The sequence below is a fragment of the Acipenser ruthenus genome, chromosome 25, assembly GCF_902713425.1.
Source record: "Acipenser ruthenus chromosome 25, fAciRut3.2 maternal haplotype, whole genome shotgun sequence".
Lineage (NCBI taxonomy): Eukaryota > Metazoa > Chordata > Actinopteri > Acipenseriformes > Acipenseridae > Acipenser > Acipenser ruthenus.
In genome coordinates this window covers 24,067,363-24,355,720 of record NC_081213.1, presented here as the reverse complement: position 1 = coordinate 24,355,720, position 288,358 = coordinate 24,067,363, and the positions used below count along the sequence as shown (strand labels likewise).

At 37.8% G+C, this 288,358-nt stretch overlaps 13 protein-coding genes, 2 long non-coding RNA genes and 4 other non-coding genes across 38 annotated transcripts in view; 12 read left to right on the top strand and 7 right to left on the bottom strand.

Annotated features, from left to right (window-relative positions):
• The first annotated feature begins 52,790 nt into the window (after positions 1 to 52,790).
• Positions 52,791 to 72,979, top strand: LOC131701556 (uncharacterized). The gene is made up of 3 exons (XR_009308872.1): positions 52,791 to 52,875; positions 71,056 to 71,158; positions 71,985 to 72,979. It is a non-coding gene; the product is annotated as an uncharacterized LOC131701556 (long non-coding RNA).
• A 1,989-nt stretch (positions 72,980 to 74,968) lies between these two features.
• Positions 74,969 to 76,672, top strand: LOC117412070 (large ribosomal subunit protein eL29-like). The gene is made up of 4 exons (XM_034020052.3): positions 74,969 to 75,057; positions 75,602 to 75,651; positions 75,769 to 75,833; positions 76,442 to 76,672. The coding sequence occupies exons 2-4, from the start codon at positions 75,615 to 75,617 to the stop codon at positions 76,535 to 76,537; spliced, it is 198 nt and encodes a 65-aa protein (XP_033875943.3). The 5' UTR covers positions 74,969 to 75,057; positions 75,602 to 75,614; the 3' UTR covers positions 76,538 to 76,672.
• Positions 76,673 to 83,612: 6,940 nt separating this feature from the next.
• LOC117413908 (troponin C, slow skeletal and cardiac muscles) lies at positions 83,613 to 88,468 on the bottom strand. Its single transcript, XM_059000405.1, has 6 exons — positions 88,281 to 88,468; positions 86,455 to 86,485; positions 85,837 to 85,987; positions 84,999 to 85,109; positions 84,517 to 84,653; positions 83,613 to 84,082 (listed from the first exon to the last, which is right to left on the bottom strand). The coding sequence occupies exons 1-6, from the start codon at positions 88,302 to 88,304 to the stop codon at positions 84,051 to 84,053; spliced, it is 486 nt and encodes a 161-aa protein (XP_058856388.1). The 5' UTR covers positions 88,305 to 88,468; the 3' UTR covers positions 83,613 to 84,050.
• A 1,361-nt stretch (positions 88,469 to 89,829) lies between these two features.
• Positions 89,830 to 105,947, top strand: LOC117414123 (nischarin-like). Of its 6 annotated transcripts, none has more exons than XM_058999741.1 (21): positions 89,841 to 90,124; positions 90,895 to 90,978; positions 92,261 to 92,443; positions 94,486 to 94,534; positions 94,694 to 94,857; positions 94,959 to 95,057; positions 95,854 to 95,949; positions 97,088 to 97,240; positions 97,485 to 97,553; positions 97,660 to 97,845; positions 98,280 to 98,408; positions 98,491 to 98,604; positions 99,357 to 99,465; positions 100,092 to 100,204; positions 100,403 to 100,461; positions 101,031 to 102,341; positions 102,786 to 102,969; positions 103,766 to 103,916; positions 104,182 to 104,310; positions 104,573 to 104,734; positions 104,892 to 105,947. In XM_058999741.1, exons 1-21 carry the CDS (start codon positions 90,038 to 90,040, stop codon positions 105,518 to 105,520), a joined length of 4,260 nt encoding a protein of 1,419 aa, XP_058855724.1. In that variant the 5' UTR covers positions 89,841 to 90,037; the 3' UTR covers positions 105,521 to 105,947. The 6 variants fall into 6 exon arrangements, 5 of the variants coding, with proteins under 5 accessions (XP_058855726.1, XP_058855727.1, XP_058855724.1 ...); XM_058999742.1 differs by having other exon boundaries at positions 100,089 to 100,204; positions 101,037 to 102,341; XM_058999740.1 differs by having other exon boundaries at positions 89,842 to 90,124; positions 100,089 to 100,204.
• Positions 105,948 to 116,878: 10,931 nt separating this feature from the next.
• Positions 116,879 to 148,449, top strand: LOC117971373 (stabilin-1-like). Of its 2 annotated transcripts, XM_058999913.1 has the most exons (69): positions 116,883 to 117,139; positions 118,107 to 118,243; positions 118,697 to 118,812; positions 118,912 to 118,997; positions 119,159 to 119,228; positions 119,635 to 119,730; positions 119,927 to 120,046; positions 120,958 to 121,154; positions 121,387 to 121,517; positions 121,759 to 121,886; positions 122,087 to 122,160; positions 122,408 to 122,530; positions 122,863 to 122,997; positions 123,399 to 123,470; positions 123,695 to 123,808; positions 124,065 to 124,118; positions 124,788 to 124,868; positions 125,182 to 125,340; positions 126,005 to 126,067; positions 126,997 to 127,092; positions 127,320 to 127,406; positions 127,500 to 127,611; positions 127,878 to 128,061; positions 128,270 to 128,363; positions 128,761 to 128,919; positions 129,251 to 129,346; positions 129,605 to 129,700; positions 130,237 to 130,284; positions 130,751 to 130,878; positions 131,125 to 131,236; positions 131,490 to 131,567; positions 131,668 to 131,769; positions 132,169 to 132,276; positions 132,864 to 132,998; positions 133,261 to 133,389; positions 133,611 to 133,664; positions 133,833 to 133,937; positions 134,358 to 134,553; positions 134,828 to 134,923; positions 135,232 to 135,277; positions 135,553 to 135,632; positions 135,970 to 136,095; positions 136,557 to 136,630; positions 136,992 to 137,063; positions 137,539 to 137,658; positions 137,838 to 137,885; positions 138,315 to 138,395; positions 139,030 to 139,176; positions 139,648 to 139,782; positions 139,887 to 139,946; positions 140,590 to 140,766; positions 140,888 to 140,974; positions 141,572 to 141,718; positions 142,038 to 142,094; positions 142,417 to 142,609; positions 142,845 to 142,994; positions 143,174 to 143,278; positions 143,531 to 143,638; positions 143,786 to 143,976; positions 144,289 to 144,433; positions 144,723 to 144,856; positions 145,010 to 145,166; positions 145,528 to 145,634; positions 145,996 to 146,115; positions 146,272 to 146,424; positions 146,712 to 146,816; positions 146,913 to 147,065; positions 147,420 to 147,533; positions 147,976 to 148,449. In XM_058999913.1, the coding sequence occupies exons 1-69, from the start codon at positions 117,050 to 117,052 to the stop codon at positions 148,021 to 148,023; spliced, it is 7,701 nt and encodes a 2,566-aa protein (XP_058855896.1). In that variant the 5' UTR covers positions 116,883 to 117,049; the 3' UTR covers positions 148,024 to 148,449. The 2 variants fall into 2 exon arrangements, 1 of the variants encoding a protein (XP_058855896.1); XR_009308847.1 differs by lacking the exons at positions 145,528 to 145,634; positions 146,712 to 146,816; positions 146,913 to 147,065; positions 147,420 to 147,533; positions 147,976 to 148,449 and having other exon boundaries at positions 116,879 to 117,139; positions 146,272 to 146,410.
• A 1,075-nt stretch (positions 148,450 to 149,524) lies between these two features.
• On the top strand, positions 149,525 to 150,764 carry LOC131701518 (uncharacterized). Its single transcript, XR_009308848.1, has 2 exons — positions 149,525 to 149,747; positions 150,370 to 150,764. It is a non-coding gene; the product is annotated as an uncharacterized LOC131701518 (long non-coding RNA).
• A 2,413-nt stretch (positions 150,765 to 153,177) lies between these two features.
• Positions 153,178 to 165,518, bottom strand: LOC117414194 (5'-nucleotidase domain-containing protein 2-like). Its single transcript, XM_034023990.3, has 14 exons — positions 164,929 to 165,518; positions 163,457 to 163,641; positions 163,264 to 163,338; positions 163,083 to 163,138; positions 162,879 to 162,972; positions 162,546 to 162,674; positions 160,601 to 160,661; positions 159,524 to 159,626; positions 159,220 to 159,321; positions 158,957 to 159,038; positions 157,106 to 157,192; positions 155,790 to 155,930; positions 155,501 to 155,565; positions 153,178 to 155,321 (listed from the first exon to the last, which is right to left on the bottom strand). Exons 1-14 carry the CDS (start codon positions 165,194 to 165,196, stop codon positions 155,060 to 155,062), a joined length of 1,710 nt encoding a protein of 569 aa, XP_033879881.3. The 5' UTR covers positions 165,197 to 165,518; the 3' UTR covers positions 153,178 to 155,059.
• Positions 165,519 to 166,402: 884 nt separating this feature from the next.
• On the bottom strand, positions 166,403 to 167,113 carry LOC117414195 (ubiquinol-cytochrome-c reductase complex assembly factor 5). Its single transcript, XM_058999739.1, has 2 exons — positions 166,999 to 167,113; positions 166,403 to 166,647 (listed from the first exon to the last, which is right to left on the bottom strand). The coding sequence occupies exons 1-2, from the start codon at positions 167,111 to 167,113 to the stop codon at positions 166,556 to 166,558; spliced, it is 207 nt and encodes a 68-aa protein (XP_058855722.1). The 3' UTR covers positions 166,403 to 166,555.
• A 1,172-nt stretch (positions 167,114 to 168,285) lies between these two features.
• LOC117413694 (protein polybromo-1-like) lies at positions 168,286 to 183,815 on the bottom strand. Of its 10 annotated transcripts, none has more exons than XM_058999726.1 (30): positions 183,685 to 183,815; positions 182,587 to 182,804; positions 182,087 to 182,184; positions 181,840 to 181,987; positions 181,562 to 181,711; positions 181,183 to 181,299; positions 180,750 to 180,818; positions 180,473 to 180,571; positions 180,038 to 180,123; positions 179,809 to 179,900; positions 179,289 to 179,505; positions 178,870 to 179,011; positions 178,504 to 178,601; positions 177,815 to 178,094; positions 177,480 to 177,585; positions 176,413 to 177,055; positions 175,924 to 176,135; positions 174,931 to 175,116; positions 174,645 to 174,802; positions 173,544 to 173,810; positions 173,269 to 173,414; positions 172,990 to 173,147; positions 172,683 to 172,866; positions 172,379 to 172,583; positions 171,943 to 172,144; positions 171,657 to 171,812; positions 170,036 to 170,194; positions 169,594 to 169,637; positions 169,092 to 169,299; positions 168,286 to 168,784 (listed from the first exon to the last, which is right to left on the bottom strand). In XM_058999726.1, the coding sequence occupies exons 2-30, from the start codon at positions 182,791 to 182,793 to the stop codon at positions 168,612 to 168,614; spliced, it is 5,010 nt and encodes a 1,669-aa protein (XP_058855709.1). In that variant the 5' UTR covers positions 182,794 to 182,804; positions 183,685 to 183,815; the 3' UTR covers positions 168,286 to 168,611. The 10 variants fall into 10 exon arrangements, with proteins under 10 accessions (XP_058855709.1, XP_058855708.1, XP_058855706.1 ...); XM_058999725.1 differs by having other exon boundaries at positions 179,809 to 179,894; positions 182,587 to 182,829; positions 183,685 to 183,795; XM_058999723.1 differs by having other exon boundaries at positions 182,587 to 182,829; positions 183,685 to 183,794.
• Positions 183,816 to 191,605, top strand: LOC117413692 (guanine nucleotide-binding protein-like 3). Its single transcript, XM_034022937.3, has 15 exons — positions 183,816 to 183,918; positions 184,203 to 184,261; positions 184,694 to 184,831; positions 184,938 to 185,051; positions 185,161 to 185,244; positions 185,576 to 185,711; positions 186,030 to 186,133; positions 186,427 to 186,571; positions 187,071 to 187,158; positions 187,480 to 187,657; positions 188,020 to 188,162; positions 188,589 to 188,725; positions 189,681 to 189,835; positions 190,169 to 190,256; positions 190,605 to 191,605. Exons 1-15 carry the CDS (start codon positions 183,906 to 183,908, stop codon positions 190,706 to 190,708), a joined length of 1,686 nt encoding a protein of 561 aa, XP_033878828.3. The 5' UTR covers positions 183,816 to 183,905; the 3' UTR covers positions 190,709 to 191,605.
• Positions 185,775 to 185,849, top strand: LOC117414273 (small nucleolar RNA SNORD19). The gene has a single exon (XR_004546157.2). It is a non-coding gene; the product is annotated as a small nucleolar RNA SNORD19 (small nucleolar RNA).
• On the top strand, positions 188,229 to 188,303 carry LOC117414278 (small nucleolar RNA SNORD19). Its single transcript, XR_004546161.2, has one exon. It is a non-coding gene; the product is annotated as a small nucleolar RNA SNORD19 (small nucleolar RNA).
• On the top strand, positions 190,009 to 190,082 carry LOC117414276 (small nucleolar RNA SNORD19). The gene has a single exon (XR_004546160.1). It is a non-coding gene; the product is annotated as a small nucleolar RNA SNORD19 (small nucleolar RNA).
• LOC117414274 (small nucleolar RNA SNORD19) lies at positions 190,327 to 190,402 on the top strand. Its single transcript, XR_004546158.1, has one exon. It is a non-coding gene; the product is annotated as a small nucleolar RNA SNORD19 (small nucleolar RNA).
• Positions 191,535 to 196,111, bottom strand: LOC117413693 (glycosyltransferase 8 domain-containing protein 1-like). 3 transcript variants are annotated; one of them, XM_058999735.1, is made up of 10 exons: positions 195,866 to 196,109; positions 195,011 to 195,055; positions 194,816 to 194,914; positions 194,449 to 194,665; positions 194,078 to 194,195; positions 193,607 to 193,691; positions 193,204 to 193,316; positions 192,731 to 192,897; positions 192,542 to 192,654; positions 191,535 to 192,363 (listed from the first exon to the last, which is right to left on the bottom strand). In XM_058999735.1, the coding sequence occupies exons 2-10, from the start codon at positions 195,024 to 195,026 to the stop codon at positions 192,179 to 192,181; spliced, it is 1,113 nt and encodes a 370-aa protein (XP_058855718.1). In that variant the 5' UTR covers positions 195,027 to 195,055; positions 195,866 to 196,109; the 3' UTR covers positions 191,535 to 192,178. The 3 variants fall into 3 exon arrangements, with proteins under 3 accessions (XP_058855718.1, XP_058855719.1, XP_058855720.1); XM_058999737.1 differs by having other exon boundaries at positions 192,177 to 192,363; positions 192,489 to 192,654; positions 195,866 to 196,111; XM_058999736.1 differs by lacking the exon at positions 192,542 to 192,654 and having other exon boundaries at positions 195,866 to 196,111.
• Positions 196,112 to 196,159: 48 nt separating this feature from the next.
• Positions 196,160 to 197,774, top strand: LOC117411835 (signal peptidase complex subunit 1-like). Its single transcript, XM_058999738.1, has 4 exons — positions 196,160 to 196,320; positions 196,770 to 196,829; positions 196,910 to 196,996; positions 197,464 to 197,774. Exons 1-4 carry the CDS (start codon positions 196,285 to 196,287, stop codon positions 197,599 to 197,601), a joined length of 321 nt encoding a protein of 106 aa, XP_058855721.1. The 5' UTR covers positions 196,160 to 196,284; the 3' UTR covers positions 197,602 to 197,774.
• A 974-nt stretch (positions 197,775 to 198,748) lies between these two features.
• LOC117413632 (serine/threonine-protein kinase Nek4-like) lies at positions 198,749 to 208,147 on the bottom strand. Its single transcript, XM_034022859.3, is given in 17 exon segments — positions 198,749 to 199,837; positions 200,097 to 200,230; positions 200,524 to 200,735; positions 200,943 to 201,034; positions 201,167 to 201,279; positions 201,578 to 201,644; positions 201,947 to 202,099; positions 202,351 to 202,491; positions 202,817 to 202,873; positions 203,276 to 203,511; positions 203,513 to 203,696; positions 204,627 to 204,762; positions 205,045 to 205,199; positions 205,674 to 205,781; positions 206,160 to 206,357; positions 206,730 to 206,996; positions 207,813 to 208,147. Coding segments are annotated over 17 exon segments (2,439 nt in total). The 5' UTR covers positions 207,900 to 208,147; the 3' UTR covers positions 198,749 to 199,738.
• Positions 208,148 to 208,243: 96 nt separating this feature from the next.
• LOC117971363 (calcium/calmodulin-dependent protein kinase type 1-like) lies at positions 208,244 to 262,231 on the top strand. Of its 3 annotated transcripts, none has more exons than XM_058999734.1 (12): positions 208,244 to 208,339; positions 221,747 to 221,863; positions 245,937 to 246,068; positions 251,866 to 251,940; positions 253,927 to 254,065; positions 255,480 to 255,606; positions 255,793 to 255,868; positions 256,285 to 256,397; positions 257,391 to 257,469; positions 257,688 to 257,775; positions 258,427 to 258,565; positions 259,421 to 262,231. In XM_058999734.1, the coding sequence occupies exons 2-12, from the start codon at positions 221,778 to 221,780 to the stop codon at positions 259,522 to 259,524; spliced, it is 1,158 nt and encodes a 385-aa protein (XP_058855717.1). In that variant the 5' UTR covers positions 208,244 to 208,339; positions 221,747 to 221,777; the 3' UTR covers positions 259,525 to 262,231. The 3 variants fall into 3 exon arrangements, with proteins under 3 accessions (XP_058855717.1, XP_034775458.1, XP_034775459.1); XM_034919567.2 differs by lacking the exon at positions 208,244 to 208,339 and adding an exon at positions 211,462 to 211,602; XM_034919568.2 differs by lacking the exon at positions 208,244 to 208,339 and adding an exon at positions 211,473 to 211,598.
• Positions 262,232 to 285,824: 23,593 nt separating this feature from the next.
• Positions 285,825 to 288,358, bottom strand: part of LOC117413932 (coiled-coil domain-containing protein 3-like) — an 11,050-nt gene continuing 8,516 nt past the window's right edge. The window contains exon 3 of the mRNA XM_034906280.2: positions 285,825 to 287,033. Within this exon, the coding sequence (XP_034762171.1) occupies positions 286,755 to 287,033 (279 nt within the window). The 3' untranslated portion in view covers positions 285,825 to 286,754. The remainder of the gene's footprint in view (positions 287,034 to 288,358) is intronic.

The following is a 288,358-nucleotide window of genomic DNA, read 5'->3' as shown; positions in this document are numbered from 1 at the left end:
ACCTGTATTTCACAGACGTGGTGTTCGCTGCATCCAGAAAGAAAGAGAAACTCAGCCTACAGAACAGAAATGCCTTGATGAGTTTAATCCTCTCAGCAAAGGAGTTGATCAGAGTCTTTGTAAAAGAAGCATTAGATCTGATGGATTATTGTTTTCAGATTACAGCACTTCGCCCACGTTCAGACTGACACGTGTGACACGGTGTTATCTGAATGTTAACCACTTCAGTATGCTCCTAAACGTCAGTTTCCACTCAACCAGTATTCCTTTGAATAACAAAGATAAAATGAACCAGCAAGGGCCTATGGAAACTACCCCCCACTCAACCTGCATTATTAATTCACCTTCAGTGTGAGGGTTAAGTGCTTTCAACTGGACCCTGTGGATCCTCTGATATTCCACATTGATCTCTCTCATGTAGCCTTTCTATGCTGCTGTGTCAGCAGTTCATTATACTGGTTTCTTATTCTGTTGGTGCAAATACACCCAGTTCATACATATCTGACTATTCTCCGCAACATGTTGCTGATTAAGTGGAAGTCTATGTTTTCAACCCTGGTCCATAAGTATCCCCAACAGTTCAGTTTTGTTCCAACCCAGAACCAAATATTTGTTTCAAACTGTGTAAATCGTGGGGTTTGGTTAATTATTTTGAATTTAGGTTTGGCCTGCCAAATACATGTGTGGAATGTGGCTATGTCTTGATTGAATAATTGGTCATCAATTAAGCCCCAGCCACATGGTATATAAAGGGATCCAGATCTTTTGTTTGGGAGATTAGTTTAGGGAAAGGCTGAGAGCAGCAGGTTGTGCTCTCAGTCCAAGCACCGGGATAGCCCAGCTTGGGTGTGATTTTGATTTGTGTACAAGCCTTTTGTTTTATCTTTATTATTCTTAATGAAAGTGCACACCTGTGCTTAAACTGCAGCTTTTTTGACTGGGTCTACTTTCTGCTATTGACCAGCCTTGGCCACAATGCTAGCCTTTCACACAAACATGTACCGTTTCCCAGTGCACATCTAAGACTGCACTTAAGCTGTGTGTGTGGCTACAGAGATTGCTCTTCACCAGATATTAATACAAATAAAAAAGAGAACTGGATGAAACATGAACCTTGGTTGTTATGGATACTTGAACCTGGGTTGAAAACCACTAAACGTATGAAGTGCAACGATTATGATATTTATTTACCTTTTTAATGCGATTGAGTGAAATGAAACAGCTGAGGCCTTTTTCCTTTTTTTAAAACAAAGGGGGAAAAAGCAGTTTAGAAAAAGGCTACTACTGGGAAGTAATTGGGACTTTAAATGTCCATTTTACCCATGAATAATAGTACCAAGACCACAACGCATTCACCTTTAAGGAAATGCTCAGTTAATATGGTTCCAGTTACTAAAGCACTGTCCTTGCCAACACACCCAACAGCCTCTTCCATTGCTAAAGCTAGTAGAAGGTAAAAACAAAAAGGTGTGATTCAATGTCTGTGGCTCTAGGTTATTACAGGTGAAACAGGTGTTAAATTCCAATTATTTGAGCTCTGTGGATCATAAATAACACTTAGTCAAAAGGAAGGCATTCAGCCTAAGGCCTCCATTACCTGGAGCATTCTAATTTTAACCCTATTCTTAGCTACTGAAACTTGAATTTTCCTGCCTGTAAGTTCATTACAGACCCTCCCCCTCAATAAACACATACTTAGAGCAGAAATACAATCAGGCCGAAATTCAACCCCCTAATTAACTTGGCTAGATCAAGGAAGCTTTTTATAACAGGGCCAAGCAAATAAAAAAAAAAACCAAGGAGTTCAGAATGCTTGTGCTTGCAATCTGGATGTGATTTTAAACTGCATCCCAAATGAAATTACTAAACAACCAACACACATTACAGCTCTGGCTGGTGAGTTACTGCATTCTTATATGATTAATCGAAAGCAAACACTCATGAAACATTCCACAGTTTTTTGGTTTTTTTTATGCTTTAAAATGTGAATCTTGTTTCAGGAGGACTGAATAAGACCAGTGCCGCATTCCTTGTGGGTCCCCAGCCAATATCAGCAACTCAGCAGAACCAGGATTCGAATCAGTGAGCTCCTGATTGTATGACTCACCCTGCACCCTGCATTGACGGGATGATCAATAACAACATATCTACCAGCTTATTTGACACCCACTGGTTTCATAATACATTTATTCTAAGAACGTCTCTGCACTTCTTTTTAACGAAAACATTCACACGCTTGTGAATAGTTGGGTTTTGGGTTTCTTTGCTTCTCCTTTACTGAAAACAGAAACAGTAATAATAAGAGATCAGCATGACATGGAGCACATCTCTCAGCTACTACATTTAAAACTAACCCTGCTGAGTGTGCACACAAACGCCCTTCATCTGACACACGTTTCTACTCGAGTTACCTATACCACAGCTTGAAACTGTGTTCCCAACAGGGCATGTTACCAGTCTGTTCTACATCTCATGTACTGTTCTGTAGGTTACGCACATTACATATCCAAGTGATATACGGAGACGGAGTCCCTCCCAACGGTAAAAACACGATTTACGTCTATTGCTAGTTTCATAACTTTTAAAGTAGACTGCCCTTCCCTTTAAAAAGCTTAGCAGTTGGGCAGGCCGAAACACCCAACTAGTTGTATAACCAATGTACTGAATTGACATGCTGAAATAGTTTTGCGCAATTAGAACAATTGACTGTTAGGAAACATCACCTTTTTTGGCTACCAGCCCAAGAGCAAAAAACCCCCTACTAACACTGTACTGGTACATGAAATAACATGCCTGGTAATGCCTCCTATACTATACAGGTTGGGCACAGGCAACTCCTGGCTTGGCAGAACCTGACCGGCCACATACCTTACAGGCAGAAGAAGACCTCTGTGTTTAAAGAAAGGCTTTAATTTCAGGTTACAATACAAGCAGTAAAGCTGCAAATTCTTTTCCCCTGAGGCACAGGAGTATCGCGTGCAAGATAAGCGCAGCGCTGTCAGCTACTTTAAACCGATGGGGCTGACAAGACAGGTACAGACTCTGTGGGTGAAATCATGGAGCACAGGGGGCCCTGATGATCCTGAAAAGAGGTCAACATCCCCCGGCTCGGCGTTGCATATTTCCAGATAGTGATCTGATCCCGATAAAAAAAAAAACATCATTCATAATCGCTGGCTGTGGAAATTCCTTGAAGTACTTTTTACAGGAACAGAACAGGAAAAGGCAACTAGAGGCAACACATCTCCCCCTTTTCCGTTGCACACTGACACATTTTTTCTTTCCTTCAAGCGAAACATAATTCAGAATACTGATGTAGTGCACATATGAAATTTAAAAACAGGTGCTGATAACTACAACTATTTTTTTTTCAATTTATACATTTCTCCCACAAATATTCAGCCTTCTTGTTTGATAATTACTGTGATATAAAATGTAAATATTTCTCATGTGGTAAAGCGTGCCATAAAAATATTACCAAATAATTATAAACCACGGAAGAAATAGCACACAATTTCCATGACAGGCCTGCAGGGACAGATATTTTCTCAATAAAGGCTTAAAGATGAATTTGTCCTTCAAAACTGACAAATATTCTAGTACCTTGTTTGGTTTACTCTTTCTCTTTCTTAACTGGTCTACCTTTTAAGAGGGGCGTAGGACATTTCCATAATCCAAAGACCACTGGATTCTCAACGAAAATAATAAATAAAAAAACGATAAAAAATGAGCTTAGCTTTAGACTTTGTAAAGTCATCGTAACATTGAATTGAAACAAAATGTTTTTTGTTTTTTTTTCTGTTTCCTTCTTCTGGTTTCCTTATTACTGTATGTCTATTGGTTTATTTAAAAGCTAGATTCAAACAAAAAAGAAAACACAATCACATTTTTCTGCCTCAAATGGGATCTTTACTTTTAAAGTCATTGTACACATTATACATATGGTTATAGGTTAAAGATATGGAAAGGGCCCCAGTGATTTGCTAAAAATGATGTCACATGCAGCAACATATATTTATTTATTGAACTAGTGAGGGAGAGAAATAAGCAGCTATCCCGTGGCTAAAAGCGGTACATCTCTGAGTCAAGCTGAAATAGCAGATCTGTGAATCCAGCATGTAAACAGACTTCAGTCACAGAGGGTCCAACACCGTACACCATTTTAAGAGTATGTTATAGCCTCCTGTCATAAGAAGATTCAATACACCACGGACCTTTCAAAAATTACATGTGGTAGGTGCTACACATTTTCTATTTACTTCATGAGAAAAAAAAACAACAAAAAAAACAACCTGAGGTTTAAAAACAGCAGCAACAACCAAAAAACTCCTAAGAGAATTGATTGAGGTAAATACGCAAATGGGCTTAAATGTTTTAGGGCTTTTGGTGTTCCGTTCAAACTGCTGATTGCAAGAGTGTCCTTTCACAGAATGCCCAGTGACACTGAATGTAATGATGTGATTGAACATCCTGAGGGTGACACTGCAATGACTAACAGGCAGCTATAAAATTTCATTTCCTCCAAGAAACTACCACAGCTGTTGCTGTGTGGAATTTATGATGATAGCAGACTGTCAAATCATTCTTGGACCTTGAGTTGTGAAATATCTATTGCTTGCAATTTGGAGCTTTCAAATGTAACTAGGCTCAAGGAAAAAAAAAACTAAAATTGGTGCCCCGGACACACCAGGTAGCAGAGCCTACAGTTCATATTTCATGTGTGTGTGTGTGTGCTTGCATGTACTGTACTGTATGTAAGTCTGCGTGTTTATCAAATCACGTGTTTTCAAAATATACTTAGGAAGTTGGTTCATTCCTGCTAATAAAGCTAGGGTCTGTTTTATTTTGTTGGCTGGAAAAATAATGGAAAATGCCGCATCAGCATAACCTGTAGCATGATAATTACCCTGCAACGTTCTGGACTTTGTAATTGTAGCATGGACAACAATCAAGCAGACAATCTTACAACCTTATCTTATAAACTTTGTCCTTTTAGGAAGAGCCACTTGGCAATTGAGTAACATAATAAATAAAAAGTTTACTAAACGTTTGGCTTCTGTCTCGATTCCCTTTTCAGCAGTTCTTTTGTGTGTATCTTTTTTCTCTTGTCAGTTTTTACATAATCTTGGAAATATTTAAAAGGAGGAAACCTTCAATTCCAGTATCTAGTAAGCACTGGGGTTTTGAACGTAACTGCCACTCTTCCCTTATTATATTCGGCCAAAGAACATGGTGTGCTCACACTTTACTGGACTTTCTTTGTTTCAAAGTCGGGCTATTCTTTTTTACAATGCACTATACCTTCTCGTGTCAGCCACCTGTTTTAAGAAGATGCCAAACCAAGTTAGGGTGGGTGATGGGTTTAACAGATGCAACAAAGTTGCCCACCTCTGCCAGCTCTGAGCAGTTATCCTTACCAAACCGGAGATATTCAGCGAGATAACCTAATCTCTGCATTTTTTGTCTTACACTTCAAATGCACTCAGCTATAATACTTAATGTACTGAGTTTTGATCAGAAGGAGTTCCTGAAGAACACTGCTCAACCCAAAGCGGCTACAGCAGCTGTAAGCTGCTACAAACCGCTACAAAGTCGTGAGCAGCACTCACCAGATTCATGAGATTCAGCTCTGTGCTTTTGCAACAGGGAGTGATAGCTGTTGACAGCCCAGCCGCTGACCTTCTTCAAGATCCTTGGTTGTAACACAGTGTTCTGTATCACTCTAAGGCCCTTGAAATGTACTGAAACTGTGAAACAACAAAAATAATGTAGAACATGTCATCAGGGCTCAGCGGAGATCTGAAGCCTTCATACTTTCAATTGTGCTTCACTCTTTCCAGACATCTATACAGCTGCTCTACCCCTCTCATGCTTATCAAGGTATGAAAGGTACTGCATGCCGGTTCATTACCGAGTGGAGTGGTCTGGTGCTTTTTCCGTTTTGAAAGTGCTCTAAACAACAAAGGAAACACAAACGTGGGTCCGTAAGGCATGAAGAATACACTGCAAACCCCTTGAGAGATTACTACAAAACAGTTTAGCTCTCAACAGTGCACAAGCTGCAGGATGGTGTAAAGATGTGTTGTGATATACAGTAGGCACCGCTTATTATTTTCTGGCTATGGTCTTACGTGACTTACTGAAATGGATTTGATGGGAAATCATAGCAAACTGTATTTAGTAGTGGGGTGTGAAAAGCGCCCCTGTCACTAAAAGAAAATGTATTGTATAAAGTTGAAATGTTTGGGGTTTCCATCTTATTATTGGGATTTGACCTGTGGTTTATTGTTTTTGTTTTTTTTAACTTTCCTGCATATACAGGAATAGGTGTACAATAAAAGTCTAGCATGGTTAATATTCTCCCACACTCAAATAAACAAAGCTTACTTGTTTATCTGGAGGGGCTCTGAAATGTTTTAACAGTTAGCACAGTTAATCATTACTCACACTTGTGAGTTTGACTTGGTCTCTCATGTGTTGCATCTCATTAAACCTGTCAGGCCAGACGTTTGCTTTATGTAACTGGACGCCATTCACCACAATATTTTATATTTCTTACATTTAATATTATTAAATGTATTCATGTATTTATAATTTTGACAGGAATAAAGGATACTTAATTTTCTCATATGCATAAATATTACTGATGATATACATTACTGTATTATGCAGTTTTTAAATCTATCTAGGCAATGCATACTCTTTTTATTTATTTTTACACAATGTAACTAAATTGCACATACCATTACAAAAGCCACCTTGGCACTCTGTTAGTTAAGCTACTAATGTGCCATCTTGGTATTGTGCCGCTCATAAATGTGAAGAATAAATCTCTGTGTCGGGAAAGACGTACCCTAATTAGTCATATGCTTGTATGCTATAAAAAAACCCCAGTAAGTTCTAACACAAGTTACAAAATGTGTTATACAGTCGTTATACTTTATAACATACTTTGGCTTCACAGGTTTTATGCACCCCAAATACACAGCTCTGTCATTCGAAAAAGCTTTCATTACACCACAATCCAGAAAAGACAGCTTGCGACAGGAACTGCTTTGTGACTTTGGCTGCCTTTGGGTGCGAAATGCAGGCATTCCTATTCAAATTAATAACGGGGACCTCTACTGTTGATGTAAATTACATATTGTGTTATGCAAGAAAAACTGTTAAGGGTACACTGAAGTGACATCAAATACTAAAGTTTTTTTTTCCATTTTAAATATCATCATAAGCAAAATATAACCCAGAAAACCAAAAGTGATACCTATCAGTATCACGTGTGAGTTGAGTACCATGACCTACAGCTGTGTACATAATCTGCATGAGAATGTAAGTGGGACTATGATATATGTGACTATAAATTGTATGAGAATCAATCTTTTTATGTTGTTTTCCAGGCCTAATGAAAGTCAGTTTTCTTGTTACAAAATCGCAATTCTGTTTCTGCTCAGTTACCCTTACCTCGTCTTGGGTAAACGGAAAGGCTTTCTGTATTGCTCACCCAGCGGGGTCAGTGTGCTAGGGTCTCCATCCGTGAGACAGACGGTTTTATTGGATGATAACGTGCTATCCTTTGGAAAATGATTGTGTAAGGAGGCCAGCTGGAGTGATGATAAGAGCTGGAATATCCGGCGGTTGGTTATACAGTAACAGGTTATTACACAAACCAAAAGCACCTGGCTAAACTTTAACAAGGAGTAATGTGGAAACAAAGCCATTTCGAATCGCTATTTAATTCATCTCAAAAGAGCTGTTTAACTAATTATCAATGAACCCAATGAAACTGTGAACTAGTGAAAGGTACTGGTACCAGTATTCATTCTTGAGATATTGTTCATCTATAGAGAACAAACACATTTCAAAATTGAAGCCACATAAAAACTCAGAACTACCACAAACATATTGTAATAAAAGAGACAAGGAAATGTAAAAACAAACCAAAGAAAAAACATGTTCAATTGATACCGCTTAATTAAAGGTGTGCATTTTCTAAGAATCTGATTTCAATAAAATGATTGCTTTTTATTTTCAATGTACAATATATAAAAAAACAACTCAATTCACACAGATGAAAGATCAGTAATAGATAACATCTGCCAACTGTTTTTAGAAGTGCTGTTCTTTTGAACATAAAACACTGTAAGCTATCTGTATAGCAGTGCAGCTGAAAGTGTGGCTTTGTCAAGACTACAGTACCAGCCGATAATCATCAAACGCTTGGCATAGAGAGTTACAATGTGGTGGAACCACTTCTGAGTTTTCTCAAGCCACAGCTATAAATGCTGAACTTTTAACAAAAAACTAAATGATGAAAAAATAAACATTTATTGAAGTGTGCTGACACTGGGTTAGTTTGAGGTGTAGCGAACTCTGTCCATTTGGAAAGACAAAATAATGCGAGACGAAGAAAAACTCTGATACCACCTATATATGAAAGATAAGTTGACAGCTTTTTTTCCCCAATCAGAAAGTATGTAGGATGCGCTACCCTATATTTAAAGCGGAAATCAATATTTATCAATTTAACCTCCTCAGCCAGCCAAGTTATATAAAGCACAATATTTGAATTTGCTATAAAGTCAGTCAGAGACACTTTTAACACATAATATACAATGTGTCAGTGTCTTGCACTCTGTAAAAACACTAATTACTGCATTAGTAACCTAGGAAACCGACATGTTCATTTGACAGTCCGGCTGCAGAACACAAACCCCAGAAGAACAACAACAAATATTTATCTATGAGGAGAGTACCTAAGCAAAGGCTTCTTCAAGAACAATGAACGTTTTAATGGAGATACATCTCACAGGTGATCCATGTTAATGCTTTTAAACATAATGCTGATATGATCTGTTCAATCGTGAAAGGAACCAGCAGTGTTATATTAGCTAGCTATACATGACTTACACGATAGAGCCGGGAATACTCTTCAGTGTGGAAGGTGGTTAGGCCACAGACAGGGGAAGAGAGGACATTTTCAGCCTGGTGGTGCAAGGTGACTCATTTCCCAAGCTGCTTTCTCTGGGTTAGAATGAGCGCTGACAGGCACAGAACTAGGCTACATGGAGAATGCACCTGTGTGACGCCTGTGCTTCTTGCACGTGACAACTGGTTTAATTGGTTTTATTTCCGTCTTAGCAGTTTTTTTTCTGTTCTGATCCTCACCCTGAAAAGAGAGTGAGGTAATTAGGAGCAGCAGGGCACCATTTCCTTTTTGAAATCTCTGCTCCGCTGCTGCATGTGCGTGTGCAGTCCTCAGTGTAGCGCCCATCCCAACGGCAATCAGAGGTTTTGCAAATTCATATTTTTGTTTGCCAATGAATACCCTGTGCAGAGCTCTATGTGGCAATGTACGAGATGGTGAAATTGTAAGCTCAGGAATAGGTCATAGTTAACCTTGCACGATTGTTGAGTGAGTGAGAATGAGACGTAACGGTAACACTTTACATTGTGTCTCTAATTACTGTGCATTTACATGGTAGTTACATAGTAAATACATGTGTACTTACACATGATTACAATCTTATTACAATGTATTACAATGTACTTAATGTGTAAATCTTTTTGCATGCTATAACCCTAACCCTAACGCTTTTCTGATACAATATTGTGCAAAAAATATACACTTTAAGTAGTACATGATGTAACTATGCATATTAACCTTGTAATTCTGTGTAAGTACACATGTATGTGCTGAGTAACTACTATGTAAATACACAGTAATTAGAGACACTTCATGGAAAGTGTTACCCAGTGTGCTCTGTTGTTGTTTGCCCTACTTCACTATTGTTACTAGAGTGATTCACCTTAATATCCCAGGTCTCCGTCTCTCATTTCCTGACAGCGTTTGGGATAAGTTGAAGGTGATTTATCACAATTAGGAAACAAAAAAATCTTTACTCAGTCTTACTTCTCAGTGTTTGTAAGACAGAGGTATACCGGGGCTAGTTTCATAACTGTGGAGACAAACACTGCTCCCATTCTCATCTTCATGGAAACAAATTGGCTAATTTATAAAAGACAGAGTTCAAGGGTTGATTAATGTGTAGTTATCATTTGCTGGCAACAGCAGGATGAAGACAGAGATGCCAAGGGTCATTCATTAAATAGTTGGTTTCGGTTTATAGTCTTTTGAAGCTTTCCACCAGAACACCACGTCCCACACACTGAGAGGGGAAGTTAAGAATGACTATTATCATAGTACCGGTATTACAAGTTTCCCATTCAGCCTAATTAAGGAATAAGTAATGAGTATAACTACTGTATATAAAGGTTATTGTAGGTTTTGTAATATGTACATGGTGCCAACAGCACTGGAAAAGTGCCATGACTCGAGAAATTACAACACAGAGATGTCTGGCAATGTTTGTGTGTGTTAGCCTGATCAATCAATTTTCTGCAGTTATCGATAAACAGAATGTCAAGGACAAACTTTTGGAAGCTTTCATAATGCCAAAATATATCAGAAGAGTGTACAAAAATATGAAAACTTCATTACTGTTCAATTTAGACACAAAATTCAGAAGAAGAGAATATATATTTTTTTTAAAAAATAACAATCTGACAAATAAAAGGACAGCCAACAATATAAAATGTTAGATGAAAATGCTAATTACTAAGGTGGATTAGATATTGCTTAGTTTTATATTTTGCAATCAATCTTAACACAGTTTACACCTGAAATATTGTTGAACTGTTACAACTGGAGCCAGCAGTGCAAGTATAATGTCACCTGAAGTTATCTAAAGTTTCATGTCGCATAAAATCCTCAGAGCAACTTTTGAAATGAATTAAATGTTGTCCAAAAGTGTTCAGCAACCAAAAAAAGTAATAAGCATGGCAAAGATTGCTTCTTGGCATTGAATTGGCACAGAGGCAATAAGAGATTGGATTTCCTCTATTATCCACTAATGGAGCAATTCCAGAGTCTGGAAACTACTACTAAAAAAATAAGAACTGCTACAGTTTGGCCATAAACATTGAACTATTTTGTTGAAACACAAATTTGTTAATAACTAATGCAAGATATAAGGTCAAAGGCCCCCGCTCATTGAAAAATGTTGATCATGCAAAACATTTTTCTGAGATTGTGATCAATTCTGTACTGGTAGTTTAAGATACGTCTAGAATAAAGTCTATAGCAATGGGCCTTGACACATCAATATGTTTAAGAAAACACCTTCTTTAAAATGTGGGTGGGGGTGGGGGTGTACAGTATAGAGTGGTTTCATGAATAATTACTTTTGAGTAATGTAATGCTCATGCACAGCGGAATTACAGTCAAAAATCAATACCTGAAACAAACAACCACACAGGTATTACATTTCTTGATACTAAGCAACAATCGCTGATGATTACATCATTGTGGCATTGATCGTAGTCAAGATGCACATGTAGACCACCTACTAATATATTTATAAATCATGCCGTCATCTCTAGACAATGAAGGAAGGCACTGCACATAATTCCATAACAGCATCTGATGCAGAGGAAATCACATAGGCCCTGAGAACGAAGAACCCTCAATGCTCCTTTAAACTCTAAATTCCATTACAGCAACTGAGAGGAAACATATTGCAAAAATAAATAAGACATATTAGACAGGACAGCGGATAGGTACACTTTTAACATAGCTCTGTGAGCTGGACCAAGAAAGACAGACAGTAAAGGACATGGGAAACTTGCCATTTTGTTAATGAGAGGAAATGAAATGAAAAAGGCTTTGGTTTTTCTTTTTCAGCTTTTAAAACTGGCCTCGATCTGGAAATGTTCTGTACACCTTCATACACTGCAAATCTGCCCAATCTGTACACCCACTTCTTCTACTGGAGACTAAGACGCCATATTCCAGTTAATTGGTTCCTATTGACCTCAATTGACCTCCAAAAATTACCTCAGAGAACCCTGCTTCGATGATCTCATGCAAAACTCTCAAGGGGGAAATTAATGTCCATTAGTGAGATTGCATTAGCCAGGCACTTTTGGTAGCTTCTTCATTGCTATGCTGTCATGTGTGTATCCAGAATACCACTGGGAGTCCACAGAAGGCCTATATAGTAATTGGCCTTGGAAAATTGTAAGAGATACCCAGGTTCTTTATTTGTGCAAGACGTCATCGTTACAATAGAGCAGAGGCTCTTCACTGGTTATCTGCGTCTAACTTGAGTTTAGTACTCTTCAGGGGTGAAAACCTCTTAGCAATAGACATAGGAGCCACCTAGACTAGACCCTAGTGTGGTGAATAAGGTAGCCACATTCAAATATTAAGGTTCACAGTTTAGCTAGTTCCAGATCAGCAGACATCACCATACATTTCTGTTATTTTTAGCTATAGTAAACTGTAAGCTTTTGTCAATTAGCTAGATAGATTGATAGACAGATAGACACAGCAGATAAATTATGGTGTATATGCTGAACAATATGAATCCAGTTTCAAACATTATGAGTCAAATCCACACCTTTTTGTAAAGTTTGATTACTTTTCTACTGCTTCATTTGATCCCCATGCTCAGCCAAATGCATGCTTTTCAGTCGCTTTTTGTTCAGTCGTGCCCATAATCATACAAGCTAACCATAAAAAAAGCATATTTAATAGTTGTATCAAGTAGAATCATGGAGCCGCTGTGAATATAGCAGATTCAGGAAAGCGCGGAATGCAGCTGGAAAGGAGAAGACTGCGTTAGGAGCTGCCGTTGCTGCCATGTGGAAATGGATGAATAGAGATTATATTTGGAATCAGCAATTGGAAAGTTCTGCAATAATGTGCAGGTTACCCAAGGATGCACATCTGCTAAAGTTACATATAGATGCAGGAAGTGGGCGGATGTACTGTACCAAAACATTCATTGTTCTTCTTGGCATGCCATATTTCCTGTATGCTGAAAAGGCTGAGCGCAATGTCAAATATTTGCAATCAAAGGTTGCTCAAAAAAGGGTGATATTTAAATGCATTTAAATGCTGTTGATTTTATTGGGAGTAAATTATAGAATCACAAAATATAAATAAATAAATAGATAAATACATTTTTATATATATATATATATATATATATATATATATATATATATATATATATATATATATATATATATATATACACCCCAGTTAATAAACATTTCATTTGAGAAAAGGCTTTTTCCGAAAATATAAATTAATATCATAAACAGTCGTTAGTTTGATTTTCAATTCAATCTTCAGTGCTTTTTTCCTAGCTGTTAAAATTGGAACAGTTGGTCAGTGAGTTCTGAGATGTTTCTAAGTTAAGAACAATGGTATGAAGTGAAAAGTTGAACTAAACATACACAAGGCACCGGAAAGCTTGCAGAAGTGAATACAGAATTCTTTATAAAACTGCTCAAAGATTAAACATTTTCCATCTTACAGTATTTATAGGGACAACTGTCATTCACCTCTCAGAGGAACAGTTGCAGAGCAGGTATAGGTTAGACAAACAAAGCATTTGAGCTAAGCATTGTCTAGGGATTTCAAAAGTGCTGCTCAAAATACATGCTTCTTTTCGGGCAACAACTGGAATTAATCACAGTCTTCTGTGAGTTAGAAGGAACAATCTTTAGACGGTTTGGTTGGAAGCTAGGACTAAAGATCATATTAATATTACCTCCACCACACAGAAGAAACAGAAATTCAAGCATAAGATAAAAAAATAGTATGCCAAGCAAAATATATATATTTTTAAGTATACAATGTATTGTGATACAACTATCAGACATTTTATTTTTGTCCTTTATTGTTGTTTTTTATTTTATTTATCTGCATTTTTAAAAAAAATATATATAAAAATCGAGATGAAAATCTGAAATAATATAATCAATAAAAAAACATAAAAATCGGTGAATACTGAAAATCAAGGGTCTTGCTGGTATTGTACACTGTACACTCAGTGTTATTACAACAATAGAACAATGTTACTACAACAATAGAACAATATGTTACTACAACAATAGAACAATGTTACTACAACAATAGAACAATATGTTACTACAACAATAGAACAATATGTTACTACAACAATAGAACAATATGTCACTACAACAATAGAACAATATGTTACTACAACAATAGAACAATATGTTGCCAATTCCATGATACATACTTATCATTCCGAGAGGGATTTTGCTTTGTTTTGGGATTTTACAGTGAACCACAAACAGATTAATCTGGCACTTTGATGCCTTATTTTTAGTAACTGCTGAGGGGATGAATTGGGTAGTATGAAAATACATTGCTGGGCTAAGGAAAACAGTTTGGGTAGGATAATAGTGTGGTGGACATGTGCAGACTCGTTGCTAAGACAAAGACAATGCACAGAAATGCAGCTGCCTATTATAGCAGTCTCTAAGAACTACAGCTATTGTTTTATACTGGTGTACATCATCATTTGTTTTCATATCTGAAATCCTTTTTCTCAGATGGGCCTCAGTCCATTCACGATAGGGCCTTCCTACTGCATTGTGGAAGAGAAAGGGTCATTCAGACCATTAATAGTTCTCTGTCCTGGGCATTCAGCCATGCAAATGTATGTTGTGGGGTCTTATCATTCTTACTTCAGTCAAGTAGGGAATGAGCTACAATGAATCGAACCCTAATTACCCTTACTGATATTGTATCTAGAACAGCCACAAAATAACACTTAGTTCCTCACCTTCCCACAAAGCCTGCCAGGAAATCTGTCTGCATCTTCCACAGTTTATTCGAGGTATTGTTACCACGGTTTCCAAGTTAAAGGAAATGCTTTAACTATTTCCATTTGACCGGTATGGAATATATCCAATGAAAGTAATTGTCCATTTGCCACATAGGCCTACAATGTGCAGTTTTGACAGAAACACATGCTATAGCACACATCTTTTTTTCAATTTAAAACAGGAAATCAGGTACTACTTTAAAGACATTCTCATTTTCTATGCCTTAGTCACCTGATATTTTTTTTACACTTTTGCACTTCTTGGGTCAGTTCACCTCAGCAGTGTCTTCTGGGTCATGTTATTGGCTGAAAGTACTGTATGTCAGTCAATAGGGGAAGCAGCTGGTTGGTTTATGACAGTAAAGAAGCCATTGAAGGGGTGGTGACAATTTCACCCTCTAGTTGAAATGACCATGCAAGTGCAACACTGACTGAAAGCATGGCTTGAAAACAGAGATTTCCTTAACAAAGTGTAGTACTGTGTATAACTGTAACATGTGCTTATTTCAAAACTGGACTTTGGACAACTACAGTATATACCAAATGGAAATGTACAACAGAAAAGATTTATGGAATTACTGTGTTTGTTACAATGACTTTAAATTCTATCTTCATTTCTATCGAAATGTATTGATGCAGACCGACTTTTAGATTCTCTTTATGACCAGATGGCAAAAAAAAAACACACAACATTGAATTTTAAATTATTCTGATCTTCTTGAGTTAGAGATTTGACTTCAGTCATGTCTATGAGGCTGCACCTCACTATACAGAATTCAATAATCCCTGCAATACAATTCTGGCAAAGCCCCACATACTGCTGGACAGAGGAACTGGCAGTTCCAATGCATGTTCAGAGGGAGACTTGGATTCTATCCTGATATCAGAAAGTACATGTGGAAGAGCAGGGCAATGGATTTCTTTCCTTGGATTTCTGTTCCACACTGTTGTAGGATTGGGTTTCACTACTTGTCTTCCTATTACTAATCTGGGTTTTAAATAAAAATAACACAAAGTACTGGATCTCAGAATCAAAAGTATAAAATGAAAGCCATGCTCATGTTAAAATTCCATTAATGCTCGGTACCTGTTTTTAGATGATCACAGACGTCAAATTATACTAGATCGCCCCAGTACCATTCAATCAGTCGTATTATGTATTTCTCTGCTGACAACCATCAATAGCAACTCTTTCTTCTGTATACCCGACCTGCTTTTTAGGAAGCACTGCATGAAACCTGTACAGTGTGTTCCAGTTCCCACAACTCAGAATACACAGAAGCAATCCAAACAGTTTAAAGCTTAAACTGTAGATCAAACAATTGGTTTGTGAGAGGTGGAAGAAATACAGCTATGTGACTGCTGAGTTAAATCCACACTGCTGACCTGAGCTGAAGGATTGACAGGCATTGGCATTGAGAGAGAGGGCTCACAGCTTCCTCCTGAATCCTTGAGTACCGAATAAAGGGGGTTTGGGGGTTTGGGGGGGGGGGGGTGAATTACAGGGTCCAAAAAAGACTTAGAAAAAGATACAGCGCCTATGGTTGCCAGGCAGCAGACAAATTGTCTCATTTTCACTCTCTGCCTTCACTTTCCAGCGGAAAATATGAGTTGCTGTATTAATTTCCCTGCGTTTTCGCTCGGCCGTTCGCAGCTGTTAAATGTATTACAAGTCTGTATTGTTCAGCTCCTGATTTCATTTCCTGTTGTTGAGGGATTACAGTTTAATCCCATGAATCACTGCTGTAGCCATTAGCAGTGCCGCTCCAAGTAATGGATGGAGCGAAACTGATAATACTGGATTAGCATTAATTCTCTAACACAGCTGGAGGAAGGAAGGAAGAGCGAAGGCTGATCCAAGGGGAGGGGGGGTGCATTTTCCTGGACTCAATGAATTGTATTTTTTGTCAATAGGCAACCACTTTTTTTCCCGTAAGAACCTTAAAGGGGAAGCCATCTTTCTAAGAAGTTTGGAATAAAAAACCTTTTTACTTTTAGAGGTTGATGACATTTTGATTCCTCCACTTGGCTGTTGAATGAGAGGGCAATACAGCTGTAGTGAATATTGATTATATTGATTCTTGCTCAATACAGGTGAGATTTGTGGAATCCTTTCCATAAGTTTACTGTGTTGCACCATGGTAAAGGCATAGCAATGCATAGAAAAGAAGAGTTAAAGCAAGGAACAGCATACGTAAGCAAAGTAAATACATGACAAAGCAGTAAAGTATAAGCAAGGAAAAGTAACTTTAAATTGCAAAATAACACCTTGATGTTCTATAATCTATTCCCTTTGAAGGTTTGCATGAAAAATTGAATTGCATCAGGACAAACCAGGCATGATGAACCATCAAGTATTCAGAGCTGGATGATCGGTTCTACTGGTCTCAGCCCAGTTCCTAACAGACAGGTAGAAATTGGCACGTATTAGTGGCTTAGCAGGCAGCTTCTCAGACTATGGACTTAAGCAGGCAAAGCAGGTTTCAACTGTAGATCAGTCACCTGCATGCTTGACTTCCCCTTTAATAAAAATGTGTATTCTTGAAGCACTGTAGATTGAGAGTTCTGACATCAACCTGGTATTTATCAATGACTGGCTCCCCTTTCCTGCCTCCCTCCCTCCCTCCCTCCTCCCCCGTTCCCCATCTCTTTCTCACACATACTCACTCTCCCTCATTCTGAGAAAACACCTGATTTATGAATGTGAATTTCGGACTCATTCACACTCTGTGGACAGCCAGTGTGAATAATTGATAAGCCTCATAAAGCTGCTTCACTCGAGAGATTTCTGGAAATCCAGCTTGGCCTCAAAGCTCAGTGGCTCACTGCCATGTGTGATACGCAGACACACAAACACACACACACACACACATACAGTACATGCATGCATACACATATACAGTACCGTATACTGTGTTAGAATATAAATAAGGTTGGACATGCAGGATGCCAGATCATGGACACAGTGTTATTATTATTATTATTATTTATTTCTTAGCAGACGCCCTTATCCAGGGCGACTTACAATCGTAAGCAAATACATTTCAAGTGTTACAATACAAGTAATACAATAAGAGCAAGAAATACAATAACTTTTGTTCAAGCAAAGTACAAGTGTGACAAACCACAATTCAATAATACAGCAGGTAATAGTGATAGTTACATCAGGATATGATTAAATAGTGATAGTTACATCAGGATGTGATTAAATACAAAGTACTACAGGTTAAACACTTGGCAGATTACAGTATTCTGAAGTACAGGATTAAATGCAGTAAAATAGGGGGCAGATAAGAGCAAAATAAAGCACATTTACATGAAGGGTGATAGTGTCCCAGGATACAAACAGAGGAGTTCTACAGGTGCTCTTTGAAGAGGTGAGTCTTGAGGAGGCGCCGGAATGTGGTCAGGGACTGGGCAGTCCTGACATCTGTAGGAAGGTCATTCCACCACTGCGGAGCAAGGGTGGAGAAGGAGCGGGCTCTGGAGGCAGGGGAGCATAGCGGAGGTAGAGCTAGTCTTCTAGTGCAGGCGGAGCGGAGAGGTCGAGTGGGGGTGTAGGGAGAGATGAGGGTCTGGAGGTAGCTGGGTGCAGTCTGGTCAAGGCATCTGTAGGCTAGTACAAGAGTCTTGAACTGGATGCGAGCGGTGATCGGGAGCCAGTGGAGCGAGCGGAGTAGTGGAGTAGCGTGGGCGAAGCGAGGCAGAGAGAACACCAGGCGGGCAGCAGAGTTCTGGATGAGCTGGAGCGGACGGGTGGCGGACGCAGGGAGGCCAGCCAGGAGGGAGTTGCAGTAGTCTAGGCGGGAGAGTACCAGGGCCTGGACCAGGAGCTGGGTAGCATAGTTGGTGAGGAAGGGTCGGATTCTTCGGATGTTGCTCAGGAAGAATCGGCAAGTGCGTGCCAGAGTGGAGATGTGCTGGGAATAAGAGAGGCAGGGGTCCAGGGTGACTCCAAGGTTCTTAGCTGAGGAAGAGGGAGAGAGTGTGGTAGATTCCAGAGGAACAGAGATAGAGAGATCAGAGGAGGGGGAGGAGGAGGGAAAGAAAAGGAGGTCAGATTTAGAGAGGTTGAGTTTGAGGTGATGCGAGTGCATCCAGGAGGAAATAGCAGACAGACAGGTAGAGATACGGGAGGAGATGGTGGAGTCAGAGGTGGGGAAGGAGAGGAAAATCTGAGCATCATCAGCATAGTGTTGACACTGATATACACAGCCTGTTGTATGGCTACATCAGCTCGAGGTTTGTCTGCTTGTCTGCTTATTCCATGTGTGTTTTATACCTCTTTTTAAAAGCTATATTTAATGCACGGGACAGCTGCTGTTCAAGACACACTTCTTTCTATGCACAGAATAGTCTTTTTTTTGTGGTACAGCTAAGTGTAGTCTACTCAGTGAGCTTCATAGTGCCTTCGCCATGATTCCTTCTCAGGGGCGTGGCACATCAATTGATATAATAATACATCGATGTAGTAGATCCTGTCTTGAAAACACAGATATTCCTTCTCCTCTAATTTCCTGGCTGTAAGGATTATGGAAGTCACAAAGTGACTGGCAGGGAGTAAAACAACCCCTCCTTCTATGAAGCTGTTGATACAAATCGAATAGTCCTTTCCCTGAAGTGCGGTTCTTTCAAAGCCAGTAAAAGATAGGCATACTAAATGAATGTATAAGCTTTATGTCCTTTAATGACCATAAGTGCTTTAAATTGGTATATTTATATACGGTATATTGACCACCTCTCATGGGGCATTTTAAGTGTAGTCCATTAAAAGTACAATTATAAAAGCATCTCGGTCCCTTCATCATGCCTCGTTATTATTTTTAATCATTACCTCATTGCAGCCTGCGATTACACCGGCTGCTAATACATTCCCTTTGAAGGCAAAATCTCATTTTGCACTACCTCTCAGTGCCATGGCCCACTGTTCTCTCATGCTTTAGTTTGATTCACTGCTGATGACTTCAGCCACTGATAACATGCTGAGGGCTGCCCTTCTGTGGTGATGGAACAAACTGTTTAATAAATGTACCAGTATAGCGGGTACTGTCGCTGCTTCAGCCCTTCCAGTAGCATTACGTTACAATTACACACATTGTATACTGTAGCTTAGTTGAAATAGTATTACTGCAGACTAACATGAATCTATATACTGGTCCATGTATTTTTTTATATGTCAGCGTACAACCATGTACCACACTGCTATGGTTAGCGAATTAGTCATTTCCTGTGAAAATCATCACTATTGTATTTAGTGCCAAGGTGACATGTTAGGCTGTGTTAATGCATGATTCACCTCAAGGTCAGAACAAGATGTCCATTCACTCAACATGAAGGGCTTGTTTACCACTTTTACTTTTCCCATGGTTATACAGTACTGTGCATAGTTACAATGTACTTAATGTGTAAATCTTTTTGCACAATATAACCCTTAACCTAAGCCCCTCACACTTTTCTGATACAATTGTGTACATAAAAAAATGTACACAATAAGTACATGGTAACTAATAACATTGTAATTATATGTAAATACTAAGTAACTACTATGTAAATACATAGTGATTAGATACACTTAATATAAAGTGGTACCAACTGTTTTGACAGTTTGTTGTTTGAGGTTTGTCAAGTAATAAAAATACTATAAATGTTAAGAAGTTGGCTAAGGCCTTATATTGTTGATAAAATAATGTTGTTTATACAGCATTTTAAAAGAACGCTTATAAGAAACTTAGTCAAGCAGAGAAACATTTTGACTAGGCTAGTGCCTTCATCAGTGTAAAAGAAAGCTTTCACATGTTATTTTTTTTTTTTTGCTGGACCACTTCCTCTCCTCTTTTTGTCACAGTTGCAATCTCTGCCACGGTTGCCATGGTATCCAGTCCTAAAACTCCCTTTAATGAAGATATTAAAGAAGGCCCAACTCTACAACAAGTGCACACTGGTGGAAGTATTATTACGAATACTTATCCCCCCCCCCCCCCAAGTCCTCAGTCCTTCCTTCCTTCAAATTTGCTGTCTAACAAGAGTATCAAGTTCTTTGGAGAGAAAAAGGTGTCAACAAGTCACCTCCTAGCTCTAATGTTACAGTAAATGATATGGTGGGAGCAAAGGGGTCGTATTCATGCTCTTCTAATGAGCTACAAATCCTTTCATCGCTCTGAGACGAAGACTGTACAGAAGCACTGGATCCCATCGATTTAGACATTAAGCTGATGCTATTTGTGTCATCCATGGACACAAGCTGTTTCTAATGTTAATGGGTATGCTGTGATGGTTCAGTGTGTTGCAGCTGTACGCACTGTCTAATTGAAAAAAGCAATAACTCCTCATATGAAACGGCTACACCTATGTCAACATTTTTTGATTTTTTTTTTAAAGGACATTTTGAAGAGTTTCCTGTCTACAACTCCGTAAACCATTCTCGGAATGAATCCATGAATAATTTAAATGGGGAGCCTGATTTGCTGTGAATTGATCCTGTAGGATCAAGACTTTCCAGACATATTACAGACCATGTCTCTTGATGATATTTCAAGATAATTATGATTTTCTTTTGAGAATAGAGACTCATTTTTTATTAGTCATAAACTCCCCAGCCGTCCTGATTCCCCAGAGGATAACTGATAAAGCTTGAACCTGTTCCATGCAGGCTTCCTCTGTGCGGTACAGGCACTAGATAGTGACACATTCTGCAGGAGGTATCATTGTAACACTGTTGCTTCCTGAAGCCTGGGAGTCAGGTTCCAGCTCTGAACCTGAAAATAGCAGCTGCATTGAAATTTCACATGTCAACAAGCCGTTTCCTGCCGGTGAAACCCTGGCTCTAAGGTTACAGTATCAGATCCCTTGTTGAGGTCAAAAGCCTTGATTGGAGGATTTCAGTGATGCTTCTTATTCTTCAGGTTTACAGGTTTTTTTTTCTCAGCCTGCTTCTCGATTGCGAAATTTCGGAATCTCTTTTGGAATTATAGTGTTTGTTTTTTTTTGTCAGAACTATTGTACTGTATTGTACTGTACAGTATTGTACTGTATATGTGTTTCATTGATTTACATTGAGGCCATGGGGTCGCTACATTGACATCTTTAAAAATGATTCAGCATGTAAATTCAGCAAATAAACTTTGCTATTTCATTTTCAATCTGATTGGACTCTGATCACCTGCACAGAAAGTGTATGACTAATAGCTGTGAAAGAACGCAACTTAGAAATATATATCTGTATTCATCCAGGATTGTTCACATGATGAACGCATACAGCACATGGCTTGCCAGATCACCATGTGGTTTTATATTGAATCACAAGGGGTGGAAGGCTGTTTCATTATTCCCATTATTACAATTTAAAAGGAATTTGGTAAGGGTGTACAATATCAGTTAACTAGTGTATTAATCTTGGACCATTAAAAAAACATGTGATCTATTTAATGATTATCACCGGTGTTAGGGCATTAATATTGAGACTGAGATAACTCCTTTTGAGCTAAAACTGTAAAACCTTATGCTGTATTTTACAGATTATAATTTAAAGCAGGTGTATTGTACAAAGAACCACTTAAACCAAAAACAGAGGATCTGGATCCTACTGTAGCTCTCACATGTATGTTGTTCATTGAGTTCCTATTTTATCAGCAATGATCTGTCTAGTGTCCCAGGATGTACAGTTATGCCAGTGGCAATGGACCAAGCAGCTGTGTAGACAGCGGTGCCTCATTAGCTCACAGACACCACAAGGCTGTTACAGTCTCAGTTCAAAGAATCCACAGCAACAGTAAGTCAAATTCTCGAAGGAAAATAAATTAACACAATCATCGCCTAGATCACATTTTAATTGGAATATATAACTTATATCAGGAACACCTGGTTCTCAGCACAGCGTATCAGCCAAGGTATGAAGCTGCATTACAATGTCTAATTACAGCACCTTTAATTATGTCCTGAACACAGACTCCAGTAGTGGTCTCTAGAGACTTCAAGCAACACACAAGCCCAACTTGTGCGCGCGTTGAATTATTCGAATGGGCAATACTGTTATTACTATCGTCTGCTATTAATAATCATGTTCTTTTGAAGTGTATGCATCAGATACTGTAATGCTTGTCAGCTTTTAGCAACACATTTTCTTTGGCTGCAATACCATAGTGGTTGAATTAGTTCTATATTTTTAAATCAATTTAAATGAACATGGCATGTTGATAACATTCATATCCGCCACCAAGCACATGAGCAGTTTTAAAGAAAGTGTCCTCATTAGCTCATTGCATTATTATATAAGTGAGACCTATCACTATGAGGTCTGAATCCCCAATAGAGATTAATTAAAGCCTGCCAAAGGCATCTTTATACTCCACGGGAGCCGGGCATTCATACTGGAAACCTGAGCTCTACCAAAGCTTGTTGATTTGTGCCAACCTGGAATCCTCCTTTGTCCTTTATCTGACATATTAGTTACACTAAAGCATGTATTAATTGAAAAGCCGGAGGTGATTCTATGAAACTGAGCCCTATTCAACTGAATGAATTGAATAATTGCTGGGCCTCCTCCAGAAGGTCTGTGCTTCACGATCTTCTCATTACTAGGGCTCTGCAATGTCCTTTGGCCTGTCTTCTCGGTTTTTTCCAGAAGGCTCTCTTTCGCAGCCTTGTATTTAGGTTTAGTCAGGAAAACTCATGCGATAGAGAACAATATTTATTAAAGCTTACACAACAAATACTATGTTATACATATTTCCATTACATCTTTGGCCTTTGACCTCACCCTTCGAGGTACCCCTGCCCATAATTTAGTTTGCTGATAATGGAGAGGCTGACTGTAGGGAAGCTATGGGCAGGGGGCAGGATAGCTGCCGTCCCCCATAGACAAGGCCAAAAAAACATGTGGAGACTGGGAAGGAGGAGGAAAGCTCTGACGTACAGCGGGGACAAATGGATTGTGGTAATATATAAGCCTTTTTCTAGCTGATCATTGGACGTGTGGTTTATCGAATGAGCCATTTGACTGACGAATGTTCTGATAATGAGAATGTCTAATATGCTTGATGTTTACAATTTTAATCCCTGCCTGAACCACTGCTTTACAAATAAATGCCCACTATCTGGTGTCATTTAATCTAATCTTATCTACAAGCAAATGCTTAATGATAAGTCCAGCATTTTTTCTTGACAAACAGTTCAAAACACTGGTAGCATCTACTAGCTGATGATGTACACAGCTGGGTTTCACTTGTGTATCCTTGCCTAGAGACAAATACAAATAATTTTCTCATTGAAACTCTAATAAAGGAATAGAACATTACTGCTATTTGCATGGAAAGAGAGAAAAGGGGTTCGGCTTGCTATTGATTTGAATCATTGAATAAAAAAAAATTGGGTCAAGACATAAAGAGACCATGTACTGTACATCCAATTACGTCAGCAGCCAACGCAATACTATAGCAAGGAAGAAGAAAACAGTACCAGTATAGTTTGCTTAAATTTGCATGTTGGTGATAACTACCCACCTGCAACAAGCCTCAATTCAAATTTAGGTTATGTGTATAGGTACCCAACCATCACTGAAAGCTTCATACTTTCATTGTTTTTACTGTGTTCAACAAACCAAAAGACATTCAAACAGTAGATTAGCATTGGTCTAAAAGCTGTGAAAATCTTTGACTTTGATATATGTAATGTTTTTTTTTCTTTCCAGCTGCATCCTGAATAGTCTCTTGTGCAGGTTAATGTAAGTTCAGGGTGCCTTTTGGATTGCAAAGAAGAATAAGGCACAACCTGAAGCATTCTCTGTTGGAGATCAGAATTGAGTGAAAACCATTCCAAAATTGTAATCTCTTTTTAAGGCCTAAAGTTATATACGATATTTGCAATGGACATCAACTTGTATTCATTCACATTTCAATAAGAACAAAAAATGGCACCCTGTGGCGGTGTGACAGCCCTGCCGGTGCACGGGTGTGTGTGGGGGGAATATTGGGTGGCAGGGAGGGGGTTAAAATCCTTCCTGCAAAAACATGTGAGGATGTGGCTGGAGCCGTGAATTTAATAAATAATGAAATGATTAATTAGGCTCCAGCCACAGGTGTATTTAAAGGGTGATCACAAGTGTTAGAGAGGTTAGCGATGGTGAGGGAACGGTGCTGGTTTTTGTATTGTGTGTTGTAAATGTAAATAAATGCACATGAGTGCTTAAACTGTAGTGTTTCTGGTCTCTGAGCCTCCTTGCCGACACCACCCCACCACACACCCATTTAACTTTTAGCACATGGAGAACCCAAATTCTGTGAATCCTATGAAGAGTGATACTGCAATCAATCTAGCTGTCAAGTTGCCATGGAAATACATGTGCTTGCATACTGAACCTCTGTGACTAGGCTTCTACCATTCATGTGAGGTGGTCTTTACTGGGTTATTAACCTCTATTAAATGTCTTTAGCTCGCTAATGAGAAACATTCTTTGTAATTATACTTTAGCACATGGTCAATTGAGGACTAAACCGCATTATATCACAGCTCCGTTATTGAATCGTATTTTGTCATACTTGTACTTGCTAGAACCAAAGTCATTGTATTTTATCTTGCTCTTAATTGTATTAATACTGTGATTCTTGAAATGTATTTTTTTTTTTTACGACTGTAAGTCGCCCTGGATAAGGGCGTCTGCTAAGAATTAAATAATAATAATAATAAAAATAAAAATCTCCTCAGAGTTCCTCTTTCTGTATGGGTTCATTGTCTGTGTCACGGAAGACCTTTTGTTTTTAACAGATCAGGTACAATGTCTTCAGCTGTGGCGTCACTTTTTCCACTCCAGCTCTTACGCAGAGGCACTTCTATGCTGAAGCGAAATCTTCCATCTTTTTAGGTTGTCACTGCCCCCTTGATAGCAGACCTGTTCAGATGTACAAGGATGTGTTGGGTCACCTCCAAGGAGCTGTGTTTGTTTTTACCCAATATTTCTATTAGAGGAATGCACAATGAATGCAGTGTAACAATATATTTTCTTTCTGACAAAGTTTAAATAGCAGGATCTTAGAATGTCAGCACAACCAGTTTTCAAGAATGTACATATCATTGACATACTGTACTGGTACCTTATAGTCTACACTGAGAGTATTAAAATAGTACAAAAACTCAAATAAACAATGACGTAAAAGACAATTGAAGCCAAGGGCCTTGGGTAGTGAAACAAAAACTACTGACCATGACGTATCTTTTTTTCTATTTCTATCTATGTGATGCAAATCAACAGGAAAGGTGGGTCGAGGTATTTTAATATGTAAAATGAATTAAGGGCTAAAAAAGAATATTCAAATGGGATTTGTACCTATGTGCACTTTAAAAGTATCCTTCCTTACCATAACTCAATTACATGAAAAGAGTGAAGCTTGATTGACTGTAGAACTGTGTTAATCCGGTGGCATGTTATCTGTAGCCTCAACATCTCTGTTTGAGCAAGCACTGTGCAGAAATCAAAGGTATAACTATACTGTTGTGTCCTGTGAAGTACACTTAACCAAACTGGTTTCACTTGTGAATCAAACTGGAATCAAACTGAAACCCCTGAAAATGATAAACAGAAATGTCCTTATTATTTCAATATTATATTATAAGGCGGTGGGGAGGTGGGGAGGTGGGGGGGGGGGGGGGGGGGGGTAACATATATTAAATATATACTAGGCTACTCATTTATACTTTAAATATATACGACTATCCATTTTTAGCCCCTGTCAGCTTCTAGCAGAGTGTCCTCATTCACATTCTTAATTGAACAGAATCCCAGAAGTGGGTAAGCTATCAGACTGCATTATCCTCTTACTCTGGTGGTGCACAGTCGGTCCATTCAGGATTGGCGCACATAGTGACACACAGTCTGACTCTCTAATTCTAAGCCTATCTGAACCATGGGTTGGTTTAAAGTGTCTCATTCAGTCCAGAGCCGATGCTGATGGGTTTTTTTTTGTTGCTTTACATTACCAGTACCAGCATAGAATCAGGCTGAGAGCATCAATTTCTATAGAAATATAGAAAATCGAATTATTCTATTTCTTATTGGTGACTTCTTTTTTGTGTAAAATGGAAATATAGGGCGCTATCGTGTGCAATGTGTTAATAGATGGAATATTGTTTCTGTGGTGGAGGAGAGATTTCCCCTCTTGACAACAGCATGTGTTTCTCTTCTGTGCAGCAAAAGTTTGTATGGCCCTTGTTCCATTCCATCTAATGGTCAGGAAAACAGATGCCTGGCAGAAACAGCTATTATGAAGGGAACTCATTATTGCCCAATACACATATTTTCTGACTACACAGATACACAGCAACTATACTTAAGTAGTCTATTTTCAACCTACTAAGAGTGAAACAATTGAATTATTAGTTTATTTAGCAAACCCATTTTGCTAAATAAACTAAACTAATAATAATAATCAGTGAATTACCGGCAGTTGCTTTTAATTGGGGTCAAAGCAAGTGAAATTAAATCATGGGATGTGTAATTGTAGTATGACATCTGGAAATACTTAGGTAAAATTGCCATTCGAACATGACATATTTGGAATTACTGGGGCTAAACTTGGATTTTATGGTGTGGAAGTTTGAACCTAGTGGATCTTTGCTATAGGTCCAGCCCTGGAATAAGCCCATGAAATACAATGAAAACAAAAATGAAGTCCTCTGGGTTGGCCAGCAAGTTCAAGGAACTCAGCAAGAAAAACAATAAAATGTTGATATCCAGTTCTCTAAATGTATTCATCGTACATGGGAAAATTGTACAGCTATCAGATCTTCCTCTCATCTACAGTATATGCCCAATGTCATACCTGGCACTGTGGTATGACTGCTGTAAACAGATTAAAGGATTATGACATATGCCTGCAGTTTCTCATTTGGGCCAAGTATGAAGAGGTTCTTGAGGATTTGAGAGAAGACATTCAAAACAACAAAAAGTGAAATTGTCATTTAAAGAAAGAGTGCTAATGAGGAGAATGTAATTGAAAGCAAATAAGTGAGTCAGTGCAAGTTAAATAAGATGACTAATAGTGACTCACCATGGTCCCCAGTTTTAAACAATGTGAATGAAACTGGGAAATAAGGAAATGAATACTCTGGGTACTTACCTTTTACTTAATGTCAAGGGTCTTGATTTAGCAATTAATCTCATTGTAGGACAGGTTCAAACAGACCCCCCCCCAACACTGACTAAGACATAAAAGTGATTATCCACAGTTCAGTTTATCTTCCTATCAAAGTATACAATTAGCGGACCTAATCTTTGGCAGGTAACACTAATTGGATGTTGTTATGTTTCCTATATTTAAAAGGTGAAGGAATTACATTTGGCAGGTACTGTAGCAACAGAAGACCATGGGGATAGTATAAGTAATGCCTTGCGTCCTAGGGGGTGCTGTCATACCACCATTCACTGGGAAGCTATTAAACAGCCTGGAACACATCCTAGGAATTATTCATTGGTTGTCATACACCATTAAGTTCTCACAATTACCAGTTACACTGTGCTTCTATGAGTTGATGAATGAGCCTGCAGTCACCAGTAGCCTGTATTGGTTGCATGTTTGCATGGCCCTGACAGAGTATTGTAAGGTACAGACAGGTTGGAACAGAAAAAGTCTGTCTCCACCCTTTCCAACTCAAACCTTGGGTCAAGGTACAGTAACTATACAGCCCCATATCCATTAAGATAAAGCAGAAAGAAATACTATGACTCTTTTGTACAGTGGTTAAGTCGCTCACTTGTGGAGCGAATGGTTCCAGTTTGTGCCTGGTCTTAGGTTTGTAACAATACCTAACGATTTTCATTGCTCTGCAGAACTTACTTTGTTTAGTTTGTGAACTGGTTACTGGTTTAAAACCATCCTGTACATTTTACAACATTCTCATATCTTTGTATTTGCTGCATTATTAGTATTGGCACTGTGTTGGGGTTGGTGTGTGGACAGTAATATAATAGTAATTGCATTTTCTTCTGCATTTCCATTTCCTGCTGACAGTCCTACCACAGTTTACGGTGTTGCCAAGCCGACTGTTCCACACAGGGTGAGTTCTGTGGGTGTGGTGGTATACATTTCTCAGACAAGGAGGTGATGGTGCCAAGTCCAGACAAGCTCATACAAAAGGCTGGGGGAGAGATGGGTAATCCTAGCCCCAGCTGTAAAATGTACCTTATTTAACCAACAAAAATAAATCTCTTTGTTTTTCAAGAAAGCACTGTAAAGGCGTTTGCATGATTTTTGATACATTTTGCAGTTATCTACATCAACCATCTCCACATGATTATATTACACAATGTACCATGATAAAAGAAGGACCATTCAAATACACAGCACAGTTCAGTTTTAGGTACTGTAAAGGCTTAGTTTATTTTTTAAAACAGGCCACACAGTGGACCAGAACATTGGTCTTTATGTCCACATCCAACATCATTCCAGAATGTCTTACATTGCTGCAAGGTCACTTGGAATGAACATTCTGTGAGTTCTTGTGCCAAGGCTCCAACCTATTTAAACTTTAATAACCATGCATGGCCTAATAATGACGGGGGGGGGGGGGGGGGGGAGGAATATTCCTCCTGTAAAGGTCACTTTGCCCTATGAATGCTTAATCATTAGAGTGTATCACATTAAATCATCAACTCTCTCTATCTATAGATACAGTACCGCACGCATTTTATTGGCTGCAGCCATGACCGTGATCACAACTCTCTGTATTTGTTAACTTTGATTTAACCTTGGTGGGACTATTGAGCCTAGAAAGGGGACAGTAATGATCAGGATCATGGGGTGCCCTCCGGCATTTACAGCCGCTCATTGACATTTTCGTTTCCGCAGCAGGCAGAAGAGAATTGATAATGAGCAGATGAAGGAAACAAAACCGAAGATCAGGGGCAATGTGAAGTGGGGGTGCTGGGGATGCAGCAGCACCCCGTGGCTTAAAGTGTCAGAAGCTGCTGCAATGATAAATACTGCTAGTTTCATTAATCTCATGAGCTACGTATGCAAAGACTATGGTTAAAGCATTTTTTAAAAAATTAAATAGATAAACAGGCGTTGATGCTGCTTCGTTCTAGTAATATGTTTCAACATAATAGCAACTGAATGCATGACTTCCATCATATACAAGGGTTAACGTTTTGCTCAATAGCTTTCAGCACCCCCACTATAAAAATGATTCCAGCGCCACTGCGAGAGATGAAACGTCAACAGATTGAACAAGCTTGGCACTACTGTAGATTTAATTAGAAAGCGCAGCCAATTGAGGAACTCTACAGAGCAGCAGGTTTTATGTCTCAGGAGAAGATAAACACGGGAGATAAGGAGGAAGCTATTAATTTCCGGCCTCTTAGCTCTATCTAATCCCACTGGGAAGCGTACTCCCAGTGTTTATGATGTTGACAAACACACAGAAGAGTCTTCCTAGTTTCTCTTCAAAGCTTTCCAAACTGCCGGCCCTCCTCCCTCCCTGTTACAATGCAGCTTGGTGGCTAAGGGGCACTTCCTTTCAAGCAGGGAATAGACGTCATGTTGATCCGCAGATAAACAAAGGCCATTTCAAAAGTGTAAAGTGCCAGGAATTATATAAGGGAAAGCATGGGAAACTACTCAATTATAAACTTTTATAAGGCTGAAGGAACCACAAAAGTGTATGTATAATGAACAGGTTTCCCATTGCCAAGCCGATTTGATGCTGAACTTGTCAGGTTATGAAATCTGTAGCAGTGTGTGCAAGTGCAATCAACACAACATTAATTATCAGCTCCACATGAATTCATGGGAAACACAGCAGTGAGGTGGAAGGTGAGAAGCTTCTGAGAAATAGCATGTGCGACCCAGGACTGTGCAGTCTACCTCTTTCACAGCAAAACTTTCAAGATTATAAAGCCATTTTATATACAGAGAGCATGTCCCATTTGATTATGACCAGTTTGGAAAATGAATTATCTGAGGCGATTCATGAGTTTTAGAAATAATATCTGGTGCTGTTTAAACTAAGGTTTATTAAGATATTCTATCATTAATGTTTGACATGCTTTATTTGGAAATGTGTATAAATAAATCTAGCAGTAGACATTTAAATATTAATATCAAGCACCTACTTGAAAAATGAATGACGTCACAACATTAATTCAAGTTACTGGTAATACATAAACATGTACTTTTATCTTTTTCTTGTTTTTGAGGACTGGTACATAATTTTTTGTTTATTCTTTTTATGGGTGAGGTTACTGTGGCGATTATGTTAATACTGATGTAAATATGTATTAAATAATTACAAAAATTGTTTCTCCATGCAAATAGATAACTACTACTGGAAACATGCAGACATATATTTTCTATTGGTATGGACAAACGTTTAATACCATCAATGTCAGTAGCAAAATTAGCACTCTACACTAGCTGTATGCCAGCCCTGTACATGTTTACAACATAGACTCCACACCTACAGTACTAATGCCCAGTAGGATTAAAAGAGTTAACATGGTGACCAATTCAGGCTTGAGTAAAACAGTGTTTCCAAAAACAATGTTTGTTAAAACTCTTTTTCATCCTGTATTCTCTCTTTGTGTTGCTCGTTAGGTAACCTTCATTTCCTTCCCCACACTGAGTGGCAAGTAAGTGTGGAAGCCACCACAACTGGGTGTAAATTAAAACTGGAAGATGCTGTGAAACTCTAAAGGTCATTGTGACAAAGGCTGCGGAAGTACACTGTTAGTGCAATGAACTGTAGTGCCATAAGTGGAATGGCAGAAATATATACAATGTACCCCATCTAAAGGCTATCAAGTTAAGCTTATAACTGTAGTACCTAATGATGCCATTTCCAGCAGAAGCCTGGAAGCTTAAGTCCATAAAGCTGCTTGCATAGAGTTGTACTGGTTAATTTTTCGGAAGGTTTTCAATGTTCTAAATACGAGCAGATGGGAAGCTTGTGGACAGACAGAACTCAGCTAAACATAGCGCGTTTGCGGCAAGCTTCCACGCACTGACTGCTAGCTTATCTTTGCTTCAGATATATAATATAATAAATATTTATCTTGCCACGGACGCAACTGCTCTGTGAAAAACAGCACACAAACATATAGAGGGCCCTTAATCTGACACTACACTCTAAGCTCCTGCACACTCAGTACAGTCTATTCATTTTAAATGTATATGGAGTTAGATAACTATACAATATTGCACATAATAGTCATATTAATCTCTAGAACACCAGCTTTCAAACTAATAGATTTAGTAATTACTAACAGCTGTTGCCACTAAAGCTGTAAAAGTGTATTTTATTTCATAAGAACAAAATCCATATAATGAAAGATTTAGCTTTAGATAACAAGGCATACCAGCTGTATAATAACATGATAATAACCAGGTAACTACCAAGGGTTCCTGTTCTTAAATTGTAACTACTGGTGGAATAAGTGTGTTATTACATGGAAATGGTTTGTTTTATGGTTTTAATATGGAATTACATTAGGTAACAATATTGTGTTCAGAGGACACATTCCCACGTAATTACACAGTATTTACCAATAAGAACAGGAACCACTGGTAATTACATAGTTATAACAATGTAATTACACGACTACCATATGCTTTGTAAAAGCTCAAATTTGCTGTTGTATAAAACAAGACTTAGATAAATCTGTCTTTACATTAACTAGTATTTGTTGCTGGCGAATTGCTTTTTGCTATTTAGACCTTAAGCCTAAGACATCTTAATGTGATAACTTCTCAGCCATGCACATTTTATATGGGCCAGTTTTTGTTGTGCCTGTTCACAACTTATATTATTAAGTCTCAAGATGCTGTTATTGAGAAAAGTAAATCTTGTAACTAGGATTAGTGAGCTTTGTCAAAGAAGATTAATAAATAATTCCACTTTTAAAAAGTCTCTCAACTGTTTTGAAATCAAAGTTACATTTATTCAACATGAGACAGTACCTGACGCAATGCTTTCAAGTCAGAATAATTATTGTCAAATCATATACAATATTTTGTAACACCATTTACAGTATAATAGGCGGATCAGTATTTGACCAAAGCATTCATATGCAATACAGACTTTTTTCCAGAAAGCCTACCCAATTTGTAATAACAATTACCGGTATTACAATGCTTTGTTAAAGTAACTGCTGGAAAGAGACATTTTCCTAATCATTTAACAACAGCAATATAAAGGATATGAAGCATTATAAATTCATGGAGAGCCACGGTGGATGTGAGCACAGTTTTTGTTTTAAAGAATAAATGCCAAGAAGTCAGGGAAGGTTTGCACCAAACACATTGACCTTTGTAAAAGTAGGAAGCACCTTTTCATGTGACGAGAAGTTCTAGATGATATCTCAAATCACAGCTGAAGCAAAGGCGCCAAGAATTTTTTTTGTTTGTAGCTTTTTTTTTTTTAAAGCGACTGCAAGGTTTGACAATGTTGTTTCTAGATCAACAACTGCACTGTACCCTTGACTAGCAAATTATAGGTTTTGAATAATGCAGGATTTGACTATTTGGCTATGTATATCACTATCCGTTTTGGGGTACTTTCAAAGCTATGTGTTGGATCATTTCCTCTGACAGCAGGATTTAGACTACGGTGTCATGTTAGTGCAGTAGACTAATCAGAACTATGTGGTTGGGCATGGACCTGTTCAAGCTTGTAATTTGTCTGGAATACTGGTAGCTCCATACAAAAGCTACCTTGTCTAGTCTTTTGTTTTATATGTATTATCCTTATATTTAATCAAAATCAGTTATAACACTTTGGTTAAACTTACAGAGACATACTTATGATACTAAAGTTTGGTTTCTACAGCTGCTATCAGCATGCATTTCTTGACATAGCATGACTATAGGTACATTTTAATGGGGGGGGTGATAAACAATGGGGATTTAAAAAGAAACATTTTGCAGCTGGTTGAACCAAACTGTGTTTTAAAAGAGTTGCATTCCAGCCATTCTCCATCAGAGTGATATGAACTCACTGAATCCCTCTCGGCTGTGTAGTCTGTGGTGTATATGGTTCTCTGTTCCTAGACAGTTAAGAGGAAATTCCACCCACCTGATCTTTAAAATAATTTCTCAAACTAAGCCTCAGGCAACCGCATTTCTGCTAAGCAACCTAACAAAGCATAATCAAAAGCCCTTCCACCCTGGTATCAGGGTTTATTGAAGATGGCAAAAGGTACAATGAGAAGGGTATGTTTTCTTTTCTTCTGATAAGATTACAATGGGTATTTCTTTTTATTATTATTTGTTTTCCATTAAATTCTGGTGACAGTTAAATGAAATTGCATAAACAATTCTGTCGAAATGTTTGCCTACTCGTTTTGACCTCAAATAATAAAAGCAATGACACAGGTTAAGATGGAATGTGCTCAGACCAAACAGTATGCTTTTATTAGCAGTAATACCATAACACATATACATTGTATGAGTTAATGTCTGGACCAGAACTAAGTTTGTCAATTTACTGGGTAGCCTTTGGGTTCAATTGTTGTATGTTTTAAACCACAACTGATTCAAGCTAATTATGCTGTTAGTTATCGTGCCATTGGCAGGGATGTAGCGAGCATCCGTCAGAAGTTTTGTATGGTACTTAAGGTGTTGCACTACAAATAGGACCATTTTCATCGACTATGTTACTTAACTGGCAACTGTGTTTAGGGGACCATGTATTCCTTTTTTATTGTTACGAATTTGTAACACTATTACTGTTGTGAACCTGTGAAGGAATATTAGCATTATTATCCTTTTTACTGCCTGTAACTGGAACGAGTTCTTCTTAGCAATACTTTTGGTTGATAAAACAATGATATTTTAAAGCCACAGAACTCCAGCACTATTTTAAGAAACATGGTGTGCCAAATATATGCTCATATTTCAGAAGCATTTTTCGCCTGAGTTGATGAACTAAAAAGAGAAGTGACAAACGCTCCTGGAGGCTTCTTATCGTTCAAAAAGCATTTGTTCCCTTTTCCGGTTGGTGTAGGAGATGGCTGGAGGGTTGTTTCTCAGCTTCTGCTCCACACTACTTGTGAGGAACCCCACAAGCGTTCTCCCTTGATACCAACCCTATCTGAATAGCAGAGTGCAGGTGCAAACTGACAGCTGTCTGGAGTAACATGAAACTCTCCCCTGGCCTTCCATTGGCCCAGTCCTCTGTCTCAAGGAGTGGAGAGGGAAGTCATTCTTGGATCAGGGAGCTGAATTATTTTACCTTCAAGCCAGAGCACTCTCGCTTCACGTGTCACTGCCTTTTCTGCTTCCCTCTCCACAAGATTGCGGTGATCGCGTGCTCTGTACATGTAAACCAGCAGCATTCCCTGGGTGGCCCTTGGCTACTTTTTCTGCAGGAGTCTAATCATTTCTAAAGTAAATTACTTTCCCCCTGTGACCTAGTTTGTTTTATTGTAATCCACAGAGACTGGCAGGTGTACAGGAACCAGTTGTGGGTTTAATCTTATCTTTTATAATGCTGTATTCATAAATATCAACATGTGCTTTAGCAATAGGTTGCATATTTTATTTTTAATACAAGTTCAAGGTTGATTGAAACGTGGGCTAGGGAATATAAAGTAAGATTTTTGAACCCCAGTTTGTCAAATTTAAGGGACAGCAGTGCAGCCTTTTTGTTCACTTGTTTTATATATATATATAAAAAAATAATAATACATTGATTTTCTAGATTTAAGATATTAAATCTTCCCTTTTAATCTTACATAGCACTTCATACTTTATCTGTGTTGCCATTACTGCTTTGGATATTGGTTTGTTAAATTGCAGCATCTACTTCACCACAGTATGAAACATATTAAACTAACAGGCCATTATAACAAACAGCACGTAAAACCTTGGTACCCATCTTTTTAGAAACTTGTATCTGAGTGCTTTTTCAATGACATTATTATCTGTACAACTTAACCTGTCTGTTTTGTACATATCAATACTTGGTCACGTTAACCCAATATTTATAACTGTTTTAATATTGCGTTTTACTTTTTCTTCCTGCAAATACCAAATGACATCAGAACAGCGCATGACCCATCTGAATTAATCTACCATGATAAACTGGATAAGGAAGTGAAATGGCTTTTAAGTGAAGGGAGCATTTTTTTACTTCTGTTTCTTGATTTTTCGTGTTCGCCCCCATGGAAACCATTTCAGCGTTGCTCTTGGCAGATCAGATTGGATTTTCACATGTTGCAGAATTCCCTCATGTCAATGGATGTCTGGGTCTTTGCAATTGTTCTTTTATCTAATCAGCATGTGCCTCAAAACTCATAACTCAGTTGCTTAACCCCTTCAAACCACAAGATTCCCCTATGCCTATGAATGTTTCACTAACCTTTTGTTGCATTGTTGACATCACAAAAAGTTGACGTATTAGCTTGTGCCTTCATAATATTGTTACTGATGAAGAGACTAGCATTAGTTTTGTTGAGGTACAGCAAAGTGAAGAGCTGCAAGTTCCAGTAATGTACTTATGAGTTCTGTCTGTTATCTCTTAAGACACCCTCAAACCACCACAAACCCTATCGTAGAATGTGAAATACTTTAGCTAGAAATGTACATGTATGAATAAGAAAAGGATAACATGAAATGAGCTCCTTTAAACTACCCACCAAGTGGAAAAAAGTGGCCTTACATAAGCTACATTAGTGGTGAGGGACAAAAACGATGCCTTGGGCACTCACTGATAGTACACTGCCCTTCATCCTGGCCCGCAATCTTATGACGTAAGGCTTTGTTGATGAGTGAATGGCTGACAGGACCTGTTAACGCTGTGCGGAGATGGACAGATGGCACGGATCCTTGTTAGAGGAACGGAAGCTGCATTAATGAACAAAGATTCAGTGACGCAACAGAATGGAACTGTACACTTCGTCCATTAGGCTGTGTCTGGTTCAGTGGGCTCGGATTCCTTCACACTGATGCTATCTCAGGCTTGCAGCTTCACAGAAACACTTGAACCAATTAGAGACGTGCTATCAGGTGCTGAGTCGTCACTTAGCATGGTCCTGATAGGGATGGGGGTGAGCTGCCAGTGTATTGTAGGAATTAACTCCATGTTTAAAATCAGAAAGAGACTCTGCTGTAATGAAATACCCAGTCATTGAATACATCTAAATAAACATGACTCTGGGTTGGTGATGTGGACATGGGCTAAGATGACCAGGTTCCTAAGCAGACGTCAGCAAAGAGCCTGAATAGTGCAAAGGATGCCAGAGGGATTTACCAGATTCTGGACTCAATGCAAGCATTATGTTTGTAAGAAAGAGCATTCGATACTGTAATATTAAATGAAAAACACAGATCAGGAAAGTAGCCTAAGGTTATTAGACTAAAATAAATCATTAGAAGGAAAGGACCATTGCAATTTATTTTTGTTACATTAAGGCTTTTACCGTTGCCCTCACAATGGTTTTGCACGATTGTAGCCTGCATACTCTTAACCCATTGCTTGCCAGCTCAAAAGAGCATTCTTTTTTTTGTTGCTTTGGAGATCTATTTTTGCCGTGAGCAAGCCAGTAACGTGTTATAATAGCATACAGAAAATAGGGGCGAGCTTTATTGGAAAAAAGTACATCTGTATATAATAATATTTAATTGTTTCAAATGCTGTGCATACAAATGATGAGTTAATTAAAAAAAACATTGATCTATCATAATGTTTGGGCTTATGAGGTCTTGTAGATTTTCTATAAGGGTGGCTGATGAGTCATTTGTTGTTGAGTGAAGCACAGTGCAGCTCTAGGAGATTAAGCTGTGGACTGTGAGTGAACACTTTTTATATACTGGGGCTTCTCAGTAGAAAATTAGAAACTATTTATTGATGTGTGTAAACTACTGTTTTAGTTGTCTGTTGAGATTTGTGTATTATTAGCAATAACTAAGCACTGACTTTCTCTTGGTCAATAGCCCAGTGAGGTAAATGTGATCTTTAGACAGTACAGGTAACGTGCATTACTCATATGTGAACACCAGCAGATGCTATTACAACTATACCCCAGAGGATCCACAAACTGTGCAGGGGCATTATTAATGCACACACTGATGCACTACAACAGCATACTGTCCGCTCAAGGGAACTCAAATTCCACTGCACAGGCGAAACCTGAGACCAACAGTTCTCGAAAAACACTTAAATCTCTTCTGTGTTTTTTTTTGTTTGGTTTTTTTTAAGCACCACTGGTAGAATAAGATTACATGCTGAGGTCAGGTCTGTTCAATTAAATACAGCCTCTAAAGGAGAACCGTTTTCTAGCCAACATTGTGTCTGGCTTTTATGAGCGATGCCGATTACAAAACATACCGTGGTTTGATCACATTCAAAAGGAATTCTGCAGGAACCAAACCAACCAACGTCTGGTTGATTACTATTTTCGCATACAGTGATTATTCATTTGAGCTCATGCATTTAATGAAAGAAGCCACTGTACTGTATATAAATGAAAGTTCCATTTTGGTCCTGTGCATTCCATGATTAATAAAGCTCAAAAACAAACCATCTGTTTGTTATTTATTATATGCTGTTTTTTTAAGATTAGATTGGATTCCAGTGACAGTAATATGCAAGAAGTCATTTTGATGTGGAACAGTTGGTAAGGAAGAGAGCATACTAAAGGCATTATCGATTAGTGGGACTGCTGATTACAGGTACAATGTGTAAAACAGAAAACGAGCTGGTATCTGCAACAAGGGTTATTCAGATATCATGTAGTGCCTGTGTATCTTCTTTAGTGAATCCTCATCAAGATTGCCCGGTTTAACAATTTCTACAGGCATGAAACTGGATATGACTGAAGAAGCTGATGATGACCAGCAGAATTGCCCAAGTCTGGACACGTTCAGACCACACCCAGGTATTTTTAGTATGATTTGATATTCGGGGGTACAGACATGTTATTAAATGATTTTGCAGTGTTACGTGGTCAAAAAACGCAGTCTCCGTTTCACCCACAAGGCTTTTCTATGGAAGCCTTTAACAACTGTACTGTGGCACCTGCAATTGCATTGGGATGCTGTGCAGGGATACACTTCTTATGTCATTACCCGTTTCCTGTTCTGTGATTTTACGTCCTCACCACATTGCTTAAGGATGGTGTAAAATACATGTATTCTAAACTACCATTATCACAATACTAATGCTGATTTCAGATTCAAATGAAAAAATATTATACTGACATAAATCGAATTGTTTTTGTAATATACAGACCCAGGGTATAACCTGCACTCTGCTTTTCACTTTTGTCACATCCCTTGTATAACCTGTACCTCTTGCATAGCTCACAGCCTAGTATTTAAAGATACACAATTTATTGAAATTCTGTGAAATTTTTGTTTTGTGAAGTATGAACCATATAACACGTATATAACATGTAGTCTGGGGAAGTTCTGCTGTAAAAAGGCTGTGTGTTATATTTAGAAAATGACGATAATTGTGTCATATCTGATAGCAGAATGGAAAACTTATAGAAGACATAGTTTAAACACTAAGCAGGTTTATGCCCTTAAAAGTTAACAATGAGCAGTTTATTCTCTAATTATACAACGCAATGGAAACAGGTCAGTGTAGAGGTGCTGTGCCTACACATGCAATGTGTTCCATGGTTTAGACTTTAATTGATTTTTTCCGTTCGGTAAACTGTGTTTTTAAATGCATTACCAAGTTTTACGCACAGAAACCCACACAAACAAATAATCTGTTAACCATTTTTGTACTTTTCCACTGGAGAGTACCAGACATAACAGTAATTTATTTCACTAAATTATCATTCACGCGTCAAAGGAGTGCTAACCAATGCTTTCAACTATTTTGCATTCAAATCTTATTAGATTTATTAACAGTATTGCATTTATCTTTGTATTGTGCTACGACCTTTAAGGTTATTATTATTTATTTTTTTACATTAATTCAGGATATTCAAGCATTTTAAATGCAATAGATAGATTGCTGCATCCTGGTACCTTTGCTATGGGTCATGTTGTCTAGAGACCATTGATCTGAACTATACCATAATGGGGTAATAGATCCCAGGAGGCAACCACAGCATGGCATCAACAGAGTCATCTTTGAAAGATCTGCATATGCAAAACTGAAATATAAAATTGAAACCAAGAACTGAAAGATTTTTAACACAAGAAAAAGAAGACCAGTGAATTGCTTTTGTTAATAAGAGGTAAGGAATTGAATTAGTCTTGTTTAGTAGCCCTTTAAAAGAAAGACATCAACATTAGAAGATAAAGTAGTGTCCAGTGGGACAAAAAAAAATTCTCTTCAGGGTAGAGTCTTAAGCTTCATTATTCATTCCTATTTTTACTTTTGTTCAAAGCTGATATATACTGCCCTTACCACTTTCAACTCAATCCTGGCTCCAATACCAGTATATATAACATCTCAGGGATATATAACCAGTGTATATAACATCTCAGAGAGGAAGTGCATGTTGGTTTTGTTTTCTTGACTTAATTAAATGGAGCGGAAGCACAAGCTTCGTGTGATTAGCGGTTTGAAAATGTATATGTAACAATGAAGCTACTGTTGAGCTTTTCTGAAGGGAAATCTAACTTTATCTGCACATAAAAAAAAACAGCCCACTGGTTTAATTAACATACTTAATAAGCACAGGCTCAAACATAGGGCTGTATTCATGAAGCAATATTGCACAGAGGATCATATTGTACCTCTATGGATTTACCAGCAAGTACATCATTATAGATATTCTTTAGACTAGAAGGCATCCAGCATGCAGTTTCTGCTAGATTTAGGAGCAAACTGCTGAAGGTCACTTTTACTTCAGCACTTCCACAAAAACAACTTTTCTGGCCATCTGTTAAGACTTATGTAGACAATCATATTCCTTTTCTTGTACCTCCTCTTCCCCGGAAAATAACAATGAAGCTCTTTAAGTGATATAGTGAGCATCTGTGCTTGGACAGCATTGTTATATTTAGTGCCAAAATAAATCAAAATGCAATATACAGTAATAGAGGCTGTTCTTGGTGCAAAGACACACATTACACTCTTTATTCCAATAACTTAACAGACAGAAGGGATTCAAAGAGTATGATAAAGTTAAAAAAAAGCATGGTAAGCTTGTGGTAACACTTTACATTAGATGTCTCTACTGCATCTTTACATAGTAGTGAATACATGTGCACTCATACAGAATTACAATGTTATTATGCATAGTTACAATGTACTTAATTTGTTAAAAAAGAAAATGTGCATGATATACCCCTAACCCTAACCCTTTTCTGATACACTTGTGTACTTACATATATAGTGCAAAATTGATTTACACATTAGTACATTAACATTAAGTACAGTAACTATGCATAATAACACTGCAATTATGTGTAAGTACACATGTAGTTACTAAGTAACTATGATTTAAATACACAGTAATTAAAGACACTTAATGTAAAGTGTTGCCAAGCTTATATATGTGAATATAGTCATTATCAATCAACGTCCTCATGAAAGGCTAGCTATAAATGACTCTAAAGATTCTGCTCAAATAATCTTATGAACAGATTATTTAGTTATTAATATAAAGGGAATATTGATTCTTTAATTGTAAACAGACAGATCCATACAATGACCAGACAGCCTCAGGTAGAATCAATTGATTGGCAGCAGGAGAAAATGTAGACCAAAAAAAAAAATACACAGCTGGTAAGGGATAGAACCAACCCAGATGACAACAAAGGCCCCTGTGGCAGAAGCAGATATTCATTAACCTCCTACAGGTAGGGCACTGTATGTCACACCTGAGGGCTAAGGTTTGATGCTGTTCCCATAATTTACTGAACTTTTCTATGTTTTGCCATACTTTCAACCTATTTTAGGCAGTGAAATACACTATATTGAATTAAGCACCATGAGAATATATTAATGTATTGATGACAAAGAGCATGTTTGGGGAGTGTTTTTTTTCTTTTTAATAAGCCTTCGGCAAGCAAAAATGTCATGCTCACTGTTTGCCCACATAGCTGAAAAAAACAACAACAAATGAACCACATCCTGTTTTTTTATTCAAATGCCATAAATATCATCTATAATCTTTTCCCTCAGGCAAACAACATACCCACACATTCAATAGCATTGTAATTTGTTGACATACATCCAGCCTTTTCTTTGTGCAGCACCATAGGTGTAGCAGGCAGGTGATACCCCGAGGAACCCTTTGGCTGATGTTCAGCAGACCTGTCAACTCTCCCTTATTTACTGGGAGTCTCCCTTATTTTGGGTCCTTCTCCCTGATAGCTCCCGGGACAGATTTTCTCCCGTATTTTAAACACATTTCTTTTGCAAAAGTATTTTCCCTCGCTGACATTTCAGATTCTAAAATCACGGTTTCCACAGCGTAATCCCATCTGTATTTGTCAATCTTTAGGACCCTGAGGAATTCAGGCTTTTCAACTCACGTCGCAGTGCATTCTGGTACATTTTACTTGTCTCAGGTACCTTTCACAGCAGGACTACACTTACCAGAACGCATTGGGGCATGAGTTGAAAAGCCTGAACTATCCCAAAACTGTCCTAGTGTGCATGGAGTCATATGGGAACCCTACACGTGGTCTGTTTTTTGGAGCTCTGAGCTGTTCACCACCCAGTCTCGCTTACTTTGAAAGCTCAGTGTTGACAGGTATGATTCAGTTAGGAAAAAAACAAAAACAAACAAACAACATAACATGGCTCTTAAATAATGAAGCTCAATATACTCCATGGTTAACCTGAATGGGCACATGTGCTATTATGTCAGGACAAAAGGTCCATTCATGCCTATAATGATCCCAGTGGTAGACCTTCAATTTACGGCATCCGGCTTACAACATATTATTTCCCCTTTAAAAGTAATGTAAGACAGAATTGACAATAATTCACTCCAATTACCTTCTGTTTCTTCCCTGTCTTCCAGACTCATAAAAGTGTGTAACAGAACACAGCTCATTGGAAAATTATACTCGTTGTTAATTTCTCTTCAGCATGCTTCTTATTGTTGAACAGGAGTTGCTTACAGGGGCACACAGACACTGCCAGGACTGTTCAACAACAACAAAAAATGAGTTATTAAGGAAACAGGATGGATCCCAACAACGTTGGTGTAATATATGCAGGAATGATGGACTTTGCCAACAAAAAAAATTCCCTGGAACTTTTTGTCACGCTTCTTCAGACAGCATTGTTATACAATAACATTTTTTTTTCTTTTTAGCTCAGATTCAAAATTGAAAGGGAAAAAAAAATCAAAAATTAACAAGAGATGACAGCTTAATTAGTGTGGAGATTTTCACCCCCCTCGTTTCATTGTCTGTACCACAGTATGCATTAGTTACAATCATGATCACATCTCTTTGCTGTTGTAACAATTAGCTTCTTCGAACTGGCTTTCTAAATTCCCAGAAGATGCGTTGCATTACTCTTTGTGTTAACTAAGTGAGATTTTAAACACATTCCACCTCACCTCAGGCTTAGTATTACATACCGATATCCAGTTTTCCATGCTTCACTCATAACGTCTAATATCACATTTCCTTCGCGCATACAAGTATTCTCGTTAACTAGCATGCCATTAAAGAGAGGATATTTTTAAGTTCTACTTTTTCCACATCCACTATGCTTGGGATAATATTTCCTCAGTGGTATTATGAATTTGAATTACTATCTCATTATAACAGAGAATGGAAACTAAAGGAATCATGGTAAGACTGGTTCAGTGAGAATGCAGACATTTTGGCTCCATGAGAATATATTCAAAGTGAACTGATGCTAACAAACCTGACCAAGCAACCTAGACATTGTAATGGTGTCTATCTTAAATGTAATCTTGTAAAAAGTGTAAAAAGTTGAAAAGAAAAAGTACAGGTATGTTATTTAAACAGCTGTAGAAAACCGCTAGTTACTCTTTAATGCTACAGCAATCCCAATGCTCATTTTTGTCTTGTTGTATTCTATTGTTATACTATACAGATTAATATCATGTGGAATTTTATACTTCTATAATGGCCACAGATAAGATATAGCGTAAAAGGAACCTTAAATATTATTATAGTAGTTTTTAAACAATAAGATTGCATGCGACTTCCTGGTAGCTGCCATGTAATTCGAGGAAGAAGGGCATCAATCATTTAAATATCCTCCTTCCTCTAGCGTTGGCTGTCACAACTCCAGGTGTCAGGTAAGAGTTCAGCTGTGAGATGATGATGTAAATGAGACAGGCGATCAATAAGAGTGCTAGCTACAGAGCCTCTGTCCCCAGCTCGTAAATGATAAATGCGTTCAGAGAAAATAGCTTTTTTATTGACTGTGTAATTAGGCGTTGCTAGCAGCAATCAATAAAGAGGTATGTTACTTTGGAATACTAAAAATATATATTCCTGCATTGCGCAGTGTTTGTATTAGTCTTATGGCAATCTGAACTTGGTGAGATTTACTGTATAACACATTTGATCATACAGTATAATAGTTATAAGGCTAAACTGCAGTGCCTCAACGGTGCTGCACCATGATCTGCAATCCACTAATAAAAAACCTCCTCCTCTAATGGTACTAGAGCTCTGTGCATGTGGACCTTCATGCAGCTGGCTTTTGTTTTATTGAAGTCCTTGTGGTATCGTGGTATCGTAGTTTGACTATGGGTTGATATACCACTATAGGTAGATTCTTACTCACTAAACCACAAAGAATTCCACCTTTGCTGAATGGCAGGCATGGTTTAAACATGTGACTGGCTTATCTAGTCTAGTTTGTCACATCTGCAATGACCAGAATATTAATGGTGTAATAAAATAGTTATACTTTAGTCATACTTGTATCTATTGTTGGATTTTTTTTATTACAATAAATCAATTAATTGATAATATATTTAATTTAACATGTGTTTGGGGAGCAAAAGGTTATAATGCATATTTAATTAAATAACTACCCTTTTAAGTACTAGTACTTAAAAAAGAATGCCATTTTCCTGTAATAATATGATCTATTTTAAGCAATTGAAACATTGATGCCCTTAATCCTAGTTGTGAAATTCACAACACTACTACAGTGTTTGCTGGGAACATTTTAATAACCCATTCTTCATTTCCTATTCACCAAATGGGTATCTCCTGAAACGAATGCTCCTCTGCCCTTTCCCTCTCTCTCTCTCCCGCAATTTGAAATTACAATCTGGATTCACTCAAAACCGCCAACACTGCATGCTAAACTATTTTTCTTGTTTTCTTGTTTCATAACACCATACTGTGTTCCTCTATGAAAAAAAAAACAATGAAACTTCGCCTACTGCTCTGAATGGTTTCAAACACCCACAAAACAGAAGTCTAGAGAGAATGGAGGAAGAACATAAATCATGTGCTGTGCAGTACACGGCCCTGGTAATTTCACTGTACACTGGAACATTGTGTCTATCCTTCTCTACCACAGGAGTGTGGTTCCAGCCCTGCTGCTTCACTGGATTCTGCTAAATAAAGCTATTAAACCTTATAATTTGAGTAAACTGAATCATCTGTGACTGGGGGCTGTGTAACAGAAAAGGTCAACCAAAATGTTTCTGAGGAATCAGTCAGCAAACAGTTTTGATCACGTGCTTCTGGAGACAAATTGGTATTTCTTGAAACATCATTGTGAATTCAAGGGCACTATGAGTCTGTCAAAAGAAAGGTGATTCAAACTGACAATATTTGTTCTTCTCTTTATATCCTTGATTAACAGCTGTTGGTGGGAGGAAATTAATCATTAATAGTCATGCTTATAATATGCATTTTATTATGAACGGTGATCAGATTAAAGACTGTATTCCAGCCATGCCCCTGTGACTTGGTATAGTGCGTTTAGTGTCTAGCTAAAACATTCCAAATTCCAAGATGCACTCTATTTTGTAAAACAAACAGGAACGAATCTTAGAAATGGCACCCTTAAAATTGTAAATATCTTATCGTGGACCTTTTTTCACTGTATTTTTTGCTATGTTAAGTGAAGATACAGAGTTACAGGACATCCTCGCGTGTTTAGAAGAAAGGCAGTGCTTTGTCTTTGTGGTATCCTAGATATATAATTAGATCACAATAGCCATTCATTTCCACCAGAGCATCGGGAACAGTCGCAGGAGGGAGCATACTTATGACATACTGTACGACAACTGGACCCATTTCTCTTCTTATCAAAGGATAACGATGGCATGCAAACAACAGTAAAATATACAACGCAAGGTCAAAAACAGTTCCAGAGCTTTCTGGGAAGCTCAGTAACTAGGACACAGTCATACCAATCTACCAACAAACTGGCACATACTGTAGCAGCATCCTTCACTTACTGAATTTGATTAGGGGTGATTGTTACATCTCTAGTTTGGACTTACAGTATTAATATTTCACAAAGGAAAAATGAAATGCGGTAACACAACATTTCATGCATAATAACATTGGAATTATGTGTAAGTACACATGTATTTACTAAGTAACTACTATGTAAATACACACTAATTAGAGACACAATGTAAAGTCTTATATTAAACTCTTAACTTAATTTAAAAGTATCTGCTGTTTCCCTCCTATTTATTGGAATCATGCAATGGCGGGATTATTTTTTGTTTATTATTCCATGTTGAAAATCTGAAGACGGGCATTCGTTACATTTCAGCTGTGTAGCTTTTTTCCCCCCAAAATAGGCCGATAATGAAAAGGACTGTGATTATCCATTTGTGAATATCAAGGCCACACCAGTCTGCCAGGAAATCACAATTTCTGTTGTATCTGAATCTGTCACAGGCACAATACATGGAGAGTAAATCACGTTAACAATAGGCATTATTCAATAAATGCCAAACCAAAAACCATAGATAAAATAAACACAACACAAAGATCTCCATTAACATACAAGGGCTGCTAATGTTTCATATCACAAAATGAGGAGATTCGTGATGATTCTTTTGATGATAAAACTGCTAACCTTTTTTAAAACAAATTCTACCACCAGTACATGAACACATCAAAACACAGACAAGACCAAAACAACCAACAATGGCCTGCAGATTTAAAGTTTTATCTGCAGAAGACTGGGAGAAATTTGTGGAAGAGCAGACTAACGCAATTACTCTTACAAATAAAAAAGGAATCAGTGTAATTTGTGACCCTATTCGGAACCCCTGAGATAGCTTCTCCGTTTTTTTTATGTTTTAAAGTTTTGCTGATACAGTGCGAATCAAGCTGGCCTGCGCTCTGCAAAGATTCTCAATCTCTGCCCTGCAGTCTAAATTGAACACACTTGCTGTTTTGGATGATCTGTCTGAAAAGCCTGTGAGCAGATCCTATAAATAATTTGCTACAAGCTGACAGAAGTCACACACTCTGATTTAGCTGCTGCTGGAGTCTGGGTAAAAGCACAATCCCAGACACAGTCATATCGATCTCACATGTTCAGAAACTCATTGGGGGGGCAAGCCTCAAAAAACATAAGAAAATCCTGCAGCTCATTGCCAACACTATCTCTAGAGCAGGGGTCTCCAACCCTGGTCCCGGAGAGCTACTGTGGCTGCTGGTTTTCGTTTCGACCAATCTCTCAGTTACTTAATTGAACCAATTATTGGCTTAATTAGTCCAGATTAACAGGTGTTCCAGATCTTTAGCCATCGGTGATGTAAAGACACCTATAAAACCTGCTGGATAGGGGTCCTCCAGGACCAGGGTTGGAAACCCCTGCTCTAGAGAGTCATGAGAGAGCTTTGGAGTTAGAGTCTGAAACAACGCATCGTTGCAACTGCTTCATTTAGGAAACAGCCATTTGCAATGATTTCCATGTGAAATACATCTCACAGAAATGCGATCATGGGAGTCAGATAATGGTTAGGGCTAAATTAAATGGTAATTGTTTTTTTTTCACAGAAAAATGTATACGTTTGGTTGCTGTAACTCTGTCTGGTTTTACAGCGTTGCCTGCGTAGTGTACAGGCATTGCCTAGCTATATAAAATATTGCCTCATATCTCGAAGTCTGAAGTCTGAAAAGGAAACCTCCAGCCAAGAGGATGGGGCTGGTCCACTGATGCATACTGCAGGGTAAGCAGCTGGTTTGTCTGGCAGGAAATGACTTGACAGTTTTACTGATACAAAATATTTATTACAGGCATATACCCCGAGGACAAAGGTGTCCCCCTGGGTAATTATAGGTTTCCTCATCAAGCTGTATAAATCTTCTGCTGAAAAACACGAGACACTCAAATGTCATAATCAGTATAGGAAAAACTCCTCTCAAACCAGTCCACTGGGTGCCAAAGTGCTCCACCTTCAGGATCACCTCTGCTTCAATTCATTATTTTGTAGCTTTACATTCACAATAACACATTTGGCATGATCTTATTTTTAACTTGTGATATTGCCAGGAAACAATTCACAATAATGTATTTGAATCACTTGCAATTGTTTGATTTTTTAAATATTTAGGTTTTGTTTAAAAACTAAAATGCTAAAAATAATATAAATAATTTTAACAAAGTGGAAGGCAATGGTAACCTGATAACCTAGAGGTTTATGATTATTCTTGGTCTCTGTATGGTTAGATTGTATGGTTATATTCATGAAAAACATTTCTTCTTGAGAACACTGGTTTGATCTTGATGCTTGATCCCAAAGCAACCCCCCTTGGACATGTCTGTTACAGTATGTATCTCGTATTTATTCTTGTTAAAAGATACAAGCGTATATAAAGACATTTTCAGGCAGTCTTTTTGGTACTGCGATGCATGAAAGTGAAGGAGAATGGAGCTATGATCAGATTGTCTTATTATAAACAGTAGCGAGCATGGCCTCCTAATGCACAGAAGACATATTGTTCAGTACATTTCACTCCAGCCCTGTGTTTGATCCAGTGATTACACTGTAATTGAGTCTTCATTTCAGTTCAGCTCGGGTCATTATTTGCACAAGCCCTGCAATGAATCTCCCTAGCTATACAGAAATGAAACCTTAATTACGGTGGCAAGTTTCTCATGGCTGTTCCATTACATTGCTGAATGTAAATGTCATTTTCAAATGCATATTTTTAGTGTGTTTCCAATTTCTCTTGCTTGTTGCTGCTCTTGCCTATAAATGAAAAGTTGAATTGAAAAGTAGGGCTGATGAAGCTGATTCTCAGCTACTGTAGGAAATTGCTTTATAACCTTAGGTACTGTACTACACCTTCATTTTCTTAGTGTTCCATCAATTATTTTTAGATAATAATACTAATAATAATAATAATAATAATAATAATAATAATAATAATAATAATAATAATAATAATATAGTGTTAGTATTTATTCTAACCGCTATAAGAAATGAGAGACGGAGACCGTAGCTATCAAGGTGAATCACTATTAACCAATTTGAAGCATAGCATACAGCAACAGAACAAATTTAGGGGAACACAGTAATGGCGATCTGCTTAATCTTTCTCTTCTCTCTTTCTCACTTTCTCCCTTCTTGCTCACACAGGAAGTTACGTGTCATTCCCTCTCACTCAACAATCACGTGAGATTAACTAGCCAATTCCTGAGTTTACAATAATAATAATAATAATAATAATAATAATAATAATAATAATAATAATAATAATAATTATTATTATTATTATTATTGTAAAACGGATTTACCACCTTTCATCATGAATGGTCCCAAGGTGCTAACGCAATAAAGGCAAAAGGTCATTCAAATTGCTGTCCTGGTCACAGTGAAATCAGTTTGACAGCTCTCAACTTAATCCCAGTTGCACTTTTGTCCAGATCACAAACCCACCACACAATGTGGCACAATTGTCAGTTTTAGCTTAGTAGTGATTGTCAGGGGGTCTTAAGGTCAGACTTGTCAGACCTTAAGACTGACAGACTTGTGCCAGCCTGTCCGTCACAAACCTTACTCAATTACTCCTCTAAAATAATTAGCACAAAAAATGAAGTTCCAGGAGGTGACGTAAACTTGCTCTAATGAAGTTCCCGATTTTTTGTCACACTGTTGGTGTAGGTCAGACAGGCTCAATGACACTCTCCATAAGAAGTACTGTAATGACAAGACAATTACATGACAAGGGAGGTAACTGGAATAACACAGGCTTGATTAAACTTTAGCATGCTTCAAATATACCAACTGGATAGGCACTTTCATGTCACAAAATGAAATCCAATCTGAGAGATTTGATCATCTTGCACCTGCTCTCCTGTTGAGCGTTAACTTTAAAAGGACACCCCTGTTTTTTCATGCAGTTTAAGGCCGTAGCCACTGAATATTTAGCTATGAAAGTATTGACTTTAATTAATGTGCTTGAATTTTTCATGACGCTAGAAGCAAGTCATCCTGTGCCTTCTCTGTCAAAACTGATTAATTCTTCATTATCATATAAACAGATTTCTTGTACTGACATGCAATAATTTATTTTTCGAAATGATTGCTTCCTTTGATTAGTTTTTTTATACAAGAAAAAAAAAACATTGCAGAGCACTGCCATAAAACTACATACAGTATATTTTTTATTTAGAATGATATCTCTAGAAATATAAATATTGTCCTATTTATTTGTGTTTCTTTGTCTGGTCTGGGATTTATTTGGATCCAGTAACACTTTAAAATAATGGCCTCAAATTCATAATGAATACCATCTGAATATCTTAAGCACTGTGGCAGAGCAAGAGCCCTGCCTGTAAATAGTGTTGGTGTTTGTATGTGTTTTGGTGGTGGCTGGCAGGGACTCCTGCCATGTGGCTGTTCCCAAATGGAATAATTGGTGTTAATTGGGAACAGCCACATCCTATAAAAAGAGAACACAAAACTCCATTAGAGAATACCTACCAGAGAGCTGGAGCAAAGAGAAGGTACAGTGTTTTGAGCCACTTGTAAAAGTATATGGGTTTTTGTGACTGGTATACAGCTTAGGTGTCGGGTATAGTTTAGAACTTGAAAGTTTAGTTAGCACTCGTGGAAGGAGTTTTTAAACCGGTCAGATGTGCAATGGGATTACATACCCGCCTAACTGATTTTGATGACAGAAACCAGCAATGACGAGTGATGGAAAAAGGCACAATCGATTTGTTTTTCATGTTAGAAATAAGAAATGTTTAACAGAGACATGTACAATAGAAAGCTTCTTAGACACCTATAATGCCTAATGCTAACAAAATTATTGCCGTTGAACAGAGTACCTACTGATGTTTTATAATACAACATTCAAATAACTAGTAACAGCTAATTATTAATAGAACTTTAATGCCAATTGATATTTATTTTAAAATGGAATTCTCTCTTTTTTTTTTTTAGCACTCTTTATGATTGTATCTTTTGTTGGAAGGACAGCAATATCCTGTATTTAACCTAGTTACTATAGAAACTTGTCTTCTACCCTCAAAAGGTCAATACATGTGACAGATTTTCAACACCTTTGCAGCTGCATGAAGCCTGAATTCATGACAAATGCAGCATAGATAATTAGACAAACACAATTACTTCTTAAAATGGTATTTATGGTATGTGATCAGTATGTTTAATTATATAATACCATGTGTTCAAACAGTCCAGAAGAATCACCAATTTAAAGTTGCATGGAATTATAAAATAACTGACAGTCTAAGGGGGCTTCAATAAGAAAAACACAGCATTGCTTCAGTCCCCTGTACCGTGGAGCTGCTTCAAACACAATTTTACCTGGAGACATTCTTCCAAACCTTCATTAAAAGTACATTTCATGGTTTAGTTTGTATCCCAGGCCGAACATTAGTTATCTAATGTATTATTTTAGTTGTTTAGTATCAATTTTTGAAACTTGAAACCTGGTTTCAGGAGACCTAGTTTGAGGCAACTTTGCAGCATCAAACCCCAAATCTCCCCTGGGTGCCATGCAGTGGCCTGAACCCTAGTCTCCAAGCCCCAAACTGCATCTCTGCCTCCACAAAGCTGCTCCCTCTTTCTTGTTTAGTCTGACAATGGGGGACTGTCTGAGGTTTTGAAGCTGTTGAGCTTTCAAGCCACATCAAAGCAATAACACGGACATCTTCTAAAAGATGTGGTGCAGTAAAAATAGGTCACAGCAAAGTGTCAGTGCTAACTTACGGTATATCATGAAAATAACCTGACATTTACTGTATGTGTTGGGCAAACTATAAATATACAGCATTCACGGTCACCCAGTATTCTTGTTATCCTGCACAAACATTGTGGGTACTCCTCAGAACTGCATCACAGCCCTTGTATCTGAAATACTGTGGTGTTCTAGCCTTGCAAGATGTTTTGACTCTAATGAAGCGTGGGCCCATTCACGTGAGTTGTACTGAATTACTTGCCTCAAATCTGGTAGGCAAGGGGAAGGTTAAGATGAGGGCTCGCTGCTTGACTGCCTTCTGCACACACATCTCACAGCTGACTCACCTTGTGCAGTGAAACGAGCCTGAGAGTCCCACAAAGTCACCTCCTCAGTTAGCGTACTGACCGCATCCTCCTGGGCCCACTGGGGTGGCAGCGCAACTCATGCATGGAAACCCAGGGCTGTCAAATCTTGCTATCAACTGCCTAAAAAATACTTAGAACCTCAGAACTCCTAACACTGGAATGAAGTGGTGTGTTACAGGTGCCTGGGGGTGGTAATCGCAACAAGACAGAAATACAGTAATCAAGTCCAGACTGCACCGGTGTGTGTACGTATGCTTTATGTCAAAACAGTTTCAGCGCTGCTGGTTCTAAGGTCCTCAAGAAATAAAATATTTCTAAATGTTTGAGCTGTCGATTGATTGAGTGCTTATTTAATTAGAGACACATAAATCAGCTGTACGATTTTTCCGCAGTGAAAGACTATTTAGAACTGAAAATATATGCAGCACACTGAATAATCAAAAATTATCAGCACAGCCTCAGAAATAAACATGTGGTCCAGAATGCCACAATCTCTGCAGTGTTTACTCAGCAAGCAGGCACAAACAGTTCAGATTTTCAAAACTGCCCACTGAGAGAGGAAGAGCAGTGTGACCACTGAAGCACACATACTTTTATAAACCATGTCTGTCTTATACGTTTATCCACATCGAGCTAAAAATACAATTTACAACAAAGTTGTTTTTTTTTTTAATAGGATTATGAGTGTGCAATAATGCTTTTCGAAACCACAAAGGTCTTCTGATGAGATGTGGAAACTGAAGGATAAGAATGTTTCTGCTACAGGTTAGTGCTGCCTCAGAAAGTAATATAAACCTCTGTGATCTTGAAAGCTAGTGTATTTTAGGCATTGGTGCAGAAAGACAGGCCACGCTCTTTACCTGGTCTAAAACTAATCTAAAATTGTACTACATTCTTTCGAACACATGACATGTTCTCTTTGAGACGTTGCCCTAACCATAACCCTAACCTTAACCCTTACCTGTCCCTAACCTTAGTTAATCCATACCCATCACTAACCCTAACCCTATCCTTATCCCTTATTCCTAACCCTAACCCTAACCCAACGATAAGAACTTATTTAAATCTTAAGATCAGTATTTGAATTCTGAGAAGCCTGGCCCATCTATCTGTACCTATGCCTTATTTTATATACGTATTCGGCAGATGCTATTAAAAGGTATGTTGTACTTGTCATACAGTATATGAAAGAGAGCGCCTTATCCAGTTCTACATGAATACCACTTGAAATTTCGTTGAAAGCCATTTTAGCCAGGCAGTGTTAACTCAGGCGTATACATGTGAAACTCTTACCCACATCTAAAGTTAAACACCCTTTCATGAATATGTCACATTATTATATAAATAATAAATGTATAAAAAGTGTTACATGCATTAGAATTTCAAAATGTTATCGTCGCAGTACATCCAATTTGATACTCCCATGCTTGTCTTTCATGTTATTTATAACTTTCCTGTTAGTTCAGATGGTGCAGTCTTGTTAGCTCTCGAGAAATGTAAAGCAGCTCGGTGACACCCAACACTCTTGTGTCTCATCGGCTTGCATTATTAATGCTTTCTGAGGTTTCTGATGCCTGCACCACACAGTCACGAAGTAGTGATACACTGACGTTTGAATGGAGCGCATCTGTCAGTACAGGTCACAGTGGATTGCATAGTTTTGTTCACCAGATTTGCCAGCCACAAGATGAACAAGATATCGGTCACTTCCCATTTTTAACATTTCCAGTGTCAATCATGCCATCATGGATTTGATACAGAAGAGGTTGATCGCACATATTATATGTTCTATCAGCTGTTTCTGAGTTGTGCATGTATACATTGTATTTTAAAATAATAAATATAATTAAATTTAAATTTTAAAAAATCAGCCTTCAATAAAAGTTCAAATATAGATTATATGTAATTATTTTTGGAAAATCTGCTGGTTGTAACTGCCACTCTGAAAGCATCATGACATTAGAGAATGTGGCACATCGTTCTCCTGCTTGTATTTGAATAAAAACAGCTCCTGTAGTTCCTTCCAAATCCCAATTCACGGTTTTAATGCATTAATGTATTTTAATGTATGAAGCGCTTCTAATTTTGATTTTATCTAATTTAGATACATCTAAAATAACCCAAGGCTCAACAGCACTCTTCATGAGACTCTGGGAAAGAACGATTGCCAGTAAATTAGTTTTCTTTGTCTTGGGTATTTTAGGTAATTACAAGCTGTTTTCCTACTAACTGTGCACTCCCCCCCCCCCCCCCCCCCCCCCATGCACACACTCACTCACTCACTCACTCTACATTGTTATTACAATGGAACGCATTTAAAAAAAAAAAAATCTTATCGGGGGGTCAGTGACCAGTACAACCAAATAACAATTGTGGCAGCTCACCGTGGTAAGTAAAGCCGTCTAAAGAGATTTCAATAAATCACCTTTCCTACTTAACTGTCATGCTGTGTATTTACCAGGCTATGCTTGGTCACAATCTGGGGAGAGAGACTTCATAGACTTTCTCAGGAAGCTCAAGGTGGACTCAGTAATTATTAATCAGCTTGTGCCGCAGAGGAAATTTGCATTAATGTTTTAACACTTGTTAGCAAGCTGAGAATTTCAGATCAGAAAACGTATGACTTTGTTGGTGGCGAGGAAGGTTCTCACACTTCAAAGGCAGGTCATTTCCCAAGCTGCTCAGTTTTATAGAACGCGTCATTCTTTTCTACTTTCTCACAGTTCTTTTCTGTTGTTCCTGTAAACGAATATATAATTATCGTGTTGGGCGTGTTATCCAATTAGTCAGTACTAAATGGATTGTGTTTTCAAGCAGCCACATGACAGCCTTTCAGTAATTCTAAATCCCCCCGCCCCTGCATTTAAACCGTCTAAATCTAATTTGGTTTCTAGCTTCAAATGTAGCAAACAGTGGATACATGAAGATTTCATTCAGGAAAAAGAAAATGCAGTCATGGAACAACTTACTATTTGAATGTCAAGAATTTTCAAAGACTTATGAGGACACTCATTAACAAAGCTAGACACTGTGTGTATTGATCCAACATGAAGTACTGTCTATTTATAGACAGTTTTTACTTACAGTATGTGCTATGTTAACTTGCATTAACTTTAAAGCAATGTGTTAAGTGTGGTAAAATACATTGAATTTGAGGCTGGTTTAGTTCTGGTATGGCTGACCCTGGCATTTAAGTTTGGCTACATTTATAGAATAATGGATAACAAGCCATGTATTACAACAATGTAAACCGTTATTTATTTTTTCATTCTCATCAGACCCTGAGATGGATTTACAGTGTTAAACACATGCTAGACACTTCATGCAAAGAGTTACCAGGTTTTGGATATTGATTGAAAAGAATCATTTCTGTACTATATACATTACATTCTTCTGTACTGGGTGTGTCAGGAAATTGCTGATTAATCATGGTCAACACAAGCAGGTTGTCTCTAATGTGGGTCCTTCTAGCCAAACTCACAAATGCACAAAAGTAAATTCCATCTACACTGTAGTTACTATAAAATCGCCTCCCTGTTGACAAGCCCAGGATCTACAGTAAAGGGCTATTTTTACTGAGGGAAACTGCTGCTCAGCAGAAGCTCGTCTTCCTTCTCCATCCTTAAGCAGCAAAGCAGTTCAAAAATGAAACGCAACTGACAGAGAGTGAAATGAAAAAGCAAATGCATCCTGTGTCCTACCTCATAAAATATCTTCACATGTGGCTGTACTTGAGGACTGAGGTTTTGTGAGCAGATGCTACCCCACTTCAGAATGCTTTTTGAACTTGTAAAATCCTGATGTCCGGAGCTTCCAGTTTACTGGAGTTGACTTTAATTTAAACCCTCTTCTCAAAGCTCAGATGTTTTACTTTCAGCTCATTGACTTTTTCAGTAGATACAGATGGGTAGATATAGAATTACATATGTGTGTTGGCCAATAAGTCAGCAGGAAGACATAGGCGGGATTTAACCTGTCTGATAGTGTATGAAATTAAAAATGACATTGAAAACTATGACTATCTTAGAGAAAAATCGCACCATTAAACCCCAAGTAACCACAGAACAAATACTCACAGATGTAAATGTATTTGCTGAATAGTTTAATAACTTAATACCTGGATGGGAAAAATTCAATAACCCTAATACAGTACTCAGAGCTGCAGGGGAAACAAGCATTCGGTTCTTTTTTCTTAACCCTTAACAAAAAGAAAAACTGTTGGGCTTGGTGACACTAAGCTCTCACACCCACCTAATGCTACGATATGGTAACAGAAACAAAGCATATTAAAAACACATTCTAACAGATGCTGTGCTCATCATACTGACTTCCAGTATGCTCTTTATTTGACTGCTGCGAGTCCAATCAGTCAAGCATTGGATATCGGTCATGAGAAAGGGTTCTGGCCCTTGGTTCTATCTTTACTAGAAGCAGCAAAGACTACACAACTATTCCGTGAAAATCACTGGTTGAATACGGGAATTCTGCACTGTGCATGAATTGTGTCAAACCTGATAAAACTATCAACACCAATTGTTTTTGGTATGAGGAGTTACAGGAAAAGCCTAACTTAAAGTCACGTCTCCCCGCCCCTGACAACTTAACACCTGTCGACGCATGGCTACTGCTGATTGTGCTGTGATCACATTTGATATCTATGACCTTTCAGCCCCAACAGTTCCCATAAACACTGCTAGTCGTCTCTTCCCACAACACATCAGGATATGTACAAAGTGGGACCAAAATCAATCCAAGCTTCTTTTTCTACAAATTTCCGGTGACTCACCAATGTGAAACCGTGCAAATCCACACTCCTTTAATTAGACATGCCAGTGCTGCTGATATTCAGTTGACAGCAGGCGGAGGATTTTCCACGGGTGCACTGTACTGTGCTGTACCAGCCAGTCTCTCTCCCTCTCATCACGCTGAGTTTGACAGATTTTGAGGAGAATTAACGGAAGCTAGCTATTTGTATGATGAGTAGGAAGGGGAAGTTTGCATTAGATTAATTTTTCACACTAACTGAATAATTGTCTGAGTGGGTGGAGGATATTGGATCCCAGATTAAGGAGCTATAACAAGAGTTTGTGTGAGTCATGTTGGCCTCTTCCAAGCTGAACATGAAAGGTGAGGTCTGTGGTGTCTGAAAATAGTAATAGCAGAAGCAGGCAGATATGTGATTCACCTGCCAGGGGTCCTGTGTGGCTGATTCCAGAGAGACGCCTTTAAACACCTGGTGTCTGTTACTAGAAATTCAGTATCTACATTACAACCAGCAAATATTTAAGTAGCTTCTTCCATTTTGTTGCCCTTTTTACCATTTTTTTTTAAAAATGTGGTTGATAAATAACGATAACAAGGTTTGATATTCTTGATTTATTTGGCCAACTGCTTTAAAAAAAAGTTTAGAACTATTTACAAACATCTAAGCAAAACTCTAGGGCCCAGAGTTCTTTACAAACCCACACAGAGAACAAATAACTTAATTTCTCTTGAAAAGCTTTTATTTAATTCCTTAAGGCATATGAACAAATATTGAAATGTTTCAACCGCCCAACACCCTTGCAGTATCGGGAACATCAGTCACCAACCAATACAAAGCGATTCATGTTTCTATTTTAAGTTTCACAATACATATTACAGGAGGCGCTAAACCATTTATAAGAGTATATATTTCTCAGTAATGTAATTCAGTATTTCAAACCGACTTGTGTTTTCTCTCATCACTAGCAGTCAAGATACTCCTTCTCTTAAGACAAAGTCGTGAGTCATGCTGGGAGAGGCAGGGCTGTATATCCGGCCTCTACATGAGATTAAGGTTATTCAAGCACCTTATTCTACTTTGGTTTTAAGATTGTAAGCACACCTGAATCTCACATACCCTTACATATGTCTACTTTGAATTTTGCCTCGTATGGCTTGCAAGCCTACTGAAGACCAAAGATTGTCCAGATGTTTATCCCCACATCACAGTACCATGTTTGCCTCCTTATAACGAAAGAAATTTATAGCTGACTGTACTGCTGCATATAATTTAGGTTTGTGGGCCAGGCATGTGGCATGTTTAACTTGCAAAGGATTGTTATTCTTGTATTGTAGCTCTTTACCAAGATGGAACATATTGCTTGCAAACAGGATGTTTTGTCTTTTGGTTAAATGTATAGCTGCATGATTTATATTTCAGATGCCCCAGATTTCTCCAATGAACAATGGTTTCTCTGTGCAATTCTAAGAATCTAATTTCAAGAGAACGGCGGCTCTGAACAGGATATGTTTTTTTTCTTATTTGCTGATATCATGCTTTGTACTCTATACAGGTGGTAGCAGCTGCATATTCTTTTATAGGCTCAATTAGAGTGCAGGAAAGACAGCTATAATGTTACATTAGCAAGCAAACCAATTCTCTTCTCATGTTACATTCAGGCAATTCAGTTTTTTAATTTTTAAAAAATTTATCTTGTATAGGTTTGTTCGTTTTAAATTAATCTTAAAAGTAGGGTCCACTTGGAGGCTGTGTGGTCTGTGGTTAAAGAAAAGGGCTTGTAACCAGGAGGTCCCCGGTTCAAATCCCACCTCAGCCACTGACTCATTGTGTGACCCTGAGCAAGTCACTTAACCTCCTTGTGCTCCGTCTTTCGGGTGAGACGTAATTGTAAGTGACTCTGCAGCTGATGCATAGTTCACACACCCTAGTCTCTGTAAGTCGCCTTGGATAAAGGCGTCTGCTAAATAAACAAATAATAAAAAAATGGGCCTTTAGTCTTTATACAATTCAGCAGATATAAAGCTCATCTGAGTAGTCCAGCATTATTCTGATGTAAAGGGCTCACAGCCTTCAACCAAGAATTCATCAATGTGTGGATATGAGGTTATACATTACTTTATTCTACACATGAATAGCATCTTTGATCAATGTTGCATCTTTGGCCATCACTGCTTCACCCACAGTTATGTAAGTGTTTACTAGGCGTACAGGGAGTCTTCTGGTTGTTTACTTTCACTTTTGATTGAGCGCAGTTACAGTATTGCCTGCAGCAAATCAAATTAGATATTTTATTGTCAGTTAGCTGGAAAGAGGTCACCCTCAGAAAATCCCTTTAAATTGAGATGTTTTTGTTGCTATTCGACAGGAAAGAATCTCAAACAATGGTCAGTACCATTCGAAGGCGAAGGAAAGCTCAGCAGAGATGTCAGCAGAATGAATCAAATTGATACTTCAAATGTGGAAGCATACAAAATGTTTGCATTTGCTGTTGGTTTTAAAAAAAAGAAGTCATTCAAACATGGCTAAGTTTATTCTACGTACCTGTCATCTCACTATCTCCCAGGGACACCGCTTCGTATTGTCAGCTGTTGACGTTTAATTGGTAATGACTGGATTCAACTTCATCAGGGTTTTGCCAATTATTTTAAATGTTCTGAAAAAAACTACTTATGCTCTGTAGTCAGAAGTTCACGTAATAGAAATAAAAAGTTTCTGAAGAAAAAAAAAGTTTCTTTTCGCGTCTAAAAATGAGTTTGCGAAACATATTAGCCAAGGGTGACAGAAATGTCCTTTATAAAAGCTCCCATAGTAAAAACATAGTAAGGTACAATACAGCATAGTGACAGCATGGTAAAGCATAGGTAAGCATTGTAAAGAATAGAAAGCTATGGTAAAGCATACTGATAAACATGGCAAACCAGGGAAAACTGAGGTAAATGCATGATACAAATGTAATACATTATTATACACTGACAAGATCAGTCCCAGACAGGCTCTTACAGTCACCTAATAAAAAGAAAGAACACCATATTAACCCAATAATAGCCTTCAACTCCCTGTCAGAAATAAAGCAGCTAAACTAATTAAGTTTTGACATCTTAAGTGCTCCTTGCTGCAAAGGAAAGTGGTGATAATTAGTTATCAAAAAGCTCACTCTAGACTAACTGAGATGCTGAAATGTCCTATTATATATATATATATATATATATATATATATATATATATATATATATATATATATATATATATATATATATATATGTCTTTGAAAATTAGAAATGAACTTAAAACTCACAAAATCAGGCAGGGTTGCGTGAACTACATTAAGTGCAGATATGTTAAAGCTACTGTATGAAACAGCTTGACCCAGACATTCATTAACATACCTAATGTTTGTCTATGTTTGTTTCTTTTACTTCCTACTGCAAAAAAGAATTGCGGTACACTGTGGTGTGTCCCAGGGCAGCTTGGGACAGATTATTTTCTGCATGCAAGCTGAAATCCAAGTGATATTACATTCCCTGAGCCATATTTATAATGCGCTCTTGGCTCTTGGCAATATGTATATGTTAGTCTGGCTTTGAGGTTGTAATATATAATCACAGCTTTAAATATTCAAAGGTGGAGAAGCATTCCTTCTCCAGTGATAAGAGATTTGACATGCAAACCCTGCGTTTGGCAGAACAGGACTCAGAATCTATAAAATACTATAATTCACCAGCTTGTGTTTTTATTTTTGTTATCAGTTCCTCAAAAGGGAAGGTGCACCTTTAAATCCAATGTTACTCAAGAATTACATAAAACAAAAACAAAACAAAAAAATGATCTTTTCTAGAACTAATGTGTGTAAGAAATCTGCCTACTTCTGTCCCACTGCACTGCCTTGACAATGACATCCCCCCCAGGCAAAAACCGGTTAGATCTAGTTCCTGTTAAGCCTTCTTATCTGTAGCTGGGCAGGCTTCTTGTCACAAATCCAGAAACTTGATTTCTACATAATGACACTGGGCTACACTCCAAGTGCTGCTGCTGCTGCTGCTGCTGCTGCTGCTACTGCTGCCGCCCGGCTGCCACTGGCTCTGCTGCTGCAGAGCTTACTCTGGTCATGTGACCTTCCTCGGTGCTCCATTCATACTGGAGCAATCAATGAAGTAATAAATGTATGCTGTTCATGGAGCCTCTCCCCACGGCAGACTCTTTCTTTAGATGAATGATAAACAGCAGTGGATGCAGCTGAATGAGAACGACTATTTCCCTTGCTCTAATCAGCAACACAATTTCAATACATGTGCTACAGCGGGAATGATCAAAGGGAGCACTAATCTTTCCTGTGCACACTTCAGCTTTCACTGATGCGCTAAAAGCATCAAAGCTGTCAGCCTCTCAGCATTTGCTCAGGGTAGAACTAACGTGCTTCTCCCTAGCCTGGATTTTTTTTTTTTATACACTGGGTTTTTCATATTTTTATAGATTCTTGATGACTGAGAAACAGAATAGCTTGTTAAACCACCCAGAGTCTGTGTGTGTGTATTTGGAGAGCGGGGTAGCTTTCAACACAGCGAAGTTAGAAAGCACGATGATGTTTTTATCACATGGCTTCTCTGCAGGAGCACACGAAATGCTGCAGGAGTTATGTGACCCCGGCATTTCAAGTTTATGCAAATAGCTTCGGAAGAGTAAAGGAAACAAAGATAATGCTTCTCTGAAAACCATCTCGGTTTCCCAGACTGCATTGTCCAGCTTTTGATTACAACACATCTCAAACAGTTAAACAGGCATGTTACCTTTAGGCCTTTAGGTCAATAACCCATTGGATTATTTTGCAGTCAGTTTTAATACAAATTATATTTTTTACAATAGGCTCTCTTAACTCTATACTGTACTCAATATGGTTGTCTATAGCAGCATGTTGCAGAAGACATTTTTACTCCCTAGCTTTCTGAAATGAAAAACAATGCAATCGTGTGCACAATGAAATAACATGCTTCAAATATGAATGACCCAGATAAATGAAGCGTGAAAGTACAGTTGGTTTGGCTAATGCATGCTACTGGAATAATGATGTGTTTCCAGCCTCTGAACAAAAGCGTGATCAAACCAGCTCTCTCTCTTTTCGCCCTGTTGCTGTGAAACAATGTTAACTCTTCATATTCAGAATAGTCGTTTTGATTGGATTTATGTTTCTGTGTTGGAGAATCAGATCTGTACATGCCTTCATCTTTAATGTGGGCTTTTCCACCACTGCCTCTGCTCCCTGTCTAAAGGGATCAAGTCTCAAGCTCAGCGGACATCAATCTTTTTGTTGAGATATTGGTATGCACAGTGTACAATGAAAAATCAAGTACAGTTTGAACATTACTGTGCTCGAAGCCAGAGGTTAAAGCCTGATCATATAAGAAAACAACTTTGGGAGGAAAAACAACTTTTAGAGGCAAAAATATTTGCATATTTTTTTACTATTGTAACTTTTAAATATAGTCACTGATTATAAACACAGCAATAGCTTTATATTTGACAGGCAATGTGGGCTAGTAACATTATAAGCTCCTTTACAAACTCCCGTTGCTCTGAGTCAACCCGGGGGAGCAGTGATGCTTGATGATGCCATCTAGTGAGAGCTGAGTTAAGTGCATTTAACAGCTCTGTCTTATATTGTGAAGTTCACTGAACTGATGACAAAAAACATGAAATACACATTTCTTTGGATTGTTTGCTTGTACGTAGCGCGTGCATCACTTATTCCAAACGGGACACCGTCACTCTGTTAATAATAAGAGGAACACATTTCGATCTTAATATTGTTCTTGTGCATCAACAAGATTTTGATCTCATCAGCCCAGGCCCTGACTGGTGTTCCCAAACAAGAGGGTTCAAGGATCTAAACAGCGGTGGAGTTCCCATTCCTCCCACAGGTCTCAACAGGCTTAGGGGTTTTAGAGTGGGAGCTTTAAGACCCAACACTGTGTAGATAATTGAAAAAAGAACCCCAGGGAGTCAACTGGATACCTCACATCATGCCTTCATTTTACAGCATTAAAATAAATGTGGTGTTTTAGTGTTCCTTCCACAGCTTTTGCATCTAGTTCTTCTGCTGCAAATACAAATTGTGGTAATACACAAAATGGTCCAGATTTAGATCTATGCAGCCCACAAGCTCCTTGTGAGCGTTGGCTGTGAGTAGAAGAGAACAGAACATTGTAATCAAGACAGTGCAGATTGATGGTTTTAAATATGAGTCACCCTTCCTGGAAGAGGCTCAAAATCACAGGGTCAAATCGGCAGTGTTTGAGACCCATACATTAAATACATATTGAATGAAGGCAGTATCCAAAGCGTTTGTCTATTTGACTTCATTCAAACCACTTCCTTGCAGGAATCCATATATAAAAAAAGGGAATATCAGTCATTCCATCAAATGATGCAGCGAGACGAGCTTAACTAGATGAAAACCTGTTCTAGAAATCTTACTGATAGTGAAGTATATCTGCGGTCTACTGATTGTAAAGCAAAAAGCTATGGGTGCACCTGGTTCATTAGCTTAAAGACTTCCCTCATTTTGTCTCCTGGTCAATAATAAAATAAACATAGCAATGCCATTGTGCTTTGCTTGTGTAACACAGATATACCGATTTTATCCTGTTATTGTTCTGTCATACACATTGTTATGCTATTGGCTGTTTGCCCAAGTTACACAAAACAGTATGTCATATGATGTTATCCACTGACCTAAAAACACCTTATACTGCAGTGTAATTTTATCATTCAAAAGATACACAAATACAACGCATGCAAAGTAATTACAATTATTTTAAGCAATAGAGCACACAGTAGATTTCTGAATTGGCATCTTAATCTGTGTAGGCTGTTCAAAAGCCTGTTTAGAAAATCTGATTAGCAATGTCTTACCTTTGTTTTGTGTTAATAATTTGAATGGTTTGGCACACTGTGTACATTAGGTAAATGCAATTAATCTGATTTCCTTACGCACACAAAACCTCAGGCTGTTACCAACTGCTGCTTTGGACCACGTTGCTGGTGCACGATGAATTGTGATACTTTCTTTACGTGGTATATCGTATTGCAGTAGAGGCATTTATGATTTGTATTGTGATACAAGACCAAAAGAATAGCATAGCTCCTTGCAGTTCAACCAAGTGGTTCTTGATTGAAGAATAAGTGGGTTTCATAATTGGTATGATGAATAGATACTCTCCCTAACTCATTTCATATTTGTCTAACAAAATAGTTCATCATTAAATGATCATTTGTTTTTATTATGCATCATAGTAGCCCATCAGGACCGTCACTTGTATCGTGATGCATATCGCAGCACGACCTGCATATCGTGATACGTATCGCATCGTGACATTAGCGTATCGTTATACCCCTGGCACTGAAACGAATTGAATGATTAGCCCAGTCCAGGCCCTTCAGTGGTGAAAAGGAAGTGGTTGGATTTGGACACCCGAGGGTTAAAGCAGAATAGCTGAAGCGTCTTTGTGTTGTAAGACTCTAGATGATCTTTGGCTTGCAACCTGTGTAACAGGATATTTGCAGACTAAATCCAGCATACAGAGTTAAGCCTTCCGCACTGCTGGCAACAATATGATTAAAATAGCAGGCTATATGAAACCCTCAGTGCTGTGACAGGATCTCACATCCTCTAATCTCCAGTAAATAATCTGGTACTTCCTAGTGGTTTCTCCAATCCCTCCCCCCTCCCCCGTCTCTGCTGGAACTTCCCGTAAACAGAGTAACTCTTAGAGCTAAGTGGGCACTTGCTGACTTGTTCTAAATCAAGCACTACATGACCACATAGAAGGATACAATGAGGACGAGGAGGAATGCAGCTCCTCTGTTAGATGAAAATAAAACAGTCCTTTGTGTAAGAAAACAAAGTAGATGTCGCGCCAACACATTGCACTGCTCAACTTGGTAAACAACAAAGACACATTTCCTAACTTCTATCACAGAACATTTTATTTGACGGTTGTTAAAATGCATTCTTCTTTCTGAAGTTTGCTTTTTTTTGTTTGGAAAAGTGTTATTATTTGTAACTGGTAGAGATCTGTAGGACACAAAGGTCTCCCTTCCTGGAATCATGTTATGAAGGCCCAATTAACAAATAAAAAACTATATGAAATCACTTCTTTTAGATGACACAAGTACACAATGCATGTATCAATGCCCTGGAAGCAGCTTGTTACTGACGCTTCCATCCAGGCATCTCTGGATTGAACCGTTGGCCCAAATGTTGATTTGAGCAAATGTTTCTTCATCCCTGCTGCAATCTGACTCATGGTGTGTCTCAAGCAACAAAAATATGGCTGAACAGAATAAACAGTTCCTTGCGGAAGTGAAACCTTCACGCAGGCGTGGCTGTTTGTTATTGCGTCGGCTCACGAACGTCCGTCAAGCATTTTGTCTCACGCAACCCGGGTCAAAGGGTGTCAACCCACATTCCAAGGTGGGTCACTGGGACCCGGGTTAACACAGGTGTAGGACAGCATGAAAGGTGTATTAAAGTTTTAATTAAACCTGACTCATAACAGGGAGGTGTAGTTTTTAAAGTACATATTCCATTTGCACAAAAGTGTGCTCTACAGATGTCTGACTTGTACTGTATGTACATAAAGGCTGGTTAATCCTCTATCATTCCTAAGAACATCAAAGCTACAATTACAGCAATTAAAGCATGTTTACTTTCAGAACCACAGTGCATTGCAGACTGGCAACAAACCAAATCAGGGAAACTGTATGGCCGTTTCCTTATTATCTCATAACTGGTCATTTCAAACAATTTGATAATCCAATGAATCCGCACTGTTCAAACTCAGCTGAAAGGAAGATGACTTCATTTCACCGGCCCTGTCACTTAGTCTAACTCTGATTCTGCCAAAAAAAAAAAGAATGAGTTGTCTTGTTTCTCGGCCCGAACAAGCGTAGTCATCAGCAGTATTATACAGGCAGGAAAAGTCATTTATAAAATCTGTGCTGTTATTATTGAAACTACCTATACTGCGAATACACAACACACAACAAATAGAATGCTTTCATTTAATGTAATATTTTCATAACATCTGGCTCCTGAGTAGTCAATTTTAGCGAAGAAAGTAGTTTGGGATATTTGACAATCCTTAATAGAGCTGTGGTTATATTATTATGTTCTTACTTGACCACAGTATGAAAAATGTGTGCAGTTTTATATAAAAAAAAAAAAGCAAACTGATTTAATCCCATGTTTTAAAAAAGAAACAAAAGTGTTAAATCTGGCTTGCTCTGATTCCTCTGTAATACTTTACATAACCTTCACAAGGTCAGTATAATAATAAACAACAGTACAGCACGAGCTGACAGAGAGCAAGTCCCATACTCTACGCCCCAGCCATCCCTGAGATGAGAGATCTCAGTGCTGTGTTCTAAATACAAGCCTGTCGGGTTTTTTTCTGTGACACGATCCATGAGTCACCATGGCGAGCTTACATAACATACATTGATGGTGCAGTAACATCTCTCCAGCCCTCTTTTAAGCTGTTGTTCTGACATACCATGGTAACTCTAATGTCCTAATCAGAGCACAGATCCCCTCAGAGAGACGAGAGATAAGGGGTGGCTGCTGCTTTATGGCAGCTATTAGTGGACTATAATGATAACACTACACCTTATCATTTGGGGCAACAAAAAAAAAGCCCAGTGTTCAATGATCAAATAAAGTTTATTACCAGAGACAGCAATTATCTTTCATTCTGTTCAGGCCTACCAGCCTAAAGTGGCCAGACTGATAAGATGGACAAAAATACATGTTTTTTAAACTTACATACATTTTCCCTTATCCTGTTAGTGCTTTCTCTTTTAATACTCATTCAAACAAGTTATCAGTGTTATCCAACAAATAACCAAAGGTTTTCCTTTTTGCTTTAGTGTACAGTATACAAGTAAGAAATAAAAGCTGGTAAGCAAGATGTATCTATGGCCACCCAAAAATAACCCAGAAATCAGTCAATTGCACACCCCCCTTGACGGTTCAGCACGAACCTTGTCACAGGCAGCACACTGTACACTGTAGTATGGAACAATGCTGAGAAAAATGAAACCAAGGTATATCAATGATCCCTTTCCAGAGCCACTGAAGCAGACGCTCTGCCAGCTGACAGTGCATGCTCGTTCAGGCAGTCGTCAGCCAACCCACACACCGGCAGTGACTCATCTCTTGCTGCGGATCTTGCTGGATGCCTTCAGAGGTCTCGGTGACTCCTGATGCGCAGTGACAGCTGGCAGCAATCCAGGTCGCTTAGATTTCATTCACTTCCTCTGCCAGCCAATGGAAAGGCATTAAAACACAAAAGAACTTCATCTCTTCTTCTGTTCTATTTTTTTTTTTTTTGCCCATTCCACACTGTAGTAACTAGCTTGCCTGCAGGTATCCACGAGTGCTTTTACAGCACATGCACACTCTATGGAGCCACACACAGGCTGTCACTAACTCTCAGTGCTCTGGGCTGCTGCACTTAAACTGGGATGAGGTGATTTTCAATGTAATGGTACGCTTGGCCTGCTTGAAGCAGCTTAACCACTGGGCTGGAAGATTTTTTTTTTTTTTTTTTATATTTTTTATGGCTACCGCACCTCATTTTTAAGGAGGAACTTGAAGAGAAGAATTCAAGTTACAATTCTCATAAAAACTGATAGAACCAAATGTGGAGTTGGTTATAGAATGTGTGTGTGCTTTTTAAACAGGACAACATTTTTTTTATTAAAGCTTGTCTTTATAGGTGTCCTGGAAAGCACACGAGTAAAACATAAAAAAGAGGCTGTGGACAAACAATACCCAACAAAAATGTTTAATTCTTAAATTCCTTCACAATTTGCAGTGGTGTTTCACATTGCAGGGTAGTGAAACTCTGCCGTGTGGTGAAGATCTGAAGCCTCATCACAGCACTGCCTGTTAGTGGGCTTGACGTGCAGAGCTGGGTATGGGTGAGTGTATGTGACACAGGGAAGCTTATGAGTAGTAATTGGAACAATCTGCTGAAACAAGATGGTTAACAAAGTCTGTGTTTGAAAAGCCCTTACCAACGTTCTCATCTGTGGAATCACTGGGGGTTTATATTGTTTATATACACAACATAAGAAACCTATCAGAACCCTAAAAGAACCCTTGTGTTCCATGCCTTGTCTGCCCCATGCCATGTGTCACAACCCTGCAGAAGACTGAAAGCTGTATTTTTTATTTCAGTTTTACTCTGTGGGTGTAGTGCAATTGCTGTAATTACAGTATAAAGTGTGGGTGGGGATGGATCTGTTTTTGCTATACATTTTATATCTATGTTCAGCCTGGCTAAACATCTGCACCTCATTTTCTTGGGCGACAGCAGCAATAACAGAGTGCAGTCTTTTGGTACCAATGGTACACAGATACAGTACGTCATTATTTCATTCCATATGTGGCAGGAACTGATGTAACCCTATAGCTGAAAAGATGCTAACATTCAAAAAAGACTCTTCCCAAACATCCTAGCAACATCCAAAATCATGCAGTAAGAAGTGCTGGATTATTAATCGCAGTATCTGTTGCCAGAGAAAAAATATCAATGAAAAAGCCTTGCGGCACTTCAATTCAGTGTCGCTGATGTTGAAAGTAGACTAGCCCACTCGAATGCAAATGTAAAAATCTACCTCCTGTTTGTGAATGGACTAGCTCACTGTTACATTAATGCAAACGCACACCTGTTTGTCAAAGCAAGTATTCCAGTAGCATGCTGATGCAGTAGCACTCGGCTGGTTGGTTACAGAATTAGTAGATTTGTTTGTCAAATGTGTACAACATATCAACGCTTTGTCTGCAGATAGGCATGACAGTGTGTCGATGCATTTGCATAATACTGTCTGAGTACCAGTGAAATGTGACACAACCCTGCAAGCTTGCACACTGCCACCCCCCAGATGCATTTTTTCTTGCTGTGTATTGTCTACAAAGAGTGCGATTGCTTGTCCAGTAATGAGAGACAGAGAGCAAAAGAGAAAGGTAACGACAGAGAGAAAGAGAAAGACTGGGCTTCGTTATCAAAGACATTCATTCCCTGACCATTGCAAGCTAACCACAGGCCATTCTAAATCCGCTTTGTGTCCTCACACAGTCAGAGATTAACAAAGCAAAACATTTCACAGCAGACTTTGCTCACTGAGGTTTCTGAAATCCTGTAATGCCAGCGAATCCCCTTCTGGCAGATCTACTTTTTATTTTACACAGGGGGGATACCTGGTCATGTGGAAGCTGAAGTTTAAGCACGGACATCAGAAAGAAACTTTCTGCAATTACTGGGGATTTATGTATCCACCGGGATTTTGTTTTTGTAAAATGACCATAGAACAAACACCGACGACTGTTGTTGTTAAACAGTAAAATGATGGAAATGAGAGGAGTCAAACCACAGGCGATTGGGTGGGATACTGAACAGCACAGCAGCGTGGTCCTTAAGGTCAGGAGAAAGCATGTGGAGCCCCTGTATTGCTGACTATTAAGTACAATGTATCACCAAGACCCAAAGGTGGCTGCTAATTTTTTTTCAACAAAATTAGGCAACCCCCTGGGGAATGTACTCCATGCATGGAATATCACCCATTCACATCTTAAAGGAGAGTGCATTTGGCAGAGATTGACCTTCAAAAAAGGACTGAAGAGGAACATCTGTATGTTGCTTTGTACCACTTTCATGGTACATGAAATGCATAAAAATGCATAGTACAGCACTTAAGGACATGTTATAGAAAGTGGATTTAAATTGTAACTCTCATGTCTTCTGAAAAGCTGAAGGCAATTTCCATTGTGGATGTTGTCTATGTAAATAAACTCATAATCTTTTTTGCAAACTAATAGAACTGCTGGCAGGGCTGTTAATGGCCTCCAGTCTTATGTGTTACCCTGGACTGATTTCTCATCAATATAAAAACATGACCAGCAGGGGAAGAACTTTAAAAACAGCTTGGGGCCATTAAACAAATCAGTGTTTTGAAATGGATAGCTAATGTGCTCTATTCAATTTTTCTTCTCTCTAATACAAATAATGAATGGAAATATGTCTATAATCTTACTTAACTTTCTTCATATTACCCTTCATTTATGCTTTATATTATAATATTTGGATAAATGATTCTAATAAAGGATTTTTTAAATAGATCCAACCGGATGGAAAAAAAAACCCTCTTGATTAAAAAAAAAAAAGTATTTGCAAAGAAATATGCAGTAGCATTCCACTTGTAATCAGTAACCAGGGACACATTTAAGAGCAGATATATTTTTTCAGGGAAATAACACAGCACAATGTTATTTAAAATAACAGCAATTACTATATTCAGCGGGCGGTACGGTGACGTGGTGGTTAGCGCTGCTGTCTCACAGCTCCAGGGTCCTAGGTTCGAGTTCGGCCTCAGGGGTCTGTCTGTGTGGAGTTTGCATGTTCTTCCCATGTTCACGTGGGTTTCCTCTGGGTACTGCGGTTTCCTCCCACAGTCTAAAGACACGCTGGCTTGGTGGATTGGCCTCTCTAAATTGCCCCTTAGTTGCCCTGCGATGGACTGGGTGTAGGGTGTCCTGCCTTGTGCCCTATGTCTGCTGGGTTAGGCTCCGGCTCACTGCGACCCTCTATAGGATTAACAGTTACAGATAATGGATGGATGGATGGGCTATATTCAGCCACCAGATGGTGCACTATATACTGTATATACTGTATAGAGGAGTAGCAACCATTAAATACTGTATGTGAATCAGAAGATTTCTTTGTGCACCTCATGGTTTTAAAATGATTTTTTTTATTTGTCTTTTCTAAAAGTTACCTGTAGTATGCAGTATTATGAAAAGAGAACAGCAAAGCCTCGTAAAGTAGCGAAAAAGCCTAGTGAAAGCATGGTAAACTGCAGTTACAGTACTGTTAGGCAAAAGGACTGAAACTGGTCTCTGAAATTGGCAGCTTTGTTCTGCTAGTCTCACGGTATGATTTTGTGAAACAGATAGGGCTCTCAGAATAAGCCTCTATGTGTCCCCCTCTGAAGTTTGCAGACTGAACAATTAAAAAAAATAAGCATAAAGATATAAATAATAAACTACACATGCAAGATTCCAGCTCAAAGGAGCTGACACTATGTGCCCTAAAGAAGATGTTTGGTCTCTGCTTTGTTTCCAGAACAACGCTGAATCTAGTAAAAGCAGAGGCAGAACACTCTGCCAGGAATTACAAAACCAGTTCTGTTTGACAAGGGAGGACTTGGTGCCTGCTCAGCTGGCAGGTAGTACTTTCCTTTTGTTTCAATTAAAATTGTGACATGGTTAAAAGAAAGAAAATATATGATGATGGATTAGCAACATAGATTCTACACTGAGATCCCTGGGAAATTAGAAAGTTAGTGAAAGAAGTTGATAATTGGTTCTGTTTCAAGTCAAATGTACATCTCCTACTTTAGTACTGTAAAACCTCTGCCCTAGGAGATGGCAGTATAATGTTGACAACTATGAGGTGCTGAGTTTAATCAAAGGTAATTACATTGTTCCTACTGCAGTTATTGTTAAACCAGAAGCTCATCAGAAATGTAATCTCACTTTGTGTTGTTCTTCTAACTTTTTCGCAATATGTGATGTAAAGATCACGGGCCTTAAAGAAAGTGCCATCTTTCCTACAAGACTCACCTATGGTCATTATCACACTGCAGAGATGGGAAAATGTATGGTGTTATATATAATGAGGAAGGCGATTTGAATCACTCAGACTCTATGGAACCTTTAGCAGGACACATTTGACTTTAGCATTTACTTTATATTTGTTGCTTAAGATATTTGTTGTAATAGATGTTTTATATGGCTCTTACACATACACTATGAGTCAGAAAGGTGATACAGTAGTTTCATATCACACCTGAGTGCCACATACTGTATTAGTGAGTGTGTGTGTGTGTGTGTGTGTGTGTGTGTGTGTGTGTGTGTGTGTGTGTGTGTGTGTGGTTTGGCAACACTTTACCTACATTATCAAAATGTGAAAGAGCTGTTTTTTTTTGTTTTTTTTTTATATAAAGAATTGATGACCAGTATTTCCTACTTTTAATTCCTTCCACATCACAGGGCTACTCCAAAACCACTGACGAATACTGACACCTACTGGAGATACTGGAGTGTTGCAGCAGAGACTCCCATCACAGCACCTTCATGACCCCATCATTGTTCCTGACTTCATTTTCACTCATTATACAAAATTCAGCCATTTCTGTAACTGTTTCTATAAAATACATAGTAATGGCGTTTATAAATGGCTATCCAAAAAATATCATGTAAAAGAAACTAATACATAAATGATGCCTAAAATAAATAACCTATTCTCCAGGGCAGCATCTCAAGTGTTACTAAAGGTCACCCCACTCCATTACTGAAGATATCCTATCCACTAAAGAAGCAGTGCGGAAGACACTCCAGATGAGATAGCACACTGTCATGTTTACCCCAGGGTTACTGGTCTACTTAGATGTCATGGAAATAATGTTTCAGACCTCGCAACTAAGGCATTCTTTGTATCAATATCAGATTCAACTGACAAAAATCATATCACACCTAAAGCTTACTTCTAAAGAAATGTGGATGTTCCTATCCCCCAATAATGTAACTAACACATTACACGTGACAATACATTGTCAGCAGCAGTGTGGATTAGTGGTCTGCTAAGAAATAAATAATAATAATTGTGACACGCTCATCGCAGTTTTTATAATAGCATTTCATAACAAATGTATATGTACTTTTTTCATTAGTTGAGGAAATCATATGTCCTAACCATAAAAAACAACAACAATTATACAGCTATACAGGTAAGTCCTTTTAAAAAATAAAATCCTGCAGTATACCATAGTAAAAGCTTAGTGAAATAAAGTAATGCATGGTAAAGCACAAGCCATCCTGTTAAATCACAATTACACAATTGTCAAAATTAAAGCATTGTCAAAACCTGGTTAAACCACAGCAAAATGCATAGGTAAGCACAGTGAAAGCATGGAAAACGGCAAAATGAACAATCAAAATGTGCAGAGTGAGAATCCTCAGCACGCTCGCTGACCCAGATCACTGATGAAAGCTGCTTAGTAGTGATCTGAGCTTCTAAGGAAGAGAGTCTCAGTTACTGTACTTAATGCATCTAATGTCATTTAAATCCACTCATGACAGCATGTGCAGTGACTTCAAGCCATGACATCACTGTTGAGTATAACTGAATCCATTGAGGTTGCTGAAAAAGTGACATCATGGTTATTCGACTCAACAGACACATAGCTCCTATATACACTCTACTGGTGTTACTGCGGCTCCCCATTGAATCTGCCTCCCAGTAGCACAGGATAACAGACTAGTGTGAAGTGTGCTTACTTTCATTAAGCATGATCTGATTATATTAGAAACAATACATCTTAAAGTAATTATAGCTAACAAAATAGTTTCTCCACCATGTTCATTGTCTCAAATGTGCAGTTTTGAAAGAAACACATGTTATAGCAAATATGTATTTTAATTTTAAAGCATAACAGTTTGCAAGCCATGCTTTTAGACTGTCTTGTACTTCCTGGGTCATTTTACTTCAAGAGTGAAATTGTCCCCACCCCTTTACTGGCTTCTTTCCTGTCAACGACCAATCAGTTACTTCCCCTATTGACTGACATGCTTTCAGTCAGTAACATGCTTTCACCCAGAAGAATAAGGAATAGAAAGTGAGAGCGTCCATTAACCAAAAGTAGTGCCAGATATCATGTTTGAAAATTTTTTTAAAAAAAACATGTGTGCTTTAACAAATGTTTCTTTAAAACTACTCAATTAAGATTTATGTAGCTAATGAAAGTGTAAAATGGCTTCGATTTGTTGAAATATTTTTGTTAGCTCCAATTAGTTTAATAGAAGTTTAATAGAAGGGTAAACAAAACTCTTAATTACAGATCACTGTTAAAAAATATATCTGTTTTATGAAACAAAAAAAAGACTTTTGCAGATAGTTACTGTTTCTTGCAGCCACGGATAAGAATACAAATATGAGATTATTATTGATAAAGACTGGGTTTAGAAATGCGTGTTTTCAGTGCACTGTCTGTGTGTGGTACACTGTGTTAGAACACACTCAGCAGCTTGTTTTAGCTGTACAGCAGTGGGAAGGGTTGATTGCACAAATGAAAGTCTGGCATGCTATTAGCACTAACAGTAGTCTCCTGGGTGTGCAGTAATTCTGAGCCCAGCATGATGTCTGCCTGTGGATCTGCAATTCCCCCTATGGTAGAAAGTGTCTGTTTACCTATCCTGATCATACAGGCTACATAGCACAGGAACCTGCACAGGTGCACACTGTGCCATGCCCAGGCCTTTTCGATTAGTCAATCTGCCTTCCCGTGCACCAAACCGTCATTGCCTAATTTATGGTTCAGGAGAAGCACATTTCCTTGAGATCAGGGTATGGATGTTTCAATGTGCTACTGCAGTTGCAATGGGCTATCTTATTTGGTACATTGAAAGCACGCTGTCCAAGCGCCCTCAAGTGGTGTATTGAGATATTTATTTTGCACTTGTGCAGATTTAACAGGAATAAAAACGTATGTATTTTGCAGCCTACTGCTGTACTGATGTTAATTTCTGGCCGCAGTAATTATGTTGTTGTTTTCATAACAAGTAAAATTCTGAAGCTAAATTCAACCAGTTTAAATGTTTTGAGTATTGTAATAATTTAGATTGGCGATAATAAGCCTTAGTCGCAAAACTTTGGACTGTTTTGGAGAAACATTTTGGTAAGGACCTTTTGAAGCCCATTTGTATTAATTAAATAAAGTTTGCAGTCCAGCAATTATTTCATAACTGTTTTAAACAGGGTTTGGTGTTTATTTTAATTATATGAATTATATGATATACTGCCATTTTGCTCTGTATCATGCAATTACGGGAATATCATACGATTTAGTTTATATAGCACATTTAAAAAGTGCTGTGAAATCACGAAACATAATGTTGATTAGAAATTAACAAAATACAATATTTAGCAGTGGAACCTTTCTCCTAATGAAGAGAACGATGTATTGTTGAGTGGGGAGGGTTTTAGATGTCGTTCCTTGTCTGTATATTCCCATGGTTCCTTGTAGTCGCCCTTTCTCTTCCGGTTGAGGCTCTGCTTAGGTGGAAGGTACAGAATGTGTCCCTTATTTAACTCTCTATCTGTAGCAATCCTCTGATTTAACCAACACTAACGAAAGTCTGAAAGCAGAGCAATCATAATTAAAGCCCACCAAAACTACGCGGTTGTAAATTGAACTTTAAAAATATACCTAGTGTTGTTTATTTCTCATGTGTTTTTCAATAGGCAGTGATAACGTCGCTGTAGGCTAGCATTCATAATTGAGTACCTCGTTTGAGCGTGTTTGGACTTGGGTTACGCTAGAAAAACAATGTATCTATCTATATCTTATTTTTCAGTTTCCGTATTCTAACCTTTTTTGGTTTTAGTGCTTGCACTTCCGTAGTATACGCCGGTGTGGTTACAGGCTGTACGAATGATTGCACATCTACTATGTAGCAAAAATAAAGCGCCTTGCATTCTGCGAACAAGATATTTAAAATGTAGTACTGTACTGGTATTTAAGACGTGCACGTAGCAGTACCGCTATATAGAATGGAAACTCCTAATTGTTTTGATTCATGCTGTACTAACCTGACGTTTCTCTCTTCAGCAAAAACTAGAAAATGGCCAAGTCCAAGAATCACACCAGCCACAACCAGGGTAAGTATACATTTCCAAAACATACCTGCATTATATATTGATACGAACTAACTGACTTTGTTTCAAAATTGCTTTTTGTGCCACACGATTTATTGTCACGTTTCGTCTTTTCCCCAGCCCGCAAAGCTCACAGGAATGGCATCAAGAAGCCAACGTCCCAAAGATACGAGTCCTTGAAGGGAGTAAGTAGAGTATATTACTAACGCTCGCTTTTTAAAGACGTTTACAAAACAACACACACTCGCCTTTGCATGATGTAAACTTTCGAGCACTGTGCCTCAATTATATATGTTTATTTTATATTGTTCACTGTTAAGTATTAAAAAAAACATTTTGTACTTCAAAGGGGTTATTCCCAGTTTATGCACATAGGGTTGTATGAAGTCTGGTATATTTAAGGACAAAGTGAAAAACTGAGCTCGAAATTAACATTTTGCTTGCAGATTGTGCTAGGATTCCTTTCCCACCACATGCCGTATGCACAGGCTATTACGTTATTCTGTTTTTATATTAAAACACAAAGTTGATTTTGGTGTTTGGTTATTGCAGTTGGGGAAAGTAAACTAGCTTTATACTTGAATGTTTTTTTGTGGTCTTCCTGGTCCTACCTTCTAACTTTTGGACATGCATGTCTTGTAATGGTTCTCGTTTACAATCATTTATAATAAGGCTGTTGCTCCACTACATAATCATATCATAATCACACTTTGATACAGTAAGGGATTATACATCTACACTAGAAAATTCCAGTAGGTTGCAAACACTGTTAATGCCGTGTCTTCCTTTTCAGGTGGATCCCAAATTCATGAAGAACATGCGTTTCGCTAAGAAGCACAACAAGAAAGGAATGAAGAAAGTTAGGGCCAGAGAGAGTGCAGCGAAATAAACAGCTGGAATACATTCCTCAGATGTAACAAACCAGTATGCCGTCTTCAACCCCATGGTTTTCTTGTTGGACTGTCTAGCGTTAATACCACCTGAAGCTATTTTTCTAATACAATAAATCAGTGGGATATTGAAATCACAGACTTCTGTTTGAATTTTTTCACCCCATCCGGAGGTGTTCTGAACAACCAATGTAGAATGTTTAGAGCGGTGAAGCAGAATCTGACACACATTAAGTTTCTGTTTGAAAGGGGGCAGTGTAGTGCAATATATAACACTTGTGTTAAGTTTTGCCCTTACTACAAGGGAATCTATTCCATGAGTGAAAGCTCTGCGTTTAGTAGTTGAAAAATATCATTTATGAGTATTTGTTTATTGTAACAGTTTTTACAGCCACCTTTGTTTTATTTTTCTACATGTATTCCTATTGCTTGCACTACAGACCTATCAAATGCATTATTTTGTTGACCGATACATTAGTGAATCAGTAGTTGGATACCTTAATACCAGGAGTTTATGTAAAATGCTTGGTGTTAGATCATCCAAAAGAAAGTGTTCTCCCATTCCTTTCCTACAAAGAGTTGCTGCAGGTTACATTGCCTAAGTCAATTGAGGTCCTACTGTCCTTATACTTTTGTTTTGTCTCTGTATTTTTTTTAAAACCTAAAGCTCATTTTGCAGGCTGCTCTTGTTGTTTAAACAAAGAGGGTGGTGGATTCTATCAGCCCGAAAGGTGCTTCAATCATCTGGTTGAAGCTACTTACAACAGACAGAGGGCACGTGTGTAGTTGAGGGGTCAAACCAAATAAGCTGCTCCTGTCTTGGCCATTTTAAGAAGTGTCGTATGATTTAAGCAACAGAACAAACCATAATGTCTCCTATATATATATATATATATATATATTTTCTTGTAATCTATTTGTGAACTGGTCTTTGAAGAGAAGGCACTCCTGAAGTTGCTCATTTGTGTTGCCTCTGGAATTGGCTGCTGTGATACGGAAAGCCTTACACTTCATCAGTTTGCTTAAACTGGTCTCTAGTGCCTAGTATGTGCTTGAGGAAGGGCTCAAACCCATTTTAAAACAATGGTCTGTGCATTTACTGTTGTGTAACTAAAACAAATACAAACCTAAAGTTATAGAAGATCGAAACGGTGTTAGTGTTTCACAAACAAAGTAAATCATCTTTTACAGACATTTAAATAAACCTATTGTTTAAATCTAAAGACGGCAAAAATCTGACAAGGGACACATGGGGATGATTTATTCAGATGATCATACATCTACAGTACTTCTCATCAAAATGGATGTAGTGAAGTTACAGAAATAGCCCAGCTAAAAATTGCATTGTGTAACCTGATACCAGGGTCCTACATTACTATAAGAGGGGTTTGCTTAATCTCAGAGTCTTATCCTAGGTATAGAATTCAGTCTTACCCACCTCCCCATTCTGAGATTTCTATATGGATGACTTATTTTAATTGCAGTTGTTTATGAATGGTTTGCATTTCCAAATCATGATGTTTACATAATACTTTTGATAATACAGAATTGCATTGTGGTAAGTATAGTGCATTACATACACAGGGATACATACAGTACATATTAGTACCGTTCTTATGTTGGTTGATATTACTGGCAAAAACACAAGTACAAATTAGCATACTACTTGAAACAAATATGGTAATATCACAAAAAAGGGTTATTTCCAAAATCAAATTGACTGAACAAGGTTTGAACCTGTGAAATCAAAGTAAAGCAAGGATGTTATTTAATTGATTGACAGTCACGCTGTGGAAAAAAAAAAACTTAAACAAAAAATGTGCAGGTTTGCAGACAACATGAACCAGAAACATGTCAAACAGTTTGAATGACAAACATGACCAAACTTCTTTACATATCCACTTCATTATAAACTTGGAACTTCCATTGATGTACAGTACAGGCTTTCAAAAGCAGCTTACAAGTACTGTACATCTGAATCACTGAGCAAGCACTGAAGAAGTAAAGGGGATGAATACAGCAGCCATTTGGTTCCTGAACACAATACAGCAGCTTCCTTTTTCAGCAGAATCCCACGTGAAAAAACAAGTGTTTTAACCACTACCCATTTTATGGTTATCACAACAGCAATTATCTCCTGTTGTCTGCAACGACAACCTATTGTGTATGAATACTGCAAGGGAACGCTGTAGTACTTTTAGCAAGCCAAGGAAAAGAGTTTCAAAACAAAAGGGCATGCGTGTTGAAAAACAAAGCTGTCTTACGATGGCTAGCATGTAGTCATGATGTGAAGGAGCTCTCTGTAATGTTTGCTTGGTATTGTGGTGTGTTTTTGGGGCTTCCTCTGGATGGGGTGTATCCTGTTTGTGTCGTGTAATCCGGTTCTGACTTGAATTTTCTGCTCGCACGCAGCGATCACCAGAGAACGGAATACTTTCCTGAGACAGCTAACCGAAGTAATGAACTGATCACGATACTAAAAAAAGAAAAAAAAGAAACAAAATTAAGATTTCCTTTTCATTTAGCTGCAATTAGAAATCTGTGTGATTTATAATCTCTGAATGTGAGGAAGGAAATATAAAGCGTACTATAAATACATTATCTGTTAATAGATGAGAGGGTTGTAGATCGGGCCTGTTTTGGCCATGTACCCTCCAATCAATTTTGGTCGCAGGGCTCAGTACCTTCAGGGTGATCAAAGCATAGGGCATCCAACTGAAGAGGAAGGCCAATAGGAAATAACGACTGTCTTGGTCACCTGCCATTCAGCTCTCTGGGTGGTCACACGGCATGAGACAAGATTTGGAGACCTGGAACATCAGGACAAAAAAATTACCTCTAAGGTAGTTGAAGAAAATGCTCTACTTCCTGGTCTTTTTTGTCCTATTTTTGGCGTGTTACGTAATACCCTCCTGCATAGTTATTTTTTTAAAATCATTTTTATTCACTGAGTTTAAATGTATTACAAATAAAAGCCTGCCATATGGTTTAGAAGGCAGGGTATAAATTGCTTCCCCACCAGTGCACTTAACCATGTTAGCTGGTTCCAGGCTTGGATTTATTCCTGTGTTGCCCTGTTACTGTAAAGCTTCATGTCAGGCTTTAGGGAGAGATACATTATAAAGACAAAATTATAAATGTATAAATTATAAAGACAAAAAAGGTGAGAATCGGAACTGTTAATATACAGGGATGGGAACTAAATGGAAATGCACGCCCCATGCAGTACACACCCTTGTGTAAATGGACTGACCATTGCATTTAAAATGAAAACAGAAGCTGCTTTTTCTTGTTGCAAGTCATTTTAAGGCACAGAAGCTAAATGACCTTTCTTTTGGCTCGTCATCAGAATTACCAGTCAAATTGGGAGGATTAGTTTAGTATGCTGTTACAGTACAACGTTCCATCGTGTGTAGCCTAGAGCTGCATGTTCTGGCAGCTGATTTAATCCCAGTATTTTTTTTAAATAATAAATGACCCAAAGAAATCTTTACTTCCCCATATAACAATAATGAATCAATGCTTACAGATATTTTTTGTTGGCAAAAATACAAATTGGTGTATAGAATTAGTGGAATTAGTGTTGTGGATCTGTCCTTTTCAAGTATTTCTTGGATCTGGTGCAGTCGTGTACCTGGCTGTCAAATAGCAGGCAACAAATACATTTGTTCTGATACATTCAGAATAGATTGAAGCTTTGAACATATTTTTGTTGGATAACTTTTTCATCAACGTTTAATGTCGTCACATTGCAATGACTGTAGTAACTTCAGAGTTGGATCAAGTAATGCCACCAATGCACATTGTAATCGCTCTATATCTAAACAATTGTTTGGTAGCACTTCCATATAACATCCAAATGAATTGCATCTTATCCCATGATACATATAAAAACATAAATATACAATGCTGGCAAATTCTTTGAAAGTTCCCAGCAATCCTAATACATTCACATATCATTTAAAACCTACAGTAAGCATAAAGCATATGATACCGTCACTTCCTGCACTTATTGTTTGTGGTGTGGTGATATTTGACTGTCACAGAAGCCTCATTTAGCTGTGTTATTTCCTTCTGTCGATTCCATGCATCTTTTTTCACAGAGAATGGTACGTTTGAATCTTACCTGCTTGAGAGTGTAAATTAAGTTGCTGTAAGGATGAGGAGCAGCGGGGTGATGAAGCAGTTGATGAAGAACAAGACGTAGTAGCTGCGGCTCTTCCAGTTCTGCCGGTGCCAGGCGGGGGCACAGTTCAGGTTCACGCCCTCCTGGACATACTCACTGAGGCCGAAGAGGGGAGGAATGACCAGACCCAGGTGACGAGCAGGGCGAACACTGCATGCTTCTTCCCAGACTGAAGAGCCTTGAACGGGTCACCACTCCCATAGCACAGATCATGATAGACCACAGTGTCACTAGCCCTGCAAAGAGACAGCTGCTCAGAAACACAAATATTATCTCACACATATAAGACTAACGTTTAAAATAAGAAATTTGCAATGTAATTCCACATGTGGCTTCAAGGTTTTTTACATTGTAAATGAACAATCACAGGTGTAAATACAGTGTAGTTACAAATGACGACCACTGTCAACAATTTTCATTCTGTAATAAAACGTGTGCAGTTGTATTGTAACGACACAGTCATTTTGTGTAATTACTGTGGTGTTGAAAGGAAATTGTACCCACTCCTTTGATATTCCTTGAGCTGGAATGGGCTATTTTATACTTTCTATTGGAATTTGCTGGTGAGAGTAAATTCATATATACTTTCATAGTGTTCACTCAGACAGGTGATTTCTAGCTGATTTGTCAAGGTAACAGGATTGCTGAACCATTGCTATTATAGTCTTTCTTTCTATGGCATTTTCTGACAACATAAAAGAACAATCAGCAGCCAGTGGAACTTCTGGTGTCACTTTAATATATGAAGGAATCTTTCATCCATTCTCATTATCAGAGACCCGATGATACATGCCAGAAATACCAGGATTAGTCTGGAACATTGCAATACATGAGTGCAGCCCAGTAGGTTATGCTGGCTTGTTATCACCTGCTCTATTCATAGCTCACAATCACTGTGCTAAATACAGTAAAATAAAATTGCAAATGAGTTTGGGGATGCATTGTTGCTACGTAGATTTAAACAGGTTGATCCAAATCTTTCTGAAGTGAACAGAACAGGCCAGAGCAAGGGCTCAGAAGTGAAAGATCTATGCCTGTGCTTCCATTATGCCAGTGGTTTGAAACTTGATTCAAAGATATTTACTCCAAATTATCATCACCCCATAAACCTACCAAATCAGAAATAAACAACACAGGATGAGAATAAAGATCATACTTACTATAGTTATATACAGGGGGGGGAGTGTGGATACTAGGAAATTGGGAATACAGGTATTCAGAATGTGCACTCCGAATGTGGGGTTTACATGATGGCAGAGGATGTTGTGCTTTTCAGTTCCTCTGGTATTTACAGCACCTTTGGAATGTGTGCACAGGTGAGCATGGGCTCTGAGGTCCTTTTGGGAGTACCAGTATTCTGAATACAGTTTGAAACAGATGTAATGTGGATAGATTACCAGCTATATATTTTTTATAGTGAAATTATATCTTGCTATGAAATCGGGAAACTTACTGTACGAAAGAGAGAAAAAAAATAACTTTAGCCCACAACTTCTCCTATTGATTCCCTTTATAATTTACTGACACAAACATTCTTAATTCCTGTTTGCACCATGTGTAGATAACATTAAAAGTGATTGAAAACACATGCAGACAACACGTACAGTACAGGAAGAGAAGAATATCAAGCTATCAAACAAGCAAACCCACTTCTCAAGATTCCTGGCCTGGAAGCTGCTGTGTCTCACAGTCATGTTTAGTTTTATATAAAATTATATTTTACGGTTTTACCTTCTTCAAAGGTGCAGCAGTTTTGTCTTTAGGGACTGTACAGCTTCCCTATGTCAACCTGTGTGCCGGATAGCCTTGCTTATATTGCAACAGCAAATCAGCCTTTTTCCTAATGGCGCTTTTGTTATGCGGATGACTTTTTACAAGAATAGATCTGTGCCTGTATTTTTATTGTAATGTTTGTCCTGTCACCTATGAAACTATATAGTTTCTATAGAATATGCTTGGAGAAGATCATCAATACTTTCAACTAAAGCTCACGCTGTAGCAACTGTCAGGATTCATAGCCATTATTCACACCAACAAGTTTCTGATCAGCAGCCAGCAGGGTTGTTTACTGCAGAGATTGTTGAATAATTCCCAGTGTTTTCCTCTTTCAATCTCACCTCCCTAGCAGGAAGTAAGACTCCATTACTGGGGGAGGCAGCTTCCTCAGCTGAGCATGCTCAAGACTTGGCAGCCTCATAGTAGAGCAAAGTTCGAGAGATGGGAGTCAGACTCTTGACCTTCTGGATGCCTCTGCATTTTTAAAAACAGTCCGTGCAGCAGAGAGTAAGGAAACACTCTGGCATCTAAAAAAGCCAAGACCAGCACTTGCAATGCAAACTGGTCACTGGTATGAATTCCACGGTAGCTGACGTCATACCACAATTTTAGATATGGTTGTGAATAATGTGGTTGAATCTATGAATACCTGGTTTCAGTGACTGGGATAATCTTGGACACAAATTCAGTAACACATTTACTGAAATTAATGCAGTATCGTTAATCCTAATCAATAAGAATAGGTGAATCTGGAAAATACAGATTATAAACTGGTAGTTAATTCAGGCAAGTATTTTTATACCAATATTGCTGATTATTTCAAAGCTAGAAGGTAAGTTTAAACTCAAGAATACACTTTTTAAAGAAATATGACAGACTGAGTTTAAGTTTTGTAAAATAAGGCCCCTGTATTTATAGTTTTGAAACTAAGGACCCATTGAGAAAGCTTTAAGATGAACTCATGCCTGGATTGAAAATGTTTGAAATTCATGAAACTGTTGCTGCCTTCTTAATCAAAAAGTTTAAGGAAAACAAAATTTGATCTAATCCATCAAAAACAATCTTTTTACTGTTCAATCTTCTTTTAGCAAAAAGCAGCAGTGTTGTTGTAATGAAGTCAAATTGCATTTAATTAAAATCTATGATTTTTAGGACATTATCAATACAAAACTGTATTATAAAATCATTGGTAAATAAAATATCAATACATACATTTTACTGACAGAGGTATTGTATTATTATATGTAAAGGTGGGCATTGATAGTTATCTTTAAATATATTCATTTAATAGCCATATATATGAAACCAATATACATTAGCATCATTACAGTATCATTTTTCTTAAATACCAAAAGATATATCCTGGTATTTCAAATAACACCTATACACAAGTATCCTATACAGTATTTACAATATCGTATTGAAATAATATATAGGGTTAGCTGGTTTCAGAAAGTACAGTCCATCACAGTTCAAGGGGTGGGTACAGTGTTGGCATCATAGATCAGTCCTGTTACTTCACAGACATTTTCTTCTCCTTTGCTTGATGTTTATTCCACTCCCTTCATGAACTCAAGGAACTCTAGAATGAAATAACAGAAGACAGAATGAGTGATGCGGAACAATGTCAGCGATGCATTGAATACCAATTAGAAACAGCGTTCCAGCAATAGAATGTTACTGACTTTAAAATACTAGAAGAACAGAAGGCTATCTTACATCTGGTACCTGACCGAAATATTTATATCCAGCATATTTCAGGTATAGGAGTGGCTTATTAAGCTGTGTGTGGTGTTGTTCAATTAATAAACAATGCTATATAAAGACATTAAAAAACAAATTAAACAAGAAGTGGTTGCGATAAGATAAGACTTAATACTGCAGATTTCCCTCAGTATGTGTAACACCATCGAGTATTCACTCATTTAAATGGGGTATTAAAATCTAAATGCTTCCAAAAACAGTGCTTAAAGTTTTGTCAAGAGGGCCCTATATTTCTCGTGCACATTGCATTACCATCGTAATCAATCTTTCCATCATTGTTTTTGTCGCCATCTTTCATCAGTTCTTCTATATCATCCTCGGTAATAGTTTCTCCCGTAGTATCCAACATGAACTTCAGCTCATCAAGGTCAATGTATCCGTCTGTATTTCTGTAACCCCACGGATAAGAAATAAGACTTTGGTAATCAGTTACAGAACTAGATTATTATAGAGCGCTTGCAAAGAAACCCCATTGCAGTTCCATGCTAATTTACTAATGTAAACATATATAATGTACATAATATTTATTGTACATTTTTCATTTTATCAAAGTTAACTTTAGGCAAAGCAAACATATCAATCCATAACTATTAAACACTCAACGGTGCTGAATTTCTAAACAAAGCTAACATAAATACAGCAACTGTTTGTTATACAGTAGTATTGCAGCGCTCCATATCGCACAGAGAACGGCTTCATTCACATTGTTTTGATCCAGATGCATAGTGACTTACTTATCAAACATTCTGAAGAGTTCTGCCAATTCTTCTTCAGATTTTCCTTTGTTGTCATCTTTCATACACATCACCATCATGACCAAGAACTCATCAAAGTCAACTGTGCCACTGCCTGAAACACAAACGAACAGGCTCATTTAGCAGTAGCTTAAGAACTTGCTGTGGGATGTCTTATTCACTCCTTTTCCATGTGTTCTGAATCTGGATTTACATCTGTTAAATTCAGACACAGAGGTGATCCCTTGATATATTAAACAGTGGATTCATCAAAGTAAGTCTTTCAAGTAATTGATGCTTGATTGGTAGGTATGTGTGGTTGGGCAAAAGCCCTAAAATGTAAATAGTGTGTGTGTGTGGGAATGTAAGGTTGGCAGGGATGGGGTTAAATCTGTACCTGCCAACAGTGAGAAGTGGCCACATAGAAAAAAGGAGCCAGAAATCCTTTGTTTGTTAGGTGAGGTGAGGTGAGGTGAGGTGAGGTGAGGAGAGGAGAGGTGAGGTGAGGTGAGGAGAGGAGAGGTGAGGTGAGGTGAGGTGAGGAGAGGGTTGTTGTGGGTTGTTGTGCAACTTGTTAGTGAAGGTGAATGCCCAGCCTACATTTGTGTATTTTGTTTAAACCTTTTATTTTGGCCTTTGTGCCATGTTTTGTTTGTTTGTTCCTGTTTGTTTGTTTAATAAAGTGTGCAACAGCGCTTTAAAACTGCAGCTTTCTGTGTCTAATTCCTGCCGATAACCAGCCCGGGCTACCGCAATTAGCAAGTAGCAGCCTTAAACCTAATGAGACTAGTAATGAGCTGCCGAGAAGATCCGTGCTCGGCTACATTATCAAAATAACTTGCCATCTTCATCCACCTCGTCGATCATCTCCTGCAGCTCCTCTGGGGTAGGGCTCTGCTCCAGCATCCTCATCACCTTCCCCAGCTCCTTGGTACTGATGCAGCCGTCCTCCGCATCCTGCACAAAGATGTCGAAGGCTGCTCTAAACTCTGTAATAAAAGGGGGGTTATAAGGATGACAACACTGAACACACAGGGTGAAGTTTGATGTAGCGTATTAGTAACGGATTGACTTGGGCAGCATCCTGGCAAGACTGCATGCAAGGTTGCCCCTTAAACTCCACAGTAGCTGTACCCCACTGCTGCTTATAATAAGGGAACCTGTGTTAAAACGGAATAGCTGACATTAGCCAAGTGTTTGGTTAATGCTGATAATTTAGCAGCTTTGGAAAAATAAACTATTTAGGATTGACAAGTCATTGTGAAATTATTGTTTGCCCCCCTTTATGTGAATTGAAGTTATTCTTCTTCTTCACTTTATCCCAAGCGATAGCAGAGGTGGAAGACTTTATGGTAAGACATTCATCTTCCATACAGAATACAACAGGCATATCAAAGCATTGCATTTGGGAACGTTGAATACAATGTGTATAATAGAAAATAACTGGATCACTTACCATTTTTCTGTTCCTCAGTGAGCTGCTCAACCTGTAGTACAGAAAGAGATCAGATATGAATGCTTAACAAAAACATATAGGCTACAGACTGTTTACCTATTGTATCTGCTGTACAGTTTTTTTTGCAGTCAGACTTGCACGTTAGAATTAGCAAAGGGGCCTTTTGAACTGTGTAAAATACTTGTAAGAATTTGCTGTCAGCATGTCCTAACCTTGAATTAACCACAGCTGTGGGGGAGCATTGTTGTTTGTTGAGTCTGGTCACTTTACAAGCACATTTGATGCTATTTTAATATGGTTGTGTTCAATAGAATGCACCTCTTCTCATTAACTGACCAATTAAAAACAGAATCAATATCTTTGTATCCACAAGTGTAAACCGCTCACCCCAGCAGAAAAGCCAGTCGTAAATATGGATCTATTTTAACAATGAAATGTAAATCCAAGAACAACTGTGGGGAAAAAACAAACAAATGGGGGAACAGCTGTGTTTTTTGTTTTTTTTAAACTTTATTGTCCGGGCTCCTGCTCGAACAGGCTGGAAACTCCAGTGATAAAATATGTGGCAGGGTAAGTCCTGTGGTGGTCCTTATGTGCCTTGTTAAAAATCTGATTGTCCTGCGTGTGTGGCTGTTATTTTTAACCCAAAGCGCTTGAGTGAAAGATAAATAGTTTGGTTGCCCCCATCACCCTGATGGATAGCATTGGAATTCAGCCTTGAAGTTTTTATCTAAACCATGGGCTCTTTTCACTGGCACCAGTCTTAACAAGTGAAAGCGGTAGGAATGACTTACCAAAATGAGCCACTGGAAGTGAGAGTGCCATTTGTAGGCATGAATAGAAGCCCACACTTCAGCTCATTGGTCACGATGATTAGATTTTCCACAACCTCTTCATTTCTTCAAATGTGTCCAATTAAAGTGACATGCAAAGCTTATCTCTTTTCCCAGAATGGATTATAGATATATCACATGTTATTAGAGAAGGAACACTGCTCTAATGGTGCACTAAAGAGACACTAGGAGTGTCAGTGAGCCCTGTCCACAAAGCTTTACTTATTGAAAGAATGCTTTGATCAAAGCCTTTATTAATGAATAAAATAAAGTCTAATATCTAGATTCGTTTTCTTAGTTGCACCTATTGGTGACACTTTTTGTAAGTGTCTGTTCAATTCATGTTAGGATTAAGCATCAACATAAATACTGTATATCTATTTATTTTAATTAAACACCAATTCTTGGTATATGAACTGACATTTGAAGATGAAATGAAATATTAGTGTCTGGTTGTTGTCTGAATGTATTTGTAGATACACAATAATGGTGTTGCAATTGCATTTTTTCAAGCTGAGTTTTTGAAGCACAAACACAAGTCTTTACCATCCTCAACAAGGAGCTTTTAAAACTTGATCTAGTCAAGGTTAACCCTATAAAGTAGGTAAGAATTCATAATGCCCAATAAAGCATTGTGATCATGGTTTACAGTCCTGAAACAATGAACTGTATTGAACTCACTTTTACAGATCTATTTTCAGGTGTTTGTCTACCTGACAGCAAAGTGAACTGCCTCTGCTAATATAAGTAATCCCCACAGTTTAACACTTCTTCAGTTCATTTGCTGTAAACATTTGGCTTTTATGATGGGATTTAAAGCAGTCTTCTTTAACCTCTTTCTAGTAGCATTTTAAAAGGCTAGAAAAGTGAGCCAAATGTACATGCTGGTATACAGACAATTCAAGCCGCCTTTTCTGTTGTGAATAATTTTTTGCAATGAAATTTGACAACATTTTGCCTTCAGCTTTAATGATACATCACAATCTCACTTACCGCTGCCTTGTAAATGTCACCCATGGCTGGTGGCTGTCAGTTGAGCCGAGGTGCAGCACAGAGAGAAAGAGAGAGAGAGATGTTCCAAACACAGAGAGCAACAGAGCGAGACTCCCACCAGCCAAAGCTTTTATGTGAGCCCCTCAGTCACAGCCTGTCACTTACTAATTCCTGACTACCTCACCCAGCTCAGATAACATCACACTGGCTCTTGGACAGCATACTTTAGAATGGAATGAACAGCGTGGAGAACAGTACTTATCCTCTTTAACCTAATCATGACTAAATGATCTGGGGACACACACTCAGCATTCCATTGCACGAGCAATATGTGAACTGTGAGGATAGAGAACCCCCTGCTAAAAATATGTCTTACTAGTCTCTATTAATAGAGGTAATTGGCATTTCTACCTAGATGAATCAGAGCTATTTTACAACTGAGCATTATTCAGACACATGAAGCTAACTCTTTCTTTCTCTCAGCAATAGTATTGTATGCGGTCTGGTTGACATCCAGTGACTGGGTTGGCCAAGGTTACGTAGGAGTTGTATTCAAATACGGTAAGCTGCCAGTGCCAGGAGTTCAAGTATGAACTGGAAAAGTAATTGTGTGACCCTTTCTGGTTGATTACGTCCTACAGATTGTGTGTGTGTGTGTGTGTGAGAGAGAGGGGTTTAGATAGCTGCATCAAAGTCTGTTCTCCAGAACGTACCATTCCTTTTCAGACCTTCTGTAACATCAGTGCTGTATGTGATGTTTCCATCAGCCCATATATTTCTATCAGATCTGCTGTCTTGCCCATTGTGACTGAAACTCACTGGCAACAGAAAGATATACAATTTATTTATTTCAGAATCCATGTTAAAAATGCAATGCAGGTAATCCTAATTGTTTGTTCACTAAGTCCTGTAATAATAAGCCTCTGTGTTATGGACTATAAAGGCCTACTGTGAGTTGCAACTACACAGATCTGCCATCTGCATTAGTCAGGTCTATAAACAGGTGGGTAGGGTACTGTAGAAGCAACAGTGACTCCACATAAGGCCTGTCAGTCACCAGACCTGAATCCTACCACCCACTCTAGCTGCTTCACTCTGCAGTACTGTCCACAGCCAAATATGCAAAGAGCTTCTGTTGTGGTATTTTGTTTTTATGAATATCTTTGTGAATGATGCAGTGCATACATCACTCACATAATCATTTGCATGGACATTTATTATTCAGCTACTACTGATTGGCTTTGCTATTAATAGTTATATCCGGGGACCCATTTGTCTGGTTTCAATTAAACTATGCATGGCCCTGGGCATTGCATGATGGAATTTTAAATACCGTGCATGCTGTAGTTTATGGTACTTTTGGTGATACTTTTCATGGTGCTGCTTTCTGTTTTACTGTTTTCAAATTTGTAAAATTGCATATCTGTTAAATAAAGTCTATTTCAAGGTGTTTTGTTACACATGCTTCCAGTTTTGCTAACTGAAACGGTGGTGCAATAATGACACTGTACTCTGTTCTCATGACGATGCGAACATTTACTGCTGTGGGCAGTCGGTTTGAATAAAGTTTAACCAGTTTGAATCGATCTCCTTGCAGCTGTGAAGAAAAAGCAAAACAAAAACAAAGATGGAGACCGGAGGTCTGGGAGAGATGTTTACGTGACAAGAAGGGTAGGATAAGCAATGTAGTGTATTAAATAGCACACAGCATATTATTTTATAGTGTTTGTTGTTTATTTTTATTTAATTTATACAAAATGGAATCTACGGTGTTTCCTGACGAGGCAAACGAAAGAAAGGCGGTCCGAATTGTGGGATCTGAGCTCGTCGTAGAAAACTACACGGTATGTACAAATGCACTTGTTGGTGGTTTTGTTTTATCATTATTTTACCGTCTGATAAACAATCTGCAAGAAATGTTAGTCTATTCTTAAGGGAGGTTGTGAACACGGGTTGCGAGGATTTCCTCTCTAAAGACAAAAAGGGAGTTAACTTTAGTCGATTGTTATTCCCGATAGCTGTAATTGCTTTTATTTGAAAGGTCCGTGTGTTTAAATGTCAATTTTAAAACTTAAATATTGTACTTTACTTTGCATCTAGATCCAGATTTATAGACTGTATTAGACTACAAAAATAATCCCATACAAACTAGGTGATGCTGTATCGTGTCACAAGGTCGATTGTCATTAATTGGTCAAAGAAATATTAGTCGGGGGATTACAGTAGATTCGAATCCCATCCTCAATGGCAGTTTAATGTCAGATGGGAGGAAGGGGCTACAGCAACTGAAATTGCAGATACACTGTGCGCTAATTATGGGGCTTGCTGGTTCCTGTCAGTCAATCGTGGCACCATACTGTACTAAATCATTTTTGCATTTGCATGCAATTTTCGAATTATTACTTATGGTTGCTGCCTACCTACAAATTACTGTCAGTATCACATATACTGTAATTAAGTAATGTTGAATGCCCATTCTTGCTGATATATATTTTTTCTAGACTGAAAATTGACTTATTCTGTACAGCAATGGTTAATGGGTTATAAACTGTAAGTTACCTACTTATAATAAATTTATTGATTTAACTTTTTTATTATTATTATTATTATTCAGGTTTACATAATAGAGGTGAATGTTGGAAACCACAAGTGGACTGTCAAGCACCGCTATAGTGATTTTCATGATCTGCATGAAAAGGTAATCTTTGAAGAAGCATGAACATATGCTAATAGAATTCTTTTTTTCTACCGCCTCCCATTTACACTTGCTAGCTGTTCCAAAGAGCAAGTTTCATGCACTACAGTCTACCCAGCATGCTGTGATCAAGGGGAAAGATTACATTATTTTCTCACTGCTTATAAGTACTGTGAAAGCAGAATGTTTAGTGCAATGACATGCTTACATTATGCAGGCAAAAACCCATTATATAAGATTCCAAAGTCCTTTCTGAGTGCAGACAAACAGAGCTCAAAACACCATGTACTCTGACTGCTTTAGACTTACCTGTTCTTATAACAGTTAACCATTTTAGAGGAACAGGGTTCAGGAGAAGGTTGATGTCATTGTTTGAACTTAGGATCTTCTGCATTGCAATCAGTATCCGAACCACTGGGCACTGGGAAAAAAAAAATGTGTCATATGAGCTTGTGAGTTTTAAAAGTAATTTGTAGATACCCAAAGGGCAGTATGTTGGGGGGGAAATGTAAACCTATGAATAAATGCTGACGCAAAATTTAGGAAACATGTTCCCGTTTCACACAGACGAGTTATGACCGCTCAGAACCGGCACTGATGCATCATTTTGGTCTGTGTGAATTGCCTATACTGTCACAGAGCCTTCATATTTTATGCCTTCTCACAACTCCTATGTGAAAGGCTACGCTGGCACTTAAGAGCTATAGTGGGCGTGGATTGAAAATCAACATCCCACGTGACTGTATACCGGACATGTTGGGTATTTTTGTCGTCGTTACACTCTTTCATTTTTTTCAAATACAATGGCTGATCAAGAACAAGGTAGTAATTGGAGTCTGGAATAAGTTAAGGAATTGTTAACTTTACAGGCTGACGAGGAGGTGAATTCACAAATAGAAGGGACGGTACGTGATGCTGTAATTTATGTCCGAATTGCAGTTGCCATGAAAACGATCTGTTGACTGACAGGTCTGAAAGTTGTACTCCCATGATCCCTTTGGCTGTGTGAAAGGGTTATGACAGTATTATACCGGCATAGGTTGTGCAATTTCATGCTGTGTGAATGGGTATATTAAAGATTTTTTTTTTTTTAAATGTCTCTGAGACGACTCAGTAGCGGCACTTGTGTGTGAAAGGGGCTATTATGTCTGAAATAAAATACGTATAGCAGTGTATTTCAAACTACTGCTGTGATACTTAAACTAGGATATTGCACAATTGTTTCCACTGATACAAATAGTGCAAAAAGTAAAGCACTCTCAGACTGTCCATTTTTTGCTTCCAGCTCACTGCAGAGAAGAAGATTGACAAGAACCTGCTTCCACCAAAGAAAATCATTGGTAAAAACTCTAAAAGCCTGGTGGAAAAGAGACAAAAGGAACTCGAAGTATACCTGCAAACTCTGCTGGCCAAATTCCCTCTGGCTGCACCCAAAGTCTTGTCTTGTTTTCTGAATTTTCATCTATATGTAAGTTTTTACTTACAGTAGTTGCTTAATACAGTAGTTGCTTAATACTTTTCTTTCACTTCTATGTATTGTTAGGCAACAAGGCCAAAGCTTAGAATTATGTTAGTCATTCTTTCTTTAAGATCTCCTTTCATTTAAAAATTAAATCAACACTTCTACAGCAAAACTACCCACACAGAGGTTTTGCATGTCTGTATGAGCATAAAAGCTTAAGTATCTGACCATAAATTTCTGTGGCCACTGTGCTGACAAATGAGACATACTCTGCTTTGTTCCTTTGTGCCACTGTGGAGTTATATTTATTGTCCTTGTAAATGTAGGTATGGATGGAATAAATTGCTTAAGTGTTGTTTATGTTCTGTCAGGGACAATTAATATACAATGTGTTGGTGAGAGGCATTGGCAGCACATAGTATTAGTATCTAGGGACAGCTATAATGTGTATGAAATATTTATCAGTACCAGGAGTGTCTTAAATATGTCTATTAAAAGTAGTCCTCAGTTATGACCTGTTTCTTGCAACACCTTTCACAAATACGAATGCCTCAATATTGCTGAATTGAGACTAAACTAAATTTAGAAACTACACTGATAAATGCTATGTCTGCGGTAGCTTCTTATGATTTTAACTCGTGGCAGGTAATCAAGGAGACCAGAAGTAGTTTTTTTTTTTTTCCACATTCATTGTAGGTTTTTCAGCGGGGCAGGGTTTGCCTGCTGTTTGCCAGATGAGCACTCATTACAGTAGATGCTGAAGCCTTGCTTTTCCTTCATCGTGACAAGGTTCTCCGTCCTTGGACAACTCCCAGTTTTGCAAGCCAGTATCTGTCTTGACTCGAGGCAGTTTTTGTTACCTAAGTTGCCTCGGACATGTATCTACAGTAAATACTTAATTTGTGTAAACTTTAAAGTTCACTGTCCGTTTATAGCGTGACAGTGGAACGTGTGACAAACAGCATTGGAATGCTGTGCAGTGTTTAGATAATTGTAGAACATGGTTTATTAAACAGAATTGCATCCTTGACTCTTTGTATTTTAAGTAAACTCACTTTTCTTTCCTGTATTTGTTCAGTAGGTTTAAGTATTTATTTTGGGCTGATTTGCAAGGTTACAGAGGTGTTGATTTGTCGGTTGGCTTTAACTCTTAACCCAAGGGAAAGCTTAAAATGCATCATGCATCATTTATATGTTGACTTGAAAGCTGTCAGCAGCCTCTGTAAGTCTAGGTATAGCCGCATTGGAATAGTGCTGGACTTATCCTTAATTAAATACTGTGGAAAATATCAGTACTGCGAAAACCTGTCACTGTTTAAATTATTAAATGTGTTTGTCAGGTTCCAGCAAGTTAAGAAATATAGCTATAAAAAACTGCAGCAGTGATTTGCAGTGCTTCAGTTGCTTCCAGTTGAATTCAAGTTCTTCCTGGAATAAAGTAAATCTAGATCCTTCTGTAAATAATTTAAAAACCAACACTTTTATTTTCAAATGAATTTAGATTTTTCACACTTTGTTTTTACACCTTAAATCACCTCTCTCTCTCTCTCTCTCTCTCTCTCTCTCTCTCTCTCTCTCTCTCTCTCTCTCTCTCTCTCTCTCTCTCTCTCTCTCTCTCTCTCTCTCTCTCTCTCTCTCTATATATATATATATATATATATATATATATATATATATTCACTTAAATTGTGCAAAGATCACCATTTCATTTCATGGTAAACCTGGGCCATGCTTTTGCCTCTGATTGGTATATAGGGGTACAGCAAAAAAAAAGTCTAATGAAGGGAAATATGCAAACAGAAAGTGGACTTGTTATACTTGATTGCAATGTAAGGCCAGTCTTTTAATGGAATGGCAGTTACTATCTTTTCATGAAAGTGTAATTCGTAGCTCAAAAAGTTTGTTTTTTATTAGCAAGCCCTTAATCTTCCATCCTCAGTAATGTGTGTATGAAATGTAGACTTACCTTATTTAGTAGCTCAATACAAAGTAAAGAATCTAGTTATTTTACCTCATTTATTATTAAAGCTTCTCTCTCTGTTTTGCAGGAAATAAATGGAATTACAGCAGCACTGGCTGAAGATCTGTTTAATAAAGGTAATGTATTAGAATAGCTCTGATCTTTAAGGAAACAATTAAAATAAAAAAGTTATATGTGGAAATACAGGCAAAAATGACACTTTTTGGATAATGAATCTATAATTAAATACCTGAACAAACTTTCATTTTGAATTGACTGTATTTTTTTTTCTTTAGGAGAGCAACTTCTTGTGGCTGGACAGGTATTCTGTCTCCGGCCTTTACAGTTATATGCAATCACCCAGCAGCTCCGACTGGCCAAACCCACCTGTGCTAATGGGGATGCCAAAGCAGACCTGGGGCACATTCTAGATTTTACCTGTAGACTCAAATATTTGAAGGTAAACTTTTATATAAGTTGAATTATTCTAACTAGTAAGAAATGTAACTGTTCAGAACTACCTGCACAAAGGAAACATGAAAATATATTTTTTCTCTCCAGGTCAGTGGCAGCTCCCAAGGTTCTGTCGGCAGCAGCAATATCCAGGAGCACCTCCTCCCATTTGACTTATCAGTATTCAAGTCACTTCTTCAGATAGAGGTATTGCAGAATATCAGTAATCACCAAAAAATCAATCAAGTCTTTTCTTAAATCAAGTTTGATTTACAATTAGTATATTCTGTAGTAAACAAACTGGCTTTTTATTAGCCTACTTCAAGGCTTGCTAATGCATATTTTTATAATGAAAATAAATCATATACAGGTATACAAAATAAACAAGCTCAATATGATCCTGCCAAATACACATCTCTTTTCAACTGAAACATGGTTTTTGTATAGATCCTGTTTTTTTTTTTTTTTTTTTTTTTTAATTTAGTCGTCGCCAATTATTTTTACCCCGGTTTTCACCCCAATTTAGCATGCCCAATTATTATCTGTATCCCCGGCTCACCGCTCGCAACCCCCCCGTCGACTCAGGAAACGGAGGCTGAAACACGCGTCCTCTGAAACGTGCTCCTTCCAAGCCGTCATTTTTCGCACTGCAGATCCACAGCAATGCTACCAGACCTATAGTGCCGGAGGACAACACAGATCTGGCGGCTCCGCTGCAGAGCCACAGGCGCCCTTTCGGCCACAGGGGTCGCTGATGCGCGGTGAGCCGTGGATTCCCCTGCCGACCTAAGCCCTCCCTACCCGGGCAGCGCTCAGCCAATTGTGCGCCGCCCCCTAGGAACTCTCGGTCACGGTCAGCTGTGACATAGCCTGGATTCGAACCAGCGATCTCCAGGCTATAGGGCACATCCTGCGAGGAGCGCCTTTACTGGATGCGCCACTCGGGAGCCCCCCGTGTAGATCCTGTTGTATAGTCCATGCTTTTATATTTTTCTTTTTACAGATTAGTCACTGTGAAGCAAAACAGATACAAGGACTTCCTTTTTTAAAGCCGACCGTGGCTACAATGGGTGTGCGCTATTCAGCATCATCAATGAAGGTACAGCATCTGGATTATTATTATTATTATTATTATTATTATTATTATTATTATTATTATTATTATTATTTCTTAGCTGACGCCCTTATCCAGGGCGACTTACAATTGTTACAAGATATCACATTATTTTTATGTACAATTACCCATTTATACAGTTGGGATTTTACTGGAGCAAGCTAGGTAAAGTACCTTGCTCAAGGGTACAGCAGCAGTGTCCCCACCAGGGATTGAACCCGAAGACCCTCCAGTCAAGAGTCCCGAGCCCTAACCACTACTCCACACTCCTGCCCAGATATATGACATGTATTAGTATCTAATCATTTTGAATAACCATGTAGTTGCACAGTTCTATTGCTGATTAATTTACCATGGATTTCAGAAAACCAAAAAAAGTTTGTTTGCCTGATTCCCAGTGTAGTTAGCATTGGCATTTCGATGGATCCGTAGAGTGTGTGTGTTTACTACGAATTTATAGTGCATTTTTCTGTACAATACTGTAATAAATCACTCCCCTTTTAGAGGATAACCATGTAGCTACACAGTTTGTTTGGATCTTGGATCGGGTTCTTTATCAGTACCTTTTACATGACATGAAGTAGTCAGATTTCCTCTGAAGTCAGATCCCACACAGTCAGATAAGGAAATCTGAAAAGCATTTATGGTGAAGGAACTTCAAAATCTGATTGTATTCCCTGTTCATATGAAAATTCCCATTATCAGATCTCAGTAAACTTTTGCTGTATTCCTTAAATTTTTTATAGTCAGTGATGTTTTGCCATTTTTTTTTAAAATTTTTTATAAATGTCAGGCGAGTTTTGAAGTTTCAGGAGGCAAGGTAAATTATTACTGTCCGCATTCATACAAAACATAATTTACAGGACATATCTGGGTTACACGTGATGTGTTCTAACAGCTGCATACCAAGTGTAGCTTTTGGAATCTGTTTAATTGCTGGAAAAAAATAAAGAAGTGGAGCATGATCTTTCCCCTGACAATAGGTTTCTGGAGCACCATGAGGTAAACGAAAGACTATGCATTGTTCATTCTTAGACACAGACACTGACAGGCTCTTCCTTTACATTTCCCCAAGCTGTTTGTACATATTAATACTTCTTCTATCCCCTGCTTTCATTCCCAGGATATACTGGTACCAGAAGCCTCTGAATTCGATCACTGGGTAGCGGAGGGAGTGTCATCAGACTGTCCAGTCACAGCTGTTATTCCGACTTGGAAGAACTTAACAACACTTGACATGAGTCATAATCGGATAATGTGCATTGATGAGTCTGTGGTAAGCAGCCAAAAAAAAAAAAAAGGAGTTTGTTTTTAAATAGGTGTTTGCTTGCATTTTAATAATCCATAAATGTGATTACTTTTTGATTCCCAAATTTGAAGAGTAGTTTCAATTTGTGTTTGATTCTGTTCTGGATATTCTTTCATTGTATTTATGATCATAGACAGACTGATTTGATAAAGCTAACTACCTGTGTAGATATTTTTAGAATGTAGTATGATACTAATTATTTATTTTACAGAAATTAATACCAAAAGTTGAATTCCTGGACCTCGGTCACAATGAGCTGTCTCTTGTAGAGAACTTGCAGGTAAGAGCATAACCTTGTTTATTTGAACTTCTGTTAGTAGGGGGGTCATCTGTTGAAATGAGAAATCATAATCCCTACAAATGTAATATGTCTTGTCTTGTTACAGCATCTATATAACCTGATTCACCTGGATCTGTCTTACAATAAACTTGCAGTATTAGAAGGTGTTCACACAAAGCTTGGAAACATCAAAACGCTGAATTTGGCAGGAAACCTTCTGGAAAGTCTTTCTGGTCTTTGTAAACTTTATTCTCTTGTAAACTTGGATTTAAGCAACAATAAACTAGCCCAGGTAATGTATTTTCTCAAAGCAAATACACATTCATACAGTAGACCATATAAAGTCTTGTTTTACCCATCACAAAATAAAGGGTACCTTTGCTATTGTCTAGAACTTCCACATGCTATTTAATAGTTTTTTTTATTTTTTATTTTTAATTCTCTGGATCTACATTACAGATTCACTGCATGTATATTTTAAACATATATAATATGGATTTGATGGATTTTATTGATTTGAGAAATAATGCTTAAACTTAAACACTGTACACCTTTAGCAGGGATCTATGTGCCAGTTACATGTTATTTTTTTCCCCATAGAAGACAGGGAAAATATTTTGTAAGGTTATCTTTTTACCAAAGCTATTTAATGCAAAAAATATATATATATATATAGTGTTTAAACTTCACGTATTGTTACTATGATGTTGGTTTTTAATCTTTCAGTTTGAAGAAATTAAACACATTGGAAGTTTACCCTGTTTGGAAAAACTGACTCTGTCCAACAACCCCTTAAGCATCATTCCTGATTACAGAACCAAGGTGCTTGCACAGTTTTGGGACAGAGCATCAGAGGTATGTGTTATCTGAGCAGTCTGGTGAATAGGCAGTGCTCTGCTTTATAATACTGATGTAGCTGTGTTTCTGTGCACTATAGGTATGCTTAGACAACGCTGCTCCAACAGAGAAGGAGATGGACACTGTGGAAGTGTTAAAAGCCATTCAGAAAGCCAAAGAAGCAAAGGACAGGATGAATAATACAGAGAAAAAGGTGAGGCAGAAAAAGAAACTAAAATACAAAGAAAAATCTGTCTGCTTTTACTCTGTACATACTATAGCAGCACTAATAGATTTCCAGGGTGATGGTTTAAGAATTCCTTTTCCAGGTAAATGCAAGAGAATATCCTTCCTCTCAACATCTGTAGAAATATAACATAAAATGATTACTTCAGTAATCTATAAATTGTGTTGGGATTGAACACATTCTGAGTATTCAACTTGATGTCATTCACCCTGATGATTTTAAAGATACAGTCCCATAATTAAGCATTAGCATCCAAGTAAATGGATAGGACTTCACTAAATGTCTACTTTTTACCTCAAGGAAATAATAAAGCTTGATGGCTTACTGCAAAAAGATGGCTGTCTACACAAAATACAAACGTTCAATTTCCTGCCAGCATCTGTTGTGTATGCATGCATAAACAAGCCCAGGAGGAAGATTTTTTTTTCATAGATCATTCCATTTCTCTAAGCCTAAGTAGAATGCTTGAGTCAATTTATTATTTATGAATTCCTGATTCTTTTCTGTGTGCTGTTGGTATAGTTATCAGTAGGCTTCAAAGCATTACTCTTGTCACAAGAGATTAGTTTTAGCATGTATTACAGTACACATACCCCTGTGCAGTCATCAGTACAGTCTTCGTGTGTGTTTCAAAGACGCTCCTTGTACTCCTGTGCAGATGCTTTGTAATATCAATGGTGCCTGTCAGTGTTTCACCATGTCCACGATCTCTTTGTCAGATCAGTGAGGACTCCAAGCTTTCTGCTGCCAGTTCCAAACCCAACTGCTCCTCTTTCACTGCTCCGCCCTCCTCTCCCTCTCTGCCCCATCCTGCCAGCTCCAGCCAAGGTAATCATGTATGTATCAGGCTGCTGGGGCTGGGCTCTTTTCTGGGTCTGCTCTTCTGTGCTGCACTGGTGCTTGCTAGGGAAATAGACGTTAGAAGTCCTCAAGTCTGTAAAAGAAAAAAAAAAAAAGACGCGTCGTACTGAGATTTGTTTGTTTAAAGATTTAGAAGACGTTCTAAGCTTAATCAATTTACTGATCAATACATGATCTGTATTAAAAAAAATGTTTTTAGAATTATATATGACATTACTGATTTAAATTTCAGTCGCCCAATATATTTAAAGATTACTAAGATGGTTGAGCACTATTTTTGTGATACAATATATTTGGTAAATTTGCTTTCAGTCGACCAGTGTGTGTGCTTTTTAACAAAGCATGTTTCTAATAAGCTGGCAAAGATTTTCTTATGAATTAGTTCATGGCTGTTGTATACATTTTCCAACTTGCATGTCACGCTGAGCTATCTGAGCGTAATTTGCTATTTGTTTTGAAGGCCGATTCTTTCCTTTCTATCACTTAATGGAAACTGTTTGTTATAGATGGAGAAAAGAGTTGTGTTGTGTAAAAACTACAGTATGTAAAGAGACAAAAGTTAACTTGGATTCTTTGTTTTTTTATCTCAGTAGTAGTATGTAAAAACACAGCCCAAGTTAGCAATGATATATCGACTCCTATGGATTCTGCAATTACCCAGCGATGCACCAATATACACAATTCTGCTTGTGAGGATACAATACAGGTAATTTTTCATAAGCCTTCATAATATATTAATTGTGTACAGTAAATGTAATTATTTAATCTAAAGCATTGCCTTTTTTAAATTCATCATGCGTGCCTTATCTTGTTAATTGTTATTAGTAGGACCAATTTCACTAAAAAGAAGTGTGTATTGTAACTGTTGCTGTTCAGCTATCTTTTTCTTCTTTCCTCTGTACAGGTTAAACATACATATGGATCCAGTTTGTTACCCATAAATGTGACTGAACAGCACTTTAGGTACAGAGAATATATTACATTTGATGATGAAAATTGTTAAAATTAGGGACATTTACTTTTAGTTGCAGCATTTTAAAGAATTTTCTGGTACTGTGATTGTAGGGGCTGTCAATATTTATGTTACATTATTTTTTTTAGAACAATCTATTGTCGCTGTTGATTATGTGTAATTATACTTCATTATTTGCTCAGTAGAAATGCTTTCCACAACCCTACATGGAAATGATCTTGATTTGTACTGGCTTGCTTGCATGTTGGTGTTTTTTTAGTAGCATGAGTGCATACAACCAGATTAATACCTAAATACCTTACAACTAAACAATTTCAGCATGCATTAATCTGAATATACTGTATAAACTAATGTGCTTGATATTGTTTACTCATGTGTATTAAATAGCACAGTAAAATGTAATTACATTATTGTTAGTTTTAGTAAACCCCTCCATATTTAAGTTTTACAGGATTAAGTTTGTGGGGTAAAAAAACACCACAAATGGTTATACAGTACAAGTAGTTAGTGATTTGGATGACTACAGTTACTTATTCACTAAACCTATTATTTTTTTCAGTTACAGTTGTCATTGTGCAGAGGACGAAGACAGCATGTGGACCAATTGGAAAAAGACCCAAGTGCTACCTTTTTCTTGTGTCTCTTACACTGCTACTAACCTGGACTTTACGTCACATTTAACTGGACTTATTAGGAATGCCATGTGGGAAGAACATCTCAAAGCATCCAAGACCAGCATGCATGTGGATACAGTCCACGAATCATTGAGCCAGGCTTCAGGAGATGGCTATTTCGAAATGGGACTTGATGAGGGGGAGCATGGTTCAGGCTGCACCGCTTCTTCAGATGCTACAGCTGAAAGTTGTGAAGAGGCAGGTGAAGAGCTTATCCAAATTAAGAAAGTCTTTTGGGTTTACTGCATTCAGGTCAACAAAGATTTAAGCCAGTTTGCATCTTGTGTTGTGTTGACTGACAATCTGCTGGCTGTGTTCCAAATTCTTCATCAAGAACTGACTGGAAACAGGCAAAGTGTCACAGGTAACATGGAAAATGTCTTGACCGTCCCATTCATAGAGATAGAAGCAGTTGGCTTTGACGTTCCAGAAACCTGTCTTTCCTTGAAGTTGAAGACAAGTGATACTTACTGGTACTTTCTTTCGGATTCACAGAATTTGAAAGAGATCTACTCTTGTTTAAACATGTTTAATTCGGCTGTGAAAAATTCCAGTTCAGCACAGGAGTTTATCAGTCAGCTTTTGGAGTCCCATCAGCTAACAGATGGTGACACTGTTGTTAAAGGTGCCTTTGCCGCTCACCTTCTTAACCTTGCAGAGGTTGCCCCCTGTAACCAGCAAATCCACAGCTTCCCAACTGACTCTTCAAGTGAGGCGAAGAACTCTCCGTATTCGGATATCCTCTCGTTCACGTGGCAGTCGGAGACACACCAAGACCCTGTTTATGTGCCCTGTCTGCTCTTCTTAACGCCCAGTCAGCTGTGTATTATGAAAGTGAACTTTGTTGCACTCACGAAAAAAGCCAAGACACTTGAAGAGAAGAGATGGGTGGAGTTAATTCAGATCCCGCTTGCTTCTGTGCTTCTTCATCCCAAACAAGGTTGCAGTAGCAGCACCCAGCCAGCTGGTGCCTTCAGGGATGGCCATGTCCTGGAACTCATGACCCGGCTCAAGTTTGTCACCGCTGTCTTTCTCCTGCCCCATGACAAGTTCCTGTTTCTGAGTCTGTTCAGTCAGCTTAGAGCCAGCCTGCAGGATGTGAAGACCATTGCTTTCTTCAAGGTGAAAAAATGTCACGGTTCAATAAAGAGCTGTCCCTTGAGCCCCACAATGACCCGAAGAACTCTTAAGAGCAGGTACAGTGAAGCTACTGTGTATTCACAGCATGGTAACGGAATGCTACAACATTTCTAACTGCACTTGCTCTTCTCTTGCTCATAAACATCTAAAGCTTTTGTGTGACCAGCACCTAAAATTCTATTAATCATATTTCAAGTTTATGGAAATATTTCTTTTGTCACTTTTTATGGAATGATACTGTACTGATATTACTATGTATTTGCCAACATGAAAATCAAGAAAATAAACATCCGATTGGTCAGTTTTTGCATTTTAACTGTATGCTGTGTGGCGTTGGGCCCTGTATGTTGTATCTTCCCGGCTCTGTATTGGTTACAGTTGTAAGATTGTAACTTACTAGTTTATTGTATTGTATGTGCATGCTATTGACTGGTTCATATTGCAAGATGTTTCATTAAGTGTGTGTGTTTTTTTTTTCTTCTATTTTTTTGTTCCTGCAGCCCTCAGGGTCTCCAAAGGCCTCATTTAACCCTTTCCTTGCTGTATCCTTCTGACCCTTTGATACAGAAACTGACCGATGAGAACCAATGTCCATTTCACCTGTCTGTTTCCCCATCTCTTCACTTCTTAACAGGACTGAAAGGGAATGATTTGGTGGAGTTTTTCTATAACAGTGTTGCTGAGGTAACTTTTTTTTTTTTTCTTAACACATAAATTCACATCACAAACTGTATAAGTGCAATATGTAAACCATAGTTTATGACACAGACCAGTACGGTGCCATAGTATATAGTCTGTTGGTTTCTAAATGAGCTGAAGTTGAGCTGCTCTTTTTCTGGGGTGTCCCAGTCTGATCTTTTGCTGAAGAGCCCAGAGATGTTTTACCTGTGTGGTTATATATCAACCACTTTCCAGCCTGCAAGGCAAATTATGTTCTTTACCTGACTAAAAAGCAAAGAGCACAGTCGGTGTTGAAAGCAAGAGCCAAATACAACAGAAGGCAATCACACTGTAGAAAGGAAAGGAAAAAACAAATGCCAAGTTTCCCAATTCATTACTTTAATCACGCTACTGAAAAAGGTCATCTAGTTAAAATACTGTACCCTTTGTCTTATTTTAGTACGTTAACTAAAAGCATGACAGCTTCCATTATTATTGAATGATTTACTATTGCGGTACCATTACAAAGAATATGATGATGCTATTTTCTCAACACATTTACTTTCCAAAACTTGGGAGGATGTCTTATGATTTTTAGCTCCAATCCACTGTTCTGGAAGGTCAAAGGTTTGAATCCTAACCAACACCATTGGTAGCATTTTGTGGTTGGAGATGATGTGCTTTGGATACAACTTTCAGTAACCTATACCTTATCCTAATGACCTGGCTCATGAACAGTGGGGGGATCTCAATGTGCTGTAACTGCTGAAGGTATTTCTGACAAACTAAAGACTTTAATGTTGTTCCCCTTTTATTGCAGGTGGAGAATGAAGACATAAAGCACCTCTTGTGGTCCTCTGTGGTGTTTTATAAAGCTCCTGATGTGGAAATCACTGCCTGCATAATGCTGTCTACAAAAGCGGTTTATTTTGTTCTTCATGATTCTGCTGCTCAACTTGGTGATCAATCCCGTAAGCATGCTCCCATTCTCCAATTTTGCACCCTATAATCATAAAGAATGCATGATAAAAGATGCACATCACCTGGAACAAGTGGACTTGTCTAATTATTTTAAGGCACAGTTTAAATACAGGTATGTTTGCATCCCAAAATTTGAGTGCCCTATAAAATCACTTCCTTGAAAAAGGAGGCTTGTTTCTAAAGATGACGTGCAAAACTGTCATATCCATGCTGGCCTTGTGGTTTGATTGAAATGTTTTTCTTTATTTTTTGCAGTAGTTTGGGATTGGAAGCCCTCTGATCATGAAAAAAGAGACTTCCTCCATTCATACTGCTTCACAATTAAGCTGAATGACCTGCAATCAGTAAATGTCGGGCTTTTTGATCAGTACTTCAGAGTAGCGGGTGAGTAACACAAGTGCTAAATAACAGTCTACACTGAACTGACTGTAAGCAAACAATTGTAACCTTGTAGTTTTAGTACAAAGGTTTTTGTTGTGTATTGGATTTTTCTTTAATGTACCACTTCCATATGATTGTACAGTATTCTTAAAAGACAGTTTGCAACAGCTTATGATTTATGTTGTGAAATTGATTGAAACACTTTGGTGTAAATCTAACAGTGTTTATTAATTGAATATAAAGTAATATTTTCTTTTTCTTTCAGGTCCTTCAGCAGATCACATCATCTCCTGTCTGACCAGAGACAGCTACAGTACCCATGCCTTTATACAGCAGCTCATGTCTGTCCTGTCCTTCCTAGCAAAGACACCATCTCCAGAGCCAGTTGAACAAGATTTCTACACTGAATTTGGAAACAAAAGCACAGGTAGGGAGGGGTCACTTCTCGCAGGCTCTGTTGTCATGACATACCATCTTCTTTTTGATGCACAGACCTAGAATGTTTGTTCTTCTCAAAATAACTTGTGAGTCTCTGTTATTGGCTGCACACTTATGTTTAGTGTTTTGATCTCTATTCCCAACAGGCAAAATGGAAAACTATGAGCTTGTTCATTCTAGTCGAGTGAAGTTCATATACCCAAGTGAGGAAGAGATCGGGGACCTGACCTATATTGTTGCAGAGAAAATGGGAGACCTGGCTAATCTGCACGCGTATAACATCCTCCTGTACGTACTGGCTTTTCAAGTGTGTCGCTCCAAAAGCACAATATCAGAGGACCAGCATCTCCTTCATCCCAAAACACTCATTCTCACAGGCTCAGACATGTTCCTGTTTGATGAGGATTACGTCAGCTACCCACTGCCTGATTTTGCTAAGGAACCCCCTAAGAGAGACAAATACCGCTTGACCGATGCCAGGAGAATCCGTGACCTTGACCGGGTGTTGATGGGCTATCAGACTTATCCGCAAGCACTTACCTTTGTGTTTGATGATCTTGAAAGTCCTGACTTATTATGTAACTTGACAATGGACCATTTTGCCAGTGAGTTTAATACTTCCGGCCTGAAAACAAGAACTGGCAGTGTTGACAAGGAGGTCCAGTGGTGCATTTTTGTGCCTGGTTCAGACAGCCGAGAAAAGCTCATCTCCTTGTTGGCTCGCCAATGGGAGCTACTCTGCAGCAGGGAGCTACCATTGGAGCTCACTGGCTAAAGCATAAAAGCACATTTAAGTGTTACTTATTAATGGGCAAACCACTAAAAGATACACTTTTGCTGTATATAGTTTCTTCACTCTGCATCCTGGGAAATTGTACATCAACCAAAGGAGTCTTGGGCTAATTAACTTATTTTCATTATCTGTGTATCATGATTGTGTCTTACTATTTACAATAAGTATTTGTGTACTGTATATAATAGTTAAAGCATGTTGTGTGTCCATGTGCACCCTCTGTTCATATCAAATGTGGTATTTTATTTAGAAATCTGCAAATGTATTATTTAATATGTGGGGAAACTCTCGTAGACCCCTTTTCAACCTTTTTATTTTTAAATCCAAAGTACTTGTATGTTATGTTATCTCTGTAATGAGGTATTTAATCATGGGTAATAAAAATAAATCCCACCCAATACCAATTTGATAGATGTTTGTTCTGCAGGTCTTTTTAGAATTGAAACGTGCTGGAGGGTGTATTTCAAATATATATACTTGCTCGTAGCACTGTTTTGCAACTTCCGAAACACCAAACACCCTTTGTACATATACGTGTATAAAAAAATATTAAGCAAGAGTACAAAGCATAGCATATTTCCATTATGTATTGAACAATACAACAGTTGAGTAAATAATCTAAACTCAATATAAGTATCATTTATAGCACATGTCTTGAAATATGACTTTTACATTGTTTTAAAAACTTTATAAATGCAACACTCTATATATAGGCCAGGCAGATGGTCTCATTGGACTGCAGTGGAAGAAAGAACACATTTTAGAACAGAAATATGTTTTTTCTTTACATTCCTGTGGACCTCATGATGATGATGATGGGAAACTGTTATATCTACCACAAACCATATATATATATTTTATATTATATATATATATATATATATATATATATATATATATATATATATATATATAAAATAGCTGCTAAAAGTCTCGTACAGAAGTTCAGTTTACTATTAAAAATGGAACTACTGTTCAAACAATAACCATCACAACATAATTTCAGGGAAGTGAAATCCTGCAGCACAACTAATGAACGCACACCTCAGGAGACTGCCTATTTACAGTCTTGGTATAAATCAGATACTTAGTTTTGAAATGTTGCTACAAAAAATAAAGCATTTTGCATAACCACATTTTTCATCGTACAAGAAAAGCGATAAAGTTCAAGAATGTATCTTTCTATGTCTTGCGTGTCCATTTCTTTTCTGTTCCCTCCTATTCTGTTGTCTGTTCTGAATGATGCTGAGGTCGACCGTGCTGCCAGCATTCAGAATCTCCTCCTGAGCTCTAGCGTTGGAGATGAGGTGTTTCTCCACATCGTTCTGCTTGAAGGCAGACTTTCTTGTGACTCCCACCTTAGGATCCCAGACGAACCCGGTCACTCTGATCAGGTACTTGTAGCTCGTGTAAGACCAGCCAGGGCACTGAATTTCCGGTTTGTCTGTTCTCACTATTGTGTAATTGCAACCTGCTCTCACCCTCTCACAGCCCATTGGCCAGGCAGATGGTCTCATTGGACTGCAGTGGAAGAAAGAACACATTTTAGAACAGAAATATGTTTTTTCTTCACATTCCTGTGGACCTCATGATGATGATCATGGGAAACTGTTATATCTACCACAAATCAGTCCCGGTTATTAGACACAGTCTAATATATTCAATGCAGACGCAAAAGTAGGCAGACAACAAAGACAATTCAATTAGATTATCTGTTGGTCTGTAGTTGTCTTTTATAGTAGGGCAGGTACATATATTGTATAATATTTAAGATGCAATATTTAATATGGCAACCTATAGTATATATGTTTAGCGTAAATTAGTACATCTCTAAAATAAAATAAAAAGAATGACTTCGGGACTTGAGTCCTGAAGTTGGTAAAGCACATGCACGCAGGTATTTTGGGGATTCACGGCCATTTAATATGTGCTAATGTTAGTCTGATTGCGCTCAATTCACATTAAAGTTTCAAAAGTAACTTACAAAGAACAACCACTACAAATTAATTGTTTTGCAATAAGCAAATGCGCTGTACTCTGGTAAGAATCATTTCAAAGACGTTTTACATTCATTACAAATCACTCACGTTTCACATTCTTGAAAGACGTCTCTCTGAATCATCACGCAGCGACATACTTTGCAGCCTTGGGACTGTGACTCGTGCCAGGTATTTCCTACAAGTCTCGAAGAACAACGAGCTGAAATACCAAAACAGGTACAAATGCATTGCAACTGTTCTGAATCAAAGGTGCACAACTCGTGGCTGCAACATTTACTTGTATAAAAGCAGCCACTGCAGCCGGTGTCCAATCCTGTTCATCTCCAGTGCACGTCTCATTTAATGCAATATGGGGTATACTGAAGGATATGTTTAATTAAAAGGCGCGTTCATTGTTTTCACTAATTTAGCATGACTTGTACTTTGAAGGTTACAATGATTACCCCTTCCAGTCTACCCCTCCGAACATAAGTAATGATTGCAAATCAACATTTTGTGATAATCGCGTGGCTTTATTAGAAATGTCTGCAAATTCAGAGCGTGCTCACTTTATCACAAAATATGAATAGCGTGCTCATCACTTTTACCTGCAGTAATGGCATTCCACTAGAATAATGATAAATGCAATTCTGTATTTGCAAAATATAGGCGCATACCTTATGGTTCAATTTTATAAACATTAACTTAGAGCGTGTTCTTAACATGTAGGCGTATTTTGTTTGTATAGTATTTATAAATCATTTTAATAAGATGCTGTAGGAAGGTGTTCCACTTAAAAACAACCATAGCCTGTGCTCTTTATGGGAGGGGAATATGCTGTCTCCCTTAAATCTTTAAAAACGCTTTTCTTCTTTTTCTCCTGTATTATATAACATTTTATTTTATTTTATTTTATTTATATTCGACTATAACAAAAAGGCACTTACTTAAATCAGAACCAAGTAGCATCCCCTCTGTGGTCCATGACAGTGAAACAGCAGTTAAAAAGCAGATTAAATTCATCTTGTAATATTTTAATATCAAAGGTAAATAACTTAGCACACAAATAAACCCCATGTTGTTGGGCTTGTGATCTGTATTAAATCTCTGCTGGAAATGAATGCACAGCTGAGGTTTGGTGGTATTTAAACTCTTCAGGTTAGTGCAATTATTACCTCACTGGAATGTGTAGTGTTTTATGACTGAGAAGCAGCAGGTTCTCTGTACATTCTCATTTGTGTTGGGGTAAAGCCATAAACAGTTTGACTATGGCTGGGACCAAATCAAAACTTTGACAACCCGCTAATCACACTTAACAAATCTGTATTTAATAGCGTTTTCTTTTTATGAGTGGAAGAAATAAGATACTTACAAAAAAAAAAGAAAACGCTATTAAATACAGTTTTGTTAAGTGTGATTAGCGGGTTGTCAAAGTTTTGATTTGGTCCCAGCCTATGTCTAAGAACAGGTTTTAAAATTAAACAGCAAATTGTTCGGTCTTATTAATTGTCTATTTGTCGAGGATTTGTGGCACACTCTACAACCCGGTTTCTCAGAGACGTCGGATTCAGTGGCCAAGAGCTGCGTCGCACAGTGAAGAACTTATCTGAAGCAGCAGAGAGGAGCAGCAACTGGCTGTGGTTGAGACGGAAAGATTCTGGCTGGGGACAGGTAAGTAAGCTGGGCTGAGTTGAGTGGGGGACGGAGGGGGGTGATGCTGGGACGCCAGAATCACCGTCGAGCCCTCTTGAGGTGTCGTGGGCTAGTCGACGAAACACTGAGGATGGAAGGTGCCCACTTGAAAACCCCAGAGATGTACCCTACTTAGCTCAATCCAGACGGTTGTCATGCTGATGCGCTGGGGAGGCCGCACTTTGGTTGATCCCCGGAGCCAGCATCGCAGCCGTTGTGTGTGCTGATGCGCCAGCGAGGCAAAATAAGCTGATCCCTGGAGCCAGCATTACACTTCAGCCATTAACACCAGACAGAAGGATATCTACATCATCATATGGAAGGAAACGTAAATGGATGGAGACACATATGGATCACATTAGTTTACTGTAAAGCTACGTCTTAGTTGGTGCTTATCTTGGCGAGAGCCGAGTTCAAATCAGCATGAAGTTTTAACATCTACTCTCGTGTAATGGAAATCTATCAGACAAAATTCTCCAAGAGATACATACACTCAACTTGGCCCCAAATAATGTTTGTTCATCCCTTGGCACTCATGCTTTTCCTGGATTTGAAGAAGAAATTAGACCTTTTCCTGGAGGACCATTTCAAAACCACAAGCAATTTTGAAAACACTTAACAAAACCATCAGCAATTTTTATTTTACTGCTAGAACAATGCCAAACAGATATTTTCCAAATAAAATCAAATAAATACCAATCCAGAACTAAATGTTTGCTATGCATAGCTTCAATTCTAACTCGACAATTTTACAGCAGGAGAATTGTTTTATTTATTGTTTTATTTGTTAAACTAAATTAAAGAAGTAAAATCGTCCTATTCATTTTTAAAAATGAAGGCTAACATGACATTTGTTTTATCTGTACACTATTTAAGCCTGAATGTGTTTAACTTAAAAGCTGTTTTTACAAGACCTGAAAATACGGTTTATTCCATTGCCTGTAAAAGAATGTCATACATGTATTACCCAAAGCATTATTTTCCTTTTAAACTGTATGTGACTGCCTAGTGTAATGTGAAAGAATATAGTAATTAGACTACAGTTTTGTTTTGTTTTGTAGTGATTGTCTTTAACATATCCTTAATTATTTGTTCTTCTCCATTTTATATTTTGGTATCATCAACAGGGTAAAAAAAAACAGCTTGAAAAAAATGTAAACTTTTTCAACGAACTAACCAAACTGCAATGTTAGTGAATATAGTTTAACTGCTCCACTAATAAAATCCTACTGCATTTCACATTTCTGTATGCCACATATTGAAACATACAGTAATACAACCAAATTACATGTCTGGTGAATTCCATTTCCAATGGACATTTAATTGTACTTATTAGTGGTCCTAAAAGAAACTTGGTAGAAATTTAGACAGACATTCCAGTGGCTTTATTAAAAATGGCTAAAGATTTTCTTGTCAGTGTTTCAATTCCATCACCAATGTGAGTTGAAAATGTGTATAGATGATGTTATAAGCGATTCCAGTCAAGAGCTACTAGGGTTAAAACATGGTTGCTTGTGAACGATTTCAAGTAAGTGTTGGTTCTGTTTTGTTGTTGTTGTTGTTGTTGTTTTTTAATCAAAATGGAATTTGAGAAATGAACAACAGGAAAGGGAAGAGAGCATCTTGGCAGTGTCTTTGGGTTTTAAAGGTTGTTTTGGATCTTTCCATCAAAGTGCAGGCGAGAAACACTTTTCTTCCCCCCCATTCTTTTACTATATATTTGTGTTACATGCTTTGTTGAGTCGTACACATGTATCATGCATTTTGAATTACTTTGCCTGTAAACAGGGTTGAAGAGCATTCACACTGCCATGTAAACATCAATTCACAATACTTTAAATGCCAGAACAGTGGTGGTTTGTCTGAAGTGCTCCAAGTAACATTACTCTGAGCATTCCTTGTCTGTGGAACCATCTTTCCATTAACTTCCTGCTGGTTTATTTGTTTACGTCTGTGTAATACCGCCAGCAAAATATAATAAATCTCCTGACACCTATAGGCAGCTTTTACTCCTGAAGTGTTTCCTATAAACATTCATTCGCATGGAATAAACAGCTGCCTGTTCCTGGAAACACACTTTCAGTGTTGTGGTCTTTGCTTAATGTTGGGTAATACCTGCAGTTGTTTATACTTGACATACTAGATCACATAGGATAGACAAATGCTAATTATTTCTGCATTCTGTGATGGATTCATAAACTTTTCAACTTATCATAAATGCTGGGGATGTATTAATTCAAGTACAAAATTGATGCCAGTTTTACAGCCTATTTTTATTATTGGCATTTCCTAATGCTGCTCAGATATGGACATGTAACATGGAGTGATTTGGATTGGTGTTTTAGCAAACCAATCCCATATTCAGCCTTGAATTAATGGTTCACTGAAATCTGAATTCCTGGCTGAAACTACTGAACTAAACCTCTAGATATTCCTCTGTCTTCAGATTTCAGAGTCCTCTGATGTTCCTGGCTTTGTTGTTGCTTGATTTGTATTGGATCAATCAAACTCTCTTCTGTGGTGATCAAAGTTGTGGTGACGGTGTTTTTAGCGACTCTCTGTTACAGGAAGGGTACATTAACAGTCATTGGGTCAGTGATTTTTGGTTCCTGGAAACAGGAAAATGTGATTTAGTTAGCTTGTAGTAAGCCTCTGGTTCAGCTGCACACATACTGCTTTACAGGCTCACATTCTGTTGCAGGCAGTGGCCATGGCAGGTGGTTCAAACTCAAGTTGGATATGGCAAACCTCTTTTACAGAACACGAGACTGGGTGTTTAATTGGGCCTTAAGCTACTAATGTTTGTGAAAAGGGGCTTTGAAGAGGGGAACATTGGCACAAGTAATGGTATCGTATTAATGCTGTTTGATGAAGGCAGACAGGTCTCATTAGTAACCTTCTGAATTAATGACCCTGACAATAAATCTGGTGCTCTGTCTATGTTTTCAGATACAGTTAAGCAACTGGAGTCTACCTTTTACTAACCTTTTCATGTATGTGCTATGCCAAAACAACATGGTCATTAGCGAGCCGAGCAGGTTGTAAACTATTAAAATCCCCCCTATATAAAAACCAGTATGAAAACATGCACTGTACTGATTAACAACACACGTTGTTTTCTTTTTGTTTTTTTTTAGCTCTAACCATGCTTCAAATCATAGTTTTCCAAGGTTGCCATAGTGTGTCAGCCAATCACAGTTGTCACTGTACATTTCCATTGGTTTGTACTTTTTATTATCTGGCTGATAAAATGGACACTTGCATTTCAAAGGCAGTAAGTGGCACACGTGTTAAAGCATTGGGACCCATGTTGCCACCTGACCTCTATGAATCTCATTTTCACTGTGTTGTTTAGTAAGCCCTCCTTTAAAGGAAAAGAAGATCTCAAATCAGTGCTGTTGTAACAGGGCAGAGGCTGGGCACGATCTAGGCGACCCCATGTACTGCAAGTGAGCGTCTTAACCTCAGTGATAAAGAGCCGGGCTAGTCTGCATTCGTGGTTATAGAGCTGTTAACCTCATCTCACCGACAGGGAACAGATTCTGTAATGGCAGTGTATCACACAGCACTGCCCGTTCCACTGTTCTTTAGGACATTGAAAGAGAACAGTATGTTCCATTCCTTTATTGTCAGAAGAATACATGATGTATCTTTGAAAAAAAAGGACAATCTTAAATCTTCTGATAAGAAAAAACGTGATGTGAAAAAACAGTTTTTTCTAGACCTGTTTGCTTCTTGTTTTTGTTTGATTTATTGCTTATCAAGAGTAAATTGGCCTTTAATAGACCTTAAAGGAAAACCTAAACATCTTTCCTAGTCCTGTTTGTTAAAGCTGTTGCCAGTTTAAATGCTGATGTTGTATAAAAGACGGAAATGTTCTGCCTTTCCCAGGGGGGGTGCGTGAAGCATTTTGAAGTTCTTGTTGGCTGTGACCTTGGCCCTAAATTCCTGTTATTCTTTTCTCCTCTAGCAAAAATACTATAAAAGCTGTGTCACATTCAGTGCATCAGGGGGTGTAAGATTTTTTTTTTTTTTTTTTTTTTCTGCACCAGTTAATAATGTTCAGTGATGCTGTTGAGGACATCATACAGTATTGTACATATGGTATGGTCAATGATGTGGTAAATTAGCAATCCATTTTCAGTCCTGGTTGTAATGTAGGTGGAAAAACTACAAAAGGAAATTTCTTATTTTTGTTTGTTTTGGCAAATAATTGTACATGCTGGATTCGTAACTACTAGGGATGTTATGTTTTGATGTTGGCTGCTGCTCAGTTGTCTGAAATAATGGATTATCTAAATAATTCAATGTTTTCTTATATAAAGTATATAATCAATACAACTGAAACATGTGATTTTTTCCATCAGGGACTTGAACTAGTCTTGTAGTATTATGAGTGGTCGTGCAGTTGGAACAATTTAGGGTAATTCTAAAATCCAGGGCTGGCTGCAGGACTGGTGTGAGTTTCTAACCCTGTTTGTGTGTCTATAGTGCACTTTAGATAATTGTCAAAACAATATCTCCATAGTGTATTGAAACTATGGTTGACAACAATCCAAAATAATAGTGTGGTTGTGTGTGTGTGTGTGTGTGTGTGTGTGTATATATAGTAGCAGAGTAAGAGCTCTGGGTGTAAATAAAGTGTGGGTGTTGTATGTGTTCTGGTGGTGGTTGGCAGGGATGGGGTTAATTCTTGTCCCTGCCAAAAACATGCAAGAATGTGGCTGTTCCCAAACAAGGTAATTGGTGTCAATTGGGAAGAGCCACATACTATAAAAAGAGAGCTTGCAGGTCCATTAGGAGAGACCACCAGGGAGCTGGAGTGAGAGGAGAACCACTCTGTTTAATGAGAGAAAGGTATTGTGTGAAAAGTGTGTGTAAAAAAAGTGTTTGGCTGGTAAACGGCTTAGCCATCCAGTGAGTAGTCAGGGATGGTGCAAAGTTTAGGAAGGCTCTACATATGAGCTAGACTTGGTTTTGTTTTGTTTTGTTTTGTTTTATATTGTTTGTGTAAATAAAAGTGCATGAAAGTGCTTGAAACTGCAAGTTCTGTGCCTGGGTGTGCTGCTTCAGTGGGCAAAGGAGCCTGAGTACAGAGAGGCTATGTTATAATATATCTATCAATATCTATATATATCTTTTGGTCTCCCCAGTGCTGTTTTCCTATCTTCTACGCCGGCATCGCAAACATTACCAGATATGAACTCCATCATCCACTGGACTAGAAACAGTTAAAGATGTGCATTTGTTAGAGATGTGCATTTTGTTATCCGTAAAATCCACACACTTTCCTGCTGACGGGAAAAACAACTGATTTCACAGGAAATCACATTGTGTGCCAGACAGAGACCGTGATACATCTGGTGGCGATGTTTTCTGGGAAATCTCTTGTGAAATAGTTTCCTTTTATGTTCTTGATATTCATCTGTGTGCTTGTTATCACAGGAGCACTGAATAACCCTGTAGGTCTGAAGTCCACCAGGCACTGTGAATGCTGGAAGAGGCAGTGATACGATGAAAAAGAAGAATAGCGTGCATGTGTGTTTAACATCTTGCCAGAAGAGAAATGATATTCATGCCGAAACATAAAAAAATATACAGTATGCGTTAACCCATCAGTTTAGGAATATTAAACTAGTTTATATAGGTTCCTATGATACAAACAGGGTGTTACGTTTTCAGTCCTGGTTGCAATATAGCACATATCTAGCTCTCTAAAAATATAAATAGAGGTATTTTATTTTTGTCTTTATTACATTTATCAACAAACACATCTGTATTTGCAGGAGAGACACTTCTCTAGTACATGGTTTAGAGCCTTTTAGCTTAACAAAGTTAACTTCACCTTAACCCTTATACCTCCCCAAGAATACCCTCCTGGAGTCCCAGATTGTCAAGACAAGACTTTTGTGTCAGTAATTGTCAAAACTGAAATGAAGCTTTCTGATTTCACTGAGCTGTATGAAGGTGACACAGCATTCTGTCCACCGACACACCAATAGTCTTGCAAAATAAAAATAAACTCCTGTTCCATTTTTGTTCCCTTTTTATTCAAAAGAATATTGGATGAAAAATCACTATCTTGGCAATTTCAGATACACTAGAATAAGGAAACTGAGGTTGCAGAAACGGTGAGTTGCACACAGTTTACTGTAAGGGGTTTAAGACCTTAGCAGTTCCTCCTTTTTATTTAAAGTATACTGCATTCCAGTGTAAAAGCTAAACTGTGACAATAAACATGTAGTTTGCGTTGCTTTACCAAACCTGATCATTTACATCCGGTTGTGGACTAATTTGAGAACTTGCAGAAGCAGCAAAATAGATACTTGGCAACCCTACCAGTCTCACTTTTTTATCTGACAGATATATTTCTCTCACACTTGACTGGAAACAATACATTGCATGCAAATTCAATAGGAGGAAATAGGCATCAGCAGCTTGTGTTCAAGAACTGATGATGGGACATTTTTTCTTTTGTTTAAAAAACATTCCAGCCGTCGAATTCCGTATGTAACTTTAAGGCGATGGAACACTGAACTCTTTTGGCAAGAACAGTCAGCACCCAGTTGAAAAAATGTTGACTATCTGCTATGAAGCCGTAACTCTACAAAGCAGTCTGAAAACACTTAATTGCATTTCTCTGTGTTGTTATCCCAGAGCCTACACTTGCTATACCATAAAATGAAAACCTTAACAATCAGTTTTGAAAGGGATTTCTTTCCCCACTCATGTAGGTTTGTAAGGGTCTTTATTTTCTGGTCTGTTTTCTTCTGCATTCTTGATGTGTGTGTGTGTGTGTGTATATATATTAGTAATCAAGAAAATAATTTGAGTGGTATAATTTTGTATAAACCATGCTTCCCATTAAGATTTGCATTATAATTAAAATCTTCTACATTGAAAATGTCCAACTTTTAATGCATTTTTTGGAAAGCATTAATAAAGTCACATTAAGGAATGCTGATATTACGACTGCAGGACATATATTCTTGCTCACAAAGATATACTGGAGGCACCTGTCTGCCAGTTTTGTCTGAATGTCACACTCATATCAATGGAAGGCATTACACTGCGATCTAGGCGGTGTTGACTTTTTATAAAGGGCTCAGACCTGATTGCCTGACCAGTTAAAGGCTATGTGTTGGAAACTGCTCCTCCATGTTGAAACTTTCAATTGAAATTTGCTACACACACTTCTTACATATACCATGTTGTGATATTGTTTTCTTTTGTTTTTATTCTCCACCCATGATTGGTTGCACCGTTGAAGGCTACATTTTAGAATCTGCTTCTCAGGATTTGAAATGAGAAATTGTCATGCTAAACACATTTAAGTACTGTTTTGTGCCGCTGTTCCCCAAAAATGTGGTTTTATTTTAGGTGGTGCAGCGTGCGAATGAACTATGTTGTGATTGGAATGACAGCTGTTTTGTTTTTCACAAAAGCAGACCAAGTTCATTAAGACAAACTATTATATAACATCAGATCTAAAAAGGTGGCATTGTTAATTAGTTAGTAATAGTCTCTTTCTTCTTTAAAGGTGCAGGATCTTGCCATCCAATCAGCTGGCTAGAAAGGGTTTCCTTCCAGTGCTCCGAGCTGATATAGGAAAGGAAATCCGTAGTTTTTTTCTTGTTTTTTGTTCAGTTTTTGTTTCCCTTTGTCTTCTATTAAATGTAAATCAGATCCTTTCTATGAAGGTTGTTTGTGAAATCTGAAGTATTTTTTCTTTCACTGGGGAGTCTTTCTGTATGCAAATATTTGATTGTGTCCCTGAGGATTTCAGACTGAGCCATACAGGCTTATCTTGAGAAGTTTTTTTTTTTCCTGCAGGTTTTAGATGGGGGTGGCGGGGGGCCTGATCAGTTTCAAGATGTTTTTCCTTTTGGTTATATGTTTAATGCTCTCAGCTGAGGCACAGAAGAAAACGGTAAGATGAGCAACAATTTCTAACTTTTTTTTTTCCAACAATATAGAAAGGAAATGTGGTATTGGGTGTGTTTTCTGAGTTGTGCCTGTTTCTGAGCAAACGTTCACTTCCTAATCTGCAGCTGTTTAGCAAAGAACAAAGGGGATTCATTTCAGTAAACAATGTCTTATTAATGAAGTATAATATGGTGGACAACAGCCCCCAGTAATGTTAGGATTGAAAGTTGTATACAGTAGATTACTGTCGTCTCAACACTTGCATATTATATTGGAGTACTCTTCAGATGTATGCAGATGAAGACATCTTATAAGTGCTATAAAAATGAAATGTTGTAATACAATTAAAAAAGTCAATGCTAATTAATTTTAAATACCACTATTCAGCATAAAAATATTTCTTAAAAAAATAAACAGTTTTTTTTTTAACAAAGAATTAACAACTGGACTGGATTGAGTGAGTGTTTAAAGTTATAGAGGAGTGAGTCAGACAGACAGCTCCCAACATGTTTCATAACAGTAGATAACGGTCACAGACAGCCGTGTTTGTGTTTGACTTCCTTCAGAGACCCTCTAATACAAGCAAATGTAAGACTTTCAAAATGATACACTGAACACTGCTGTACATACAGCTTGGCTCTGCAAGATTCACTCAACACAGGAGCAAACCGATACCTGCAGTATCTGACCAGGTTTAATCATTTCAGCACAACGTAAACCCAATACTACCTATCGAAGTTACGGTCAAATGGTGCACTACACACAGATTACATGCACCAAAGTAGCTGTTTAATATGCTATTTTAACATTCGAAAAAGCACTATGACTTGTTGTGATTCGATCTGGTGCTGAAACAAGTTTCATGGTTTTGTATTTAGTATGTCTTCTTAGTTATTGAAATGGGTTTGGATGGTGCATGAAGTGAAGTGATGCACTGTGATTGAGTAACCCAGACCAAGCTGTTTCTCCAGGCACAGGACAGTCGATGTGATGCACGCAATACTCTCCAGTTCAGCACGGTGTGCACCTCTTGCGCGGCTGTTCCTAGAGTATGGTGTCCTCCAGGTTCCAGAAGGACCACCCAGATCACTGGAGTCAAAGGCTGCAGGTAAACGGACATCTAAGGGGACGTATTTGCACGGTTGCTGATGATAGACATTCATTCATTTTTCATTTCATTTTCTTTTTCATTTATCATCATGCATTTATGTTTGGAATTAATTTCTAACCAGGGTTGGGATCGATTCCTGTTTTTCAATTCCGGTTCCTTTTTCAAATCAATTCCCAATTCCAAATTCCCATTCCCTTTTAATGAATTCCAACACACCATTGATTAAAATTGCAATTAACTGTATTCTGTTAAAAACGAGCTTCTAACAATGGCAACAAATTGTTAGTCAATTAAATTGGCTGCAAATGGAAAGCAGTTGAACAATCAAAACAATTATTATGTCTCTAAAATATCAAAGCAATTGGAATTCAGAATCGATTTTAAAAAGGATTTGGAATAGAAAACCAGGAATTGCCCTGATTATAACCTGAGCATGTCATCATGTTTAAGTTACCTTGTAGACCTGGGAGAAGAAACCCTGACCCTGTCCGGTTGCAGTCATACCTGTGAAAAAGATGTCACCGAACACAAGTGCTGCCCTGGGTTCTGGGGACCTGACTGCATGCGTGAGTATTATTATTTTTTTTTTTTTTACTTGTGTTTAACATTGATATGATAGGAAGGCATGTGTATCTGTGTCTGTAACTGTAACTCTGCATTATCAGCTTGTCCCAGCAAGTCTGGCAAGCCCTGCAATTGGAAAGGTACCTGCATGGACGGAGTGACTGGGAATGGAACTTGCATTTGTGAGGTAATTATCATACTTGTTATAGCTGTCATAATTTAAGATGGAATTTTGTTAACTTGAACACCATCTTGTATTCAGTGTTCTAAAAATGAAAAATGTGTTCATTTCTGTTTCTATAATAAAATGCCCATAACATATTTTCCCGGTTGTTTTTTGCACCTTAGGCTGGGTTTAGTGGCTTTGCATGTCAGGAGTGTAAAGATGAAAATGTATATGGGCCAGACTGTCAATTAGGTAAGCAGGCTTTTCAGCATATTTATATTTTGTTTTTATACGTGTGTAGCATAATGAGTCTGTGTTTGGCTTTGTTAGAAAGTACCTTGCTGTTGCCACTGTATAAAAGTTATTTTCACTTTTGGGAATATGTAGACATTTTCCCCCAATATCTATCATATTATGAATAAAATATGAAATTATGAAAGAAGCTACAGTATATAGGTCAGGTACTTCAATTATTTTTTTTAAAATTTAACATTTAAAAATACAAACATTGAGCAGACCTGTCTGCTTCCTATCTGTTTAGTTCTGGGAGGAAGTTGCCAGTTACTTTAGGGTGACGACTGAAATTACTTAGTGGTGTCCTGTGACTTTCATGTTAATTGAAAGTAGCTGTGTCCTCTGTTTGTTCCCTCTATTGCAGAGTGTGACTGTGTTCATGGAATATGCAGCTCTGGCATTGGAGGAAATGGAAGCTGCATTTGTGAGACAGGATACACTGGAGTAAGGTGTGACCAAGGTAATTGGGGATTACTATGGGCATTCAGGACTTTTGAAGTTAATTTGCATACTGTGCAAGCAATACATGACTTTAAACGGTATGGCCCCAGCCCTTAACCATGTGATATAATAAATGTACAGCGATATAGAATAAAATGTGGTATGTGTTGTGAGCAATTTATGCGTATGCACCGTATTGTCTTTTCTTACTGCAGAATCTCAGCTGTGTCATGGTATGGACTGTGGGGAGAATTCTGTTTGCAATGAAGGTGCTGGAGGGACTGCTGTCTGTGGCTGCATGCCTGGCTTCCAGAAAACTGGACAGCAATGCCTGCGTAAGACATTTTCTAAAAGCACCGCATCACTCAACTATACAGTAAAAATAAATAAAAAAGTGGTAGTACGGTAACTAGGCCTGCAGAAGTTTAATTCTCTTCATTATTTGTATTCTTTGTCCTTATTCTTTTTATCCTGCTTGTTGAAATAGTTGTTGGTTGTGTGTTTATATAGTTCTGCTGTGCTTAATACTGTACAAAATATAAAAACCTGCTTGGCGATGAACTTGTAAATTAAGTATTTTATCAGCTGCATGAAAGACAGGATGCTGCTGGTTGTTACTGCCTCACCCATTGATACCAGTGAAGAAGACAGGTCAGGCTGTTTTTTTATATCAGAAACTCCCACAAAGAATGTATTTAATACTTTATTTTTTGCTGAAGGCACAATTTCTACTCTCTGAGGGTGAAGATAAATTGGAAATCGCACAGGAAATACATTCTAATGTTCTAATCTCATATTAGTGTTGCAGCATTAGAACACATCCCTCTTTTCTTGTGTAGGAGATTCTTTGGTTCTTTCTTGGTTGTTTTTTTTTTTGGGATATGTATTTCAAGGACAGCGACGTTGCTTCCTGGTACATAATCACTTCCTGTGCAATACTTCAGTAGTCTAGCCGATATGTGGTGATGTCACCTTCTGTACAGGAAGTGATCAGAGAGCAGGTAGAACTGTGCAGTTGTACTGTGCAGTATATCCGGAACTGCAGCATACAAAAACAAGAAAATAACCAAAAGACAAGGTGGACCAGTGGATAATGCTGATACTGTATTTATAGGATTAAAGAATTAGTTAGTAGTGAAATTTGTTGCATGTTAATGGGTATTTTGTGTAGTTCAATAACAGTGTTCATTTGTATTAGTCTTCAGTTTGTATTTATTATCTACACTAATAAATCATTTGCTTTTAGCTCAAGATCCTTGTGCCCAGAACGTCTGTGATCACAATGCTGACTGTGTAAACCATGGACAAAGGAAATATGATTGCAGATGTAAAGAAGCCTACCAAGGAGATGGGAAAGTGTGTGTTCCAGTAAACCCATGCTTGATTGACAATGGAGGCTGTCCTACAAACTCAACAAACTGTGTATACAAAAGCGTAGGAAAGGTATATATCCCTATCCATTATGTTTTATGGAAATAAACAGGCTTATATTATGCATAAGCGTAGTAATTTATTCTTGTTTAGCATAGGTCTCAAAAGACCAGATAAAACTTTCAAATCTGTATTTGTACCCTACTTTGTTAGAAAGAGGACGTTTTATTTTGAAAGCTGCATCTCTTGAAATGATTTTTGAAATACTAATTCACTTCAGCACGTTTGTCATTTTATTTCAAAGACATTGTGTGTGTGTAAGAGTGGGATGGAAGGAGCCAATCCCTCAGCTGGCTGTACATTAAAAGATGTGTGCAAGAAAGACAGCTGCGACAAAAGTGCAAAATGTGTAACGGGACTGGATGGGACGGCGAGGTAAGAATGCTGTGGGTTACAGGCGAGGTGTTTTAGACGCAACACATTTTGGAAACAGTATAATTGTTTCTGTAAAATTCAGAAGGGAAAGGGTTAAACACAGTGTGTAATGTAATTGCCAAAAAGTATCTATCAGTAACTTTTTTAAAACATTTTTTTTAACTTGTTAGCTGGCAGGTAATACGATATGAACATGTACTTTTACAATATATTCAGTTTTGGGTGTTTCTTTTGTTTTAAGCTGTGTTTGCAAGAAGGGACAGATTTCTGATGGTACGTTTTGCTATGGAAACATCATAGAAAGGATTTTGGAGCTGAACACAGAGTCAAGACATAAAGGAAAACTTACCAGTGCGATTAATATGTTCGGTATGTCACTGTCTTCTTAATATTCTTAAACATGCTAGAACAGTAACTGATTGCTGAGTGACTAAAACAAGGACACAACTGGCTTACTTAAAGCTTGAAATTCATTCCTTGTTTTGTTACAGTTAGGGGTACAAAATAAAAATGTGTAGGATCTAATATGAATGTTTCATGAATGGTTTTCTTTGCATATTTTATTGCAGAAAAGGGATGTGAACTTGCCTTGAGCAAAAGACTATTTACAGTATTTGTTCCAGCCTCAACGTTCACAGTAACTGTAAGTATGTGTCAAATAAAAACAGCAATACTAAGCATTAGGATTCTGTCTAGATTTGAACTGCAGCTAATAGTGGAGCAGCTATATCTTTGTCTACTGTAAAACTCAACACAGCACAGTGTTTTTGGTTTTTATTTACCTTGTAAAAGCATCCATAGTAAATCTAGAATATGTATGTAGTTTCATGAGGAAGGAAATATTTAAACGTTTGGTTTTTTTGTCTCCTGTCCTTTGGCTCATTTCTAAGGGGATGTCAGAAAAGTACTTATGCAAATTGCACATGATTATTGGCCTGCACATGTTCAGTGATTTACAAGACAAGGTGTTCTGGACACTGGGAGGGGAGCCAGTTCATTTCATGGCAGACAAGGTAGTTACAACAAACCGATATGTACCCGTGTTTCCTCATCACTTTCTTTTGGTTTAACTTGGTATAACCCTACAGTGTGTTGGGCTGCCTGTCCAAGTAATCTGAGCTTCGTGGCCTATCATTACTACAAATTAAAAATTAGCTTTCTGTTGTGTCCCTGTATAATGTTTCTAACAGGTCCAAAAGCAGCATTAACATTAATAGTACAGTATGCAAAAATATACCAGATTTTAGTTGAGCTTTAAGTCATCAGTCCTTTTGTGAATTGTTATTAGTGAAAGATTTATTTTCTAACTACTTTCTTTGTATTGTTATTTCCTGTGTTGGGCCAGAGCTTTAGCTTCCAAAGAGATCAAAATAAAACGTACCGTATACTGCAGAGTGACCTCGCCGCAGCCAATGGGATCATTCACATTATCAACCAGCCAGTAACCAACATCAGTCCAGAGCATGCAGAAAATGAGCAGGTAACAACAGACAGCTAACAATTCCTCATTGTCAAGTCACATTCCACCCCCCCACTACTTCACATTTTTCATTCTTCCACCTGTAACACTTTCCTTAGCATGTGATAACTATTGAGCACGTTGATGGAGCATGATTCTGTGCAGCGTGTGGGTAACAGGTTTGATAATTTAGACACATTCATTGTGGTTTTGATCAGGGGAGTGTCTTATTTACAGATGCAGTGCTCATCTACGTTTTGCTAAGGGGGTGTTTCTGTGGGACAACAGAAAGTAGTGGCTCGACGTTCAAGCGCTTGCATTGGGCAAGAACAGAGACCTCTTTCACCTGCTGGGATTGCTGGGATATTCACAATTGAATTGAAAATACAAATCAAAAACGTTTTGTTTTATTTTTTTTATAGGATTCAAAGAAAACAATTGAAGAAATCATAGCAAACCAACATAAGTTCAGTAGATATCAAACACTGTTAGAGGTATGCATCATTTTTATTGTTGATATTATGATGGAGTTGTGGTATTGTAAACACTGTGGTGCTACAAGACTGTACAATTAATTCTTTAAAAAAAAAACATGAATTGAAGGTTATGTATGGACACTGTATAACTAATCTCTTTTCAGAGGGTTTCTCTATAACAATAGCAAGGCATTAGTAACAAACAGGAGTCCTTGCTGATGTGTGTGCTTAATGTTTTATAGAACTGTGAAATGTCTCCAATATTGGAAGGCCCTGGTCCTTTCACAGTATTTGTACCAACCAACGAGGCAGTGGATCAGCACAGAGATGGCACTATCATATATCTACTTACAGATGTAAGTATGATCTCTGCTCTCATACCCCACTTACACACATACAGGAGAGCTGCAATGGTAGCAAATAATCATTTTTAAAACTACATTGCCAAAGCACATTTTTTAACCTTTTTTTTTAATAAAGACTTGAAATTCTGTAAGAAAAGGTTCACGCCACAACAATCAGTTCTGTTATCTATTTTCACTGCTTTTTGAAAATGAATGGAATATAATTGTACAGTTTTTATAAGCATTCTTTTTTTGTTTGGTCTTTCAGGGAAAGAAAAAACTTCAAGAGCTTGTGAAACATCACATTTATACATCAGCCTCGGTAATGGATTAACCCTTTGATCCCCAGCTTCGTAAACTGACAGCATCATTTTTTTTAAAAACAGTATTCGCATTGCAAAACTACCTAAAGAACACTATCAGAACATTGTTTTATATTAAAGGTCCAGCCTTGTTCCTGAACAAAGAATTTAAAACAATGTATTTTGCATTAACACTTCTATCCTCTAGGTTAAACTTCATTGAAACGCCTTCAGAACAATTTCATCTGATCTTTTTCATCATTTGGAATCAAGGGTTAAGACTTATTAGCATTTTTATTTAATGATCGCTTGCATTTCAGAATATCCGTAGTATATTTTACACTTCATGGATACTCTATTACATTTTCTGTGCATATCTTTTTTACTTCTCTTTCTTCTTTGTTAAACCTCTCTATTATTCAGCAAGCACAGATATGTTTTCTGTATTTTCCCATGATGTTTATGTTGACAGGATTTGCTGATCTGAGCTTTAAGGAGTGATATTTTCATACCTTTTGATTTAAATACAGGTACAGAATTATTATGGGAATTTGGGAACTAGCCCTGTTATTTGCTGCTGCTCGAGGGGGTTGTGGTTTACAGCCTCTTTCAAATCCTGTTATTAGCAACTTCCGTTTGATTCCCTGCTATAATGACATGCTGATCTGTAATTGTGTTTCTTTTTGTAGGTTACTGTAGACAGGCTGGCTGCCATGCCCCAGATCCTCACCAAGGCAAATCAAATAATTACTGTTAACGTTACCAGTGATGTAAGTTCTTCATTTTGGTTGTGTTGTCTTTCAGCATACAGTAGTTGGTACAAAACTGCTACAGTAATTTGTTGGAGAAGCATGTTTTCCTTGCACAGGAACATTCACATGATTTCCTTATGCCTGGTGGGGTGGAAAAAAAAATAATGGAAAGAACTAAATAATTAATGGAAACTGAAACAACACTAAGGTCATAGTTTCTTGATCTATTTAAAAAAAAAGTCTTCTCAATCATTTGGGATATAAAAAGACAATTCTGTGTTAGAAGTAACGGTCTTAATGCCTTGTTGTGTTATACTTTGCTTCTGAACAGGGCAGAATTGTATTGGGTGGCAAAGCAGTGGTTTTAAATCAGCAGGATATTGTTGCATCAAATGGAATCATTCACGTCATAGATGAAATTTTAATTCCTCCTTCAATTGTCCCAATCCTGCCCCACAGATGTGATGTGACCGAGTATAACATCGTAATGGTAAGATATTTTCTCTATGATGCACCACAGTGCCAAAACCATGTTAGCGATATCTAATTTAAAGTGGCAGTAAAAGTACTTTTAAAATAACACTTTGACCTGTTGTAACTGGATTATCGCTCTAAACGAGTACCAATTATTATCCTAGCCAGGCATGGGTCCTATATGCCAACAAAATCAAGGGCACTTAATCCCACAAATGCTCTGTCCAGAGTTCTGAAACCTCAGAAACTATGGAATATTTTTTTTCCAATTGATTTTATGTTGTAGAATATGAATACAAAAGTATTGTTTTAGAATTTCCAGACTCTTCTTTCCAGTACAACGAGCGTACACAAGCCTACAGGATACCTGAATCAGCACCATGGTTCCTATCTATTTTTTCAGTAATTTCTTGCACAGCCAGAGCCTTTTAACATCAGGTGCTGTTTAGTGGTACCCATCACCCCTATTAAGTGACAATGCACACCCCATTTCCCGCTTGAAGGAAGGGAGCTGTGGACAACTTCTCTGGGTTTTAGGCTTCTAAGGTGGTATTGAGGAGACATGATGTGTCCTTATGTTTGTGTCACTGCTGTCTACTTCTAGAATACCCTTTTTGTTTTAGTTTTTTGTACACTTAATCTGAGAGTTTCTGTTTTAATGAGTTTTGTTTTTTTCACAGGGTCAGTGTGTGGATTGCAGTAAATTGGACACCACGAGCTGTCCTTTAGGAAGCACAGAGCTGGTAAACCTTGCTTTAAATAATTCTTACAGGATGTAAAATATTGACAAGAAATTTTAATGCAGCAATTAGTCAAGTATGCGTTTCGTGGAACACGTAATAGCAGGGGAGACATCACGTTTCTTTCTCCAGTGTGTTTTTAATCAAATCAGAGGAGCTTTAACCTTCAGCCAAACTCAGGCCGCATGTGAAGAAAGCTATGAAAAGCACGCATCACAACCACATCAAAGATGAGAATTTGAAGCTCAGTGAGCTTGTTGCATGTTGTTTTACTGCATAACTTTGCAAAATAAGGCCGCACATATGTCACATTGGCTTGTGTCATATTTTTGTTTAATATTTTTGTAAAGAATTTTAAAAAAAATTATAAATTCCATTGAATTATATCAACAGAATAAAAACACAATTCCATTAATATTTACTAAAAACCTTATTTTCTGTAAAAAAAAACCAAAAACAAACAAAAGCACCTTTATAATATGTCAGAAAGCACTTGTTTCTAAGCTTTATACTGTAGGCTGAACAGATGCACAACCAGGCATAATAAAGAATATTTAGTTAACATTAGGCAACACAGTTAAAAAAGTTGCTGATTGCATGGCTCACACGTCCAGGAGGCAGCTGACCATTTTCCATCCGAAAGGTCTGTCCTCAACCCTTCTGGCAGGCTGGCAGGCAGGCAGGCAGCTTCTCTTAAGCTGAGGGAACACAAGTACACTTTTTCAGGAACATTTTCTTGAAACCTGGTTCCAGGAGACCTAGTTTGAGGCAACTTTGCTGTATCAAACCCCATGTCTCCCTGATGTGCCTTGCAGTGGCTTGAAACCTAGTCTCCTGAAACCAAGTTCCAAGTGGCTTCATGTTTCCTCAGCTTCAGAGATGGGGTTAGTGTCCCACGTGCTTGTGAATAAAGTATGTTTTTTTACTCACAGGACAAGTTTCACAAGGGCTGTGAATATATCTCCTCTGTTATGAACATAATCACTAACAGGAGGGGTTGTGCCAAATACTGCAACAAGACTGTTGTGGTAAGTATTAATATTTATAATTGAGAGACCCATAACTCCTGACACGTAAATAGTTTTGGAGAAAAACAAAACAAATCCAAATTAAATGAATTTCAGCAGCAGGTTTTATTTTTGTGTGTGTGAGTGTGAGGGGGGGAACTATATTTAAAAAAGAATAGAAAGTAATATAACAAAGATTTCCTCTGAGATAATATATCAAATATCTTTTTTTTTTTTTTTGTCCCCAGAGACCTGATTGCTGTAAGGGCTTTTTTGGCCCTGACTGCAAAGCTTGCCTGGGCGGATTTCAAAATCCGTGTTACCAACATGGAACAGTTAAGTAACAGGCATATTCTGCACACGTACAAATTCTGTGTGTTTGATGGTCGTCTGATTTGTCAGTTTAAACTGTTTCCTCTACGTTGTAGTGCAATGATGGGATTCAAGGCAATGGCACCTGCAGCTGTCTTCCAGATTTTCAAGGCATTGCCTGTCACATTTGTTCCAACCCAAACAAACATGGTGAAATGTGTGATGAAGGTAGGTAATGTATTAAAAAGAAAAAAAAGATTCCTCGCATAACTTCAAGTTGCCTTTTTTACATAATAGGAAGAGAGGGTGAGGGGGGGGGGCAAGGGGGAATTGAAATCTGTAGCTCCTCAATCGAGTTGTTGTCACTTCAGGTAGTGTTGGCGGAGGTTTTACAGGGCGGTACTCAGACTTGGTGGGAAGGTTGTATCTGAAGATGTGGCTCACTGTGCTTCTGATGTCTTGATGATGTCAGTGATTATTTACTCGCATTTCAGATTGCAAGTGCTTGCATGGTGTTTGTGATAACAGGCCTGGAAGCAAAGGGGTGTGCAGGATCAATTCCTGTGCAGAAGGTTACACAGGAGAATTGTGCGACAGAGTAACAAAGCCTTGTGGCCCGTCTGGCTTGTCTCAGTATTGCCATATAAACGCTGTCTGTGATTACAGTGACGATACAAGGTAATGCATTTCCTCTTCTTCATGTAGGTATGTAATACTCAATTATAATGTCTACAAAATATATTGACAAAGACTTTTAGTTGCAAAGTCTGTTTAAATATATTATTTTTCTATTTAATACCACCATAAGTGTGTGTGTGTGTGTGTGTGTGTGTGTGTGTGTGTGTTGGATTCGTGTTTTTAAACATACTTTTTTTGTGTCTTGAAGGTGTGTTTGCCGGAATGGGTATGAAGGAGATGGCTTTTCATGTCAGGAAATGAACCCCTGTCAGAAGGCTGACCGAGGTGGCTGTTCTGCAAATGTGAGCATCTACTTTCTTGGCATGAGGCTCGTTTCCAATATTGTCACATTTACGTCAGCATTCATCTGTGTATGCATGTAATGTTGTGCTGTGCAATCTTTTTATTATTCAAAAGTATTCACCTAACAGTAGTGTCCACCTAGTGGTCAGATCTAAGTACAACATTATGTATTTTATTGTTGTCTGCAGTAAATGTCCACTGTGTGTCCGTTTCTGTAGTGGTGTGTGATTTCATTCATTCCAGTAGATATGACGAGTGGATAATGTTTATTAGATTAATTATGATATGCAAACACTAGCTTTCAAAGGTTTAGAAGTCTCCCATGCAGGTGTAAGTGGAAATGAAAAGTTATTGTTGTTTATTTTATTTGTAATGTCTTTTTACCTGTTTCTGAAGGCAAGGTGCATCTACACAAGCCCAGGCAATGCCACCTGCATTTGTAATGAAGGCTGGGCAGGGGATGGGCAAGCCTGTGTGGAGATTGACAACTGTTTACTTAATAACAGAGGAGGCTGCCATTACAATGCAGACTGTATAACTCAGGGTCCTGGACAGGTACCTGTACATTTCTGTAATAATAAAAACATAATTTTTGTGCTAATTGCTGCCTTACCACACCATCAGTAATATGGAAGAGCAGATTTTTGAAGCAAAAACTCCAATGTTTTACTTCAAACTCCAGTGTTTTTAAAGGGGAACATTTCACGCTGCTAATTAACTTAGAAGAGACCTGAGTTGCATTCTGTATGTGTTTTTATATGTTTAATTAAATATGTTTTGATTACTTAATAAAGATTAATATTCATGGGAACTTTCTTGACTGTTGTGTGGGGAATAAATGTCCCTAGTAGTTGATTCAATTCCTTTTTTTTTCTTTTCTTTTCAGAGCGAGTGTGTGTGTAAGAAGAACTATATGGGAGATGGTTATAACTGTGACATAATAAACCCCTGTTTGCAAAGCAATGGAGGCTGTCATTCCTTGGTTGGTTCATTTATTTTTCTGTGCTGTTGCCCAGCTTGTTTTATATCTGTGGTATAGTTCTTAAGTGGTAGGGGTATGGGATGGGCTACCTAGTCATGTTGCCTAGGAACCGGACAAGCTTTCATGGGCTGAATGGTCTCCTCTCGTTCGTAAATGTTCTTATGTTCTTAAGTTTTCCTTCAGCCTACAAAATATACATTACTGCATAGCAAGTATACATTAAAAATAATCCTAATAATTGTTTTCTCCCCACGGCAGGCTAAGTGCAAGCCTCTTGGAGATGGTGAACGAGAGTGTCTTTGCCCTGAGGGTTATGGAGGGGATGGAGCTATATGCTACGGAAACATTTTAACAGTAGATCTTATTTTTAAATCTCTTTTTCAATCATGTTGTTTTAACTGATTACTTAATTTTAAAAAAAAAAAACATGCTGCTAAACGGAGTAAATGCTTCTGATTAATAATTATAGTTTGCTGTTTTATTGATCAGTGATTGATATTTTGATTATTAATTACAGTTTGCTGTTTTATTGATCAGTGATTGATATTTTGATTATTAATTACAGTTTGCTGTTTTATTGATCAGTGTTTGATATTTTGATTATTAATTACAGTTTGCTGTTTCATTGATCAGTGATTGATATTTTGATTATTAATTACAGTTTGCTGTTTCATTGATCAGTGATTGATATTTTGATTATTAATTACAGTTTGCTGTTTTATTAATCAGTGATTGATATTGATAATACAAGTGCTGCTTCCACCAGGCCATCACTAAGAATGAGCTGATTTGTCTGTTTTAAAGAACTGAATTTAAATAACTGCATTTCTAACTTGTATGTGCCTGCTTATTACGCATGTTCCCTAATGTATTGTTGCTGTGCCGTTTAGGAACTGGCAAGCAATTCCAACTTCTTCAGTTTTTATCAGTGGATCAAGGTATGCTGTCTCATGGGTTCTGAAATAGATTCTTAATTGATAATGGTGATGATTCGATAATTTGGTACATTGCACGTGTGATATACGTACTGTGTGCAGACCATTCACTTTTTAGATTGTAATGTGCATGTTGATAGGGAAAAAATGAGGGAGCATGTTATGCTATATCAAGAGCAGACATTTTTCTACAAGAAGATACCGTTTCCATGCTAAAGAAAAAATAATTAGAATTTAGACCCAGCAAATTGTAAGATACCAAAAAAAACTCTAAACTAATAGTAAAGCTTATCAAGGACAACCATGTGACACGTTTGTGTAAATTGTAATTGCTGTATCTGAACTACTCTATATCTTGTCAGAAACTGTTGTTGAATCAGGCTGGCGTATTATTTAAGGCAGCATGATAATGCAGGTTGGGAAGATACATTTGAGAGGTAACATTTTTTTGGTTTTCTGCTCAATACAGAGTTCCTCATTGTCTAACCCAGAAGGCAATGTAACTGTCCTGGTGCCATCTGAAAATGCCATAAAGGGTTTGAAAGAAGAGGTTCGAGAATTCTGGATGAAGCCTTACATGCTGCCATTTCTAGTCCGGTAGGTGAACCAAAAGTCATGCTCTATCTGATTTCCCATGTCGATATACCACATTCCAGCTGTGGCCTTACTTCATGTAGGGCCCTCTTTAATTGTCATTGGACAGGGACTTCTATGCTAACCAATGCCTATGCTGTTTGTTGTATAGGCAGGTTGTTTTAAGCAAAACCATTTTTTACTATAGCAATGTGAAGCGCTGCGTGTTGCTGCCTATGGTGTTCAGCTCTTGTTTTGCTGTCTTGTCAGAGTGCACTTTCTGGAAGGCGCATTTACCATTGATGATCTAAAACAGCGAGGAGATGTGGAGCTGTCCACACTGAACCCACGCACAAAGTGGGAAGTAAAGGACACCAGTGGGGTAGGAGAAGAGTGTTGTATGCTTGCATGTTAAGCTGTACACTTTGATTGTGACATGCTTTTTAATCGCACACAAAGACACGCATGCACAGAAACCACACACAGTATCTGCAGGATTTTATCAGGTACTGCAATTGAGTTATTGAGGGAGATTACCAGGCTGCAGAGAGACCACTGCAGTTCAAGTTCAGAACTATTGCTTCCCTTTGTTCTAAGCAGACCTAGTTTTCATAACATTGTGCTTCTTTTCACAGACTGTGATGATACAGAACGCCAGCATCCTCATTTCTGACATTCCTGCAGTGAATGGTTTCATTAACGTCATTGACCAGGTAAAATTCAACACCTCTGTACATCTTTAAAAATAGATTGTGATTCAGTGATTCGGTGTGCAGTGATATTCAACGCTTGTAAATACGTCTTCCTCTGTAGGTTTTAATACCCTCACTGGCAGATATTCCCCCACCACCCCCAGGTCTAATGCAAGTCCTGAATCAAACCACCTCCTTCAGCTTGTTCAAGAAGGCTTTACTGGTAAGGTTATAGCACTGCAGGAGATTGCATCCTTAACACACCATACTTATTACAGGAATGGAAATAAGACTCCCATTGCATAGCTTGTTACCTATACACTGGGGCTAATCAAGCACGTATTAAAACCTGGAATGGGTGGAAATGGCTATGTAATACGAGTCTTACTTCCATCCCAGTATTCTGTATTCCTATAATATAACTTGTGTGTTAATTAATATTTTTTTCTCCAAAAATCCTTTGCCCTCCAGTTTCCAGTGATATGTACACCCGCACAGAAACACATAATACAATAATTAGCAATGTTTAATGCTATTTTTGTCTTTCCTTATTTTGTGTATTTAGTGCATGCTTTCTCAAAGCCGCCTAAAACCTAATCTGTTTCGCTTGTCTCCCTTTTAGCATTACAACCTGACAGAGAAAATGGACTCATCAGAAAAGTACACCATTCTTATTCCTTTCAATAAAGCAATAGAGGATCATCTCAATGCAACAGGATCAGAAGAGCTGGTATGAATTTATTTTATAACCGTGTGTTAGCAGACGATATCACAGAATTTACAATGTAATTGCCCCCTTCACCGTCCCCAGGTTTGAATGTATTCTGCTTCTATTCTCATTTGCTTTTATTTTATTACCAGATGCTGTTCAGTTTTAGAACAACGTGGTTATTGTGATATTGTTTTTATTTATTTCGATTATTTCATTTATTACTTTCAGTTGAAATTCACTTTTAAACTTTTCAAACTTTGCAATACTGGAGGTTCATGATAAATGTCTGTTGTATTTAATTGAAATCTGTTTTAATTTATGACATTGATTTTGATATATGTGGCATGCAACACCATGTCACTAAAATCAATGTTCAGTCATACTTTTGTTTAGCTTTACATATTAGAGATTCAGATATGCATGTTTCTTGATTAATTGTGGATCAGTAATTAAAATAAAATATGTATTTATTTATCTACACAGACATACAGGTATGTTATTAAGGTAGGGATTATCAAGATATTTTTTTTTTCAGCTGGCTATCAATAACACAACATCTCATTATCTTTTAACCCTGTTCTCTGGCCCTTCCTCTACATTGACAGGATGAAGACTCTGTAAGGTATCACATCATAGTGGAAGAAAGACTGCTGCCTGGGAATCTGAGGAATGGGATTCACAAAAGTACTATGTTGGGATCCTCTTATCAAATAATGTTTCACAATAACAATGAAAACCAGGTAAGATGTGGCACAAACTGAGAGGATCCGGACTATCAACCTGAGAGTGAAGGGAGGCAGATAGTGTAGAGCACTGTAGGTACTGTTTTCAGCCAGGTTCAGAACCCACAAGCTCCTTCACTCAAAGAGCTTCTTGTTTATGAGGGCTTTATCTCCAGGTCTGACTTGGTAGAGTACTATTTAATCTTGGCTGAATACCATCTTAAGCAAGACAAACAAAAAAGAAATGTATATGTTTGTCTGTCTTTGTCTTGTTTTCTAGACCTATGCCAATGAAGTGCCACTGAACGGGGTATTTTATAGTACTAGAAATGGGATGTTGATGGGCATTTCTCAGCTTTTACACATTCATAAGAACCGATGTGACAAAAACGTAACCATTCTAACAAAGGTAAACGCGGTAATAAGGTTCCTACAATTTAATGTCGTTTGTCCTAAAGCAACTTTGTAAATACTACTCAAACTAAAAATATATGTAACAATTGAATGTATTGACTATTTTCTCAATATGAGCTTTTTTTTTTTTTTTACATGCAGTTGTATTGTGAGAGTGTGACTTTGTGCCCAATACCTTCCTGATACTGTGTTGTAACTCATGTCTCTTTATATAAGGGGTTCTGTGGACGTTGTGATGGAAACTACAGGTGTCCTAAGAGAGCAATCCCAGTAAGTTGTTTTTGATCTAATGAGATTTTTTAAGAATTGTAAAATAGATACTGTATTGTATGTATTTTTAGTTATACTAGCATTGAGTTACTTCTGACAAAAAAAAAAAAAGATCCACAGGTTACTGGTTGACAAAACGAATTCTAATGTTTTGCTTTTCATGTGAAGCTTACTCATGTAGCAGATATGGCAGCTCTGAAGTCGAACTGCAAATACAGAAAAAAGAATAAAAAAGTGGATGGTTGTTCCTACCAGTGTTTGACTGTCACCGAGGTAAGTGGGTGCCAATAATCGTGCTGTGTTCTACTGTATTTGGAATGTGTGTGTGTGTGCGTGTGTGTGTATTCATGTGCGTGTGCGTGTGCGTGTGTGTTTGAAAGGAGGTACAACTGCAGTTCACTGCATTGTCTTTACTTGTCTTTCTGCATAGCTGAAGAAAGGCTTTTGTCCGAAACAAATAATTTTTTAATCATTTAAATTTAAAAAAGTGTCATTTTGTGTGTGTATTTCTTTTAGAAAGGTTTGAAAAGGTTCACACAAAAAAGTTGTTTTTTCTCAAAAGAGCCAACTTCCCCAACGTTTCGTTATGCTTAACAAGGGAAAGTGTGTTTTGAAAACAAACTGTGGAGGTGCTGTAGGATTTTGATGCCACTTAATATTAATTAGTATTTGTATTGCTCTTGTGTTTAAAAGGACCATAATTGCTGTCCAGGCTATTTTGGACTAAATTGCTTTAAGTGCCCGGGAAAGCCAGGGAACTGGTGTTCCAACAACGGCATCTGTCAGGATGGTGTTCTGGGCTCAGGGGATTGCCTGTGCAAAGAAGGGTTCCACGGCACCGCCTGTGAAGATTGTGAGCCTGGACGACATGGGACCAGCTGTGAATCAGGTGATCACAGCACACATGCAGCACACACTTTCCCTTGACGTGTTGTAAAAGTGGTTGAGAATAAGAACATGCCATGGATTTTGGCACTTTTATTCTCAGTCTAAACTTGTTGAGATCACGAAATGGTTGTTTTCAGCTTTGCGTTAATGCGTCTAAGATATGCTGTAATACCGGTAAACATGGCACAGTGCATGTTCACGCCTTTGTCTGTGTTTGTATTGTTCTGACGATGTCCTGCAGGGAATTAAAGTGTGACTCATCTGTTTATGCTTAGAATGTACATGCATCCATGGGAAATGTCTCGATGGAATAGGAGGCGATGGGAAGTGTGTCTGCTACAAAGGGTGGAAAGGAGCAAACTGCTCCGTAGGTAAGTAACAACTAACTTCATTGCTTACAAATGGTATTCTTGCTCTGTTTTCCAATTAAGAGGTACTGAAATCGCTGAAAGAAAGTAGAACTACTGTACAGGTTTTGTCTGCATTATACAGGCTAATGACCAATGTAACTAAATGTTTTTTTGTTATCAATCCATTACATTATTTCAGAAAAAAATTTAACAAAAAAGATGGTTGCACGTTAATGGTAAAGAGTTATTTTGAGCAATTATTATTATTATTATTATTATTATTATTATTATTATTATTATTATTATTATTATTATTATCTTTTTTTCAGAAATTGTTGCTGACCCATGCAATGACACATGTGACCCTAACGCCAAGTAAGTGCCCATGCTTAATGCCAAAAAGAAGTATGAAAAGGTTTACTTGGCATATATACCATGTGTAGTTGCTTGATTAGTGGGTGAAGGCAAGAGGGCAGGAAAAAATCTCTTTTCCTACAAACCATTTTCCTAAAGCAATGGTGATTACAGTCTCTTGGGATTGTGGTTCAGGGGTGCAGGATTTGGAAGCCTCCTGCTGTGGTTTTGTATTTACTGTAGTAATGAAGTATAATTCTTCCTGTAATATTAATTAACCTGGTAATGTTTTGCAGCTGCTTAACGGGCCTCCCTGGGTCGCTCCCGACCTGCTCTTGCTCTGCTGGATACGCTGGGAATGGAAGCTTCTGCTCAGGTCCGCTTGTTCTTTCGGTTCTATGAAAAATCTCCTGCACCCTTTTCAGACATATTGACACAGTCTCCACTGACCCAGATCTGCTTTAAAATAATAGGTCGTCACTTTAAACAACCACGTGCTACCATGCCATTCTACCAGGTCCAGGGACACATAACTTCTCTGGATGTTTATAGGGTTTATTATTAATTACCAACAATAATGGAGAACCAGGAGGAGGCTGTGCACTTCATTAAAATGTCTGCAGGTGACAGTATATATAAAATGCAATGCAATATAATCACTTTGTTTTAAATTGACAAAGCATAGTAACCTGTTCTGTGGGTGTTATTTGCAGAGATTAATCCATGTGATAGTGGTAATGGGGGATGCTCAGAGCATGCAAACTGCACTAAGATCTCCCCTGGGGAGAGGAGCTGCACATGTACTGAAGGCTACTTTGGTGACGGGGTGGTGTGTATAGGTAAGTGCTAATGCATTCAAATACAGCAGCTTATTTTGAAGCATTCGTTCCATTTGGATATGATACACGGAGGATGTCTGTGTGTTGTAATCTTTGGTAGTGATATATCTTATTAGCAGGGCATGTGTGTCAAATGCATGAATTGTTATTAGAAGGTCGAAGAGGGTACCAGAGCTGGAATGGAGGAACATTATAAAATGAACTGTATGTGTATTAGAAGGACCAAGAGGGGCTATTGGAAAATGGTTACACAATAAATAATTGTTAAAGAATGATGTGACCACAGGTTTGGTATAAAAAGCCTTGTATTGAGCTTATTTGTTGGACCAGAGTAACGAGGACTTAACACTCAGTCATCCCTGAAATCGGTACCAATGCATAAAGTGCCTTTTTTGTATTGCATGCTGATTTTTGCAGTTTAATAAAGCATTGAAAATGTTATGTTATGTTCCACTTTACAGAGAAAGACGGCTGTCTAATAGACCACGGAGGGTGTCATCGTCTAGCTGAATGCATCAAAACAGGGCCTAATTTAGTAAGAGTTTATTTGTTTTCTCATTATTTCAGCTGAGGAATGCTTGCTGCGTAATTCACTCATACTGATTAAAAGCACTAAGCAGTTGGTGTCAACTTTAAAGCAAAGGACCATCACCACCTGACCTCCTTCATAACATTCCCCTCTCAGTAACACGTAACAGTGACAATGTAAAATACCCGAGAATCAGGTCTCTGCTTCACTGTCCTTTCACCTCTACACCAGCTATCAGATATCCCTCATCTCATCATTATACTTCAATGAAGATAGACAGAGCCCAGATCATCTCTTTCTCTACAGGGACAATTATTCCAAAATCCTTGCTGCTGGCTGCCATTTTTTCTTCTTTCTTTTTTTACAGGTTGGTTGCAACTGTCTCCCAGGCTACAGTGGGGATGGTAAAATGTGTTTGCCGATCAATCCTTGCAAAACGGTATGCTTCTTTTGTATTCCATAAGTCATTAATCAAGTATTTGTCAAATGATACACAGTACTATTTCATTAAAGTCATAACTTTTGAAAAAATAAATTAGTGGGTAAATTGCATGATAAGAATGCATTTGTGTAAACTACAAACTTTTAGCATTTAACATTAATTGATGCTGTTTGAAATAATAATGCTGCATGTTTTTTTCAAATTTTATCAGATATTCTTATATATTTTTACAGAATCATTTACATTACAAATGGAGTCAGTGTCAGCTACAGTATATCTGTAATCCTTCATATATTGATGCAACAAAATAGGCATTTGGAAACGATAAAACCTGTACCGCATTGCTAATTTGATTTGTTAAAATGCTAAGCTTGGATGAAGTACAGGAAACACAGCCAGTGTTAGTAAGAATATTCTTTCTGATGACTGTTTATGCCCAATTGATTTACCTGCTATTCTTCATGTGTTGCAGAACAATGGAGGCTGCAGTGATTTTGCCTGGTGTAGATACACCGAGCCAGGGTCCCGCAATTGCTCCTGTAGGTTTAGCTATGTTGGAGATGGTCTGACATGCAGAGGAAGGTTACATCGGGTAGGTGTTTCTTGAACAAGCTCTCGGGCGGGGGTGAGGGGGGGGGTGTGTGGTGGGGTGGCAGAGTTGTGCTTATTGATCAGCTTGTATTGATATCCATTTCCATAACTTAAAAGCAATGAAAAGTATTGTTAACTAAGGCCTCATGGCTTGATCCTAACACAGTTTTAATTTCCTAGGAACTAGACCGAGAACCAGCGGCTTCATGGTTTAATAAAAAGGCACAGGTATGTGACACCTACAGAGAAGCTATATACAGTGTGTATATCCTGAAAGGCAGAACAGTTGTATTCGGTGCTTTGTGGTTGTTGCTGTTATACTTTTTGTTCAACTTTGTGACAGAGAAGGGCAGCTGATGAAGCATGTTGTACTATTCATTGGGAATAGCATTTGTGGTTTGACACACAACAAAAATATAGCTTTCATGACTGTTTTTTGCTTGGGCCTTTCGTCTTAATAGCTACTGAGCCGAGAACACCACACAGCACCTATTTAACACAATCCCACATGACAAAGAATCCTTCAGAAATTGAATAAATCATATATATATATATATATATATATATATATATATATATATATATATATATATATATATATATAGGATTTTTCATCAGGGAAAGCCAATAATTGTGTATCCTTTTGTTCACTTACAGACGCACATGTTGAAGGAGTTAAATGGAGACGGGCCTTTCACTGTCTTTGTTCCCCATCAGGATTACATTAGTAATGACACGGTAATACCTTTCATTTAGTTGGGAGCGGTTCCTGTTCTGTTCATTTGGTTTCGTGAATCCTGATGTAAAATTAAAGTAAAACAAATCCTACCACATCGACAGTGGGAGATGTACAGATTAGGACAGCGTGTTGGGATTAAATGCTAGTTTTCCACAACGCATTACAGCTGACCATCTTGTATGATGTCATGTATTTCTTTTTTTAACATCTTGGTATCCTTATGGATCTAGAGTCGCCTTGTGTTTCTCTTCAGGAACATCATCCCAACATTATTACTGGGAGTTGTGGAACCCTGAAAGGGAGATTAGTAAAGGAAAAATATATATATTTAAGCGTTTACTGCAACATGCTGATCATCACACAAGCTAATCATTGTTAAGTGTAGGAAAAGAGCAGAGGGTAATACAGTAATGAAAAGTACCTTATGTAAAACTAAGCCAAGCAGAACAACAATTCAGCTGGTGCCTTCTTCAGTGTACCACATTAGTACACTGAAGATGGCTAGCCAAAACGTTGGTCTGCTTATTTAGTTACTTATAGACTTTGTCATCGACTGTTTTAATTGAAACCACGTGCTCATTTAGCTTCAGTGGCTGAAGGATTAATTTCAACAGCTGATACCTCTTTGAGCAGATAGAGGAGTGGAAGAACAAGAGTCTGACTGGTCACATGGTACGCTATCACGTTGTCGGCTGCCAGACGCTGCTGCTCTCTGATATTCAGTCCCTCAGCACACTGGTCACTCTGTCTGGAAGATCCCTGCAGATATCGGTGGACGAGGTACATGTCATCAGTTTTTATATTATGATGAACCTGCCCTACTGTCCTGGTGGCAGTATCATTAAACCATCCAGGACACCTGTTAGAGAGAGAGAGAGAGAGAGAGAGAGAGAGAGAGAGAGAGAGAGAGAGAGAGAGAGAGAGAGAGAGAGAGAGAGAGAGAGAGAGAGAGAGGGGGGAGAGGGGGGGGGGGGGGGTTAAACCTTCAAAAAAGGCCTTTTCTATTCTTATATTCTCTAGACCATGGAAAAAGAAATGTCAGGGATGGTCCAAAATGACCTACACTGAATTTATTCTTTAGGACTTTATTTTACTGAATGTCTTCGGCAACTGGACACAGGTCCTTAAGTATAAGCCTTAATGTATTTCACAGTTGAAGCTGATGACTGGTGTTTATGAGTATAAAAACAGAGCTGACCACGAACGTGTATGTCAATGTGTTTTTTTTTTTTCTTCTTTAATTTTATGTAGGACACCGTTTACCTAAACAAAGAAGTGAAAATTGTCAGCAGTGACTTTGTGACCTCCAATGGGGTTATTCATTTTATTGACAAGGTTTTAGTCCCCAGTGATCTGCAGAACAAAAGTGACTTACATCAACCTAAGGTATGTTACCATTCCCATGTAAGTGAATTATGCATTGAAAACTGGGTAAAGTTTTTTTATTTTCGCGTGTCAAGTGTAAATCATATTGTGATGTATCATTTCAGAAAAATGTTACTGAAACAGCAGAGTCTCACGGATATACTATATTCAGCAAGCTGCTGCAGGTAATGCTTGTTTTCTTTTTAATCCTGTTTTGGTTACATTAATGACTAATGCTCAGTGCTGTTATCCTAAATCTCAAGGTTCCTGGAACACCACTAAAATATAGATTTTCCTTAAGCTAGAATTATACGAATTGACATTGTATTTCTATATTGAACTTCAAGTAACACATATAATAGGTAATGCATTAATCTAATTTCTACACGTATTTCTCCATCTTGTCAGAAGGCTTTACTTGGCATGTCTGTATGTCCTTGGCTTTCTAATACTCATTTTATTTCATCAAGAGGACTGCTGACTCAGTTGTGCGGGAGATGTGAGTCATGTGACTTAGCTTGCCTATTATGAAAGTTCCGGCTTGACTACACCACTGCTAATGCTTGGATAGACGATTACATATGGTATATAGTGGAAAGCCAAGTACTACTGACTATGCCGTGTCTCTTTACCAAGACATGAGGATGGGATAATGACCTTATCTGGGGTTTTAGCCATCCGCATACCTGTTCTAAGAAATGTATCAAGGCTTATCCTGTAAATCAGAATGCATGATTGAAAGATATGGTGAAGTTTCAAATATGCATGCGTTGTTGCCTTGTATAAGATACATAAAAAAAGGAATACTTTGCTTTTTTTGCTTTTTAGGATGCAGGCTTGCTGTCGATGGTGCAGAATAGTCTCCACCACCCTTTCACAATGCTGTGGCCTACTGACAAGGTTTTTAATTCTCTCCCTGATGAAAGAAAGAAATGGCTGTACAGTGAAGATCACAGAGATAAACTGGCAGCGTATATCAAAGCTCACATCATAAGGGATAACAAGGTAAGGGCAGCAGCACTGAGAACACAGACTACAATCATTAGACCTGCTTTTCTGTTTTCATTTCAACAAAGGATTGTGTGTTTGTGTGCTGACTTGTTTATTTCATTGCTTTATGTTTTAGATCGTGGCAGCTGATCTGCCAAATCAGAAATCCCTGAGAACGCTGTATGGTTCACTGATCTCGTTCGCCTGCAGCAGAAACATAACTGTAAGTGGAATGCATCAGGCCCCAATAGATTTAGTACAAATTTGACAAATGTATATGTTGTGTGATACACTGCCGTCACGGATTCTGTCCTGTCCCCTGTCGGTGAGATGAGGTTAAAAGCTCTAAAAACCACAAATGCAGACGAGCCCGGCTCTTTTGCATTGTGGTTAAGACGCTTGCTTGCGGTTTGCTCCCAGCCTCAGCCCTGTAACATAATCAATCAATCAGTCTTTATTTTATATAGCGCCTTTCATAGTGGACCACCATCACAAAGCACTTTTACAAGATGGAGTAACAACAAAAAAATCCATAATACTTTAAATACAGAGAAAATGCATAATACATGATATACTGTAAAAAAAACAATGCATAATACATTAAATACAGTGGAAAGTGCATAATATATGATGATAGTAGCATAATACATGAAATAGTAGCAGCAACACAGTAGCTAATAGCAGATATCAGACTTAAAGAGCATGGAAGGCAAGAGAGAACAGGTGGGTCTTGAGAGTTGATTTAAAGCGAGCGGCGGTGGGAGCGTCACGCACCAAAGCTGGGAGAGAGTTGCTAACATGCTGTTGTTTTTCTCGTAAGGGTGACATTTTTGTGGATGATGGGAATGCTAAGATAGTTGACCGGCAGATAGAGTTCGATGTTGGGATTGCTTATGGGATAGACCAGCTCCTGGAACCGCCCAACATGGGGGCCCGCTGCGATGATTTTGTAACCACAACGGTTTCTGTGAGTACTTACGTTAGTAAAAGCCGTGTACTGTGTGTTAGCAAGGCGATAGGTAACTGAGGAAAGCAGATTAACACAAAGGGGAAATGATGGGGTCAGAGAAAACGAGACCTGCATGGAAAATACTAGTTCTAAATAGGAAAGGATCTGAAATAGGTAGATAAGGAAGGAACCCCAAGTAAGGTGTATGTTTGAGCCTAAATTAAGTGTTGCAACATGTTTAACTTTATTAATCATTTCCTGAGGGAGAACGATTATTAAATACACCTTCATGACTTTATGTGTGTAAACTGAATCTCAGTTTTCTTTTCCCTTTCAGGGTAGGTGTGGGAGCTGCAGTTTCACACCGTCATGTCCTACTGGATCGACTATGGTTGTAAGTTTTGTAAGATTTTCAAAAGAATGTCTGTAAGCCTGTGTCTAGTCTTGAGTCTGTCTTTGTGAGAGTGTATCTTGAGAGTACAGGTATTATTAGGTAACACTAAAGACCTTGCGTTGAAAGGTTTAAGTAGCTCTTAGCCACAAACACTGTTGCTGATTAGTTGTTTTAATGCTAGTTCTGTAACATTAGCAGTTCTAGCAGACTTTAGCACTGCGATAATGCTTTGTTAAAAAGTCCCTGGGATTTTCACAATATAGAAGTTGCTCCAGCTTCCTGTGTTATCCTGTGAATAAGTCTTCTCTTGTTTTTATTACAGAGAGTTAGTCTGTGTTCACATCCTTACCTTTATACTTCTGGCTTGTTTCACTCACCTTTTGGGTACCGTAGAAGATACCATCATTTGATGAATCCCTTCCACCATCAGCTTTCAGCTGGTTGTATGAAGGAATGCAATTCAACACAGTGGGTTGCAAAGTGTTGTAAAAATCATTATGGAAGGGATTGCCAAGGTAGGCTCTTTAATGAAATTATTATTATTATTATTATTATTATTATTATTATTATTATTATTATTATTATTATTTTGTTTTAATTTATCTCAAGAAGATTTTGATGTGTGAAATAATACTGTAATGCTTGACCAGAACATTCATACATAAATAACAAATGAAAGCTGAACAATAAACCAGGAAATCAATAGTAGTAAACAACAGTAAGTTACAGAGTTTTTTTTATATGTTTCAGTCTGCCCTGGTGGTCTGGAGGCTCCCTGCAGTAACCATGGTGCTTGTAATGATGGGATGGCTGAACAAGGCAAATGCAACTGCTCATTGGGGTTCACCGGGACAACGTGTGGACAGTGCGCTCCCAACCGATATGGACCAGACTGTAGGGGTGTGTAACACTCGCAATTGCACTTTCATTTCAAGTCTAGGACTCAAGGTGAATCGATTGGCTGTATCCCATGATTCTAAGCCTGTCTGCGTAGAATGGAAGTTAAACTCTGAAAAAGTGTATTGGCGAACAGGCATACTTCCTTGTTTGATGCGTACAGTGCTGTGTTTCCCTTTCAGAATGCAGTTGCACTGTGCATGGGAAGTGTGCTGAAGGAATTGATGGAGATGGAAGCTGCTTCTGCAAGGAGGGCTGGATAGGAGAGAACTGTGAACTCCAGCTTGGTAAGGCACAGTACGGTAAATGCATCTAACACTAGCGCAAACTGATCAAGCTGTAAGATTCAGACGTCTTGCCTCATAGGTTGCTTTCCTGCTTTCATTATATTTGACTTTACATTTCTGTCAGCCTCAACAGTAGTCTGAAAAGTGATGCTGCACTGTGTGAATGCAAAAATAATGCCAAGTTGAAATGAAAGCTGCGCCAAGATGATAAGTATCAAATTCTTTCTGTTTTTTTTGTTACTGGTCCTTAAGGAGTGAAGCCTGTTTGTACACCTGAATGCGATGCCAATGCTGTATGCCAGCCTAACAACATATGCGAGTGTGATTCACTGTATGAGGGGGATGGTAGAAACTGTACAGGTAACAATTATTGTTTTTCTTCAAAAAATGTAGCGTAACTAACATTGCTGTGAAACAACACGCAGCGAAGGGACGGAACTGCTGTTTCCTTCGTTTCTGCACCACGGATAGCTCTGGAGATGAAATGGCTCTATTTTGTCTCAACAGTTGTGGATTTGTGCATGGATTCCAATGGAGGATGTCATGAGCACGCAACCTGCACTCAGAACGATGTCAGTCGCACCTGTACGTGTTTGCCTGCCTATACGGGAGATGGCTACTCCTGTACAGCAATAAACCGCTGTGTATCTGATAATGGAGGATGTAGTGAATTTGCCACGTGTATCTTCACTGGTCCAGTAAGTAGCCTACAATATTGGGTTATGTTACATCAGCCTGCAACATAACAGGTTTTAGAGATAGTTCTTTCAGAGCAATACGTTTTACTTAAACTCAACTCTGGTACAGTGCTGTTACTTCAGTGTCTGATTTGAAAATAATATCAGTGAATTAGGGTCCTCACACAGTAAAGTAAGGCCAGTGAAGTAAACAGAGACCACTGAAAAATGGACACTGTGATCCCAAGGCACAATCAAATGAATGTGATTAGGCCCAAATATGTACATGTTTGGTTCAGCTTTGTGATATTTGTATTGGGGTCTGTTTCACAGAATGAACGAAGGTGTGAATGCAATGAAGGCTTTGTGGGTAATGGAGTGCAGTGTCTGGAAAAAGCAATTCCTCCACTAGATCGCTGCTTAGAGGAGAATGGAGGCTGTCATCCACAGGCTATTTGCACAGACCTTCACTTTGAAGGTGAGAAATCACCGACTGTCCTAATATATACTAACAAGTTGGCTCCCAAGATTTAGCGAAGACACAAATCACGAGGTAGTGGCTTCTGCCTCATACAGACAGCAGGGAAAACAGTTGTGTGGTTCACTGAATGAAAACTGGAACAGACGGATTTATATCGTGAAATGTTGGTCAGCCTGTTTTTTTTTTTTTTCTCCTCAGTTTTAAGCAAGTCATCTCTAAACACATTTCAGTACCTTTTCTTAATACTCGCAGTGTTTCTTTTAAAGCTGTTATTAATGTGTTACAGAGAAAACGGCTGGAGTGTTCCATGTGCAGTCACCGAAAGGGAAATACAAGCTAACCTACAGTGATGCGCTGGCAGCCTGCCAGGCTGAAGGAGCTACCATGGCAACCATTGCTCAGCTGTCCGCAGCACAGCAGGTACCATTTGTAATGTTAAAAACATATTATTATTAAATTCAACCTTGCACACAGATGAGCCCCCTGTATATATGCAATATATGTAAACCAACTGAGACCCCCAATCCATACATTCCATTTAAATACGGACTGGTCTTTCTTTCTCTTGTCTAGTTTGGTTACCATTCCTGTGCAGCAGGTTGGCTGGATTCTGAAAATGTCGGTTATCCAACCACAAACCCCTCACTCAACTGCGGCAACAATCATGTTGGAGTTGTGCTGTATAATAAGCCAGGGAGCCTTTATGATGCTTACTGCTACAGAATTAAAGGTATCTTGACAAACACAGCTGGTTTCCATGACTCTCAAGTGTACACAATAGCTACATATTCAATCTGAATTCTGCGTTATTGTGAATTAGTAGAAACGTCATTAAACAGTAACTTAAAAGGGAGTGCGCTGGGGAGAGCCTATCCACAAGGCTCTAAACTGTGTAGTGTTTCATTTACCACCAATCCTTACACTTCAAGTTGTATACTGTATTTATATATTAGAATAATAAGAAATGGCCTGTAAGTGATATGGATTTCAAGTTCCACATACCTGTAGTTAGAATCATTTATGAGAAGCACATTGACTGCATATAACTACATCAATCCCTGTGATCATTGGTTAATGTTTATTGTTTTTAGATGTCAGTTGCGTCTGTCGAGATGGATATGTAGGGGACGGAGATTTCTGTAATGGAAACTTGCTGGATGTTGTAGCTTCCAATGCTAATTTCTCAGTGTTTTACTCTGTGAGTACGGTCTCTCCCAGCCTCTTAACAAACTACGTTTTATGGACTGCACAGACAACACCTTTGTAATTGTGTAGCAGAACTCAAACCCAACCGAACAATGCTAGCATTGATTTCTTCATTTATTTAGGGGGTCAAAATAACAAACAAAATACTGGTCAGCGCTCTACAGTGTTTCTTTGATTCAATCCCCCACAGTCATGTTGACAGTACTTTGCACTTTATAGGGCCTGTAACGATTTTGGATGTTGGAAGTTAGATTGCTAGTGAGATTATTGAATAGTTTATTGATTAATTATTGATTATTTTTCTTGTAAAAGCTGAGAAGTGGAGTAACATTTTTCATCTTTTATTTCCCTAGACATTACTAGAGTATGCAAACTATTCTTCAAGGGGAGTAGAACTTGTGGATTTTCTGTCAAATGAGACCACGTACGAGACGCTGTTTGTGCCAGCAGACGCTGGATTTGGAGAGAACGAGGTAAGCTCAATCAATGGTGTATCTTTTTCTTTAATTATTATTAATTAAACTGATCTAAAACTGATGTAATAGTTTGCTAGAATGTAAAAACATCTGGAAAGTGGTGTTTGCAGTACTTCTAAAAGGTTTGTTGTGAAATGATATTTTGTTCTACAGACTTTATCCTTGAGAGACCTTGAGTACCACATCTCTGTCAATGACAGCTTCATCTTCTACGATGAAATGTCTCATGGCACAGTTATACCATCCAGACTGGGTTACAACCTCTCTGTGACTGTATCCTCATTTAAGAGATGGAAGTTAACCAATGTAAGTGTTTTCTTGCAATTATTTAAGTCTCCTCTTTCAAACTGCACCGAAAGGTTACCTCTTACCACTAGGTAGCTTCAAGAATATAAAACTTTGATTTGTATATGTACTAAGAAACCTGTCCCAAGCAGTACACATTTCAAGACAAATTTAATCACAATTAGGTGAGCTCTTCTCAAAATGCAATATATTTAAAACTGTATATTTAAATCATACCGCTATTAAAATGCAGTGATATGAAAAACAATAATCAATGCTCAAATAATGTTTGTTTGTTTTTTAAACAGGGTTCCAAACTAGTAAACGACCATCTGATTGTAGAGTGGGATATCCCTGCTTCCAATGGAATTCTCCACGTCATTGAAAGACCTTTGAAGGCCCCGCCTCCTCCAGTGAGTGCTCAGAGTTTAATGAAATCATGATTTCCTTTTTGGAAATGAACTCTGGAACGTAGAACTGCAACAAGAAACCTTGCTGTGTGTTTCCAGGTCCTGTCTGCTGTGGCTCCTGCCTCCCCTCACAGCTCTGCTGCAGTCGTCTCCACTGTCCTCGCGGTGTGTTTGCTGGCTGTGGCTGCTGGCGGGGCGCTCTACTTCTGCTTCAAACCCAAGAATGAGGGCTTTCACTTCCGCTATTTCAAGGTGTGTGCGCTTCTTAGGGTAATCATCATGACACAGATCAATTTTCAGCCTCTAAGATAGTGGTATACGTTTTCTTCAAGATCATTTTATTTGTAAATGCTTTTCTTGCCCTACCATTTCATCGCCAAACATCAGTAGTCCACATTACAAAACCACCAGATTATTGGTGTAATTGATTGGATGGGCATGGATGGGCAAGGATACAGAACCGTTCTCCAAGCCGCTACTTTACTGGCAAATGAAAATCCAAGCGGGAGGGCAGCAGGATGAGTAATTATTTATTTTTTCTCCTGGTGTAAATCCGAAATGTGTCCCTCTAAGTATTTACCCTCCCCCCAATTGCCTCTTGTTCAGGCGGACGAAGATGAAGACGATGGCATGCCCTCGCCAGCAGAAGGGAGATCTTCATTGGTTTCAGTACCGAATCCACTGTTCAGTGGTTACAATGCATTTACGGAACCTTTTGATGTAAGTCCTCTTCCAAGAACAACTTTTGAGATGCTCAAACAAATACAGGTTCAGCTTTCCACAGCAAGCAGGTGGGGACACCCAGGTGAGGGATGATGCTGTTGATTTGAGCTAGTGTTCCATTCTAGATAAAACAATGGAAGAAACAGCTGCTCTGTGGAGATTTGTGTAAGCAAGCAGCTGTTATAATGGCACATGAGCCCAATCAGCAGCATTGCCTCTCACCAGATCAGCAGGGGTGTATTTCAGGTATCTGTCAGGGTGGTGTGCTCAGATATTGTTTTTTTATACAGTACAGTAAGCCTGAAATCTACCTGCAGGTGACTATTTCATTTATTTTACAGTAATCGTTGATTGGGGCTCTAAAAACTAACAACTTTACTGAACTTTAAAGAAGACGGTTATCAGGAATGCTGACGTGCATATTTTTGTTTGCTTTCAGGAAACCACAGACATTGATTATTCAGACACTCAGAATATTCTTGGTTAGCCCAAACGATGCAAGAAAATCTCAAATCCCTGCCCGGTGGCCTGTTGTCAGATAAGTTTCTAGTCTCAAGGCCTAGATGGTGGAACCACAGAGTGCATATACGGGTATTTTAAAACAAAGTAATTAGGACATGACTACTAATACTACTATTTCAAGAGAGATCTGAGGATCGATGGGGAAGCTACACTACTGATAAATGATTAGACACAGCTTTGAAAAACAGTTTACACTAAAAACATTAAGCACTTGTACTTTGTCATTGCAATACTAAGATATTCTGTGCATTTTCATAAGACATTACAAATGAATTAAAACTGGAACGTTGTTTTTCTGGTGAAATTAATATACAATTGTGTTGGTCGTTTTGTTTGAACAAATGCATTATTAAAAGTTTGATGTACTAATAAAAGTATTAAAGCTGTAGAAGTTTTTGCTAATGCTTTTTTTATTCCATATATTGCAGAAATTAAGATTCTCCTTCTCAGTGTACAGCATCTACCTTGTTTCTCCAAATACTGTCTCAGCTTCTTAAAATAATTATTGGACTTCTGCTTCTTACTGGTAATAGGTTTTAAAAAGTTGTTCTTGGGAGTTAAAAGCAGTTGTCATGAACTTGTTTGATGTGTTTAATTCAGGTAATGTTCTCCAGAGCACATAAACATGACTGACAGCATCCGTGAGGTGTTGCATTGCAGTGTTAGCAGATACAATACCCATTACACAAAGAGGTGAACCAGAACTTCCACAATACAGTGCACACGCGGAGGTTAGCAGCAGCAAGAGACCACCTGTGTGTGCATCTAAAGGGATTAACGATCTATCACCATATAAATGAATCATATTTAAACAAGAAGCCAAACAGAGGTGCAATAAGCAGAAGAATGCAAAATACGTTTTTTATTCTTAAAATAACCTGGCTTTAAATTTTTTTTTTTTTTTTTTTTACAGTGCTGTGCATGTAATAAAACGTTTTTGTTGCCAACTAAAAGACTAGAAAAGGGTCAATCAAAACTGACAGATGATTGAAGCAGAAGAGATTTAAATAGGGGGGAAAAAATTCAAGATACAGTCATTAGAATAAGTTTGACGCTTCAAAACCTATAGCTTGTCACGGCAGATGTATTGCGTTGTTTATTTGTATTACTAATGTAAAAACAGTCACATTTAAATATAATCCAATACAAGAAAGGTACCAAAAAGCTGTTAAATTTGGTTTACGTGACAAAATATCCCAGTACAGCTATTGCTTGTGTTGCTTGTAAAAGTTGATTTGCAGATTCAAAAAAAAAGAAAGAAATTAATTCCTTTGTGAGAAAATTAGGAGTCAGGTACTTAATGTAGCTTGTTTTTATCAAATCGGATTGTTGAAGGCAAGATGTAACAGTTTCACTTCCTCAACGCAGGTTTAGGGTTTATTAAAAAATAGTTATGTTTGCACAGAGGGTTAAAGTTAATCCGAGTAATTTCAAAGGGATTTTAAACGGTCTCCAGATTTAAAAAAAAAAAAAATAATTCACGGAATGGCCACACGATGGCAGCATTGGATAAGAAATGAAAGCTAAAGCCTGTTCTGTCTCGATGGAGTTCACTACCTGCACTACCCATTGTAAACAGCAGAGGGCACCGCAACAGCTTGCCAGAGCCGCACTGAAGAAGGAAGCCAAGCGAGGAGGCTTTTGCTATTGTTTTGCCAAGATTACGATGGACAGAGCTCGTTAAACCAGGTGAATGCACCCGTTTATTATTATATTATTCTGTGCAGCGATTGTTGTTGAATTCTGCATTGTCAATGACAAATTAGCGTCCGTATCTACTTATGATATCAACTTATTAACAAACAAAAGTCAACAATATATTCGACTGGTGATTTTGTATTATTTTATATAATGTTGTATCGGTCGCTCCCACATGTTTCATTTCATTACATTTTGGTAAAATATAACATAAGTGAACTAGCTATTTATTCGTGTTGTAGTTTTCCCCGCTGTATGTTTACATATAACGTAAATATATGTACATGCTTTACATTTACTTTTGCAGGCATTTACATCCTTTAAATGAACTATAATCCTCGTGTTTATTAAAAACTCAAATATTTGCTAAATTAGCATGTTTTTTTTGTAAAACTAACATTAGTGCTTTAGGAAATATCATCTTCATGATTTATGAATGGTGAAAAATGTTCTACACAATATAGTATTCATTCGTCAGCTTTGCTCTAGTACTTGAAGTTTGGCACTGTGTTATTTGGAGGGCGCCCCACACTGTAGGAACTGTCATGTATTGATAATTCAGCATTGTGCATTGCAACTCCAGTGAATAGATTTTTCTTTTTTTATTGCACAGGTTGCTGTTCATTCCAGAGGCAATGCAACGCTCCCTGTGCAATCCCTAGTGAAGACCGGTGACTTTGCACAGCCAGGATGTGAACCTGCACCCTGATTCCCGTACTACTCCCCTGGTGCTCCCTGCTTAAGAGATTTAAAAGAAAAAAAGAAAGAAATTGATAACTGCAGAGTTGTGTGATGAAAATATTATCCAGTCTCAATCTACTCCTATACATTGTACAAATAATTAATTCAAGTACTAGTTAGCATTTTACAAGGGTGCAAGTTCTTTTCTGGTTGGCTTAGTTGGTAGAGCATTGGACTCTGATTCATAGGGTGTTGGTTCAAGTCCCAGATGAGGCACAAGTGTTAATCCCTCGTTTTCAAAAATATTGTTTAATTTATCTTAAATAATCGAGTGTCACAAATGAAACTAAATTGAGAATCCCTAGGTCCATATCACAAAATGTAATAATGTTTTCACAGAGCTAGGGAGCCAACTGGCTGGTTAGCTCTGTTGGTAGAGCATGGGTTTCTAATCCCCTGGCTAGTGGGTTCAAACCCCATGTTAGGGGCATGTGTTTTTCTTTACCCTTTTTGGTAGACTCAGTTTTACAGAATGGGACAAGGTGTCAGTGGTCTTAAGCATAAAAACAATAATATAAAGAGTTCACAATGGTAGACTTACACATGGAGGCAAGTGGTGGTTTGATAATTCACTAGTATATTGTGCTTGGGTTAATTGGTTAATTTCGTATATATTCAACGAAAAAGCAACATCTGCTATAGAAACAAGATGGCACAGTGGGCTAATTCACTGCAATGCTGTGTTTTTCATGCTTTGGGTTACTGGGTTCAAATCCAGCAGATTCCTCCCTTTATTTTCCACAAATTGGTTCATTGACCTTATATTCAGTGTGAAACCGAGCTTTCCTGTGGGAGCTGGTGGCGCAGTGGTTAAGGCTGCTGCCTCCTCTCCCTGAAGACGGTGGTTCGAATCCAGCTCCTGGTAAGTTCCAGAGGTAAGTAATGATGTTGGTTGTAAGTAATGATGTCGGTTGTGTTTCCACAGATGGAGGAGGAGGAGGAGGTAGTGGCAGCAGTGGTGGAAGCAGGAGAGGACAGAAAGGGGGGGGTCTGGCCCCCCCGCCTGGGAGGAGAGTGCCAGGTTGGGGTGTTGCTACTGGAGTGAAAAGAAATGTGACTAAAGTGTTGTTTAGTTTGAGTCCCCGTGAGCATTCTACAACTGTCTTAATTTATATGTGGTCTCTTTTACTATCATAGTATGTTGGTTTATTGATTATGATAGTAAAAGAGACCACATATAAATTAAGACAGTTGTAGAATGCTCACGGGGACTCAAACTAAACAACACTTTAGTCACATTTCTTTTCACTCCGGTAGCAACACCCCAACCAGCCACTCTCCTCCCAGGCGGGGGGGCCAGACCCCCCCCTTTCTGTCCTCTCCTGCCTCCACCGCTACTGCTGCCTCCTCCTCCTCCCACCACCATCTGTGGAAACACAACCGACATCATTACTTACCTCTGGAACTTACCGGGAGCTGGATTCGAACCGCCGTCTTCGGGGAGAGGAGGCAGTGGCCTTAACCACTGCGCCACCAGCTCCCACAGGAAATCTTGGTTTCACACTGAACATAAGGTCAATGAACCAATTTGTGGAAAATAAAGGGAGGAATCTGCTGGATTTGAACCCAGTGCCCAAAGGTTGAGCAGCACAGCATGCTAGTGAATTAGCCCACTGCACCACCTGGCTTCATGTAAGTTTAGCAGTCTAAGTTTGTATATGAAATTAACTTCCTTTTTCAGAGTGCGCACACGTTGAGAATCGTGGATCTTTTTGCACAATTGCAGTGTTTCATGTCACTGCAGAGAGGAGGGATTATCAAACCCAAACCTATTACACAGTAGGTCTATGCAGAAATAATTGTACTTCTAGCAGGGTTGACTTAGTTGAAAGTTTCTTCGTGCTGAAACAGTAAAAGTTGGATGCTTTTCTTGACATTCCATTATGAAGTAAACTTTCATACCCTCTACTACTGTACTACCTCCACTTTGAATTCATTATTACTGATGAAACAGCATGTGCAACAATCCTTCCTAAATAGGCAAAGTTAACTGCTGTTCAGGTGTCAACATGCCTTGGCATTACCTGCAACCACTCGGGCGTCTGTGACCAAAGCAGGAAAATAACCTTGATTTATGGGCTTTGCGTGAGTGAAGTTAGAAATGGGTTTTAAGATCCCAGGAAGGGAAATGGAAGATTATCAAGGAAAGCTACCCCTTTAGAGCAAGGGCAGCCGTTATGATCAAGGACAGGCGAAGGATCATGAAAGGGCTTTAAATGGTTTTAAGTAATAGTTGAAAGTTTGAAAAAAGTTATACAGTATGTTTGTGTATGTGTACCTGCGATTATTGCTTGGTTATTTAGAATAAATAGAGTAAGCATGTTGGTGTATTTCATTGTTTATGTATACCCTTTTAGGGCTTGTTATTGTTATTATGACTTATTGTTTTATTAGAATATAAATATTAAAGAAATATACATTTTGTTTGAACACGTGCATTATTAAATGACTTACTAATAAAAGTATTAAAGCTTTGGAAGTTGTTTGCTAATGTTTTTTTTTTATTCCATATATTGCAGAAATTAAGATTCTCCTTCTCAGTGTACAGCATCTACCTTGTTTCTCCAAATACTGTCTCAGCTTCTTAAAATAATTATTGGACTTCTGATTCTTACAGGTAATAGGTTTTAAAAAGTTGTTCTTGGGAGTTAAAAGCAGTTGTCATTGACTGAAACACAAACTTGTTTGATGTTTTTAATTCAGGTAATGTTCTCCAGAGCACATAAACATGACTGACAGCATCCGTGAGGTGTTGCACTGCAGTGTTAGCAGATACAATACCCATTACACAAAGAGGTGAACCAGAACTTCCACAATACAGTGCACACGCGGAGGTTAGCAGCAGCAAGAGACCACCTGTGTGTGCATCTAAGGATCTATCACCATATAAATGCATCATATTTAAACAAGAAGCACAACAGAGGATTATCTCAGTGCAATGCACAGTACATGACAAGGAGAAGATGAATGTAAAATAAGTGCTTTGTAATTTAACCTGTCTTTAGATTATGTATTTTTTACAGTATTATGCATGTAAAACACATTTCTCTAGCCAAAGGTAACATTTTTATAGGTTAACTTTGTCAGGATACACTTCATCAAATCTAAACAGCTGAGCCAGGGAACTCAGGATAAAGTGAAAATGTGTGACAGCGGAAGGAATTTTATTTAAAAAAAAAATTAAAACAGCTCACAGAAATCAGCACAACATGCATATACTGCTAAGATACATAAAAAAACAGCATGCTCTCTGCTCTGTATAATAACTGGTACAGTAGTCTCCGGCTAAGAGAACAGCCCTCGGGAAGCAAGCAAAGTGTTCTCTAGGACTGAGTTGACCACCAGACACAATATGAATAAATAAATAAATAAATAAATAAATACGTATTACTTGTCATGTCATTTGAAAATATTGAATAAACCATTTGAATTTAAGTTTGATAACGATGAGTTATCAGGCTACAAAACAGTGCTGTATCAGTTGCGAACGAATCGCCAGCGGTGCCAAAAAGGTGTTCTTTTAAGCAAAGTTCCTGTTCCTTTAGCCGGAGCATTTACAATGGGAGGTGTTCCTATATGCAGAGACTGCTGTACCAGAAAATGTTTGATAACTGAGTCTTATGATTGTGCTTCAAGCTTATGTTGTGTAGGCAGAATTTTTTTCTTAACAAATGTACTCGCCACGCTGAATTTACAAAATTGGCCAGACTAAGACAATAAGTGCTGGTAGAAGAGTCTTCTTAATGTTCCCTCTCCTGTAAGTCTTCAGATAAGTAGCACCAATGTGCAGAAACTAGTTTATTCCAGTGAAGGGATCTAGTCAAATATATTATAGTGTGGTGACCCTTTTCCCTTTTCTGAAAACAATTATTTTCTCATAAACTGTCATTTTATTTAACCATTTTAAATGGTTAGGTTTAAAATTACAAACTTCCTATTCAAATTAGACATTTGATAAAACCATGGTGCAAAACCAACCATGTTACGGTACTAGTTTATATCAGCATTAAATGCATGGCAATTCATGATTTTAGAAAAGAGGCACTTTTCTAAATTTCAAAACTACATTGACTGGAATTTTACCAGCTATATATATATATATTATATTATATATATATATTTAAAAAAATAAAAATAAAATAAACACTGACATAATTATCATAAAGTAGCTTAAAATACAACTTCCAAAAAAAGAACGATCTTTAGAAACTAACCTAATTTATTGTCTGTTTCACAAGAACTCCGGTGAAATTCTTCAATCAAGAATTATTTGTTTCTAATACTACACACAGGTCCTTTTAAGACTGGACTGAAGCAAGGATCATGCGTATCTCTTATGGTTTCTGTCATTATACAGTAACACACAGCTCTCCCTGTTCTTTAATATTTAACAGTAAAGAGCTGTAAGAAGCTACCTTCAGGTGTCTAGGCTGGCCTAGATCTATCACACAGTAGCATATTGTGATTGGATTTGAAAGAGGAGGCAGGAGAGACATACACAGTCATTCCCTATCCATATTGACTGCTTTACACTGATCTGAATGCCTGTCCCTCTCACACCTTTACCGGATGTGCACCATCTCCTCCAGGAAGGGCGTTTTCATGCAGCCAGTGCAGAGCTGGTCCATCCAGAGGGGGGCCTCGTGCTGCAGGGGGGTGCGCCGGGGGTAGAAGGTGAATTGCAGGTCGTAGTTGAGCAGGCAGCTGATGGAGGCCATGTAGAGGTCTGAGAAGCGGCACAGCCTCCGGGAGAAATAGGTGGGGTTGTGGTAGGTCCTGAAAATACTTCCAAACTGAGGATTGAACAGGTTCTTTGTCACAGACCTGTGGATGGAAGAGGGTCTTTGTAACTGGTGAATGCGTTAGACTTTCTATTTAGGAAAAATAGAGGAGATGCCGTTCTTTTTTTTTTTTTTTTGTATTAATAATTTTAACAGCCTGCGTAACACACATACAACAGGAGTGATGGTAGCAGTCTTGAGATCTATAGGCCTATGGCTTACCTCAGCTCATGTCTCTCCTTCATCCATTCCAGCAAAATTGTTTGCGATTCAGCATCCTGATGCACCTGAAGGAATAAACCATGCTTAAAAAAATAACAAAAAGACAACACACAGCTCTCTCTCAAGCAGGACGATCAAGATTTCTTTTGTAGTCTGCAGTCTGCATTAAATCCCATCACCTGTCTCTAAATCAAAACTGATAGACAGACACTGGAGAGATACAGTAATGAGAGCAGGCCTGACTCAGCTTGTCATGACAGGTGTGTTCTGGGGTCTCTTCCTACTGTACCTGCATCCTCTCAAGCAGGCCGGTGAGGGCTTGCAGCCAGGTCAAGGTGTGCAAGTACTGCTCAGTGTTTACAATCCGGATCTCCGTGTGCAGCTCGGGGACGATCGCTCCTGTTCTCCAGCCGTGTCGAAGCATCAGATCCTGCACCAAAACAAAGAGTCAAGCTCTCGTTTCAGTCTGACTTTGATATCTAAGAAGCGGCAGTACTTGGTGTTTGACATTAGTTTAAAGGAATTCCTCAAGTAGTAATGGATTATTTTACTATAGGAAGATACACGCAGCAGTCTTACTCAATATGTTCCTTTAGTTATCTGGCTTCCTCAAAAAGGCAAACATTTGGCAGCAAACCAAATATAAACAGAACTGATGTTTACCAGACATATACTGTACTGTACTGTAGTTACTACTTGATTGCAACAAAAAGTCCGTCCATATCAAACTCATTACTTAACGTACATCAATATGGGGAGGTCTGTCCATGCAGAGGTCAGCTTTGTTAAAGGAAAATAAACAGCGATTCATTAGGGGCCAGTTCGTTTATTCAACTTTTGAACTTTCTTTCTCTTCCCAGCTTAAAACTGCTAGATGTGTAACATCTGGCACAACCTTTGCATACGGTCACTTTCACACGGGAACCACATGACATGTAAAACATGCTACACACAGGAACACATCATTATACAGTACTGCAGAAGAAAAGCAGCAAACATTAGGATGTTCAATGAAGCTATTGGAGTCTGAGTTGGAGTCACTCGCTTTCTGTACCGACATATTGGAGTTCTTTTATTAGACAGATTTTCTACATTTAGCTCACATCCTCCTCCTGCAAAGCAGACACCAGTGCTAAAATGGGAAAGCATAACGATAGAAACAAAAAATACTAAATATCGAAAACCAACCTCCACAATGACAAAAAGGGAGAAAGGCCTTTTAAATTCCATAAATGTCAATATATATATATATATATATATATATATATATATATATATATATATATATATATATATAGTTTTCATTTCAATGTTATGCTTGAAGGTCAGCACATGCCTGGGAGGCTAGCCTGTTTGAGATAGAACCTTGAACTGTCCTGTTTATTTTCAACAATAAAATATATATGAGAATGCATTGAACTCACTGAACACTTGCTTAACAAGTCCTTTAAGGTATAATAATTTTGGATCACAACAAATTTGTGAAGTATGCTAAACAATTAATGAAAACATGCACAATTTATTTCACCAGTCCAATCCCAGTATACTCCATAAACAGAAACTCAGGTCCAGTCAGGCAGCCGTTTTGCACAGTACCGTACTTACTGCCAGATCGCTGTAAAGATGGTCTCCAAAATAAAGCACCTTTGATCCTCTCCAGCCCGTCACGTGGATGAAATCAAACAGGTTACCCTGCATAGAAAACGAGAGTGATTATTTCTGATCTGGCTGCTCTCACACTCATTCTACTGCAACGGGTACAGAACATAGAGACAGTTCTGTTGTTTGAGTTTGATTTTGTATTTTCAGAAGCAAAGAGCATTGCATACAATTGCACATTTTACATGACTATTTTTATTATTTCAATAATTCTAGGCCTAAAATATAGAATCTCAAATGATGTGTCTGTGCAGCGAAAGGTCTTCCAATGACAAAGACAACATACATTTTCTCGATGTCACAGAATAAATAAAAAAATCTAAAACATGATCAAATTTCTTCAAGTCAACACTGCAGTAAACAAACCTAATAAACTGCTGTGGAGTTCAAACCATCTAAAGTATTTTAATAATTAAAGCAATGACCAACACAATATTAAAACACATTTTACAACAGGTTCATACCCCACTAAATCACACAGACACTTTCCCAACCCCAGCTCTAAAACCATGCCCCCTGAGGATAGCATTGAATATTTGCAGTAGTTATTTGCAGACGCTTGTGAGTTAAATGCAACTTGGCCTGCAATTCCACGTGATGAGTCATCCAGTCACCTTTGCCAAGTCAGACAGACATTTCCAGAAACATTTTGACTTTCCAATAAGGACAGAGCATGTCACGTATTGATTTGTGTAATATGCCCATGCTAAGGCTAAAAACCTATACTTGTATTGATATGTCTGTATAACATATCACAATGGAACCACTCAATGCAATATTAATGAGTGTGTTACTCAATTTCGGACGATAACCGGGAACGATTTACTGGGAAGAGCTTTCCTTGTGTGTTTGCTGGGCTGTGCTGCATAAGGCCTCTTATTTCAAATACATACTGAACTACCAGCCAGGTTACAGCCTCTTCACCGACAGACAGACTGATTTACCTGCTGAGTATTACCGTTTTATTATTTAATAGTCATTTAGCAGACGCTTTTATCCAAAGCAACTTAGAGACTAGGGAGTGAACTATGCATCAACAACTGCTGCAGAGGACGGAGCACAAAGTTAAGTGACTTGCTCAGGGTCACACGCGGTCAGTCAGTGGCTGAGCTGGGATTTGAACCGGGAACCTCCTGGTATCAAGCCCTTTTCTTTACCACTGGACCACCAAGCCTCCATAGCAAGATCCCACAGCTAAATACTACTAATAATAATAATATCCAAATACAGTTTAAATGGGCTGAAGTTGTATAAAAATCATCTGCAAAATTAGATTGCATGATTAAATGTGTTTCTTACTTGAGGTATCTTAAATCCTTCTAAAATCCTTTGTGAACTACTCTGTTCCAAATGGGGACAACGCAGTCATTTAAATACCACATCAGATTCCCACACATAAATGTCAACAACATGTTTATAGTTTCGAAATATTTTATCATTCCACAAGCATCACTGTACTTAAGCTACGGTCCACTGATTTTGAGTTTGTCCGTCCAAGTTTTATTAAACTAGAGGCAAACCTTGCTATAACAGCCACTGAAATCAATTACATTCTGACAAAATCCAGTCAAGTGCACCTAGTCTACTGTTCTTTCTTGTACACCAGTATCAAAAACACAAACCCGCTCACCGCCTTGCTTCTGAAACTGACATCATAAAGTTATGGGAGTTTATTTTACTGTTGTCTTTATTCCATGCTAAAACCCTGTCAAACTCCCCATAGATGGTGTGTAAATGAAAGACAGTATGCAAAGTGCATTGAGTGGTGCCGCTGCGTATGCAGCTCTCTTTACTCACCTGTCTATAGATCTGCCCTTTTTCCAACGTGCTGATTTTGTCCCAATGAAGGGATCCATTTTCATTGAGCCTCCTGAATGGTCTACGAAAAAGGAAAAGACAAAATGTAAAAATAAAAACGACGAGCTAGGAGGTGGCATGCTGTTTCCTGTAGCACCGCATGTAAAGGGCTGTACTTCATATGCAAGCAACATCAAAAGCAAAAAACGTATTCCCACCCCCCAAAAACTCTCAACAAATAGTTTGGAGAAAAAGTCACCTACTTGCGTCTGTCTGTGAAGAAGCTGGGTTTCTCAGCCTGGATGATAATCACATCAAAAAGATCGCGCCAGTTCCTCCCAACCATGAACTTCATCCCTTTATCACTGTCACAGCACAAAGAAACAGTCTGTCACATGTACAGCTGCTACAACGGGCTGTATTCCTATAGCCTCTACGGTGCACTTCGGTGGAACAGACATCACTTCATATTCACTCATTAGTATTAACAGATCTCTTAGTGTATACATTGATCTCTTTACCCTTCTTTGGTTTCAAATGCAATGTAAAAGCGAGCTGGTCACTCACACAAAACTGAAAGGACTGTTGGTTATGAGAAAGAGCTTCTTCCCATTATTCACCAGTCTGTTTAGGACAGCATATGTCTCATCCCCATGGAGAATGTATTTTTCTGAAAGACACACACAATGAAATGACCCCACTGTGCTGTAAATCAGCCTAATTATAAACAGTTTGGTAGCTACCACTCAGTTTCAGAACATGTATTTTTGGAGGACTGGGAGTTCTGTGGCACAATGGGTTCTATTGAGTTATCCTATCCTCAAGGCTGGTAATTGAGCATCTGCATATTATACAAATAAATACAAGTGGTTTTTAAAACAAACTTTCCAATTCCCACACACTCTCCCCAGAGACTACAATGGCCTCCAACCAGACCTTGAACTGGAATTTCACTCTGTGTGTGTAGAAGCAAGTTTGTTTCTTTATAAATGCAGTGCCGGGATCCCACAACTGACTGTTGTAACCTGTCCCGAATACAGATAAGCTAGGAGTTATTCTTACACTACTGCAACTAATGCTAACGTTGCCAGCAGGAGTCATGCGACAACGTCAGAATAGCTATCCAGAATAGCTGAACAGCCTCAAGTCGAGCATTTTTCTAAAAAAAAAAAAAACCTCTTTCAGCATGTAACTTTACATAAAGATAGCTACACATTAGTATTTTTGATAAGTCTTCTGGTCTGTTTTAAGTAGTTATCTTTCCAACACTACAAGAGCAGTCTGCAGAAAGAGCAATCTTTCATAGAGCTGTATACTTGTTTCCAGTGTTAAGAGTTTCAATATTTAACTAGTGTGGTGACTGGAAACAAGATGACCTTGTTTATTAACTGGGAATCTTGAATCTTAATGGGTTTATTTTTTAACTACCATAGACACATGCTTTATCAAGTTCTGTATATGTTTAATACATTTACATTTAAAAAGGCGCGTTTCCATAAGGGTACATATAAGGAATAATCTAGGATATTGGGCATCCTGTTGGAAGCCGAGTCTTGATAGGCTGAATGCTCCCGGTTACCTTGGCTCTTAGTCCGGAACTTGGGTTGGTACCTGTCTGACTAAGAGGAATGAGAGGTCACATACCCATATCCTTCTCTATCCATTCGTACATCAGTCCTTTCACATGAACATCCTTGATTGAATCCTGCAACAACACAAAGAAGCTGGTGTAACTGACCGACATGTTTAACTGTTCTTACATTTATATCAGCCACAACTTCAAGCACTCAGTCATAAAACCCAGAACCAAGGCATCACCTAAACACCTGTACAATCTATTTTGCTAACCCCTCTAAAATGACAATTTAAACAAAGTAGGCAATAGAACTGTAGGATTGGAAGTTCTTTCTAAACCAGACTAGGACTTGTACTGTATTGTTTAATGGAGTTGTTTCAGTAGAATTTGAAACCTATTGCTGTTGTTGACTGCAGACAATACAATCTGGTCGTGATTTGCTCTTTCTTGCCAAGAACATTCCAGTGAAAAAAGATGCACCTGTATTAACCCGACAGGTCTTCACTGGAGGATTGAATCAAAAAAATGGATTTGAACACAGGTGTGTTCTGGGCTCTCTCTTTTGTGTTGAATGAATAGCATTTGTATTCGTATCTATTTTAATTAGGCTCTCAGTCTCTCTCTGAAATACTCTCCTCAACTCAGTCCAGCTGACTTTATTAACTCTGACAGCTGACAGCCAGGAAAGAGTCCAGCACAGATACAATGTGTCCTAATCATTGCAAGACCTGACTGTGTTTGCCTGCTACTGTGTACAGCTATGGCCAAAGGTTTTGGATCACCCTATAGAATTAAGTAATTTTGCTTCTTAAAGTCATGATGTTAAATATCTAAATTATGTTCATTCTTATATATAGACTGTAAAAATATTCACACATGTAAATCAAGGACACTGTGATTGTTGAGATTCGGATATAGCCTTTCTATTGTTCATTTGAACTGATCAAGCATGAGAACACTGTGTACCTAAAGACATTTCATTCCATTTGCGCTTATCAAGCTGCTTTTTAGAACATGTTATCTACATAAAGCATGCCTTTGTTTGAATGCTGGCTCTGTCTTAGCTTATTTCTATTCAGACTGTTTTGTGACACTGTATTAATAAACAGAATGAACTAATTGCAGTTTAACCAGGACCACCTATTGTGAAAGAAAAACTCTCCGTCAATACTGTAATGGACAGTCATTTGAAAAAAAAAAAATATCTGAAATTGATTAGCAACGTAACAGTATAGCAATAACACAAATGTCACAAACAAATGAAAAGTCTGCAATGCCAATATACGAGAGTGCCTCTTCTTTGTTTTTCCTGGTTAGCCGGAGCAGGATGAATAGCACAAGAAAGTAAATGAAGGTACTGTGTCTGCAGCGTATCAACTTGTTCACAGCAACAGGAGGGAAAGCAAGCTTTATTTTATCATTACCAATTCATTAATTTAATGTCCTGACAGCGTCACAAAAGAAAGTAGCTTTCAGTGTCTAGCCTGCTATGCTACTGTACAGCTGCTGGCTGTCATTTAAAAAGGGAAGCGAGATTAAACACTATTTTGCTTAAAGGGAATGCCTAACTCGCTGTCAGGGTGGTGGTTGATTGATTTTATCAGTGGCTTATTTAGACAAACCAAGGCTCAACTAGGGTGCTGGCGACACCTTCCGATTTCCAGTCAAATTATTGAGGCAACCTCAAAATGACCGTAGCAGCCCATCAAAATCACCACAGCAATTTTCAAGAGTATCGACATAAAACACAAGAACCCTTCGTAAGACACATTAGCAGACTGCAATATAACATAATCTTGGGCTTGTGCGGTTTTTTTAAAAATAATCAGCACAATGTTCATTTTGCTTTTGCATCCACGTCATCAGCAAATTTAAGCAGAACTGTATTACTACTTAGTAGATATAAAAGATCTGTACATGCAAAATGAACTTAAGCAGTTTATATTGGGTAATACAGTGTAGTCTTATTCACAGAACCCATATCAGCTATATATAGCAGCAAGCAACACTCACAGTAACGTCTTTGTAGAGATGCCCCTGGTCAAACTCAATGTTGTGAGTGATGAAATAATCGTTAACAGAGGCCAGCAGAGTCATTTCAGGGAGGGAGAAAATATCCATGAACTGCTTAATGGAGGGACCCTAAAATACCAAAACACAATAAACGTGTGAGAAGTCAATGCCAGCCTGGGATTAATACTGGCATCAGAGCAGACGGTCTTCCCTGATCCTTCAGCTGGCATACAGATTACACAAACACATTCATTTCTGTCCAGAAGAATGGCAGTTTCAGCGCAATTAATCAAATATACACAAACTGAACAAGAAACAAAAGATGTCCAGTACCTTGCCATAGAAGTCGCTCATTTGGTATAGAGGGATGTGCTGGGTGCCTCCATACATTTCAATGACCTCCTCATCTGGCACTGGCGTGAGCCCTCTGCATTAAAAAATAAATAAATAGACAAGACATGGCTGAATAACCTGTCCCTGTGGTTTACAAGGAAGTCACACACATTAGCATATACAACCACAATTCCTTTTTTTTACCTATATGCTGTTCCAGACTGCACATAGTGGAAGGCGTCGATCTTCATCAGAAGGCTCTGTTTAGAGAAGGCTGTTGTCATTAATATACATATTGTATGTCTATCAAAATATACACAAATAAAAGACAAGTAGGATCAAGCCACGGCTGTGACTGTGCATTCTTAACATTTGGTACAGTTACCTTTTGCACATCATAGTGAAGACCCCTAATAGCAAAACTGGGAATATATTCATAGCTCCTAATGCCTTGCGGATACTGCAAAGGAAAAACATTACAAAGCATCAAAACAAGAGACGTATTTGACATGACCGGACACAAAGAATAGCACCAGCTGATACAACGTACTGGGCTAGTTCTAGGGTCTCTGCCCTACCTTGTACTGTTCAATGAGGATTTCTCTGGCTGTGTTGAAGATCATTGTATGTAAGAAACTAGAATACTGGGCCAGTGTGTAATCATAGTCAAAGCCATAGATCTCAATGTCCTGCAGACTGATCTCATTGTTTGCGTATATTGAGGCTGGATTGAGGAGGTTACACACACCAGGAGGAAGAAGATCTGAAACACAACACACACCCATTCTGAGGTTACCATTGACACTTCAAATAAACACAAGCATACATTTGAAAATCCACTAAACAAAGTGCTACTAGCAATGCCATTCAGCTCTCCATATTGGAAACAATAGCTGTTTAGAAAATCAAATCTAGTGTTTGAACCTACAGTACTCATGCCTGTTTTTTTTTTTTTCAACAGCTGTTCACACACATTGATTATTGTTAGATTTACTGTAATAGGTGTTGATTAACTCAGCTACAGTAACGACAGTGAGTCTAGCAGTTTCATGTCGGATCTGTAATCTGCTGACCCAATCTTCCTCCTGCTGCTGTGCACATTACAACGCCCTGCAGAATAGCCTTTTTGATACCAGGACAAAAGAAGGCCAAGCACAAATGCACAGCTCATTATTCTGGTCTGTCGGAGAGCAAGAAATACATTTGATGACATTCAAAATGATACCGATTCTGAAACATTGCTTTGCATTTTAATTCATGGTCCAATGATAAACAAAGAACATGACATTTGCTAAATGTCAACTGCTAAACTACAAATCATGAAATTCTATAGATACACACCCTTCTAGACTGGATATTATTATTACATTTCTTAGCAGACGCTCTTATCCAGGGCGACTTACAATTGTTACAAGATATCACATTATTTTTACATACAATTACCCATTTATACAGCTGAGTTTTTACTGGAGCAATCTAGGTAAAGTACCTTGCTCAAGGGTACAACAGCAGTGTCATACAATTAAATATAGAAGTCGTCAGGTTTTGCTCGATGTTGCTTTTCCTTTACTCATTTCCATTAATGCAACTTGGCATTAGCCTGCTGTGTTTATATATAGAAATTGAAAAGTTCCTAAGGTGTTTATTACAAAACGAATTAATATGCCAACTGCGTTTTTACTTTTTTGGCTATGGTACAGTAATCATTGTAATTAAATTATAAATGTATATTGGCAAATAAATAAATAAACAACAACAACAATAATAATGACAATATTAATATTAATAATAATATTAATATTAATAATAATATTAATAATAATAATAATAATAATAATAATAATAATAATAATAATAATAATAATAAATAAAGATGTAATTCGTTGTTAAAATAGCAATAAAAACACTAATAATATATATATATATTATATATATATATATATATATATATATTATATATATATATAAACTGTTACTGAAAGCATTTATTCAGTGCAACACACTTTATTTTCTGCTGCAAAAATCACATCTTGTGAGAATTTCCTCTTACCGCACACAAGCCTTTTCATCTCATTGTACCTTGCCCAGAGGTACGTTTTGTTGTCTGATTTCTCAAAGGCTGATCTTTTGCTAGAGACGCTCAGGTCGGAAGCTCTCTTCTGTTGATGCTGGTGGCAAGTACTACCATCAGTGTCCTTCCCTTCAGCACTTGGGCAGCTGACTTTCGTGTAGCCTTGGCATGCAGACACAAGCTGCACACGCGAATAACCCACCGCTTTCTGCTGCAAACCGAGAGACTTAAAAACTACAGCTGCCATTTGCTCTGTCAGTACGAACACAATTGTGCCACGTTCAGATGAACATTTATGCTTTGGTAAATTTCAGCTCAGCAGCACAAAACACAGCGTAGCAAACCCTTGACACTTCCCACCCCTCTCAAATTTTTTGGCTTGATTAATTAGATTCCAGCCGCGGTTCGTTTATAGCTCAGCAACCAATCAAAATGCGGCGCTTATCTTTCATCATCCAAACTGACTTTTAAGTTTGCTGATAAGGTACCACCTCCAACTCTCAGAAAACACATTGCCACTCCACAGAACCGGTGCCGTCTGGAAGTTGTAGTCGTGTAATGTCTTTACATTATTAACGATTACGGGCAATGCATTACAAAAAACTACAGTCCCCCAAAAGCCATCTCGACTGGGCTATTACCAGCACTGCAAGGAATTTTTCACAAAATGTCCAAAAACTTTACAAATATTTATCTAGATGTTTATTTGTTAATAAGACTTCTGGGTTACATTTGAAGTACAGATAATATCACTGCATTAAAAAGTTGCACCCTAGTGTACCTCACAATTGTATTTACAGTTCCAAAAACTATAAACAAAATTCCACTATTAACGTTTTAAGCCGCGGAGGGCGATATGGAAGCTATTTTACTTCTGGTTGCCATTATTATTATTATTATTATTGAATTATTGTGAACAGGTAGTCTAAGTGTCATTATTATTTACATATTTTAAAACAATCAATAGTTTGTTATTCTGGCAATGTAAACTTATTATAAAGTAATAATATACGTTGCCCCCCATCCGGTAAATATTCATAGTCGTGTTTTTCTTCTATTTAGATATAAAGGTTTTAGTTTTCTTTCTTATTTCATCATGTTTATATTAATGCATTTTGTCATTCTCCCTTAAAGTCAAGCTATAAAAAATACTACTAATCAAAAGGCAGTGGTCTACATAGGGAGTTTATTGTTGAACAATATTAATCTTAAAAGGTTTTAAACAGTGAGACTTTACAGTGTGAAATGTTACCCTCATACGCACTGAATCCATCCTTGGTTCTGTCTCTGCCATGCCTTTATTTTTTTCAGTGATGTAGCAAGTCAAAATGAAAGATACTGTGTACCTGAAATCTGATTGGGGTTGTGAATACACACTGGTGCCAGGCTTGGGTTACATGTCAACGACTTTCATTTAAAGATTGAAATGGAATATATATATAAAAAAAGGTAATTTTGTTTAGAACACGTGTTTATTGTCCATAGACTTGTTTAGAAAACATTCAGAAGCTAAACAGCTTAGACATTATTTTGGCTGTCGTGGCTTGAACACGAAACTTAAACAATGTAGGGCTGTACAATAACAACATATCACAGATTAGACCGTTCATTGATTTGTTTCCCCAGTTGAAGCAATCAGTCCATCCTCCAATCTCTGCTGGTATTCCCTCTCTGCTTGTTTTCTTCGGTAAACATCATCTAGGAGAAAACAAACAAACATTTCAGTTTTAAAATTCAGTTTGAACTGAATATCGAAGACATAAGCTTTTACATTTATCCAGTGTCATGGGGTTTGTATCCTTGAGCTCAATTCTAATAGTAGCTGGGATGGCTATGGATATTTCAAGCTAATTCATGTTCCGATATTGTTAACATAGTGTTCTAAAATATTTGACTTTTTAATTCCTAAATACGGTTAGTCTCGCAATAATACACGTAGGTGTAGGTATATTTATAAAATAGCAAATATATTCTCTTCAAGCAAATGGTGATACTTCTCACTGCCTCGTAACAAATAGTATAAACATTATAAGAACCACTAACACTTACAAAAAGTTTCTTTCCCGATTCTAACATTGATCATGATCCACTCCATCGTTCCTCCCAACACAAAAAAGAATGGGAGAAATCTGTATATCCCAAAACGCCTTCTCCCGGGAACCATAGACGTTTAAACCCCCGGTTGAACAGCATTTTTGTATTTTCTTCTGTATACTAATATGAACTAAATGCTACATTTTTGAACAGCGGGTCATTTCAAAACCCACAACAGGATTCAAACACGATCCTTGTACCTTACTTAGTTAATGTCCTCTGTCAACCGCTGACCCACGTCGAAAAAATAAACGCAGCGCTTCCTCCTGACGGCAGCTCAAAAGGGACAAAACCCCATTCGTTCACAACGCATAAGCTATATTGCGCAAACGATATTCTCCTGAAATTCGACGCTGATTTCAAAGCTTTTTTTTCTTTCGTTGAAAGAGCAAAGAAAACGTCGATTCCTCTACCCTGTTATTTCCGAGAAACATATCCCCGTCTCTAGAACCCTTTTTTTTCAAATTTGCTTTATACTTGCTCCTTTACGTAGATTATTCCACGTGTATTTCTGCTCCAAAATTCCTAATCTACATTATTATTTTTTGCTTCTACTAGTGAAAACAATTTGTCCCAGTCAGCTTTTAATAGCCCCAATTATTCCGATTAAAACTCACCTAAATATGTGTGAAAAACACAGTAATATCCAGCATAAATAAGACAGCTGGAAAGATGTATAGAATGCTGCTGGGTGCTATAGTAACCGCGAGTTGTGTCAGTGTTCTTTAACGCCCTCTTGTGAGTGTCCCACTTCCATTGTTTATGTTTTCAGCACTTACCCAATTGTTATACGAGAGTGTTGGGGTATTCTTTACTTAAGGAAAGCATCAAAACCTGGAGATGATTATCACACTTACCCATACATTTGGTGGATATATGCAATTAATAACAGCTCTAATTTTTCATTTACAGCTGTGGTAACATTTGCACATTTTAAATGACTGAGTTATTATCTAACTTGGCCTTTTTTCGCTTCACATTTTTGGTTGGATCACCATCCACCCCAAAACTTTCAATGCAAAGTAACTTTACTGAAAAGCCTACCCTTGGATAACTAATTAAATAGTTCCAGGGTCTTATACTGAAGAACACACCGAGATAGATATAGATTAGTTTACTGGTTTGACGGGCAGGCTCCGTCCTTTACCACTAGAGCGGTCTGCAGCTTTGAGTGCAGTTATCTTTCATAGACCTGTATACAATTGAGCAGTGTTGAGTATAAAGCATCACAGAGACAGAAGGTGGCTTTTCTCATCAAGCTTTTTATAGTAAAGTGTTCAGATGAGGTTCAATACAACAAACAGAGTATTTCCACAAAGTTAACCAGGTAAGAACCATAACATCAGTAGAAAAAATAAAACAAAACAAAATTAAAAGGTCATTGCCTCAGCAAACACACACAAAAAAACAAAAACAGACAAAATGAAAAATGTCAAATCCAAGCTTATTTTTTGGGGCATCTCATATAAAAACCTCACAGAATTGTTTTTATATTAGACAATAAAAAGGCTGCTTTCTGTCACATTTCCACACATCATGTATGAAGCATGGATTGAAGGAGGCATGTGCTAAGCATGTTCTATGTTATAAGCATGGCGGATATTTAAAGTATCTCGCAGCATCAGGTCTCGTAGACGCCACAGTGCATCGGTCATGGTAGTGTGAGCCCCTTTACTCTTTAACCAATGAGCAGGCAGGCGGCCCTCCTGCTCTCTCGTCAGGTGGACATCTTTTCTTTGTGCTGCAAGACAGACAGAACACAACATTATACTCACCAAATGATATTCAGAGTTTGACAAAACAAGGAACAGAAGTTATAACCATATTGTAAATAAAATGCAAAATAAAGATAGCAAGTCTTTCACATTCACAATATTTCTTTCTGTGCAATGTAGTAGCCAATTTGTTTTTCTTGACTATAGCTATTTCATTTTACTTAATATTAACATTGACCTTTTTTCAGTTCCTTTTTGTGTCCTGTTTTTTTCTTCTTCTTTCTATTTGCTGCAACACCATTCTTACACATTTTAAAACAAACAAGCCCTTACCTGTAAGTGTCTGGTCCCATTTGCTAACAGTCCCAGTCTCAGAATTAAGCCCCTCGATGTACTTCAGATAGGCCTCAGAGTGCAGTAAGCGCTGTGTCTTTGGAGGAGGTGCCACAAACATTGGCGTGGACGGCTGCTGCAGTGCTGGCTGCCCTGTCTGACCTGGGTAGGGAGGTGGAGCCGTCTGGCCCTGCCCATGCATGCCCATCTGAAAACCGCCACAAGCATATTGCATCAGAGATAAGAAGACATTCAAAAACACACACGGTCTATTTTTATACACTCCATGTGTCTTGTTTAAAAATGAATTATGAACGGCAAGTCTATGTTTATTAATAATAATAATAATAATAATAATAATAATAATAATAATAATAATAATAATAATAATAATAATAATAATAAAATACAGGTCTATTACAAATTAAAACCTGGTAACTATTAAAAATACAGGTACAATCATTTTTATGTTTAGGTATTCTATGCTCCTAGGTAGAATTACCTGTCCATATGCACCTCCTGGACCTCCTCCCATGGAGTTTACACCTACAAACACATCGACAAGGAAGGTGGTTAGGGGTTACATTTATTATGGAAATGGAAAATTAACCAGCTGCATTTAATTGTGATAGACAAAATCGATTATAGTAATTCAACCATTATTGAACAACAGAAATAACAACTGCATTTAGTAATTCAGCTTAGGTCAACTATTTAAAAGAACAAACAAACAAAACAAAAAAAAAACTTGTGGGGCATCATCCAGGTATAAACTTTTAAGAGACTGAAATGAGACACACACACACTAACAGAATCACAGGACAGTTAGAACTTTGGGAGATGGGCCCAAATATTCCACTGAAGTCTTTGTTGCACAGCAAGGTCCCTGAACCTCACAGCAGAAGGATGAAGAGACTGGATGGTGATAATGAGGATGTTCTTACCCGAAAAAGACAGGCCTGGGATGCCTGGCATACCTGGCTGAAGATGGTGGGGTAAAGGAGAAACCCCAAGGTGATGTGGCTGCATGCTGCCCATGCTGAACATGCCATCAACTGGGCCTTGTAAGGGTTGCATAGGCAGCCCATAGCCACCCATCATGCCTTAAAGGACAACATAACAAAGTTCATGCATCAGTATCATGCAACGCTATCAGCACAAAAAATAGAATACATGCAATAGAAATGGATAATCTACTTATTGTTAGTATGCACGATGAACAGATTTGTTAGCAGTAAAACTAAAGATTAAGAAAAGAAAGGTTGATGATTGATTATTTTAACGAACATGCTGTTGACAGGAATCTAAAACTTGGTCCAAACCTGCATTATTCGGAAGCGCAACTTGTTGCTACCAAACAAATGGGTCAATGTGAACATCAGCGCAAGACACTTAAAGGTACCGGTCCCGATTCCTGACTTTCCCCTCCATTTTCACCTTTTCATCAGATGCAGTAAGGTGGCAGAGGCACGGTTGCACAAAAAGTCGCTTAAGCATTGGCTTGTATTTTTTTTTTTTTACTTCTATCAAGATTAAATGACTATTACAAGTTTTAATTTGTAATCTCTTATTTTAAGTCCTGTTTATACCCAAGCAAAAAGTTAGGGCACTTTCGCACCTAGTTCACAAGTGATTTGAATCGTGGTTCACTTGCAAACAAGTTTGCTTCGGTTGGTTTCACACCGGAAAAATTCAAGTAAACTTGAATGTCTTTTAAAAGTGCTTCAAATTCGTTTGGTTGGTTCACTTGCAGCTTCATCCAGGCTACAGTTCTATTGGTTTCACACTGCACTTTCCAAACGCACTCGGCTCTACTGCTGATCGCGGAAGTTCTCTCTGGAAAAACTTTTTCCATCATGCCCAATATGGAGAATACTTTACGCAACGTGGTTGTCCTGCTACCCGTGTTATTTTGGTTTATTTGGTGCTAACAACGTCAAATCATTGCTGAAGTAACGTAACATGCTGAAAAAGCGTCAAGTATTTGTCGGAAAAACACTGTTCTTTTGGAGAAAATGCCAAAGGCAATCATGATTAAGAAAAATATGGACATTGAACCAACTGCAATTCAGCTGTTATTGATGATGATAATAATAATAATAATAATAATAATAATAATAATAATAATAATAATAATAATAATAATAGCTTGTTGTAAATGTTGCATTTGTGACAGTGTGGTGAGATACAGATGCAGCAGGATCTGGTTCATTTCCAAGTGAACTGGAATACCTTTTGTTTCACTTTGCAAAAGGTGGTAACCTTCAAGTGATCTTGGTTCACTTGGTTTGATGCGTATCCTGGTGCAATTCCGTGGTTCTCAGAGTCTTCACATATCACTCCAAGCGAACCAAACTTCAATCCGCATCAAAGGATCAAACAAACTAGGTGTGAAAGTGCCCTTAAACACTTTTCAGGTAGGAAGCTGTTCAACAGAAACTTGGACGCGAAACATGCTAGAGGTGGCAAGGGTCAAAGCAAAATACCTCTAAGGTTTTTATTCTCTTAAAGCTTTGAGCCTCATAAGAAATGTGTTTGTCAGTTCGAAGGTTTTCCAAGTGTTACCTGACACAGGATTTTGATTTAGCATTCCCATGGGGGTTGGGGGAGGCACCACTCCCATTAATGCATTGACTGGGGTACCTGCCCGAGGAGAACCAGACTGCTGCTGCTGAGCTGCACGCTCTCTCTCTTGCTGCTCTGCCACCTTTGCTGCCCGCTCTGTAAAATAAAAGGGAACAGCTTGAATAGACCCATCAAATGTTTTTATTCAGCACCCTTGCATTATCCTTCAAAAGCACACCAGAGTCTCGCTGACAGTAGTGCTACTGTTGTTCCTTTCTTTCATTACCTTCATAGTCTGCCTTCTTGGTTGCTTCCAGATTTCTCCATTCAGTTCCCACCAGTCGACTGAGCTCGCCAAAAGAAAAGTCCGGGTTCTGGGATTTTATAACTGCCCTCATCTCGCTGCTGAAGAGAATGTAACCACTCATGTTGATCTTCCTCTTGGAGCCTTCCTTCTTACTGCTGCCTTTAACGGATTTCGGAGTGGACTGCAACACACACAAAAAACGGTTTTCAAAATGACATCCTACCACTTCAATAAGTGTTCTAGGACCTCACGCTGCTTTTGATAAATTCAAAACTGAAGAGAGTTATGCTTAGGTGTCCTTGAACGCATCCTAATTAATTAGTCCCTCACATACACCAGTAATCCTGGAATGATTGATATTGATTGACAATATATTTGATTTTAAAGTTAAAGCAAGGCAACTTTGACCTCTCACCTGGGGTGGAGTATATGGCATTATGTCCAGTTCGTTGGCCATAGGAGTTTGTAGCTGAGGCAGAGTTGGAGTTTCAATAACCTCACCCTCCTCTTCCCCAATATCCATGTCATTGTCAGCTCCTAGCTCAGCAAACTTCGCCTCCAGCTCTTGAATCTTCTTCTCCAGCAGCGGAGAAGGCTCCTTCTGAGGTACAACCGGCTTTCTAAGAGAGGAGGAGAGGAGACAAGACGATTTTTTTTTGTTTTATAGGGTTTGAATAAAATATTTATTTGAGATACACATGTAAAACTGTATGCCTAACCTGAAGTAATAGATTTCATCATCTATGACTTTTGCAGAGAGGGAGAAGCGTTTCAAGCCTTTAAACTTCTTCATCTGCTTGTCGCTTTCATTGTAGCGACTCTCACAGAGCAGTACATCATCTTCCGGTACTTCAGTGGGTCGGCAAGAGAGGTAGTCCTTAAACGAGGACACAGCACATTTCCCTATAGGACAGACAGGCGACAGTGGTAACTTGCTGCCTAAACTAAAGGAATTTGTTTTAAAAAGTTTGCTTTTAGAAAGTGAAAATGTAAAATAAAAAAAAATAAAAAACGTTGACTTGTTACCTAGTACACAGTTCATAGGGCAGGTTTCTTCAAGGTTACTCAGAAACACTTCTTTCTTGTAGAACATTTTGGTTGGCTCATGCTCCGTCTCCTCTGGGTGGATAAAGATAGGGCCAAAGAAATAAGCAGCACCGTCTCGAACCCACATCTTCTCAATCCTAGAAAAACAAATAAGAAAAAACTCATCGCACTTTCAAAACGTTAAATGTGTTGTGCTCTCAATCCTACAGTACAACAGACTATGGAAACGCAGCACCGGGGACACATCATTTCCCATACCTTCCCACTCTACGACGTACTAAGCCATGGGACTTAATAAAGACACAATCTCCGACCTTCATCCACATTTCATTGTAATGGAGCTGTTCATAATATATACAGCCAGGCTCCCCATTGGGCATGTCCACAGGTACATCTTCTTTCTCCTACACAGAAACAGTATGGTTATTTCACAGAGAAGAACATATTCCTACAGGTTTTCCATCATCAGAAACTCATACTGCAAAAGGAAGTGTTACATTTGCACTATGCGTCATCCCTCCACACATTTGTACCTTATCAATGATGCCATTGCAATCCACGCCTTTGGTTTCGTCTGTCATTTCAGAAGGCTTTTCCGCTTCATGTTTAGTAGCACTGGCGAACACTGAAGCAACCCGAACCACTGGCAACGGCACGTCACGAGGGACAAACTTCACAGAACTTAGAGGCATGGTCCACATTTTGATTTTCTTGAAAGACTTGGTCTTGGCTGAATAACGGGACTCGCAAACAAACACATCCTCACCCCTAAAGCCCTCAGGATGAAGCTTAAAGTATTCCTGTCGTAAGAAAGCAATAACAAAACAAAATTAAATGCATCACTTAGAAGAAGGTTCTGTGGTTTAAATTATTTACTGGTAGTTAAATACAGGTAGTAGTAGACTATTTACAATCCTATTTAATATAGGTATGTAAATTTAATATAGGTTTGTAATATAGGTTTCCAGACCCTCATCTCTCCCTACACCCCCACTCAACCTCTCCGCTCCGCCTGCACTAGAAGACTGGCTCTACCTCCGCTACGCTCCCCTGCCTCCAGAGCCCGCTCCTTCTCCACCCTTGCTCCGCAGTGGTGGAATGACCTTCCTACAGATGTCAGGACTGCCCAGTCCCTGACCACATTCCTGCGCCTCTTTAAGACTCACCTCTTCAAACAGCACCTGTAGAACTCCTCTGTTTGTATCCTGGGACACTATCACCCTTCATTTAAATGTGCTTTATTTTGCTCTTATCTGCCCCCTGTTTTACTGCATTTAATCCTGTACTTCAGAATACTGTAACCTGCCAAGTGTTTAACCTGTAGTATTTTGTATTTAATCATATCCTGATGTAACTATCACTAGTATCTGCTGTATTATTGAATTGTGGTTTGTCACACTTGAACAAAAGTTATTGTATTTCTTGCTCTTATTGTATTACTTGTATTGTAACACTTGAAATGTATTTGCTTGCGATTGTAGGTCGCCCTGGATAAGGGCGTCTGCTAAGAAATAAATAATTTAGAAAAAAATAATCATAATAATAATAATAATAATAATAATAATAATAATAATAATAATATGCAGTATGTTTAATACCTTGTTCTTTATGTATTAAAAGTGAAGAACTATTACCTTTACAAACATAACCACACACTTTCCAAGTATTTTGCTGACAGGGACTTTGCTGTAGTAATCGCTCTTAAATACTTCTTTCTCCAAGAACTTGCGTGTTGCCAGGTGGAATGTTTCATTAGGTCTGTAAAACCAGCAACCATACAACCACTTCTCACCTGCAAGATAAATAACACACCGAAGCCGATTTCATGTAAAGGAACATTAGTACAAACCATGCACTGCTTCCGATTTCGACACGTTTCACTAAACAAAACAATCAGATGCATTACGAAGAACTGCATACCAGTATCATCTTGCCAGAGCCTCTCAATGCAGACTATATGAGGCTGCAGGTTTGGCTCTGCTGGTTCCACGTACACATAGTCTCCCACATGGTACATGCTGTTCTTAAAGCTGCAGTCCTGGCTGTATGTGCGCTGAAGACCAGACTGCCAAGCACCTCCAGCATGATCATCGCTCTTCTCAGCTTCTGTTATGATTAAAAAAAAACATTTAAACAAATGGTCCAGTTAATGAAACTGTAATTACTCTGCCCATCGACAAATACAACCGTTTCCAAAATGCTTTAAAAAATAGAATGAATGTAATTAGTGGGGCTTGCGAAGCAAGAGCCCCCACTTTAAATCTTCGACATACTTATTATTATTCTTTGGCACGCTACTCCTCTTACACCGTTTAAGCTAGAAACGCCGTTCAAACTTTAAAACGTGTAGACCGGTCTGGAATAGTGTGCTTGTATACAACTTTTTGATATTTTATATTTTTTAAACTATTCAGCTTTTTGTCCTTTTCTTGTCCATCTTCATTCACTTTAATGAGACTTTTTTCAACATACTAAAGCTCCCCATTATTTAAAAACTCCCAGACTTCCAACATTCTATTTACTGTAAATGATGTAACTTTTGACACAAATCAGCTGCTTTGACCACTTTCCCAACAAGTAAGACAAAAAGTTAGAGCATATTGAATCTTCCTCTAATGCTCTGCTATTCAAATCTGAAATCAAAACAGAAATAACTTTTACCAATCAAGAGGTACAGCTGTTTTAGTAACCGCACCAACTTCTTTCAGTAGGCTACTTCCCACTGTTGAATTAACTGTCATAGAACTTTGAGAAATTTCAAATTATAGCACATTCTAAGCATGAGACAATTAGTAAACAATGTGACTTTTGACACAAATCAGCTACTTTGACCACTTTCCCAATAAAGCAAGCCCCACAGCTGTACTTCTAAAGTTACCATCTAGTTCTTAAATAGATGTTCAACTGAAATACCTTTCTTTTCTTCTTCCCTCTTCAGTTTATCTTCTTCCATCTCTTTTGGTAGTTTTTCCTTCTTCTCCTTCTCTGCGTCACTGTGCAGGTGTTTGGTTGTATAGCTGAGTGCTGGAGTCAGCAGGATCTCCCCGTTCTTGCACAGTTCATCTCGGATTTTAATGAAGAACTGCTGCAGCTCTAAGGCATCCTCGTAAATTTCTGAATCCGTTCTAAAATACAAAGGATAACCAAATCAGAATTGTTTTTTTTAAATTGAATGCACCGAAATTGTTTTTGAAAAGTAACAGACAGTGCAATTTATTATTTATACGTCCCAAGGAAAAGTAAATGTTTTTACAGCACTAGTTGCTTAATCCATAGTGTAGACATTATTACTAAAATGTAATTCTGGACTCTTATGGTTGGACACAGATCCTGAGTAGCACTTATCTTGGACTATCTCATCTAGGTGGTAATCAGCATCTTGGGTTTTTTGGGGTCTCATACCTGTTGAGTCTTCTTGCTTTCTCCAGAACTTCAAACATATGTTCCTGGAACACATCAAGCCTCCTGTAACGGTTGTTATCAATGTTCCTTCTGATGATTTCAAAGTTTAAGGGTGGTTGGCTGGGGTTAGCAGGGTCTCTTCCTGGAATCTCTGCCAGAGAGTCACTGTAACAGCGCCCTTCATCGTCCTGGTGGCTCAGCACAGACACAAACAGGTTGTGGATCAGCTCCTGTATCAGAAGGTTCACATTGGGGACATGATACTCTTCCCCTCCTTCCAGGTCCCTTCTAGTCTCCAACAGGACCTTGTGGAGCACAAGAGCATCTTTATAAATAAGAGACTCTGGCTCATTGTAGGTACAAGCATTGTTAAACATCAGCACAAAGTCTTCCACCAAGGAGTCTACATCTTGGAACTTGTTGGCCATCATGTGGCTCTTGATCTTCTCCATGTCAACTGGCTTTTTGATGGTCACATAGTAGTCAGGGAGCTCCGCTCGGGAAGGCAGCCTCAGGAAGATGGCGCTCAGGCGACGGCCCCTCTTGTCTGTGTAGTTCTTCACAGCTTCATACAACTCATTTAGTTTCTGCTGCAAAGGGGTCAGGTACTTTGACTTCTTGGGAGAAACACCACTTTTTCTGCCTATGAAAATGAAATAGAAGTTATAATTAAAAGATTCCCATCACTTTTCACAGAGGCTTAAATTCAAACCATTTTAAATGATACTGCTCAATATACTGTATTCGCATAAACATGGACATCCTTATTCTATGCTTGACACAGTGAGTACTGACTATAGCAATACAAAGCAGATATTTCAAAACACATTTTTAAAAACCGACCTTTGAGGCAAAGAGAAACCTTTAGTTATTTCCTTCAGCTCATTTTTGAACAGCAATAGTGTTGCATTTATACATTTACTCACATGTAAATAAAGTAAATAAGCCTTTTTAAAAGAGGCAATATACAAGCACCCATATCTGTATACAGGTCATAGTAGTGTTCAAAACCTACCTCCATACTGTATTCTACAAAGGAAACAGAATATCTCTATACACAAACATACTTATTTTCAGTTTTGGGGAAGCCATGTCTTCATCTTCAGGTAATGATCCCAGTTCTTTTCTCTTGTCCTTCAATAATTTTTCCAGAATGATGGCATCATTGTATACCTTTAAGATACCAAATAAAATACCTTCTTAGAGGGGGAAACTCACAAGGCTGAATGTAATTTAAAGCTTGTTTAAAACCACCAAGATATTAGAAAGTGCTGACAATGCACGCATAGGAGGATTTAAAACATACGACAGATTAAAAAGTTTACCACCTGCAAAGGGCAATGTATTTGATAAAAGCGATCGCTAATGGTACAATGGCTTTACAGTGAAATCTCCAACATACCTGGGAGCCTTCCTCATTATAGTGGCGTGCATTGCGGAACATCCGCTTCATATCCTCGATCAAGGCCTCCTCACTAAGGTATTTATCTGAGCGAATGTTGTGCTCAATTGTTTTTAGGTCCACGGGCTCTAGGATGATTTTATAGTAATCCGGATAGTCCTTCTTGGAGGGCTTGACCATGAAGAGATCACACAGCCGCCTGCCTGAGCCAGGCTCACGGGCCTCTGTAACTGAACTGTACAGGATTTTCATCCGATGCTTCTTTGCATTTTTCTTGATGCTGACAAAGAGATATTTATTTTTTTATAGTTACAACACAATTTGGTTTTCTTGACTTAGTAGATATTCTTGCCCTGGACCTGGTCTTTGTCTTTAGCTAAACTGAAGCAGTATAATAAATTAAGATGTAAACTTACTCTGAGTTACTCAAACACTGTACAGCGTGTTTTTTTTTTGTTATTGTTTTTGTTTTGCTTATTAGTAGATTATTACATTTTAACAGCCAGCATTACTATTTTGTCGCTACAGGAAATGCGAAGTTACATTAAAAGGCTATGGGCTATATTGTTTTTGGTAAAAAGGCAACCACCGCAGTTATCGGGAAGCATACTGTTTTTATTATTTTGTTTTTTTTACTTTCGGAAGCAGACAGGACTCTTTGTTTAAATCCTTTCACAAGGTGATTATACCTCTTCCTCTTTGCGCTGCCCGTGTCGGATGTGGCTGAAGAGAGCATGCTGTCTCCGTCCTCAGTCTCGTCTCTCCTCACAAGCTCTTTCTTCTTCGCCTTAAAAGACAGCAAATCCCAGGAGTTAAGCTTGCCGACCGCTTCCAGAACACATTAATATTAAATGGCACAACAGATCTGCTGAACTCAAACAGAGAGGCTCAGCATACATGAATATTAAAACACGTTTGCTCACAATTAGCACAAGCACAAAGAAATCCTCAACGCGACTTTAAATTAATTGAATACACAAGTGACCTTTAAACACTCCTTATCCGTAACCTTCAGTGCAAGTGATGCACATCTATCCCAGAATAGAGCAAAGTACCTGCAGGAGCTGCTGTAGCTTCATGACTCGCTTGTAGATGGCAGAGTTTGGAACATTGTAGCGCTTGGCGTTTTCAAACATGAGATTCAGATCTGCATCTACTTGATCCAGATTCTCGTATTCATTGTTCTTCATCTTGTTTCTATGGAGTAGAAACAATAACGTCTGAATGTTTCTCTAATTAAAATTATATATTTATATTGTCCACCCTCGAGCAATCAATAGGAATATATTATATACCTCATCCCATTAAAAGAATAACTTCTCAGCACTTCACATCCTTTGTTCTTCCAATTAAATCATTCCACAATTCAACTGATGAAACCACAGTTGCCACAAAAATAACCAAGAAACTAAAAGTTCATGCCATTGTTATTTTCACATTGCACTGCCTAAACCATGTGTCCTAACTGTCTTACCTTATTTGCTGAAGGGAGATTGGCTGTTTGATTTGTTGGTAGTAATCTGGATACTCCTTCCTGGAAGGTAACTGGAGAAAGGGCTCTGCTACTAGCTGTCCTTGGCTGTTGCGACCACCTCGGACTGCCTCATAGAGCTGGAAGATGGGGTTGGACATCTCCATGCAGGAGCTCATGCTCTCTACTTCAGACTCCCCTTCATCATAACGGACAGCTCCTGTAGAAACGTGGAAGGTTGTAATGCAAATACAATGGACAAGCAAATAAGCACCACGCAGTTACAATTTACAAACCTTAAATGATGCACTGCAGATTGCCACAGTGCATGGGAGTCCCAGACACAAATTCAAGACACCTGGATGCTGGATACTTGAGGTGTTTTCATTCAGAAAAAAAGGTTAATGGAATTCTGGGTTAAGTTGTTTTAGCGCACAGCATGGGGTTGCCAAGTTGAGAAAATGAAATGTAATTCAGGTTGGATTTGGAAGAAGTTCCTGTAAAAACTGATCCTGTTTCTTACCAGCTAGAAACGCATCCTCGTCGCTTTCAGAGCCATACTGTAAAGCCATGGTTATTGCCGACAGGCGGTCCCCTTGAGCAGATCTCCTGTTTCTGCCAAAAAGAAGAGATGAGTCATTCCTAGAAAACAGTGGGCATTTACAGAGACAAACAGTATAGCCAACACCTCCTGAATCCAGAACTCCAGTAGAAATGTATTCTGGGCAAAGCCAACCATTCAAAAATTCTACCTGATTCGAAGACTCGATTTAGTAGGCTCTGCATGCTCAATTTCGGTTTTCTTCTGAATAAAAATCTTCTTGATGGTGTTTGCATCCTTTAAATTAAAAACAAAAATAAGCCGGATTCACAAAGCAATTTCGGTATGTTACAAAGTCTAGTGCTGCCTGGATGCACACAATATTAGGGTTCTAGAATATCCTTCATTGAATCCTTTCATTAAGATTATTGCCACTTTTACGGCTAATGATGTCATAATAGCATGCAAAATCACCAATAACCTTCAATGCATCGCAGCATTACTAACATGTATTTCCTAATATTGATTTACTTAAGATTGTTTTTACAGGACAATTTTTTTTTATTTTTTTTAATTAAAGTGATTATGCTGTTAGAAGACTGATATTAAATTGAGCTGATTCCCTTAATTCAGTCTCTATACATACCTTAAAAACTTGGGATCCTGGTTCATTATATGTTTTGGCATTTTTTGCTAAAAGATCAATGTCCTTGGCCATTGCAGTCACGCTTTTATACAACCCACCCTGGAAATGAAAGTCATTATGTCAGTATCTATTGTACACTATTCACTCGGCTATACAAATGACTGCTTTTTAAGACTATTCCAGATATAAATATATATATATATATATATATATATATATATTTGAAAGGGGTTTATACGTGCAAAGGTCCCTCTGAAAAATGTAAGTTCTTACGTACCTGTATCCTCTGAGCAATTGTTTTAAGATCTATTGGCTCTTTAATGATTGCATAATAGTCTGGGTAATGCTGAAAAATAAGCAGAGTTTAATGGTATTTACTGAAAGATAAAAAATAAAAAAATAAATCACTTTTGAAATAGTTTTAACTTCCTGGTTAATATTAATTGAAACCTTGGAGTGAGATTCTGTTTTTCACAGAGACAGAAAACCTCTGGGAAATAAACTACCAGTAGCAATTATAATAAATCCTTCAATACAGGCACAGCAAATTATCAAGGAAAACTGCATAAGGCAGCAAGTCCTGTACTACAATGGTATTAACTGGGAACCAATGAAGACTATATTTCATTTTCTTCAATACGTAACCACTACAAAATGGATCCTAATATTCAGGTTCAGACAATTTATATTAATGGAGTACTGTCTCTTACCACTTTAGAGGGCAGTTTCTGAAACAACTCGCTGACCAGACGTCCAGAAGGCTCAGTGCTAGTGACCACAGCTTCAAGAAGCTGCTCCAGAATCTCTTTTAAACAGCTTGGCGGAGTCTGGTGTTTAAAACGACACAATTATGTACAGTACGATACAGAATGATATTGCAATCCCACTGGTTTACCTATTTAACAAACTCACGATTGTCTCCATTTATTTGTTTCATTATAAAAACTGGCTGTTCCACCAGACACAGAGATCACCTTGATCAGAGACTGAACAGCATTAGTTTAAGCCATCAGCACATTCATTTTTCATAGCATGTATGGAACAGAATAGATTTCTAAGAGAAGCACTGTGTCCAAGTGCGTTTCTCACCTCCTCCTCAGTAGATGTTCCAGGGTTTTCCTGTGTGTCCTCCCCATCCTCGTCATCCTCCTCATAATCTCCTCGCTGAACAAACTCGTTCTTTGTTCTCAGGTACAGATCCCACAGTCTGCAGGCTGCTTTGTACTCCGGGCTGTCCGACTAAACACAGGAAATACATTAAACAGGTTTTAAAGGCGGCATACATTTGTATTCCTATTGCCGAGTATCCTGGTCTGTGGGCCCTTGGGTATAAAATCTCACACACATGCTAAAAAACACTTTCGTACCTTGTAGTAGCTCTTTGCATTGTTGAATAACAACTGAAAATCTGCAGTCAGCTGATCAACATCATCATATTCCTCCATTTTCAATTTTTGTTGTATTTTCATCAAGTCAATGGGCTGAGTGACAATTTCATAATAGTCTGGCTGGTTCCTTAAACAAGGACAATGAAAGCGATGCGTGAATAAACATTACGATATTTAAAAAGGGACACTGGACTAGCGAAACATATGAAACGGCAGACTCCTCTACCTTCGTTTTGGAGCTCTTATAAAGAGTTCACATAGAAGTCTTCCGTGGTCATCTTTGTAATCTCTGATGGTATTATACAGTTCATGGCAAACTGCAATCTATCAGCACAGAAGCAAGTGGTTAACATCTATTAAGACTTGATCTCACAAAATATTATTCACAATATATTTTTTTGTAAAATAAAGCTCCAGAGACTTTAAAAGGCTACAGGACACATTCTGTAAATTATTTCTGATAATACTTTAATATACAATTAGTTTTCAATTCAGATTTAAGATTCATAGACATGTGACAAAAAATCATAGAATGTAAATAGCATTTAAACACTCTCAAACGTTAACAGTAGTCATGATGTCATCACAGCTATATCCATCTGTAAATGCTGTATTATAACAAACAAACAGTGCCAGCATACTTAGATAGGGGTTCTTAATAAGCACTAGAGGTTAACATCATTATATTTTAAAATGAAAAGTTAAGCTGTAGAATAACAGACACACCTTTTTCCGTCCGCTGTTCTCATTGTCTCTTTGTAAAGGCGGAACAATACTGTGAAATCCACTTACTGGATCGACAGTTGGGATATTAGATGCTCTTCTCCGCTTTCTGCCACTCACTGGGGTTGAGCTTGAAGTCTGTCCTTCATCAAAGTCCCCCCCACTTACACTACTGGAAGGAGATGTTGCCCTTCTCCTTTTGGAACCCATAGAAGCAATACCTTTGGATCGATGCATAATAAAACCCTGTATCAAACATTACATGGAGACACCTTCCTTAAGCATGAAACCTATTTTGTTCAGATTCACATCAACATTTTTTCTTTCACTTAAGTGCACATGTATGTATCTTATAAGAAAACGTATTATTTGTTTAAAACTAGTAGGCATAAAGAAAGATCACTGAGATGCAGTAACTGTATTTACTGACAAATGGGAACTACTCGACTGTCAGGTATATACTGGGTAATAAGCATGCACGATAAAGTAACGCAACCTCTATAAGTCTGTTTATTTAAAATGCAACTTGCCACAGCAAACTTTAACAGAGAGGCTGTATGGATAACAGGAGCTTATTTGACCGAACTATTTATGTTTTAAGTTTGGTATTATTAACCTGGCAATGGTGATAGATACGTGGTATTAACAGAGGTTAATATTATTTGTTTATTGTTCAAAATGTTAACATTAAGGGACTTAGAGTTTTAGCATGCAGTCAGATCATACTGTACTTTGACAACTGTAGGAGTATACATCACTGTAAGGATGTTATTCTGATCATTAAAAGCTGTTAACCAGTACACAAGTGACATAGGCTTTACTGTCCAAAATAGTTTTAAATATTAAGCTGTAATGCATTTGTCAACATACAACAAAGCCGCTTCAGTTTGAAGAGTACAGCGCAACCAGACCACTGCCTGGGTTATAAACTCGGGTTTAATCGAGTCAAAGACAATAGTAATATAACAGGAGATGCAGATAACAAAGAAAGGCGGCCTTTCACCCAAACATCAATGAGAATGATACGAGATAGCTCTACAACACCCTGAAAAACATCAGAAACAACCCAGTGGCAAATAAAAAAAGGCCATCTAAACTTACCTACTTCAAGAGGGGTAATAAAACCAGGTGAATTTAGAAATGTAATGTAAAACCAAGCAGTTTGATACACAGACAAGCCCCCAGTTGTAACTTCCCCCACTTCCGACGACAACTGCAAACCGGATGAGGAAGTCAGACATTTTTTTTTGTTTTACGGCAGATGAGAGTTACACGTGGTGATTGGTGATCATTAGGAGACTGCAGCGAACAGGCGAGCAAGTATGAAGAGACCGAGTAAGTGTGTGACGGTTTAAAAAAAACAAAAAAACAACCATAATGATAAATGTTATGTTTCGGTTATAGATTTATCTTGATCTCAGTATAGAGTTCGTAGTTCGTGATGAATGTTTTGATCGTATTATGTACACGAGGGACATTTTGGTTCTGGGGTTTGAGAAAATGACGGCCCTTCCATTTTAATAACATTCTGATGGAAAATGATTTGACATAAATAGGTTTTGAGATGTCAATAGATCAATATTAACATCCCATGACATGTTTTTATTTTTAAAATATAGAGTTAAAGAAAGCAAGCAAGCGTCTGACATGCTCCAAACGTTATAAAATACAGAAAAAGGTAAGACTGTTGTGCATTCATTTAAAGTTTTATTTTTTTTGGTTATATATTAAAAAAAGGGCTTCATATATTATTTAGCTGTTTAATGTCTGATAACGTACTGTTTGCAGTGTGTAAACTGTTTTAAGAGTCCCGAGAATGACATGTGCTACGCCGTGGGTTGTTACACAGTCGCCTATCAACGTGTTGCACAGCAGTGACTCCTGTCTGTTGCAGTGGAGGTTATGCTATGGAGTTTTCTCTTTATATTTCTCATCCACATCAGATACAGCACTACCTGCTATAGTGACCTGTCTAACAATCCCTAAGCGATGCATAGTTTTCCCCGTTTAACTCGTCAGTCTGTAAAGACCCGTTATAAATTGGAACATCAGCACGGATACTTTCCAGGAGCGGTGTCCGCAGCTTGATACATTTATTTTGTGTTGACAGGTCCGTGAACACAACAAGAAGCTCAGAAAAGAAGCAAAAAAGCAAAAGGTACGCAAAGTGAAGAAAGACCCGGGAATACCCAATGCCGCTCCATTTAAAGAAGAGATCCTCAGAGAAGCAGAGCACAGAAAGCTACAGGTAAGCTTCACTACAGAACAAATATAGTAAAGTGAGCCGATTGAAACACGCACGAGTGGTGAGTGTAACGGCCACACAAGTACCCCAACTGTTTTGTTCCCCTTAGCTTGAGGAACTTAAAGAAAAACAGAAGCTCACCAAACAGAAGGAACGTGCAAAGAAAAGAAAACTTGAAGCTGAAAAAAACGACCCAGCGACTAAGGCTAAAAAAGCTAAAAAGGTAAAATTTAAAAAGGGAAAAAAAGCTGTTAGACTAATGGGCCATTGTCTATATAGTACTGTACTTTAAAAAAAAAAAAAATCTTCAATATGTTGTATAACTTTGACAGGAACAGACTGTCAAGAAACAGCTGAAGTCTACCAGCAATAAAGATAAAAATTCAAAAACATTATTCTGCAGTGAATTGAAAAAGGTAAGTCAGTTTCATGATTTATTTAAACAAAGAGTAGAATTGACTGACAATGCTCCAAGTTATATTGAAGGATCACCAGTCTATTATACCCCTGCCAGTATAAATGAGTGTTGTTTTTTGGCCAAAGCATTGTGAGGAAAGACACAAAGCACACGGCATGCCTCTATTGCCCTATCCACACTACTAAAATAATGCGCAGTCATCACACTTTGAAAACGTGATTGCGAATGGTTATCATGCATTATATATGTCAAGTGGATTGGGTACATGTTGTACTGATATGCTTGAGTGAAAATGTTCCAGTTATTTAGTCCTGCTGTGTTTCATATAGGTCATTGAGGCCTCGGATGTCATCCTTGAGGTCCTGGACGCCAGGGACCCTCTTGGTTGTCGCTGTCTACAGGTGGAAGAGACCATCTTGAACTTGGAAGGAAAAAAGCAACTCATTTTGGTATTAAATAAAATTGGTAAGGAGTAGTACATTTTCTTTAGTTCCACAGCTTCAGTAAGAAAGTTCATATGTTAAATATGAGAAATGAGGAGAACAGCTAACAGCCTGATCCTAGTGAAGACTGTTCTAATCCAACTCTGATCTCACACTGAATATGTGACAGGATTTTCACCTGTGGCTCTATATGTTTGGTCCTGTTGAGGGGTGCAGCTTTTTAAGGGATAATTTGACTGGCATGCTGGTTAAGGGGGTTCATTGGGTTTAACATAAATAAAAATAAATTTAAATGGTTTTGTATTTACTAACAGTACCTTTAACACTCTTCTGTCATTAGATTTGGTGCCCAAGGACAATGTGGAGAAATGGCTGAAGTATCTTCAGAATGAATTTCCAACTGTGGCCTTCAAAGCATCGACACAGCTTCAGGACAAAACCGTGGTGTGTTTTTGCTTGACAGTTGTGACTTTGTTTTTTTTTTTGTACATTTGTGTGCGGGGGAAAGGGGTTGGCTTAGTTAAAACCAAAGGTGAACTGAATGTATTGAGGCAATCCCAATAAACTAAAGTTTAACCATCAGGGATTGATGCTATATACAGTGTGACAAACTTTACATTTTCATGGAATGGCCTTTTGGCTGTCTTTTGATAAGTACAAGATCCAACTAGGATTTCACTAAATTGATATGTATACATATTTTAAATGTGTGTGTTTTTTTCCCATTTGTTTTATAGCAACAGAAGAAGCGTAGAGCTGCAAGTGGAGCTGTTGATTTAACTAAAGGTGTGACCTGTCTCGGGAGCGATTTCCTCTTGCAGCTCCTGGGAGACTTCTACCGGTCTCGAGGGACAGACGATGCCATCAAGGTTGGAGTTGTGGGTAAGAACCATCACAAACACTGGGAGACCACAGGGAAATATCGCAGAGAACAGACTAAATCATTACCGTCCGTTTCCTGAGCAGTTCAGAAAATGTAACTATGTATTTAGCTACGACTTCAAGTGTTCTATTAAAGAACCTGTACGTTCTGTTGCTCTGATAAAGATGTCCAGTTTGTGTTAATATGTCTTGTTTGCAAATAGATGTTTAGCATAGTGCAAAGCAAATAGCTACCGAATGTGCTATCTCTACACTGTTTGGGTAGAAGATATGATACAAGGTCTGATACTTGTTATACTGTATGTTTTATCAAAGATCAGGCTGCATGGGTCATAGTTAGGGACCCTGTTTGAGGTGAGAAATGATGACTGTTGTTTACACTGAACATTTTGATGACTTAAATAATCCAACTCTGAACTCGCCTGTCGATTTTTTTTCTTTAGCAGTATGTGTAACCTATCGGTTTCTTTTGTGACTGATACAAGTTTATTTTTTTCAGGCTTTCCAAATGTGGGGAAAAGTAGCTTAATAAACAGTATGAAAAAAATGAGAGCTTGTCATGTGGGGATATCAAGATGTACTACAAGGTAGGTACATATTATTACTGTTGTTCAAATCTTGTGTTGATTAGTAATGTGTTCAAAGTGAATTATGAAGCATGATGAATAGATTGCTCTGACCCAACCATGGAGTCTGCATTCAATCCAACACTGACAGCTTCAAAACCCTTAAACAATCTGCATTTGCAGGGGAGAGACTGGAATTTCTATATAAACCTTTTCTGTGTATTGTTTCTGTTGCTTGAATTTGCGACACATCCTAGCTACTCTATTGAAATGTGCTATACATTTGTAATACACTTCATCCTGACATTGATTTAGAGTGGCACTGTGTTTTGTTTCATGCAGGTGTATGCAGCTGGTGCACATTGATAAGAGTGTGAAGATGCTCGACAGCCCCGGTATCATAGCGGGTTCATTAAACTCTGCAGTTTCTTTGGCTTTAAGAAGTGCATCAGAGATGGAGGAGTTAGTAAACCCGCTAGAGGCAGTCAATGCCCTACTGAAACACTGCAATAAGCAGCAGGTACCTGGCATTTTGTGTGCTTTTTTTTTTTTTTGAACCTGTATTTGTCCAGAAAAGCAGGTGGTCACAGATACATGACTCATTCATACACAGCAGATCTTAACTCCCAAGATAGACTAAAGTGAATACCATAGTGAAAAATATAAATCCTTAAAAGAACAAGTGAGATATGAGGATGACAATAAGGGCAGTCAAATGATTCACTCATTAGATACCAGGGCAGCAAATAACACTTATTAGGCAAACTAAATTAAATCTTCTTTGCAATGTAGTAAAAGGAATACATAAAATATCATATGGATATGGTTTAAATCATCTAACCTTTTTATTTGTATTTTTTAAATATGTTCCATTCCATGTAGGTAATGCTGCAGTATAATATTCCTAACTACAGAAATTCCCTGGAGTTTTTAACACTGTTTGCCATGAAACGGGGTTGCCTGAAAAAAGGTGGTGTTCCTGACACACAGAAAGCTGCAGAGACCCTGTTGAATGACTGGACTGGGTAAGCTGTATTTTTCACAGCGGGGTCTAGCATCCCTTTTACAGGAATCTTATGTCTGGCAGCAGTGAGAAATGGGGATAATTAATGGTCTTAAGTTTTATTAATGAAGATTTCAGATCCAACTCTGATCTCACTGCAGTGGCACACACCTATGATCAGCTCTTCAAAACTGAATGACTAGTTGAAGATTCTGCCGAGGGTAGAATGTACTTCATACCTGTGTTACGGACAGGAAGATGTTACATTGCCGTCATTATTGATGCAGCTCTTTTTACAGTCTTTGTTGCATTGTTTAATTAGATGATCGAGACACGTTGACTTCCTTTGTAGTGATATATTTAAGTCAATTCGTTCAAGCCCTCAAAGTGCAGTTTGAAAAAGTTACGTATATTTTCTTCAATTCATCAATTCATTTTGTTTCCCCAGGGCTAAAGTGAGCTACCATTCGAAGCCCCCTGAGCAACACAAATTTCCCTCTCACCTCTCTGAAACTGCTGTAGCAGAAAGGCTGAAGGAGTGGGGGACGGAAAAGCTTGAACAAGGCAACTTGAACACCATCAAAAGTAAGTTGCATTTCTCGTCGACTTATTGCGTAGTGATTCAAAACAGTAATTTGTAGTGGTGCAATCAGCAACTTAATTTCTTATTTGAGTTACCATATATAGACATTTAGCAATGGTAATCGATGCACTGACGTTTTTAACACAAGATCCAATAACTACAAAAACTGTTGTGCATAACAGTTAAACAAAAAGGCACAACTTGCATTCAAATTAGAACACTTGCGATTATAAAAGAAATACAAAGGACTTGAGTTTTTAACTGAAAAAAATGTGTGTGTCCGCATCAGATGTCCCTTTAACATTGTAATAATAAAAAATACTATATATTAACAGAAGCCATTTTTATCTGAACTATGGTTGGTTGTTCATTACTGTTAACATTATATCCAAAGCAATACATTTTTAGTTAATCTCACAAATCCTGACTAACTTGACTACCGTACTAAATTCAGCTTCTTTTTCTGTAATATTGCCATATAATCCAAACACAATATGCTTTGAAACAAAAGAAAAGGTAATCAATAGATTTAAAAGCAAAAAAAAACATATTGCCTACATTTTTAAATCAAGAAAACGTGAATACAATAGGCCTACTTCTGATTTGGCTTTTCCAACGCGATTGTAGAGACCTAAAGTGTGTATCCTAGCAACGCGCTTACATTGTTTATCTACTTTATTAGCACAAAAAGAAGTGCATTCTCAAACACTCAAGGTTTTAATGCAAACCGACAACAGGAGACCTCAAACTGGGTTCTAATTTGATGCATTGATTCACCAATATATAATGTAAGCTCGGGAAATTTTTAAAAACAGATCAGTAATCGATGCATCGATTAATTGTTGCACCACTAGAGTTTCCATGGTAAATGTTGATTGCTTAATATAACTAGCTAGCAACATTCACTAGACTCTGACATCTGGAGATATGTAAAACTTTCCACCTCCTTCCCCATAGATGTGAAGTGTCCCAACATGGCAAGCAGCATCGTGTTCCATTCCACAGGCCCAACTGATGGAGTTCTGGACGAGGGAGTGGTGAAGGAGCCAGATGAAGGGCAAGATGAAGATGAAGAGGTGGAGATTGGTAGTGAGGAGGAAGAGGAAGAGGAGGTATGTTCACAGCATTTAAGATCTGATACTAAAGTAACCCTTTGACATGTTCCAGTGAAATGGCCTGTTCTCCAGAATTCTAGAACTCCAATCTGTCGTAATGCTATACTGTACAAAATGGTTTTGGTGCATGCTTTAAAAAGACCCAAGTTTGAAGCAGCTTTGCACTGAGTGAGAAATGAGGATAACCAATCAGTTCTGAGTTACCGATGAGGACTTCAGATCCAACTCTGATCTCACTGCAGTGTCACACATCTATGATGGTTTGCCAGAATTGAAAAATTAATTGGCTTTTTCGTGAATATTCATCAGCTAAAACTGTTTTTGTTTTAGCTGGAGCTGGATGAAATCAAACCCAAAGTCAAGAAGGTCTTGCCAGTTGACAAAGCATCAAATGGTAAATCAGAAGAAAAGACAACTGGTATGTATTGTAGTTAACGTACACAACTTGTGTACAAAATTATGTGCAGTATGATATTTTGCTCTTAAGTGAGAAATGAGGAAAATGTAATCAAGTCTTGAGTTACCAGTGACGACTTCAGATCCAACTCCGATCTCACTCCAGCAGCAAGATGTTTATGCAGCACCACAAACGCTAATTTTGGAAAGCATTCCTGATGCAGCAGCATGTATCAGAATATTTGTTCTGCTTAGTAAATGTTTATTTTACAAACACTTTTTAAACTATTACAGTTTGTAAATACCTGCACACATCCAAACGGTGCAGTATGTACAGTTGTCTAATTCTGGTTTATTTTGGTTTTAACAGGGGCGCAGTCAACACTGCAGTCACAGGTGGTACCCGTTAGCATAGACTTTTCTTCATCCAAGAAAGATGATGATGCATATGACTTTAACACGGACTTCAATTAAAATGAGCGTTTACCAGAGAGCTTCCTTCATGGGAGGCAAACGCTGGTGAAACAACCAACTGTCTTACTGAGTAAGACTGAACTGCAGCACATGTATTTGTTGTAATCTGAATTTGTCACAAGCCCCAACAACAAAGGACTGTAAATCTGATGTGTAAATCACTGTACATACCCTTGAAGATGCAAAGCCAATGGAATGTCAAGTTTTCTTGTTGTTTTACTGAAAAATGACAGTGTGTTAAAATTGTTTTTTAAATCCAGCATGGTAACATTAGTCGTGACAAATGCGTGGTCACCTTATTCTACATTGTTTCATGTAAAAACTACCTATTTTGTAATACCGTATTGTGCCAGTGTAACTTCATTGCACAGAAATTAAAGGAACTGTTCATGTTGGAGATAATGTTTTGTTCATTTCATTATAAAAAAATACCGAATGCAGCTCTAGAAAAGGAAACCCAGTTTGACAACTGTAAGTAAGTGAAAGTGCTGATTGTGTATAGAACAACAGTAATAAGAAAAGTGTCAGTAAAAAATATTAATACTGGTTTAACTATTGTAATGAATACTGCCGCAGGACAAATTAAGATTTAACTCAAATTTTCAACAGCTGATATATAAAAATAAGTTACACAAAAGAAAGAATAGTGGCAGCATTTTGTCAGATTTCTTGCTACTTTTGCATTATTTTCATAATCAATTGAGGGAGAGGGGAGCCCCCTGCCCCCTATACACAGAATTGGTACAGACTTAATCTGTTATTCTCTTTGTGTTTGTTTAATTTTAAGATAATTTAACACTACATTTTGCATAAAACAGTAAGAAAATGTCATGCATTGTTTTATTGGGTAAAATAAAGAGTCAAAAATGTACTTTTTAATAAAAACCTGGCTGGTAACGATGCTTGTGTTAATTATTCAAATAATGAAAAGGTATAACTTTTTTTTGTTAACAGTATTACTTACTTTTCATGTAAAGTAACAGTTAAGGTACGGTTAAGGTAGTTCTGTACTGGAGTAGCAAAAACAGACAGTGTGCATCACCAACAATCCTGAATCTTAAATGATGATGTGTATTAAATGCGTCAATTACAAAAGTATTGCAAATGATTTACCACAAATTCCTGAACAACAGCTACAGGTTAGTATACCACCACAAGTATAAAAGTGAAAGTGCAAGACATGTTTAACTATCACACAGGATCTCGACAAACACCTTAAAGCAGGAGTAAGAATGTTTTCACACCCCTCTGAATTTACAGGCACTTCGCTGATGTGCTTTGGCTCCTTCCTGTACCTGCAAATGAGCAGACTGGCCTCTGCTGCTGCATGCAAAATACAGTACATATAAAAAAGATGTTATAAACAATACCAAATCCCACTGTAGTCATCCTGATCAGGTGGAAAAAACTGTCCTGAGAAGTTGCTAATAACACATTGGAGGGAAAGAAGTGATCTCAAATCGTGTAAGCTTATTTGTCTTCTGTGTGTTTCCGTACTGGATGAAACTTGCCGGTTGGATCTGGGATGTACCATTTGTCCCAAATGTCTGTGTATGAAGATGTCCTCCCCCAGGGTTTGTAATGACCATTCCAATGAAGCAGTTTGGCTGCTTTCACAAACCGAGATGAATAGCGGTTTCCAGCACCAGTGGAACCTTTAAAAAAAGACGAGCGTTACATTCATTCTGCTACACAAAGTGGTGAGAAAAAGCTGCATAGGTACAAGCATCAATCCTGATATGATTTCAGACCTTGGAAATATAAATAAAAACAGAGCCACCTCTAAAAGAACGTCCTCTAGCACACATTCTTCTGCATTGCAAATTGTCTTACCAAGATGCCTCACATGCCACATTGGATCAATGCTGGAGTGTTTCTTATAGAACACAATTAGTAAAGGTGGTGTAGTAATACTGCCGGCTAGGGTTCGACTGTAAAGATCCTCTCTGCAAAATAAAATGAAATAAATATAAACCGAACATTACATTGCAGGCACCTATAGCTTTATATTTGTATACTCACGCTACATTAACTTCCATCCATTTTTCAAGCTGCTTTGTGATATTCTGTCGTTTCCATTCAGTCAGGTTAGCCACAAACACTCCAGGATTGAAAGAACAGGTAGTGGCCTTCATTCCCAGTTTCCTTATGGAATCCTTTTTATAATCCAGGAAACCAATGTAGTTGTACTGGGGAGCAGAATAGAAATGTTACCTGCTCATCTGCATGGCCATTAGAGGGAATTACTGGTTATGTTCAAATCCTTACTTACAATTTTGTTAACTGCTCAGGTTACATATTTAAATTTTATAGATGATTAAAAAATACATTTTAGGAACAAGAAATTTGTGATTGGACAATACCTTCAACAAGTTACTGGGCAAGTCAGTTAAGAAATGTAGTACGGATGCCTCCAATTCACAGAGTGGATCAATATTTACTGGTTTGGTTTTACTCCTGTCCAGGGGGATATGTTTCAATGAAATCAATAGTACCTGGTTACCTGCTCCCCTGACTAGCCCTTTCAGAGACGCACTGTCACAGTCATCAGAAAAAGCAACAGCATGGCCTGTCTTCAGCTTGGTATTATATAGCTCCTGGATGTCACCTAAAACACAGACAGCGTTTTCAACAGTGTTAAACTAAAAAATAAACTGCTTTTTTCTTTGTAAATACAGTAGAAGCTCAAGCTTACGTATATGGTGTCATTATGACTAGGTCTCTATAGCTCATCAATGCGGCAAAAGATTGGCGGACCACTGTATGACTGGGTGGCAGTGTCCTAATAAAATTGTCTGTTCCGTTGCTCCATACAAATATTCACCTGGAAGTGTAGTTTTAACATCATTCACTTTGCTCTTTCTATCAGCAATTTCTCATTTTTATCATGTACATTACCTTGCACTATGACATCATCATCCAAATAAATTGCCTTCTTTCCATCTGGAACAAAAGTAGGTAGAAAAAATCTGGCAAAGGTTAGCTGTCAAAAAACAGGACAGACAGTTTTATTAGTAATTTCATCTAAGGAGTACAGGATACTGTTAAGATCAGAAAGCAATGAACAAAAGTATATTAGTTAAAAAAAACAATTGACAGTACCGTATCTTTAATACACACTACAGAAGGCAGTTAATTTATCATTAAAATCATATAAAGTAGTGATCACAGAAACGTGAAGAGGCTCAACTTACCTGCACAACAGTCAGGAGGACAACATTTATGAAAATATAAATGGAAAGACACAACCTGATGACGGGAGACCAAACTACTCTCATGATTTGATCATTTTCTTAGTGGTGATTCGGGATTCAATAAAAAAAAATATTTAAGTAACTACAGAAAACAAGGAAAGGTGCATCTACGTACCGGTTTAAGAGGTTCTGATTCCACAGGATTGTGTCGAATCTTCCCCTCTAAAACCCGTGGATCAAACTGCACAATTCTGTACTTGATATCCTTCAGCCCAGTTTTACTGAGCCAGTTTCTGAAATTGAATACAAGTGGTTTAAAATCAGATAAACCAATTCATAAAAACTGCATATATAAAAAAAAACATTTAGATCAGACACTAGTACAAAAGCTTTTACAGTAAATTTGACGTAGTTTAAAACCAGACATTTCTCCTCATTTCAAGTATAAAAACACTATTGTGTATACTTCTATAGATCTTGCTTCTGTCCACTAGTTATAAAATCATTTGTGTCTATATCAAACTACTGTACCCATATGGCACTTACTTTAAATGATCTGCCGTGTCGTTCATTGTGACTATGTGGAAGACAACGTTGGACTTAGTGTTGCTGTATATGCTGTTCATAGCTGCTATTAAAGCTCCGAGTCTCTCTCCTGCAGCAGTGATAACCACAGGAACCTCTTCACCTGTCCTAGCAACTTCCAATCTCTGAGGAGCTTCAATCAGAAAGTCAATTGGCTGTAATCCCATATGATGAGAGTCTGGGAAATAAAATTATAATACATAATAACATATTTTGTGTTATTCAAGCACAGATTGCTGTGAACTAATACTCATGACAACAAACAAACTGGTTCTTAAATCATTTTACACTTTGAACCATGTCCTCAAAAAAATTCAAGTGCACTTACCAGAACTTACACTCCTCAGAAAGTCATTCAAACTTATAAGATTGCGATGCACAATTATTAAAAATGCTACAGCAATCAGCAGCAGAATAACAACATTAACTGAAAAGAAAGAAAATAAAAAGAAATTAAATGCATTCACAACAAACTGCATACAAAAACATTAAATATGGTTATCTTTCAAATAAAAACACCTACTTTTTCTAAATGTCATTGTTTTCTTCGTCCAGTTCTGTTTTATGCCTAATATATATATACAAAAACAATAACAAGAATAAATAATCACACACGGATGAAGAGCTTTGTTTGGAGTGCACACCTTTATGGTACTGGTTGCTTCAAAATAGATGTATTTGTTTTTTCTTGTACCTGACTAACTTTTGGGGGCATAAATCAAGTTTCATTTGCATGACACCAGCACGCTAGAAAATGTGCATGTACTCTATGTTTTTCAAGTACACAAACTGACTCTCTCTGGAATCTGGAATCATAAATCCATGACCAAATATCATCTGAAAGAACGTTTAAAGTCAGTTTGCAAACTTGTACAGAGAAGAAATACAAATACTGAAGCAACAAAACGAAGAACCGCTCGAGCTGGCATTTGAACAAGAGGTACTTGGGGTGGAGGGGAGCAATGAAGTAGGCTACCCTTTAAATCTTTAAAGAAGTGACAAGTTAAGTTCTAAACGGCAAACGTTGATATGCACAGTTATTTCACCATGCACACGACTTGGGTGAGGTTTGTAGGTAGCCTATGTCCAATCTACCCCTATAACGAAAATTACAAACCGACGTCCCCAGCTTTAATTCAGCATTTAAATATGTAGTATATGCACGCTAGGCAATACCACGTGTTATCGATATATTATTATCATTCACTTAAATAACTTCACCTTTTAAATTGTAATGAAAAAATACTAGCAAGTTACTGTGCTTGCCTAGAAATACATATACTACTGCTTTACTAAAAATGAACGTAAAACAGAAACCTAGGAACTAATGATGCCTACCAGTTCAGAAACATGATTATAATTTACCAAAACCAATTACCTTTCAATTCATAAGTTAAACTTGCTACAGCCAACGTGCCAACTCGACATCAACACTTCTTTAGCCTGTGAGAGTCTGTGTACATGGTCTGATATATGGCTGTTCACCGTGTGCCTAAACTTTTTTCATGAATACTGTCGATCTAAATTTTACTTTACAGTTATTTATATAATTTAATATAATTTCATTTTTTATGATTATGTATTTAATCTATTTAGAAGAAATTGAGTAAGTGTACTTTACATTTTATAAAGGATTTTTATTTTTATTTTTTATAAACACACGGAATGGGGTCCTCTTTTCAATACGTATCCAAAAAGCTAGAACAGGAAGGAGGCTGTGTTTCATATGCGTTGTTTTGCCGTCTGTTGTTGAAGGGTTTTTGGGGAGAAGCACAGTATTGACTTGCTATTTTCACAATGCTGCCGTTTTTAGATTCGATTTCCACTCATATGGTAAGAATTAACGATTCAGATGTTGAGTGGATCAGGGATATTTTTTTTGTTTGGCAAAAAAGAAAAAAAAGAAGATGGAAAATACTAAATCTGCGGCAATACTCAAAAGCAGACTGCAGGATTATTTTATAGATTACATTAAAATGTGGCTTGGACACTGCGTCGTATTTAAAAAATACAAAATAAAAAAAATAAAAAACTATTATGTAGTATTTATTATTACTGTTGTTAAAGCGGAAGTGTTCTCTAATACTGTAATGTAACGAATTCTAAGTAGCGGTAGCTGCTGCGGATGCCACAGGATGCAGCAGCAGTGTGTTAGAGAGTACTGTCTGTATTAATTAGTGAACCGATTTGAAAAATTTGTAAAATTATTTGTTTCATTGAAGACTTCTGGTGGTCAAAATGTATAGCTTGATTGACAGCAGTGCGCTTTTGTGTCTTTTCAGGATTACAAGGGACAAAAACTAGCGGAACAGATTTTCCAGGGGATCATACTCGTCTCTGCTGTAAGTACATACATGCGCTGCGTGTATATGTTATTTCAGGTAATACTGTAGAATAACAAATATGCTGTTTTTATTTACAGGTTATTGGGTTCATTTACGGGTTTATCACTGAGCAGTTTGGATGGACGGTTTACATAGTCCTGGCCGGGTTTGCAGTTTCGTGTTTGGTAAGTTTTCACAACAACATGTTACCCAAAGAGCCGGCCCTTCAGTATACAGCATATCTGTCTCTATTACTTGCACTTGGAACATTCGATAGGGAACTAAGCAGCAGTGAAGAGGGGGCTGAAAGCCCATGGACTGGCTGCGGTGCATCCCTAATTTAATTGTTGTATCAACTAGCCCCTGCACTGTAGAACTCTGAACACTTTTGCTATGCCAACAAGAGCAACTCCATGCTGTTATTTGAAGTAAAATGGATTATAGTTAAAGGCATAGACTATAACCCCTGAATGATGGAAAACGTCTGGATAAGTGGAACCTGTAACAAAGTAGAGAATGAGAACCTAGCAAATGTCAGTGCTGTGTGATGAATATCATTAGTAGCATTTCTGTTTTGTAAATAGCAGTTGTTTAATTGAATGCAAAAGAAAACACTTTAATACTTTTCTAATTTTTTTTTCTTTCTTTTAAGCTTACTCTGCCACCTTGGCCTATGTACCGCAGAAACCCATTGAAATGGCAATCTGTGCAATCTGAGATATCTGCACCAGAGATGATCCTCAAGGAGAAGCCAGTAGAAAACACAAAGAAATCGAAAAAGCACAAGTAGAACAGCAAACTTAGCATTTTCATACAGGCAAATGTTTTAGATTATAAATATTTTGTGTGACGGTGGAGACGGCTAGAAAATTCACATGGTTTTATTCTGTGAATTTTGAAAGCAGACTGCTGTACAAAGCAGCATTGTTCAGAAGTTAAAATAAATACTTCAACATTGTAAAATTGCATGTTTTTTATTATTCAGCATTGTGCTCAACTAAACCAATAACCTTGTTTTATTTGTATGTTCTATTCTTAGTTTAAGAAACACGAGGACAAGCCAAAAAGCACAACAAAAACACCATTCCTGAGTTTCAGGCAGTGGATAGATGTTATGTGTGAATATAGAACATTTGTGTGACCCATGGTTCCATTCTAGAACATTCAATGTAAGAAAGGGTTCTGGTTTTTCAGGTTTTATTTATGAGCAGTGCCCAAAATGCTACCGCAAATTGCTTGCCTTTCTGATTGGGACATATTTGTTTCAGGCTTGGTAATAATGTCAGATATTAGGCAAGTTGATATTTAAATAGTTCTGCCTTTTCTTAAGGGGTGTGGCAGAAACTGGGCCAGAAGTTTTGGTCCATCAGGGAATCAAGCCAGGTTTCAAAGCCCATAAGTGAAAAATAAGCCAAAGTAACTTTTCAGACAATAAAAAGACAGGCATATTTAATATATAACTTTTAAATACAAACCAAAACCACATTAAAAGGGTTTTCTCTAAAAACATATAACCATCCAAATATAAATAAAATCACCGTAAGTGCATATAAATAAAATTAAAAATACAGGCTTATTGGTTTGTGTTAAACATGAATACAATTCTGTCAACTGTTTGATGTGTACTTTGATATAAACCAAGAAGTATTTTGTATGCATATTGATTATTATTTATCAGACATTGGGGGTGTACACCAAAAGAACATTAACTAATGTGATTTACAGTTTTAAACAGATAATACTTAACGTTGTCACAACTTGCTGTGAACAGCACTCTGCAATATATTATTAAACACAATGATGATATTTGTAATAAACTGCTGTCCAACTTCTCCGGTGGCTCTTATAAACTGGAGTCTCCTGCAATCTAAATGTCACACTTAGGTCTTAATAAAAAGTCCCTTACTGTTACTATTTAGAACAAAATAACAAATATATAAACACACAAATAGGAGCTTTTATTCAAACATAAGAACACAAACATTTACGACTGGTTTCACAAGACCCTGTAAGATTAGGTACGCTAAGATTAGTGCTAATCAGGGTATGTGAAAGTAACTAAAAGACTGCAACACTGGCATGTGTGTATATATATATATATATATATATATATATACACACACACATACTGTATTTATACATTGTGGCACTGGCAAGCTACAGATGTGAACTATGTCAGGTGAAGCACAAAAGATGCAGTTGAAATGTTACACTATGGAACATTACTACTAAATATACCGAACAAAGCACAGAATTTAATCTATATACAGTAGTCCAACATCTAACCTGAACTATTAAATGTGTTCCTATAAATCTGACCATTCATAATCCTTTCAGGAAAAGCATGTACAATTGGCTAAATATAAAATAAACAGGTCAGATTATAACATGTTTCGGTTGGGTTTAGCATATACCACTAAATCATTACTGTATGTTCAGTCATTTATGAAAGTTACCATAATTACATTTATGATAACTTTAAAAATAATGAGGTTTGTTTTTCTTTGACTATTAAAACTTATGTTCTACTGTAACTCTTACGTTAAGTGTGAATAAAATGCTAGAAAGAGTGAATCGGTAACATGAAAACAATATATATTTTTTATCTTAATTCCAAAATCAGAAAACAGTAATTTGGTTTCACTGGAATGGAAACCTGGCTGAATAGAAAAAAGATCTACTTTTTTATTCTTGACATACAACATTCATAAAAGTATTCACATTGGAATGGATATCACATAGAAGAAAAAATGTTTCAAATGTCTTCAATATTATATTGGACATTAACCTCTACATATTTACAAAATATATCTGTTTTGCAACCATGCATTACACCAAAGTGCAGCTGTTTGATCAATGCCACAAACATTCAAAAAGGCACATGTCCATCCATTACTAGCACATTGAAGGGTATTCTTGAGAGGCTGTTACACTTTCAATGCAATATCTTCAAAGAATTTGAGCTGTCGGACCATCACGGCGTATTCCCTGTATTTGTGTTCCCCCATGTGTTCTCGGAGGCACAGCTGAAAGCAGAGTGGAAACATCAACCACAGATGTTGCATCACACTTCTCAAAACTATACTGGTGAAGTACGCCAATGAATTCTTTATTTAAACTCATTTAATATTTACTATGAATTTATTGTTACTGCATTCATTTTTTTAATATTTCTATGCAGAAATAAATTGTGCCGCTACCCATAAAGACAACACAGTACAGGAGTAAAACTTTTGAAAAGACACATGCAGTGTGGTTTTAAACTTAAATTTTATTTCTACTTGCCTCCCTTCTGTGTTCATCATCTTCTTCCATTATTTCAAGAACTTTGTCTAAAAGCTTTACTCCCAGTCCCTTTACTGCATTAGTCCTCACAGATTCAATTGTCCTCCTGATCTTTGCAGTTACAGAAGTATCATCTATGTGAAAAACCAAAACGGTACTTAACAATTTGTCATGATCCATTACACTACAACAGTTGAATTGCCTGCTGTCTTGACAGTAACAGGCTATATGTTTATTACTAAGTGCTAATTTGGAAACATCGATCTTTAAACAGCAGGAGTTACAAAAAGATTGTAACTTTCCAAAAAACGTATTTTGTAATCTCAACAATCTGCAGTATTTTAATACAGGAGTGAACATATTTTGTTCTTCTCACTGTCTAGTATCCTTGACTTGCATATATTTCACTATTAAGAAAGTTACAGACCTGAAGGAAATTCACTAAATTGGAAATCCTCTTGCTCTTCTTTAGCCTTCCCATGGAGTATCAGTGTGTCTCTGTATTTCCTATTCAGTTTAAACTCAGGTATTGGTGGGGGAGCCACATGTGGGCCCATATCATGGGGATCTCTGGAATCCATTTTTAATGTCTGGGTCATCAGTTGTACTAGATCCTGCATTTCACTGGAACCGTTCTTTCTAAAAAAAGAGAAAAAATAAATACAATTAAAATCTAAACATTAAACTTGCAACAGTTAAATATTTTGTATTATTCAATGGAAATGAATGAAATACTTTTTTATGAATAGTAATCGCCCGATGGATAGTAAATGCCCTATGTGTTATACCAGTGGACAGACTACTAAGCTAGTATACATTTAAAGAAGCCTGTCGAACACAGCCTACCCTTCTCTGCCCTCTCCTTCAGACCTGTCAGTGGAGCTAGTGGACGAGCTGCATTCATCCTCATCAGACAAGCGCTGTGCTGCTCCAACGTGCTGCTCAGAAAAGTGACAAAAGGTAGAGTAAACTTCTGCACCGAATGACTTAAATAAAAGACTGTTACCAGTACTGTACAGTAAAAACAAAATAAAATACACTGTGGGCTGGTCTATAAAAAGGCACTTTACCTTCTCTTTGTGAGAAGCAAGATCTGATGATGACCGGCTGATTGCAACATGCTGATTCTTTGACTTTGCATCCAAGACTACACTATGAGATGCCCGTCTTGCTTCAGGAACAGCTACAAAAAAATTAAGAGTAGTAAACTACTGTAGTAATTTCAACCCCTTTTCAATTTGGTAATATTCAAGAGTTTCCTCATACTAGTAACATTATGTTGTGAAAGCAACAAGTGCAGTGTTAATAAAATATCACGCCCAGATTTGTGAATAGATATTTTTACAAATACAGATTCAGCTGAACTACCACTGAATGCTTTATGTCTTACAAATCACAAGCACATCATGTAATTTCCAATATATATAACTTGACTTAAATAACTTTTCACAAAATGTATCTGAAAAAATGATTTATTTTACCTGGTGAACAAAAGTCCTCTTGAGACTGTTTTAACCTTCTTCGTTCTCGAGCAGACAGAGGTCGTTCCTTAAATATATACAAATATTTCATGAATAGCCTGTTATTGTCATTACCCAGGTGGATAATAATGTAGATATACTAGCATAGACTATGCATTATAGAGAAATCTTTGGTTCCCCCCAAAAAAACAAAGGAAACATAATACTGTATTTTAATGTAAACAATATTCTCATGGACGCATTATTATGTAAAATGTCACTAGGTTAAGTAAAAATGAACACTAAAATATGTATTGGGTTCAAAGTTCAACAGTAAAGATATGAGAGAATACATGACAACAGCTAAAAAGAAATACAACACAAGCAAACCTGCGATGCTGCCGTTTCACTGTCTTTAGAGTTACAAAGTGACTTGGATATTCCACTGTGTTGTTTCTCCTGGTTACTGCGGCTCTTCTTGACAGCTAAATGGTTAACATTTCGAGGGGGAGATGGCAATGGTCGGGGAGGTACCATTTTAAACTGAAGAAAGGGAAAGAATTGATAAAGTGTTAAGACATTAAAATATATCAGTGCAAAGTGAACAGTAAGATATGTAAATGATGCGCTCTTTATGAAAGGTAGCCACATCTTAGGATTTACTGTTTGGCCTCTTGTGTAACTCTTTGTTTTCATTCCTGTAAAGATTAATAATATGCACACACATTATAAACGGATTTCTAATTTTCTGGGGTAATAATACATCAATTATAAGAAACAAGTATTATACTGACCCTGTCTTCATTCTCCTCTGCCTTGTCCCTGTGCCTTTGTCTCCGCTGACGGGACACAGAAGGTTCAGAGGATGAACTGGAAGGCAGTAAACGAGGGCAGTCTTTATCTGGAGGTGGTGGAGCTTCTTGAGGGGGGTCATCCTATGATTCGGATAAAAAATTTTAAAAAAAAATTCAATAAATCAGGTTTAACATTTGGTATTTAAAAATTGGATACATTTCTGTGCAGGACGCTTAAATAGTATTTTACACAAATTTTACAGGAAGCAGTCGTGGAAAAAAAAATACTGCAATAAATGGAACCGTGTGGCAGTTGCATGCGCAGACTTCTATACCATTATTTCAAAGCTGAATCATACTGATCCTGCCCACACTACCACCATCCTTTCTCTGAAAGCAAGACAACAAGGAACTTACACAGGAACTGAATTCAAATAACAAATTATTAACCAATCTGAATACTTACAGGAACTGGAACTGGAACAAATGGCTCAAGCAGCTTTTCTGTAGAATCTAAACTCTCCTAGAAACAAACACATTAAATTAAACTTTGCAGATCTGCAAGTGTCTTATAAATCAACTAGGCAGAGGGATAAGTGCAACGTGGCACACACATACAGAGGGTCCTCATAAGCTTCAACTGCATTAATCTTATAGGTTAGAAACGTGTTCATCCAATTTCACCAAAATGCAATGCAAAAGTTTGGAGAAGATCCATGTTGGAATTAAAATGTTTGATTTTACTAATTTATTTTCTTAGTAACTGGATAGAAAAAGAAAAATAAAGATTTCAGTCTACAGTCCTAGGTATTCAAAGTTTGTACTATGTTGATTACATTAAACTGTACAACATAAACAGTATGCATCCATTTCACTGACCGAACATTTCTAAGTACATTCTGAAACATTAGGGCATCTTTCTTACCTTAAACTCAGGTAATGTATTTTTTGTGGGGATGCCATGAAGAAGTTTCATAGTGTCATCCATGTCACCTATGTCCTCTATATCAGTCTGTTTTCCCAAATGAGTTCTTGGTTTGGTAACAAGCTTTGATCCATGCTGTAACTGATAGTCCTGTGCTTCAGAACCATTAGATACTGGTAACCCTGTTAAATCTTCACAATTACTGATACCCGAGAGTCTCCCTTGCTCCTGATCATGTGTCAAATAATCCCCCTTGTCTTTTATTTCTATAATCGGGACAGATATCAATATCCACTTTACTAATGGTTGCTAAGGATGTTCCTGTACCATTGAGAATGTTTTCACCAAGGGCATGTGGAGGTGATAGTATTTCCAAGGCAGGATCACTTTCCTTAATTTTTCTCAAATGTTTTTCGTCATCCTGGGGAAGAAAAAAAAAATTACAATCCACACAAAAGGACTAAACTGCAGCCATTCATTTAAAAAAAAAAACCCAAAAACTAAAAAACTACAAAATGTAAAATATCCCATTATAATCTAAACTAGATCTGGGATAACCCCTAATATGGATCCAGTGGTTATAGGCTTCAAAAAGATTCTACCCTCTTGTATCATTGTTTTGCTTTCCAGAGTCCATTTAACCTGCCACCACACTGTACCATATATTCTCTCCCTGTGCACAAAACTTTCTTTGCTACACAGAGGACTTCCAAGTTGAGTCAGGTGGGATCCTAATGTGCTTCTCAGGGGGGTGAATCTAGAGGATACATGTGCTTCATCCAATTTAAAGTGAAAATAAAAAGTCTATAAAACTGAACAAAAGAAATCTACTTAAACATGAAATAAGATCCTTGTAAGAATGTTAATAAGAACGTGTTTTTTTAATCCTTTGTTATTATTCCTTTAACAGCCCCTAATCATTTTTTTTTAAATCAGAAAAAATGATTTCAAAAGTAGTATATTTTGCACTCAATAATACAACTTTCAATAAAAAAACAAAGTTCAGGTATAAAACTGGGAGGCTGTATGGTCCAGTGGTTAAAGAAAAGGGCTTGTAACCAGGAGGTCCCCGGTTCAAATCCCAGCTCAGTCACTGACTCATTGTGTGACCCTGAGCAAGTCACTTAACCTCCTTGTGCTCCATCTTTCGGGTGGGACTTAATTGTAAGTGACTCTGCAGCTGATGCATAGTTCAGACACCCTAGTCTCTGTAAGTTGCCTTGGATAAAGGGTCTGCGAAATAAACAAATAATAATAATAATAAAAAACGCAACTTGCAGTATTATTATTATTATTATTTATTTCTTAGCAGAAGCCCTTATCCAGGGTGACTTACAATTGTTACACTCACCCCTTTGTTGTTCTTGTTAGCTTCGCTGGGTTTCCTAGGAAACGCATTCTCCTGTTTTACAGGCACATTTGATGACACAGAAGGAGAGTTATTAGGCCTGGAATTTAAAATCTTCTTACGTGATTTGGCAGTTTTCCTTGAAAAATCAAAAACACACAAAATGTGTTAGTCAAGGAGAGCTGCCTCTCAAGAATATATACATATATATATATATTTTTTTTTTTGTTAAAAAGCAAATTCCACAAATACAATGTAAAGGTTGTAATCTTTCAGAAGGGGTGAGAAACGCAACAAAATAGAAGTGGCTTTCTTCTAGATATCTGTTTACACCAAATCGTCCCTTTCTTTCTCAGCTGCACTTCAGCATCTGAAGCACACAGCACAATGCGTTTCAAGGTTAAAAGGTCAGTATACATACGCCTTTGTGGCTTCCAAAAACACTGAGATTTGGCGCTTGATGTAAGGCTGTCTCAGAATGTGTTTTACATCAGGTCGCTCTTCAGGTTTTTTAGAAAGCATGCTCCTTATTAGCTCTCCAAGCAGGGGATTGTAATCTTTTGGCATTGGAGGCAACTGCAAAAACAACAGATGGTGAAAGTAGTCATAACATCAATCTACCGTCTCCTATGTCACTGTAGCTAATTAATAAACACATCTACATGAATGGTGTTTACAATCTGTTTAGTTATCACCTTAATAGAAACATTAGTTGTAAAGTGGTTGTACTACAGTTAGAAAAATAATTCCACAAATCTTGTCTGTCATGCAGTTCCATTCACTATTCAGTTCTCAATTCTGCAGCTAAAAGGTTCATAGCAATTCTTTAAATAAGTGGATTTGAATATAACTGTCACACTGTTACATAATCAACTTTATCAGTACATATTTAGAACTATACATTATTATCAGTTTTAATTTGTCTTCTACCATTCCATACTGGATATTTTTATTTGGTGCTATTTAGCTCTACAGATTTCTATATACATGTTTTAAATACCCTAGGCACACAATTAAACTTTTTTTTTTTTTTTTTTTTTTTTTTTTTACCTTTCCTTCAACAATACGGTAAACTAAAGAGTTCATATCCTTGGCATTGAAGGCATGCTTCAGTGTGGCCATCTCATAAGCACAGCAACCCAAAGCCCAGACATCGGACTACAAGAAAACCAAAAATTGAGTGTTATTTTATTCCCCCAAACCAGGCGTTATAATATGTTATATCTGAATTATTAAATGTCCATAACTTACAGCAACACCCTCTGTACTGTACACCAGGCAAGTATGATAAATCCAACGGTGTACAGGGCTTGTTTCGTACATTCCATAATTCTGCGTTACAGTGAATATTTGTGGATTGTACTACATGTAGATTGAGATACCTTAGAGAGATTTCGTCATTGAAATAGTGACTCTAGAGCCATCTGCTCTGGTATGGAATGACCCTATTGGCATGTGTTTTTTTTAAATGGAGGGGGTCTTTTTCATACAGGGTTGACTGTACTGTAGTTGTAAGATTATTACAACATGCATTACCTTATGGTTGTAGGGTTTGTTGGAGAAAAGTTCAGGACTCATGTAGTAGGGCGTCCCAATGAGAGTGCTTGCCATGTCATTTTGGTTCTCCAGCACCCGTGCTATTCCCAGGTCTCCAACTTTGATTATATTTGTTCTGGTCAGGAAGATATTCTGGGTTTTAAGATCTCTATGCAAGATGTGCTTCTCATGCAAATACTACAAAGAAATAAGAACACACATTTTTTTTTAAAGAGTACAATAAAAACAGCTACAAATATGCCTTTGTTAAAAAATATATATATTAGACCTATGTCTATTAATATGTAATGAACAGTAAAATAAATATGTCTGCAATGATCTAGTTGTTTTCAGACTTTTATAATAATAATAATAATAATAATAATAATAATAATAATAATAATAATAATAATAATGGTTCCCATATTTGCTTGGAGGTTCCACCCTTTTAAGTCTTATTCAGAGCCTCTGTACAAGAGACTCACCAATCCAGTACATGCTGCTGGTAACTCAATTTGATAGTGATGCAACGCAATGCATGAACAGAGATGAATTACAGTATTAAAGTACCTGTAATGCCATGGCGATCTGGACAAACCACTCGACAACCTGGCTCTCTGCAAGGAGCTTGCCTTTCTGTTCTTTCAGTGTGTGGTACAGATCTCCGCCCTCACAGAATCCCATGGCAATGTACAGCTGGCAGTCCTCCCCTTCCCAGGACTCCCTGTAAGTAACTATGTTGGGGTGCTTCAGCTGGGACAAGAGCTGGGCCTCCTGCTCTGCAGCCTTCCGCTCTCGTTTTGAAGAGGTACAGAGATTCAACTTCTTTATGACATACTAGGAATGCAAAGAAGACAATTCAAAAGATTATCACAAAGGATTTTTGAAGTTTACAAGTTGTATTACAGACTTTAGGGGTGACGTGACAAAAAAAAAAAAAAAAAAAGTTAAAGGGTCAAAAGGCTCAAATTCAGCTTGGTTCACGAAGTTGCGTTTTTTGGAAAATAGGAGTTCATGCAATATAGGGAACAAATGAAATGCTTATTTAAATGTATTTCATTTAATGCATGATTTATTTATTTATTGGTTTCCAAATATCTGTTCCCCCTAGGGAAGTGCCAACTGGAATATTGTTTCTTATCCCAGGAATGAAGAAATATGAAATGTTCTGTATGTGTTACAGATCCACCGATGGTTCCTCTTTTGGTCCAATCCCTGTATTTTTGGCTAGACTAGTACTATATTGTCTTTCTTCATTGATAACTCATCTCATTATGTTGTATTGTTTTAGTAAATGTGATAAACAAATCCTGTCTAACCAATGGTTGAGGTGATTATTAAGCAACACGCACGTATGTCGGTTCTATATTTCGGCATAATATGTATTTTTAATATAATTTATTATTTTTAACCTACTTTAAAGTTTTAAAAAAACTGGAAAAATAACTTCGCTGAATCAAAGTACTTCACAGGCAAAATTCTTGTGAAAACTTCTCTATACATACTAGACAAAAACTGCCCGCGTAAGTTATGTAAAAGTCAGTCATTGTAAATTATAAACCTTACTCCAGAATGCTTTATTATTTACTGTGAAACATGCAGAGCCCACGTCGGAGTCACCCAGATAATACAAACGGACTGCTTTTTGTTTACCTGCTTTCCTTCTGTTCTGTGTTTGACCAGGTTCACCTCTCCGTAGCTCCCTTTTCCGACCACTCTGATGAAAGAGTAATTCTCCATCTTGTTTCATGAAGTTGTTTATTTAATCCTCTGTCTCCATTGGGGAATAAGAGCTCATTTTGAGATATAATAAAATCTTCACTCATTGCATATTTGCAGCAAGGAGAAGGCCTACAAAGTAACAGAATTATATAATATCCGCGGCTTCTTCGTCACCAGGCAACCAAGACTGCTGTTGAGTCAACCATAGAGTCTGAGTCTGAAGCCAAGCTCCATTGCGATATTTACAGCTCAATTAAAAAAGCCCGTTGAATGATTGCACAGCGGCCTCTACTGGCATATGCTAAAAGTTCAAATATGTCAAACTTTGCCCGTGATGGCCTGTGGTGGCCTATGCGCGTGTGGCTCTCGATAGGCGTGACATTTGAGACGGAAATAAAGTCAACAGCAGCACGCGATGTTGTTCAGACCAACTGGAGAAGACAAGGGTGATGAGTGCGGTAAGTTTAAATTCGCCCCATGTGTTGAATAATGCACATTATTAATTAAGAAAATAATTGTGAATGACCTTAAAGTCCTAATTTGAGAAACGTTTAATATAAGGACAACCAATCGTATATAAATCGTATTTTTATTCATGCACAACCGAAAATATAATTTAGCAATAAAAAATGAACCTAAATGTGTTTATAAAAATGCACAACAGCAAAACCGTGTGTGTGTGTGTGTGTAGCATAGGCCACCACAAGCAAGATCAAGGGAGCCTGCAGTTACACGCTCCTGTGTAACTGCCAACATTTGCCAAGCAAGGTGGTAAATGTCGGTAAAAATAAATATATTGCTTTTCAGACATTTACCGGTTAATCTTACGGTTTACCAAACCTTATTGTCAAATCTCTGCAGTTTGTAAATACTGTTGTTTATATTTTTTATTTTTTAGCTGGGGATTTGTTACACATGGATGTACAGATGATTTTCTATCCCCTATCTACAAGTGCAGTACAGTGAATTACACATAGACGGTCCTTTAAAAAATGAATCATTGTCAAACTACCTGTAGGAGGAGACAAGCAATTAGAGGGACAATATGTACTTTTTTTTTTTTTTAACAAAAAAGATGCCAACGTGTGTGTTTGTATGTATGGCTGACCCACAAAAAATATTCCAGTTAAATAAACAACACCTTTAAATGGTCTCAAAAAAGAAGACAATACATTATCGCATAACACCGGTCTGATTTGTGCTAGATCACCACATCCTTTCTGTACTTCTCATGTACTATACATCTTTTGCATTTTTCACGTTCACTTTGAGGAGGGAGGGACACATTTTTCGTGACACAATTACTGATATCAAAAATATATATTTTAGATATCAAAATAGAATTTATGTCAAAAAGTCAGGATTAAATGTTAAAACAGCTTGCCTGGAGGCCTTCAAAGAGACAACATTGAGCAAAGTCACAGCAATATAATATATCAGCCGCTAGAGGGAGACTATTATAACATCTTCTCCTTGTTGGATTCTGAACTGAAAACAAAAACACCAGCACAATGAACAATTAATTCACCTTGGTCCTCTTTTCATGAGTTACACTTTTTCAGCAGTGTCGTGGAAGCAAACATGGGTCACATTTCTGGATTGTTAACATCAAGCTATATTCGTTTTTCCCACAATAGAATCTCGGGTGTACAGTACAGTACTGTACATGAGACGCTAGCAAATCTAAGACCGTTCCAGTCAGTGACTTCTTTAACATTATTGATGTTTGTTTTATACATTTGCAATCCGCGTGCATTTTATTGTGATAGCATGGTCCGGATTACAAATCAACGCGGACTGGCTGGGTTCAGATTAGCGAGTCTGATGTATATCCCAGTCTATTTCTTTTACAAATCTCATCATGTTTATCCAGGCCTAAATCTTCTGCTACATTATTTTCATTGCACGTCCGAGGACCTGGATTCATAAGATTACTTTATTCTATGTTGTTCATTGCCTTGCTTTTAAAGATACAGTTACCCATGGATAGTGTTGTCAAAAAGTGAAGCGAGTGTGGTGGTTTCAAGCTACTGCAGTCCCTATTCAAGACTGGACTGAAAACTTGCTTCATGCCTGACTCAACACTATCTTGGAGCAAATCGCTTAACCCCTTATCTTGGGCATCAGTCCAATCCAGGCTCAAGAGTTTTCATTCTCCAAATATACCAAATGAAAATAAATAAAAGAATGCTTTGTTTACTACTAAAATGCTAACCAATGCTTTAAAAACTTTGGTTGCTTCTTCTAATTGGCTATTCACCTTTTTTTCCATTAATTTGGGAATGCACATTTACAAACAAAGTGAAAGAGATAAACTAACAGCATTGTGATACCTGTGATGTCCACGTGGTTGAAATACAGCCAGACCATTGGGGGGTGAAGCAGCAGCAAATTCTATAGCTGCCTACAGTTGTCGTTGAAATATTGAAACAAAACCCCCAAATATCTTCTACAGATGAAAAGAACCTGTGATTATATTGTTAGTGCTGATATGGGATAAGAACATGGCTTTTAAAAGGGGTTTGTTTTCTACATGTGCTTGTTTAAGTGAAGGGTATATGTTCTGCATATGTTTTTTTATTTATTACTTTAATAAACTGTTGCATTTCCTGGTGTTTTGTTAATCATTTGGAGACGAGATTGGGCATTACGTCTATATAGTATGTGCATTGAAGTTGGGGGGGGGGTATTAGTTCTAGATGCCACCAGGGGGCAATCACTAGATATGAACGTGAATGCACTTTTCAGTCATATATATATATATATATATATATATATATATATATATAGATGTATACACAACACATATTGGTCAATGGGCTTAAATGATGATACATTTGACATGTATATTTTTTTAATAAAACCTGACAGCCCTTACTAACCATCCCAGCAATTTTAGTATAATTTGAGACCTTTTGTTTCTAGCCACAGTGTACTACATTTTAATAAATTATACAAAAAAAAAAAAAAATTATATTGTATTTGAGGTACACATCCTGTCTCCTTGCAGATCAGTACAAAGCCTTATGTTCATATCAAGGTAGTAATCTCTTTGGATTAATTATAATCCTTTGCATAGCACCACCGCTGAGCCACTCAATCCTCACGTACCACCACTACTGTGTGTTGTACAATTTCAAAGGTATGCGGGTAGTTTTTCAAAGTAAAATGTATTTATAAGAACTAGTACTGTAGTATGACACATTGATATATAATGTATTTTTCTTAGTTTTGGAACATTTGACGTCTTTTTAATTGCATTCACAGATAGATGCAAACGTCGTACAAGTTAAAAAGTTCAAAACAGGTGTTTCACAGTTTATTATAGTAAAGCTATAAAGATAACAACACATTAAAAGGAAGAAGTTATCGTATCAACTCGATCTTATGTACAAAGAATAGCAGGGCTGTTAATGATGCCAGATACCCTGAAACACCTTTAGAACAGCACGCCCTGGGTTATCATAACCGCAATGTACCAATCACCTGGCTCCTCCGTTACCTGTTCAATTTACACCCTGCGCTGAATGGCTTATGCACGGCAAACCACGCCTTCTTCCTCGGCAATCCCTCTCCTATCCCCGCCCCGTGCCACTGAGCGCAGTGACGTCAAACTGCTGGAGGCTGGAGATTCAGTTTTCTGAGGACAGTGAAAAAAGCGCTTTGGACCCAAACTGAGACGTGACAAGAGAGACCTTCGAGCACAAGCAATCGCAGGCAGGTAGGACCGTGTTTGAGTATTCTGCGTCAGGATAGCCTTTGCATAATGTAATGGCTTATTTCAGCGGGAAATAACTGGAGCGACCGAGGGATTGGTGTTTAAATGTGTTATCTTGCAACAATTGTAAATCGCCCTGGATAAGGGCGTCTGCTAAGAAATAAATAATAATAATAATAATAATAATAATAATAATAAATGAAAATGTGAAAAATAAAACCATCTTTTTTTATGAAGGTTTATATAGCTAATACATTATGTGCATTGCTTGCTTCACAGCCAGCAGGTTTTTATTTATGAGCTGCATTTTATAATATGTATTTCTAGACAATTGACTAGTATTCGGATAAGATGTGCCGTTTATGGATTAAAATGTTAACATTGAGGTTGTCTGGAGCATTCATGATAAAAAAATGTTCAATTATTATTATTTTAAAATGTTAACGTATTCGTTTTATTATATATCCAGAAACGACGTTTAAATTATAAACGGATGCTGATTTATTCCCATATTCCCGTTACCGTCTATGTCTATCTGTCGTGTCGAAGGCATAAAGAATAGCTCAATATACATCCTATATATATATGTGTGTTTGTTTGTTTGTTTTGTGACCTACTACAATACCGTATGCAGACTGAGAGTAGCAATGCACAGCGCAACAGGAGTGGGTGATGAAAGAAAGGCTGCTGTAAGCGTTACAAGTACTGTAGGATTTTATAATAAAGCAATGTTGTGTTACATGGTTCAGATGCAACACAGACAAAGCCAGAGACAGACAACGTCTGCCATTTAAAGATTATTATTATTGCTCACTCACTGAAAAAAAACAAATTCTATTAAACAGTGACTTTTGATCACGAGCTCTGCACTAGCTAAGGCTTGCTGTTGCCTTTGCTAGGTGTTCCATGTTAACACAATGTTTGATTGTAGCATTCAGTATATTTTAATTTTAAAAAATCTGTAGTGTTTTGGTTATTAAAGCAGACAGTCAATAAGGCATACGCATGTACTATACTGCCACACACATCAATGATAATTACATGAAACAAAACTCATCTCTCAATTACATTAGCATAATCCAGCTGTCTTTAGTCTCTCTCCCTCTAATTCTCTTTCATCTCACATAGTCAATATATTTCAATATCTGGACTCTAAATGTATATTTTGCATCACAAACACCAGCTTAGCCCAATCCATAGCAATGAGATATTTTATACTTAATAAAATGTCATAGTTGTGTGGATAGCTTGTGTCTTTGATACTGCATATCTGTGTGTGTGTGCGTGCGTGTGTGCGTGCGTGTGTATGTGTGTGTGCGAGTGGTGTGTGTGTGTGTGTGTGTGCTGTACCAGTCAGAACATGAAAAAGGACAGTTTCCCATTCAAGAAAACACATGGGATTGTGAATGCCAGATATTTGTTTGTCAAAAACCCCGTCTTCCCAGTTGTCATCAGTGTTGAAAAGTAACTCTTAATGTTTTAATTCTGGTTAACAATCAATAAAACTGAATTCGGTTTCGCCAACAGAACTCCTGGTTAATTGTTTGAATACTTTATGGGCACCATTGTTTTCGGTGTTTGTATTATTTTAAAGGTACTATGCTTGTGTATTGCAATTGCGTGCATGCTCCTGTTGATGTCTGTTGCTCGGGTTGTTTGAAATGGTGTGCTCTCTGCGGTTTTGTTTATGGCATTGTTAGGTTTTGGTGTTGGACGGTATGTAACCTGAATATGCTGCTAAAATACTGCAATTAAATCCAGTGCTGCCATGTGGATATTCTGGGCTCAGCATCTTATAGTTCCCAACATCTTCTTTGCCTTGGTATAGAGTCGCTGGACACCTTGTATGGTTTCAGATTTTTTGTCAGTGCAGAATGGCAGTCTTGGAATTCTTGTACTCTTTCAAGATTCAAAAGCATACTTTGGGCTCAGTGTACCTGTTTTTCAAAAGCATAGTTTGCACTCAGTGTACCTGTTTATCAGAAGCATAGCAGACTGTAATCAATTGGTATTTACTTCACATAAATTCTATGTCTTGTTTATTAAAAAATAAAAAGCAAGGAATCATGTGGCTGGTTACATAAATACATACAGTTACTGTATAATAGTGAAAGAAAGAAGGTTTGCCAATATGCAAATTTAAAGCAAGCCTTCTCTTGACTAGGAAACGTTGAACCCAGGAAAACATTCCTTTCTCTAGACGAAAATATGCATACAAATTCCTCATGGTGTGTAGTATTTTGGTGTAGAACCTTTAACAGTAAAACAATTTTGAGGGCCATGTAGAAAATGGTCTGCCTTGAAATGAATTTAACCAGAAGACATGTCAATGAGATGTATATGACTCTTTTCCAAGATCATCCTGGGAGGTGGACATCCATTCACACTGTCACCATCTGCTACACAACAAACACGGAAGTCAGAATAAATAGAGAAGTTGCATAGGGTGTTCAATGGGGGGGGGGGGGGGGGAAGAAAGATAAATTGTGACAGAGTAGGATAGAAGTGAGAAGTGAAAGTAAGAGAGAGGCACCAGAGGAAGAAGTTCTGTTGCTTTAGTATTTCTTCAGATATTTGGGTTCAAGAATTTCTTGGTCACATAAAAAAGTTTTATAAAAAGTCTTAAATAGGTAATAATTACAAAAATAACAGGTGGTGCTAGTTTCTGTGTAGAAGATTAAAATAACTGGCCATAACCACTGTGCAATCACCCAGTATGTTCTGACTTGTGACACACATATTTACATTAAGGCTCAAAAGAACTGACTGCTGTTTTTTTGGTGGGGGTAGGTGTTATTGTTCTTGAAGATAACAGTGATATGTGTGAACTTGTGTGGGTTAAAAATGAGCCGCTCAAAATGTCAATGAAGTTAAGCTCTCAGGTCACAGCGCCTGTCTTGCGTCTGAAAATAGAAAACAAAAAGATATGTAGCAGAGGTTGTGAACCCACTTCCTATCAGCACAGCAGTGCTCCCAAAGGGGAAACCTGACCCTTCCTCTAAATGAGCATACACAGAGATGTTCGATATAGAATAGATTGCAGGTCGCAATCCACCATTATTGCAGTCGCTGTCTCTAGAGTGTGATGTCACCCTGCCTCTACTGCAGAAAAGACATTACGACCAGTCTGCCAGAATGCGGAATGCAGTAATACCCCTTTTAAAACTTCTGTGTACTTTATTAAAGAAATAGCCAAAACACCATTTTAATAAAATACAGGACAATACATTATGGTTCTGGGGATTTAAAAAAAAAAAAAAAGACGACACATTCCCCTCATTAGGCAAGGATTTAAAAAATAAAAATGATCAAAAGTTAGTTTCGTCTCTTGTATTTGGATTGCAGTGAGCTGCAGTTTCGTACAATCAGACTCATTTTGCAGTAGCAGAATTTTTCTTATTTTTCTTATTTATTTCTTAGCAGATGCCCTTATCCAGGGCGACTTACAATTGTTACAAGATATCACATTATTTTTACATACAATTACCCATTTATACAGTTGGGTTTTTACTGGAGCAATCTAGGTAAAGTACCTTGCTCAAGGGTACAGCAGCAGTGTCCCCCACGTGGGATTGAACCCACGACCCTCCAGTCAAGAATCCAGAGCCCTAACCACTACACCACACTGCTGCCCTATTTTGTCAGCACATGTTGCTGTTATTAAATTCTTCAGGTTTTATGCTGATATTTTCTACTGTGTGCTCAGTTTATGCCTCAACGTGATTTCTATAGGGTGATACTGTTTGTACTACAGGTTGGAATATGTAGGATAGAAAATAATAATGGTGCATAAACAGCATTTCAGCTTCTGCCTGTTAAGGTAGGCCTAGTCGTACCGCATTAAAACTGTACTTAGGGTCATTGCCCTGCTGTTCAGTGAAATCCCATCCAAGAAGGCACATTCCTGGTATAAAAATGGCATTTCAATATTTGCTGTTACTTGGCAGTGTCAGAGTACCACCAGTTTCCATCAAAATAATCCCACTGCTCTCCCATCTGAATGCATATTTTATACGTCCACCACATCTGTTTCAGTATGTATCACAGGCATCTACTACCCACATTCCACCTCACCATCGAAAATAAAAAGTGTACTACAATTCTAGGACTACATGACAGACTATATCTTTCCTCAGGCTTTCAGTGCTCTCTATTGTAGACTTCTCTGCACACGTTTTATTTGAATTGGTACAGCATGCACTCTTGGTAATGGAACAGGTGACACTGACTTCCCTCCTTCTGCTAGAAAGTTTAATAGTTAGAGATAGAGTAACAAACAAACCCTTCCCTTACTTATAGTGGTTTTCATTTTTATTATAGTTGGTTGTGGTTTTATCTCATACCGGGTGATTACTTCCTGCAATCATTTCTATTTAATTAGCAATCGATTATAGCACTTCCCTTTGTGTAAGTATTATTTTATCTTTTAGATAAATGTTAATAAAAAAAAGAAATTCAGACGCGATGAAAAGGTTGATAAAAAGTCTTTGTAAATCTGGCCCAGTTTCTTTTGGACAAATATGGACTGAAAACAAACTGCTGGCCTATTTCCCTGTGCTGCTTACCTTTCAGAGCGGAAAAAAAGACTACAGCGTCAGACATCTGGTACAGTTTAGCTTCAATTTTTTTATTGTGTGACTTTGGGACAGGTCAATTTTGCTCACAAGCCCAAAATTAATGTAACAGTTTGTCTTTGCACATTGACTGCATTGTGTATGGAATTGCTGACTGGATTATCCACATTTCCCCTGATCAACTTCCCCTGCTGTTATTGAAATGTTTTGCTTGCGAGCATACCTTCTGTTACTTACTGTATATATGCTTAAAGCCCTGTAAATAAACATCTTCACATCAACAGAACAGTGGTGAACCTATTTGAAAACAAGGGTCCATGCTCGGAAGGGGCTGTCAAATTTATTGATATTTACAGCAAGCTAACTGAATAAAAATAAACATTGTCGCTGTAGCTTTAAAAATGGGGTGCAGTTCGCTGTTAGCTGTTGCCATTATTCTAATTTGGTTTCCATGTCAACATGTGCAGTCGTTACAACAGACAACGGGAATAAAAATAACTCCAGGAGCGGATGGCCTTGACAGCAGCATTTCAACACTGTATTCGGCCGTAGTCACGGCAAGATTGTTGTGCTGTTGTGAGGGGTCTTAAAGGTGAAGTGAATAATTTGGATACACCCCAAATGCGGCATAATACTAAGGTGACTGGACAAAAAAATCCATGTTGGGGGTTATCCATTGTGTGACAAATACCCAGCAAAAAAATAGAATACCATTTCATCCTTTACAGAGAAGTTTAAAAGCTACCAGTGGGGTACCAATAAACTGTACTTCCTGTAGCAGACCAAAGCATTACCAGTAATGGGAACACAGTGATTTTGGAATATATATGACATTGGTTGGGATACAATAGGTTCTTGTATGGTACTATGCCGTGGCACTGCAATAGATCTGTGGTTTGTATTGATTCATATTAGTGTTAAACTAAAGGCCTCTACACAGCGGATGTGATGCGACAAGCGAATGTGTCACGATTAAAAAAACAAACAAACATGTATTTTTTTGATACAAGTCGTTCACGCTGCCTGCTGTGCGACACCGAAGCGATAGGATCGGCGTCTGTTTTTACGATTTTGTCGCGCAGCAGCTAGGGAACTGACCAATGAGAAACAGCTTCCCGTGCGCACCTTCAATAAACAATGGCGGAACAAAAGATAATTCTTGCAGTATCAAAATACTCGGAGCTGTACAATAAAGGACACAAAAATTATAAAGACACGGCAATCAGGGAGAACACCTGGCAGGCCATTTCCAGGGAACCAGATATAGCTGATGTGTATTACTCGTTTACCTTTACTGAAATAAGTATTCTGAAAAGCTATTGTGTATTTTACGTGCAGTTTATTCTAGCTGATGATACAATCGGATAAGAGTCGCCTATCACATCGCGCGCGCCTGTCACCACTGGTGTGAAAGGTAGTGTTGCAGGAAAAGTAACATTTTATAGCAGGAGAAATCGCACCACGTCCGGTGTCTGGAGATCTTAAGTATAAAAATACTACCATTGTGGTTCTAGTCTACCAATGTCTCATCCAGTTGTTGCTACTGTTAGGCTGTCATTGTCCCTTAGTAGAGAACCATTGCATTGCCGTTTTTGTGCCACCAGGAGAGGATTCGGAGCTCAACAGGGAGTCCAGTGACTCTTCTTGGATGACTGGAACTACCCTGAAGGGATCTCTATGTTCCAGTGTTGCTGTCTGAATTCCGTCTTTGCGTTGAGAAATCCCCGAGGCGCACATTTCACAGAGTAACCAGATTATGTAATGGTTGAAGAAGATTTACAATCCCTTTTTGTCTCATAGATTCTGAATTGTGCCTCTTGCAGGACTTGTTAAAAGCCAGAATTAAATAAATCTAGATTGAAATCGCTGAATGGTAGTACTCGTGAATATTACTAAAATAAAGAAATTAAATAAAATTGCGATTCAAGACTTGTTACCACCACTGTATCCCTTGAGGCAGTGCTTGATAAGGTAACATGCCTGCAGAGAAGACATTAATTTTACCTAAAGATGGTTTCGCTTTAGTATAAAACAGCCTCACAAAGGCTGTGGTTTTGAGCTTGTGGCTGAAATGAAAAAGGAAGATCTGTAAAAAAAAGAAATGATTTAACTGCAGAGTGTGTAGCTCAGCATGGTTAAATATAAACCTTTAAAGTTTAGTTCACAGGCCTGTATGAAACCGGATATGATAAGCTTAGTGTCGGTTGCACAGCTGCAAGGAGGTTTCCCCCATTTTAAATTTGGTAGCTGTGGAAGACTTTAAAAAATAAATGTATAAAATGACATTAAGGCAATTACCTGTACTACAGAAATTCAATTTACAGCTGTGGCACACCTATCATGTCATACTCGTTAGTGGTTTCCACAATTGGGTGAAATCATCGTGATTTTCTTTGTGCTCATACAGTATTTTCTTTAAGTGAAAACAATCATTTGCATTTTAACTAGTGTGGGTGCCTTTAAGCGATTTCATGCTTTCCATTTTTATTACGTTGTATGCATTTATTCTAAATAGCGTGAGCCATTGCCGGTTACTATGGCCAGCGTCATAGTACTGTACACAGCAGTGCAATATAACTACATGCTATCCTATTACTATGGATGCTGCTGTCTACAGTGCTTATGCTGGACAGGAAGAGGACTACGCTCAAAATGAAGGGTTGTGTCGCAGCAGGGCTGCCCAAAAGCTACAGAGTTTATAACAGACCTCCCGAAGCAGCCACCGTGTCAAGTGTGTGACCGTCCGATTCTGGCTGCCTGTCCTGTCGTCGCATTAATCAGTAAAAGCACTTACCAACTTTCCTGGGAGCTTGTAATGGGATCCTAATCCAGACCTGAGAATATACGTGTGTAGAAACGAGAAAAGACTATGGCTGAGCCATGTAGCAAACTATCTCTTTCTCTTCACAGATCTGGCACAATATAATGCAAAATTCAGACGCCAACAGTTGAAGTGTAGTTATATAACTATGACATATCTATGCTTATAGACTATTTAAGAAGTTCAATTGTAAAATTGGATGTAAAAGTTTGAGTACAAGCATTAGCATATATAAAGCAATTGTGTGATTATGTGGTACTGTGGAACAACCCTAGGGACCCACCAGATAGGCTTTGAGTGGAAGGCAGACTGAATTCACTACTGAATCATTTACTTTAGAAAGATCTAGGGCTGAATGTTGAAAACTTTTGCCCTGATGCAAAGTTTGTTTATCTTTAGGTGTGAACGAATGAAGTTTTTTATTGAAATGACTGTCTGGACTTGAACACTAGGGCTGGGTACAACCTGTTTATCTGGTCTTTACTTACATTTTAAAGGAATATACATTGAATATGCTTGATAAGACATAATGTAGAAACCAGATTCAGAGCATTTGAGTGTCTGTGTAAGAGCTGTCGTTCACGTGACTAGGGGAGTAGCACTGGAGCCCAGGTGCAGGATTCAGTACACCTGAAACTAAAAGCATGTCTAACAGTCGGCTTCCAGGGTGCACCAATATTATGACGATTGGGTAGCTGTAGCTGGTAACATATCTGCTGCTTACTGCACAGTATCACAGGATCACGAGAGTCTGTATCTCACTCGGGTATCTGTTGCAGAAGAGCTTTTTAGTCTTTCAACTGCAATCACATTTTAAGCAAATCACAACTTCCTTTAGCTAAGCTGCTGCCAAGAAAAAAGGAAGAAAAAACAGCCAAAAAACAACTTTAATTAATGTGTTTTCTTTAAATGGCTGTTGCATTGCACAAGTATAGTGGTACTTTAAAGTCCCTGGTTTCTTCACAGTAAGGACATTTAATGGCCCTGCTAGCAGCTGAACTAAAACACATGAATCCCACAAACTGATTTCATCCCAAACAGCGTGACTTCCGCCAAATAATCTAGTTGTCTTGGTGCAGTGGTGCCGGTCCATGATCTGGTTGCAATTGCAGTCTAAGATACAGATGCACGGCACACAATCATGGCCCTTTCAAACTCTGCTAAATCTTTTTACGGCCAACCAGTTACCAGCTAACTGCGCAAGGTCTTTTCTACTGCACAGTCCATCACATGACGTGACATGTGGCTCTTCTCCCTTAACTTTTCCTTTAGATGAGTTGCAGCAAGACAGCTGCCAGGATGTGCATTGAAAATGTTTACGCAGATGACGAACATTATTTTTCTTCATGAAAATTAGCTTAAAGTATACAATAAACAATACATCTTCCTTCTCTGGTACTCTGGTAGAAAAACAAACAATTGAACAGGATGGGTTACATTTCTCTTGTAACAGGATGTGTATTGCCTCATCTGTCATGGATAACTGCCAGCCAACAGATAAGCCGACAGTGGGAGGCTGTCTCCAAGAATATAATTTCTGTTATTTTAAGAAAGTTTTACAGGCTATGCAATATCTTTAGTAAGGGATGGCTAGGCTTTATTAATGCCTAGGTTCTGTGGAGATTGACCAGGAATGGGAGAGTTTTGCCAGGACGCTGCTCTTCATTGAAACAATTTTGTTAGTGCTGTCATGTCTACAAAATGTAATAGGACCTTTCGGTTTAGATTTTCAGACAAATCCAACAGCCACTTCATTATAAAAGTTTCCCATAGTAAAAACATAGCAAAGTGTAAAAGCATAGTGAAAGCATGGTAAAGCAATGGTGGGCATTGTAAATAATAGTTCTAGTGAAGCATAGGTATAGTAAAGCATAATAATAAACATACCATAGTAAACTGTGGTAAATGCATAGAGAAAACTGCCAAAAATACTGTGTACAAATACTGTTGTAAACTTTTATAAGGGCTGCTTCCCAACAGCATGCCTCGTCAAGGTGTGAGTTACATTACAGCTTCTAGAACTGCTGGTTCTCCTTGGAGGTGCCCATACTTATAGGGATAGCCATTTTGTTCAGATTAGTTCTATATTTAAATGCCTTCCACAGCCATTCCTTTTGATGTTTCACCTGGGGAACTGTTCATTTAGATTTGCATCTTCTTACTGGAAAACCTGTCTGAGAACCTTGGTCCACTGGTTAAAAACCAACTTATTGGCAAACGCAGCTTATGTCAATATTCCATTAATGGATTGACTTTCCCTGCTTTTAACGTTAAGTGAGTGTAGAACTTATACACTTTTCCTTTCGACTTTATTTATATTTTTCCTTCTTTACTGTAAAAACGTCTCAAAGCATTATATAAAGTAATTATATAAAAATATGGTGTTGTGGAAAATAGTACAATTAAACTTATTTAGGGAATGGGTGAAGCCAAACATGATTTTAAAATATGTTAAGATTGGAGTGAGGTTTACATTTGTTTGCTTTTGAAACTATCCTATCACAGTCACTGTATCGAAACCCACAAGTCACATCTGAAGTTTATATTTTTACATGTGTGTTTTTATTATTGGATGCGTAGCTCTTTTCTCTTGACTGTTGACAGAACATGCATCAATGTAATTATGTTGCATTTAAATCTACCAGCCCGTTGTTGTTGCTTTTGAAACAAAACAATGTAAAACAAAAAATCCCCAAGATTTGTTTTTATTGTTCTATAAGTTTGTACTAATCCTGTTGCATTCCTCCCACAGTTTAACCGTGGTGGATTGTAACAACAGTAAAATGCCTTTAGGAGAAGATGGCAACGACTGGAAAAAGAAAACTGCAGATATTAAAGATATCTACGATTTCAAGGATGTCCTGGGGACGTAAGTACCAGCTCTGTGAACTTAACTGTGTCTTGCACTGATGACCATGTATGTACAGTAGCTTAGTGGTCTAAATTGCTATACGTAACTTTGGAAGCGCCTCAGCTACCCTCCTGTAATAGTGAATGATGATGTTCTGAAATGTAGCAAAGTACAGGAGGGTGTGTTGCTTTACCACAAGCTTACAAAGAAGATGACAATTCAAGATTATGCCCTGAGCTTTAGATTTCCTCAGAATCTGTTCTGGTTAGTACTTTAGGAAACAGGAAATCCAGTGTTTTACTGATGCTAAGCAGTGGTAAAAAAAAAATAATTAAAAAAAGTATACAAGATATTATAATCAGTTTCGTCCTTTTTTTTTAACAGTTTTATCCCACATATAAATGGTATAAAAATCTGCTGTGTTTAAATACGAATGTCAAGCAGACTTTTAAACACATTCAAATCATTCAGCTTTTAAATTAATTTTATTGAATGAAAAACCTGAAATGGTAATGTATACCTAGATGCTATTGATTTTAGTTTCAAGACTTATTAATGTTATTATTATCAGCAGTGGTTCTGAAGCTTTGATGATATCAATCAATTTGTGCTCCTGATTAAAAACTTATTGAAGGGGGGGGGGGGGGGGGGGGGGGGGGGGGGGTGCAAACATGCCTGCAAAATCACATAATCAACTTGATTTCATTGCAACCATGCATGTTTATTTGACTTGTTTTTAACTTGGTCCCTTGTTGCTGAGCCCTCTCCTGTAAGGGATCTGCTAAATGAACTCAATTTATACTTTATACAAATTATTCCTTCAGTATGCCAAACAAGCCAAGATATTCATTACCAGACAGGTTGGGCTGATTCATCTTATTGCTTATTTATTGCCCACTATCCACAGCATATTTATAGAACAGGTTTAAAGAACATGATTTTAATATAGTGCAACCCATTGAAGAGAGGAAGCATGCCATCTCTGGGATTTTCAGTATTTGATATCTTTGTTGGTATAAAATGAAGACATCTTTTGCCTGAAATAAAAATCCAGATATTGTTATGTTTTAGGTGGTAACAGTAGTACTGTTTGTTATTTTAGAAAGGTATTGAAATAACCTTTGAGATACTATAGTGCATTGCTCTGAAAAAATCCTTAAAAGCAATGGCAACTCAGTGGATTTGAAAGCTTTTTTTTCTTCACAGAAGTCTTGATAATGTTGCTCACTGGTAATAATGGTACTGCTATGGATTACCAGTATCTATTGTTTCATATCATTGTGACAATACTGACACTACGGTACCATTCCATGTGTCATATAGCTGACCTTCTGCTGTTACACTGTCAATGCCATTGAAGATCATTCAATAAGTGCTGTGCTGCCACTCTTTCCCTCTGAAGAAACTATTGGCTTAAAATACTTTGTGGGTAAATTCCTTCTGACGTAGAGAGTTGCTTATATCCTACATGTTTCACATAATTCACATATTGATGTTTCTGAGGAAATGCTGGAGGCAGTAGGTGAAAGTTGAAAGTGTTGAAAGATCTTACGATAGAATGGCTGGGCAAATTTCACAGGTTTGTTTATTTATTTATTTATTTATTTATTTATTTATTTATTTTTACATAGTGACACTTTACTAAATGGACCTTGAGTTAATGAAAGTAATTCCCCCACATTCAAACAGAATACTCCATGAATGTACAGTGAGCTCTGTGTTTATTTCACTTTTGAAGATAGCTGTAAATAAGCCACTAGGCCTCTTTGAGGGCTTGACAGTCAACCTTACAAGTGGGATAACAACAGCACTCCATCAGTGTTCATTGAGTGTATCTATTGACGTCTGACGACCAAAACAAAAACACATTCATTTTATATTTTGTTTTGCTTCATGGGCTGACATTAGCATTGGTTTCATTATTCATTTGTGGATGTGGAACTAGACTGATGGTGGTATTTCTCCTTCTTAACTAGATAAGATCCTGGTGATTCCTAGGTATTCCTTTTATATCCTTGTCAAGGTTTTTAGCAGCAAACAAAGCCATACGTGGGGGCCTTGGAACACCCCATCCTAAAACCTCTAGACCTCCATAACTAGATCAGATTGAAAGGTTTATTTCACAAAACCAAGCGTTTCCAGTCAGGAATTTAAACCATGTCTCCCTGAGGCTTACAAACATTAGCCGCTGGAACTGTGCCTAAATTCAGCATTAGATTAAAGATAAAATATCCCATGTCGACCAGAGAACGACTGATCTTAGCTGTGTTTTTTTAGTCTGTTCAACCCCTCCCCCACCACACACAAAGGAGTTTATATAAAAACAGTTACCCAAAATATATAAAGCAGGAACACAAGGTAATAGCACATTGAATAAACGGCTGCTGTACCTTCTATATATCTCTTTCCCCACATTAGAAAATATCTGCTCTCTTTTCATGGTTTTTTTCGAATTATTTCCTGTAAAGAAATACTGTATCATACTGTCATGATAATGATATAATGATACTAAGAATTCAAAATCAGATTAGGTAACGGCATTTTCATTTGTTGCCTGTGGATTTAATAGAAAGGCTTTTGTTTGTAAGTTCAGCGGAGGGTAGGATAAGAGATTAAGAACTGTGAAACTCTTGGTTCCAATCCCAGCTCAGCTGTGTGTTTGTATAACATATACAATATTTTCCATATTGTAGCCCCAGAGTTTTAAAACATTTATACAAGAGTGCAAAAATAAAAGAAGAAACACGTCATTGTCTCTCTTTAGTTTTGGTTTATAATCTTTTCAAGTTGTATATGCTGGCCTAAGTTCAACTCGCTGCAACTTACGCTAACAATGTTGTCAGGACTCATAACAGAAGACACCCTACCAAGGGTGTACTGGCTGGTATTGGATGACCACTTGGTCCTTGTGGCCGTTAATGCAGGTTTTACTGTACGTATCTAGATTTATAGATGTCTTACCTTGTGTGTTGATAGAAAGCATTTGAAGACGTGCTTCACTAGAACGGATCATGTTCCAGCTGAATTATCTTAATGATGTGTGAGCTGAGATTGAAGTAGTGCAACCTTGTTACTCCACTCTCCCAGCCCGCTGTAATTACAGCACAATGAGTGAGATGAGCTTTGGCTGTGGGATTCTGCATCTCTTAGTGAGATTCTGCCTTCTTCTCCAGACAATGTGTGCAGTTTTACTGAGGCTTTTCAAATACACGATGCGGAGGGGTGAAAAAGCTCATTTTTTTATACCACTCTGACCTGCTGCATTTTCCCTGTGAATGTATTTAAGCGTATTAATGCCTTAAACTTAATTTTGTTGCTATTAAGCAGAGATGATAAATAAGCCGTGATGACATATCACACAGCATTTCCTGTTGACTGTAGTAATTTCAGTGGCCCAGAAACTGGATGACTTGGGCTAGTCTTTGCTTAAAGCAAATTACGATCACCCTATTTATGTACAGCAATGGCATTTCTAGCAGTAGATAACTAATAGTCGGCTCACTACAATTGTAGGTGTTAATGTATTTATTTTTCTTTGATTACTCAGAATAACCTTGTGAGGTTGATGCAACATCTCGTTTCTATGAGTGTCCCAGGGGACAGCAGACATGCACTCAAGCATTGCAACATATAAATAGCACATCACATACTGCACTATGTAAAACTTTGCGATGCCAGCACATACAGTAGTTGAATCCACACTGTAAAAAAAAAAACATCTGCAAGGTTCCTTTAAGTAATCCTCTTGCAGTCTGCCTTTTCTTAATTGGCTTGCTTAATTTCACCTGGTGTGTGGGATCAGATTCTGTGTTCCTGCAGGTTTTTAAATCCCATTATAAGCTTGTTGTTTATGACAGGTAGTACAATGAACAGGTCAGAATGAAGGTGGAAATTTGTCAGGGAGACGGCTCAGGTAACTGTGAGCTCTTTTATTACACTAACACTTGTAAGTACTTCATTTCCCAGCAGGTGGCTGGTCAGCCCTGCCTTACTGACAGGGAATGAACTCAATGAAGCATTCCTTTTCTGGTCCAAGTCTGTCTGGAATAGAATGGGCACATAAGTAAGTTTATTAGGTTGTGTTCTACACGGTCTAATTTTTCAAAAGTATCTAGTTATAACACAGGTGAAAATCCCTTCTAAAAGTGTCCCATAGTAAAAGCATAGCAAAGTGTAATACACATAGTGGAACGCATGGTAAAGCATAGGTAAGCATTGTAAAGACCAGAAAGGCATGGTAAAGCATATTTAAAAATATCACAGAGGGAACGTAACGTGAACACTAAAGCGCCTCCTGGTTTCCGACGGTGCTCAGTGGTATTCCTTGGAACTAGGTAGCTGGCGTTCTATGTTTCTTTATCTCTAATGGTTTACGTATGTGTATTTAGTGTTAGTCACATCAAGCTACTTACTTTTTAAAGCAGATTAGGGAGTTTGCTAATCCAGAAATTCTTCTGCAAACACTGATTGATTTATTTTGACTGCTTTCCCAGGCTAGTCCTGTGCATTTACTTTAGTTGAGTGTTTGAAATCAGCACCAGTGATCTGTATTTTTTTTATTGCACAAATGTGTCTTATGGTGCCGATGATGTGCCAGCAGCCTTTTATATATTTTTAATACGCTGTCCCGGTACTGTTAGCTGAAACCTGGCTGCGTCAGATTCATTCATTCTATATTGCACTGTATTTGTTTTTGGTAAATATTTCGCTGAGTTTTTTATTATAGATTAGCAAACGATGTAATGACACTGCTAACTGAAAGGGTTGATTTCACTGCAGACGCATCAGCGCTGTCCCAGCGCTGGAGCTGTAAACTGGGACTCTAATCCCAGTATTTATCTTCTGTTGTCATTAGCTGGGTCCGGGTTTGCACTGGCTTATAAATAAGTATGGTTTCTTTTCTGGTAGATTTATACATTTATTAGAGGCTGTCCACATCAATGATAAGGGATTTTTTTTTTTTTTTACAGTTATCTTTTTCGACAGTATGTAACTTGCTCAACCTCCTCTACTTCCCTTTTGGTTTTAGTGCCATGGTATTAGGGTATCCCTTATAAAAGTTTACCACAGTATTTTTGCACAGTAGTGTTACAGTTTGACCATGTTTTTTATACATGGTTACACTGTGCATTTACTATAGCTTACCATGGTTTGCCCTGTTTTTTAATATGCTTTACTATACCTCGTTATTCTTTACAATGCTTGCCTATGCTTTACCATGCTTTGACAATGTTATATTACACTTTGCTATGATTTTACTATGGGAAACTTTTCTACTGTAAGGGATTTCTTATGGTATTTTTGCCATCCCACCAAGCGTTTGCCTCAGACTGTTAGCCTGTGGTGTATTTGCAGCTTTGTGGAGCACACATTTATTTACATACTTGTTTTCCATTATCAGTAAAATCAATTTCAAACGGATCTATTACAATTGTTTGACTAGGCTGGGACAATTACCTTCACTATTATTTATATTTATTTACTAGATGAAGTATTGATAAATAGGCTAATGTTTGTTCTTAGTGTAATGTTTATTCTTACTATTCAGTTATTGTCATAGATGGAATTACTTTGACCTTGATCAAAATGTACAGTTGACATTACAAATTAAAACATTTTTATTAACAATATGGGGGGTATAACCAGAACAGGTAACAGCAATGGTTAAAAATAAAACTCGCATAGGATGTCCAGCCTCATCAAACAGCTTATTTTCAAACGTGTTTACTTTAGTGTTACAGACATTGGACTATTGTACTTTAGATCAAAACTGATATGAAAACTAGGGCAGTTATATCTTTATTAGTTCTTAGCCACTATTCCATTTCTTGACTCAATTATAGCAGAATGCAAAATCTGTTTGTGTTGGAAGACTCGATCATGGTGTGAAAAACAGGTGTGTTATATAATTGTTTTTTTTAACATGAACAGTACTTCAGCCTGTTACATTAAATATGAGATTTTATCATGGGGGAAAAAACCCCAAAACAAAACAAGAAAAGCAATTGCAAATTCACATTATCCTTTCCTCTGTAGAGGCCTATTTTAACTGCTTTATTTTTGTTCTAATAGACCATTTAAAATGTTTCTTTGAACTAATCCTGTAGTCCTGCATGTATTATGGAAATAGCAATGGCTCGCCACATAGCAGTGCTGTGAGTTAATAGTGGGCTGGTTGCCATGACAACACGAAGGGACTGTTACCATATGGACTTTCCTGTAGCTATGGAAACAAAGTTTATTTTCTTTTTTTTCCCTCGTTATTTTTAGGTCTGGCGAATCCATCATCTTGTTATAACAGAAGGAGTGCTTATTTTGGTGTTGGAATTTTACGAATATTTCTTGGGGATACCAAAATTTGTAGGGCCCTGTATAGGAAGAGCTATAACAAAACATATACACATATATTTTTATTTTTCTCCTTCACGATTGCTGGCAAGCTATGTAGACAGCAATACAAATGTTTTATTCCATCCCCTTTGTTTTAGACAGAAGAGGCAGTGTGTGCCGTGTGGTCAGTATGAAGGGTTCGGGGCTTAGAAATCCAGCCTCTGCCAGTTCATACACCACCCTGTGTTCAAGACAACTTTCCAGCGTATCGCCTGCCACCCATATCATCCATAAAAGACACTTGCTGTAGTTTAAGCAAATTGTTTGGCAGTTTGATCAATGGAGCATGGACTCAATCACTTAACCAAATGGGCCGTTGCTGAGTACCAAGTCTGTTTATTTATTTAAACATATTTGCTATTTTATAAAAAAAAAAAAAAAAAAAAATCATTACCTGTGGGGTCTCATTGTCTGATCTGCTGATGGAGGTCATGCTGGTCATACCGTCGGATCTTAGTCTCAATCCCTTGCTCTTTAAGAAGTAATTTATGCCCACTTTGTAAGCAACAGGTATGGAATCTAGGAAGTAGGTACCTACCAGGGTATCCAGGTACCCAATTGGTTCATTCCAGCACTGCAGCAAAAATAAAACTCTGAAAGATGACAGTGCAAGCACGAAAGGCTGTTAAAGAGCTAATATTAACAGGACAGGAACAAGAGATCCGGGGTTTTAAAGTGAGGTGGGTATTGTGTTGACGACAGGGTTGATGGGAAAGGGATTTGGGTTTTTTTAAAACCAGGTGGGCTTAAGGCCCCTGTATTTATACTACTATTTATATTACTGGAAAGTTCTAGAAAGGTCTAGAAGTTACTCCAAGTTTACTCAGCACTGAATCTATCTGGAATGTTCTGGAAAATAGGTAAATTTCAAAATATCACTGTCCTGGATACAAAAGCAAAGTTTGTGGGGAATAATAGCCATTTTCTATACTTTTGAGGCATAAGCAATTAGGAAATAACACTTACTACCCAGGAACCAAAAAAAAAAAAAAAAATTGTTACACGGTGGTATTAGAAATAATGTGATTCAGAAGTCTTTAGCTGTCATAAAATAATATGCAGTTCTGTTTCTTCTGCAGGCTCAGGTGTTTAGATGTTATTCTCATTTAGGTTTTTATAGTGTGGGAAAAGTCTTGTACAGGTGTTTGTTTTTTATTTATTTATTTTTTTATACTGTTGTGATACCATTGTGGGGTGGTATGCATTTGAGACACAAAGCATGGATAAGAGAAAGTGCTAGGAGTTGAGTTGTGTGGTAAGTTAAAAATAAATTAGTGAAGTCTGACCAATTTGCTACACAAAGAAGATCTGGTTTCTGTAGACTTTCTATCTGTTTTTTAACATGTCTTGCTTGGCTGCTGGCCAGTATAAAGGCAGCTGCCCGACTTTAGGCAGCACAATTCTGTGTATTCTGTTTAGTCTGGGGTTATTTATGATTAAAAGAGTTAATGGAGCAGACCACTGGTTTTGTACAAGACGGCATTCTGTGGGAAAGTACAGATTTAGGCTGGCCCTCTTGTTTTACGCACTGTTCAATAAACTCTCTTTCTTTCTTTCTCTCTGTCTCTCTTTCACTCTCTCTCATATACACACACACACACACACACACACACACCCACCCACCCACCCAACATTCACTTTTGATCCTTGCTTGTGACGGTGAAATGTCACAGTGCCAGTTTACTTAGTCTATTGATAGAGTTGGCCCTTGCAAACCTGTATGGGTGAACTCAATTTGCCAGAAAAAGCCAACACTTTTTATGGGAATGGTGGAACCATAAAAGCAGGTGTGTGTGTGTGGGGGGGGTGCAGGTATTACAATCAATGTGCAGACAAAATTTGAGAAAATGGCGCCACAAAGATAGTAACTCCTGAAAAAACTACGTTGTGGGGACGTCCCCACTTTGTAAAACACCTTTTTAAGAACTAAATATACCTTCAAAAAAAAATTGCCAAAATATTTAGTTTGTTGTCGACTTTCACCCTGTGTGGAGTCTGAGTGGAGTTAAAAATAGTAAATAAAAATCTAGTGAGAGTCAATGAGAAGTCCCCACAAATATAGGAATGCAAACATGTGAGTGCCGTTGTTGGTGTCTTGCAGTCTGTCTGCACGCTTGGTTAATAAACTGTTAATATAGTCAATGAGAAGTCCCCACAAATATAGGAATGCAAACATGTGAGTGCCGTTGTTGGTGTCTTGCAGTCTGTCTGCACGCTTGGTTAATAAACTGTTAATATAGCGGAAACAGGATCACACACTTAACAATAGCGCTGATGCATTTTTGATTGTTTCATTTCAGAGTGTGTGCAAGAGGTGCCCGTATTTGCGTAGTAAATGAGACAGCAGTGGAGGAGGATGTTACTGCTCATGTAATTCACTGTGAAAGCTTTTCATTTACATACCATTGAGATTTTAATCACAGGGCTTTTTACAGTTCTGTTTCTGGTATGTTCACAGTCCATTTTCCTAATTATTTGCAGTGTAAAGTTTATAGGGAGAAATATATATATATATTGTAAATTGCAATATTGTCTAGAAAACAACTAATAAAACCAATGGTTATGTGTCATTTAAAATATCGGAGTAATTTACAGATGACAGCTTAATAAAAAATATTCAGTGCCCTTTTTTTGTTGTTGAATACAAGATCGTACTACACTGCTACACAAGCAATGTAATCTGAATAATAATGTCTAAGGGTCGAAGCCATTTCAGATGAACCCACAACAAGTACTGCAGTGATGTTTAAAGGAAAGCTCACAACAAAAGAAAATGGCAGCAGTACAGTATAGTCACGGATTTGTGAAGTATTACTAAGATGCGGCACTCCCAGTCAGGGAGCTTGAGACCTGAGATCCCCCAACACTGCGGTGTGGGTGGGAGGTGGGCACAGAACAGAGACGTGGGCACCGTCTTTGTTCCTTCGTGACAGTCTTCCTAGAGGTCTGGGCTGGGAGGAGGCGGCAGGGGTTGCCTGACAATTAAGTCAATTAAGAAATCTACCACTCTTGACCTCAGAGCCACACCAACTGAGGTTTACAAAGGAAGCTTTTTAATATAGCTTTAGTGAGAGATGCTGGTAATGAACGTTGGTGAATAGAAATGACATCTTTCACTGTAATTATGGGCTGCAGTAGCGCGTTTTGTTTAAAATGTGTTTAGATGTAGCTACATCCCTGTGCTTTGGTGTCTGCCTGCCTCTGTGCTGCAAGGCAGAATTGAAGTACAAGTGTTTGAATAATCCAAAATCAATGCAGTGATAAATCGGACTGGGTGCTAGTATTACTCACTGACGGTACAGTGAGGAAGTCTCCAATACCTCTGATTAATAGTGCAGGCCAATGACACCAACCATTATGTTTTTATATAGCCAACACAGCAAACATCCATCAAGTGAAGGGCTAGAAGATTGCAACGTTAAGTACAGGAAGTGAAGAGTTGTGCAGATGGTAATTCAATCTCTCTGGTGCGGTGCTTTAGTGCAGTCAGTGCAGCATGATAGAATGTATTCAGGACAGATCTGCAGAAATGCAATTTCTTGTCATTGGGAAATGAAGACTTGTAATTGAATTAGGCAGGGCAGAGGAATTTAGCCTGGCTAGAATAGATCTGATTTGTACTAGAATTTAGTTTAGCCACCTGCTTTCACACGTACAGGAACTTTATCATCTGCATATACAGTAGTAGTCTCCCCTACTGATGAAAGTGTCCCCTAGTAAACTACTAACAAAACCTTCTGCTGCACCTAGTGCTTCTGAGGTCCTCCATGCCCAAGGATTATATGTATCGCTCGCAAACCCCGCTTAGCTTCTAAGAGAGTGAAACTCTATTGGCTTATACAGCTGGAATTTAATGAAACAATCATCAGTAAATGGCCACCAGTTAAGACCATCAACCATCTGTGCAATCTGAAGTTGTCTTCCAAGTAAATGGCTTACTAAATGGTAGTGGTACCTAGTCAGAGTAAGAACCTGTTGCTGACTCCTATTACAATGATAAAGTGATAAGTATTTGCACTGATGGTTTGAGCCCCGATTATCCTCAGTGTTTGTTATGCTATTCTACACATGCACTAGGTCATGGTTACACAAGTTAATACAAAAACATGAAAATATAAAATCCAAATATCTATTCTATTGAACTCATCAAGGGCTTCGATCGTCACTATTTGTCATGGGAGGAAGTTCCAACTCTGGAGCTCTGCACAGTTTGGAGTGGCCTCTACAGTGGAGTGCATACAGGTGGAAATGCCATTGCAGTGAAATATTGCTCTACACTCCAGCACTCTTGTACTCACAGCTTCTGCCAGGATTGAAAGCCATTCTGTGCCCTGCATTCTCATCCAACTTGGAGTTTAAATATTTTATGGAGTGGGAGGTCGGGAGCAGCTGTCTTGCTCAGCCCTGTAAATATGGAGAGGTGTCTAACCCGATCAATAATTCAACTGCACCTTTCATCTCAAATGAATTCATATTGATTTAGCTGTTGAAGAGCTAGATGCCTGTAATTTCCGCCCTCTTTGAGCACACAGGGGAGAGTCTGTGAATTACACCCAGTGATAACATTAGTGGAGTAATTGGAATGGGTCTTAACGAGGGATGAGAGATTTTTTGAGTTTTCTGACGCTGTGCATGCAGATTTTTATTTGATTTATTTTGTTGTTGAGCAGCACAGGTTCTGAAATGCTTCCAATGTTTGCGACTAATTCCCCTTGAGCCTTCTGTATACTTGGCAGATTAAGTTCCTTATTCCATTTGCTGCTTTTATGAGCCCATTTCTAACTTACTTTTTGAACATAATTTCTTGGATTTGCTACCTCTTTTCTATTAGGAACCCTACTGCATTTTTTCGCCAGGGATGCTGGCTCTAGTAGCCTAGTAAAGGAGTTAAGTGCCTGGCACTTCACTGCAACCAAGCATCCTTTTGTTGGATGTGATAAATTCCATAACACACGGACCGAGTTACCATGACACACCGACTACATATAAATTCACTCTCTTTACTCTCCATCACTGTTCTCTATTGCAACTCTATTGCAGCAGATTGCTCTGGTGTTGTGTGTAGGTAGCAACTGGAACAACTGTCTGTGGGTCTGCCTCCTCACAGCACCAGAAGACCATCCTTGAGGACAGCTGGATCTCACCATAGCATGGGGATGTCAAGTCTCAAGGTTTACCCATGAAACTCACAGTTTTTCTCACAGGTGAGCAATGGATTGTCACGTTTGTGCATAAGTTTGTTATTGTTTGCGAGGCTGCGAAACCCTTTGTACATGATACAGCGGTAAATCCAATACAACTGTCCAAGCGTATTATTCATTTTGGGGGGTGGGGGGTCACCATGAAGAGGTGTACATTACCATTCTATATTCCTGTAGTTGCTATGCAAACTCCCCCCTTACTCCAAAGATAGAATTGCTTGGTTTGTCTGCGCAAGCCTTCTATGTTTCTGTACACAACACATCATTACTCGGACAGAGTCAAAGGAGAGGCTGTCCGACTGTCACTGTCTCGTTCACGCAGAAATTACCACAGAAATAAAAGAGAAATGGACATCAATGGGAATGTAATTATTAAAGTCGAAAAATATAATGTTCTTTATGATGCCAGTGTCAGTGGTTATAAAGACAATACAAAGAAAGACACCATATGGTGAGAAATAACAGAACAATTGGAAATTGATGGGATGTCTTTCTCTTTATTTTACCTTAATTTTGGTCAAAGTGATGGGGAGCGCCACACACTGGTTTCATATTTCTGTAAAATGACACTTCTTTGTTTTAATAATGTTGACCAATAATAATAATCACATTTACACATTAACTGAATATTTTATTAAAACTGAAAATCAATAAAAAAGTATATGAAACTAATTTTCTCAGTATTTACAAAGAAATATGTGTAGATGTATTCTTTTTGAATGATTTACATATAAACATTCACTGTTAAATGTCATTTTTTTTAGGTGGGGTGTACCCAGACTATTTCTTTGTTTTATTTATTTTATTTCGTCTCCACGAAAGGAGTGAAAGCAGACCGTATTTTCTTTTCACGACTAGATACAGTTGTGTTTTTATTTATGTGCTTCTGCTGTTTTCGTGTCGTTTGCTTCTCTCCCACAGAGCTCTCCAGTGTTCAAATGCAAAACTCCTAAAAGCAAGGAGGCTGCCAGGTCTTGTAAGAGAGACAAACTTACTTGTAAACATCTGAATGTTTTTTTTCTTTTTAACTGCACTGACATGTGACCCAGTTTGTTGCACAAGCTCTGTGCCGTACACAACAGCACATCACTTTTCAGCACTGGCAGTTGATCACTTCTGCTTGGCAATGCATCCCCACAAGAATTCATATATGAGATATATACGTTTTCAGACAATGTCTTTTTGATTAGAAACAGTGACCCATGCTAACTCCTGTGATAAAGTGTATTGTGTAATAAAGGGGAACGGGGCTCCTGTATAGCAAAGGTCACCAAGGTGGGCTCCAGTGCAGAAGCTGCAGTCAAAGAACAGATCACTGGTTATATCAGGCACTGCTGAACTGAGAGCACTGGAACACACAGCTCTAATTGTGCCCATCTTATGAACCTGCATGGCTGGGGGAAAAAAATGATCGAAGATGATATTAAATGTGCAAGAAATGATCTGCACTCTGTTCTTGAAGTGAGATATGAGCCAATAAGACTGGAAAAACAGAAATATAGAATGAAGAGCTCAAAAGGCAAGTGATTTTACATTAAGTACTTCTATGTCTCCCCATCACCGGTTTACACCAAGATGTGTTTGAAATAGGTGAATTCAACGCAATAGAGCCACCAAATTGGTGAAATTAGCAGCATCCAAATGTACCAAAAATACACTTTGGGAATTCACTCTTTCAGCTGCAACAACCTCACCCTGTGTTGATAAGGACACCATCAGTAGGCAAGGAGAATTTCATGAAAGTCAGAATGCATAATCCATATAAAACAAAGCCCAGAACAGCTTTATGAATATGTACAACATGCATTTAATCTATAAAAATAAACATTATTTTATAGACTCCTGAGTAAAAGCTTTGTGAATCTGACCCATAATGTTTACTGGAGAATGTCGATACCCAAGAGAACTAGACATATAGTGACATTTATTTAATGTGCCTGTGGCCACTTGCAGCATTCAGCTGTTTTGGTGTCCCTGGAAGTGGGGGAAGGGAGATCGGTTTGTTTTCTATGGATAGTTGCCAGGGGTGGGAAACGGATATAACAATGCATTTACTGGATAGAGGCAGGGCTACTGGAATATTACCAAGGTGGGTACATAAAAGCAAATCCATGTGCAGATGCTGTTCACCCAAATGCCTTCCAAGTATAACGTGAGCCACGGTTCTGAAAACCCATTTAAATGTGTGCTGCAGTTTTTAATTGTAAGAAACATATGCTATTCTTTCGGCTGCATAACCTTTCACTCAGGACAGCTGCATTAAGTACATGGTATTAATGAATGTGTTCATTCAGCTGTGGGAATGGCTGGCAGGGGATGCCCACTGGGTCTCCTTGAAGTTGTATGTGCTTGAAATCAAAGATGAGGAAGAAGGAAATGTAATACTGTATGCAAAGCTTTGTTTTGGCACTATTTGTTCAGTGAAGTGAATACTGAACACCATGGAGGCAATCGTTAGTTCTTTCCCAGTGGTTGTTTTTAAATTATTTTTGAGGCTGAGTGTGCGGGGCAGTCGCTTGTGACGGGATCCTGTTGATAGAAGCTTCTCATGAAGTACTGCTGGATTCAGGAAATAACTTTTGTTAATTGCTTTTTCTGCTAGGCTATAAGTACATTTAATTTAGTGTGTTTCTTTATACGTGACTATTGGGTTTCATAACCGTCATTCTCGCTAAGACATGGGGGTACACCCCTGTCAGTAATTGTTTTAGAATATATGTGATCTAGTTTGTTTTTTGATAAATCACCCCAACAAATCATTAATATGCATTTTCATGTAGTGTTCTGTTTTTGAGCTTAATTGCTCTGCTCAGCTGTCAGTAACGTGACGTTAAGTGTCAACCGCCAAGGGACAGCTGACTTTGCTTGCTGTCTTTTATTGTATTGCGATAAATGTTGGGCTTGTGAAAGGTGCTGGAATGACTGCACTTGGCACACAAGTCCTCTGCTTGTGGAGTAGCCATGACAACTGAGATAGGATGCAGTTTCCTGAGGTAGCTGGGCTGGGTGAGCTGGCATCACCGTCTGCTCTGAAAGCTAGTCCAGGATGCACCGTAATCCATATAGACCCCTACAATCCAAACCGGTGTCATTTAAAAGAAAAACTCTTGAGATCTCATTTTCAAAAGGATCGCAAAGGACACCAGATATAAATACAATACAGTAGACATTGGAATATAATACTGTACTAAGGAGAAATCGTTGAATGATCGGCACAGACCAATATTGAGTATTGTAAGGTTTATTTATGTGATTTAAAGTAAATAGTTCCATATTTTTTCTCATCCATGCACACCCATTCATTATATAGGTCTGAAATGTGTAGTTTCGAAAGAAACACATGTTCTAGCGAACATGTATTTTCATTTTAGAAATGGTGTAAAAAACAAATCTCTGTTTTACAAGCCTTGGTCATTTCACCAGAGAATGAAATTGTCCAGACTCTCTCTAGCTGGTTTCTATATTATAACTTTATCTTTTTCCCCATACACCGAGCAAACCAAACCACATGCCTTATGATTTAACTTAACATACCTGTCTTCATACTTTGTGCCTTTGTTTACAGAAGCCACATTATTTTTTTTGGAACATTTTATTTAGAGATAAATGAATTGTTAGGTCTTAGAATACAACTCATAAATTGAGCATAGGTTCTGGTTAAATTTCTAATGAGACTAGGGATCTGATTAACATCTTTTAGTCTCTGAATTCTGGTTAGAACCTGGGAAGCTGATTGTATCCTGGCTTTTGTCTTTGGAATAAAAGACTGACCAACAGGACAGTGCTGTAAAAACAAATCGTTTGATGTCCAGCCCTAACATGAAATATATTTGCCTTTTGCGGAGACCACTGTTTTGTATCAGAGCTCAAACCTACTGATAAACATCTTCCCAAATAGTAAACTAGATATAAACAGGTTTTGCTTAGAAAGTACAGTTGGTTTATGAGGGGGGCATAAAAGCTAGCCCATTTAGGGGAAACTGGACAGAGCCAGATACTTCAAGGGCTGAGAAGAGATTTGTATCACTGTAACCAAGAAACTTGTTTTCTTCTGATTGGGTTAAAGGAAAAAAGTGATGTCATAAGGTTAAGTCTATATTAACTACAACATTGTATTGTCTGGTTTAATTCTGTTATGACCTGTGCTTAGGGACAATGGAATACCCAGCCGTTCGACTGTATTGAATAAAACATCTTATAATCTACAACAGAGTTCAGAATCGCAATAATTATTTTTACTAACGGATGCATGAAGGAAAAAAGAACACTAACTTCTAATTAACCTTTTATTTTAAATAACCAAACACTGTTCTTACACAAACAGCTTAAAGGTTTGACTAGGAAGCCAAACAAATTGAACTGTTCAAATATTCTGAACAAACTTCCAACCATTTGAGAAAAAGAACTTCTGTGCATTTCTTTTCAGTGCTCTTTGTGCTGTTCTTGTGGCCTTGTTGGATGTTTGCTGTTCATACTATGATGGATTGCTCTCAGCTTCTTGGAAGTTAAAACATTTGAATGAATTCAGATGCAATAAATGTCTGTTCAAATACAACTACAGGTTCCCAGTGTGGATAGTCTCTGGTATGCTTGTGTGGAATTCTACCAATATCTTTAAAAGGGTGCACATTATATTCTGGAAATGTGTACAATACATATGGAATAGCTTTGGCTGGTTTTGGCATTGGTTGCTCTCACATTACCAACTCCCAACCATTCGGAGAAAGTTTGTAAGCAAACATTCTATTACCGTCAATGATAGAGTAGCAGTTCTTGGTCTGGCCTGAAGAACCTGTCTATTTATCCCACATTATGTTGCTGTGAAGCTCCTGAGCTCTTCTCAAGAGATTTATTTCCAAAGCACTGAAGCTGTTGCATTAGGAAGCAACCATTTGCAAACATTTTGGAGGGCGTACCCAAGATTACTGTGCATCAAAATAACAAAACAGGTTCTGCTGTGAACTAATCTGTTAGGCTGAATTGACAGTCATTGTGTATGATGTTTATAGGTCATATTTACAATGCACAAGAAGCCAGAAATGCATTAAGTATTATATGTACATTTTCACTTCTTTGGTTTATGTGCTAAATTCTAGAAACTGGTAAGTTTGGGACTTGCAAACTTTATTGTTTGATCAGTAAAGCTGTACCAGGATGTACCAGGGTTCCTTCTCGGAGAGACAGGCTTGCCCTCGGACCGGTTTCTGTAAATGCATCACGCTTCAGTACTTGGTATATCCTTGTGCCAGGTAAACAAGGTTTTCTAAATACAGAAGTCCAGGGGGACGTCTGTAAATACGCCTGGAGATTAGTTAATTTTTAAAGCAACACAGCGCTTACAAACACAAAATATGCTGCCTTTGTTTTATTCTGCCGTTGTAGGGAACTGGAACTTTAACCCTTTCTGTCCTTTTGCTGCTTAGGAGTGCCAAGTCATCATCATCATATTATTATTATTATTATTATTATTATTATTATTATTATTATTATTATTATTATTATTATTATTATTATACTTTTGTGTGACAAATTTACAAGTTATTGAAAAGTTCTGGATTAGTAGCACTGAAGACTTTAAGTTTATGCCATTTATTAGGCACAATTCACAATTCACGTTATGACCTGAACTGCAACCGCTGTTTATTACATTGATAATTTCAGAGACATTTCTATACATTGATCACCTCAATTACATACACTCACGTGTCACTGTACAGCCAGCCTGGTTAAAGAAATTAGTGAAGTTGATTCAAACCAACTGGAAACCAGGCTTGAATTGTTATCACAGAAAAGTGTTCAATATTTCATAGGTCAAGCAATATAATGCTCCAGGCACAAGGAAAAGCCTTCGCAAAAACATTTTTAATCTATAAACATCCTAAAGTTTCAGAAGCACCAGGGGATTCCGAGCTCTGGACTGATCCTGATCAATTAACGGAGATCTGAATCCCCTGGTGCTTCTAAAACCATTTTGGCCTATTTGCAGGAATACACAAAAAGGGCTTAGTGTGTGGGATGATGAGGAGATCAGAGTTAGATCAGGGATGCCAATGAGTTACAGTCTGCAGCAAAGCCACACTCTGACTTAAACTGTTTATTACTGATGCTTTTATTTCAGGTCCTTGATTTATTCTCTAGCCAGCCCTACAATACCTTTCAAATACAGATTTATTAACCAAGGCCGTGCTTGTGTTGGAAATACATCATTCCCTGGCAGAGCCTATTACTAATCTGGCCTGCCCCCTTTCACTACCCCGGAAGATAAGTGTCCTCGCTATTCACAAGATTCATTTATTTTATTGCTGATTTGGAGCTTGTTTTGCTAGATCATTGAATATAGCTAAGTGGTTTGACTCTGTTGTGTTTTTTTTTTTTTTTAAGGAATAAAAACATTTAAATGTTATTAATCAGTGTGGTGCATGATGATAAAAGAGTGGGATATTGAGCCCCTTTTTAAAATGCTTTCATAATTTGGAAACGAGTAGATCCTAGTGTGTTCTAGATTTTCAAAAGCTAAACACGAATATAGTGCCGCCTGCTGAACTACGGTGCAGTAGAGCACGGTTATTGCAGGGGGTAGTGAAAGTATGGAATGCCTTGTGATACAGGTATAAGTGCTGTGAGTCATGTTGACTGACGTTTCTGCTAGTGCCTTCTTCCGTACACTGAACTCAGAACACTGAAGAAGGCATAAACCAAAACATGTGTTATGTGACTTGATATCTTACCTCACTAAGCCTTTTGAAGTGAAGGATGATCTCATGTTAGTACACGAAACCTAATACCCAAGTGTGCAGCCTTTAGTATTTTTGATAATTTGTTCTAATATTTGTTTTTGTTCGTGTACAATCATTCGACTGTTTTCTTTAAAAGATGCATGCACTTCAAGATAGGCAGTCCATAGTTCATTTAAACTGCCTATGTGTTTGAGATACACTATCTTGGGATACTTTGACTTTATTTGACTTGGGTAACCGTAGTCGCTTTAAACACCAGGCAAATGACTTTACAGATAACATCAATGCATGAATGAATGCTTTCATTAAATGTAGAACATACAGGCACGTTTACAGAAGGGCTGCTGTTTGCTGGTAAAACCAAGATTAAAAGACCATTATAAAAATGCAGGTAAAGATTTAGATACGCACAAAGTCTGAGAATTCAGATTCCTATCAAATAAAAAAACAAATACATTGAGCGGTAATAAAACTGACAAACTAAATTAACAAAGCACCCCTACATAAGGTCAACATGCAGCAGCGGCTCTAACAGTAATAAATACAAGAATTAATTTTAACAATGGTTATTAACACAGCACCCCTACACATGTTAAAAAAAATGCAGCACCAGCTCTAGATTACTCTTGCGATGACAAGTCAGTTTTGAAAAGATTGAATAAACCATTTGAATTTGAGTTTGATGATGATGAGTTATCCGGTTATAAAACAGTACCGTTTTGAATCGTTCAGCAACAATCGCCATCAGTGCCAAAAAGGTGTTCTTTTAAGCAAAGTTCCTTTAGGCAGAGCATTCAGTTCACAAGGGTGTTCCTGAAGTGTTGTGTTTAAACTGGTTGGGTTTGTTGGGTTTATTGGCTAGCTTCCACATGCTCTGGCTGCCTGCAGCCTAACTAAATGCATGTTTTGTGTCATTTGAATTCTTCAGGCTGTCTACTAGGTAAAATAATTTCCTTGGTAAATCGTGCTGTAGATGTGTTTATGCAAAAAGCACTAGTACAGTTTAGTTGAATTCCCTGCTTTGAATTTGAACCTCTCCCAAACCAAAGAGCCACACCACTTTAGGATAGATGCCCAGTTGCATGCCAGCACCTGCTCTCACCTGGCCACAGGGGCCTGTGTCCTTGCACACCAGAACCCTGCATGTTTCACACTTTCTCTGAGGGACTTGGAGTGTGAACAAGATGACTGGTTTTAATTTGAGTCCTTATCTTGATAACTGCCTTGATGACATTATCAGTATGGAGAAGCTTTAACCTTAAGAGCTTGGTCAACATCACTGTCACAATTCTGTTGTTTTTTTTCATAGTTAGAAACAGTAGTTCTGTTTAACTAAATGTATCATTACAAGGTGATGCTTGAAAGGTTTGTTTTGATATTTGGCTAGTAAAAGCCAGTTACTGTATGTTCACCTTGTAAAAGCCAGTTACTGTATGTTCACTCATAAGCCACCATGACTGGAAAAGGTATTCCATACACACAGTATTTAGAATAAAAGCAGTACGAAGTGACATCTCTTATACAACAAGATACGCCTTGCGCTCTTGTAAACTCCTTATAAATCACAAAAATGAATATTGGACTCAGGAATCGCCTTGAAACCTAAAAATGTGTTTGACTGTAGTGTTCTGTTGAAAAACTAAAGCAAACAAAACAAAGCAAATTTCCCATGATTATGAACTTCATTCAAACATAACAATACAACTGGGGCTGAGACAGGGCTGAATCTGCATTACCAAGCCAGGGGTGTGGGGCTCTATGACAGCCTTTTTTTAGAAGTGGTAATCCCGACTGAACAGGAAGCAGTGTGGAGTAGTGGTTAGGGTTCTGGACTCTTGACCGGAGGGTTGTGGGTTCAATCCCTGGTAGGGGACACTGCTGCTGTACCCTTGAGCAAGGTGCTTTACCTAGATTGCTCCAGTAAAAACCCAACTGTATAAATGGGTAATTGTATGTAAAAAATAATGTGATATCTTGTAACAATTGTAAGTCGCCCTGGATAAGGGCGTCTGCTAAGAAATAAATAATAATAATAATAATAACTCCACACCCCGCTACAGATTATTCTCAGAGACAGCAGGATTATCGCAGGTGGAATCGTCCTCCAGTTCCCAGAATCCCTTGCCCTGTGAACATCCCCCACTGATTCTGCCGTTTACTCGCAGAGATTAACTCACACGAATCAACCCACTGGATTTTCCACTTATTTATGTATTTATTTTTTCTTAGTTTATTTGTTTATTCTTCCTACAATATTAGGTACACTGTGATACTACAGAGAACTGTGTTAATAATACTGTGCATTTTGTTCCAACTTCCACACTGAATTCAAAGCTGGGCGAATATCTGTTCGTATTTGCTGCACTCTGTTCAGTCTGAGAAATGTCTTCTGACGCTACAGAATTTGGCGCAGAGCAACAGCAGAGTGCTGAATAAGGACTCGAAATGGGGGATCAAACTGTCTTCTGCACTGTAATTTTTATGAAATGTCAGCCCACGCTTTTACCAACTTGTCTGTGTTGATCAGAAATGCTTCCATCACTGGCAGAGGCCTGCATAGCTGCCTCAGATTGACTCCATTTCTGTAATTCAGTTTTCTATGCTTGGTTTATTTTTGCCATTGCCATTATTATTTTGCATTCATTTGATGCACCCGAATGGCTCTTTCTTGGTAGAGTCTTTAAAAATGAGATAGCAGACGCAATACGGGAGGAAGGCAGCTCTCTAGCCAGGGGTTGCTGTTAGCGACATGAACCATGCAACATAGATTTTACATTTTAAATAGCTGCTACGCTTGTGGAAGGTATATTTTCTTTTTTGTTTATTTTGTACCACAAAAAAAAAATCTTATCCTAAAGAGCATCGAATAAGGTATGCATTTGGTACAGTTTCAAGTAACTTCATGCTGCCTTAGGCATATTATGATAACATTATAACTATCTGCAGCTCAGAATGAAAGGAACCCTCTTTAGCTTACTTCTTGGGAAGTATGTCTTATTTGTGTAAAAACAACTAGACCAAGTGGGAACACGTCCCATTTTAAGAACATTCTGTTGGCAGTGGAAGCAACAGAGTAAACACTGTTGTTTCGATAACACGGTGTTGTGTAGATTAAATACAAAGCACTAGAGCTGTCAAGGTCTTACTCCAAAGTTAATCTTGCACCAAGGAAATGAAACTGCTAATGTTAAAAAACCAGTGAAAGTATCTTTTGAATTGACCGTACAATAAATCCAGGGGTGCTCAATTCCTGGAGAACCATTGCTCTTCAAGATTAATATACACAATTCAATTTTATAAAATACTTCAATACTTTAGGACCTGGATGAAGGTTTAATTGGTTCAGATAAATCATTTTGAACATGGTTGGAACAAAGAGCTGGAATGGAAGGGCCAACTTCAAACCTGAGTTAAGTCTATTGCACAGTTACTTTCATAGTTGTTATTATTTTTTTTTATCTCCAAGAAGATTTGATGCAGCTACACGTATCTTAATGTTTTTAGTTATCAGTGTGCTATGATTCATTAAAAACTAAGACAGCTGGATATCCAGACTAGGGGCTGCAGCTGGAAAAGCCACAGGCAACTTGTGTTCTTGTGGGCTGCTTCTGATCAGCATACCGTTGTGCCATTAGCCCATTGATCTCCTGGGGCAGCCTAGTTCCCTCCTACTCTGGGAAAGAGTCCCCATCCTGTAAGTGGAATTGTTCCTGAATGCTGGTGATGAACAATTGGCTGGACGCACGCAGAGGCAGGTCTGTATAAGTTAAGACCACAATCTAAATTCCATGTGCCACAATATAACAGTCACACAAATTCTGCAATACAAGCCTGTTCAAAGGTCATATCCTAAGCCATTAAGTAAACAAAATAAATAAAAAATCAGTACCCTTTTTTTATTCCTTCAGTTTGTTTTAATGTCGCCCTGACAATTTGAATGATATCCTCCCGCCTCCCTATCTTTTACTGCATTTTATTTGAAAATGATAAGCAAAAAGTAGAGACATCACCATTTGCGTGTGATGTCTCTACTGTTTGGGTCTTGTGAAGTCATGGAACAAGCATTATAATAGAGAAGTGTAATATATACATGTATATAGAGTCTGTTTTTCTTTGTATAGCAGCTCACATAGATTCTGCCGGTGTGGAGGGAATGATATGGCAACTGCTTAATAGCATAGCCTGGCAGCAATGTGGAGTAGTGGTTAGGGCTCTGGACTCTTGACCGGAGGGTTGTGGGTTCAATCCCCAGTGGGGGACACTGCTGTTGTACCCTTGAGCAAGGTACTTTACCTAGATTGCTCCAGTAAAAACCCAACTGTATAAATGGGTAATTGTATGTAAAAATAATGTGATATCTTGTAGCAATTGTAAGTCGCCCTGGATAAGGGCGTCTGCTAAGAAATAAATAATAATAATAATAATAATAATAATAATAATAACACGTTGTAAGAGACGGCATGTTTTCTTTTTCCTTTTTATTTTATTCCTACTTTTTTTGTTCTTTGCTGTATTCTGCTCTGCAGCCTTAAGCGCACTGAAACAAACAGAAAACACACAAATTAATTGACAGAAAAATAAAAAATGTGTATGCCAAATAGCCAGATGCAAATCCACTGTTTCATGTTTTAAATTGCAAAAACAAAAAACCTCCTGCAGGCTGTTGTGTGCTACTACTCCACTGAAATAGCAACCCCCTACTTTAGATTAAACAAGCATGAGCATTGTGTGTTCAGAGGATGCCCAAGATAAGCTGCTGTAAATTCCAAACTGTTCAGAGGCTTTTCTACACTGTTCCCTCTTGTCCCTCCTCCCTCCCATAATTGGAATCATCTCGGAATCCTAATGTCACAGAGGATTCCAGGAATCCTGGCATCCCTTCCTGGAAACCTGAGCCCCATGTGGGAATTAGATGAACTGCCCCCCCCCCCCCCCCTCCCCCCCAATACATTCTTTCTCTGTCTTGAACTCTGAAAGGACCCCAGGGATAAAACTGAATACATTTTCGTTACCTGTTGCTGAAATTATACATATGGTACATATGTTCTATAAGCTTTTCTGTTCTCTTGAATTGCTTCCTTTTCACTATAGTCGTCTTCTTCTTCTTCTTCTTCAAACATTAAAAACAGTATATTTCTTTTTTTTATGTTTCTAAGCAATAGAATATACCTCTTATTCAAATCTAGACATCTAAGAGGTTTAAATCCAGGCCCCCTTTTTAATGGTTCGAATTGTTACAACTGATTGCATGTTTTTTTGCTAGCCCCTCGCTCTCTGTCTCTCATGGTCTCTTTCTGCTTCACTATTTGTCGCTCTCTCTCTCTCTCACTGTGTCTCTCTTGGTTCCTGTCTCTCTCAGTGCAAACGGTGAGCTTCACTGGATAGAAATTTGATTCCATAAGTTAAGGAGGTGACAGGCACAGGGACTCACAGTCTCCTGTAATAGCAGTGTAGCAAAAAAAAAAAATACTGCAAAGAACAAATTCCAACCAATTTAAAGAAGACTCGTGTTTTCCAAACTGGCTCACTTCCACTTTGCTGACAATTAATTTAGCTTCAGTACCAGTAATTATTTGTGTGCTTTTATGTTGATAGTTTTGAGGCATTGTTCTGACCATGGTAACCAGCTCTCTCTTGCATGTATTATCATTGGCAGTACAATGTTGTGGTACCTTCATATTGCTTATAGTTCACAGATATAGGGAATGAGTTGTACATCTTACTAGTTATCTAAGACCTCTAACCGTGGGCTCTGTGTTTCAGGGGTGCCTTCTCAGAGGTTGTTCTAGCAGAGGAGAAGCGAACAAATAGGCTCGTTGCCATCAAGTGCATCACCAAGAAAGCCCTGGAGGGAAAAGGGAACAACATTGAGAACGAGATCGCCGTCCTTCACAAGTGAGTACACACCCGGAATATCAATACAGGACTTTTGCTTTGCATTTCCTACTTGAATTGGCTCAAGCTTTGCAGAAGGAGGAAGTGACATGCCAGGTTATTGCAATTGCAAAGCTCCGTGAGGAACATAGTTCTCGATTTCTCCTCCAACAAAGTAGCGCAATGATATTAATTAAAGGTCACGGTTACCAGGGCAGCAAGGAAGTCAGATATATCCCAGACACATCCTGTATCTGCAAAATCCTGTTTTCTATTTTTTCTTTTAGGTTAAACCAGTGTACCAAAGTAAAATAAGGACATTTGACATCTTAATCCTTCTCACAATCCTTGCCAAAATAAATAATAACAGCAATCAAGAAAAATAATATAATAATATCTGTTATTAAAGTGTCAGACATTCAGTCCCAGAAATGTCAAGTCTATGGGGATATTCTTATTTTTAGTTTGTTGCACTGTTTCCATAGAGACAGCAAAATACATAGGCCTTGAGGCACCAGTTCTACCCTGCCGCTGTGTTGTGTGTGAATGAGAAGAGACAGTTTCCTGTAAATCGTGTGCCGAGTGCTCTGCGTTAGTTACGCTGGGTTCTTGTAATGGTAATGCATGTTAGTTGCAGTTTCATACTAAACCTGGCGTTAATATAGTGACTTAAACACAATAAATACACCCACCTCAAACAATTTTTGGGACACGCTTGGATTACAGCGAGAGTCAAAGTAACAGCCAGCAAATTAACCCAGCAAAATAAATGGCCTGTGATGGGTGAGAATAACGACAATAGCTAGAAAAATGTCTTCCTCAGAACAGTTGGATTTCCCTCTGCTGTCCATCAGCTCACTCACCGATACTTGCAGCTTCGTCCTCCTTCCAGGCAAGTTATCTTGTCCTCACTCAAGAAAAGCTTTTCCCAAAAAAGCTAATGCTGGCTGCTGAAGGCTACAAGTCATAACTGTTATGTAATACAAATAAAATAAGTTGCCACATATTGTTTCCTTTTAGTGGTATAGAGCATTTATTTATTTATTCATTTATTTATGTATTTTTTCATTCTATTTTGGAAATTAAGTTCAAAGAGCTTCTCTGCCAAGGGAAAGTGAAGTAGCAAGCTTTTATAGCTGTTTTACACTTTGTGCTGTGTTGGACTTCGTCCAGTAATTAAATGATTCATTTCTGGAGTTCAGTCAAGCAGTGAAGACACAAAATCGATAAACATATTATTTATGAGCAGGCTGCTGTTTTTTTGTGTGCTAAGCAACTTTTAGTCAACTGCCTCAGTCACCAACCCACGCCATCCACACACAGTCAGACAGACAGACAGACAGACACACACAGCCACACAGCATGTGGAATACCAGTTTGTCTATATTGAGGATTTATTTTTTACTGGCTCCATGACTAAGAAGTAGTGATATTATTTAATAAGCATGGATCTTGTTTTTTTTTCATCCTGGTACTACTGAGTATCCCAGAGGGAGGGATACTATCTGTCATTCTTCGAGCCTCAGTCCCAGTCTGATTAAGAATTAGGAATAAGCAGAACAGCCATGGGTATGGCTGCACTCTTTTGTGGGTATGCTGACCAGGGTTTCAATCAACATATGTTAACCTATACCACTACAGCTGTAGGCTCCAGTGTATTTCTAATTAAAATTAGACTACAGCATAATCCCATTATATATGTCTCCCAAAATGGCATCCAGGGTCTGTCTCTGATTCTAACCAGATAATTAGGAATTTGACCAGGACACTGTATTAAAGTGAGAATCAAAAGTGGTACAGCTCCATTTGGTGGAGTTCAAACCTAAATTAAAATTTAAAAAAAAAAAGTTAAAGTTACGTTTCCAACTGAACTGTAGTGGCCAGATCAGTTGCTAAGGTGACAACAGGGAGCTGAAGGTGAAACAGGTTACGCAGATTTGAGCAAGATTTGAGCAGGTTATGTGCCCTCAATCAATATTGTTAATAAAAGCAAAGTAAAAAGCACTTTATCTACCGCAGTTTATGTTCTTTGTTGATCTCCTGGGCTTCTCTTTAGGGCTGTTAACCAGTCCGAAATAGATACTCAGGCACTGCTTAGCACAAACAGGCTTTATAAAAAAAAAAACACTTCTTATATTATTATTATTAATTTCTTAGCAGACGCCCTTATCCAGGGCGACTTACAATTGTCACAAGATATCACATTATACATTATTTCACATTATACAGATATCACATTATTTTACATACAATTACCCATTTATACAGTTGGGTTTTTACTGGAGCAATCTAGGTAAAGTACCTTGCTCAAGGGTACAACAGCAGTGTCCCCCACTGGGGATTGAACCCACAACCCTCCGGTCAAGAGTCCAGAGCCCTAACCACTACTCCACACTGCTACCTATATTAAAAGGATTTACAGATTAGACAAGAAACAGGCCCCACCTATAATAGCCACTAGAAAAAACAATGGTGCGTGTTTATTCTTGAAGGATATTAGTCTTGGCAGCTACAGTGTGTGTCTTCATTTACAGTATCATGTAACATGGTATAATGCAATAATACAATAATGCCTCTTTTATTTGCATTAGGTTAAGTGATAGTCACAACTTAAATTAAAGCTTTATTTCATGTGTACGAGTATGTGTCATCTTTCTATTAAACGGCCCAAGGCAGTCCTCACCAAGTGTTAGTGTATGCTTCATTGGGTGCTATTGCGTAGGTAGAGTTAGACTGATTTTAAGCATGGTGTTGTGGAAACCTGTCTCCTAGGTGCTAGGCTAAGCCCTTTTTATAAACTTCTTTTACGTAGGTTTCCAAACAGCAATCCTAGAATATAGTGCCATGAATATGCTCACAGGGGTGATTTTGACAGCAGTAGAAAATGCTGACAGGGTGTGCTTGTTCATACCTCCACATTTTCTGTTGCATATTGAAAAAAAAAAACCTCTTCTGATGGAGTGATTGTGACACATGGTGGCCAGACTGGGGATTGTCAGTTCTTTCTGTAATACAAGGGAACTGTATATAAATTGAGCAACTGAAAAACACAGGCCCAGACTTCCCTTTTGATGTGGCTCCTAATCACACCACTAAATCAGCAGTGTGTTTTATATCGAGGGAACAATCTGACATACCAGACATTTAACCTCTGGTCATTTTGTGCTTAGTTAATACATTGATTTCTTCATTCATTGATCCATTAATTTTTCTAGTTTGTGAAGTTCAGTAATCAGAACCACGTAATTGCTGTCTGTCAGTTTGTATGAAGTGATAAGCATTCAGGACAGATTCAGTGCATATGTCGAAATGATAACCTAACTTGCTGTAACAAGTTTAGCTAAAGCCTTCATATCTAGTAATTACCTCAGTGTCTGGCATTATTCATCAAAAAACATATACTGTTTTTATATTGTAGAGACGTATCACGTCCTCCGATCGTTAACAACTGTCATTTCAACTAAATGCTATTTTTACATTCCTGCCATCTGTCTTATGCTTTGTTTTAGTTTTTGATGTGACTGCGTTATCAGTAGTTGCTCTATATTCATGTCGTACTGTTTTCTGCTGTATATATCATTTCGTACTGCTTTTTGTAAAGGACCACCCTCTCTCCCTATGTTGCATTGTCTGCTTTTTGATTGTAATTTATTCACAATAACGAGACATTTTTGTCGGGGTTAGAGCAGAGCAATTTGTAATTCATCCACTAAATCATTAATCCAAATCAAACAAAATAAGCTGAAGATCATCAGACAAACTTCTAAACAAGGAATCTTTCTCTATGATCTACTCAGCCCTGAGACAAGACAAAACCGCTTGCTTTTCTGTGTTCCTCCTACCTCGCTTTCATCCTACAAACCGGCTTCTCACGTAGGAGTTGTGAAAGGCGCTGGTATGAACTTCTTTCTTTTCTAAATATCACATAAAAAAAAACTAAATGCATACAAAAATGAAGATAAAGTCTTGCCTTCCAAGGTCAAGCCATTCTTTCAGAACATTGTGGCTTTCTGTAAAATAATAATCACAGCACTGCATTTGTGTGGGAGTGGGAGCCTTTTACTTCACACAAAAAAACACCTACATCTGCTGTGACTCAGACATGCAGCAAAGACTCATTTATTGTTTATTTTAAATATATGTTTGTTTTAATATATATATATATATTTATATATATATATATATATATATATATATATATATATATATATATATATATATATATATATATATCATATATATATATATATATTTTTTTTAAATATATATATATATATTTATATTTTAGTTTTGGACAGTTGTCATCTTCAGTTCTTGATGGTTATAGTCCAAGGTTGGTTGTATAACACAGCACTTATTGCAATGTGTTTGAACTAATCTTAAATGTATAAGCCATCAATGGCTTAAACACACACAGCTCTAACCTCCCTTTATATCCTTGCTCATGGTAATTGCACAGCCACAACCCTAACCCTAACCGTTACAACTGGCAAACCATATATGCGTTTTATGTTATGAAGAGTCACATATTAAACAAGGACAACTCGGCTGAAACTACTTAAGAGCACCATTCAGAAGTAATAAGTGTGGGAGGGCAAGTCAATAATCTGAGATAAGTACTGACACCTACAAAAAGCAGTGACTCAACTCTGCAGTAGATCTCAAACACACAAAGCTTGTCTTGCTTTTAGAGGGTGTTATATTCTTCTTTATTCGTCAATTAAGGGCTGAGAATTATCAGTCGGAAATGCTTGTGAGATTACAATAACTAAAGCCAATGAAAGACATTTTTTATAAAAAAGTTTTTATAATTTACAATGGTTCTTAACTGTATTATTGAAAATACTTATCGTGAATGTACAATTATATTTGTCAGTACAGTACTGTACTGTACATTAGTCTTGGCTTTCATTTAGGAAAATTCAATTTTTAATAACGGGGAAGTGGCACCATAAATAAAATGTAATCCTAGCTCTGCTGTGTTTCATCGGGTCACAACGGACTAAAAACATTTTCATGAATTGTTGACACAACGGCAATACCATCCACGAGTTTTCTTTTTGCAATTGCCTCCCATCCCATCTCTCTCGGTTGATCTCCCGGTATTGTCAGGTCAAACTCAGTTTCTGAGAATTGCCTGCTGCTGAATTCAGCCCACAGCGTTTTGTTTGAGGAGAGCTGCACAGACTAGTCAAGGAAACAAAAGCCTTTTTTTAAGTACTATTTGACAACAATGCACCACACCACAATTGTTTTTCAAATATTTATTCATAACTGTGCAACGCAGATACAGCAATGCAGCTTTCTATTAAAGATGCTGAACACCATTTTAATTTAGAAGCACTTTGCATGTGTATTAAAAGCATGTGCTTATTTTTTCTGGCTTCAACAGCAGTTTGATTGATTTGAACCATGTTTTTAAATTAAATTGAATTAATTTAAATATCACCTAGCTGCTGTTCCACTTTAGGTGCAGAAAAAAAATGATAATGTGGGAGCTCACCCAGTAAAATGAACTGTCATATTGTTATAATCTCTTTTCTGCTGGCAAAGTGTTATATAATATAAATAATTTCATATTGCTCAACGTTCTCAGACCACCTGGCTGTGCTGGGAAACCTAGGATCTGTTAGCTATTTGCTCTTCACTCCAAACCTTTAGTTTGTCAAAGTTAAGCATGGTTTTTACAATGCTTGATCATTGGACTTGGGGCCCCCAGGGTACTTGGCACACCTGTTCCTCTCCTGGTGTTTAACATGTGATTAGTGTTTTCATCAGTGACTTAATGTTCTTATTATTTTCTTTTTTTGCCTTCCAGAATTAAACATGCAAACATCGTCTCACTGGAGGATATCTTCGAAAGCAAATCCCACCTGTACCTCGTCATGCAGCTGTGAGTCTCGCTGTGCTTTTGTTGTTATATTTACATTTCCCTGCTATTCAAAATCTTTTTCTTCAGCTTACCCCTACGGTTTGGTTCAAGCAAAGCTGAAATGTATTGCTTTTACTGATAATATTTGAGAGGATACAGCAAATGCCTTCAGCTCTCATATTAAATATATTCACCTCAATTTAATCAGTACCTTCTGAAATATATACAAAAAGTGATCAGTTTAAACAGATACAGTAAGTCAACTTTACCCGTAGGAAAGTTCATAATGATTCTCCACTAAATAAAACAAGCAAGGGCAGGGATGAAGTGTTAGGTTAATGGTACACACCTGCATTGGGGAGTGACAAGCACTCTGGTTCATGGCCAGATTGCATATGTTGTAGGATTAAGTTAAGCTTTATTATTAATCAGTATGGTTTTAACAAGTGCAGTAAGTGGGTGACTTGCCCTCCAGTGTTAACCACAGTATTAAGGCATTTGGCAACACATTTAATAGTAGTTGGAAAGAGGAATTTGAGACTTAAAACCACATACTGTAGTATTAAGTAAAATGGCAATTAACCCACAAGATTACCATTATCTAAGGAATTTCATGTGAGTTGCTTGGCACTTTGTAAATTTGATTTCAATACTGTTGTCTGGTATGTAAGTTAATGGAAAGAGGTATCTTAAGTATGCATAGATAATGTAGACAGCTGGCTACAGGTCAGTACGTTATTGCAATAAAAGATACTGACAGCATTTTTCCTGTACGATACAACATAGAGGGATCGGCGTGCCCCATGGTAGGCTGCTGTAGATAAGAGTTGCTGTTCAAGTTCTAAAAAGGCATGGCATGGAGAGTTAGCTACAGTTTGCAGCCAGTCTAGTCTGACACAGATGGGTAGGGTGGTCGTGGTTGAGTTGTTCTAGGTGTACTGGGAGCTTTTGATCTCCACCAAGTGTTCTAAAAGAGAAGCAAGGATTTCTGTTTTTTGTTAAACAAAAAAACAAGTAAGCCATTTCTAGGATTGAAACTCATAACTAACATTATCACCTTTTATGTTATTTCTGAGACCATCCACATAAATGTAAAAATCGAGTGATTTTCCAAATGGTACAAAAAAGCACCTCAGCAGCATTAGATGAGGGTGCAGATAAACCCCGAATCTCACAAATCATGGTGAATCATGGGGTAAAGATTATATTACAGTACATCAGATTCTGTCCAGTGCGGTTAGAGGCATGCAGAACACTTAAACCACATGGGGAGGCAGTGTTCCAAGAATTCTCAGCAGGTAGCTTGTGTAAAAGGGGCGGCGCATTCAGCTGTTGCATTTCACGTTTAGGCTGCAGAGTCTGAGCGAAGAGGAGGCCGTGTCTTCTGGTGGTGCTCTGTGGTAAAGAGTCCCTGGGGAAAGTGTTCAAGCGAGTCCATGAATTACTCACTCTGTCCAGTTAATTAGCCTTCCTCCAGCAGTGATATTTCCAGGAAATCAAAGCAGGCTGTCCCGCTGGGAGCAAGAGGCTGAGCCACAAGAGCTGAGCTCTCAGAAAGACTCACAGAGGGAGTCGCCCAGAGCTCACCAGCTAATGGCTGTCGCTTCTGCTGCTGCTGCTGCTGCTGCTGAATGGGGAGGGGGTGCTGGTTTAGAGGCTGAAAATGTCACCAGTTGAATGCAGATTTGACATGTTTAATAAATGTGGAGAGGGGTAAACGGGGGGTGAAATGTTTCATTTGGTGCCCATCCATGGTATCTTGTAACCTGTATATCAGGGTACAGTATTGTAATTTGCAGGGTATTGAAACCCAGTACAGATAAACTGGATATGGGAGCTACCAGATTTATTGAGAACCTTTTTATTTAGCTTAGTGGAGTGAAGTGCATAGTACAGTGTAAAGTGACAGAACTGGGTCTCTCGACTCGCTGGAAATGCTTTGGGCCTAGTTTTACTGCATCGAAGGGGGGCAGCCCTTCTGACGCTCTGCTGCTGCTTTCTCTGCAGGGTCTCTGGGGGTGAACTCTTCGACAGGATTGTGGAGAAGGGCTTCTACACAGAGAAAGATGCCAGCAAATTGATCCAGCAGATTCTGGACGCTGTCAAGTACCTGCACGACATGGGCATCGTGCACCGGGATCTGAAGGTGAGTAGCACCAGCGCCACGCTGATGTCACGCTGATGTCACTCTGATGTCACGCTGAGACCTCGCTCCTTTGTGTTGCCAACAAGGAAAACAGCTTGACTTCTCAGATTGTGCTTTAGGGGGTCCAGTGTAAGCAGCTACAATAAGTAACACACACAAAACCCTGAGAAATAATACATACATTATGCATTGTAAGAAAATAATTTACGCTGGGTTAACAGAAATCAATCACGTTGCAGCTCAAGAAATCCTGCAGCCATGTTCAGTCATATTGATAGAGCACCATCTGGTGTTAATATGTTTTAACTACAGGTTAACAAGCAAACAAAACTGACACCAACTCTAGTTATTTTTTTCTAGTGATATACAGAATGAGGTGAATGGAGTTACTATACATTCTTTCCATTTCCTATGACCAATTATCAATTCAAAATGTATTTTTTATTTATTTTTCTTTCTCAAATTCTCTCCAGAGTCTCATGCACTTGCTTAGCCAGGCAGTGAGAAACTGATCTAAATTAAGCCATTAGCTACCCCATATACAAGGTTAATTACATTACACATGTTACAGTGTAAACAAATGTATGCTAATTTGTATCACTAATGAATTCCTGCATTGATTTTATTAGAGGAACACAAGTCCTTAACCAATTACTAAATTGTGAAACAGCTGTGGTAACACAGGCAAATCCTGTTACACACTGATACACACTGCCCAGTCACCTTGCCTCTCCTCTCTTCATGTTGCTGAATAGCTGTGATGTCAGCATGCTCTTCTGATGCGAGATTTACATGTACCTCATGACAGCCAGACACTCACCCTAGTGATTCATCTCGACTGCCACTGCACCTGCCTGTAAAGGATTGTATTATAATGGGCCTGAAGGAACGATAGCCTGGCCGTATTGTCTGTTGTAACTGATTCTCCCCCGGCTACTTATCAGGTGGCTTGTTAGCCTATATAAATAATTGAAATACATTTGATGAAAATGGGACAGTGACCTGCTTACAGTGGGATGTATCTACAGCTATGGCCATTTTGCTTCATAAAGTCTAATGAAACCTGCTGAGTAATGTTATGTTAACATATTGAATTACATACTGCTTTGTAGTTTTCCAGATTCTTAACGAAAAACGCAATTTGTGGCCATTATTTTAAAGCGTTACATTTTTTTAGCATTGTCTTTTGATATATAAAATCTAAAAAGATCTTCAACAGAAAAAAGAGGGACCAGTGATTGTACTGTTAGTGCCACTATAGGAAGTAATACAAAGCTTGATTAATCAGGTTTTGCCATGCTAAGTAAGGCAGCACAAGGTGTCTTCCCACATCCTGGCTCAGTCTGCAGGCTGCAGTCCTAACCGGTCGGCTACACCGCCCCTCGGTAACATTGCTTGTATTGTCCACTTCTAGCCAGAGAACCTGTTATACTACAGCATGGATGAAGACTCAAAGATCATGATCAGTGACTTTGGATTGTCAAAGATCGAAGGGTCTGGAAGTGTGATGTCCACAGCCTGTGGGACTCCAGGATATGTGGGTATGGATTATTATTATTATTATTATTATTATTATTATTATTATTATTATTATTATTATTATTATTATTATTATTAATAATAATAAAAACAAAATATACAGGAAATGTTAAACATTCAGTATTATATAACATTATGTTGGTGATATTTAGAATAGCCTGTAATGCTCATCTCCCTGTGTTTCGTAGCACCTGAAGTCTTGGCTCAGAAGCCGTACAGTAAGGCAGTGGATTGCTGGTCTATAGGAGTCATTGCCTACATCCTGTGAGTAGCCTCTGTCTGTCAGTATGTCCCAGCATGATCTCTGAGAATATCTGCACTGAGAACTAACATCCAATGACCACAAGCTGGTAGAAATACAACATCTACTCTGTTAAATGACCTGAAGTCGTACTAGGTTGCAGAAGAGTCCTACAGTCATATGCCAAGATATGCAAAAAAAAAAATCTGTTATAAGGAAATAATCCTTCAACGTATGACTATCAAGAAAGAGTGCAAATGCCACTTTTTCTGGCAGTTTAGTAATACTTGAATTAAATGCATATGTTATAACCTCACAAATAGGTATATGGTGCATCTCTAATGAGCCATATAGCCCCTTGTATATTTGAAACACTTGGTTTTTCAAATCTATTGTACCTATATGAAACTGAATCTCATCACAGACTTTCCTTCTGCAGTTTGTGTGGTTATCCCCCGTTTTATGATGAGAACGATGCCAAGCTTTTTGAGCAGATACTGAAAGCAGAATACGAGTTTGACTCTCCATACTGGGACGATATCTCAGATTCAGGTAAGTTTGGTTTTTAATATGATTGGTTTGTTGGTGAAGTTTGTAGTTACTCCCCACAGTATTTCTGCCCTGTCAGTTGTAGTATGAACTGACATTGTCTAAATCTAATGTAGCTTTTACATTCAGAAGTCTTTTATTAGTCCCCTTCCATTTAGGAAAGCAGAGGTAATTGCAGCCAAATATTTCCTCTGACACTGTTGAGTAATGTGCTATTTTGATAGCTGTAATAATGTAATAAGGTTTAGAAAATGGACTGTAAAAATTGAGTTGCTATATAGAGTATATATTATATTTAGGGCATCTGTTTTCCGTTTTTTATTAATTTCATTTTTTGGTGCTTATTTTGAGCTATCTTCGAGTTATATGTGAACCGATTTTATATACTGTATTAAGTGATTGTTTTTGTTTACTGTAATATCAGTAATATGTATAGTAACTCGACAGTACTTGCACACTTCAATTGTACCTTCTTTCCTTTGCTGTCTTCCACAACGAAATCCTTATGGTCACAGGCACATTCTTCTGGGGTTTTTGTGTGTTTAGACATTTCGCCACTATTTGCAGTTCTGTTTTAAATTCCATGAGCGTGTAAGTACTACCTATAGTACTGTAATATAGCTTTAAATCTCACCAGCAAGAAGATCTCGTTTTAAATCTAGCAAGTGTGTACAATCCTCCATTAGAAATGTAGGAATTTGCTGCCCCTCGGTAGTTGGGATGGGTTTAAAGTATTCAGAACGAATCAATGCGAGATACAAGTCAGGAAGGAGGGATGTTGCCTAACTGCACTTTTGTGGGTATTTTATTTATTTATTTCACATGGAAAGGGGTCAGAGTCAACGTGAATTGAGTAAACATTTCCAGTGTTTTTACGGTGTTTATTGGATATACACCAATTAAAGTTTTTATACAAAAACTACGTTTTATTGGTTTGTATCAGTTAAAAACGAAAATCAGATGCCCTAATTGCATGATTTATTTTTTTATTCCCAGCCAAAGACTTCATTGTTCACTTGATGGAGAAGGACCCGAGAAAGCGGTACACTTGTGACCTGGCACTGCAGCACCCCTGGTACGATAGACTGGATTTATTTTTGTGTAACTATTTGCCAAAGAATCATTGAATAAGATCAATGAAGGAATTCGGTTTTTGTTTTTGTGTTTTCCAGTAGGTGTGAAAGTAGGTTTTGTTTTAAATCATCACTGAGTTGAATTCAGCCTATGCGCTGTTGCATGCTTGGCATGTGAAAGGGGAACGATCACAGTGATGTGTGTCTTTGTCTTCTGAAGGATTGCTGGAGACACCGCTCTGGACAAGAACATCCACGAATCTGTCAGTGCTCAGATTAAAAAGAACTTTGCCAAAAGTAAATGGAAGGTCAGTCTTATTCAGTAGTTAATTTAACACATTTCTAACCAGGTCCATCCACTGGGCTGGAAGTTAGTCTGTGGCTAAGTTTGTTTTAATGCATTCACAGCCTATTGTGCCCTATATCACTGGCACATACAATAATATAATATAGCCTCACACTTCATTTATTACATCCATTTACACAAGTTAAGTGTATTAGGATCATGTTGACCATTTAATGAGTACATTCTGGCTGGTAACTAACCAGTCGTCTGAATTGTATTGAACTTTGCATTTACATGTATTCAAAGAGGTTACATACAGCATCCTGAGAATGAACACGCTTACAGTTTTGTGAAATGGCTATGAAAGGATTCACCAGTTAGCTTGCATTGTACGTTTTGAGACATTAGATGCAGGAAAACTACCGGTAACCTTTCCTTTGGAGGACTGATGAGCCTTTTAGTAAAACTAAACCCTACCAACATTCTTGAGTAAACAAGCCTTATTTCTTAGCCTTGGTCAATTCGCTTCTAGTCATGATGAAATTCTCTCATACACCGATGATCACAGATTCCTAACCCTGTAATAGAAACCTTTGCTGTTTATGATCTCCTGTCCCAGCTGGTTCTATAGGTTAAGGAATGAATGGCATGTCGATCTGTGTTTCTCCTATAGCAAGCGTTTAATGCCACGGCTGTCGTGCGTCACATGAGACGGCTGCAGCTGGGCACCAGTCAGGAGGGTCCAAGCCAGAACACGCCCAGCAGCCCCAGCCATGGGGAGCTGCTGGTGCCAGAGGGGGGCGAGGACAACGGTGAGTGAACGTGTATCGGAAGGGGCATATCCATTCAGCGATTTATGCACCATCTTTAAGGAACACTGTGCCCATAGTTGTCAGGATTCTGCCACTTGTTTTTCCTGGCCAAGGTGCCATGGCTATAACATAAATATATATTTTTTTCTTAGTACAAATTATATCCATCCATGAATCGTTCATAATTCATTCAATAGATTTGACCACTGGGTGCTGCTGTTGTTTTAGCAGGTGTACAGTTAGACCTTTTTATTCAAGGCTGTGCGTACCATTCTAACTAGCTCACTGGTGTGAGTCTTATTTTGTGAATTAACCTGGAATGATTTGCTCAAGACAAAAAATTAGTCAGTTTAATATTAATACTTTATTCCACTTCAAAATCAGCATGCAATACGAAAAAGGCATTACGTGTGCAGAATTACCATTTTATGAGACAAACAGGTGTGCAGTCTTCATTCATCTAGTCTAACAAAAATCCCTAAACAAGCCTTTTTATACGTAACCTGTGGTTACATCGTTCTTCAACAATTCTTTCTTTTGTAACTTTTCTCCTTTACAGCTTTGATATCCTCTTGATCCTTCTAATAATCCGACACACACCCTGCTAATAAGACATAGTACTATTACAGATTACAACAGGAGAGTATAAGACACAGACAGCCTCCAGATATCATACCCAGATAAGGAATGCGTCCGCTATCAGTAACTTCCCACAAGCTTACCTTTACATTGAATTTAAGGAAATACACAGACGAAGCATAGCAATATATAAAATAGAAAATAATATTACAAAAACACCTTGCCTTCTAACAGGTATATGACGTAAAACTATTTCTCTTTGCTTTAAAATTCCAGGGTCACACTGCGATAGGAAGTGTTCAGAGAAATCAGAGGAGAGCACAGAGCATGACGTGCTGCCAAACTGCACCTTCCGCTGTCATCAAGCCAGCCGGGTCTGAGCACAGAATCTGCACTCCCACAATCATTAAACACTGGAGCCCGGAATCCCAGTCTGGCCAGGAATAGAGTTATACCAGCACCCTCCAGCAGGGGGAGGTGCTGTTAAAAGAATACAGGGTGGGGAGGGAGAATTTGCCAATGATGTAAGACGCTGGAGGGAACATTGTTTAGGTTGGGGTTTGGGGTATAGGGATTGTTTGATGGAAAGGGTATTGTGGTAAAAAAAAAAAGTCTCTGAAAGGTTATGGTTAGGGGTTTATTTTTTTAAAGGCTTATTTTTATTTTTTACTCATTACTATTTGTATTGAATTTTTTGTCCATTAGCCAGGATATTTTCCAATTAATCAAAGGTAGCGGTAGTAGTGACTAGCACAAATTAGAGATGTATTATACGCGAAAACCTTCATTCCCTCAAATTGGAATGCATTAAAGACAAAAAATAGAATACAAAGGAAAGTAAAATGCTAACAGTGAACCCTGTCCTCAACCTGTGGTCATCTGGTCACCATCTAATAAACAGAGATAGGAGAGGCCACATGTACCAGCATAAGCCATCTAATCCTTTCTCTCTTCATCGCGGCAGTGATAGGGTGCATTCAAGTTATAATTGGGATTAATAGGGGTCTAACAGTGGATTTTCTTGAATATAAGTGTTCATCGAAAATACAGTAATTAAAACCATTTTTAAAAAATGCATTTAAAATACTGCAGTTGTATTAAAATCCTAAGTAGTCTGCCATTTTCTCAGTCCTGCTCTCAGTTCCCCAGTGCCTTGCAAACAGCAGTTTTCTTGTTGCTGCACTAATAATTGGTCTTCTAACTTAAATAGTTGGGATGATATTGAAAATCTTAAAAATTCAATTAACAGTGATAGTTTATGAACAGTTTTAAAACAGATGTGTTTTTTTATTATTTTTTAAAGTATTTTAATTGAAATGTTTTTAATCAAAGTAACATAGGGATTTTTGTTAAGAATTCCAGGTGGAGTTGCTTCTCAAATAGGGTGGCCTTTACCGTTTTCCATAATCTGATGACAAAAAGCAAATCCATAACATGTGCCCCTAGGAAGAATTATTTTGGTCTTTGGAATGATAACCAAATCTGGCACCCATAATCGGATACTACTTCTTCCACTTAACCCCACCAAAGGGCTTCTTAAAAAGTGGTGCCTGGACAAAAAGTCCAGCCGGAAGTGTCTAGGAATGTACTGTATGTCCTTCTTGCTAGCTAACCTGAGTTCTTCCATACCTTTTCCTCATTTAACACTGGGGTACTCCCTTAGTCATACTCCCTTTTCATCAGCCTTAATTCTTAATGAGGAGAATCAGGTGTTGACATAAAAAAACAACTTTCTCTGTCACGCACATATCAGTAAGTGTACACACCAGTTTTCCCTTCTGGTCACATAATCCACAGACTGGGGGCCAATCCCCCGTACACCAAATGGACACCAATGCATTACGTTGATTTTTTGAAACTCGGGGCAATTTCAGTTCTAATAGGTGTGACGAGATCTGTGAAAAGGAGTTCACAAGTTAACTTGTAATAATCCTGTAAGAGGTTTGGAACTATAGTTTTGTGGCCATTTATTATATTATCCCAAAACTGATAACCTGCTATTTACTTATCACGAACATCAGTCTTTGCCCCCCTCCCCTGTCATGCCCAGTCACTCACCCAACACTTTTTATTATTTCAATTTAAAACCACCTTGGCCATACACTGATTGTATGGCAGTGTACTTGTGTGGTCTACGGTAATATCACACTACAGAACAAGTTTGTACAAAATAGTAATTTTGTAATACTAATAATAATTAGAATACATTCTATAGTTTGGGTTGATTAAACTACTTCCAGAATAGTTCCTTTGATATGACAGGTACACCTCATTAGGGGAGTCTGCTTTTTTTCATACTGCAGAGATCTTCAGTCATACTTGGCCTTGAACATTTAAATCTAGTGCGGTTTGTCTCTGAATTTCTTTGCACTTCAAGCACAAAACGTTTTTGCATGTTGTTGCTTCTGTAAGCCATTTGAGTACATCGCCAAAAAATATTTTTCTTAAGTAGGTTATAAATGCTGCTATTTATGAGCCAAGTACTTAAAATGTAATATCCATGAATATTATTCAGTCGTTTGTATTTCAGACATTAACACTGATTTACCCCAAGTCAAACAGCTTCATATTAATCCCTTGTCATTTTTGTGTGTCATCAGATAACTAAACTATTGTTGACTGTTTTAATACTTTTTTTGTCCTGTGTAAAATAAATAAACAAATAAATACATACTTGCATAAATAAATAAATAACATGTATAACATATGATATTATATTTTAGGTTAGGAATACATTATGTCACAATCATTTACACTGGCAAATATATAACTTAGTTTCAGCCAAATTAACTGGAATGTGTTGCATATTACAGGAAAATATGTCATTATTGCTGAAGGTCAGATTGATTGAAATATGACAGAAGCAGCAGGCTTAAAAAGCAAAGTATAAAAACACAAAGACAAATAACTGGTTACATGAGTATCATGCATAATAACAGTGATAAATATGCAAAAAATACATTTTTTTGTCTTGTTTTTTTTTTGTATTTTTTTTTGTTTGTGTAGTTTTTATTTTAAACTCTGAAATGCCATTCCATCTGTAAACACTTTTATTAAAGAATGTTAATGAATGATTTTTAATCCTTATCATTGTATTATTTCATTATTTCACCTTTTTTGTTTTTAAATTCCTTTCATGTGAATTGTTTTTGTTCCATGGGTTCTATGGATTCCTGAGCCCAAGTCCAATCAGCTCACTTTAGTTAATTGACTGCAGGCATACCAGACGTATAGATACGCCCTTACATTATGGAAACAGAGTTTTATGTGCATATTATGACTGTTTATTAGAGCCCACGGAAGTTGTAATTGTTAATTAGTATGTTGGAATAATTTTCATTGCAACAAAGTAATTAAATATCCACTAAAATTAGCACATAATTCATAACTTGTTATAGGATTATATGTACAGTACATAGCTCATATCATTTTAAACATAATTATCCTTTTAAACATAACACATTTTAATTTGTTAACATGACAGTGGTGTCAAAAGGTAGTTATTACTGTAAGTCCAACAAGTAAAATACATTAAGCATGAAAAGGGATTGTTGATTCAGGCTGACGGTCAGTTAAATATTGACAGACGCTGATTGTCCTACCTATTTCCAAACTTACCAAGTTCCCATTGGCCACACAATCCTCATTATACAGCATACTCTTTAGTGTGGCCATGTAACAAAAAAAAAAAAAAAAACTATACAGAAACAAACCAAAACAACCTCACAAAAATGTGCATTGTTGTTTGTTAATATAGGTTTATACCTTCCAGTTCTGACCACTAAGTCATACTAACCCTCTGACTCACTATCTGCTATATCTACTAAACAAAGTGGCTGAGGGAACTTTCCTTTCTAGTTCAGTTTTCATTTCAGCGCTTTCTGGCACAACCATGGCACGGTTCAATTTACAGATACAATATCTTAAAAGACATGGTTTCAGATGAGGTATCTGTGGTATCAAGGCGTGGCTAGTTCAGTGTTGTGCAGGACCTGTATGATTGTACCTTGTGCTGTGATTCCTCCCTTTCGAAGTCCATGTGTCGTCCCGTTAGGGCCCTGCCACTCCTGATGGAGTGCTTGCATGTTCTGCTGGAACTCTTGTGGAATGTTCTTCAGTTCCACTCTTTATTCCGTGTCAGACTGGGTGCTGAGAGTTCTGATTATCTGCATGTTTTAGCAGGACTTTCTGAAACGAGAAAAAAGAAAACAAAGCTTCTATTTTATGGCCGTTTCTTGTAAAAAAAAAATAATTAAATAAAAAAATTAAAACAATGGAAATTGAGAGATTTCTGCTGCATATCTTGATATTGTATAAAACTCAAACCTGGTTGTGTAGCTTCTGGCAAGTCTGTGGTGGCATTTTGTTTGGCTGTACACCAGAGAGACCTCCAGAGATAGGCTCTTTCATTGGGAGGGAGAGAGGGGGGTGGGGACTCAGGGCAGGGGGGGCATCAGGGGTAAGATCCACGGCAAACAAGAACCACTGACACACAGATTTACTTGGATCCCTTTAATAAAAAGGATGTGTGTTTATCAATATATGATTGCAGCTACATCTATTTTTCTTTATTCTTACACCTTCCGGCTAAACATTGGCTAAAGAATGGTTTATGTGAGAAGCCCATGATTTTAGTTGTTTAAGTGAATCAGAGATTCACACTGTAGATGATTCAATTCAATGTGATTCTCCTGAACAGTGTCTGGTTAATGTACTCAGGAATTTAGTAGATTGAAAATGCATCACAATTCACATGTTTCTTTGTAATTAATAATAATATCTGCTGCTCCCCTCCCCAGGTTTATAAGCACTAGTTTTGAGAATAAACATTCTACTCCACATCAACTTAAATGATAATATCAGACAATCAGAAATGAGGACAAATAACCAAAACAGACTGGCCAATCTGTATTTCTAAAGACGTCTTTCACAGAATTATGGAAACGAAATGCAACACAGGCTACAGCAGAGATAGTGCAGACTAAACCTCATTCAGAACAGCCCTGCAACCCTAACCCTCCTAAGTAGGACCCAAATTGTACAGAGTTAGAGAAACTAGCAAGATTTTTACTGACAGCTCCCTCCCTACAAAAGAGCCATCTCGTCTTCCTGTGCCACGACCGCAGAGTGATTTCATTTTGTGCTTTTTGTTTGCTAATGCTGTGCACAGTATCTCTCGTGAAAGAAGTGTTAATCTAATGTTTGCATGACCTGTTTTAAAGGTGTGTATTTATTACAATAAAAAATGGATTATATGTTGTAAAGCAATCTTGAAGCGAGGAATTTTCACATCACAAGCCTTTTGTTTACTGGAAGATTACATACACTGGTACCTAGAAAGAAAATATGTTAACTTTTTTTTAGAATAGCTGGGTTATACGTTGGCATGCTAGTAACTATATATGTATGAGGATCCGCAGTGAATTTTCTAGCATGCTAGTTATGTATACGTACTGGCCATCATTTCTTATGAAGGATATGACATTAAAAAAAAAAAAGTCAAATGTTAGTCCAACTGAAGTACCACATCTCCTTTCCAGCACTATGCAGTATGTGTGGTAGGGGTCCTGGCTGTACATAGTTGTACTGCTGGGTTGAGACAGGGGAACAAGGTTGTCAAGTATCTTACCTGCAGGGTGCAGATAATACATCACTGGCTAACATATGGGACAGTTACGGTATTTTCTTCACCCCTCTGTCTAGCCTTGGTACAAGTACAGCATCACCTACTGAGATGTTGTTTAAATCAAGGGTCAGACTTCTGGACCATGATGTCAGCTGTGTCACTACATCAGTGGCGTGCAGTAAGCACTGAAATACTCAACACTGATGGATTTTCTGCTTTGGACACGCTTTCTAAAATATGTGAAAACACTGCTACATGTGTGAAAGGGTTATGTGTGTACTGTGCCAGTGCTGTTTTCTGAAAAAAAAATGTCAGCTGTGAGACTGTATACTGTACCAATCATGAACCTGCTGGAAAAGAGTTGTGACGCCTATGTGTTTGTATGTTCTTGTTATCTACTTCTAATCGCAGCGAGAGAGGTTTCTTGCACGTTTGTCATTTTTGTATGATCCACAAAGAATGCTAGAGGAACAATTCTCAACCCGATTACAGGTATGTTGCAGTCGCATGGAAAGGGGATTATTTAAGCTGCTGATATAGGTTTAAAGATTTTATTGGTAATGTGAATTTTGATATTTTAAGATGACACTTAGCGTAGTATAGTTGCCACTCTTACTGTAGTTTCTAATGGGGATTTCCCTTATAATTTGCAATATAGGGCCTATCATGTTGTTGTGGGGCTTATTTGAGGTTTGAAATACTTATTTGAAATAAATAAAAAATACGTTGGTAAAAATCATAAAATAATTTAACAAAAGAAACAAATACCAAATGCTAACCCCCCCAAAAAAGTGTCACATTTTATTCTCATTTCAAGGAACTTTGCACATGCAAGGCAGAGTAGATTCTTGCCTTAAAAAAAGGAAATTGTTTATGCAAAATCTCTGTAAAGGGCTTACTTGTAGAAATGAATAGTATTAGATATTTCTGAATCTGGCCATTACATTCTAGAACTTAGTAGACCATTTTGTCCAGTAAAAAGCTCGGTTTGTGAATGTTCCTCTCTTTAATGGCTTCTCTATCATTTCCCTTCTGTTTTTATCTTGCTAATTTTACTGAAAAAATATCAGTATAATATTCTCTTTTTTGTAAAAGCTGTTCTGAGCTACTAATGTATGGATGCAATGCATCGTGGGTTATTGAATATTACTATGGATTACTGCTCAATATTAAAGCCAATGATTTGTACCTTTGAAGATTTGTTAATGGCCAGTAAAATAAAACTTCCTTGTCTATGCACTGTGGTTTTCGTGACTTTTCAGACATGTAGTTATAAACAAGCTTTTTTTTTTTTTTTTTTTTTTTTTTTAATTTACCAGCTCATTTAACTTTTCTGTGGGGTTTCCAGTCCCTGTTACTCAAGTAATCGTGTTTGGATAATTTAAGGGAATATTGCGTTCCCGCGTGCCAGAGTACCTCTAAATATGCAGGCAAGCATGCTCACAGGAAACAGGACAAACCCAATTCTTCATTTAAACCATCAGGCTGCATAGTTTACTGATATAAAATTAATTTAGATTCACATTGTAGAAGTCTTTGTACTTTCCATGTTCGGTTTGTGTTCAATAAACGTTGGTTATTTTCTCTACATAACATCACAGTGTTTGTTTTCAGTAGTGACAAAAATACAAGACAAATGACCCATTAGCTTTACGTTTACATGCTATATATTTAACTGGTTTGCAGCAAGTGGCAAGGGCACTAGTAGATGCAAACGCACCGTTCTGTCGTGTACATGACGTCATCATCCTCTTACAACCAATTAAGTTGCTGTTTGAGCTGGCGTGTAGTTTGAATGACTGGAGCTGCTACCAATCAAACTGCTGTTTTGGCCGCGCGCAGTATGAATGTAGGTGTGTTGTGATTGTGAAATGTACTTTCTCTTAGTGGTTAAAAGACGTGGAATGTTTACGTCAGGTGATAAGCACCGCTCCAAAATAAATACAGTAAGTTGTTTTTTTAAATACCTACTTATATAAATAATGAACAATTATAGTGACGATTAATATCATACAAAACAATGCTTGTTTCGTCATTCATTTTTGCATAATACTTGGGTTAGAATTCACAGTAGCATACATGTAAGTGCATTGAAATCCGTATGATGTTTTCTCCAGCTTCTGATGTTACCAAAAAAAAAAAAAACACGTAATACCGGTGTACAACAGATTTGGCATGGCAAACTGACCTTTGCGTCAGTGTTGTGCTGTTTTTTTCTGTATCTTCGCCGATCACCATATAAGCAGCACAAGGTCTAGCTTCCCCACACACTGCCCTGTGTTATTTGGAAAAAACATGTCCCATTTTAAATTCAGTTTGAGTACAAAGGTGAAAGTATTATTAAAATTGTACTAAAATGAAACTAGTTGATTTTTTTGAAAAACGTTCAACAGCAAGACTTCACCCTAATAAAAAGAATATGGACTTATTAAACAAGCTAGTATAATAGTCTTAAAACAACGTGAAGCTGACCATGGCTGCGATCCCATGGGGTCACTGCCAGTTATCCCCGTGTTGTTTTCGTACTCAGGACCAAAATCTACCGCAAGAGAGTTATAAAAACAACTAAAGTAAATACTGCAGCAGAAGCTACCTCAAACTGTTACTCTTGGAACTGAACAAAGATCTGTGCAGAAACACATCAACAATCTGTTATGCATATTAATATATCTGCTTTATCACACATAAACAGAAAGGTTCTCAGTCTATCGAAGTCCATGCCAACAGACGCATGTGCCTGTTTTATTATCAGAGACTATGGCAAATCACTCGATTTATACCAGCAGACCTGATGCAGAGGAACTTTTATATAGTCTACATAAAAACAATAAAGTGAAAAGGGTTTTACATATGTAACCCTAAAATATTATAAGTATTATATTATCTGTGCCAAGAATATTTCTCGGCGCGAATGTATTGGATAATGTAAATCATAACTTTTAGTTTGTTGTCCCAGTAACCTCTACTACAATGACAGTGCAACATATTCAGGAGTAAACTGAATCCCACTTATACAATCAAGAATCCCTTTACTGATTAACAGACATGAATACAATGAAATCCCTCTATTAAAATAATTTTGATATCCAGCTTGCGAGGAGAAGGGAGGTTACTATATTCAAAGCCACAGTAATTAAGATATAGCACTACATCAGTATAGAATATTATTGGCTTTGATAAGTTGTTTCATGTTGGATTTTTTATTGATTTATCTTGTGATATAAGTGGTACAATTTAGCCAAACTATAAATTAAGACATGAGTAGGCATGCCCTGCGATGAATAAACAGCCACACTTCCTCTGCTAGGCAGAGAGACAAGCAAGCGTTCATGCTCTATCTTTACTCTCAAGGAAATGCGGTAAATAGGTAAACAACAAAGGCAAGGCTACCTCAATTACTTTCTCACAAAGCCTTATCGCTGTTTGTAAATCTCTGATATGTGTCAGTTTCAAATAAAAGGCTGTTATTCAACAGTAAAATGCTGCCAACTGTAATTATGGCAAAGCTGAGCAAATAGAAACAAGCTACACTAGTATTGATTTCATGATCCTTTTTGTTTACATTTGCCCCTGTTTGTGGCACACATTAACCTTGACCACAAATGCATTTTTGTTGTATACAGTGTATCTGCTTGAATGGTAAGTTCAGTACATATTAAACAAAGGTATCTGCAATTTCCCTAAGTTTTCCCTGGTGCCCTAAGTTTTCAGTCATCTGATTATAAAAACTCAAGAGGACTGTAGTTATAAAGTCACTTTGTATGTGTGGTGAAATGACTTTCTCACCCTGTAAATCTTCAAACTACTGTCTAGAACTGATTTTTTTTTGCAGGGAATTAACTATTACAGTAGTTTGTTTACTTTGCAGCTTGCACACAGATGCAGAATCCCACCAATTGGTGATTGACCAATGGTTTGTACTGTACATTCTGTGATTTGTGTGAAGTGTGATTAGATAACATAAATAGTGCATTTAATTTTTTTTTTTTTTTTTTTTTTTTTTAATCTTTCTTTGCCTGCCTGTGGCTTTGACTTTGGCTTGTGCAGCCAGGTGTAAGGGCTTATCTGTCTCTTCTGTTAACTGGATAATAGATAGAGGAATTGGCACATCACATCTGCACCCCAACACAGACATTACTGTGTTTGGATACTGATGTGCGAGCAGGAACAAGTTGGCTTTATAAATCCATTCTTCTGTCTTGTCCTATCTACAGTTAATGAACAAGCCTGGCTCTGTACTTAAGACATTTACAGCTCCTGTCCTAATGGCTAAAAAACACAGATATCCATTCCGAGCGAAGTGTGGTCAGATCATCCAGATGAGTGAGATATGAAAAAAAAAAAAAAAATGGAGTGAGATTTGTGATTTTCCATTAAAACTGATGTTGCTTTTTCTGGACCGAGAACTGTCAATAGTGCAGGAAGTAAAGAGGTTAAAGAATATCTCATTTGGATACCAGTGTTGTCCCTCTGGTCTGTACTTCATGTTCTAGCAAGATACTGTCGATGCTAGCATTCTTACCATCTGTTCAGTAAGCTCCTCCTGCTGAAGGAATTTCAGGTACAGCTCAAGGTGATGACCCAGCCCTCTGCACCTTGCCTTTACCATCATCTTGTAACCTCAGTTCACATCAATCATTCTCAAATACCATTCCTCACCTGCTTTGAAGTGGTTATACATGAACAGGAAGGGAATCCACAATATAACTGTTTCTGTGCCACAAGGTTAGGTGATGAACAGGCCTGAATGTGCTGTTGCCTGTACTAAATTAAAGGATAATGTTACTTATGATAATGTTCCACATGCCTACATTCCAAAACAAAAAACTTTTTATTACTGATCAAATTTTCCAGTTTCAAAACGTGGGAACAATCTTGTTGGATCACTCTTTCCGTTTAACTTTTTAGTGCTCTTTTGTTATAGCTACACTGTGATTTATACAGTAGTTTTTTGTTTTAGATGCAATTCAGTTTTAATTTATTGTGGCTTTTGCTATTGCATACCACTAATAAAGTACTAGATAAAGTACGTATTTTTCCATAATGTTTCCTGTTGCCGTTTCTTAAATTGAATCAGTGTGTCACTGCTTTCAGCTCATAACTTGTCACCACTTGTTCCTAACAATTGCTCTGTAAATAAAATGTAGAGGTTGTGTTAATGAGTAATATCCTGGGTTCCGGCTTGTAAAAAAAATAAATCCTATGTATAAAGTCATAAAGGATGCTCCCCACCCCAGGCTACTAATGCTTTTATAGACTGATGGCACATCCAGGCTGTGTTTAGCCCAGTTTCGCCATTCCTACTACAATGCAACAATGGAATCCATTCAGTTTGGTCACAATAGTGGTAGATCTAAATGCTGTTTATGGACATATTGATAACCTTGGAAACACACATTAATACAACAGCATTTTTATATACCAACTTGAGCAAAGCGATTGGAAAATGGAGCAAGAAGTAGTACGTTTTGGGTTAAAAGGTCACAGAATCACCCAGAATAATTAAGGGTAATTTTAACATTATCCAAATGTAGTTTCTTAAGAGACTTGCTTGCCTTTCAGCATGTTATTCTACTGCATTAGGTAATGCTGACCATTAATACATCAGGACCCTGACTGTGAGTGACTGGAAGGGGGAGCGTGCAGCCCCAATGAAGTGAAGTGACTCGGGTCAGGTTCCCACAGAGCTCTGAAGAGTGACTGGGAAGGGGAGGGGTCTGCTGTCACTTTGCTGCAGTAAATCTAATTTCAGAACAGAGGGCACTTTCAGAGACTTGGTACAACGAAGGGGGCCCACCTGCAAGTCTTCTGTGGTGGTCTGCTGTTCCCAGGGAGAGCAGAGAAAAGGAGGCAGATCCTAGAAAATTCTGAATGGAAATAAATGGAGCTGTTTCAACAGCAAATTCACAAATTGATTTGCTAAAATGTGAAGCATGTAAAACACTCTAGACCTTTCAGTTTGAGTGGAAGACGGAGATCCTGGCAGTAAACCTTGTATCCAACTGATGACTTTTGTCAATACACAGGAAGGGGTTGGACAAAAATTAGCAACACCTTCTGTAGCAGTAATCGCTGTACAGTATAAAGGGTTTAGAACCGTCATTGTCAACTAGGGTGACATACATTGATGCAACAAGTCTCCAGAGTGTTGTGGAGGAATACCTGACTGCCTGATTAAAGCTTCAGTTCCACAGAGTCATCAATTTGAAGACTGTTCCTTGCGAAACAGTCACAAAGTTGATTTCTCTGTATTTGTCTGTATTTACAACAAAGCAAGTGGCCCCGATGTTTTGTTTTGACAAATGTTTAGAATTAAAATTCAGCTAAGTGAGAAGGCTGTTTTCCATATAGTTCCAGAGTTGTGGAATTCTTTCCCTGTGGCGTTACTAAGCTCAAGCAAAAAAAGAAAGAAAATATAGTATGATATTTTTGTTCTATTTTGAAATGTATATATGATCATTCATTGTTTAATGGGGGATACAAACACGTATCATTTTATGACCTCAAATCTCTACAGTGTGTAATTCAGACAGTAAATATTCATACTATTGTAGCTCACAAGCCACCAAAACAAAAACTCTTCTCTGCACTGATTGGCTTTGCTAACTGGGGTGAGTCGAGAGTCTTTTAACTCTCACTTGTCTCAGTAAATCAGGCAACGTGTAGGATTATGTTATCTTACAGCATCCTCAACAAAAACGTAAGCAAGCAAATTGATCTTGAAGCAAAATATGATCCTCTATCGCAGTTTGAAACTGTTCAGCCTTGCAAGAATTTACTTATGAAAGAAATAGAGTGATATCCAATTTCGGTTCAAAGGAGAACAGACTGTGTATGCACCACTGTAGAGGTAGGACTCAACTTGCTCTGGTTAAATATGTTTTACTAAATGCAACACAGATATTTGTTCCTGCATCATGCCCAGAAACATTTCTTATCTGAAATACATTGCCATCTTAAGGAAGCTCCAGTAATCCCGGGTGAACCACTGTATTTTAGTACCAGTTACTAGAACAAACATTCCTCAGAACACATGTGTGTCAATTAAACAGTCCCTGCAGTGGCAGTAATGAGAAGACTAGTTCCCAAAACTGTATTTGCTCGTACAATATATATATATTTTTTGTATAATAACCTGTTAGAAATGTGATCGGCTTCACGTCCCAGTGTGCACAGTAAGTGATTTATGTGGTGTTGTCAGGAGTTGTCAATAATGCTTGTCAGTTTCTATAGTCAGCACAGCAGGATCCCCGGATTGTGAGAAGCTTGGTATACCAGACCAGTCAGCGACTGGCCAACTCAGTTTCCTCACTGGTGGAAGATATTCAAATAGTCTTCACGAGAAATATTTAAATAGTTTTCCGCCCTCCTTACAGTTTTATATTTATAGAGTTTATGGAATTGGAATTCTTAGAAATAGGCTAATTAAGTTAGGTGAACACACTATGGAAGACAAATAAGCTTAATATTCATTCAAATGCTTTGTTTTCATCTCCAACTGGAATATTAATTAGATTTTTGGAACTCGGATCACACAAAGAAAGTATGGTTTTGTTAAGCACTACTGTCGGATATTTTGTTTGTCACTGTGAGTCATTTGCATGTGAATGCTTGGCGTGTCTCTTTAACTGAGTGACTGTCCCTATTCCAAACTCGGTCTGTTACCTTTTTTCCCACATGAAATCAGTCTGCTTCTGATGGAGTTTAATATCAGTTTAAGTTCGATCTCAGTGGCAGATGGAAAAGAAGCCTGAAGAAGATAAAAAATAAAAGGGACAATCAGCTACAACATAAATTACATGTGTGCATAAAAGTGCTAAAGCAGTATGTTTAGGACAGTCCAGCTGGACAGTGTTCTGGAAAAGATTTAACGTTACAAACCTTGAGATTACTAATTATTATAAGGTAGGCCATGTCACAATGTCACAGTGGATTAAAGCTGTCCAATACAAACTTTAAAAAAGCACTGTTTACAAGAGTGTATAGTAAAAGGAAAATATTTCTGCATTCCCAGAAGCACACTGGAAAGGAGAATCTTAAAGGATGCCAGCACATGAGGAAAAACACTTTATGAAGGAAGAGTCCTTGTCATTAAGACTGTTGTTTTTTTTTCCCAGAAAATTAAGAGAGAAAGAAATTTCCAGCATGACACCAGAAACCAGAAACCAAAGTGAACACATATTTGTCACGAATGTAATTATTGGATTGTCTTTAATAGAGTTCTCATGGTAAGCCACGGCCGTATAGCAGGGCGAAGTATTCCAGAGAGTGGAATCAAATCAAAGAGAATACATTATTAAAGGGCTGGGAAAAAAAGTTCTGTATTAGAAGCTCTTTTCCATCGACTAGATGGCCCTGTCAGTGGTTATTGTTCTCAAAAGATCACTAATGGTTATTTGTAGCATTTCACCCAACTACGGTATCTTTTTAAATCATGAACATCTAGGTCAGACATACAGTTCATGTAGTCAGACTGAAGAGTCAGCATTTAAAAATCAGTTAAACATACATTAGAGTTCCAATGTTTTGCAAATAATGGATTTAAGCAGAGTATGGCTACGAAATAGAGTGGCAGTGGGATTCTCTGATTTAGGGTAGCCTAGCTTAAATGGAAATAAATGTATGCCCGGAAATATGAAGTGGTTTTCCTTCATCAGTTGAGCCAAAATAAATAAAATAATCGTTTGCAGACATGGCCAAGGATATTTGATGTGCATTACTTACTACTCTTACTGTAGTATGGTTGCTGCTGTCAGTGTACCACTGTGAACAAAATTAACCTTCTGTAAATTATGCCTTTATTGGAGATGCCCCAAATCACTTAATAGCTGTAAAGCTAATTTGGCACACACGGTTTGTCTCTGTGCACCCACTATCATGCCTCCTTTGAAGTCACTGAGATTGTTCTACTTCCCATAATTGTTGCTAAATATTTGCACACAGCTTATATCGGTCTAGTGGATCACATATGTTTACATACATTGCAGATTTTATTTTGTGTAGCTTTGAATAAACGATGAGCAGAACACCTTTTTTATATAGGTGTCGCAGGTTAGAGTACAACCTGGATACCAGTTCATAAAAAAAGGTGTGTGTTGATAATTGCTTTGAGAATGGACTTCCATAATGGAGTCCTGATACCTAAGCCACACACTGCCTTCTGGTCTGATATGAACAGAAGACATTGGAAGCGATATTTCCAATATTGGGAGACTAGTGTCATGTACTATGACACTGGGTCCCCTTCACAAGGCATGCTTTGTTAAGAGTTCCTTGTCTGAACAGTAGATCAAAGGTGAAGTGAAATTCCACCATGCTCAGCCACCCGAGCCTCAAGGCTCTGAGCATTGACATGCTGTAGCTCTATACTGTAGAGGGATTTTCTCTTTCATGAGTCCCAAGGTTTTCTATGGTCTATGCCATGTGTCCACTGCCTCAGCATACTGTGCTCTGAAGGTGTGATTTCTTATTTATTATATACAACAATTTACTATTCTTCTGATAATTCTCTAAAATACTAGGGCAAAAAGTTTGTATAAAGAAAAAAAAAGAACATTTGGTATTCATTTGTATAAAACTTGGTTATATACCATTAATAATCTAACATAATCATAATGCAGAAGTCAGTCATACGGTATTTTCAGTACTTTTCATAACGAGGTAGAGGAGACAACTTTTTCAAAGGTTCACATACAAACAAAGTTTGGCTGAGTTATTGTTTATTGGGTTTATATAACCTATACATGTACGATACCTGTCTGTACATATCAGCAATTAGATTGTTACATGACTATGATAAACCTTTAAGATCAATTAGGTTTATTTAAAGTTTGCATACCTTTGGTGTGTCTTATTAATGCATACCTGTTTTTTGTCTTAGACTTGCACAGAAAACTATTCAGTACAGGTTAGTGCAGCAGTGGGGGTAGCTATTTAATATTCTGACACAGCTCCCTTAGATCCAACAGCAACTTATGTATACATTTTCTCTCCAGATTGGGTAGATTGGAATTTGTGGAGATGTTTTTTAATAGTAACTAAAGGTACTTAATAGAAACAGTCCATCAGTTATCATTAGAATATCACTGAAAACAGCAAGGATATGTGTGTGTTATCCAGAACTTGTTTGTTAGGTTTAAACAGGGAGAGAAGGAAACATACGAGGGAACATTGGCTCTGAAAATATCAAAGCGTGTCCTAGGGTTTACTGGTTGTCCTTCAAAAAAGAAAAGGGAAAAGGGAACCCAGGTTTTTTTGCCAAACCAACCCTGAAGTTAACATTTATATGGCATTGTGGTCTAATAAATTACAACATATGATAGTTTATGGAATTGATTTGTAGGCAATATTTAGTTACTTGGTTTTACTTAGGTTTCTATTTTTACTTAGGCTTGGGTTTGGGTTATACAATGAGGGGGTAGGTTATCATTAAGCTGTAGTGTTGAAAAGGTGCTCATCAGTCTGCTATATCTTTCAGACCTTTCACGTGAACCTATAAGACATGGAAGGTGAACTCACCAGGAAATTATAATTCCTTTCCTTTCAGATTCTTCAATATGCAAGTACATGATTTATTGTCCCCAAGGTGTAAAATGGTTGGACTATCAAATCTTTGATTTATTGGAGCCTCAAACTTCAACCTTTGACTGCAATTTCATTTCCTTCAGCGCAGAAGAAATTCTCAACAGCTGAACGCATTAGCTCAACGTCAGGACAGCAAACTCAGCACACATTGCCTAATTATTTTGAATGGGTGCTTTGTTTCCTCGAGCTCCTGCTTTTGTTATAAACTAAATGTTCAAACTGGCAACACAGAGATGAAGAGGATAAAAAGATGTCATCCCACTTAAAAATAAAATGTAATATACAACCCTGTGCAATAAACATCAAGTAGATAAGGCCGTATAACTACAATGACTGATTTCAAATCCCTATAGAAGTACCAGGCAATAACCCAGTTATCGTTCCACGGTTACAGTTACCAAACAACACTACTAAAGCCTTTGCAGAGATAGTGTTCTTTATTACAGCAGTTTCTATTACCAAATGCACTGGCAAATCTCAGATATAACAGATATAACTTCTCAGTTGACCTGAATTTGACATTGCTTCTTTTATTGAACACTTATGAACTTTGAGGTCTCTGCATGGAAATTGCTTTGAAAACATGCTTATTCTTAGTTTCTGTCTCTTATGCTCCTATTAGCGATGATTCTGTAAAGTGTTGGTTAGGATCTGAGGCTTGGATTTGTACCAGCGATGGTTTGGATTTCATGTTATACTACGTCTTTCCTGTAGGTCTTTGAAACTATCTGCAAGTAAAACACTCATTTAATTTGAACATGCCGTGTTATCTAGTAATAAAAAGAAATGACTTCTGTCTTCACTTTCTCATGCACACAGGCCATTCTGGCACTCTTTACACTCAAGTAGTTTCTTAACGTAAACGGTAAACACCATGTAGTTTTACTGGCTACACATACTGCATGACATAAAGCAGTCTGCCATGTACGGTGCTACATCTTAAAACTCTATTCAACTAATTAGGAAGTTCTACTCTTGGAGAGTTTTTTTTTCCCACTAAAGCAGGTTTACAGGTTCAAAGAACTGAATCATGAGAATAACCAGATATTTTATATTTCGCTGTATTTGGTTGGAAAACTACATTCAGGGAAACTGAAACTAACATATGCTAAACATTATTTGTAGTGGGATACTGTGTTGTAATAAAGGAAAGGGTAATGTAATGACCAGGCTGAAATATGGAAAGGCTACTAACATGGCTGAAGGTCCTTGCTTTGGAACCTAAGGGTATTTTATTACAATCCCATGATCCTTTGTTCAAGGTTTCAGGAGCTGACCTCTTACAAGCTTGTAAATATATATTTATATAACCGTACACCAAAACAACTGTAAAATTAATTTGAAAGCTTAAGGTTTCATTTGCAGTGTTTTTTATACGTCTTCATCCTTTTTGAAATGTAAAAAGTGAATTGTGTTGGAAACCTTCAACACAATGAAGCTCAAATGCTGAACCGCAAGGCCTTGATCCCCAAAGAGAACATTCTTCCCTTCAGCACCACAAATAAATCAACAGCCAGTTTGAATTAGGACATAAATCAACAAGAAGCCTATAAAATAGATTTTCAAGAAGTCTGAACAAAAACAGAATTTAAGACATTTACTGTGTTCATCTATTAGTTCAGTACATTAGTACCAAAATGTTATACTGTGCTACTAGTATACTATTATTCAAATACCTGACATGCCTAATAAAAACATTTAATAATACTATGGAAAATGGTCTCAGCTTTAAATACCACTAATTGTAAAACAAAATGTTACCATCTGGGATTTTTTTTGTAGGTATGGTACTGTAATTGCATCCACATATACAGTACATTAGCCTCATGGATTTTCTATGTTGAGCTGATAAAATAAGTTGTAGCAGAGTTATTGAACATAGTACTATACTATTAACAGAAAACTCAACTTATAAAAAATATGAATGGTTCCTTCCTATTAATAATCAGGTCACTACATGGATCAGATACAGAGCAGCAGTTTGGTTCTCGGGGTGTGAGATGGAACAACCATACCAGTAATACCAAAGCAAACCAATTAATAATAAAACACCTTACCTTTCAAACTTTCCAGTAAGGGTGATTAACCTGTGATCTACACTCTGAGCCAGAACTCCACCAATATCCCAGCATGGTGTCAGGATGCATGGAGCTATAGAAGGTGCTATCCTTTACATTAGAGGTTAAACCAAGGTGATGTCTAGAATTGTATCTGACCAAATCCCTCCTGCCCTGGCTAACATCATTCAAAAGTCCCCTATTCCTCTATCCCTACAAATGGGGTCAAACAACTGTAAGAGCTCAAAACACACTCATCACAAACTTTGAATGGTAGCTTTATTTGCAAAATGCTTTTATTGTTTGTATTATATATCTGTCTTCTACTATTTTAACATGTAATAGTGTCAACTGGGAAACAGAGGAAAAGCAAAGAAAAACAAAACAGTTGTTTGGGAAATGACTATCAGTAGTGTTGGTTGGCCTAATATTCCTAATGTGCCATTATGAATAAACTAAGCAATCTATTCCTTGGTTAATAGGTCAAGACATAACAATATTTCTTTGTTCCCACCATGCTTTTGTTTTTCAAATGCAACGAAGGAAAGTTTTCTCTGTTTAAAATAATAAAAACGATAATAATTTAAGAAAAATGATGACTGGTGACATTCCGATCCCTAGCCTTCCCAAGACTGTCTGCCAAGATATAATGAAGTGAAGTAATTGACATGTCCCATTGGTTAGTTCTTGGAAACCCAGCAAGTGTAACAGTATAAGGGTCAAGGCCATTGACTTGCAGCATATTCATCTTGCAGAGATTGATGGAGCTCCACAATTGTAATTAAAGAGGGCTTAATGAAGTAATATTATGTCAGAGAGAAATTATGTTCCCTGGACCCTCTACATTATTATTACACAACTTGACCTTAATCCAGCAGCTGGTTAGGCCGCTCTTGCAGAACTGTTGTGTGTTGACAAGCATGGGCGTATAGAAGACAAAGGAGTACTGCAGGTAACTTACTGCAGCCCTACAGTAAATGATATCAAGAGAGCGGACTTGCACGGTTTGCAGAAAACGGTTAGTTACGGTCAAACACTTTCTAAAAGTTTCTTGGCTTCAGTCTCTATATCTCAGTTTATATTGAAAATGGCTGTTTATTATTATGCAGTTTTCTATTTACTTTATTTTCTCATATTTCACCCATTACTGTCAAATTTCCATTAAAGGCTGAAAAAAAACAGTGAACGCACACCCACGTTACTTGTATTATTTTATTTCCCATTTACTCAGTTTATTTGCGAACATATTTAACAAGAATATACCGACATTCATAGTAATTGAAGCCTGTTCTTAACTCAACCGTAGTTGGTTTCGTGGGGATACATCCCAAGTGTAGTTCGAACTCCCAAACTCTGATCTCCTACACACTGAAGAACATATATTTATACAGCTTGCACTGAGCTTGTATGCATATCATATATTCCCTCTTCGGTTTAGTTAACTGCACCACAAGCACCAATTCTGTTTTTCTTTCTTTTTTTAAAGAAATGATTTACTAGGAAGGACCTATGCAGATGTGAATCCAGTTGATGGATTCTCTTATTGGCCGTTTTACTGCTAGGAGAGATTCTGGCACAGTAAAACTTGCTGTGGACCTTCTTTAGCAGTAGTTTTACAGTATAAAGCATTGCAATCTCAGAGTATATTCAAGCATGTTTCTGACTGTCCTTACGTCTTTTATGTCACCAAACTTTTCCCCTCTTCTCAACTTTTTGTTTCACCTAAAAATGTAATGCCACCCTTTCTTGTACAATTTCTGGGACGGTGTGTGTAGCTCTTGGTCATATAATGGTATGAACCCAGCTCTGTGTTTGGTGAGATATTGTCAACTATTTTTCTGATATATGAATACTCATGTATTACTGGGAAGCCCTTGTTTTTAATAGGTTTCTGCCTGGGGGCCACATCTGCCCTTAGCCTTGTAAACTAGGAGACACTCTGCTGCAGTTTAGAGTAATGTTTAAAATCTTGGCAATGAATGATTGTACCAGATGTTTCACACCACAGGGCTCCCAGACGTACCTTGCAGGGATTGTCAGACCCCTAAAAATGCAATTAGCCAAGTGTCTGAAATGAGCACCAGGAGTACATAGTCTTATAACATATTTACTTTCAGCTTTCTTAAATATCTTGCCACATGCAACTAACTAAAAGATAATGGTCCCCTTAATAGACATTGTTATATTTTCCAGTGCAGAACCAGTGATGAATGTTACTGCCAATGCTAATCACTCTTATGGGTTAGAGATTCAGAAACGCTTAACATACTGGAAATTCAATTCAAAAGGAATAATTAATTCATGTTATTTATGCAATGTATACTTTAAAAATGATCAGACTAATTAATCTCTGGGAAAGCTGTAGATCTTCTGGGTTGGAAAATGCTTGTTATGTTGGTTATTTTTAAGATCCTCAAAGCAGATTATTCCTGCCAGAGTGGGCTGTTTGAGGCCACTTTGAAACAGCACTAATGACATCCGATTTGGGGAAATGTATTTCTAAACATTGTTAAACACAAGTCCCACTATGATACAAGAAAGTCAGAAGATGTTTATCATGTCAGTCGGTTATGAGTCCTCAAAATGAAGCACAGAAGACATTTAAAGTGAACCACTAAAGTACAAGCAAATAGAACTATAGTACTGTTTATTGAATACAGGCTGCAGTTGCAACAGAGGCATTATAATGAAGTAATTTTACACGCACTGTAAATTATACTTTACACTTAAGTGTTGTCTAAGCTAATGTTGCTGTCAGAAATACCGATATATCCTCAGGACAACTTTGTCAAAGAGATGACTTATTGTCCTTTATAAAATATTTAGAAAAATAAGAAACACATAAAATCACCAAAATCTATTTCCATCTGATTGGCTTTCTTATACCGTACTATGCTCTGTATTACCTAAATGCCTCTGTATAGAAGTTATTTCCAGTTTCAGTCATGTAGTTTCTATCCCCTTTTTTTATGTTGAGTTGAGTTTGCCATCAGAATGTCATTTGCCCTCTTTTTGTTCTTTAATTACTGTATCATAATCCTGGCATGCTATCAAGATAAGATATTAAGTTAAACTCAAATTTGCATTGGATGATTAGACTCCCACTAACAATCACTTCACTGCTGACATCAGAAAGCTTCATCTGTCCCATTGCGGAATCACAAAGCCATCCTAAACAAAATTATTTACAGTTATTAATTAAATTATGTATAGAGAATAGGTCTTGTGAGATACAGTGTTTTGTTCTGAGGCATGCACTGCAGATATATTTTCATTAGGAAGTAAATTAAAAACGGATGTTTAAAAATCATGAACACGTTTGTGCACATTCAGGAATGCAACGGCTGAGTTCTGAACAGCTCTTAATACGATTGGAGAGGCCAAGCCCACTGAAACAACAAAGACAAAAGTGGTCAGAGTAAATCAGAGAACTCTTAATTTATATCAGCATTAATTAAAAACAAAAGTATTACAAATTCCTGTGCAGTGAAGGGAGGCTTGGCTGTCTCAATACATATTTCAATAATTACTAACAAAACCACATGCGTTTACAACCTGGAGCTTATTTAGTGTGGCTATCTTGCACAATCTGCCACATTTATTTTAATCAATGTATCCCCTCAAGTACTACAGTTATGAAGAATACATCTGCAGACGCGTTAACTATTGAGCAGGAACGTTTTCTAAACTCAGGGCAGGAGTACGGGCATAGCAGTCCATGTAAGTTTGGTTCCTTCAACTCATACATATACATGGAATTTCCTTATACTGCATCATCCTTTTGCAAAACTAGTTTTCAGATGCCAAAAAAAATATATCACAGAGCATCCCATCTAGGAATTTCCAACTAAATCTTGTCCAGTTCCTCAGTACTATCTTCTGTTTTGCAGTTTATTGTCAGTATGTATATTTGGGTAGACAGTATCCATATCCATTAAGATATAGAAGGTTTTACGGTCACACAGTGCAGTAAAATGTTTTTGCAAAAGGTGCTAAAAAGTTCCACCTTTATTGTATTTTCTTAGGAGATAAGAATCCAGTAAGCAAAAGCAGTAAATACATTTTATAGTGATCATTTCCTTGGTTTTTGGACCATTCGAAAAATGTGCGAACTGCATTTACCATAAATACATAATGAATGCTAAGCCAAGCTAATTTTTTTTTTTTCTTAAACTGATACCATATGTTAAATATCAGAAGAAATATATCACACGGAAGCCCCTTGTCTGGACAAATAGAGTATCTGCCAAAGTTTTGTGTTTCCAAACAAAACAGTTTTTGTCTCGATCCAGCAAAAAGTTGTAACCATCCAGACTTTCAGTGTTTCTATTAAAGGGAAGGTCAGCTGTTTGGATTGTTCAGAAATGGACAGCAGTGCCAACATGTTCGGTTTCTTGCACCTTATTACCATACACCTTCCCAAAGCGTTCATGTCTTAAAAATATGTAAACAATTATTATGAGATAAGGATCTCTCGAACAAAATAATAATGTGAAAGCCTGTCTGGGTGATTTTGGAAAATTTGAGAGTGGCAAGTTCCACATTTTATGCCAAGCGTTTCTAGCTGATTAGTAGAACAATAACCTACAGACAGTGAGCCAGGCTGTTCCACAGTTATTTCATTTTGACTTCCAGCAATCGAGCACCTGATCTTTTAAAGCCATTGAGTCAGCTACTTCCCACCATCCTTTTTGTGATTATACTCAATGTCTTTGTACAATACTTCACTCTAACTATTATTTCCATATCAGACAGGTATATTAATTATCAGACACTCAATTGTTCAAACTACTCTGGCAACATGCATTTTGTTTTGATAACTGAGGGATGTGAATAATTAAATAAGACATACAATTACTTGTCATAATATGAGATTAGCAGCTGTACTTTTGACTAACCCTAGCCATGCAGTTGTGATAAATTGAAAACATTCACATTTGCTGTAGACAAGAAATAAAGTAAGTTACTAAAGTAACATCCGCTCTTTTTAATTCTCTCGTGTTTAAAGAATTTCTGATAATTACCAGTAAGATCAACCAAAAGCTGTTGCTTATTTACAAGACAGATAATAATTAAGTTCAGTTTGCTGTTGCTTATACGAAGCATACTTACAGTGTATTGGTTTTCATTACTGCTATTTATAAATTCTTTACACATGCCTTTTACAACTTTCTTTCAACTTAAAAAAAGAACAAAGCCCATTCCCAGATTGGTTAAATGAAATCCATACATTCTCTGACATTCCTCATCAACTGGCTTGGTCTTTTTATGATATTACTGAGGGATCTTGACACCCACCAGCAGAACACGACTCAGTTCAACTGGGATGATCTGATCCACAAACGCACACAGAGTTCAGCTAAACCCCACACATCATGAACAACAGTGCCTGTTTGGAGTATTTTGGGAACTATTGGTTGCGTTAGGATGATTAGGAGTCAAGGAAGCATAATTAAGACCATAGTTAAGTATTAAAGGGTATATAGAGACCTTTTATTTTATTGTGTTACATGTCCCCATGTATTGCTACAACTCTTTATGTAAGGTGTGTGTATTGTTTTATTTTTATTTATTTTTTTTAAATTGCATTTCCTGCCTCAAGATGGCTTTTTCCCATCATCCTCCTGCTCACATATGTAACTGAGATGGATTTACTAGTGAGCAGGAGGATGATAGGAAATGTAGTTCTGAGAGGTCCATGCAGGTAAATTCTGGTCAGATGTTTTCTTTCATATAAATCAAATAATAGTCATATAAATATCTCTCCCAATCTGGCTATACCTGGAGATACTTCTGATCTATCTCTCTCTTATTCAGAACGTAGACTACTTCTTACTCTTTTAATTCTTGCTAAAGAAGCTGTCCTTTTATATCTGGAAGGATACTGAACCTACGACCATTATTGCTGTGGAGAAATCTGGCTTTAGAGGCATTAACACTTGAAAAGATACACTTTTTTTATTTGGATAAATGTGCAGAATTTTCTAGTCTCTGGCATACTGTAACAATTTACTTACAGTCTTTCGAATAGAGATCACTAACATTTTATGGTACTTATTTATTTATTTATATATTTATTTATTTATTTATTTAATTCATATAGTTACGGAATTACATAGCTGTATTTAATATGATTGATGTATCGTTGTGGGAGATGAATGCCTTGTGAGTGCTATTGAAAAGTCAATAAAATATAATTCTGGGGAGAAAAAATGATGTTATGGATCATTTATTTTGACTATTGGCCTGTACAACAAATGAAAACGTCATGCTGTGTAACATACAGAACAGGGGACTGTGGATAGTACAGTTGATAGCATTTGACATATTGCAGGAAAATTTCTTCTTGCAACCAAAAAAAAAATACCCTGCAGAAGCCCAATGAAACAGTACACCTGATCTTTAAAACAGAGACTGTGTTACCGCTAAGTCGGAAGGGGAAATTGATGACCTTAAATTGATTATGTTAAAACTGTTTGGGCCATAAATATGTGAGTACTTGCATTGGTGAACAAGACTACAAATGCTATATATAGACTATGTAAGGCTTTAACCTAACATGTGCAGTACTTGGTTTTATAAGGATTAACTTTCACTTGAAAAGGGTTGGCGGGGTTGGGGTGGGGGAGGGGGATTAGATCTCGCCCAGGTTATCCAAGGATGAATTGTACAAACAGAACATTTCCTCTGGGTTGAAACAGTCCTGTCTTGACAATAACAATTTAACATGTTTTTCCCCAGGCTTAGATGATACTATGTATCATCGTCATCTAGGTTATTTACTGTATCTAATTGTAACATTTATGGGCTTGTTCAGCAATTGCAAGGATTGCAAAACAACCAAGAAGATTATGATATTTTTGAAAGGCACGTATGCCTTTGCAATGGGCAGCCTCATACTGTGCTGCTGTCGAGTTTTTTTAAAGCAGGCTCCGTTTCCAAGGCCAGGATCTGTCTTCCAACACATTTTTCAATGTCTGCTGAGTCCTGAGCAGAAGCCTGTTGCTGACATGATGTTAAACAGCACCTGTAGAACTCCTCTGTTTGTATCCTGGGACACTATCACCCTTCATTTAAATGTGCTTTATTTTGCTCTTATCTGCCCCCTATTTTACTGCATTTAATCCTGTACTTCAGAATACTGTAATCTGCCAAGTGTTTAACCTGTAGTATTTTGTATTTAATCATATCCTGATGTAACTATCACTATTATCTGCTGTATTATTGAATTGTGGTTTGTCACACTTGAACAAAAGTTATTGTATGTCTTGCTCTTATTGTATTACTTGTATTGTAACACTTGAAATGTATTTGCTTACGATTGAAAGTCGCCCTGGATAAGGGCGTCTGCTAAGTTAATAAATAATAATAATAATTAACAAGGCTCATCGAGCAGCACTCCAAACCTTAATTCAGCCTGTGAAATATCTTCAGTGCTGGCACTTCTCATGATTCATGAACTGTCAAGGAAACAGGAAGGGCCAGAATCCCACAACGGATTTATTGGAACAAACGGAATTAAATCCAGTTGTATCAAGTATATTTCTTCATGTTAACATTAGTAGGTACCAGTGCAATAAATAGAATCCCAATAAAATGTGAAATGAGGTGGTGCTGCTACATCATAATGGCTTATCAATGCTTGTCTGTGGGCTTTTAATAAGTTGTTTTAGCTTTTTTTTTTTTTTTCAAGAAATGTTGTTATCCCCCAAAAAAACTCAAAACAAGTCCAGGCATTGGGGAACTGTTTGGTTTGTCCTATGATAAAACAAAAAAGCATTTTTATTAAAATGACAAAAATAATTGGTCCTGATGGAATATTTGTTTTGGTATCCGTATAAAGCCATCTGGGTTTAATTGTGAGTCTATTCGTTATGTCTCCAGGAGCTTCAACTCATTTCCCAGAGATATCAGAGAGCCCAACCCCCTCCGTCTTGTAAGTGCTCTGTTTTGAATCAGAACATACTCGTTTGAACAGTACATAATATGTTTAGGGTCGTCATTCGAAATATGGGGACCCTTATGCAATGATCTTGTCTGTTCACATTTCCATCACTCTGTCTAACACAATAACTGCCTTGATTTTGCACTCTTCACCAACAAACCTTTATGATACACTTTTATCAATTTGATATAAATATTTTAACGTGATTATTACAAGATTATGAGGACCGTATGTGTGTGCACTTTGTATTACTGTTGTTTGTATTCATTTTTTTTTATTTGTATTTTTGGTATTGCATTGCCACATTATGCATGTCCAGGAAAGGCACCATGTAAGTCAAGTTTATTTTTGTGTCTATATTTGCATCTTGTCTACAGGTTTTGCTGTATTAATTAATTAAAGTAAAGTGTCTGGGATATAAACCACGACCAAAACCCAGTAAAACACATTTCAAGAAATGAATAAGACTGAAAATGAATATGTATTTTATTTTGTATTTGAGTACAACAATTAGAATAACGATAACTTACATTCTAAACTAACACCTGTGCTAGATACTATGCTTGCAATACAAAATATTATTATTTTTAGATGACAGGAGATTATAGTTATAATCTATGAGCTGCCTGCAGTTTGACTATCAATCAGAAAACACAATCTCTTTAGCTGTAACACTGATATGAATGGAGGTTGTGTTTAACAAGTGCTCAGCACTCACAGTTCACACACACATAGCACTTTAGTTTCTACTCTATCGCTGTAGAGTGGAAGCCATTACAATTAAAAATATTCTACTGCGTACAACTGCCAAAGTAGCCATTGAAAAATGACCCCTTTAGGCTGTCCTGTTTAGTTGCTTGTTTAAAGTTGATCACCTTCCTATTGCCTTAGAAATGCCACATATCAATTCACTATGGCCATCTTCCTTAAAGACATTGTTTGTGTTTAAATACATTTAATTAAGAGGGAATGTTAACGTGTATAACTCGAACAATAAAGGTGTAATTTGCTAATATCTAATGCAGTGTGGAAAATTCAGATGTGACTTTCACTTCAAGTTCTTTGCAGTAAAAATCCCAGTGAAGTACCTTAATCATCATTATATGATATTCTACTGATATACTGTGTGGGGCATACTTGGCTCTATTTGGTATTCCCACAACTTGTGTTAATGTAATAGTTTTGCTGGCCTCTTTAAATACATTTTTAAAAACAAAAAATCATCAATCCAATTAAAGTTAAATAGTTTTATAATTTACAATAGGGCCTACTATCTCATATGCATACGAAATACATATACCTGCTAAAAATGGGTCTGTTCCTTAGGGAATTCATTTGGGAATGACAGTATTTGCCTGCCTCCCAGCAGAGAGGCTTGCTCCTTTTTGTTAAATGTGTTTATTTTTTCAGTTTGTTGCTGATTATTTTCTTGAGAGGCTTCTTGAGGTGGTCCTTGCTCGTGTCCTGCTTGACGGCCTTCTCCTTCTCGCGCTGCTGCTTGATCAGCAAGGCCTCTTGCTTGCTCTCCTTCTTGGCCTGTTGTATGGAGCGCTTCATCTTCTTCACCTTGTCCTTCAGGTGGTTGTTAGCCTTCTCCAGCGAGCGCACTTTCTGTGAGAGCGTCTTCACTCGCTCCTCCTCCTCAAACAGGGCCTTTTGCACCGTGGAGCATAGTAGCTGCAGGGAGAAACAACCAGAGGAAAAAACATATGTGTTACATGGATGTAAAATGCATATGCCGGTGAAAGTTTGTAGTCAATAAGGTATGAGTGTAGATCGAGGTCAGTTTTGTATGCCTTTCATATAATGTTGGCATGGCTTGTTTTATTATTGTGATTTGCAGACTTTATACTGTATATCGATTTTCTAAAACAGTTTAATCAAAAACAGGCAGTATTGCCTATTGGTTGAATACGAGGGACTGAGTGGCAGTTTTTCTCTCATGGAGGTGAAGGACCATGTAGTGCATATAATAGCCTTCCGCACATCTGAAAAAAACTAAGCACAGACGCTTTCATGGATAGTTTTAAATTAACCAGTTTCCCTGGGGTTGCATAAAAAATACATATTTCCTGTAATTATTCATTCTGTCTGTTTCTGGTTATAAACCACAAACATTACAGAGGTTTTTTTTGATGTGATATTGATAATATTACTGGGTCAGAGGGAGCAGCATCAAAAATAACCATAACCATGCTATCCAACAGTGGGCTTTATACTGTAAGCTTCTGAGACAGCTCTGAGCATTTTGTCAGAGTTAACATGGATTACGCCATTGTAGCATGGATTCACTTTACTGTAGGTAGACCCATATTAGCTCTGGGTAGCAACTAGACATTTAGTTGCACAATAGCCCAGATGTGCAAATAGAAGATGTGCTGTTTTACCATGGGTGTCATATACAACCACAATATGTTCATTATTTTTCATATTTAAAAAAAAAAATCAAAATCATTTCAGAATTTTTGTTTGTGTCTGTGATTGCTGTTTGGTTATTTTTCCATGTTTCGTTCCTGACATGTTTCACCATTGTGGCAGTAAGCCGAGCCCTCGGGTGTAGTGTGAATGTGATAGCCTGGCTCTGAAAGGTTGTTTCTTTATTTTGGCAGTCTGGCCTCTGGTACTAGCACAGAGCTTAGCAGAACACGATGCCATGGTTTTGGAGGTGGACTATGTTTTTGTAGAGCTGCCAGGTTTGCAAGAGGCAAAACTCCCCATCACTCACAGGCGCTATCTCTCCATCTCTCCCCCCTACCCTCTCCGCTCCCCCTCCGTCACTTTTATCTTTAATTTTTTTCATATTTAGAGTCAAGGGCTTTGTTCTGACATTTTTCATGTGTAATTATCCTTGAAAATGGGGAGGTACCCAATAACAGAATTACTCATACCCTGAGGGCTCCCTCAGAGCATTAGCCTTTACTTTCATCTGCTCCTGAATCCTTTAGCCGAATGTGTTCCAGTGTCTCCATCACAGCGGCACATGCCTTACATGTGTAAAACAC

Bases quoted from the DNA above. Each gene is read 5' to 3' on its own strand.
- LOC117414195 (XM_058999739.1), bottom strand. From the start codon at position 167,113: ATGGTTCCCGGGAGAAGGCGTTTTGGGATATACAGATTTCTCCCATTC. The intron at 166,648-166,998 runs GTAAGTGTTAGT...GTTTTCTCCTAG, and splicing joins AATCGGGAAAGAAACTTTTT to ATGATGTTTACCGAAGAAAA.
- LOC117413694 (XM_058999723.1), bottom strand. From the start codon at position 182,820: ATGCATCGATCCAAAGGTATTGCTTCTATGGGTTCCAAAAGGAGAAGG. The intron at 179,012-179,288 runs GTAAGACAGTTA...TCTACTCCATAG, and splicing joins ATCTCCCTTCAGCAAATAAG to AAACAAGATGAAGAACAATG. The intron at 177,056-177,479 runs GTATGTTTGTGT...TCATTTTCATAG, and splicing joins TTCCCCAAAACTGAAAATAA to GCAGAAAAAGTGGTGTTTCT.
- LOC117971363 (XM_058999734.1), top strand. From the start codon at position 221,778: ATGCCTTTAGGAGAAGATGGCAACGACTGGAAAAAGAAAACTGCAGAT. The intron at 251,941-253,926 runs GTGAGTCTCGCT...CTTTCTCTGCAG, and splicing joins CTGTACCTCGTCATGCAGCT to GGTCTCTGGGGGTGAACTCT. The intron at 256,398-257,390 runs GTAAGTTTGGTT...TTTTATTCCCAG, and splicing joins GGACGATATCTCAGATTCAG to CCAAAGACTTCATTGTTCAC.
- LOC117971373 (XM_058999913.1), top strand. From the start codon at position 117,050: ATGGGGGTGGCGGGGGGCCTGATCAGTTTCAAGATGTTTTTCCTTTTG. The intron at 133,665-133,832 runs GTAAGTTGTTTT...TTTCATGTGAAG, and splicing joins GTCCTAAGAGAGCAATCCCA to CTTACTCATGTAGCAGATAT. The intron at 134,554-134,827 runs GTGATCACAGCA...GTTTATGCTTAG, and splicing joins TGGGACCAGCTGTGAATCAG to AATGTACATGCATCCATGGG.
- LOC117414194 (XM_034023990.3), bottom strand. From the start codon at position 165,196: ATGGCAGCTGTAGTTTTTAAGTCTCTCGGTTTGCAGCAGAAAGCGGTG. The intron at 163,139-163,263 runs GTAACTGTACCA...TTCTCTAAACAG, and splicing joins TTCACTATGATGTGCAAAAG to AGCCTTCTGATGAAGATCGA. The intron at 162,675-162,878 runs GTACTGGACATC...TTGGTATTTTAG, and splicing joins TGAGCGACTTCTATGGCAAG to GGTCCCTCCATTAAGCAGTT.
- LOC117413693 (XM_058999736.1), bottom strand. The intron at 193,692-194,077 runs GTACGTAGATGC...GTTTTTTGACAG, and splicing joins AATCAGAACCTCTTAAACCG to CTAACCTTTGCCAGATTTTT. The intron at 192,898-193,203 runs GTACTATTGATT...TCTGCTCCCCAG, and splicing joins TCAGGGGAGCAGGTAACCAG to TACAACTACATTGGTTTCCT.
- LOC117414123 (XM_058999740.1), top strand. From the start codon at position 90,038: ATGGAATCTACGGTGTTTCCTGACGAGGCAAACGAAAGAAAGGCGGTC. The intron at 92,444-94,485 runs GTAAGTTTTTAC...TCTGTTTTGCAG, and splicing joins TTCTGAATTTTCATCTATAT to GAAATAAATGGAATTACAGC. The intron at 102,970-103,765 runs GTAACTTTTTTT...CTTTTATTGCAG, and splicing joins TCTATAACAGTGTTGCTGAG to GTGGAGAATGAAGACATAAA.
- LOC117413692 (XM_034022937.3), top strand. The intron at 186,572-187,070 runs GTAAGAACCATC...TATTTTTTTCAG, and splicing joins CATCAAGGTTGGAGTTGTGG to GCTTTCCAAATGTGGGGAAA. The intron at 188,163-188,588 runs GTAAGCTGTATT...TTGTTTCCCCAG, and splicing joins CTGTTGAATGACTGGACTGG to GGCTAAAGTGAGCTACCATT.
- LOC117411835 (XM_058999738.1), top strand. From the start codon at position 196,285: ATGCTGCCGTTTTTAGATTCGATTTCCACTCATATG. The intron at 196,830-196,909 runs GTAAGTACATAC...TTTTATTTACAG, and splicing joins GGATCATACTCGTCTCTGCT to GTTATTGGGTTCATTTACGG. The intron at 196,997-197,463 runs GTAAGTTTTCAC...CTTTCTTTTAAG, and splicing joins GGTTTGCAGTTTCGTGTTTG to CTTACTCTGCCACCTTGGCC.
- LOC117412070 (XM_034020052.3), top strand. From the start codon at position 75,615: ATGGCCAAGTCCAAGAATCACACCAGCCACAACCAGG. The intron at 75,652-75,768 runs GTAAGTATACAT...TCTTTTCCCCAG, and splicing joins TCACACCAGCCACAACCAGG to CCCGCAAAGCTCACAGGAAT. The intron at 75,834-76,441 runs GTAAGTAGAGTA...CTTCCTTTTCAG, and splicing joins GATACGAGTCCTTGAAGGGA to GTGGATCCCAAATTCATGAA.
- LOC117413908 (XM_059000405.1), bottom strand. From the start codon at position 88,304: ATGGGTGACATTTACAAGGCAGCG. The intron at 85,988-86,454 runs GTAAGTGATCCA...CTTTTATTACAG, and splicing joins CACTGAGGAACAGAAAAATG to AGTTTAGAGCAGCCTTCGAC. The intron at 85,110-85,836 runs GTTATTTTGATA...TGTTTCAGGCAG, and splicing joins GAGGTGGATGAAGATGGCAA to TGGCACAGTTGACTTTGATG.